Consider the following 288,358-nt stretch of genomic DNA (forward strand, 5'->3'; position numbering starts at 1 on the left):
ACTGAGACTGAGTCTGTACCCAGAACCCATCCTCTCACAGTTTTTCTGAGTCCATACCCAGTATCCACACTCCAACAGTGTTATTGAGTCTGTGCCTTGCACCCACTCCAACAGTGTTATTGAGTCTGTGCCTTGCACCCACTCCAACCGTGTTATTGAGTCTGTGCCTTGCACCCACTCCAACAGTGTTAGTGAGTCTGTGCCTGGCACCCACTCCAACAGTGTTATTGAGTCTGTGCCTTGCACCCACTCCAACAGTGTTAGTGAGCCTATTGCCTGCACTCACTCCAACCGTGTTACTGAATCTGTGGCTTATGCCCAACCTCTAACAATATTCCAGTCCGTGCCCACACTTTCACTCACCATTATTGTTATTGTGCATTTCCCTATTCACCCACAGTGTTACTGAGCCAGTGCCCCTTTCTACATTCTCCAATGCTGACTGTAAGGACAATGACTCACTTCCTGTCTTTGCATCTGGTAAATTTACGATCTTCCTCAACATCTTCTACTGTTGTTCCCCTCTGCTGGGTCAGAAGTTCATGGTGACTATGCTCTCCTAAAACACTCCAGGGCGTTGATCTTTCATTTCCAATGGATGTTCTACTTATATTGAATCAGCTGCCATTCTGTTCATACTGGTCATATTTCAGAAGGTGATCCGATATCAGACCCTTTTGTGATTGCCGAAGGGGCTTCAATGCATAGTGGGGCACCTATGGTGTGCAATCTCTCGGCTACGGCACAAGGCGTCTCTCCACAGGCCACGGACTGGGGCCAACTCACTGGGTTTGTACTCATGGACCTCTGCACATATTTCCCTCCACCCCACACAGCTACAGCAGAGAGAGTAGGTGAGGACATCTCACACCACCTGCCTCCTCTTGCCCACATTTGACATCAAATTGTTCTTTTTGTTTGCAAGAGTGGACGAGGGACCTCCTCCTCCTCATTGCCACTAACTCCCCTGCCCTCTCCTCAGCTGGTGAGGGTGGTGGGTGTATGGAACAAGCTGCCAGAGGAGGTAGTTATGGCAGGGACTATCCCAACATTTATGGAACAGTTAGACATGGATAGGACAGGTCTGGAGGGATATGGATCAAATATGGGCAGGTGGGAGTAGTGTAACTAGGACATGTTGGCCAGTGTGGGCAAGTTGGGCTGAAGGGCCTGTTTCCACACTGTATTCCTCTTTGACTATGACTCAATGACTCTATAACAAAGGACAACCCACATAACCTTCCTTCACCAATCTACCGATGGTTGATGCTTCTGTGCATGATGACGTTGTCCTTGTGGGGAAAAAAAGTCCCGTCTATATACCATGAAGATCAGTGCATCATCGGGAGCTCTGGTGTTATTGATGTCCATGGGTAACAAGGGAAATGCACTCCACTGGTTAGAGTGGGGGTACAATATCTGCTGTTGATTACAACATGCTCAATACCATTTCCAAATTCTCTGTATATAAATAGCTCATGAGAGATGCAACATTTTCAACATTCACACACCTGGCACCACTTGACTTGGAATGTATCATCGTCCCTCATGAGCACCGGATCTGTCTGTAAGATTTCCACTCAAAATGCCTCTGGGAATAGTTTCAGCACAGACTGATGCAGTTTTAAAAGAATATCTGGCCATCATCTTCTTGAGAGCAAATAGGATTAGACAATAAACTTTGGTCGTACCATTGATATCCACTTTCCATTCAAAAGTACAACAATGTGTAACGCTTTGTTGCCAATCTATGTACAATATAGCAACTAATTGAACAATGGCCGTGCAATGTGACAATCTGTACGCTCAACAAACACATCCTAATGACAATCTCATTATTAGCAAAATGTCTTTGTTTGATTTTGTGGGAGGGAAAAAAATCCCAGAGTCTGTAAAAAATTCAAAGCAGAGATTGCCAGCTGTTTCTGGTCCATTTGATACACAAGGGGGGGTTTTAATATGTAACCATATCTCCAAGCTATGCTCCTGCAACATGGGCCTTTCTAGGCGGCAGAATCCATGAGTCTATTTGACCTCCAGTGTGGAGATAGAACAGCATCTGTGTTCTCCCGTTTCTTTTTTTTTTTTTTAAATTTTTTTAACGCATATGTACAAATAATAATAAACGACAAACTGGTTATAGAATTCTTACATAGCTTCAATTTTTAAAGAAAAAATAAAGATGAAAAGAGACTGAAAAAAAAGACTATAAACTAATAGAGAGAAAGCAAAGAAAAAAGAGAATTATAAATATAAAGATTATGGGGATAGATCCGGGAGTTAATGAGTATAGTTGTACATCCAACCCTAAACTCAAGTTTTAACTTTAGTTTTAAATTAGAGCTGGACGTGAGGTTTCTGCACAATTTGGAGTATTTCTTGATCTAACCGTAATCTCAGGTTGATCGGGTCTAAGTGCCAGATATTCTTTGAGGAATCTTTACATGGAGATTTACCATTGCCCATTTTGCAAATGAATGTCATGGGAAGAGTAGTTGAGAATTACGTTCATTTTTACTTCAACACACCAGGGCCCAGTAAAACCTGAGGCAGTTAATTTTCCAAAAGGTCAATTTAAAATGGAAGTCAATGTTTGAATTTCTTTGGATTGTTAGCCCAACTGGAGTGAAGAATGTAATGATTAGACTTGTTTAAATGGAGACCTAGAAAATGAGTGCATGAGTGGCAACAATTTGTATTCAGTCCTTAAAAGTGTAATTTGGAAATATAGATATGATTTTTTTTAAATGACTATAAAGCCCTTGTAAAAACCCATCAGTGGGATGTTAGCCATGCAAGATATCTCTTCAATCACTTTTAACTGCCAACACTTACTCAGAACCACTGACAGGCAATAAATGCAACTTTGCCAGCGATGCCTACATCGCGGCAGTAAATTAGAAACAAGGGATTAATGAGGAATAAAGTTTAAGTTAGTCCACCATAACAAACATTACAGATAAAGATATCAAGAGCATTCAAGATATGCAATTCAATGACAAGCTGGTAGATTGATAATCCTACCATCTAGAGTCAGAGGATAATGAAACTGGGTAACACCAGAAAGCAGAATGAAAGGACATGGCAACTGAAAGTGCCTTCAAAGGTCATATGTTAACTGCTGAGTGTTTCCAGTGTTTTAATTTTTTTTAAATTTCAGATTTCCAGCATGTGCAGATTTTCGTGTTAAGATGAAGGAAAGGGATACCTGGTGAAAGCAGCGTAGGTTCACGAGGTTAATCCTTGGGATGGAGGGACTGTCATATGAGGAAAGTTTGGAAAGACTGGGCTTGTATTCACTGGAGTTTAGAAGGATGAGAGGGGATCTTATAGAGACGTATAAAATTATAAAAGGACTGGACAAGCTAGATGCAGGAAAAATGTTCCCAATGTTGGGGGAGTTCAGAACCAGGGGACACAGTCCAAGAATAAAGGGGAGGCCATTTAAAATTGAGGTGAGAAGAAACTTTTTCACCCAGAGTTGTGAATTTGTGGAATTCTCTGCCACAGAAGGCAATGGAGGCCAATTCATTGGATGAATTTAAAAGACAGTTAGATAGAGCTCTAGGGGCTAGTGGAATCAAGGGATATGGGAAGAAGTCAGGCACAGGTTACCGATTGTAGATGATCAGCCATGATCACAATGAATGGCGGTGCTGGCTTGAAGGGCCAAATGGCCTCCTCCTGCACCTATTTTCTATGGTTCTATGTTTCTAAAGCACGAGAAGGCAAATTAAAATAGTCCCAAGAAATGAAGAGGATGTGAAATAACAATGAGGCCAAAATACCTTCAATGTATGAACTCCTCTCAGCTAATGATTTTGCCATGAGTCAGAAAAACTGGGTACAAACTGGAATTGAATGCCCGCCGCTGGTTTGCAGAGGTCTCCCGCTCAGTAATCAGGGAATGATATCACTCTTGTGACCTGCGGAAGCTGTAAACAGCAGAGTAAATTACCTGCAGAGTGTTGACTGGGAAGGATGGAATGGGCGGGAAGTCCATTATCTGTAGGTCGTGCACATGCTGGTTCATGACCACTGCAGGCAGGTAGATGTGCCGTGCTTTTGTGGGCATGTAGTGGTCACTGTAATCGTTGTAGAGAAACTGGTGCACAATTGCTGATTTCCCAACCCCTTGCGCTCCAAGGATTGCTATTTTGAAAGTTGTCACCATGCCGTTGTAGGACACTTGGTGCAGGTAGGCTGAGGTCATGCATATTCCAGGAGCCGCCAGTCACATCCTCTCGAGAACCATGGTCACATAGTTCCAGATGGCCTGCTCCTGCAACAAGAAAGAGAGGCCATTCAACACACACCCACACGCGCACACATATTAAACGTGCTCCCACCGGTCGTTATTTACATGAAAAGAATTTGGAAAAAAATTGCAATGGATGCTTGCCTGTCACAGATCGAGAGGGTGTGGATTGAAACCGTGTGGAAGGATAAAGGTAGTTACTAGAGTCCTGGAAATTTAACTCCAGCAATAAGGATAATCCAGAATAAATAACCAGGGACAGAGATAGCAGTCAGGGAAGAGTACGATTGATTGGAGAAAGCCAGCATACATTTCTGAAAGGCATTCGTAAATTCATGGAGGATATTTGTCACAGAAGGAGGCCGTTTGCTGCCCGATCAACTCTCACCAGGTCTGCAGACCGACAGGTCATGGTATTTACAGTATACACCCAGGTGGAGTTTCATTTTGATGAAGGCTCTGGACTCTTACCATTCAGGCAATGAGTGACAAATCCTTCTATGATCTTGCCTCAAATCTTTCCACCAAATAGTTTAAAATCAATGGCCCTGTTTTTAGCCCCTCTACTAAGGGGATTAGTGCCTTCCTCTGAACTATGTCTGGGCCCCTCGTAATATTATTCAGTTTTATTGACATATTTTCCTCTGTTTCAAGAGAAAACATTCCCAGATAATCCAACCCTTCCTCTCAACTGCAAATTTTTAATCCTGGCGACATCCTGGTAAATCTCCATTCTTTCATCTCCAGTCCAATCCGATAAGAATAGTTTTCTATGGAGCATCGGTGGCTGAAGAGTGGCATGGACAGGATAGATAGTGGAATTATTTCTCACAAGATGGAAATGTCAAATACGAGATAGACACATGAGGAATTGCAGATGCTGGAACCTTGAGCTAATCACAAAGTGCTGCAGTAACTTCGCGGGTCAGGTATAATCTGTGAAGGGAATGAACAGGTGACGTTTCGGGTCAGACCTTTTTACAGACTGATAGTCGTAGGGGGAAGACGGTTGGTATAGAGAGGTGGGGGAAGGACAAAGCCTGGCAAGTGATAAATAGAGATAGACACAAAACGCTGGAGTAACTCAAGGGGTCAGGCTGCATCTCTGGAGAAAAGGAACAGGTGACGTTTCGGGTCGAGACCCTTCTTCAGATAAATGGATACAGGTGACGGTGGCTTGATTGGCAGATGGGGGGAATTAAGTGACAAAGGCTAGAGATGAAAAGGAGACAAAATAGTGGCAGGTAAACAGAGGAGAGAAATGTGAAGTCAGAGGGAGGGACATAGGTGGAAAGGGATGGGGCGGGGAAAAAAGTGGCAGGATGGTGGGAGAAATGGGAGCACACTGGGATGGGGGACACAAGAAAGGGAGAGGGAGTAGAGGGGTATTATTTAACATACGAGACAATATCGCTTTAAGTGACAGGAGTAAAGTTGAAAGGACGTTAGCATGGGAATTTCTTTTTACAGAGGGTGTGGTAGGTGCCTACAATGTTTAACAGGCATTTAGACAAGCGGGGAATTAAGGGATATAGACCACATGCACGTAGATGTGCAACTTAAATCCGCATAGTGTGTACATGTATAACACGGGAAGAAGGGCCTGCTTTATAGACAATAGACAATAGGTGCAGGAGTAGGCCATTCGGCCCTTCGAGCCAGCACCACCATTCAATGTGATCATGGCTGATCATTCTCAATCAGTACCCCGTTCCTGCCTTCTCCCCATATCCCCTGACTCCACTATCCTTAAGAGCTCTATCTAGCTCTCTCTTGAATGCATTCAGAGAATTGGCCTCCACTGCCTTCTGAGGCAGAGAATTTTATGCTGGACTATTCTATTGATATGTTCTATGTAATAAGGTGACCAGAACTGAACACAGTAATTGAAATATGATCCTGCTAACATTGTACACTGTTCCAACAAATATGTTCCTACTCTTCTCTTCAGCACCTGAGGTAATGAAAGAAAAGCATCCATATTGCCTTTTTAATCACAGTGTTGACCTTTCCCACTTGTTTTAAGGATCTATGAATGAACAGTGCAACGCCACTCTTATCCTCTTCCTCACTTCATGTCTGTGCATTCTTGCATTATCGCACATTTCCAAATGCGTCAGCTCTGGCTGAAATTCCATTTGTTACTTACCAGTCTCGCTGACCAGACCGTCCACATCTTCCTACTGTCGACAACATTCCAAACACTAAATAGCATAGGATTAATTCTTGTACGATCAGCAAAGGTCTCTCTCATGACCGAAACATGGAGGTCTCATTCATTAATATATCTTACCACAGCAAGGGACCAAACACTGAACCTTGTGAAATCCCATTGATTTGCAGTTTTCCTGTCACAAGCAAAAACACCCATCAATTGTTACCCTTTGCTTCCGACCGCTGGGCTAATTTTGGACTCTATTTGCCACTCCCCCATGGATCCTGTTTTTGCCTTGCCTGTCATGTAGGATCTGGCTCTATTTCATATAGTCCACATCAAAGGCACCAGCCTCTTTGACCTTCCTATTACCTCATGAAAAATTCAATCACATTAGTCAGACATGACCTTCTCACAACAAATCTATGCCAACTGTACCTGATTTACCTGTACCTTTCCGAGTAAAGATTTATAGCCTTCTTTATAATGCATTCCAATAAGTTACACCCGACTAAAATTAGACAAACCAACTTGGTTTAGCCCTTCTCTCCTTTATGCTTTACCATCTGTAAGGCAATTCAATACTCCCTTATGCACAGAGACCAGAACTACATTGTCAAAGCGACAGATATTTACAGCGTATTCTTCTTTTGTGTGTTCAATACTTTTTTATGCAACAACCCATTTCCTGCTAAGGCTGATTTTCAGATTTTCTCTTTGAACCTATGTAAGAACTGATTGTGGTAGAGTTTTTGATTAAGTAAAAGCATTGTGGAAGGAAATATAATTGTTCTGTTAGTCATGTATTCCCAAATAGTTTTGATGAAATACCACGTAATAGGCTTGTCTACAAGATTGAAGGTCATCGAATGAAAGAGGCTGCAGCAACATGGATGGAAAACTGGGTGAGAATAGGATATGGAGTAGAAGTGGGAGATAGTTTATTAAACAAAAGGGAAGTGTACTGTGGCATTTCCCAGGAGTTGTCCATTGGGTAATCCAGCATGTTCGGGAATTTGGTGGTTTAGTTTAGTTTAGAGATACAGCGCGGAAACAGCGCGGAAACAGGCCCTTCGGCCCTGCTAGTCCGCACCGACTAGCAATCCCCGCACACTAACACCACCCTACACACACAAGGGTAAATTTTACATTTACACCAAGCCAATAAACCTACACGTCTTTGGAGTGTGGGAGGAAACCGAGTATCTCGGAGAAAACCCACGCAGTCACGGGGAGAACGTACAAACTCCGTACAGTCAGGATCAAACCCGGTCTCTGGAAGGCAGTAGCTCAACCACTGCACCACCATGCCGCCCGTGTTGGACGAGGAAGTTGTCCAGACTATTGAATGTTCTTCCAAACACACGTTTATTACACTTTTTAACATGTCACATTGTGGTATAATAGACAATAGACAATAGACAATAGGTGCAGGAGTAGGCCATTCGGCCCTTCGAGCCAGCACCGCCATTCAATGTGATCATGGCTGATCATTCTCAATCAGTACCCCGTTCCTGCCTTCTCCCCATACCCCCTGACTCCGCTATCCTTAAGAGCTCTATCTAGCTCTCTCTTGAATGTATTCAGAGAATTGGCCTCCACTGCCCTCTGAGGCAGAGAATTCCACAGATTCACAACTCTCTGACTAAAAAAGGTTTTCCTCATCTCTGTTCTAATAAAAACATCCTGCGAATGCAGTGCACACTGATGACTGTGGAAAGCAACCGATCACAGATCTCCAGACAGAATATCACCCCTCCATTGCGACCATCTGCTTTCTATAACCAAGTTAATTTTGAATCCAAGTTACCAACTCACCGTGGACTCCATGTGACCTAAATCTTGAGCAGACTATCATGGGGGGGCTTTGTCAAATGTTTTACTGAAGTCCATGGAGACAACATCCACTGCCGTACCCCCTTTAATCATTTTTGTTGTCACGTCAAAAAACTCAATCAATTTGTGAGACATGACCTCCCCTGCACAAAGCTATGCTCACTGTCCCTAACAAGTCTACACAATACAATACAATACAATACAATATATCTTTATTGTCATTGTACCCAGGGGTACAACGAGATTGGGAATGCGCCTCCCATACGATGCAATAATTTAGGTAATTTAGACAGCAGCAACCCAACGAAACGAAACAGTTGTAACAGTTTTGGACAGGGTAAAGTGCAAGTTGATCTATGTAGGCAAATCCTACCCTGGGAATTGTCCTCAATAATTTCCCTACCACTGATGTAAGGCTCAGTGGACTATCAATTTCATAGATTAACCTGATTTTCATTGAACCCTGTATGGGAAGTATATCTAGCTTTGGGTAAAGGGACCAGAACAGTACAGTGCACCAAATGTGTGCTATCATTAATACCCTTTATATATAAAAGGCTTCATTTGTATATAAAAAGTTTCAGTTGTTTTATGAACTCACAATTTGCGATAAAAACTGACATGACATTTATGTTCAAGAATTTCAAGATCTCTGAAATCTGTATACTAAAACTCTCGTTTGTTCGTTTGTTCCTGAACTACAGCCAAAACAGGACACGATAGCATGACAATTGTAGGCCCACCTTACTCACCGTCGTCCCGTGGTCCTATGGAAGAAGTTTCATTGTAATCAGTGTTATATTTTTAACGTTATTCACATTTTAAAGTTTAAAAAAACGCGCATGCGCAGTTGGGGCTCCGTTGATCTGGTACTTACGTAAGATGGCTGTCACATCCGCGAGAGGGGGTGTGAAGGGGGGAGTGGGGGAGAGGGGAGTGGGGGAGAAGGGAGTGGGGGAGAAGAGGGTGCTGCACCAATGAGGAGGCAACCCTTGGGGTGAGGGGGGAGAGGGGGAGGGGGGTGATGGAGAGGGGGGAGGAGGGGAAGGGGAGAGGGAGAGAGGGGAGGGGGTAGGGCGGAGGGGGGTAGGCAGAGGGAGGGGAAGGGATTGAGGGAGGGAGGGGGAGGGGGAGGGGGAGGGGGAGGGGGGAGGGGGAGGGGGAGGGGGGAGGGGTGAGGGGGAGGGGTAAGGGGGGAGGGAGGGGAAGGGGGCGAGGGGGGAGGGAGAGGGGGGGCTTGGGGGGGAGAGGGGAGGGGAGGGAGGAGTGGGGGCAGAGAGGGTGCTGCACCAATGAGTGGTTTGGGCCCAATGGGTCCACTTGGTCGTCTTTTATAAATTGTTCTATTTTTCATTTACCTGCATTAAACTCCATCTGGCATCATCTGCTCATTGAGTTCACTGGTCCATTTCACTTTGCAATCCCTTGCTAAAACCTTTTTCTTCCCCAACTAGCAAACCCTCCCTCCGTCCCTCCCAACCCTTCCACCACAAAAGCCGCTAAGGATAATAAGCTTGGCAAGCGGCAGAAAACATCACTTACTAAAATCTGATTTGGTATCAAACGACAGACTACAGATATAATCTGGATAGCTGCCAGCAAATTTTAAGCCAATAATTTAGTCAAGGATATAATTTGATAAACACAAACCACTTGTGGTTCATGATATATCAGTTGATTCTTTGATTGGATTACTTATTTGCAAATCATCAGTCACCTTATAACCCCAACTAGACCTTGCATTCCATGTATTTCTAAAGCATTGTGTTGAAGCAGCATTTCACAACCTTTCAGCAAGTTTGCAACTTGTACTGCAAATCTATGGGTTCAAACATGTTGACAGAATGGTGCACTGTTTGAAGTATGTTTTTAATCTGTGTAATTTAACTTTAATTGGATTTTGGGCTATCCTGATCAGAAACAGGGGAACTGAGAATTTGCACAATTCTGCTGTTCTGCTTCCAGTCACAATATTAAAAATAAAAGCCTGCTTCCACCTTCATGAAACGTGAGTATTGTTGGTGATTGTCGACTCTTTGGCATACTGCACTTCCACTACGTAATGGGATTGCCTGGAAATTGTTCAGAAGCCTTGACTAACACGAGTAGAAATGGATGGGCCCATTCGGTTGCTCAGAATCACAGCCCTCTTTTATCAGGGGGACAACAGCCATGGTGGTCATGGGGAAATCTTCAGGAAAGTCCACAGCGACCTCCTAACTGGAAGAATGAGAAGGCCTGCGGAGGAAGACTGAATGGACACAATTCTTCACTGAGCATTTCTAAATATTCTCCACTCAGGTTAAACTGACTGGCCTCTCATTGCCAACTTGTGCTCGTGTCCCTTTCTCAGTCGAAGCGTAAAATTCTTCATCCAGTCCTCTGTCACCCCTTTATCGTGGCGGACTGGAAGGTTATGACACACTTTCTCTGCGGGGGTGTCCAGAACGAGAGGGTCTCAAGTTATAGGGGAAGAGAGTTCGGAGAATTCCTTTTACTTGGAGGGTGTTGAACCTGTGGAATTCACGCAGTGCAGTCATGGGCAAATTGCTTGAAAACTTTTGCAAAAGAGATAGAAACATTTCTAGGCACAAAAGGTGCTGAGGGGAATGGGGGGGTATGTGGGAATGTGGTATCGTGATAACTGATGAGGCATGGTTGTATTGGATGGCAGAGCAGTCTCAGAGAATGAGAAAAACTACCTCTGCTCCTATATTTCTGTTATATTTAGCATCTCATTCCAGCTACAGATGGGAGGCACCAACAAAGTCTGGACTTGCCTCTCCAGATCAGTGTTATCACAAAATGCTGGAGTAACTCAGCGGGTCAGGCAGCATCTCAGGAGAGAAGGAATGGGCGATGTTTTGGGTCGAGCCTCTTCTCCAGATCAGTGTACCCATGTCCCAGTGAGGAAGGAAGTGTCGAAGTCTCAGGAAGGGAACACTTGGGGAAGAGCGAGCATCGTATGTAAGTTACTGATGGAAAGGGATACAGAACTGTAGGATAGACACAGAGCTGGAGTAACTCAACGGGTCAGGCAGCATCTCTGGAGAAAAAGAATGGGTGATGTTTTAGAGTCGGGACCCTTCTTCAGACTGAAAGTATATGGGAGGGAACTTCAATGTTCTGGCCTTTACTTCCCTCCAGTTCACTCCCCTATAAGTTCAATCTGAAGAAGGGTCTCGGTCCAAAATGTCACCCATCCTATCTCTTCAGAGATGCTGCCTGACCCGCTGAGTTACTCCAGCACTTTGTGTCTATCTTAGGTATATACCAGCATCTACAGTTCCTTTCCACACAGAACTTCAGGAGGACGGCCTGTGAAATGATATCTGTTGTCATGTGGAGAATGACTCCACAGCATCTAATCCCGGTGAACGGAAATCAAAGGTGGGCAGGCAACAGTGAGCCTGGCTACATTGAAAGAGGTGGTGGCATGGGAACGGTATGGCCATAAGGTGGGCCAAGCGAAAGGGTTCCTCGGATGGCAAAAGAGAGAGAGAGAGAGTAAAGTGAAGCAGAGAAAGCAGGCGGTCGATGCAAATCACATTTATTGTTCCAAATGAGAACCGGTTAAATATAAAGGCTCTGAAAGGAAGTGAAAAATGAGATAACAAGAGTGCAGCCAGCAAATGAGAATAGACATTCAGCTATCGTGAGTCAAATGCTGAATCAGTCTGACTCAATTATGTGATGAGTTAATCAAAATGATGAGAGTTTGTGGCATTGTCATGATTATGGATATGCACAAGGCTTCTGATAGAGGCAGATTAACAACATAGAATTCCATGGAATAATAATGTTAGCAGCAAAATAGATTCTAATCTATTTTAATCTATTCTAATCTAGGACATCAGTCTGAGGAAGGGTCTCGACCCGAAATCTCATAGGACCGAGATGAGAAAACATTTCTTCACACAGAGAGTGGTGAGTCTGTGGAATTCTCTGCCACAGAAGGTAGTTGAGGCCAGTTCATTGGCTATATTTAAGAGGGAGTTAGACGTGGCCCTTGTGGCTAAAGGGATCAGGGGGTATGGAGAGACGGCAGGTACAGGTTACTGAGCTGGATGATCAGCCATGATCATATTGAATGGCGGTGCAGGCTCGAAGGGCCGAATGGCCTACTCCTGCACCTATTTTCTATGTTTCTATGTTTCTATGAAACGTCACCCATACCTTCTCTCCCGAGATTCTGCCTGACCCACTGAGTTACTCCAGCATTTTGTGCCTGCCTTCGATTTAAACCAGCACCTGCAGTTTTTTTTTTCCTAGATTTTAAATTGGCTTGGATACAGAAAGCAGAGAGGAGATGTGTAGCTAAGGTCCAAGCAAGTGCCTTGGGCTGTGCCTTTGATTTGTCGGAAGTGAGAGATGTCAAAAGAGAAGTTGTTCAGGGTAAGAATAAGAACAGCCAGGTGCATGTTTTCTTGAAAATCGAGAACATTTCAAATGTCCAGGAACACCTATTGTAGCGACCTCAACATCCACACCTCCCTGATTTGCCCATCCCTCCACAATCATCCCTCCCTAGCACTATCCTCTGCAACCGCTGGATGTGGAACACTTCATAAGATCATAAAGTTCATAAATGATAGGAGCAGAATTAGGTCATTCGGCCCATCAAGTCTACTCCGCCATTCAATCATAGCTGATCTATCTCTCCCTCCAAACCCCATTCTCCTGCCTTCTCTCCATGACCTCCAGCACCGGTATTAATCAAGAATCTATCTATCTATGCCTTAAATATATCCACTGACTTTGCCTTCTGTGGCAAAGAATTCCACAGATTCACCACCCTCTGACTAAAGAAATTCCTCCTCATCTCCTTTCTAAAAGAACATCCTTTAATTCTGAGACTATGATCTCTAGTCCTAGTCCGGGCGGCACGGTAGCGCAGCGGTAGAGTTGCTGCTTTACAGCGAATGCAGCGCCGGAGACACAGGTTCGATCCTGACTACGGGTGCTGCACTGTAAGGAGTTTGTACGTTCTCCCCGTGACCTGCGTGGGTTTTCTCCGAGATCTTCGGTTTCCTCCCACACTCCAAAGACGTACAGGTATGTAGGTTAATTGGCTGGGTAAATGTAAAAATTGTCCCTAGTGGGTGTAGGATAGTGTTAATGTACGGGGATCACTGGGCGGCACGGACTTGGAGGGCCGAAAAGGCCTGTTTCCGGCTGTAGATATATGATATGATATGATATGATATGATTCTCCCACTGGTGGAAACATCCTCTCCACATCCACTCTATCCAAACCTTTCACTATTCTGTATGTTTCAATGAGGTCCTCCCTCCAACGAGTACAGACCCAGTGTGTCAAACGCTCATCATATGTTAACCTACTCATACCTGGGATCATTCTTGTAAACCTCCTCTGGACCCTCTCCAGAGCCAACACATCCTTCCTCAGATATGGTGCCCAAAATTGCTCACAATATTCCAAATGTTGCCTGACAAGCACCTTATAGAGTCTCAGTATACGCCCTAAAGAAAGCGTATACGCCCTAAAGAAACCCTAAAAACCCTCTACCGATTCGACTTGCAGATTAACGTTTTGAGAATCCTGCACCTGTAGTCCCAAATCCATTTGCACGTCCGATTTTTGGATTCTCTTCCCATTTAGAAAATAATCTACGCTTTTTTTCCTACTACCAAAATGAATGACTACACACTTTGCTACACTATATTCCATCTGCCACTTCTCTGCCCACTCTCCCAACCTGTCCAGGTCCTTCTGCGGAGTCCCTGCTTTCTCTACGCTACCTGCCCCTCCACTTATTTTCGTATCATCCACCCCTACACCTCCTCCCTCACCACCATCGATTGACCTAAACAACCTTTCCTGGTGAGGCAAAGATTCATGTGCACCTCCTCCAACCTCATCGACTGCATATGATGCTCCTGACGTGGCAGCCTTTATTTCAGCGAAACCATGCATTGACTAGGCAACCAATTTGTAGTGCACCTGTAGTCTGTCCGCAATGCCATCCCCAAGCACCTGAGTACATGTCATTTCCATTCCTCTTCCCATTCCCACACAGACCAGGCCAACTAGAGAAGCAGCACCTCAAATTCTGCCTAGGTAGCGTACAACTGTCTGGTATGAACGTTGAATTTTCCAATTTCACACACCGCCCCATTCCATTCATCTACAGCTTGCACATTTCCCCACAGTTTTCCCTCACCCCATCTGATTCTGCTTCCATTTGCCCTTCATCTTTATTCCTAAATGGTTCCTATTATCATCTTTTTTACTTATCAGTTTCCAGCCTTTGTGTTCGAGCTTATCACCCTTCTAGCTGGCTCCACCTTATCTTCACCCTCCCCTTCCCCATCTGGCTCCATCTGCTATTTGTTTTTGTCCGCCTCCATCTACCATCCACCTGCCTTGTTTCACAACCCACACACACTGGGGACAATTTACAATCACACCCAGCCAATTCACCCACAAAGGCAGCAGGCAGTGAAGAAAGCCAATGGAATGTTGGCCTTCATAACAAGAGGAGTTGAGTATAGGAGCAAAGAGGTCCTTCTGCAGTTGTACAGAGCCCTAGTGAGACCGCACCTGGAGTACTGTGTGCAGTTTTGGTCTCCAAATTTGAAGAAGGACGTTCTTGCTATTGAGGGCGTGCAGCGTAGGTTTACTAGGTTAATTCCCGGAATGGTGGGATTGTCATATGTTGAAAGACTGGAGCGGCTAGGCTTGTATACACTGGAATTTAGAAGGATGAGAGGAGATCTTATCGAAACGTATAAGATTATTAAGGGGTTGGACACGTTAGAGGCAGGAAACATGTTCCCAATGTTGGGGAAGTCCAGAACAAGAGGCCACAGTTTAAGAATAAGGGGTCGGCCATTTAGAACTGAGATGAGGAAAAACTGTTTCAGTCAGAGAGTTGTGAATCTGTGGAATTCTCTACCTCAGAAGGCAGTGGAGGCCAATTCTCTGAATGCATTCAAGAGAGAGCTAGATAGAGCTCTTAAGGATAGCGGAGTCAGGGGGTATGGGGAGAAGGCAGGAATGGGGTACTGATTGAGAATGATCAGCCATGATCACATTGAATGGCGGTGCTGGCTCGAAGGGCCGAATGGCCTCCTCCTGCGTCTATTGTCTATTGTCTAACCTGTCTCCTCACCTATCTGCTTCATTTGCCTACCATTCTCCATCCTTCCTCAGTTTACTAATCCACTCCTGGTCCCTCCATCACTTCTCCTTATGCTGGTTCTCTCCCCTCACCACTCTGTCCAAACACAATGAACCTGAAGCAACAACAATTCCATCGCCCCCCCCCGCCCCCCCCCCCGCCCCCCGCCCCCCCCCCCCCCCGCCACCTCTCCCACAGATGCTGCTCATCCAGCTAGTTTCCTCCAACAGATTGTTTGTTGCTCCAGATTCCAGAATTTGCAGTTTCTTGTATCTCCATTAAACTCTTTCGTCTCGTGCAACCATGTTACAGTTATCATGGGACATTTTCCATTAATTTCAATATTAAGCACCAAATCTAGTTCAAATATTATTGTGAAACTTTGAACCTGATTTCTATACCCGATGCATTGAAAGATAATCCAAACACAATGATCCTGAGCAAATGTTATTGTCAATCATAGCTGAATGCAGACATCTCTCTCTGACTATGTACATAAATATCTACTGAACCTTTGGTCCGTACCCAGCAGAAGTACATTGGCATGTTTGAAAAGAACCATTGGAAATTAACTTGTAGAACTCTGCACAGTCAGCTGTTATAAGCCATAGACACATTCATTAAATATATTTGCAACAAATCTTTCACATTATGGGTACATGAATAACTAAATCTCTTGTGGACAAGACAGCAATAAATCCAATGGGTAATTCAGAAGTAACCCTTTTTCCCAAGAGTATGCTGAGTATATGAACCATGCATCACGTGAATGAATAGTTTAGATGCATTTAAGTATATGAGGGTGAAACAACTATTGGATGATTGATATAAATAGGAGGAGGTTAGTGCACAGTACATACATATTTGGATGAATAGTTTGAAATAGATGGTTAAACAGATTTTGACCCCCAACAGAGGCACTCTGGAGGTATAAAATGAGGAGTTTGTCTGGCGAGTTGGTTTGCTGCTGAATAAATGTCACCACTTAATGCTTCACTGTCTAGACTTGCACCTTAACACCATGCTCAGTCGTAATCATTTTCAATGATTGAGGACGTCAGCAATCACAGCAGTTCAATCACAACACAAATATTTTTGCTGGCATTAGTGGGCAGCCAAAGGACAAGGGCTGATATTGAAGGATTTATTTCGTCTGAAGTATCATAATATTACTGAACAAACCCCTAATTGGTATTTATTAACAGTTGGCAATTAATTAACAGCAGGTTGTTACTGTTAATAAGGTCAATATTAACAGGCAAGAAAACACTTCACATAGGCTATGAATGCTCCTCCATCCTACTTAACCCACACTCTCCATAGAAAGAAAACATACCCAGAGCTGATACAGCGTAATTTAGTGCAATTTACCTTTCAGTCATGTTTTCCAACATCCATGTAGATTTCGCTATTTAACCACCGGGTTGTTTTCATTCACAACGTTATAAAAGAGAACAGATCCGAATAATATGCCCTTTGTTTTCCTCTAAAAGATCCCCTCGGATGTTCTTCAATTGTTATTCATATGCGCTTCTTGCTCGCAAAAGGTTAAGCCACGAGTCTATTAATAGAACAAGCCTGAAAATAGCCAAGTGATGGATGTAATAGAGGAAACGTTTGACTTCATCTTGTAGATGAACCCTCTTCTCCTTGCCCGTGATCGCTTTATTCGCCCGCACTTACCCATGGTGATTATATGTTGCAATACTTAGCGCTGGAATCGGTCGTTCAGAACGAACAATGTGGAGGCGCGCATACAAACGAGGGAGCTCACACAAATACATACATGCACCCACACACAGATACACCAACACATTCGCGTACCTATATAAATCTTCATCTATATTAACAACAAAAATAACGTGACCCGAAGAAGCCCCAGGAACTATATATAGCAGAACACTACGTGAACACGTGAAGTGCTGGATTATATTGTATACGGGTTCCTGCAGCTGAAAGCAACCGGAATATTTTTTATATCACAGTGCTAATTATAACAGCGTGTAAAATTATGCGGAACACAACTGTTCTATATAGGGAACAAGCAAACGAGACTCACAAATGAAAACAGAGAATACCTGCAAACACTCGGCAGGTTAGGCACCACCCACGAAGAGGAAAACACAGGTAATGTTTCAGGTCAACGACCTTTCGTCAAAACTGACCTACTGAGCATTTCCAACATTTTACTTCAGGTTTCCGGGATCTACAGCCTTTGCCTTTTGAAAAGCCAAACTCATTATCACAGACAATGTCTCGGGAAATAAAATCGCAACCTGCTCCAATAGATCCAGCGAGGTATCTGCTGCACCTTCTACCATTTTCCAACATCAACCCACCTGCAACTGGTTTCCCAGCCGGAGTCTCATCGATTAGAATAACATAACGTGTCTAATTCTCCCTAACTTTATGGATATGAGCTTCCTCCCTGCTTCCTGATCTAATCAATGATGAATACACAATTCATTGATATGCTGAATAATTTAAAATTATGCCTTTATTTTTGCTATTTCTGTTTGTAATGTGGCAAAGGAACGGCTCGAGCAGAAAAAAAAGGTGGTTAGTGATTTGTTAGATGAGGTTGTAAAATCAGCACCGGGGACAGCAGCACAGTGGATCAGCACCACGGATAGCTAGCTCCCTGGTTAACTCCACGGCCAGTGGCTGATCAGCGCCTTCCTCTGCTTGCTGGAGAGCGACAGACATCTGGGATTTAAAACCGCAGCGGCCTTCTGCCTTTTACATTGAAAGCCACACGGGACACAGTTTGTTCGCTCTAAAGCCATGATCAAAATATCCATACCCATCGAAGGTTTTTATTCACAAAATGCTGGAGTAACTCAGCAGGTCAGGCAGCATCTCCGGAGAGAAGGAATGGGTGACGTTTCGGGTCGAGACCCTTCTTCAGACTGATGGGTCTGTTTTAGGGATCAGTCTGAAGAAGGGTCTCGACCCGAAACGTCACCCATTCCTTCTCTCCCGAGATGCTGCCTGACCTGCTGAGTTACTCCAGCATTTTGTGAATAAAAACCTTCGATTTGTACCAGCATCTGCAGTTATCTTCTTATCCATACCCATGCGTTTTCTGAAACGCTAGGAAGCGTGCGGACCAAGAAGACAAAACCCCACATGAATACATGCAGTCACAAACGCGGGCAAAATGCATGCCGACACAAACACGCGAATGCAGAGATACGATCACCTCGTGAACGTAGATGAAGAGTAACAATACTGTAAACATAAACTAAACGTAAACAAAACATGCTGGATGAAATAGACACAATTGTTTAAGTGTAACTACACGCAATCTACTCATAGCCCAACTATAGACTGACTGACACAATGTGAACGTGCACTCACTCTTACACACACGTACTCAGTTTACTTGTAATACTATCATTCCGCTCATGATTTAACGGTTCGATGCTGAAAATAGAAACGATTGTATGCAGCGTATCTGGGAAACTTCCACCGCCCTGCCAATATTCTGGTCAAGCTGGGATGGGAATGGGACCTGTATCCCATTCGCCGGCCACGCACCAAGTCAGTACCCACCGCCCGCTTGGGTGAGAAGCGCTCCCTGGAATCTGCGAAAGTTCTTACCGTCTGCACTCAGTTATTGCCGGAGTTTCAGATCAGGAGGCGAGGGGCACCTCGTGGGTAAAACAAACGCTCCCAGAATAAGGATCCTTTCCATAGGGCGATAAGTCCCAGTCACTTGTAAATCAGATGGTTGTCGGGTAAAGCCCCAGTCAGCGCGTTTCACGAATCCTCCCCCTAAACTGTTTGCGAGGAGAAACAGTGTAATTTTTACTCCGCTGTTCTGCCTTAAGAGAGAATAGCGCTCTCCGCCTTATTGGCGCATTCCCTATCTCCTGTTCTCCAACGCGCCAGCGTTTAAGCTTCTCCGTGGTCCTAAAGCCCATCAAATGCAATACCCCCAACACAGCCGCCCTTTCGGAACGCAAGCAGGCAGAGCCAAGACACTTGTCATCTCCTCTGGTTTCGATTGGTGTCATGTAGTCCAACTGCCAGCAGTGGGGGACATGGTGATTGCTTCAGTGGTGGAGTTGAGGGAGGAATGTCCTAGGGAGGTCTCCACTTCGCTTCGTTCACAAAAGGCCCCGAGAGTCACCACCTCTTCCTCGGTCAGGACGATGGGGGCAACCCTGTAAACCCTCCAAAGACGTACAGGTATGTAGGTTAATTGGCTGGGTAAATGTAAATAAAAAAAATAAAAAATTGTCCCTAGTGGGTGTAGGATAGTGTTAATGTACGGGGATCACTGGGCGGCACGGACTTGGTGGGCCGAAAAGGCCTCTTTCCGGCTGTATATATATGATATGATATGATCACATCCGAGAAACGGCGCCTCCAAGAGCCCCGTTTTAATGAGCGCAATACTGCTCGTTATACCGGACCTTGTACCGCAAACAACAGGCGCAAAGGGAAGAGCGGTATCAACCGAGCCAAACTTAGAGATGTATTACAATGGAGCTGATTTCGTTGTCGCTTTCAAAGGGAAGTTGGATGTAAGAGACACACTTGCAAGTCTGAGGGGAACGGAGCGGCGCATTGGATATAACGGCAGAGCTTTTCCAAAGAGCTAGCACAGAAACAATGGACTGAATGGCCTCCTTCTTTGCTGCCTGCTTCTACATAACCAAAAGGTGATAATCAATCCTACACCTACCCCGTTTACCCACACTGTCGGTTATTTTGGACTGTAACTGACAATCTGCTACCGGGAGTTCGTGGATACCTCGAGGGACGACTACCTTCTCCTTGCACCGTGGAAAGGTTCCACATTCACAGCCTAGGCTCCCCGGTCTCTGCCATCTCGCAGTTTACACGTTCACCTCAATATGTCTAGCCCTGGGCTGCCCGCTCGTCGGAACTCCAGAATACTCCACAAATCCATCGCCTGCACACACTGGGGTATGAAAAAACAAACCCATTCCTTTATGCCAAGATAACATTTGTTTTGGATTTATAATTCAAGAATGAAATACACTGGGGAGGGAAAGATCGATCGAGTTGGAAACTGGAAGTCATTTGATGAAATCCCCAGGAACAAATCCGAGCACAACTCAGGGCACTGAACCTGACTGCGGAAGTGAAAATGAAAGAAGCATTGATCACAAACCAATCCACTGAGACGAGAGAGAGAGAGAGAGAGAGAGAGAGAGAGAGAGAGAGAGAGAGAAGAGAAGAGAAAGAAGAGGAGAAGAGAAGTAGAAGAAGAGAGAGAGAGAGAGAGAGAGAGAGAGAGAGAGAGAGAGAGAGAGAGAGAGAGAGAGAGAGAGAGAGAGAGAGAGAGAGAGAGAGAGAGAGAAAGAGAGAAAGAAAGAGAGAAAGAAAGAGAGAAAGAAAGAGAGAAAGAAAGAGAGAAAGAAAGAAAGAGAGAAAGAGAGAAAGAAAGAGAGAAAGAAAGAGAGAAAGAAGTCAGTAGACTGGGGACGGATGTGGAAAGATAAATGAATTTAACTTCTCGGGTCACTGAGCAGGAATCTCTGAGCAGAGCAACTGCGGTCGTGTGGAGCTTGATCCCACAGCATGCGAGACTTAGCAGCTTCTCCACCTGAGGCCGATCAGTTGACAGATCAGCTGGGCGGGCAACATTCTGCAGAAAGCCGCGCTCCTGGGACCAGGTGCTGCATGTATAAACCCATGAGAGGAATAGATCGGGTAGATGCACACAGTCTCTTGCCCAGAGTAGGCGAATCGAGGACCACAGGACAGAGATTTAAGGTGAAGTTGAAAAGATTTAATAGGAAGATTTAATAGGTAACTTTTTCCACACAAAACGGTGGTGGATGTATGGAACAAGCTGCCAGATGAGGTGGTTGAAACAGGGACTATCCCAACGTTTAAGAAACAGTTAGACGGGTACATGTGTGGGCAAGTTGGGCCGAAGGGCCTGTTTCCACACGGTATCACTCTATCTATTTATTCACAAAACGCTGGAGTAACTCAGCAGGTCAGGCAGCATCTCGGGAGAGAAGGAATGGGTGACGTTTCAGGTTGAGACCCTTCTTCAGACTGATGTCAGGGGGGGCGGGACAAAGGAAGGATATAGGTGGAGACGGGAAGATAGAGGGAGATCTGGGAAGGAGGGGAAGGGAGGGACAGAGGAACGATCTAAAGTTGGAGAAGTCGATGTTCATACCACTGGGCTGCAAGCTGCCCAGGCGAAATATGAGGTGCTGTTCCTCCAATTTCCGGTGGGCCTCACTATGGCACTGGAGGAGGCCCATGACAGAAAGGTCAGACTGGGAATGGGAGGGGGAGTTGAAGTGCTCGGCCACCGGGAGATCAGTTTGGTCAATGCGGACCGAGCGCACTCTATCTATGACTCGATGAGACAGACGGTCATTGTGTGAGCGGGTCTGTGGGGAAAGAGAACACACTGCCCGATTGTGGGAGGGTGCCCGAGGCAAGGACGTTAGTCCAGGCAGTAAGTAGCCTGGTCCCAGGTCGTTTGGCTCTAATTGTAAGTGGCCTTTTGTTGGAGGATATTGCCTGAAGACGGCAAAGGACCGTGTCAGGCAGGGAGGCCGGAAAGACTGGAGATGCGCTACTCTTGGCCTGCAAGATGTGCTGAGCTGACAAAGGGCCTGTGACCTGAAATGACAATTGTTGCTCTTTCTACAGAAGTTGCCTCTCTGGCTGAGTATTTCCAGCGGCTTTTGCTTTTAACTCGGACTTCCAGCACCTGCAGTTTTTTTTCATTTTCATGTTCCACGGGTATCCATCCCATAGCCCAGAAAATATTACCGACCAATTCAAGTTTGCAACCGAGTGTAGTTATGCGAATTGTTGCAATTGGGATTGAAAATAACAAAATAAAAACCTGCACATGCTGGAAATCTGAGATTTTAAAAAATGCTGGGGTTTCCTCAGCAGGTTAGGCAGTGGGCGCGGAGAGAAAATAGTATCAGGTCGATCGGTCACTCAGCTAAAATGTTAAGTCTATTTCTCTCTTCTCAGATGCTGGATGAACTGTTGAGTGTCACCAGTACTTTCTACTTTTTCCCCCATCTTATTGCCATTCCATTACAGCAGGGATTATTTCTAAGAGATAGTGTTAACCTCGAAACTCAATAGGAGGAAAGTGAAGACATGATCTCACGTCTAATTCGCTTCTCCCTTTCCCGTGGAATATCTTTGGAATGCGCAGCAGCTCCAAACTCAGGCAAACTGCAGAACCACAAATATTTCATTGATGTACCACTCTTGTTTTTAATAAAAGTATGGCCAGCCAAGTCACCCTTGAGAGGGTGTAGTGGTCAACCACTTCTGGACCACTGCAGTCCTTTTGGTGTAGATGGTGGTGTTCCATTGGTGCTGGTGGTAGGTTTGAGAGCGAGTGTCAGGGTAACAACACAGTTTGCAAGTGGTGCACTCTGCGACCACTCAATGGTTAGGGTGGTTGATGGATGACTATCAAGCAGCCGCTTTGTTCTGGACTGTCCTGGTGTTAAATTCCTTGAGTTGTTGAAGCAGCTCGCATTAAGGCAAGTAGAGAATATTCCATAACACACATGACTCAAGCCTTGTAGAAATACCTCAGGCACCAGGAGCCGAGTCACGCACCACAGGTTGTGCGGCCTCAGCTCCTGTAGCTACAGTATTTATGTGACTTGTCCAGTTTAGCTTTTGGAAAATAATAAACCAGGATGTTGATGGTGTGGTACAGTTAATGTCATTGCATGTCATGGGTAGATGGTTAGACTCACTCTTGTTGGAGTTGGTGATTATCATATGGTGAATGTGGAGTGACAAATAGAATAGAAAATTAAGCCACAATCCACAAACATCTCCACATTTCACCTATGGAGAAATGAAAGTCACTGCTGTGGAAGCTGACTGTAGATCTGCACACGATACTGTGCCAAGGAACTCCTTAAGTGATGTCCTGGGGTTAGAATGTGACCTCTAAAATTGCAACCATCATCTTTTGTATGAGGAATGACTCCCATCATTGAAGTGTTTTTTCCCTTTCATGAGACCAGTTTTACCACAGCTCCTTCATGGTCAAATGCTGGCTTTGATATCAAGGGCAGTCATTCTCATCTTACCCCTGCCCGGAATTTAGCTCTTTGGTCCATGTTCATAGGTGAGTAGGTTATTGGTGTTTGTTGCTTGATAGAACTATCAATAACACTTTCCATCACTTTGATGATGGTTGAGAGTGGATTGATTGACTTAGTAATTAACCAGATTATATTTGGGTTCATCATACCTTAACCATGATCAAAGCCTCTACGGATAGAGATGAAAAGTAGCTACTTGGGTGATGAATCCTGATAAGCCATTCCCAGCACGCGTTTGTACCACTGGGGAAAGCTACTAGAAACATGACTCCACTGATTGTCTCTGAGATTTGGGCTGTCAACAGCAGGCACTTCAAAACACTGGAGAGGTACCACTATGCCGTCTCCACAAATTCCTCAGAGTACTCCGCAACATTGAGGCTATGGAATAGCAGCCCATTGTAATAAATGGAAGGAATGTACCATGCAGCCTCACTCTGTTCAGCACGTCCTGTCCCGTTCATGAAAGAATCTGAGGTTCCCATGCTGGTCTGTTCAGTCACTGCAATTCTCACAGAAATGGAGTGGAAGCAAATCATCCTCCATTCTGAGGGAGCGTTGATGAAGAAAACTAATGGTTAAACAGCTGTCTGTTCACCTGACTATCACTCACACTTCAAGCATCCACCATACAGAACAGGATATCTGCCCTTCCATCTAATCAGCCCAGGTTCCTAATCAAATTGTTATTGGAGATTATTGGTCTTGAACAAAAAGTTGGAAAGTAAAATTGATGTGTATATTTCCACCCCTGGCCTTCTTTTCTTGTTTATATATTAATATACATAGAAAATTACCATTCAATTTGTGAACAAAGAGATGTCTTATCGACCTTCATCCTGGTTACACTAACTAACCGCCATCTCCCAGACTATTGCACTCACACAGTGAATCAATGGAAACTGACTGGGGGTCTGATCGCTCATTCATGCCAGTTCTACTCCTTGTTCCTTGTAACATAGCAACCCACCTTCTTGCTAATGGGTTACATAGCAACCGAGTGTTTATCATAAATTCTCATTGATGAAATTAGAGGATTGTTTACAGAGCATTATTTTGCAGTGTGGCCCGATGTGAATTTCGCATTATTCCTCCTCTGGGTCAAAGAAGGAAATTATGATTTTAACTGCGCAATCTTCCTTCTTGATTTCCTTTTCAGTTCAGCGCATTCCACAGCTTCAGACTCTGTTGATCACAAAGGAGCGGTCCTTTTTCTTTCAAAGATCCACACAGCAATACGGCTGATAGTTTTTCTGTCAAGACTGAGTACCTGTGCTAACGGTGGAGATAAAATTGTGCCGGAGAGCAGGCAGTTGCTTCCCCTTCACTGTCATCCATGGAACAGGCTTGTGAAAAACCAACTTGCATTCATGTGCCGTTTTTTGAGATCCTACAGCATCCATAAACATTCCACAGCCATTGAAGAAGTTGTGTAGTGTTGCGATGTTCAGGCAGTCAATTTGTGCTCAGCAAGGTCACCCAGATGGGTGTTGTGATATTGCACAAATGATTTAGACAAAATACTGGAATAACTCAGCGGGTCAGGCAGCATCTCTGGAGAAAAGGAATAGGTGACGTTTTGGGTCGGAATCCTTCTACAGACCTTCCAGAATTTAGAGATTTATATTAGCCACGGCAATAGGGAGGGAATTCCCTGCTCTTTATCACAATAAAGCCATTTACATCTACTTGAGGACCGAAGGAGGTTTGGTCTACTATTCCATCAAAAGGACATCATCTCCATAAGGGCTGCCTTCACTCAGTGCTGCATTGGTGTGTTAATTCATATCAAGGGTGTGACCTGAAGATCAGAAGATAGAACGGAGTGGAGAATTAATTTAAAATGCTCATAGCTATTTGCCAAGATAAATTATTAGGCATTCCAACCTTGCATACATAGTAAAGTGAAACTTGTGCTCAGAAATAATTCCTCTGGAATATTTTCCACTTTAGACATCAGCAAGAGAAAAATACATCAATAGGGTTGGAATACAGAAACAATAATTTATCAGTTTTGTTCACTAGTCATTTACTTAGCTGGCAAGTCTCGTGTTGAGATGAAATGTGAAAGATACATCTTCTGGATGCGCTGGGACGCATCCTCAGTGATGTGACCTGGGGTGATGGGGTCACAACATCAGACACCCTCGCCCAGGCGACCCAGCCGGGGTTGATCAGGCCCCGACCTGCGCCCCAGCAGCGACCGCCCACGGATCAGCCCTCTGAATAACTACTCTGCAGGGGTTGGGAGACTCTGGTGCGTGGAGGGACTGGGCTCTGTGGGATGAGTCCTGGCCGGGCTCCTCCTGCGTCTCACCAGGTTCAAGGCCTGTGCGCTGCACCTCTTTCTCCTTCTCCGAGCATTTCATTCTTGCCTGATGGCATAAGGCCTTACCGAAGCTTTATTAGGTTTCTTTCTCACGAGAGACACAGACTGGGGTGCCAACCCATCCTGTCCCGGGTGCCGTCTAAACGTGCCGTCAACTGTCTCTCCAGTAGTCACCAACCTATTCTTGGTTGTCACCCAGTCTATTCCTAGGTGCCACTGGCTGAGCCAGACTTCAATGTGAAAGATACATCTTCTGGATGCGCTGGGAAGCATCCTCAGTGCATACAATACAGTGTTCAGTAATTTATTACACTACTAAATAAGGCACATACACTTACGTATCCCCGAATATCCCCAAATGCACTCGCAATCCCTGAACAAAACACAGCAATGTTTGAGCAGATGTTCCCAAACAATTCTGGGAATGTCTGGGTGAGCTGAGCAAACCAACAGCAATGGTATCACAAAATGCTGGAGTAACTCAGCGGGTCAGGCAGCATCTCAGGAGAGAAGGAATGGGTGACGTTTCGGGTCGCGACCCTTCTTCAGACTGATGTCAGCGGAGGGGGCGGGACATAGGTAGGATGTAGATGGAGACAGGAAGACAGTGGGAAACTGGGAAGGGGGAGGGGAAAGAGAGGAACAGAGGAACTATCTGAAGTTAGAGAAATCAATACCGCTGGGGTGTAAGCTGCCCAAGCGAAATATGAGATGCTGTTCCTCCAATTTGCGGTGGGCCTCATTATGACAATGGAGGAGGCCCATGACAGAAAGTTCAGACTGGGAGGAGGAGGTGAAGTGCTCAGCCACCGGGAGATCAGGTTGGTTAAGGCAGACTGAGTGAAGGTGTTGAGTGAAACGATCGGCGAGCCTGCGTTTGGTCTCGCCGATGTGGAGAAGTTGACATCTGGAACAGCGGATACAATAGATGAGGTTGGAGGAGGTGCAGATGAACCTCTGTCTCGCCTGGAAAAACTGTTTGGGTCCTTGGATGGAGTCGAGGGGAGAGGTAAAGGGACAGGTGTTGCATCTCGTGCGGTTGCAGGGGAAAGTGCCTGGGGAGGGGGTGGTTTGGGTGGGAAGTGACGAGTGGACCAGGGAGTTACGGAGAGAACGGTCTCTGTGGAAAGCAGAAAGGGGAGGAGATGGGAAGATGTGGCCAGTAGTGGTATCCCGTTGGAGGTGACGGAAATGTTGGAGGATAATTTGTTGTATAGGCTGGCTGATATAACCATATAACCATATAACAACTACAGCACGGAAACAGGCCCGTTCGGCCCTACCAGTCCACGCCGACCACTCTCCCTGACCTAGTCTCATCTACCTGCACTACATGGGGTGGAAGGTGAGGACAAGGGGGACTCGATCCTTGTTACGAATGGGGAGGGGGGGGAGCAAGAGCAGAGCTGCGGGATATAGAGGAGGCCCTAACGAGAGCCTCATCTATAATAGAAGAGGTGAAGCCCCGTTTCCTAAAGAATGAGGACATCTCTGATGCCCTAGTGTGAAACACCTCACCCTGAGCGCAGATGCGGCATAGACAGAGGAATTGGGAGTAGGGGTAGACTTTTTACAGGAGACAGGGTGGGATAGACCACCCCTGCCACTAGTAGCGCAGAAACGTTGCAGACAAGGGGGGCTTACGTTCGGCTCGGGAGGGCGGCAGTGGCGCAGTGTGCTCTGATAAGAAATGCCATAAAGGTTGGTGCTGGGTGTCCTTTCGGTAAGGGAACCTCAGCCTTAGTCATGAACGGTGCCAGGTGATCTTGAACAAAACATCCTGTGGCGTGCTCTGATGAGATTGCGAGTGCGTACGGGTTTACGCGAGTGTATGTAAAAACAACCCTGTGGCATGCTCTGCTGTGTACTCTGGATTAGCGAGTGCGTTTGGAGATATTCGGGGATCCTTGAGTGTATGCGCCTTATTTAGTGGTGTAATAAATTACTGAGTGTATCAAAACTGTTATCTGAATCCAATGATTTATTGAACACAACAGTTTCAGATCGAGTCCCTTTCTTCAGTTCAGTGCAGGTCCTTCCTATACATTTGGACCGGGTAGAATAGCCAGATCTAAGTTCGTTTTCCTAAAATCTGCCCCAATTCTCGCTCCTCTGTACCACAAGTGCACCCTGTTCCCATTCAGTGCTCTCTGTGATCTCTGAGTGACATTAGCAACTTGTGCGTTTCAGCACACAACACCAAGGAGAAAACAAGTCAAACAACATCCTTATAAAATGAGGAGCAAATAGCAGTTTAGAAACTAACTCATGGGGAGGAATCCTCTGATTGCTATTGCCTACAAATACCATACGACAACTAAATATTTCCTGTTAGGAGAAGAAAAGCCTAAGCTTGAGTCAACATAATACAACTTCAGGTTCTGTGACGTACAGAGGAATGTTAATGTAAGGACACTTATGCTCAGTCTATGGTCTAATTAGTCTTGATGATCAGGTATGACTGGAGTCAATTGTCTCACAGCTGCTAATTACACATCTTAGGCTCAATTATTATTGAAACAATTGTTTATTTTGGTTTTGAGGTAGACATTCCTCATAATCTCTGGGTAGCTCTGACCAAATGAGGAGTGGTAAAACCGAGGACTTCTCTTGGCCTGGGGAGTAGCTGAGGTGAACCTTTGGAAGAGATCACAAAATTGTGTTTCTGGAGAGGATGTTTCCCCTGCTCGCTGTAATTGGGAATTCGGGAATTTCCCAAACACAGCTCCCCTGTACCACAGGAGTTTCCTGTGTTTTCCATAGAGGATACTGATACTGATAGTTGGTTCCATGGATTATAAGAGAACATTCTCCCTGCGTGTGTCCCTGAAGGCTATTTCACCACAGGGTATATCTAATTTTCACTCACTCGATACCCTCAAACATATTACTTTGCAGCAGCAGCAATCATGTAGTCTCACTGAAATTCCTCCCCATTCCAGCCCACCAACATCAAGAACAAAGTGCATCTTTAAGGCATCTCCTTTCCCAGACAGCAGAACTGCACTGATTTGATGCCAGTGCAACTTTGCTCTGTACCCTATTACATATATTCCCTCCTTTCTCTCCACCTTAAAACACATTTGAGTTCTTACTGTCCCAGTTCTGATGAAAGGTCCTTGATCCGAAACATTAGCTCTGCTGACTGATGTTGCCTGACCTGCTGTGTACCATCGGCTGCTTTACCTGCTTTACATCGGCGAAACCAAACGCAGGCTCGGCGATCGTTTCGCTCAACACCTTCGCTCAGTCCGCCTTAACCAACCTGATCTCCTGGTGGCTGAGCACTTCAACTCCCCCTCCCACTCCCAGTCTGGCCTTTCTGCCATGGGCCTCCTCCAGTGCCATAGTGAGGCCCACCGGAAATTGGAGGAACAGCACCTCATATTTTGCTTGGGCAGCTTGCAGCCCTGCGGTATGAACATTGACTTCTCCAACTTTGATTAGTTCCTCTGTCCCTCTCTTCCCCTCCCCCTTTCCCAGATCTCCCTCTATCTTCCTGTCTCCACCTATATCCTTCCTTTGTCCCGCCCCCCCTGACATCAGTCTGAAGAAGGGTCTCGACCCGAAACGTCGCCCATTCCTTCTCTCCTGAGATGCTGCCTGATCTGCTGAGTTACTCCAGCATTTTGTGAATAAATACCTTGCTGTGTTTTCCAGTGATAGCACATCAATTAAATGTTGCGAAGCCCAGTGCTGGTTGATGGAGTCGCTGCTTCATGTTTGGTGGAATCTGTTTTCTTCCTAACATCTAGATTATTTTACAATTATTTATTACTCTGCAGTTAAGTCTAACAATTGCAGCAAAATCCTTGTGAGACAGATCAGATCCTTGGACAAAGAAATGCCCCCTGTTAACTCAATGCTGCCTTCAGTGGATGAATTCATTCTTTTGAGGTTATTTTAAGTTCTCATGGCAGAAAACTGTGATGTCTTTCCATGAAATATTTTTTAACTGGGTCTGAGTGAACAACAGCTTGTTTCAATTTTTTAAAAAATGTCACAAATTTAACTTGTAGACAAAAAGTAAAGGAAAAGGGGCTGGTGGCAGAAGTGGTCCAGAAATGAACCCCACCATGTTCAGCTTTATCTGGTCTATTACTTTTGATGGATGAATCTCTGCAATTTCCATAACTAGAGGAAAATTACCTTTTTTGACTTTACGTGGAAAACCAATGAATTAGAAGTATAAAATGCTGGAAAGATATTGAGCAAAGGAATATGGTATTGAGATAGAGAATTAGCCATGATCTTATGAATGACGGAGCAGGTTTAAAGGGCTTAAAGGCCTCTTCCAACTTTAATTTTCCATGCTTTTTAAGTTTGAAAAAATAATTCAGTCCACCTTTATGTGGGTGAGATATGAATGAATCATTACCATAGATTTAGATTTTACAACCAGTGAAATTAGAACAGACCCCTCGCCAAATTTGCCTCCACACCCACGCCTACTGCCTCAAAAGCAGACATTAACAAAACCAGCTGTTTCATTAATCTGGGATTTTGGAACAGAGTTAACCAGGAGCAGACTGTGCCACTTCGTGAGTTTGTTCATGCTGATTCTTACTGTGTTTACGTTACTGAGACTGCTGACTGATGCCTCGACTATCCTCTGCATTCAAAAACAAATTGGATCAATTTCTAACCTATAGAAGAGCAACAAAACAGGAGTTCGGGGTCAGAAAAAGATGTACCACTGCGATAAGAGTCAGATGATAAAGCAACTTGAAAGGATAGTGGTCTGTGTTACTGTCTCTGCAAGGCTGTTGTGAACAGCAGGTATTAGGGAACGACAAGAGCTCGTGAAACCATCTTACATCAGCCCAGAGCATTAATAGTGAAACGGAGAAGTGATATGATAGCAGCGGTACACAATTTTAGTGTTTTGAAGGAAGGTCGGTCGCTGTGAAGTCTGAGCAGGTCCTGACATCCAGCTGGGATAAAACCATTTCTCTCTAGTTTATGGCCTGCATTCAAAATGTCAGAGAAAATCAATTCCTCACATTCTGCCTCGTCGACACACGGGAGGGATGGTTGATTGCACGGCTAATGTATTCAGCTTGTATGGAAGCTAATTTCTATTGATCACATTCTGGGAATGAAATGTCTACTCTGTTGCTGGCAGTGCAAGTGAAGAATTCTAATTGCTTCTTTCCCAGCCTGAATGATACAGCCCCAACAAGTGTTTAAAAAAGAGCGATCTGCTTTGACTTTGCGTGATACAAGTCAGTCACGTATTATAAGAAAATAACTGCAGATGCTGGTACAAATCGATTTATTCACAAAATGCTGGAGTAACTCAGCAGGTCAGGCAGCATCTCGGGAGAGAAGGAATGGGTGACGTTTCGGGTCGAGACCCTTCTTCTGACCCTGCTGAGTTACTCCAGCATTTTGTGAATAAATCAGTCACGTATTATCCTGCTCCCAATTTTCATTAATGCCAACGAGTGAGATGTATAATCTGGTACTGCCCGTGTAGTCCAAATTATCCCCGGTGTTTATTCTGTTCAAATGCTATCTAAATCGACAAGTGATTCTTAAATTGCATCTTGATTCATTTAGAGAACCATCAACTTCACGATGGAACACCATTACAGCCAAATATATCACAACCAATGAAGAGCAAACTTCCTCATATTTAAAAGATAGCAATTCTGATCATTTTGATTAGCAATTCTGATAATCTGAATAAGCATTCTAGGATAATGAACAGATTAAGCAAAATAGATTGATATTATATACAGCAAAATCCAGAGGTTGGTTTATGCAGAACTGCTCAATTGTCTTTATAAATGGATCATTAATTCTTCCAATAATCTCCCATAATGATCTATCTCAATGCGTGAAATCTAATGAACCGAAACTGAACAACACCAGGGGTTCTCGTATCAAGAAGATTTCAGCCTCTTGAAGTGCAAATAATTAATTTTAAGTCGCGTCATCAAAATGTCATACCTTTGCCCAAATTAAAGTGGCGACTAACAGTAATCTTCACGCCCAATCATTTGGTTCGTCCAACAGCTGACAGTATTAGAAATCCTCTTTGTTCATCAGCATAGAGAACTGCAAATAACAAGATGCACAAGCAAAGATTTAACATGGGTCCAATGCTTATGAATAGTAATGGTTTCAAGTCCTACACCAACTATTTTTACTGCACAATGTTGAAATAACTAATTTTACTCAAATCACGACAAAGGCAGACTGAGGCTGGCAAATTAATTTCATATTGTTCTCTTAAAGTCAGGAGGGGAACTTTGTTCATCCCGCCAACCAGAATTGGATGTGCACTATCGAGTTCAGGATGAATAATGAGTATTCTCTACGGCATCTCTCAATCGTGTTTATAACAACTCTTTTTGGAGGGGTAAATGGCGAGTTAATTATTTTCTACGTTGTGCTTTATTCGGACTGTATCTCTATTAAGGGAACATACACTGAAGAGCCAAAACATTATGACCACCTGCCTAATATGCTGTTGGTCCTCCATGTGCCGTCAAAACAGCGCCGACCTGCCGAGGCATGGACTCTACAAGACCCCTGAAGGTGTCCTGTGGTATCTGGCACCAAAACATTAGCAGCAGATCCTTCAAGTCCTGTAAGTTGCTGTGGATCGGACGCCGATCCAGCACATCCCACAGACGCTCAATCGGATTGACATCTGAAGAATTTGGAGGCCAGGGCAACACCGTGAACACTTCATCATGTTCATCAGACCATTTCCGAACAATGTGTGCAGTGTGGCAGAGCGCATTATCCTTCTGAAAGAGGCCACTGCCTTCAGGGAATACCATTGCCAGGAAGGGGTGTACCTGGTCTGCAACGATGTTTAGGTAGGTGACACGTGTCAAATTGACGTCCACATGAATGGCCGGACCCAGGGTTTCCCAGCAGAACATTGCCCAGAGCATCACACTCCCACAGTGTTGTCTTCCCACAGTGCATCCTGGTTCCATACTTCCCCAGGTAAATGGTGCACATGTACACGGCTATCCACATGATCTAAAAGAAAACAGGACTCATTGGACCGGGCAACCATCTTCCACTGCTCCAAGGTCCAGTTCCAACGCTCGGGTGCCCAATGTAGGCGTTTTCGACGGTGGACAGGGGTCATCATGCTACGCGGCTGGGTGCGATGCACTGTGTATTGTGACGCATTCCTCCCGTGACCACCATTACAATTTTCTGTGACTTGTGCTACAGTAGACCTTCTGTCGGTTCGGACCAGACGAGATAGCCTTCGTTGCCCTCGCGCATTGATGAGCCTTGGGCGCCCAACACCCTGTCACTGGTTTGTCCCTCCTCGGACCACTGTCGGTAGGTATTCACCACTGCTGACCGGGAGCACCCCACAAGCCTTGCCGTTTCAGAGATGCTCTGAGCCAGTCGTCTGGCCATAACAATTTGGCCCTTGTCAAAGTCGCTCAGGTCTTTACTCCTGCCCATTTCTCCTGCATCCAACACATCAACTTCAAGAACTGACTGTTCACTTGCTGCCTAATATATCCCACCCCTTGACAGGTGTCATTGTAACAAGATAATCAATGTTATTCATTTCACCTGTCAGTGGTCATAATGTTTTGGCTCATCGGTTAGTTTAATGTAGAAATACAAATATTCAGGGAGCCAATCTACACTGAATTTCCGACTGACTTCCTCTCTGGAGCACTAGACCAGTATATGATCTTTGTGGTCATTCCTCCAATGTTCCAGTTAGGTTAAAACTTGGTCCCAAATCATTTAATATTGAAACTGTCAGCATTAGTCAAAGGCCAAAGTGGTACGAGGTGCTCTGTGTTCTGAAAAGTTAATTAAGGGACTCAAACTCCAGCACTTCAATTTACAAATGAGTTCTGACATTTTAGCTGATAAAAAAGCCATCAGAATATCCTGAGCTCCTGAATATTTAAAATGTGAAATTAATGTCATTTTGAAAAGATAAATCTAAACCTTATTAATACTGAATTAAATGGCATTAAACCAAATTGACTGACAGTAAAGAAGGAAATACTAAATGTGAAGTAGGAAATAATTAAACTTGTGCCAATACTTTTCATTTGCAAAATCTAAGTGAAAAGACACAAAGGCCTCGTCTGCAGATTATTGTCATTTATTAATTAAAGTCAAAGGAAAGCACAAGTCCAGAGCCAGGAGTAATGTACTGCCAAGACTCTGCGATTTGGAAGAAGGGAAAGAAAAGAGATTCCACCATTTTCTGGTGCTAAATGTCAAAAGATTATTGCAATAAGTGGATGACCATAGGATGAACCAATCCATTTGGCTCAGTTCATCTTGAAGGTCCCAATAGTTTTTGAAACAAGAAAGCGTTTTTGTTAAAAGATAGTTGGATGACTATGTGAATCACCATGGCATAGACGCGACGCTGGTAATTGCTGGTAAATAGGTTAATGTGCCAACGTGTCTCCTTTTTACTGCAAGCAACTAGGATTAATATGGATGTCTTCTTGATGTTTGGTATGGAAATGGTGAGCCTGAAGGGCCATATTTTGTGCCAAACAGGTTGTGACAGCGCCCCCTCCCCTGGATGCCGTCTGATCCCAAGCCTGACCGCTAGCACCTCCTCTAGGAGGCAAGAGTGAACTGCAGGGAGAAGCCTGAGATTGCCATGCCTCCTCCTTCAAGACCAGGACTGAGCTGCAGGGGCAAGCCTGAGATGGCCAGCTCTGCCTCACATGCACTCTGACGAAGAGGGACAGCAACCTCATGCGGTCCTGGACTTGTCACTGTATGTAAAACATACTGCAAGTGTTGGTGTGATCATTGCCGAACCCGGCGTCATCCCCGACGCCACAGAGTCCACAACTAACTCCAGTGCGTTAACCAATCTGATCTCCCGGTGGCCGAGCACTTCAACTCCCCCTCCCATTCCCAGTCTGACCTTTCTGTCATGGGCCTCCTCCAGTGCCATAGTGAGGCCCACCGGAAATTGGAGGAACAGCACCTCATATTTCGCCTGGGCAGTTTGCAGCCCAGTGGTATGAACATCGACTTCTCCAACTTTGATTAGTTCCTCTGTCCCTCTCTTTCCCTCCCCCTTCCCAGATCTCCCTCTATCTTCCTGTCTCCACCTATATCCTTCCTTTGCCCCCCTGACATCAGTCTGAAGAAGGGTCTCGACCTGAAACGTCACCCATTCCTTCTCTCCCGAGATGCTGCCTCACCTGCTGAGCTACTCCAGCATTTTGTGAATAAATACCTTCGATTTGTACCAGCATCTGCAGTTCTTTTCTTATACTACCAGTGATTCACCAATGTATGTGTACGTGGATTTCAGATCTGCTCACTCTTTGTAGATCAGCATTAAATATCAGCACAAACTCTAGTTAAAAACTAGATGGCAAATGTTATGAGCTGATAATGGGAGGTAGGTTTAATGGATGAACAAGTGAATAGTATATAATGTACATTGTCATCCTATATCAGACTTTTGTAAATTGAGAAGCCTGGGTGCATTGCATTATAGGCATTGTGATTCCAGTATTTATCAAAGTCATTGTTGTGAAAAATCCTTTGCAAATCAGAGCCATGCATCAAAAAGAGTTAATGATGTTGTGGCAAAAGTTTGTAAACCAAGGAATAACTAAGTACCTACATATTCTGAAGATGGTTCGTTCCTATTAGAAGTAGGAATTGTTTAATATCACTGAATTTCCAGCACTGAACATTTGAAGCTACAATGCCGCAATTTGTCAAGGCACCTTTACTGAAGTAATATATGCCCTTTGAAATGCAGATGTGGCTTGGTTAAATAGCAATGTGTTGGACTAAGATAACTGTGATCCCTTAAACATATTAAATTTCACTCTTGCATCCAGTGTCAGCACTGATTATAAAACTGGCAGAACTTGCACATGCTCTCAAATATTAATATTGTGTCATTATTCTCTGTAATGATGTGTCAATGAAGTAAGCGAGAGAATTAGCAGAGTATCTCCTTTTAAACATGAGCACCACTTCCAACCTGTAAAGCTCAATTTATGGAAACCACAGTGATTTTATCACAGAATATGTACCACTGAGGTTGTACAGTGGTTACCCTGCTGAAGATCATCATTCTAGAGAATGTGCTGCAAAGGTTAAATCATGTCAAGCAGATATTAGAGTTAGTTAGGATTTACAAGGATTATGTCAAGTTCCTGGTAGGTAGGTCTTGCGTTTCCAGTGTAAGTAAAACTGAATTATGGTCCTTTAGAAATGTACGCCATTTAAATCTTCTTGAAGTGAAGATTGATTCTAAGCATTTTCTTGCAAATGAAAAAGCACTTTGAAATATTTTTGATCTAACAGTCCTATTGTTTGCATTTCTTTAGGCTGATGAATAAAAGAGGATTCCAATATTGTCAGCTGTGGAATGCAGCTGATTTTTGGCGTGTGAAGTTCACTGTCAGGGTCACCACTTTAATTTGGGCAAATGTATGCCTTTTTGATGAAGTGACTTAAAATAAATGAGTTTGAACTTGAAGAGATTGAGATTTTCTTGCAATAACAATTCCCTCGTGTTCATTTTAGATTCATTAGATTTCGCACATTGAGAAAGATCACTGAGACAATAAGTGACTCATTAATAGTTAAAACAATTGAATAATTGAACATTACTACATAAATTAACTTTCTGATTTGGTTGTATGTAATCTTAATCTTTTTCTTTAACCCTGTCATTACACTATCAAGAGTAGTTGCCTTTTGAATTAGATCAGGATACCATCTGCATGTTCAGATTGACGTAAAATATCCCACAACACTATCTAAAATGGAAGAATTCCCTCCAGTATCCTGCTCAATATTTTCCTTTCAACCGATATTACTGAGGTACATTAACTGATTATCTATTTTACTGCTGCTTGTCTGACATTGCCATATTTACAATACGCAAGAGTTCTTCCTACATTGAAACACTAATCATACATTAAACAAATACATTTACTTGTCAATGAAATATTGGAACATTACAGCAGTCTGTCTGTCAATTAATCTTTTTTGTTATTTTTAGTGTGTTTTAAAAAGTATGTGTTAATGTTTTTTGGTTTAATGTGGGGGGTGGGGGGGGTCAGGGGAAACTTTTTTTCAATCTCTTACCTTGCCGGAAATGCGATTTTTTTTCTGGATTGTACCTCCGGTCGCTCTGCGGCCTAACATCATGGAGCTGGAGGCCTTGCTCGAGACTGACTGAGCCCCACTGCAGGGCCGTGAACGTACCATCAGAGCCTGCGATCCCTTGCTTGGGATCAACGCTCCAACCGCGGCCTGCGGATTTCAACATCGAGGAGCTTGCAGTCTCAGGTAGAGACTGATGTCAGTAAGCTCCAAGCCGCAGGAACTTCGACCAGCCCCGACTCGGGAGTTCAGACTAATGCTGTGAACAGACATAATAAAATTAATTGAATCGCATTAAGGAGGAGGTAGTTTGCAGTGAATGAGAAAGTGGACTGGGCCACAGTTTGAGGCAGGTAGTTTAGAGAAAACGAGTTAAGTGAAACGGCAAATCATACAAACAATTTACACAAAGTATATATCTGGAGAAAGGGGGAGGGGAGTGGATGGTGCCTATGCCTGGACTATGAGAACAACAGGTGTCCATGCATTGGTGTTGGCTCAATTGGTGCCAATTCCTCACACCAATGAACACTGCATGCTCACTTTGAGCCTGGGACCACTTGCCCCTGCAACATGAACCTGGGACTGCTGAAGCCCATCTCCTGTATATCTTCTTGTGTGTTCTTGTATATGTGTGATCACTAGACCCGGGGACCATTTAGTGGTACTGCCTTCAAACTGGGATCATTGATGCCCATTCTTTCAATCTGGGATCAAGAGTAATTTAAAATTTATCGTGTGTTTCAATTAAATGAACTAAACAAAAGAAACCAATCAAAAACAAATGAAAAATATGGTCATGGCGAATGCAGGCCAAAACAAAGTTGTGGCCTATGCACTGTCTCTTTACATCTTCTCAGGGAATAAAATAAATTTAAAAATTCCTGAAAACAGAAGGAAGCTCTCTCAGTCCTGTCTCCTTACACAACCCCAGGGGACCATAGTTAAGTGAAAGGTACAAAGCAAAATGCTTTGAAAACTCAACTGCCAAAAACATATTTTGGGAGATACGAGAGAGAGCAAGGTAGGATCACAGATGCAGTAGGGGCATTGGAGATGAGAAGTCCACCTGTCAGTGTGTGCTTTTAATGTTGAACAATATTTTCTGAGTCAATCCGCTCTTGATATATTCATCTTGAGCACAGGAGCTGGACTGTCACTCTCCTTGTTTATTCAGCGACGCACCAAGTCTATGGCAAGGTGATGTACTCGGTATTGTATAATATTAATTCACACAGAGGCTACACTGTAAGATGCAAACATCTGGTTAGCCACAAAAATAGGATGGCCAGGTTATAATTTGTAGTTCGTTTTGGAACAACTGGAGAAAATTGCAAAAAGGATATACAAAGACTTAACCACAAGTGGGAGAATGAAATTATCAGGAAAGATTGAGCAGTGTGGCAATTTTTCCACTTGAATGATTTGATATGAGGAGAACTTCGAAAGGAGTTTGGTAAGTTGGAAAAGATGTTTACTGTTGAATCGCAAGAAAGGAGGCATAATGAAAACTATCTTGCTACTTTTTTATTTTAAGGCATTCTCTATAAAATAACAATCCATATGACTGGTCAATACATTTTGATTTGTAACTATTTCTATGAAACACTTGAGTTGGCCTCTTTGGTATGAAAAAGACATTGAGAAATACATCGCAGATTGGATTAGTTGATTATCCATGTCATCCCTGACTATTTCAGGTAACATTTACGACTGAGACAACAAAGAGAATCGTGAAAGTGATTTGTTGCCTAGCAACAGCAGATGTTTGGCCAATATTGTCATTAGTGAGATACAACTGAGAATGAATTAATAGTCAAAGTCAAAAAATACAAATGTAAATGTTAACATCCCTTGAGTTGATTTATAGCTCATCTTTCGCACATGCCCCATAAATTTCCAGCTTTAGAATGCAATTTAATTCTTGAGTTTCCAATTATTTTTGTATGTTTCTAATCTAATCACGGAACTCATCTGACAGGAAAGAAGTCCAAAACGTTTTAAAACCACCCAGATCCTGAGACAATTATTTTTCTCTATCGTCTTATCAATACAAGCTTGAATATATTTACTATTTCATGTTTATTGCCACTTTTTACTGTTACCTAGAGCTAAAATGTATCAGGTCGAGACTGCCGTTCCACCTCATAGTACCGCTGCTACTCCTATGTATGATGGATAGCAAGCACTGCATCTTCATTGGTAACTGACGAGTTTCTTGTTCATATGTATTTGGAGCAGAATTAGGCCATTCGGTCCATCAAGTTTACTCCACCATTCAATCATGGGTGATCTATCTTTCTCTCTCAACCCCATTATCTGCCTTCTTCCCATAACCTCTGACACCCGTGCTAATCAAGAACCTGTCAATCTCTGCCTTAAAAATATCCATTGATGGCCTTCACAGCCGTCTGTGGCAATGAATTCCACAGATTCATCACCCTCTGACTAAAGAAATTCCTCCTCATATCCTTTCTAAAGGTACGTCCTTTTATTCTGAGGCTATGGCCTCTGGACCGAGACTCACCCACTAGTGGAAACATCCACTCAATCCAGGCTTTTCCCTATTCGGTAAGTTTCAATGAAGTCCCCCTTCATCCTTCTAAACTCCAGCAAGTACAGGCCCAATGCCAATCAATCCTGGGATTATTCTCGTAAACCTTCTCTGGACCCTCTCCAATGCCAGCATATCCTTCCTCAGATATGGGGAGCAAAACCGCTCACAATACTACAAATGCAGTCTGACCAGCGCCTTATAAAGCCTCAGCCCAGGTTTAGGGCATGGGCGAGCTGAGCAGGATGAAGGTTTGAATAGGAGGATTGAACTTATGTTTGTACATCATTTAGAATTATTCCGTTTGGTCCCCTCATTTTCCGGCAGGAGTAATGAATGGGTGGGAACTGTGTAAGAGATTTCTTTCACAACACTGCCTTCATCCACTGGGTTGATAAAGTCAGTGTTTGAACTGTGCACTGCTCGTCTGGAGGAGAATGAATGTGGTTTAGGAAAGGTGCGGAGAAATTAGAAAGCATAATATCACAGCGATTTACCTCATTGAAGTCAAAACCACCAAGAGTCGTGGGAAATCAAGATGGGAAACAAAACATGCAGTCCTAGGGGGAGGGAAGAAAGTTTCCCTTGTCAATGAAGTTAAGGACAAGAAGATAGAAGCCAACATCTCACAGCTTGGAATTCAATGGGATTCAGTGGAAAGGGCAATTTCAGTGGGGATTTGAATTTCACACAGATAATTAAAAGTTGGTGCATTTTGTGTGTACAGAATCGTTTTCCGCAACAATATGTTGTAGAACCAGCAAGGGAGGATGCCAGATTAGATTCAGAAAATAATAATAAAACTGATGAACAGGTTTATGGCAAGTCTGTGAATGTATACCAACAGTGATATAAATGTCAACATTGATATAACATATCGTCCAATAGAATGGTTGATCGGGAGAAATGCAAAAGCTTCATTTTACTCAAACGGCAAAAAATAAATTGTTGGGGGGGTGGTGGGGGAAGTTTGTTAATGCGCCAATGGTTGGGGCAAGATTCATGCCACCCTGCAAACAAGCAATATGGAGTTTGATATTGAGTTCCACTCACCAATACACTGTGTGGGCCTAAGGGCTAATTTCCCAGAGTTGTTCAAAACAGTTAAGAAGATTTACTGTCTCCAACTGCACCAGCTTACCCTTTCACCTAACATTGTATTACAGATTTTAATCATACACCGTTTAAAAGTGTTCCCCTCACATCCTGATTACTAGTTTTCTGTGTCCTCTATTTTTCCTGCGCCTTCCCTGGCTCAAATAACTCCAATGGCACTTCTATTCCTAGAACAAACTTAATGTTTCCGACCTCTCAATGTACCTAAAGTCATTTAACCCGGTAATTCCTGGCAACTGTGCCAGGTGGCGCAGCGGTAGAGTTGCTGCCGTACAGCGCCAGAGACCTGGGTTCGATCCCGACTATGGGTCCTGTCTGTACGGAATTTGTACGTTCTCCCTGTGACCGCGTGGGTTTTCTCCGAGATCTTCAGTTTCCTCCCACACTCCAAAGACGTACAGGTATGTAGGTAAATTGAATTGGTAAATGTATAAATTGTCCCTAGTGTGTGTAGGATAGTGTTAATGTGCGGGGATTGTTGGTCGGTGCGGACCCGGTGGGCCGAAGGGCCTGTTTCCGCGCTATATCTTTAAACTAAACTGTTCTGCACTCTCAATAAAGCTAGGAAGAATAGTGATCTCAGGCATATAGTAATGTGAAAAAAACCAGACTATTGGAGGGACAGTAGGTCAGGCAGCATCTGTAGAGAGAAATGGGCAGAGACCATTTTGGGTTGGAACCCCCACATTTCCTCCACAGGTGTTGCATGACCCGTTGAGTTCCTCCAGCAGTTTCTTTTGCTCAAGATTCCTGCATCTTCAGTCTTTCGTCTCTCCATTTGACTGTGAAATATCCTTAAAGTGTGCTCATCTCCTCATTTCTCTCCAGTTGTTGCCTGACATGCTGACTTCATTCATCAGTCTGTTTTTGTTTTCCACAAGACTCCAGCACCTGCAGTCTCTTGTGTCTCTATAAAGTAATATCCCCCTATTAATAAAGCCCAGTATCTTGTATACTTTTTCAATTACAAGAAACTCATTTTACCAAGCCACTTGCAATGGTCTATGCATGTATATCTGCATCCTGCTGTCCCCATCCACCTCTTCAAATTGAGTGGTTTTGCAAGTTTCATTTCCTCATTATTTTTACCAACAGTGCATTATACCTGCGTCACCAGCCATTTAGTTTAACAAGCTTATCGCTGTTTCTTGAAGTTTATTGCTCTTCTCTTCACAGCTTTGATGTCTTCTGGAGTGGAAATTGGGCCCTGTACACCTGTGAAATTAAGACATCACAAAGATCCCCATGCAGTTACAGCACACCTGCCTGCACTAGGAACTTCAAGTATATCCAGTGACTTGGCCTCGACAGCCTTCTGTGGCAATGAATTCCACAGATTCACCATCCTCTGAGCAAAGAAATTCCTCCTCATCTCCTTCCTAAAGGAATATCCTTTAATTCTGAGGCTCATGTTACTGTCCCATTAAACAACTTCAGCGATATCATGTAGAATATTCAGAAGCTGATAAATTACCAGGGTATTGAGAGGAAATGTCCTTTTCATTTTCCACTGCTTCAATGAATTGTGGTGCCGGGTGTTCTGGCAGAAGAAAACCTATTCCAATTACAGGAGCATTGGAGAATGGTGGTCCTACTGCAAGCTCCATGGGAGCATAGTGACTCGACTGATTGGCACGCGGGCAGTCCAGCCAGTGACAAACAAGTTGAGCAGCATGTTCCGACCTCTGGCACCAGGTCCACAGTGCCGCAGGTCACAGCTCTTCAAGTGCAAAATCCTAGTGCTTTTCAAATCTGGCGCAGGTTTCTGTCTTACCTACTATTTCCAGCAGTGAGTTCCAGATCTCACCACCATCCAGATGAGAATTCTGCTTACCCATCGCCCCTCAAAACATTCCACCTCGTAATGTAAATCCATGCCCACTCATTTATGATTTTTCTGCCAGGGAAAATACCCTACCTGTTTTACTCAATCAGAATAATTTTATACAGCTTAATTAAATCTCCCTTCAGAAGAAGGGTCCTGACCCAAAACTTCATCCATGCACTGAGTTGCTGCTGAGTTCTACTGAGTTACTCCAGCACAGTGTCTTTTCCAGTCCATCTAATCTTTCTTTGTGGGCTGGAAAATTTGTAACATTTTCATGTAAATTTCTTCTGCACATCACAAATCCTGTCCCATCTTTCCAATAATCTGGTGACCAGCAGTGTACACAACACTTAAGCTGTAGTCTTAACTAGTGTTATGTTCAAAGGTAGACACAAAATGCTGGAGTAACTCAGCGGGACAAGCAGCATCTCTGGAGAGAAGGAATGGTTGACGTTTCGGGTCGAGACCCTTCTTTTCCACCATAGCATTCCTTCTCTTTTATTCCATGCCCTGGCTAATAAAAATAAGCAACTTGATTACATTTATTTATTTACATGACATTCAAGAGGCATCTGATAGTCCCTCATAAGAGAACATCAGCTAAAGTTAAAGCTCATGGAATTGAAGGGAAATTATTGCTCTGCTTCAGGAATTGGAGATGTGGCAGGTGACAGATCGCATACTTTTAGTTTATCAATCTATTCCTGTTGATTTATTCCCTCAGTTATACCATAAAACAGTACAGCACAGCAACAGGCCCTTCGGCCCACAATATCTGTGCCAAACATGATGCCAAGATTTTACCCTGTGTATAAAACATGCCCTGCATATCACGTTCAATGTTTGCCCCTCACACCTTAAAGCTATGCCCAACAGTGTTTGACCATCTTTGTGGGAATCTCACTACATGCAAAATACTTGCCACATTTCTTCTCAAAATAAACTGTTATATGTGAAGCTCTTTGGATTAATGGGTAGACACGATCAGGCAATGTATCAAATTATATATTTTTTACAATCAGTTCATTTAATCCATAAATACCTGACACTGGATGATAAAAGTCGAATAAAAATTTTATGCACAGTAAAACATTAAACATCACCACCAAAAACCTTCACACTCCTGCAATGATGAACTAATGAACTCACACTTTATGCTCTGGGGAGTAATTTCTGTGGCCAAACTGCACATTATGCACAAACATATGACTCTTAACAGCGAACAAAGAGACCAAAAACATTTGAAGGGAAGCCAGATTTTAATGGACACGTATAGATGTATCAACTTTTACTAAATCTGGTTCAGTAACATTCAATTAAGTATTTTATTTATCAATTTATCAGAAAACAGAATAATATGAGCCACGAGCATGTTAACAGTCAAATATTAAATTTGGAAAATGAAATTTTACACATATCCTTACAGCAGACAAGTTATACAATATTTGGAATGCATTGAGAATGGAATGAAGCATCTTAAGTATACCAGCTTCACTGGGGTGAGAGTGAGGACAAGGTTAGAGTATTCTTTAGTTACCCAGTGTGGCAACTCAACAAATCTAGGAATCATTTTTAATTCTCTCATAAAATCACAACCCATTAAAAACCATTGTTCGAAAGCACTTTGGATAAACAATGATCTTCCATTTGTTCCAATCCTGCAGTATTAACAACTCTAAAATGGGTTAGTCTTGAGCTTTCCTCAGTCCTACAGGAAACCTTCTCTAAAGTTTGGAGGATCATTATCCTTGAGGTGTGTACCTGCACAGCCTAATTGACACAAGCCTGAGAGAATCCTGTTGCATTCCTTTTTAACTAGAATGGGAAAATGAGAATTTGGAATAATTTCATTTCCTCCCAAGAAACAAACAACTGTTACATATGAAAAATAAATTGAGGAAACCACTTTTAATACAGGGTTTAGACTATATAAGATGACAGTTTTTGCATTTGCATACATAAAGCGACAGTACATTGCAATAGATAAAGGCTCAGCACAGAGTGAACTGGAACTGTTTGATCACACAAGAAAAAGTGCTTTCATTGGAATTCTCACTATTAGATTATGGATATTCCTTGAAGTGGTGCACTGCCTACTAAATTGACTGCTTTAGTCATGTAAAGGTCAGAATTGTTAAGTAGTGCAGGTTTTCATCCTGGCAATATATTAGTGAACGTGTAAAGATTTTACATTGATCCAATGGCTTAATGTGCTTTTTAAACTGATACCAGCTTTTAGCCTGTTTAAAAAAAAAATTACATTTACAATCTCAAAAGTGTCATGATGAGATTTGAACTCCCATACTTTGGATTATCACTTAATACAACAGTAATGAATTACAACTACTGGAAATTTGTGAAATATGTAATTTGTTTTTGAAATTCCGACCACATCTAGCAAAAGTAGTCTGGCTGTCTGTACAGAATGAGCTGAACATTCACTGGTTTTGATACCAATGCAATTCCCCTCTTTCCTGAATATACATAGTTTCTTGGTGAGGCACACCTCCTGCTCTCTAGAAGCATACAGACAATGTTGCCAGGATATTTGACAATAGAAGACACTATTGACCATCATCACAACTGTGAACTTTACATGCTTCTGCCGAATGATATCTAGCTGTGATTTAAAGTGGCAGCCCTGCCTGATTAGCTCACTACTTTAGCCCAGCAGAGTGGATGATCATGGAAATCCTACTGGTACTTGAATGGAATCAGCTAATCCAGCACAAAGAGAATCTAGGTCTGACAGTACCTTCTCCTGTCTTCCTATGACAGGAGACCTCTTCACTGAAGTCCTTCACTCATTAACATTAAATTTTCCAATGAATCACCAGAAAATAGCAAGCGTCTCTGAAAAAAATGAAACCGCAGGTGCTCGAGATCTAAAACAAAAACACAAAACGCTGAGCATCTCTGAAAAACCTCTGCCTCCTATCAGTGTTTCATCTGGTGCCATTGGAAACACGTGATAATCGTAAACCAGTGAATTAAATCAATGAGTTGAGAAGGACACACAAAAAGAAAAATGTTTAAAGCCTTGTGAAATATGAATACACAGAAAACGTAAATACAAATCTGTATTGTTCACAATTATGTGGTTTCCTCATTATAGAATTAGTTGCTTGGTGCATGCTTGCACTGCAGAGACTGCAATAAACATGCCCTGTTGGTGATTGATAGAGATGACAATCAACAACAGTTGTCTCAAACCAGATTGTGCTCAATCGTCATAACATTAAAAACCTCTGAAACTGTCAACATTATGAATGGGTAAAGACATCTGTCCAATTTTTTGGAGTAAAGGTGCTAGGGAAGATTACCTTGCTTGAAAAAGAATACATTCACTGAAGCCAAACCTGATCCTGATTTTTGACTCACTATCCAGGTAACCACAGGAGAGAGAGACATGTCCATCCACCTAACATACTAATGAGAGCAAAAAAAAATCCAATCAATACTGATGCTACATTCTGCCACAACGATACAACTAAACGCTTAACTAGCATTCTTTAAGATTGTCAGCAAGACACTTTGCGAAGCTCAGTCCACTTTATTGAAGTTCATGTATGAACATAAAATGAGCTATATCTTAATGAATATTAATATAAAGAAAAAGCCTTGGGGCAATAAGGATCAATCAGTCAATGCATCAAAATACAGTGAAGAGCTTTTTAGTGAGACCCTGCATTTGGTTAGCTACACTGCATTTCTATTTTGTCAAACAATTTATTGAAAAATCGGGGATGGATTTTAAAAAAATGTTTCAGGAAAACTGCAACAAAGCACATCTACAAAAATTAAGCCTTTTGTATGAAGATAATGCAGACACCATGTAGGATGCTGCTTACAATAAATGTTATTGTAAATAAAACCCTTAAATGGGAGACATGCACAGTACAGCCCCCCCCCGCCCTCTTAAGGGGGAAAAGTCCTCAGGTTTCAGCACGATACATTATTGCTGAGCAGGTTTCAGGAGAAGTCGGACACTGGTTGGTTTCAGTGAGAAACGTGAAGTCCTGAGAAAAAGACTCCACCCATCTCAGATTAACGTGAACGACTGACACTGAAAACTAGGGCTTCTTCTTGGGAACACATACAAAGTCCTTCAAGAACCTGCAGGATTTTTGTGAAGAGGAGTCTTTAAAAGGAAATTTTGTACAGGTTTGATTAAGTACAACTTGGTTAAATAAACAAGTTTTCTGAAGGGGAAAGTAACTCTCAGGGTTTATATATTTCAAGTACTTTCCCCATGACATTCTCAATGCTTTAAAGCCACACCCAACATTTTGGCCACCCTCTATATTTTACACATCCTATGGACACTAGTACAGATGCTAACTTACCTAGTCTAATTATATCTTAGGTCTAAATCAATTAATAAAACACAACAAACTTGGCACAGAACAAATATATCTGTTGAAATAATATCACTTTGAGATAGTGGTCTGAACAGTGGTTTTAAAAAAAAGCAAATAAAAGAACACAAATTTCTGGCACTGAAAGTGACTATAGTTGACACCTTCTACCGAATGTATACAATTTTACGTTTCACCATTTCATCAGTGCATTTCCATTAAAAAACACCAAATGGAGATTTTGGTTAGGATCCATTTCTAGTACGCACTGCTAGTGATATTTGCTGAGAGGAGTGCATTAATATGGGTACATCCAGTACGATTGGGGAGCTGGTTCCGATCTTCAATTCTTCAGAAGAGTGTCGTAGACTTGGTAGACATACTGTGATACCTCTGGTGCCCTGCATTTTAGTGACAGCTGGGAAGGAGGAAGGAAACAAGAATTAACTGATAGTAAAATAAACAGAGCACTATTCAGTGAAACAACCAAAAAAAAACAGAATGGCACATTTGCCCATACATTGCTCAAGACATTGTGATTGAAAATGTAAAACAAAAATCGGTAATACCTAGATAAGAGGGTGAGTCAACAATCAATCAAAATTTGGTATACCAGCAGGCTTCGGGGAATTGAAAAATGTTCAAAATAAGCAACTTGCAAAGGTTGAGAAAACAGATTGCAAGCATCATTTGTATGTTAACTACTGTGATTCTGTGATACAAAGCTGTTAGTGGAAAGGTTTGATAATCGTTCAGTATATGGCTCTAAAAATACTCCGGTAGATAGTAAGATTCTTCCAGGGATTCTTCAAGTATTTACAGTACAGTTAAAGATGTTTCAAAATAAAGACTAACAAAAAATATCACACTCGCAAATGGGTTCCAGGATAATTATCTGGCAGCTCTGAAGATGCGTGGGTGCGTACACAAATACATTTCTGAAGTATATCAGGAAAGGATTATTAAGAGTGGGTAATTGACAACTTTCTCAGGAATGCTGCGTTCTTGCCTGTGAACATTTTTGATTTGAGAATATGGAATATAATCTGTCCTGATATGTTAGGATCAATAAGACAAAAGGTCTCCAGATTCACTATTCTTTTGGGAAGAGCACCTAGTATATCTGGATCTCTATTTTCCTTTTAAATACATTGCAAGTTATGAAATGGAATTGCTTGTAAAATATTATGTCATAAGAGATAGGAGCAGAATTAGACCATTCGCCTCATCAAGTCTACTCCACCATTTAATCATGGCTGATCTATCTCTCCCTCCTAACCCCATCCTCCTGTCTTCTCCCCATAACCCCAGACACCCATATTAATCAAGAATCTATCTATCTCTGCCTTAAAAATGTCCATTGACGGCCTCCACAGCAGTCTATGGCAAAAAAATCCACAGATTCACCACCCTCTGACTAAAGAGGCAGGTTCTGGGACCTAAAGCAAAAAGAGGTTCATGCATAGGACCATAGGCTCACATTTATTTTAGATATTATTATAATTATATGTGTTGGGCATAATTCCCGGCATCTATTGAGCATATATGTCAGCAAGCCTGGCACACCAGCCACCATCCCTGTTAAAGTATTGGCTATATTCATGGCTATTTCTGTGAATATATTGGGCATAATTAATCAACTTAATCATGTATTCAATTTTTACTTTTGCTTTCTTTATAGAAATATAACCTATTCTTTTTTATTGATAAATAAAGATTGAATTGCGTGATTTATCAGTCTTTTTGAATGAATGATTACTTTCACAATTTTAAGGTTCAAGGAAAACAAGGGAAAGAAAAGTCCCTCAATGTCAAAACCCTTCACACCCACTCAAATAAACATAAATAAATATGCTCTAAAGCAGTCTAGCACATTAACATTCATTAATATAGACATTAACCTCAGTTACCTGACTAACATGAAATGGTATTAGCTAGCAAACCCCTTCCACTGAAATTGACAAGTTTTGTTTGGACATAGGTTTTGCAATTATTAGGAGCAGGTGTGTTATCAAAGCTTGTTCTATGAGAACAGTGCATAGCAGGGAGCCACGACATAAGTAGCTTGAAAACTGATTAGTGTATTCAAACAAATCAGAATTGATTAATAAATGTGCATACGTACATAGTTGTTCAAAATGGTTTGAGACAGGAGCAGGAATTAACCTTATGACACATGGATAGTAAATGGGGGAGATAACACAGAGCAAATGAGCAGATAATATATTTAATAATAATATATATATTCCAAAGCTGCTGACAGTGGCATTGGCAAAACAATGATACTGAACTGGGTAAGGTAACACTTGGTAAGAAAAGACTCACGTCAAAAGCTTAGTTGAAAGATGGGGTTTAAAAGAGCACGTTAAAGGAGGGTTAAACAGAAGATTAGAAAAATCAGATGTTAGGCAGTTTAAATCATAATTATGAATGTTGGAGCGATGAATGTCAGTGAGAAGGGGTCAGAGAAAATTGCCTAACAGGGACAGGATAGGTTATATAACAGTATAACAGTATAACAGAGCTTTATTTGTCATTCGGTACCGAAGTACCGAACGAAACTACATAGCAGTCATAGAAAAAAAGAACACAAGACACATAGCCCCAACACAAACGTCCATCACAGTGACTCCAAACACCCCCTCACTGTGATGGAGGCAACAAAACTTCCACTCTCTTCCCCACGCCCACGGACAGACAGCTCGTCCCCGACCGACCCGCACAGTCCCCGCAAGGGGATGGAAGTCCCCCCAGCCGAATCGCACCAGGCGCTGAAACGTCTCACGGCCGAGCCGGGCGATGAAAGGCCCCGCGACCAAGCCTTGCGCAGCTAAGTCCCGTGGTCGAGCCGCACCAGCGATATAAGGTCCCGCAGCCGAGCCGCACCGGGCGATGTTAAATCCCGCAGCCGAGCCGCACCGGGCGATGTAAAGTCCCGTGGTCGAGCCGCACCAGCGATGTAAAGTCCCGCAGCCGAGCCGCACCGGGCGATGTTAAGTCCCGCAGCCGAGCCGCACCAGCGATGAAAAGTCCCGCAGCCGAGCCGCACCGGGCGATGTTAAGTCCCGCGGCCGAGCTGCACCGGGCACTGTTAAGTCCAGCGGCCAAGCCGCACCAGCGATGTAAAGTCCCGCGGCCGATCCGCACCGGGCGATGTAAAGTCCAGCGGCCGAGCTGCACCGGGCGATGTTAGGCCCCGCAGCCGAGCCGCACCCCGCGCCGTGAGGAAGAGAAAAGTTTCCCCCACCCCCCACCCCCCACCCACACCACCACCACCACCACCCCCCACACATACACAACCAAAAAAAATACAAAAACCATCCCAACACCGACACACAACAAAAAAAAAGGAAAAAAGACGAACAGACTGCTAGCGAGCCGCAGCCGTTAGGCGCCGCCACTTCCGCTAGGCAGCTAGGCTGAGAGTTATACATGAATTAAACAGAAGAATTGATAGACAATTCTGATTCCACATAGTTGGCAAGCACAGAAGAGATGGTTAAAAGGAAGTTGCTGCAAGTTAAGAGTACAGCAGGGAATTTTAGATGAGCTTAGGTTTACATAAGGTGCAACACAGGTGTCTGGCCAAGACAGCAAGTAATAATCAAGCCTGGGAATAATAAAGCCTGAAGGTGTCAGCAGTAGATGAGCCCAGGCCGGCATTGAGGCGGAAACGAGTAATTTGGGAGAGGATATGGACTTTGAGCTCAGCTTGTATGAAATTCTGTCAATTTGAACAGTTCGTAAATGCTGTCATGTTTCATTATGAAATAGCTCAGAGCAATCCCATTCCCTCGCAATCTATTCTCTCTCCCATCACCCACATACACTATATGATAACTTACAGTATGAATTCAACCTACAATTCTGCACGTCTTTGGGAATGTGGGCGAAAACTAGAGCACCCATGGAAAAGTCATATAAACCATTGTTCTTTAAAACTTAGACATGATACCATATCGCCTGTCCTTTACTTATCAGTCGTCTTCAACTGATGTTGAGCACAGGATGTGACTGGTGGAAGGGATTGGGTGGGGGTGGAAGGGGGAGAATCCATCTGCATTGTTTTAGAGCATCATTGAATTTATAAAATAATGAAACAATGATGAGATGGAGTTTGTATATAAACTGCTATTAGGTGAATCTCCAAAGACCAAAAAGGGCTAAAAATAACAGGCAAAGGATAACAAAGGCTAAAAATGTTTCTAGGCAAATTATGATGTCAAATATAAAATCCCATCAGAGTTCTCAGCACTTTTAAGAAGGAAGCCATTACTGCTGTACTCTGCACAGAAACTAGGTCATTAGTGTACTCTTAACATTTATGTCTTCACAGACATGACTATAATATTAACATCTGCAAACATAATGTTAAAATAAAACAGAACTCGTGCGTGACCCTCAGAAGTGATTCAAATTCACAATTTTGTGCAACACTAGACCTAAAAGATCTGCTAAAGGCATGTTACTTCATTGAATTACTGTTATGAATCCAGCTTTAGCTTCAAGGCTAATGTTATATCAATGATCTGTCTGTCTGCACAGGGCAATATAAAAGGTCTCATAATATTATTCGAATCATAGTTAGACTGCATAGAAACTGGCCCTTCGGCTCAATGTCTATGCCAACCATAATGCTCATCGATATGAATCCCTCTTGCCTGTATTAATTCCATATCTTTCTATGCCCTGCTCATTCATGTATCTGTACAGATGCCTTTTTGTTCCATTCCCACCTCCACCACCTCCTCTGGCAGCTCATTCCAGAAACCAACCACTCTTTGGATGAAAGATTTACGCCTCAGATCCCCTTTAAATATGCTCCTTTCCCCCCCCTTTAAACCTATGCCCCTACCATGGCAAACAAGACACTGGCTATCTATGCCTCACATGATTTTATATTCTTCCATCATCTAACCTCTCAGCCTCCTTCAGGGAAAACAGTCCTAGTCTCAAATATCTCCTCATAATTCAGGGCCTCCAATCCAGGCAACATCTGTGTGAATTGTTTCTGCACCCTCTCCAGCTTAATCACATCCTTCAAATCTGATAATGTGATGACCAGAACTGCACAAAATACTCCTAACCAAAGTTTTGTACAACTGGAACATGACATTGTTATACTAAATGCTTAAACTCTTATACTAAATGCCTCGGCTCACCACTGCATGCATACCACATGCCTTCCCCACCACCCTTGTCCACCTGTATTGCCACTTTAAAGGAACTATGTTTTTGTACCTCAAAATGTCTCTGTTCATCCTGAGATCACCACCATCACAGAAAGTAGTTCTCAGTTAATTAATTTCATTGCATGGTGATAGAAAGTAACATTTAACAGCACTGGAAAAAGCTGTGGCACCAGACAACATTCGCACAGAAAGTCTAAAGAGCTCTGAAAATGACCAAGATGTTTCAGTACAATTGTAGTAATAACATCTACCTGACAATGTCAGAGAAAATGTTCAGGTGTATCTTATTCACAAGAAAGTGAGACAATTCTAACCCTGGTAATCATTACCCAATCAGTTGACTCGCAATCATCAACGTAATGCAAGTATTGGTGAAAGTGCTAATCAAGCATGGATCAAAGAGCTGAATTCCAGAGGGAAAGCGAGTGATTGTCCTTGTCCATCAAAGTGGTATTCATTATTGGGTACCAATCATCCAAGCCTCAGAATATCACTGCAGCAGCAGCTCAGGGCTGTGAACTAGGCCAAATCAACTGCAGCAGTTTCAACCATGACCTTCCTTCCTTCATAAGGCCAGATGTGGGGATTTTTGGTAATTATAGCAAAGTACTCACATCCATTTATAACTCCTCAGCAGATGAGCAGTTCACACTTACATACAACACGGCCTAGATGACATTGGTTGCTAGGTTGCAAGCCTTCCTTAAAAATGCCAACCAATAACCATCTTCAGAAAGAATCGTCAACATTCTGGAGGTCACCTCTCACCAGAAACACAACTAGACCAGCCTCAACAGACAGCAGGAGTGTGATGGTATATGTGCGATTTGCTTCGGTGAGTACTGTTCCAATAGCACTCATGAAGCTCAACATCAACCAGGACAATAGAATTACACACAGCATTTGGCTGTTTGTCCCCTTGTTCCTGCTTTGTCCTTCAATAACATCATGGATAATAATTCACCTTTTCGTTGCTTTCCCACGGTGGCCATTTGATTGGCATCTCATTACCTTGAATATTTAGTTCCTCTGACACCGACACTCAATGGCTACAGTATGAACCAACTACAAAATGCATTGCAGTTACTCACCTAGGCTACTCCAAGAGCATCTCCCAAATCTGGGACCTGTATCACTAAAAACGACAGTAGGCACAAAGGAACATCTCAATTTGCATATTCTCATCCAAGTCATACAGAATCCCAAATTGGAAATACTTCATTGGTCATTCATCATTGCCAGGTCTAAATCCCCCTGATCCTTGCCTGCCACCACTGTGGGAGTACTTCCACTAGAAGGACTGTAGAGTTTCAAAATGGCAGCTTGCCACCATTTTCCAAGTTAGGAGTAGGCAATAAATGTTGGCCTCACCATCAACGCCTACTCCCTGAAAAATGAATGAATTTGAAGAAACACGTTCTTTTCCCAGCCACATCAATATAAAGAGGAAAGAACTTCATGGTTAAATGCGGACATAGTTAGATGGCTCTTACACTTTAACACTGCGAGTAGAACAGACTGTATTGCATGTGTGACATTTTTCCATTTCTCAGTGTTTCCTCTAATAATCAGCAGCAATTTTGTACTACGAGTCCATAACAATTGCTCTGAAAGGTGAAAGCCAGGTTCGCAAAGAGATACCCAGCATTGATAAATACTCTTAGTTGTTATGCTTGACAAGACACTTTTCTATAATATTTCTCGCCTACTGACATATACCATCATAAATTCTGTCCCAAACAAACCAGTAGCAATGAACAAATTCAAAAAGGGTAACACCAGCAACATTGGCAATTTTTTTGCTCATCCTAACTACCCCTAAACAGGGGAGGTAGTTAAACTCAATGCTGTTGGTGGCTCTGGAGTCACGTACAAGCCAACCTGAGTAACTATAACAAATTCCTTTCCTGAAGGATGTTTTTTTACAAGTCTTAAAAGTTCAGATTTATGCTAGTTACTTGAATTTAAATTCCCCAGCTGTCACGGTGGGATTTAAACGTCTCTCTGGATCAATGGTACTGAACTCCTGCTGCTGATCCTGTAACAATCACTCAATGTGTTGTGAATTCTCTCCTTATAAGACTGGGTGTGAGTGTATGCCAATACACTAATACTGGTACATATTTCTTTCATTGGGAACTGTTTAATGTTGCTTCTACATAGAAGGCAGAGAATGCCATAGACCATTTGTGGACAATTGGAACAAGTCAAGGTATACACAATGATTAGCATGGACAAGGTGGTCTATTTATGTCCTGTACAATATTATTTGTATCAACATGTCTCTGATCTTAACCTATCATTGTAATCTTGGCCACTTCTCTGGCTTGACACTCAATATTTCTGCATGAAACATCTCAAATGTTGTAGAAATTTCAAAATCTACGGCACGGAAATGGTCTATTTTATCCAATATTTGATAGTTCTTTGTCAGAAGAAATGCATGTTAAGCTACTGCTTCAAATGTTGATTCTCCTACAACAGGCAGCCTCATCCATTCCCTGTAGCAAAGCACTTCAAACTCAACTCCGAGAATTTTTTTTCTTTTCTGAATCTTTCTGTTCACTTTGAGTTAATTCCAAATCAAGTCCCTTGTCACTGACTACTCAATAGCGCAAGTCATTTTTCCTGAGTCATTTTAAAATCACATCATCAAATCATTTCATTATTGTAAATCTATTAAATTTCTCTCAGCTTTTATTGTTCTAACTGAGAGTCTCAAGTGCCACAGTTTACTTCTTAAAACCATCGTTTTAATCACCCCAGCATCAGGTCGATTATGATTGTGGACAGGTTTTCTTTGATAAGGACAATACGACAATGGTTTCATATAGTTTCCACTTCAATATCTTAGTTCATGCATTCTATAAAATCAAAAATTTTATTGACCATTTTTCTAAGATTTTATGTACATATTCTTACAGGGGAAAAGCATATTGATCTCCTGGACTGCTTATTCATCTGTACTTCTCCACACCTTTCCAATGATTATAAGGAATAGGAGTTAGCTGTTCAATAAAATCATGACTGATCTTTTCCGGCACTAACTGCGTCACTCTCCATAATGCCCAAGAAGAGCAAGGTGACGTACTTCAGTGTCTACTTATGTCCATTGTAATGAAGTGTTTTGAGGTTGGTTATGATGCATATCGACTCCTGCTTCAACAAGAACCTGGAGCCACTACAATTTGCACACTGACACAACAGATCAAGAGCGGATGCAATCTTGATGGCTCTCCATTTTGTACTTGAACACTTAGGCAATACGAAAATGTACTCCAGGCTGCTGTTCATCGACTGCAGCTCAGCTTTCAACACCATCATCCTCTCCAAACTTATCAACAAACTCAGGGAACTGGGCCTCAACTTGTCCGTATGTAATTGAATCCTTGGCTTCCTCATTGACAGACATCAATCGGTGCAAATCGCCAGCAAAACTTTCTCCTCGACAATCATCAACGCAGAACACCTCAAGGCTGTGTGCTCAGTCCTCTGCCTTACTCTCTCTGTACCCATGACTGCATAGCCAGATATAGCTTTAAATTTGTCAAGGATATCAATGTTGTTGAATGAACCATGAATAATGATGAGTCAGAGTACAGGAGGGAGATTGATTGAATAGTGCCAGAACAAAAATCTTTCACTGAACATTAGCAAGATTTGAGCACAACTTGAGGCTGTTGACTCTTTCCACCGCTGTCCCTTCCTTGAAAAGAGGGCGATGGATCCTTGCCTTTCCCTTCCTGAAGCCAACAATCAGTTCCTGGAGTCAACAGCCTCAAGTTTTTGGGCCTGCATAACTCATCAATGCCTCTTCCTTGGAAGATTAAGGAGATTCAGTATGTCACTAAATACCCTATTGAGCTTCTACAGGTAAACAGTACAGACACCTCCTCATTTGTGTTTTTGATCATGACCCCACAGCCGAACACCAGGTCACCATCTCACTGACCATTACTGATCTCATCACCTCTGGCGATCCCTTCTCACTCTTCTCCACAGCCTCCAACCTTATAGTTCCCAATCCCGTAGTGCCTGCTTTTATCTTTTGCCCAAAATCCACAAACAGACCCATTGTTTCTGCCTGCTCCAGCCCAACAGAACTCATCCCCAAATACTTTGATTCCATCTTATCCCCCTCTTGTCCAGTCCATTCTGACCTTCATCCGAGACACCTCAAATGCCCTTCAACTTTCAATTCCTGGGCCCCCATTGCCACATCTTTACCATGGTCGTCCAGCCCCTTTACACCTCCATTCCATCAGGAAGGATTCAAGCAGCCAAAAGACTCCCAAACCATAATGTCCAACCATCAGGCTCCTGAACCAAAGTGCCTGGATGGTTCAGGAGGCTGATGGTTGCTGGGAGGGAGCTGTTCTTCCCAACCCTACCTCAACGACGATCCACTGTGGGCTTTTTATTGGCTGCACGATGTATTTGCACTATTATCGTCTGGTATTCTCATATTATTAATTGTTAGCATAATTGTATTATTGATTATTGTACATTTATTGATTCTGTTACGGCACTATTGGGTCTACAAAGCTTCAACAAGTAAGAATTGTCATTGTTTTATTCCCGGTGGCTTATGACAATTAAACACTTGATCTCTTTCAAGTCATTTGATACTAAAAATCTTTTAACATCTTAAATATTCTAAACAACTGATCTCTTGGATTGAGATATCTAAATATTCACAACACTACAGATAACAAAATATATTTTTTCATCTTTGTCTTCTATGGTTGATCCCATACTAGGAAACAGTGAACTCTGGTTCTTGACAACTCAGCCAGGAGAAACATCATCTATGCATCACCCCGCAAACCCCAGTAAGAATTCTGTACGTTTCAATCACTTCTCATTTTCTAACCTCAAGGGAGAGCATAAGCCCAGTCTGATTAAACTCTTTACGTTAGGCAATCGCCACTATCCGAGAATAAATTATGAAACCCTAAACATTTTTTCTTCTTGCATTTTTTTTTTAAACAGTTGGGTAATTTTGAATTATGAACTCTGATGTTTGTTGTGAATAGACATTCGACTGGTCAACCTATACGTCACTTCTCTTCAACCGACACCTCTTCAATAGGGGTTCTATGCTATCTACATGTCAGTCCTACAGCCAATGTGAATACCTAGAGGATTGAAAAATTAGAATCTGAACCCATGCTATCTTCTTCCCATGAATTTTCAGATATATTTGGGGTCTAATGACCACACTTTATTTGGCTTTAATTTCAGCATTAAACTTACATAATTCCACAACTGCATATCAAATTCCACTGAATACCGAGGGAATGCTGTGATGTGGAAGGGCTGCCTTTCAGATAAGAGATGTCAAGTTGATGTTATGTCTGTTTTTTCAGTCAGGTGTAAAAAGAAAATCCCTTGGGCCTAATGCAGGAGCATTACAGGCAGTGTTTTAACCAACACTAAGCCGAATCTCTCAATGACTCCCACATTTTCCGAGCTCGGAAATTCCCTGACCTTCGGATCTCGCTGTACCCTCCAGCATGGACACGAGCACTGTATCCTGATACAGGACAGCTCATATCATGGTGGACTAGAGGGAGAAAGCAGTTCATATTCTAAATCAATGATCTTCCTGCATCTTCCTCGTAAAAGTTAATTGACCCAAATCATTAATTGTTTCTCTCTCGGCCCCACCTACTGCATATCTAAGCTGGGCACTGACCTTCCAAAAATTCTGGCAGTTATGGGTATAACTGCTATTTTTTTTAAACGCCCAGAAAATCTGTCTCCTTTATCCCTCCATCAACATGGTGGGATTTGCATTGCACCAAACACCTCTTATATTGTACAATCGACGACTACTGGGATATATAGTTTAAAGTGCTCCTGTATGTCCCAAAAATGTGAACGACCATAAAAATACAAGCCTGTCCTTTTAGTATTTGTAATGCCAAAGAAAGACTTGCAAATTAAAGGGATCTGTGATTAAATAATTCTCCTGGACAGACTGCACATTTTATTGGATGTTAAAAGAGACCAGAGGGAAAAATGCAACGGACATTGGCATGCATCAGGAAATAATTACAGAGTACTGAAGGAACCTGAAAACATAGAATTTGTGTGCCTGTATTTAAAAGGAGCAACATGTCTCGATCTGGCAACTACTGACTCATCTGCCTTATCTGACAGGCAAACTAATGGAAACTATTCCAATGGATAGGTTTGAGCAGACATCAAAGACATTTACTTAAATAGGGAGCCGTGAAGAAGGACAGCAGAGGGTCCTTGATTTACTTTGAGAAGACAAATTTAGTGGGAGGTGGGTCTGCCCAAAAAAACAGTTGTTTGGTTATTTTAACTACATGATATAAAGACTGATAATCCTAATAAGTATTACTAAAATACATAAAAATGAATTTAATGTTATATTTGTGAGATGTAATATATTTTTGGTATTGGTTTATTATTTACTAAGTTATTATTTATGTTCATTATTAACTTTATTAAAGCATCTGGTAACCATTTCCCAGATATGTAAATTACTTGCCTAGCATAATTTAATGTAAATTGAACAACTTTGTAGAAATTAAAATCAAACGAAGTGTGCGGACAACAGAAGCAATTGCAAACCTATAGGTAGATCTACAGAGTTATTCAGCAGGCAAATGAACAAATGGAAAGTGAAAATTAACAGCAGGAAATAAAAAGTAATGCACCATGACTGCAAAACCGTGCAGCATGCAAGAAGGAGATAAGAGAACATAACTAACAAGTTATATACTCTGTGAAACATGACAGCTTAGGAATTATCTAAAATCAAACTTCATAGCTCATCATCAGTACTGCACATCAACAAACGTTCAATCTGGTGAGTTAAGGAAAACCCCATCCAGATGATGCCTTCTGCTCCAAATTGGTCAGAGAAAGACTGCGTTTTTCCTTGATACCAATAGCAAGCTACTATGGAAAAGCAGAAACTCAGCATGTCCAAGTATCGCACACAATAGAATCCAGCCTGAACCAACAAATTTGATGCAGTTGCCCCAGCTCTTCCATTTATTAAGATGCTAGCAAATCTGGCTGTAAAATCAATTCTGCATTCACATCTGTCCATAATCCTCGCTTGCTTATCAAGAATCTGTTTACCTGTCTTCCAAATGGCTCTGCTTCCACAATTCTTTGAAGGAGAGGGCCATCAATTCATTTTTCCTGACTCCCAGGAAAAAAAGCCTCAATTCCGTATAAAATGGGTCATTCTGAAACACTGACCTCTAGTTTTAGATTCTCCCACACAAAACATCATCTTCAGATCCACTCTGCCAAAACCTCTCAAATACTTATGCATTTCAATCAAGTCACTCCAGCAACAAGTGTGGCCTACATGTCTTTGTGTCATAAGACATCAACTCAGTCATTGAGTCCATCATATTCATGTCCACTATCAAGTAGATATCTACAGTATACTAATCTCATTTACGACAATTTTAATCAGGGGTTGTAACCATTACTGCACTTTGGCGATTCAAGTGCACGTCCTGATGCTTTATGAATGTGCCTGCCTCCACCACTTTCTCAAGCAGTGCATTCTAGACTGCAACCACATTCTGGATGAATACAAAACTGCCTCAAATCTCCTCTGCACCTCTTACTTCTCAACTTAAACCTATGCCTTTTCGTCTTAGTAGGATTTTCCCCCCCATGGCAGAGGCGTCTAACTATTCTACATAGGCTTTTCATAATTTTGTATTCCTCTGTCAGGTCCCCCCTCAGTTTTCTCCGCTCCAAGGAATACAAACCCAGCCCCTCCAGTCTCTCCTCATAACTGAAGCATTCTATCCCAGGTAACATTCTGTGCAATCATATCCCTCCTTTCATGCAGTGACCAGAACTGCGCACAGTGACCCAACCGATGTTCTGTGAAATTGTACTATCATTTTCCTACTCTTGCACTCTAAGCTCCAGCTCAAAAAAAGAAAGCATCCCACATGACCCTTCACCACCCTATTTACCTGCGCTTTTACTTTTAAGGATCTTTGAACATGTACATCAGAGCCCCTTTAATTCTCAATACTCCCTTGGACCCTATCTTTCTAGGGTTGGCAGAAAGCAGGAGAATGGAGATGAGAGGGACAAATAGATCAGCCGTGATCGAATAGCAGAGCAGACTTGAAGGGCCAAATGGCCTAATTCTGCTCCTATGTTTTATGGTCTAATGTGTTCTGCCCCTATTAAAGCTCTTAAAATAAATCACACACTTAACGGGATTAATTTCCCTCTGCCATTGCCCTGCGTAACTTACCAACTGGTCAATATCATTCTGTAGTTAAAGTCTACCCTCCTCACCATCAACAGCACTTCATCTGCAACCTGACATTACAGCTCCGATATTCATGAGTTTTTTAACTCTGAGTTGCTGAGTTGTTAATGTATATAACAAAGAGCAAAGGTTCTAGGACTGCGTTCTTTAGTACACCGCTGCTCACAGGTTCCCAATCACAAAAAGAACCCTCTACTATCACCGTCTTCTCCATTACAAGGCCAATCTTAGATTCAGTTTGCCAACTTGTCCTGGATCACAAGGGCTCTAATCTGGTGGTCCAGTCTTCCATTTGGGACCTTGCTAAAAGAATTCTAATGAAGTCCATGTAAATCACATCAATGGTACTGTCCGCATCAATATACTCTTCATAAACAGACCTAGATTAGTCAGACAGGATCTCCCACAAACAACTTAATGGTGACGATTACTGCCTTTCCAAGTGCAGATTAATCTTGCTCTCTGATATTTTTCCAATAAGTTCCTTACCACTGATTTTTCCAATAAGTTCCTTACCACCGTATTTTTGTGCCCCCGTCACACGATAGCGCGACAATTTTAGGACCACCTTACTCATCTTTGTCCTGGGGACTCTTTCATCCAAGTTTCGTTCAAATTGGTGTTATATTTTTTAAGTTAAAAAATAAATTTTAAAGTTTAAAAATTATCTAAAGAAAATGATTTCTTGCCATGTTCAGCGTGTGACATCACAATGGGACCCGCCCGAATGATGGCCAATGAGGGAGGGGGGGCCAAGGAGTTGCGGCCAATGAGGGGGGGGGAACTTCCTTTTACAAAAGGGGTCCACTCCCCTCCACCCCCTCACCTCCCCTCCCTCGCGCATGACCTTCCTCCTGTGATGCAGCGCGGCACCAGAGGGTCCAACAAGATGGCCGTCGCCGCCGTTCCCCGCCGATCAGCGCTGCATGCACGGGACATAGGTAAGTGGCTTTCCCTGTCAACGGGTCAACGGATCGGTAGGATTGCCGCGCCCGGCACGGTCCTGGGGGACATTCCATGCCCGGCACCTGCTCCCGGCACCGGCTCCCGCCCACGGTCGCGGGCCAACGGGTGCACGGATCGATAGGGTTGCTGGGCCTGGCATGGCCCCGGGGGACACTCCCGTTGATCTGATGCGCAAGATGAACAGATCCCCAACAGGTCCGCTCCTCCGCAGTTGGGGCCCGTTGATGTTGAGAGCGGATGGGGTGGGTGAGTGGGGGTGGGGGGGGCAGTGGAGGGGGACGGGGGGAGGGGGAGGTGGATTGGGGGGGAGGTGGGAATGGGGGGGAGTGGGGGCATGGGGGAGGGGGAGTGGGGAGAGGGAGTTAGTAGGGGAGGGGGGAGGGGAGGAGGGAGGGTGAGTGGGGAGGGGAGGGTGCCAGACCAATGCAGGAGGGGCTTTGGTTTCACGGCTCACTCTGGCTGCAGCACTGGCGGCACGGAGCCGAGGTGAGTGGCACCCTCTCTCTTTCCCTGTGCCCTCTCGCCCGCCCACGGCCCTGGGGGACACTCCCCGCCCGGCAACGGGCTTCGTCATTTGGAGAGGGTTGCCGGGCCCGCAGGATCATCAGTTGGGGGAAGGGTTGCCCCAGGAGAGGCCCGCAGGAGAGATTTGGACCCAATGGGTCCACCTCCGTCTAGTAGCATATAATATCATACTCATCACACTATTGCTAATAAACTAATACTTTATTCAAAAACTCACACAAGTAATTCAACCAATTTAACATTAGCATGACCTGTGACCAAATAAACCAAGATATCACCTGCTGGAACTATTGTATGGTTTTCTTGTTCGATAGCTTCTCTGGGCCAATTCAACTGACAACAGCAGTAGATGTGGTAAAGTAGGCTTCATTCTCCCATGGTTTGTAGGCTGAATAGGGTCACATTCCTAATCTGCGACCAATGATCTATTTAGAAAGAGCATGTCAGTCAATCTCTGGATTGCGTTTCAGCCTGGTGCCTGCCATGGTAGGATGATTAGCTGATAGTCGCTTTCTTGTGTGTCACGTAGCATTTGCTCTTGCTACTCAAATGAAGGAAGTTCACAATGTGATCCATTTACGACTGCGCAGGAATGGGGATGGGGATTCACAGAATCAGAAGCTAATTGTGTAAAATTGTGAACGCACCCAAAACCAGGGTGCATAATTAGAAGACTGTCTTCAATAAATCCAATAAGGAATTAAGGTCAAAGCAGAAGTATTTATAACATGAAATTTAACGCAATATTAGAATAGAATGAATAATTAAGGCACGGCAGAGAAGCATTGATGTCCATTGGCCAAAACGGAATATAATATGTTGACAGAATTAGGTGAGAGGAAGCTTATGTAGAACACAAATCTTAGCTCAGTCAAGTTGGGCCAGTCAGCTTACTTCTGTGCTCCACTTACAATGCAAGTCGGCAAATTGAAGCAGGGTGAGTTTACAGGCTCACTAAGGTGCTTTGTGAATGCATTCCAGTGCAGCTGGGTTCAGTGAAAGTTCTAATCACACTGTCATTCTTTGTTGGGGGTTTACAGAACTGAAACTGAAAAGAGGATTCAGTTCTGATAATTAGAATGTGGCAATTCTTAATGTGAAAAAAACACAACTCGAAAAAAGCAACAAAATGTATTTATAAGGCACTCATAACATCCCCAAACACTAAAATACATTTCACAGGAGAATTATCAAACAAAATTTGAAACAAATCCATGCCAGAAGGCATTAGAACAGATGAGCTATGGCTAAGTCAAAAAGGTAGCTGCTAAGTGGCGCCCTAAAGGAACAAAGAGAAATAGAGAATCCAAAAGGGAAAGGAATTCTAAACCAAGGCTCCATGCAGCTGAAGTCGCAGCCAGCGGCAGTGAAATGATGCAGCTCATGGGTATTCAAAAGGCCAAATTAGAGGGCAAATATCTCTATGGGATGTAGGTCTGAAAGAGGATATAAAGATGGGGGGAAGGACATCCATATACCTGAAAGCTAAATATGAGAACTTTAAAACTGTTAAAAATGGGGGGGGGGGGGGACATCCATATACCTGAAAGCTTAATACGAGAACTTTAAAACTGTTAAAGATGGGGGGGGGGGAAGGACATCCATATACCTGAAAGCTAAATACGAGAACTTTAAAACTGTTTAATATCTCCATATATGTGACAAGAAAAAACTAAACCAACCATTATGGGTCAGCAAACAGGTGAATTGGGGGTGAGTTAGAACACAGGAAGCAGAGCTTTGGAGAGTGGACTGAAGCAGAATGTTGAAATAATAAAGTCTTGTGGTATCAAAGCTAAGGATCAGCGGAGAAAACGGCCCTTCGGCCCAACTTGCCAATGCCAACAAATATGCCCCATCTACACTAGTCCCACCTGACCGCGTTTGGCCCATATCCTCCTAAATCTATCCTATCAATGTACCTGTCCAAATATCTTTAAAATGTTGTAATAGTACTTGGCTCAATTACCTCTTCTGGATGAGCTGAGAAGATCTGAAGCAAGGATGAGAATGGTCTGGTTCAGTCTCAGCATTTCCAGGGATAGAATGGAACAAATGACTTGGTCAAGGCAACTGAATGGAAAGCAAAGTTTGGTTGAAGAAAATATCTGCACATCCCAACAGAGGATGTCAGGCGAGCAGTTTGTTGGCAATTTTCTTAGCCATAATCAAATTAAAATTCTTCAAACCATTACTGTAAAATCAACAGCTGGGAAAGTGTAACCCTGATAGTTCTCAATATTGATACCAATTCCCTACAAGTTTCATGCATTAAATCACACATGGTCAAGCAAGCTGCTATTCGTTATAGAGAGTTATATTTAAAAAGATTCAAAAGAAAGATGAAGGAAATTGTTCAGGGGGAGAATCTGGATTAAGGGTTCATAAAATAAAGAATCCACTGGAACGTTAGAAATTAAAATTAGAATTCAGCATTTTTCCATTTGTCACTGAGCAGAGGAACCCAACCATGATGCGGGTTCATCCATTAATTCATTGTCAACTGGGGTCTGGACCTGGGACCTCAAGGTCTTATTTTTTAAATCTTTGTTAGGGGAAACTATTAACAATCTCAAAAATAGACAAACACTATTTTTCTTAAGTGTGTTAGTATATCCGACAAATCGATACAAAACAGCCTGCAGGATTGTAAACTTGCCATTTTTCTAAAAAACACATTTCAGATGAGTGGCATAGTAGTACAGAGGTAGAGCAGCTGCCTTACAGTGCAAGTGACCCGGGTTTGACCCTGGCTAAGGGTGTTGTCTGTACAGAGTTTATAAGTTCTCCCTGTGACCACGCGGGATCTCACTGGGTCCTCCGGTTTCCTCCCACACTCCAAAGACATATAGGGATGTAGGTTAATTGGTTTAGGTAAAATTGTAAATTGTCCCTAGTGCGTAGGATAATGCTAGTATACGGGGTGATCGCTGGTTGGTGCGGACTCGGTGGGCCGAAGGACTTGCTTCCACGCTGTACAGTTTAAAGAAGAGTAGTCTCTCCAGCACATCATACATTTTTTCATTATTCCCCAAATTTGATCCCTTTGTTAATTAGTAATAATTTAGGTTTAGATTAGTATTGGAGGCCCAAGTCCACTCGCAACTAGACCACATCCAGCAAATAAATCACCATGAACTGAAATCTGCAGCAGGTCATAGAAAAACTTTTACTGGGGGAGCAAATGGGTACTTCTGCAAGCAGCTCCACAAAGGATCTGGTTTCTAAGTTTGCCAAAGAAACACTGTTGAGACTTTGGAAATAAACTCAAAATGACTGCTACAGAGTGCTTTGAATTTTAAGTGGAGCTCAACATCCACTTTTCCCAACAGTTCTGACAGGCGAGGGCACAAGGCATTAACATGAGAATTTTTCTTCAAATGAGCTTTCATTATCTTGTACCAAAAAATAAAACTGTGGCCACTCAGAGAAGCATACTCCCTTCAACCAACTACACAGCCTAATTTTAAGTCTTTTTTTAAAGTTTGGCTGCCTGCTGCAAAGAAGGATGCAACATTTGAAAATATGAAACCGTGATTTCAACATCAATTGATGCCTCAGACGGCCTGAATCCCGCATTCACATTAACCAGTGAAAGTACAAACACAACAGGATTATGTTTTACTCTTTGTTGGGATCGTCTTTTAATGTAGAATTAGCTGTGGTTAAAAATAATGCAGCATCACTGTGTCTCCAAGTTAAATAAATAAGCTGAAATCAAAGCAGCTTTCCAATATTACACCACTGTCATTAACTTGGCAATCTCGTTCAATGCTAAAGGTAATAAAAATTCCAATGTTTTGATTTACAATCTTGTTATTGTTAATTGCATATATTTTTTAATCATAAAAAGACAGATGGTGCATTTTATAAACTTACATTCACTAAGATGAAACCTGATTTGAATATGAATCACATAAAAATTATTATGACATCATAATTGCTAGATATTCACAAAATGCTGGAGTAACTCAGCAGGTCAGGCAGCATCTCAGGAGAGAAGGAATGGGTGACGTTTCGGGTCGAGACCCTTCTTCAGATTGATCCCTAAAACAGACCCATCAGTCTGAAGAAGGGTCTTGACCCGAAACGTCACCCATTCCTTCTTTCATGAGATGCTGCCTGACCTGCTGAGTTGCTCCAGCATTTTCTGAATAAATACCTTCGATTTGTACCAGCATCTGCAGTTATTTTCTTATATTGCTAGATATTGCTTCCTTATTCCACTATGATATAAATTTCCAATGCCAGTGCCATTCTCCAGTTCATTTTGATCTTAAAGTTAAAATGAAAGATAATTCCATCTTTAAACGTTTGTGACATTTGGATCATGCAGATAATTTGGTACAATGACGACAACCTTCCCAAATAGGCAATCCACCTTCATTTAAACAGTCACACATACAATAAGAGCATGTGTATAACAGTTGTGCAATTTAGAGTGATGAGGTGTTGGCAGCTATAGAGAAGCTGGAGACTGACAAAATGTGAGGAATATTTCATTTGACAGCTTTGCAAATATTGCCAATTGAAAGATGATTCAATAGACAATAGGTGCAGGAGTAGGCCATTCGGCCCTTCGAGCCAGCACAGCCATTCAATGTGATCATGGTTGATCATTCTCAATCAGTACCCCGTTCCTCCCTTCTCCCCATACCCCCTGACTCCGCTATCCTTAAGAGCTCTATCTAGCTCTCTCTTGAATGCATTCAGAGAATTGGCCTCCACTGCCTTCTGAGGCAGAGAATTCCACAAGTCTAGCAGGTGAAACCATGACGCGGCAAAATGACTGTTAAGGGGGGTCTCTTCTTTATAAACAAGGCAGAAATTATGTGTGCCTCCATTACCAAGAGAAATTAAGACTTACAAAGTTGCTTTAAATCTCACTTAAAGGAATCTGTAGCATTTTAACCACTAAAATAATGGATATGAAGTGATGGGTAAAACACTGGGAAAACCAATGATTAATATCAATTATCATCCAGTTTCAACCAAATTAGATATGAACTGATCTGCAGGATCTTGCAGTTAACTAACTGAAGTGTTAAACCAAAGGCTCACATAGCATTAGTCGATGCAAGTAATGTATTCTACATAATCATGGGGGATTGAACAATTAGTGAATTGAAAAGCAAAGTGGTTGCCAAAGCTCTAACTGGAAAGCAACTGAGGTAGGGTGCATGAAAGAAGACACTCAAGTAATTTGCTAATAATCCAAATATAGATAGACTACCAAGAGTAATTTTATTTAAAAAAAACAAATGCCCAAAAACTAAAACCTCAGGAAACATCATACAATCCCTTAAAAAATCAATTTCTCTGCATAACATATATTTTTCCATAACTGCACATAATTTTACTTTCAAAATTTTAGCAATCCCTGTTTCACAAGATTCCTGTCATCAGTCCCGGTAATGGTTAGGAATTTGGAGGTGCCATACATTACCTGACGAGGTTCAGCACTGAACCTGGCATTGGTTCTATCAGTTCCACTCTGTCTTGTAGTTGCCAGCCCATATCCAAGAATGGGAATCATAAATATTCAAAAAACAATTATATATTCTGTTTCCAAGTTTAATGTATTCTTAGAAAAACCTAATGAAATTACATCTCCAATTCTAAGTGAATCTTGGAATTGTAAAATAACAAACTTGTTTATGCCTGCTAAGACTTGAAGAAAAGTAAAAGCTTCCCACGGGTATTTTGCGATGGAATAAATGCACATACACAAATGGCTGCATTTTGTATGGAATTTGAATGCCTAGCTCTGATGAAGCCACTGGGGATGCAGAGTATCTGATATTGAAGAAACTACGGCAACTTAAAGAAAATCCATTACGGGCCAACTTCCTTCACCATCAAGACATTCGCTATGGAAAAGTGTGCGTCTTCCAGGAGTCCTTTAACTGAGGCCTAATCTGTCCCCACTCACCACTCCTTTTCCCGACTGAAATAAGTGGATCATGAAGCTTCAGCCAATCCTATCTCCTTCCTTGCTTTTGACTGGCACAGATAATTTTCTCCCAGAGCTTGGGTACACAGATGCTCCCCGACTAATGATGCTTCGACTTACGATATTTCGACTTTGTGATGGAGCAGCTCGCTTCTGGCCACGTGATCACGGGCATTCAATGCATTTCGACTTACGATATTTTCAGTTTCCGATGGGTTTCTCGGAATGTAACGCCTTCGTAAGTTGAGGAGCACCTGTGTATAGTTCCACGGCAACCCCGTCACTTTCCGAAACCATACACAGGTGGCCATCCGTTATGTATTGATCTAGATTATCTCAATGGCTCTTCCGTCCTGCGGGGCCGTCACTGTCAAGCTGAGTTCCTCCCTCACCCACGATCAGGCAGGCATATCTACCCACGAGGAGCAACAGTGGAGTGATTTTGTGCGCGAATTGGTGCAGATTTTCCTCTCTCCATCCTAGGTGAGTTAGATATTACGTTGCTCACACCAACAAAGTCCTATGGGTTTTATAAACTTGCTCAAAAGGTATAAACACCTTATAGAGGTAGGGTATAGTGGTCAGTATAGAGGTAGGATTTAAAAAAAAAAGACTCTTACCTCATAATAATTTAAAAACAGGCCGTAGTTCACTTACCGTGTAGTTGGGGTTTCCAGGTTGAATGCGCAGCTCCGCCAGCATCCAAATCCCATTGGTCAACTTCAAGGATTGATACAACATATCCTGTCCCTCCACATTCCGTTTAGCAATGGTAAACACATTGCTATTCTGCAGTTTAGTGGACACCATATCTGAAAAGAAAAATAGCAGAAAATATGAACAGAAATAATCCCACCTGTTCTGTTTTTTTAAACCGAGAAATTTCTTGATGGCTCGTTGTTGTTTGATTATTTTCAAGTACTTGCAGTTCTTTGCTTCATTTTTTTTACAACTGAGTTGGATTGTGTTCTCCATCTGTTCAGTATGATTTATTAGCCATGAGGCGCAGTGATTTTTTTTTTTGTATTCCTAATATCTAAATTGTGCTTGACAAACATATTAGATCCTGCAGTTTCCATCATGTTGATTGGCATTCTGAAAGCTGGAACAGTAACTGTTGTTTAGATTTTATTTATTTATTGGTCTGCTTCTGCACACAGCAACAGCATTATCAGCCAGCGATTCATCTGCCTGATATGTTGAGGAATCTTTCTTGATATCAATAGAAAGCAAGTAATGGACTGTAAATTAAGCTTCAGGCAATTGCTATCTTTAAGAAATTAAAAATGTACTAAACTGTATTTACAACAAGAGAGATAAAGAATCACATCAGAAGAATCACATAGACCAACAAGGTACTTCCAAAAGCACAAAAGCTTATCTTTACTGATGGCATGCATACAGGACTACATGAATTAGCAGTATGCTTGTGGCAACTCTTTTGGGCCATTCAGTACAAGATGTAGCAGAAGACTGAATTTTCTTCTCTTTCTGGATAAACACCCCGAGCTTACTTCATGTACAGAGCCATGCTGATTATCCCTAATCAGACCATGCCTAAATGCTGATTGATCCTATCCCTAAATATCCCCTTTAACAACTTTCCCAGCACTGACATCAAGCTCGCTGACCTGTAGTTCCCTGGTTTATTCTTGCTGTCCAGTACATGAGCGATCCTCCCATCTTCCAGAACAACATCACTCACCCTGGAAGTGTGGTTCAAATATAGTATGAAGGTGTCCACACCCATTTGTTTGTTAAACATAATTGACAAATTACAGCAAAGGTTCTCCATTTGAATTGTGAGGTATATTAGTCAGCCATATTTAATAGGAATATTGCACGTTATGAAAATTAGAGGTTCTATATTGTCATTGTTAATTCAAGTGTGTTTAAATTCAATTTTGGCACCTTCCTGCTGGTTTTTCATTGTTTCTTACAATTCTTTACAACAACTGACTATGAGTGAGCATGCTGCAGATTTGGAAATCCACACAATTATGGTCCAAAGTACTTCTGCTTGACTCTCCTGATGGAGTTAGAAACACTGGTTCCACTATGAGCCGCATGTGAACCAAATCACTCACGGCCCTGCTGCTACTTCAATCATTATTAGGTATGTGTGTAAAATGCATACATCAAATATTATATAATTCAACTACATCTTAATAAAAATAGAATTTCTCTTTTTAAGAGATGTAATTTTTGAATTGTATGAAGCACAAAAATAAAGATTGCAAGCCTTTTATTCGGTGAAGAAACATCATACATTAGGACACTTTGCCTGACTAGCAAGAGAAATCTTGTAGAAACAAAGAACTGCTGGTTGATACACAAAAGGTCACAAAGTGCTGATGTAACTCAGCAGGTCAGGCAGCATCTCTGGGGAGAATATGGATAGGTGCCATAGTCTGAAGAAAGTTCTCAACCCGAAACGTCACCCATCCATGTTCTCCAAGGATGCTGCCTGACCTGCTGAGTTACTCCACCACTTTGTGTCCTTTTTAGATAGACATCATGTATCGGTAGGGATATTACTACACCTACCTTGTGATCTCGGCTTGTTATCCTTCCTTGCTCTCTCAAATGTATCTGCAATTTTTATCATGGTTGATTACACCACATATCTGCAGAAGGGCCATTATTTGACACCACCCTTCACTATTAAAACCAGCATTAATTTCATCACCCAAGAATCTCCTCTTGGTCTCCTCACCAACATATGCCTCCCAGTTATACTAATCATAGTCCCAGCAGTCAAATTTTATATATATATTGTCCTCTCGACCCCATGATTTCCTCCACATGGTCATATTGCTTATCCAACATCAATTTGTAGAACAACCAGACTGCCACAAGTGAATAATAGAAGGCCCAAAGTCTTAAGCCATCATTTTTATTACTCCATTAAAAGCTCAGCTCTCTTGATATGGACACCATTCCCATTCCTGGTTCTCAATTTGGGAATCACAGCTTTCTGTTTGACCCAGAGTCAAGCTACAAAACAATTTTCTCCATTAAAATTATATACATCCTCTTTCACACCATGGATTATGCCCTCATCCCATTTTCATCAATGCCCAAACTTTTTTTTCCACGCATTCATTGCCACCGAACTGTTTCTTTAATGCTGTCCTTGCCAACCTTTTCCAACCTATGTCCATGCATTCCGTCTTGGATCTCATCTGACTGCTCATTACACCTGGTGGAAGAACCTTTAAACGATTGAGCCCAATCCTTTGGAACTTTCCTTAAAGCCACCAACAGCTGTCTCACTGCTTTAACTAAATTGTATCTTGTACTCCCCAGTAAGACCATGGCTGTTGGTTTGTTTTCCTCTCAAGTGCCTTGGAACTTTTCTTTTGACAACAAAGACATTTAATGATGATAAGTTGTTTCTGTTATTATATAAGGTCTCCGCTGAGCTCAAAAGTATCACATAGATTAACTAAAGCCAGTCTTAGAATAAAGGGGAGGCGATTTAAAACTGAGGTGAGGAAAAACTTTTTCACCCAGAGAGTTGGGAATTTGTGGAATTCTCTGCCACAGAGGGCAGTGGAAGCCAAATCACTGGATGGATTTAAGAGAGAGTTAGATAGAGCTCTAGGGTCTAGTGGAATCAAGGGATATGGGGAGAAGGCAGGCACGGGGTATTGATTAGGGATGATCAGCCATGATCACAATGAATGGCGGTGCTGGCTCGAAGGGCCAAATGGCCTCCTCTTGCACCTATTTTCTATGTTTCTATGACACACTGAATGCCAAGTGAACCAATCACCCCTTTCTGCAGGTCCAGAGGGCTGTATCTGAAACAGGTTTCAGTAATTTCTATTCAATTCTTAACAGCCTATGCCACAGCATGAACAACAAGTCTGACAAATGGATGGCAAGAGTTGGCAATCTCCCTCAAAAATGTATCCCTCCTGATTCTTAAACCATCAGCTCTTGGAAACAGCCTCCCTCTGTTTCCACTTTCCAAACCATTCATACCCTTGTGCATCTTCATTCAATCTCCCACCAACCTCCTGGCACCTCTGACCTTCAGCAGAGGAAAGAGGCAACAGTTCCTTGCTGTGAACTGAGATCGGCAACAAATCATTGATTTACCCCAGAGGTTAGACAAGTCCCACAAACATAATCAGACTGGCTGGATGCTCATTTTCCCTTGCATTTGTGTTACTGTGGCAACAGTAAATTGTTGAATAGTAACCACATTTGGTGTCCTGAGCATTGCGAAATAAGCTATCAGACAAGTAATTTTTCATCCGCTCCCTGGCTTGACATAAACCTGCAACAAAAACAAAATCCTACCCTGTTTACCAAAATAAGGTTAATCCACAAGTTATTGCTTTCTTAAGAGTTTATTGTCATTAGCAAAGAGAAATAAATTCTAGGGAACATGCTTTGGAACATGTTAAATAACATTATTAATATTTAATCTTTTTTGATCAAAACATCAGCCACAAATTGTGGCTCAATCATTTGAAGGTTCTTAACCATACACATATAGTCAGGGCGGCACAGCGGCACAGTGGTAGAGTTGCTGCCTTAACAACTCCACAGACCCAAAGTCAATCCTGACTGTGGGTGCTCCCTGTACAGAGTTTGCACCTTCTCCCTGCGACCGCGTGGGTTTTCTCCGGGCGCTCCAGTTTCCCCCACATTCTAAAGACGTGCAGGTTTGTAGGTTAATTAGCTTCTGTTAAATTTTCCTTAGTGTGTGTAGATTAGTGTAATGATGTCACTCATGTTATGTGTCATGCTGTTGTAGTTACGCCCCTTTGGGCTTTGGAGTGACTGCTGTTGGCGTGACTCGAGTTAGTGTAAGTACGACGTGCAGGCATAAGGTCGTACCTGCCAAAGTAGTTAATAAAGACTAAGGTTTACTATCTAGGTGTACGGCTTCTGTTATTATACAGCACACACCAACATGGTGTCAGAAGTGGGATTATCTTAGTTTGTTATTTTTCTACTTTGTGCGATGGCTTCTGCTCTCAGGAAACCGGAGATCTTGGTGTTTGATGCAGATCTTGCGGAACGGTATCGCGTTTTTGAAGAGGATTTTTCAATCTACATAGAAGCTGCATACCCTGCGGCTGTCCCTGCTCTTCGTGCGTCAATCCTTCTTAATTTGGAGGGCACGGAGGCTGCTCGTCGTGCCAGAAGATTTCACTATGCACCGGCTAGAGTTGATGCCAATGGTGTCCAAATTGCTGCGGAGTCTATCCGTGACCCTGAATGTCTCCTGCGTAAATTCCGACAATTATGTGAGTTACAAATCAATGTGAGCATTGAACGCCATAAATTCTTTTCAAGGAATCAAAAACAAGGAGAGCCAGTTGAGTTATATGTTAGTGCGCTCAAGCATATCTCTAGTCGATGTGAATTTGGAGATATTCACGGTGGTCTTGTTCGCGATCGTTTAATCCATGGCATACTGAATGATAAGGTGCGCGATGAATTACTGCGGGAAGTTGACCTAACCTTAGCGGCTGCTGAAAACCGCTGTCGCATAGCTGAATTGACTGATGTTCACATAAAAACTCTGGGACATTCTGCTGCTCGTGAAATTAATGCAGCCAGCATGTCTTATCAAGCTTCTACGGGTTTATCTCAACTGCCAGTCACCAAGTTAAGATTGATCGATAATTGCTTCAACTGTGGAGGTTCACATGTCGCGGTTCGTGATCGTTGCCCTGCGTATGGAAAAATATGTCGGCTTTGCAACAAACGTAACCATTTCATTAGGTGTTGTCGAGCTCGCAGTAACAGATTTCAAACGAGACAGTCAGTTAACTCGCTTGCCCATAATGAAGGTTCAATCTCTGAGTACACTGAGTTCTCACACCCAGAGAACAGCATGTTCTCACACCATCAACGAACTGCTGGCGAAAGTGCAGAGATTGATATACATGCTTTGTCTAAGTCAGTGCACCAACAGCTAGATCAGCTAGACCATACTTAAAAAAATTAAAAAAAATTAAAAAAAAAAAAAAATTAAAAAAAAGAGCTGTTAGCGGTTGTTTTTGCCTGCAAGAAATTTAACGATTTTGTCTTTGGCCACACTGTCACAATTGAAACTGACCACCAACCTCTAATCAGCATTGTCAAAAAACCTATCCACACCTCTCCAGCGCGCCTACAACGAATGTTACTGCAACTCCAGAAATATGACATGGTGCTGATCCACAAACGCGGTAAGGATATGTACCTGGCCGATACTCTTTCGCGTGCACCCCGGAAGACCTGCGAGGGTCCGCCCTCACCGGATGACGACTTCGTGGTGATGAGTGTGTCTTTTATCCCTTCGTCCTGCATGGAGGACCTGGTTGCCCACACTGCTGTTGACGGTACGCTACGGTCCCTAACCTCCGTCATTAAGCGCGGCTGGCCAGACAAGCACTACAATGTTCCGCTGCCAGTCCGGCCCTTCTTTGCTGTCCGAGATGAGCTCGTGCTGCAAGATGGCATCATTTTAAAAGGACACAAGGCCGTGGTTCCTGCCTCGCTGTACCACCGGTATTTTAACGCTGTCCATGCGGGACACCCGGGTGCTGAAGCCACTGTCTCACGGGCGAAAAGCATGTTTCACTGGCCTGGCATGGCTGAATACATCACCGAGAATGTGGCATCCTGTGCAGTGTGTAACAGTTTGGCCCCTCACCAACAAAAGCAGCCACTTCTTCCACATCCAGTACCTGAGCTCCCGTGGTCTACAGTCGCAGCTGACATATTTGATTGGCAGGGCAAACAATACCTGGTGCTCGTGGATTCTTATTCAGGATGGTTCGACATTGATTTTCTCAGCAGCCCCACTTCCAGCGGAGTGATTTCAAAGTTATCTCGCCACTTTTCAGTCCACGGATCCCCAGTCAAACTGCTAACTGACAACGGCAGTCAATTCACTAGCCAACAATTCAGGGAGTTCGCTGGACACTGGAATTTTCACCATATCACCAGCAGCCCCGAATATCCCCAGTCTAACGGGCTGGCTGAACGGGCTGTTAAAAGTGCTAAACAGCTCATGGAACATTCGTACAGAGCAAAATCGGACATATTCCTGGATCTGCTTAACTTACGCAACATCTCCCGTGACCCCATCTTGGGTTCACCGGCTCAACGTTTATTGTCAAGGCAAACCCGTGCCACAGTGCCTGTAGCCAATCAGGCTTTAGTCCCACAAGTGTTTCTACCGGAGGAGGTTCAATCCAGGTTGCAACAGAAGCGTGACATTCAGAAACGATGGTTTGACAAGACAAGTAGGCCACTGCCACCGCTGACCAAAGGACAGGTAGTCCGCTTACAGACTGAGAGGCCATGACCGTATCGGAGTCGTTTCTGGAATTGCTTCAGAGCCACGCTCATATATCGTTAGTGCCGATGGTGGTACCTACCGACGTAACAGGCGACACATCCTGCCTGTGAACGAGCCAGTTCCTCCTCAATATAATCCAGATGGTACAAGTTCACTTCCCTTTGCGCCTACTGGCACTCGCATGCTTTTGCCAGCACGGCAATCCATGCCGGTAACAGCTCCCTTGCCTGTTCCATCTTCGCCTCCAGATTCATCGCCTGTTCCACAGTTTGCTGCTTCGTCTCCAGGGACATTGATTCAGTCTCCCTCGCCTGTGGAATCACCTGCTCTCTCCCCAGAGAAGAGGAATGGAGATGGTCTCTATCGTACACGTGCTGGTCGTGTTTGCAGGCCGGTTGTGAAGTTTCCGGACTATGTTTAACTTTCCTCCAGTTTGTCACCGATTGTTATACATGCTCAGTTTATGTGTCTGTATCGTTGTTAATTCTTTAAGAGGGAGGATGTAGATTAGTGTAATGATGTCACTCATGTTATGTGTCATGCTGTTGTAGTTACGCCTCTTTGGGCTTTGGAGTGACTGCTGTTGGCGTGACTCGAGTTAGTGTAAGTACGACGTGCAGGCATAAGGTCGTACCTGCCAAAGTAGTTAATAAAGACTAAGGTTTACTATCTAGGTGTACGGCTTCTGTTATTATACAGCACACACCAACAGTGTGTAGGACAGAAGTAGTGCATGGGTGATTGATTGCTGATCGGCGCAGACTTGGTGGGCCGAAGGGCCTGTTGCCACGCTGTATTTCTAAAACTGAAAAATTAAATCACTATCAAACGTGTCTGGCAATGGGGGATTGGGAACGAATGCATGAGTGAGGAAAAGCTGGAAGCAAGGGTGCAAGGTCAAAAGGCAGGAGTTGGCAAAGTCACAGCAAGAGAGGCGAGAAAGGAGAGGTGCATGGACTATAGCTGTTGCCATTGTGCCTCTAATGCACAATACTTCGATTAGAGATAGTGTGGAAATACTCCCTTTAGCCCATCGAGTCCACACCGACCAGCGATTGCCGCACACTTATACTATCCTACGCACACACTAGGGATAATTTACAATTAAACCAAGCTAATTAGCCTACAAACCTGTACGTCTTTGGAGTGTGGGAGGAAACTGTAGATCCTGGAGAAAACCGATGCAGGTCACGGGGAGAACATACAGACAGAGTTTGCACATTATTAATATTATATCTTTGTTTGAACAAAACAACTGCCACAAATTGTGGCTCAATCATTATGGCTTAACCTGTAGTTAACACCCAGAGAGTTGTGAATCTGTGGAACTCTCTGCTGCAGAAGGCAGTGGAGGCCATTCACGGGATGTTTTCAAGAGAGTTGGATATAGCTCTTAGGGTTAACAGAATCAAGGTATATGGGGAGAAAGCAGGAATGGGGGTACTGATTTTGGATGATCAGCCATGATCGTATTGAATGGCGGTGCTGGCCTGAAGGGCCGAATGGCACCTTCCTGCACCTATTTTCTATGTTTCTGGTCAGGATTGAACCCGGGGCTCTGGCGCTGTATGGCAGCAACCCTACCGCTGCGCCACCATGCTGCCCAATAAAGTGATGGAATTGGTAAAGGGGATGTCCAGACCTGGGGGTGCTGACCAATGGCTAGCACTGCCCATGCCTGGGCAATTCCAAGCCTCAGCAAGTCAGATAAAGAAAAGATCCAGAAGGAAATTACAATCCGTCCCACGCTTCTAGCTTAGCTTTTCAAAGAGATTTCTCAGTTCACTTTAAAGTTGTGCTGCACTGTACAATTTGTGGGCCACCAGATTTAATACCACCTTTAAAAGTGTTAGTCATTTGTTTGATGAATGTTGTATCCTACTAAGGTATGGAGACTGCCGATCTATGAATCTATGATAAAATATCTTCCATATGTAAACAGTAAAAAATTCCATGAAAAGCAAATTATTATGGAATCTTGCTGGAATTCCCAGCTGTCTAATTCTACGATTATTCTGCAGTCTGCAGTCTGCACGGTTCAATTGCTCTCTCAGCTTAGAGTCTTTTTAACCTTATTTGACTCCAGTGATTTTCCAATTGGGAGGAGAAGGCTGAACAATTCAATAAAATCCTCGCTTGCACAAAATCAAAAGTTAGATTATACAATGTATTCCTTTTTATAACAATGAAAGTACTGGTAAAATTGAACTGCAGAGTCAAAGATAACACAGAAGGGATACACAAGTGTTTCACATTTTTGGTAGTAAACAGGCACAACTGTGAATCACATTGTTTACAATAATTCTGTGACAAATGCGACCATCAAGAACAATGCAGTTGGATTCTGGCAACAATCCTGGATTTTACAACCAACAAACAAGCTCGGTCTTTAATCATGAGCAGAATTTGTATTTGAATTGCCAGAGAACATTTCAACTGATCATTAATCTGAAAATGTTAATGCTGCTTTGTTCTCCAAATGCACCGCCTGATTCTTTGAGTACTTCCAATATTCTCTGCAGCACCTGCAACCTTTTCTTTTACACACATCTTGGCCACAGAATAACTTCTGGCAGTCTCTCGACACTGGAATAAGTTTTATCAACTTCCTTTTCATTAAAATGCACTGTACAGACTTCAAATTGGTATATACAGTGCCCTCCATAATGTTTGGGACAAAGACCCATCATTTATTTATATGCCTCTGTGCAGGACAATTTGAGATTTGTAATAGAAAAAAAATCACATGTGGTTAAAGTACACATTGTCAGATTTTATTAAAGGCCATTTTTATACATTTTGGTTTCACCATGTAGAAATTACAGCAGTGTTTATAGTGTTAATTACAGCAGTCCCCCCATTTCAGGGCACCATAATGTTTGGGACACAGCAAAGTCATGTAAATGAAAGTAGTCATGTTTAGTATTTTGTTGCATACCCTTTGCATGAAATGACTGCTTGAAGTCTGCGATTCATGGACATCACCAGTTGCTGGGTGTCTTCTCTGGTGATGCTCTGCCAGGCCTATATTGCAGCCATCTTTAGCTTATGCTTGTTTTGGGGGCTAGTCCCCTTCAGTTTTCTCTTCAGCATATAAAAGGCATGCTCAATTGGGTTCAGATCAGGTGATTGACTTGGCCACTCAAGAATTGACCATTTTTTAGCTTTGAAAAACTCCTTTGTTGCTTTAGCAGTATGTTTCGGATCATTGTCTTGCTGTAGAATGAACCCACCAGCCAATGAGTTTTGAGGCATTTGTTTGAACTTCAGCAGATAGGATGTGTCAAAACACTTCAGAATTTATTATGCAGTTGTATCATCAGCAGTTGTATCATCAAAGAAGATAAGTGAGCCAGTACCTTCAGCAGCCATACATGCCCAGGCCATAACACCCTCACCACCGTGTTTCACAGATGAGGTGGTATGTTTTGGATCTTGGGTAGTTCCTTCTCTTCTCCATACTTTGCTCGTCATCACTCTGACATAAGTTAATCTTCGTCTCATCTGTCCACAAGACCTGTTTCCAGAACTGTGGTTGCTCTTTTAAGTACTTCTTGGCAAACTGTAACCTGGCCATCTTATTTTTGCAGCTAACCAGTGGTTTGCATCTTGCAGTGTGGCCTCTGTATTTCTGTTCATGAAGTCTTTTGCGGACAGTGGTCATTGACAAAACCACACCTGACTCCTTAAGAGTGTTTCTGATCTGCCGGACAATTGTTTGGGGATTTTTCTTTATTATAGAGAGAATTCTTCTATCATCAGCTGTGGAGGTCTTCCTTGGCCTGCCAGTCCCTTTGCGATTAGTAAGCTCACCACTGCTCTCTTTCTTCTTAATGAAGTTCTAAACAGTTGATTTTGGTAAGCCTAAGGTTTGGCTGATGTCTCTAACTGTTTTATTCTGTTTCTCAGTGGACAAGCGAGGGCATTTAAAACCTACAGACCTGCTTTGACTGCACTGATTGGAATGTGTTCAGTGAAGCAACCACAAGGCTCGATGAGTATATACTGTGACATCATGTGTCAGCTTTTGTGAGGACAGTTGCATTTCCACTATGACCCGCATCTGATTCCACAACGACAAGCCCTGGTTTACAGCAGTACTCAGACAGCTCCGCCAGTCTAAAGATGAGGCCTACAGGAGAGGGGATGCAGACCTCTACAGGCAGGTCAAGTGGAAGCTAAGAGGAATCAGAGCTGCCAAGGCAAGGCACTCTGAGAAGCTGAGGAGCAAGTTCTCAGCTAATGACTCATCTTCAATGTGGAAGGACTTGCAAGAAATCACCAGTTACAAGAGGAAAACCCTCTGCTCCTTGGACAATCGTCATCTGACCATCGATCTGAACGAATTCTACTGCAGGTTTGATAGACCGAAACATAACGGTACACCCTCCCTCCTCCCCCAATCACTCCTCCCTAATCACCACTTCACACCGACTTACAGCCTGACTCCAGTCTGCAAAGACTGGGCCCTCGTCCACTACCCACCCCCTCCTTGCTGCCCAACACCAGTCTGGCCACCTCCCCATCACAAACAATAGAATTTGAGGAGGTGGAGAAGCTATTCAGGAGACAGAAAAGCTAGAAATCTCCAGGACCGGACAATGTTTCCCCCTCTTCCCTCAAGATTTGTGCCGAACAACTGGCACCAGTCGTCACAGACATTTTCAACCAGTCCCTGCAAACCTGCCTACTTCAAAGTCTCCACTATTGTTTCTGTACCCAAAAAGCCAAGGATTACTGGTCTTAATGACTACAGGCCTGTCGCACTGACCTCTGTAATCATGAAGAGCTTTGAAACACTTGTGCTGGCCCACCTGAAAAATATCACAAACCCCCTGCAGTTTCCATACCGGGCCAATAGATCAGTGGATGACGCAGTCAACCTAGGCCTGTACTTCATCCTCCAGCACCTAGACCGCCAGGGAACCTATGCAAGGATTTTGTTTGTGGATTTTAGCTCTGCTTTCAACACCATTGTGCCAGAGCTACTACACTCCAAACTCTTATTATTATTAGCCAATATGTATACATACTTAGCTAATAAAATGTATTCAATTCAATTCAATCCAATAATGGCTTCTTTGACTTTCATTGGCACAACTTTGGTCCTCATGTTGCTAAACAGCAATAAAAGTTTCCAAAGGTGATGGAAAGACTGGAGGAAAGACTGGGTGCTGAGAGCTCTCTTATACCTGCATTAAGGAGGCATCTAAACACACCTGGCCAATTACAAACACCTGTGAAGCCATGTGCCCCAACCAATATGGTGCCCAGAAACGGGGACGACGACACGGGGGGGGGGGACTATGTATAAACACAGCTGTACTTTCTACATGGTGAAACCAAAATGTATAAAAATATCCTTTAATAAAATCTGACAATGTGCACTTTAAAACCACATGTGATTTTTTTCTATTACAAAAATCTAAAATTGTGGAGTACAGAGGCAAATAAATAAATGATGGGTCTTTGTCCCAAACATCATGGAGGGCACTGTACTGCTGCTTCCGAAGATAACGATGTCAGTTGCAAAATAAAAAACAACATTTTGGGTACATTTTGCTAAGATGCTAGACACATGGGACCTGGTCTTGAATCAGTTTGTTCTTGATTCAAGTTCGACACTCCCTGGCTTGGGGCATTAAGTATCCAGCCAGTTATGTTTTACACAGCCAACTAATCCAGTCCTCCCACACACACTGCAGAATCTGTCCCTCTCATGAATCCCATTCCACTGATTTAATCAGAAAGAAAATTTTGCAAAATATTTTTCCCAGTGCCCAGAGTGGTCCAAGCTGCCATATTCATCTATAAATAAACTTCTGAAAATCAAACACTCGACGGATGACACATTCTGTGCCCCGGCAGCAAGGAACTATATTCCATTATGTTGATCATATCTTATTTACCTTCATAAATCTCAAATACATTCAACTCAATTTTATCATGGCTATTTTTTAAGAAGTTAATCAGCACATCATTAATTGCTCCTGTTGCTCCATCTATTCACTATAGACTCGTTAACTTTCAACTTCTACCTCCAGATCCTCACAGTGCAGGCTTCCTCTGCTTTCATCTATGTTAACTGTGCTTCCAGCATTTCAAAGACCTCTGGCAAGCAGCCTTTTATCATCTCCAAAGCAGGAAAAAAGTCGTTGCAATTTTGAGAATCTCCCTTCCTATTTTTTTCCCCTGGGTATTTGGTGCTGTTTCCATGAACGTTTAGTTTAATTTAGAGATACAGAGCGGAAACAGGCCCTTCGGCCCATCGGGTCTGTACCGACCAGCGATCCCTGCACATTAAAACTATCCTACACCCACGAGGGACAATTTTTACATTTACCAAGCCAATTAACCTACAAACGTGTATGTCTTTGGAGTGTGGGAGGAAACCGAAGATCTCGGAGAAAACCCACGCAGGTCATGGGGAGAACGTACAAACTTCGTACAGACAGCATCCATAGTCGGGATCGAACCCGGGTCTCCGGCACTGCATTTGCTGTAAGGCAGCAACTCAACCGCTGCGCCACCGAGACCGCCCTAATAAAGTAATAACGGAACAGAAATAATAATTACTGGTCATATATAATTGGGTGAGACCTCCTCAAATGACAATTTTAGAAGCAGTTTTAGAGTCAGATTTTCACTGAGAATAGAGGAGCTAAAAGTAAACTATAATGACAACTTGGATTCAACGTTGTGCAAAGATTATTATTTGCTTGTCTTTAAAATGGATAAAATGTAACTCGAAAGGTTAGCTGTATTTAAAGTGGATAAATATCCTGGTCCTTGGGATGCAGATTGTTGAGGGAAAAGGAAGAAATTGCAGAGATTGCAGCCATATTCTTCCAAAAGCTTAAATATTCAAAGGGATCATGAAGTAATAAAGTTAGCATGAGAACAGAACTTTCTGTTCCCCCAGTCTGTCTGTGCTGCCCACCAGCACCCATCTGCACTTGTCTCATTTTATCCTTCCCACATTTCTATCACGACTTCCAGATTCTACCATTCTCTACAAGCTTGGGCAATTTCCAGGGGCCAATTAACATCCCAACCCACTCGCCTCATGGATGTGCGAGAAAGCAGGGCATTCAGGAGAAACCAACGTGGTGAAAGGGAGAACATGCAAATTCGGCAGACTGTGCCCAAAGCCAGGTTTGAACTTGGGTAAGTGGAGCTCAGAGAAAACAGTTCTACTGGCAATATCACTGGGTGTATGGATTGGAAATGACACATGTTACACTCTTGTATAGGAAGGAACTGCATATGCTGGTTTAAACTGAAGATAGACATAAAAAGCTGGAGTAACTCAGGAGAGAAGGAATGGGTGACGTTTCAGGTTGAGACCCTTCTTCTCCAAAACATCACCCATTCCTTCCCTCCAGAGATGCTGCCTGCCCCGCTGAATTTCTTCAGAATTTTGTGTCTATCTAATGTTACACACTTATTCAGTAAGGGGTGCAGGGATAAACCAATCAATTTATCTTCAATGGTGTGGAAAGTTCTAGAAACAACAATGAGGGACAGAATTAGCAGCTGCTTGGAAAAAGGTACACTGATTAAAGGAAGCTTGCATGAACTTGTTACAGGCAGATCATATCCAACTAACTTGACAGCGTATATTGATGCAGTAATTGTGTGCGCCAAAAATAAAAATATGATTGATGTGGTAATATAGATCTCGAAAGGGTGCTTGATAAAATGCCACACAATGCAGTTGTCATTCAAACTGATGGCATTGGAACCAAAGGGATTGCAGCAGTATGGATTGAGAAATCATTAAATAGCAGGAAGTAAAGAAGATTTTATTGGACAGGAGAAAAATTCACAGCGCTTTCCAGGTGTCAGTATCAGGAACACTGTTCAATCACAGGGAAAATTGGCTAACTCTACCCACATCAGAAAGCTGAGCAACTTTATGAGTGAAAACAGTTTGTGGTCCTGGAAAATGGCAAAAAGCTTAACGTTCCCGGCATGTCCTGATAGAACTAAGGGCTCTGACAAAGAACCAGGTGTGAAAACAGAGAAAGAAAAGGTGACATGTGTGACATTTCGTGTCGAAACCATTCTCGACCCAAAATGTCACCCATTCTTTCTATCCAGAGATGTTGCCTGTCCCGCTGAATTACTCCAGCATTTTGTGTCTATCTTCACTTGAAACTAGCATCTGCAGTTCCTTCCTACAACAAAGGGTGACATGTGATGGACCATTGTGGTTTGGACTGTCTAAAAAAAAAGTTAGAATATCCACAATACCGTCACAAAATGGAGGCTCCATCTCTGGACTTCTACCCTAAAGTCTGTAGATATGCTAACATTAAAAAAATAGAATGAACACTTTGTCATGCAAACAAGCAAAACTGTAATATTTAAAAATCTGCTAAAGTTTTTGAGTGGTTTCGGAAAGCACTGAGCACTCAAATGAAATAAATAATTAAAATATTTTAAAGGCTTATTTAAAATTAAATCTGAAAATACCAATTATTAATAATAATCCTAGAATCAATTATCCGTGATTTTTTTCACACCCATCACATTTCCATTGAGATGGATGGATCTGAACAGATACCCCACTGTAAAAGCTGAGATGTGACTGAGGGGTGACCAAGGACCTATCCACACAGCAGTGGAGTGCAGTTGCAAGATCAGAGCTTGTCTAATGCAATCGGGTGCGGCACGGCGGCGCAGCAACAGAGTTGCAGCCTACCAGCGCCAGAGACCCAGGGTCGATCCCGACTATGGGTGCTGTAAGTATGGAGTTTGTACATTCTCCCCGTGATCGCGTGGGCTATCTCCGGGTGCTCCGCTTTCCTCCCACACTCCAAAGATGTACAGTTTTGTAGGTTAATTGTCTTCGGTAAAATTGTAAATTGTCCCGTGTGTGTGTGTGTGTATAGGATAGTGCCATTGTGTGGGGATCACTGGTCGGCAAGGACTCGTTGGGCCGAAGGGCCTGTTTCAGCACTGTATTTCTAAACTAAACTGGAGTCTTGAACCTGCCAGCATTTGCAAGGGTTACAAGAGCAATTGAAAATCTGGGCCACTAGAGATAAATTAAATACTATTTTTCTTTCATGAATGTAGGAGGACAGAAAACATTGCCTAGTGACTTTAACATGGATGATATGCCTGTCAAATAAGGAGTGGGTGATGTACGTGTGTCTGCGAGTTCGCTCGCTCTATTTACTCCGGGAGCTTCAACCAGAGAATAAAAGTGTTTTTTTGTAAGGGCTTTGACATTCTTCCTATTTTAGTATTCAAGCATGGAGGTTATGAAAGAAGACAGCTCTAGCACTTCATTTGCTTTTTAAAACATCTCTGTGCTATGTACCATAAATATTAATGCAACTCTCATGGAACTGTACAAAAATATGAAATCCAGGTGAAGGAATTCTGCTGAGTTAAGGAACATGCAAGGTTATTTTGCAGTTTCTCAGTGAAATGTAGATATAATTGAAATAAGAATCACAATGAACATTTCCAAGTTCAAGCTAAAATTAGACAAATTGCCAGCCAGCTATTAAATAACTATTCCGAGGATAGAAGGAGCCACAATAAATAGACTCCGACGTTGCACCTCAAGTTTTTTTAAATTCTGGTGCCTGGTTTTATCTGACAGCAAAAGATATTGAGTACTGGTGACATGCTGCACATAATCTGAAGTTTGAAGAAACACCCCAACCACTTCAAATATCATGGGGCTGCTGTACCAGATATTTTAGTTCAGCTTAGATTAGAGATACAGCGCAGAAACAGGCTCTTCAGCCCACCGAGTCCACTAACACTATCCTATACACACTAGGGACCATTTACCATTCTACCAACCCAATTAACCTACAAACCTGTACGTCTTTGGAGTGTGGGAGGAAACCAGCGCTCCTAGAGAAAACACCCAGGTCACGGGGAGATTGTACAAACTCCATACAGACAACACCTGTCGTCAGGATCAAACCCGGATTCCTGGTGCTTTAAGGTAGGAACTCTACTGCTGTGTCACCGTGCCGTCCGATAATTTGTCGGTAGATAAACCCACGACCGGGTGTTCCTGAGCAATGGTGTTCTGCAATGCATATCCCTGGGTTAGGGACATGCACTGCATCTGGGAGCTCCTCAATGCGCTACCTGGCACAGCATCAACTGCAGAGGTCAGCGATCAGATTAGTAAACCCCTGCCTTCCGAGCTTGTGAAAGGCTAGAAATGGCAGGTCTCCTGTTCCAGCAAAATGAAAGGAAGAAACTGCTGCTGTCAGGAGAATGACAAGTAGAGCTTTTAATTTCATTTAATTAACTTATATCTACTGGCTGCAGTGGTAGAGCTGAGAGCTGCTTCTCACAGTGCCAAGAACTAAATTCAATCTTCACCTTTGCATAAATTTTGCTAATTCTCCTCATGACCACATGGATTTCTTCCAACATCCCAAAGACAGATAGTTGGTAGCTTAATTGGCCACCGTAAAACATTTCTAGTGTGCAGCTAAGAGATAGAAGCTTTAGTTCAGTTTAGAGACACTTAAATCTGGTGGGATTTGCTGAAAATGTGGGGAAAATAAAAAGGGATTAATGTAGAATTGGTGTAAACGGGTGGCTGATGGTCAGTGTGGACTCAGTGTGCCAAAGGGCCTGACTCCATGCTTAATCTGTCAATCAATTCAATCAAGCAGTCAATGGTCATCCTCAGTTTTTCCCCACCTCCTCCCCCATCACATAAGCCATGGGACTGTACTAATCTTTCTTGGGCCAGTGAGGTGGATCCATTTGCAAGTGATGATCAAGCCTCAGGTTGCAGATCCTGAGGCCCCAACAGCAGACTGGCCTGGCAAAACTGTGCAAAACATTTTCAATTATTTTGAAATGTCTCCAATAATCAGATATTTAATAACATTTGACAAAGGATTAAATTAATTGCGACTCAAAACTAAAAAGTTAAACAATTTAAAACACTTAACTGATATAAATTAAAGTGAAAGGAAAATTTAAATTGATATTGAAGATATTAAAATGAGTGGAATCATACCACACTTGCCAGCCATTGGGTGGCATAAAGCCAAAAATCCATGTATGATGCATCCAGCCTGTTAGTTTAGCACGAGTGAGCTCTGTCTCTGGAGTATGTACATCTGACCTCCACCATGTTCTGTACTTACACAAAGCAATGCTGTCCGTTGGCAGTTTTCTACACAACCACCTCAAGATTCAAGATTCAAGATTCAAGATAGCTTTATTTGTCATCCAAAAAACGTTTTTTGGACGAAATTCAGTCACCCAGTCCAACAATAAAAGAGAAGAGAAGAGAAGCACAGCCGGGACAGTTTACATTCAAGACTCTGCAGTTCAGGAGGTATCCTGTTCCAAGATGAACAGTCTCTCTGAATACCAAGACACAGCTAATGGTTTCAACATTATTTGGGTCTCAAAAGAGAGTTTCTCACCTTGCCTTGTAATTACCATCTGTGTGCTTAATAAACCATAACTCAGCACAGATGCTTGAAAAGCTATCGTCTATAATGCAATTTTTTTGCTTCAAAATTTGTATTTACAGGTAGTTTACCTCCAAGTCCATTCTGTGGAAAAGTTGTGAAATAATCCAAATTATAAATTTATGTTTAACTTACAATTTATATTTAACTTGCAGGGTGCAAGATTATAGGGATAATCATCCATTGAAAAACTATGAATTGCCTTCTGAACTTCTAATGCATTTTCAGTAGGTGAAGCTCACTCAAGGAATGCAAAAATCAAAATATTACCATTGGTACCACTGTGAAACCATAAATCAAACATCAAGAGTACTTCAACATTCATTGGGATCGGATCCACTGCCATATGGAACATATCAACAATACCCAAGACAACATTCACCATCTTTGATGACATGACAATCTCATACAGTGCCTCGGAAATGGGTTCTTAAAAGCATATTAAACAAACCAATATACCTACCCTCATCCAAGCCATCCCTTATTATTGTAACTGAAACAACTAGCGTTAATATTTTGAAGTGTATTATCTTTATGATTCCCTGATACTGGTATTTTCTGGTTGCTGGAGGCATCAAATAACTATCTTAATTTCACCTGAGGCAATTGTACCTGAACACTGCTGTCAGTTCAAATCAAGGGAATAGAAACGTTTCAACTATGACTAGCCTTCAAAAAGCACTGCAAAGTGTTTTAGTACATGCAGCTATTGTGCGGAGCACAATAAAAATGCAAGCTTTCATTTTCTTCAAAGTCTGGAGTCTGCCTTATTGACAGAGTTGCTGCGATTTCCTATTGGTCATGGCTATAAATAGAATAACCAGTGGACAGTGCTATGAAATGGCACGCACCAATAACCTGCTCACTGGTGCTGTTTTCCTTTTGTCAGGCACACTACGATTTTACGAGTATTGGTGGCCAAGCCTAAAGATTATTAATAGAATGCAACATTTAGACATTGTTCTACAGCTATCAAATGGATCTGGTTGGATTGTATGTGGAGTGCTGATGGGAGTTACGGACACCACACCTTGGGAGATATATAATGGCTCTGGAGAGAGTGTAAAATCTTTACCAAAGCAAGAACTGGATTCTGTGGGATAAATTAAGAGGAGAGATTTTTCAAACAAGGATTGTACTCTCAAGTGTTTGGAAAATGCAGGGGCACTATGCTCCAGGTTTTCAGGACATTAAGGAAATGTATGGGTTACTCAAAGGGAAACTTGTTCTGTCGATGGGGAAGTCTGCCTTTCAGAAGCGAAGATAGGAAACTTGTTTTTCTTGTTTACTTTACTCAATAATAAGTGCCTAAAGAACAACATTAAAACGTGCTATCTGTCAGTTATTAATGTGATAAGGAAACAGTGCGATTGGTCCGTTCGTTGAGTCTTGCATGGTGATATAAAAGGACATCTGCTTGCTGCAGGATTCTCTTGTACCATGTGGGATATGTCACTTATACTAATATCTGGACACATTATCAGTGGGGATGTATCTCCTGTAGGTGGTAACATCAAGATTGGCTCGGAGATAGTGACACTGACACTTGGAGACAGCCGAATAGAAAATATTGGCTGCATGAGGCCCGTTTTGAACGCAGCACTTACATCCAAGAAGGCAGCTTCAAATTACAATCAAGAGGGTAGTTCGTACAAAATCAGAAAAGTGAAAGATTCCTAGCTAAGCAAAACAGAAGATCTGATTCAGTCCTACAAATTCAGGAATGTCACGACAACTTTCATGAGAAAGTACAAGGACATCTTTAAAACTGAGCACTAATGACAGGCAAGGTCTCGACCCGAAACGTCACCCATTCCTTCTCTCCTGAGATGCTGTCTGACCTGCTGAGTTACACCAGCATTTTGTGAATAAATACCTTCGATTTGGACCAGCATCTGCAGTTATTTTCCCACACTAATGACAGGCAATGCTCATTGACTAGAAAAGATAGTGTCGAAATGGGCAGAAACTTTAACATCTATTAATGAGGAGGGAACTACCTATTAATGCCTTTCTACTACTGGGCCAAAACTTTAACATCTATTCGTGAGGCGGCAACAGACTGCCACTAGTAGATATTTTTAATGAGTCAATTGAAACCGTGAAAACAGCTCATTTGCTGTCAAACTGCAAAGCAACTGGAATAAGTGCTGAAACAGGCATCTACAGTTGTGAGGGTTCACACCATGCCAGAGGTTTCCTTGTATTTCTGAAACTGGCTGAAATTCTCCAGTTAACATGAACCCAAGGAACAATACCATTAAAGTAAAATGAAGCATCGAGTGCACATTCTATAAATGTAAGGATAAAAGAACATCCTGGGACAATCGCTGAAGTAGCTCCTTGCTGTCATGAGGTCAAAAGGGATAGGAGTAGAGTTAGGCCATTTGGCCCATCAAGTCTACTCCACCATTCAATCATGGCTGATCTATCTCTCTCTCCTAACCCCATTCTCCTGCCTTCTCCCTATAACCTCTTGCACCTGTACTAATCAAGAATCTATCCATCACTGCCTTAAAAATATCCACTACAGAGAAAGGCCAGGAAAAAACTGAAAAACGTTGCATGACTCACTGACTTGACAAAGGCATTTGGTGCACTCAGCTAAGATGGTCATTGGATATCAAGACAAAGTTTGTTTGTTTGGTGAATTTCATTGTAATGCAATCCCATGCTTGCATGTTTGCTCGCATTTTTCACAAAGATGAGTCAATGGGGATTTTATACCCAGTCATCAATTAAATTTGCGTGGTGCTGTATTGGTACTAATTATTTTCTTCATTACGTCCTCGGCCATGCTTAAGGAGGCCTTTTGTGACTGGGATACCGAGTATTGCATTTAATACCACTCATAAGCTCCTCAATTTGAGGAAAGTAAAGACAAAAACAAAATTAAACGATTGTCTTGAAGGATCTGAATCAAATCCTTCAAATAACCTACGTTTTTTTCTGTCCCCTATGTAGTAAATGGTCAGATCCTCCACGTAGGCCACATGTTGACTCAGCTAAATAGTCCATGATTCTGCACAGATGATGTTGCTAATGAAATCTACACCAAGAAAAATAAAACACTAACCCAGTCACGGGAACAATCTTTTGTGATTCTTCCAACTGGCTAAGACGGTGAAACAGGCAAAAGAAATGAGTAGAGGAGAATTGACGCAGTGCATTATATCTGTTGTTATTCTCACTGAATCACATCGCATGCCTAATGCACTGCAGATAGTTCAAAGCACCAGTTGACCTGATCAATCATTCATGTGTTCACAGGAACAAAACTAACCAATGATATCATGGCTGCGCTCAAAGCCGAAGGGCAAAAAAACAAATTGGTGCATTGCATGAACTAATGGTGACAAAGGGAGGGAAAGCTACCAGGTTTATGCTTCAAGGGTAGCTATGATAATTCATTGACATTTGTTTCCAATTATTCCACAAATGCATCTATACAGCACTAAGTACATAATATCCTTGTTAACAGGTTTAATTACAGTATGATTTTAATAGGACTTAACGTGATTGCATCATATTTAGTAGGCCCCATAATTACGGTATGAAAGTTGCAATTATAGATTTTACAACAATCACTGTAATTGCATTCCAGAACAAACATAGCTTTATTTTTAAATCTACCTTTACTAAACAGAGCAAGGCAGTAAAAGGTATAGAGTAACAACATCAGCAACATCTCACTTGCCTGTAGAGACAGACGAATTGATGTATTTTCAGCTGTTATCAATAACTAAAGCCGAGGAATGTTAATTCCTATTGGAAATCCTTATATCAAAGACAGCATGAAGTAAATTAAGTAACCCAAGAACTCTGAAACTTGTTGCATTACAAAATGCCTTTGCTGAAAAAATTGAAACTTTTTCCAGAGAAGATAGATAAGCAAATTCATTGAGGTGGTTTCTAAGCAGCCAATTAATACTTTGATACCTCAGAACAATTTCATAACATAACTAAATGTGCAGGTACAATGAAAATACCCAATCCATCAAAAAATGTATGGTTTTGCAAACTTGGGATCAAAGCATGATGGAAGCATGATGGAACATTGACGAGATAGCGCCAGTCATTGGTGTTTCAAGAATCACACCAGTCACCAATGACAAGAACATCAATTATCTAATTCAAATCCATGAGTCATGATTTTGCTTTAAAAGTCCAACTAGATCCATCTCCCTTATTATGAACCATAACATTTGCTTGTAAGGGACAATTTTCTCATATTCGTAAATTCAGTAGAATTAAGTGTGGAATTCAAAATATGAACACAGTATGATTCTGCACATGTTGTGATCATCGTGCAGCCACTTCACGTACACTAGCCCTTTTCCTGTTTATTTCCTTCACCTGCATGTGCAAGAACCAACATTGTACTATGGTTTTTAGACACAAAATGCTGGAGTAACTCAGCGGGAGAGGCAGCACCTCTGGAGAACATGGATAGGTGACGTTTGGGTCAAGACCCTTCTTCAGACTGATCACAGGGGGAAAGAAAGCTGGAAAAGTGGATGGGCAGGACAGAGCATAGTAGGTGAACACAGGCGAGGGGGGTGCTGGATAGGCAGATTGCTGGACAGAGGCCAAAGATGAAAAGACAGGTGTGAGCACAAAAAGGATAAAGAATTGCGAATTCTGAATCTCAAGAGAAGAAACGTTGCGAATTGTGTAGCTGGTGGAAGGAATGGAGGTGTAGGGGGTGAAAGAAAGAGGGATGTTGGTAGAGAAAAAGGAGGGGGAAGGGGGCTGTTTGTGGGTTAGTTGACCACCAGGGGGCACTGCACAATGACTGCCTCGCCTACAGTCTGTCTGTCCTTTTCAAACTCTTTTTGTTATTTTTGGTAAGTTTTAAAAGTTTGTGTAAATGTTCTCTGGTTTGTTTTATGTGGGGGTGGGAGAGGGGGTCGGGGAAAACTTTTTTTCAATCTCTTACCTTGCCGGAGATGCGATTGTTTTCCGGATCGTATCTCTGGTCGCTCTGCGGCCTAACATCACGGAGCTGGAGGTCTTGCCTGGGACTGACCTTGAGCCCCCGCGGGGGCGTGGACTTACATCTGAGCCTGCGATCCCTTGCCTGGGGTCGACGCTCCAATGCAGCATGTGGACTTTAACACCAGGAGCTTGCAGTCTCGGGTTGAGACCGGTCGGGAGCTCCAAAAGCTGCACGAGATTCGACTGGTCCCGACCCGGGGTAGATCGCCGGCACGCGGGAGCTGAGATTTCCCCCCCTGATGAAGGCGCTTGATCGCCCCGACGATGAAGGCTCGCCACCAGCTACGGGAGTCAAGATCATCCCGTCAACGGAAGGTTAGAGCCCCCGACCGTTGGAGGACAAAGAAGGGAGAGATTGAACTTTTTTTTCACCTTCTATCACAGTGAAGAATGTGGAGGAGTCACTGTGGTGGATGTTCATGTTACAATGTATTTTGTGTGTCCTGTTGCTTTTTATTGTTATGACTGTACGGCAAATGAAGTTCCTCGTATGTTGCAAAACATACTTGGCTAATAAAGTTTTATTGTGATTGTGAAATTGGTGAATTCACAGTTCATACCATTGGGTTGTAAGCTACCCATGCGGATATGTGGTGCTGGAATAAGAGGTCCATTTTACGTGTGCCCTCATTCTTGCAATGCAAGAGGCCCGGGACAGAAAGGTAGGAATGGGAATGGGAAGGGGAGTTAAAATGGTTAGCAACTGGGAGATCCCGTAGGCCATGGCAGAATGAGCACGTGTTCAGCAAAGAGATTACCGAGTCTATACTTGGTCTCGCTGATGGGGTCCCTGGATGGAGGTGAGGGAGGAGGAATAGGGACAGGCATTACATTTCCTGCAGTGGCTGGGGAAAGTACCTGGGGAGGGGGTGGTTTGGGTGTGAAGGGATGAGTGCACCAAGGGATTGTATGGGAACGATTGAAAGTGGTGGAGATGGGAAGACTTAAAATGGTTTTCAAAGGACACCCAAAAAATTAGATTTATTCTATGCTTTTGTTTTCAATCTCGGTTGACCCTAAGCAATACTGAAAATGCCATTTTAAGTCTCTCTAGCTGTCATGCGTATCCACATAAAAATCAAAGAAATGGGAAAATGATGTGCTGCATTACTGAGACGGCAAATCTAAAAGGTTCCCAGATAGTACCATTTCAAACAACCAAGACATTTCACGCATATAACTGCTCATATTATATTCTGTATTAGAAATATGTGAATGCCCAGCTTCTTAGAGACCTATTGTAATAAAAAGAGAACAGCAAGTGTGCCCAATAGCTTATTTGGTTTCTCTTGTTCAATCTAATTCATATGCTCCTGTGCACCCTTCATGGACGTTGATCTTTTGTCAGGTTGCTGCACTGCACTTTGGATTAGGTAAACCATCTCAGCAATTATTGAAAATGGTCACAGTCCACGGAATCAAGATGAATGAAATATTTCACCGAAATATAAAGATCGCACTGAATCTATCTGAGCCATGACAAACACCAAGACCTGAATTTTGAGGACATCTTACCAATTTTACTGTAGCATTTTGTCAATCTTAAGGCATTTGTTCTTGGAAAAATATTTGGCTTTTTGAAACAGAAGTAATCCAACTTCATGCACTGCCACTTACCAAGATATAGCATTGTTTTCTATCAGCTAATGAAGTACTAAAGGCAGAAGATAGTTTTCTATTTTTTATCTTTTAATATGCAGATCTAGTGCCTAAAATTGATTCAATTCATGGAACTGCATCAAGTGCACAAGTCTTTCAATAGAAGTCTCAGTATTGTTCAAGTGGATTCCTTTCAGTGTTCCATTTGAAATGTCAGAGGCCAGAAAGTATTCTCTTTCCATTATACCAGGACACATGCTTATTTAAAATTGTACATGATCCAACAATTTGACTTTTAAAAGTTGAGTGGACAACACTATATAATAAGTTTAATTTAACAATATGATAGAATTTTATTTATCTCAGGAGGGAAATTGATCTGCCAACAGTCATAAAACACAAAATACATGAAACTTGAAATTAAAGTGACGAGTGGAAAGGATTGGTGATGAGCAAAGAATGGGGAGGGGGAGGGGGGATGGGAGGGGAATCAGTCTACCCCACGACAGAAGGGGGAGGAGTTGTACAGTTTAATTGCCACAGGGAAGAAGGATCTCCTGTGGCTTTCTGTACTGCATCTTGGTGGAACCAGTCTATTGCTGAAGGTATTCCTCAGGTTGACCAGTGTGCCATGGAGGGGGTGAGCTGTATTGTCCAAGATGTTTGCAGTTTGAGGAGCATCCTCCCTTCCAAGACCACCTCCCATGAATCCAACTCCGCCCCCAGGACGGAGCCAGCCTTCCTGGTGAGTTTGTTCATTTCATATTTTCCAAGTGGTGACCATATTGTAAAGATTACCATGGAATTATATATAAAGAAAATATAACAAATCTATAAACCAGTAGTGAGCTGGATAATAGGTCACAAGGTGACACAAGGAACTGCAGATGCTGGAATCTTGAGCAAAACACAAAGTGTTGGAGTAACACAAGAAGTCAGGCAAGTCTGTGGAGGGAAAGGATAGGCAACGTTTCAGTCAGAACCCTTCTTCAGTCTCATTGTTTGAATCTGAGTTACTCCAGCACTTTCTGTTTTGTTCAATGGGGCAGAGGACATGCTCTCAGAGAGAAAAAAAATGAGCTCCTTGAAGAAAACATCAGCGTAAGCAAATGTTTAATTTACCCAATCATGTTTCAAAAGGTTACAGTAACATAGTATACTGGGAACTATTTCTTAAATGGAAGTCTTTTTCAAAGCAGCAAACCATTCCAATTGTGGAACTGCTTCTGCAAATGTGTTTAGAAAAGATTCATTCCTGTCATACAAATTAACTTAAAAAATTTCCTGCTTGCATCTGAAGAATTGGTTGCTTCGATGTTACATATTTATAAATTAAGTTGGATACATGGTGCTGCTTTTGAACATAAAGTGCAATATGATGAACAAATACTAGCTCCAAAATGAATCAAATAACAGTCATTGGACATTATCACATCACAAATAAATGTTCATAATACACCCAACCGAAATGCAAGAGACACTCACTAAAACTATTCCCAGTTTCACCTCCTCAAAGTTTGGTTATGTCTGCAGTGAATATTTTGGGCAACATTAAACTTCGGTGAAGATAACAAAACGTATTTATTTGATATCTTTCATTATTTACGATTATTCTAAAGCATTTTATAGTCTATGATGCTCTGAAAAATAACAATAATAATAAGACAACAAATTTGCTCACAAAAGCTCATGCAAACAATGAACTGTTGACCAAATACTAGTATGCTAGTTGAGAGAAAGACATTGGTCTCATTTCCAGATTTCTTACAATATAGGAGATGCCATTTGGCTATTGAGTCTGTGCCGGTTCACAGAACAATTTCATTTCCTCCACTACTTTTCCCTATATGCTATTCTCTACATATGCATAACACTTCCACCACACACCTACGCCACGATAATTTACTATGACCAATTAACCTAACAATTCAATCATTGTGGGATGTGGAAGAAAACCAGTGTATCCAGAGGAAACCCATGCAATGAAGGGAAATTGTGCAATGACTGATGTGTCAATAGAGTTAACTATTGGCCAAAACTGGGTGAACTCTTGCTCTTCAAATAGTTCTTGAGTATCTTCAATGTCAATATAACAGCTTTGGAAAAGATCAGCTCCCCCCAGTACTGCAATGTGGTGAATATTTTGAGTCTCTGGAATGGGATTTGAAACTTCAATGGTAATGTCCGGTCACTGGCAGTACGACTCTGAGAAACAAACTGCAGAGATAAATTAAAAGTATCCCACAAAGTTGTACCATATTAAAGAAGCCTGTCTTATTTGTTAGCCCATCCATATTGTGCTGTAATAAAGCACTAACTACTTCCAATAACAACACTGATAGATAGAAGTTTCATTGTTGGTACCCGAGACACCACAAACAAAAAAATATAATGATGCTCTAGCAGCTGTGAAATGATAATGAATCGATGCAATACTCAAAAGGCACTATCAGAAATTTTATATCCGTAAACATCTGCTCCAAAACTTGAACCCGAATAAAAATCTGAAAAACAGATCAACGCAGGAGTTGACATTTACACTTCATAAACCCTGACAAATTAAATTTTAATGTAAATTTCACTGCAGCTGTAATTAGAGTACACAAAGAGATCTGCAATCAGAATGTTTACAACTTGATCTCAACACAACTACCTTGAGAAATTGGTATTACGGAAAACCTTGGACAAATAACTTTCCTGTCTTATTCTAATATAAACTGCAATGAATATAGAGTATTTATAATCATACATGCCATACTATTGGTATGGCAGTTTTACATCGGAATTCTTCATGGAGAAATTAATTACTATTGCATTAATAGTTTAGGACGTCAAACACAACCCAAGAGTGGAATAAACATTTCACAACATACCAGAAATAGCTTCCAATTTGCACGTGATGAACATTTTTGCAATCAAAGCATTTTTACCCAAGTAGTTACCTGCATTTAAATGACAATCTTTAACTTGAAACTGAAGCTCATTTTCATTGGGAATGTCCTTCCATGTAGCGAGGAAGACCTGGCGCTCTAGATAAGAAGACAGAAAATAAATCACAATGAACAAATGTTGGTAGCAAATGCTGATCTTACCACCTTAACATTAGGCTATATCTTAAATATTGTTTTGCCATTTTTGCATTCAAATTGAAGGATATTGGTTCTACAGTTGTCAGTTAACTTATCTGCATTTTTAAATACCCAGGGTCAGCAACAAGGATATTTGAAGAAATAAAAGGAACATACATCCAATTTTCCAATAGTCCAGATCAATTCACATTAAAGATGAAGGAGATCATTTGCCATCTAAGAAGAGTACCCGCAATGATCCAGTAACTATTCTACACATCTGCGTTTAAAAGACTTTAGAAACTCAGAAATTTACTTGGGCTTTTATTTTACAAGGAAGTTTGGAAAGGTACATAAAAACTTATTTAATGAACTTCTTTCTCCTGCCATCGAAAGGTTGTTTTTGTCACAAAATGACATTACTCAATTGTTACAACCCCAAATTAAAATGTCTCTCTATTTTGTCCCAGCCGATGTTCTTTTACATAGTAAGCAGCTAAAATGAATTTGAATTATATGCCTGAACGATTTTTTAAACTGTTGGTCAACATGGTCTGGCATGACCTTTGCATTCTGCACTTGCGAAAGTCACTAACCCTAATAAGAATGGAGGCTGTACCAGCCGAGTAAAATGACATTTGCTGAAATATTCTGAATTCAATTTTTAATAATGATACTATAGAATATCCATGGATTTGCCCTTATTCTTGGAAAACCAGTAATTAATCCAATTTTTTAAAAAAACTTGCAAACGATCAAAGGTGTCAAATCCTTACTCAGGTTAATTTAATAGCCTCATTTATTAATGAAAAAAGCTACCAAAATACTGCTAATGAGTCTTTATGCTATCCTGTGAACTTTTTGTTGGTGTGTGTGTGCGCGTGTGTGAGAGAGGTGTGCGTGCATATCTCAGGGAGTTGGTGGAGAGCACAGAATGAAAGTCAGAGAGTAAGGAAAGCAAATTGACTCACTTCATCTTAAATGTACAATGGACTTCCATTTAATGCAATGATCAGTGAAATAAACCATTGTGGCATTTCACATTTCTATTGCTATAGAAGCCTGTACAAACAATGGTATTAAAATGAAAATCCCACTGTCGTCACAACAAAAATAAAATGAGAAATCCTTGCAGCATCTTGACGTGAAAGCAGTGAAGTGCACTGAGCGATGATGGGAATATTATTGATGGTAAATGTTTAAGACATCTTGTATTGATGTTTCGTAGCTGGATTATAGTTCCCCAATTTCTGCTCAAATAAAAGGTAAATTCATTCTTTTAAGGAATATATTCTGGCATTGGAGTTACAGGCCACAAATTGGATTAAAGGGATCTGTGGCAAAGTAGAAGAGTTAAACCCAATGTAGCACCTGCTAGTCCCACGCTCCATCAACGTAAAACATCTCTCGAATGGCACAAAATAGCAGTTGTGGTGAAAATTACTGTTAATTAGCAGCTCCACGAAGCACAAGATGTAAATAATTAATTAACCACCTAATGAGACAGATGTGATTAATCGACAGAGAATATGCTACACAGCACTTCACAAACTACATATTGTTTCTTCAAAAAGGTCTAAACGTCTGTTTATAACACATATAATAATAATAATAATAATGCATTTTATTTATATAGCGCTTTTCATATACTCAAAGACGCTTTACAGAGATTTAGAGAATATTTATATTTATATCTATATTTAGATATAGCTTTAAAAAAATATAAGGCTAAGCTCTGAGGTTTCAAAGATTTGCTTGTACACCAAAAGGTGATCCATCCAGAGTGTTGTGTTCATATTGGCTTACAATAACAAGGTAAGTGGTTTATAGGTAGATTGGGTGAGGAGGGAAAGGAAATGACACAAGAATGGGGATATGTCAGATTATTCACTTTAAAGGAGGGGAGGATTATTTAAAAGGTGCAAGATCAATGAATAGTGACATTCACAGAGATCTCAGTGTTCCCAGCGAACCTCATGAGTCAAAATAGAATAGTACAGCACAGGAACAGGCCCTTCGGCCCACCATTTCTGTGCCAAAAATGATGCCAAGTTAAACTATTCTCCTGTGCATGTATGTGATCCATATTATTCCATTCCTTGCATATCCATGTGTCTATCTAAAGCCATTTACATGCCATTGTCATATCTGCTTCCACCAACACCCCTGCAAAAAGTATATCCCCTACTCCCAATTCCTCCGTCTACGCCGCATCTGCGCCCGGGATGAGGTGTTTCAGACTAGGGCTTCCGAGATGTCCTCGTTTTTCAGAAAACGGGGCTTCCCCTCCTCCATTATAGATGAGGCTCTCACTAGGGTCTCTTCTACATCCCGCAGCTCCGCTCTTGCTCCCCCTCCCCCCACTCGCAACAAGGACAGGATCCCCCTCGTTCTCACCTTCCACCCCACCAGCCAGCGGATCCAACATATCATCCACCAACATTTCCGTCACCTACAACAGGACCCCACCACTGGCCATATCTTCCCATCCCCTCCCCTCTCTGCGTTCCGCAGAGACCGTTCCCTCCGCAACTCCCTGGTCCACTCGTCCCTTCCTACCCAAACCACCCTAACCCCGGGCACTTTCCCTTGCAACCGCACGAGATGCAACACCTGTCCCTTTACCTCCCCCCTCAACTCCATCAAAGGACCCAAACAGTCTTTCCAGGTGAGACAGAGGTTCACCTGCACCTCCTCCAACCTCATCTATTGCATCCGCTGCTGTAGATGTCAACTTATTTATATCGGCGAAACCAAGCGCAGGCTCGGCGATCGCTTCGCTGAACACCTGCGCTCGGTCCGCATTAACGCAACTAATCTCCCGGTGGCCCAGCACTTTAACTCCCCCTCCCATTCCCAGTCTGACCTCTCTGTCATGGGCCTCCTCCAGTGCCATAGTGAGGCCCGCCGGAAATTGGAGGAGCAGCACCTCATATTTCGCCTGGGCAGTTTGCGGCCCGGTGGTATGAACGTCGACTTCTCCAACTTCAGATAGCTCCTCTGTCCCTCCCTTCCCCTCCTCCTTCCCAGATCTCCCTCTATCTTCCTGTCTCCACCTATATCCTTCCTTTGTCCCACCCCCGACATCAGTCTGAAGAAGGGTCTCGACCCGAAACGTCACCCATTCCTTCTCTCCCGAAATGCTGCCTGACCTGCTGAGTTACTCCAGCATTTTGTGAATAAATCGATTTGTACCAGCATCTGCAATTATTTTCTTATACCCCTGGTAACATGTTCCAGGCACCCATGACTCTGTAAAAAAACTTGTCCCACATCTCTCCTTTAAACTTGACCCCTTGCACTTTCAAGCTATGCTCTCTCCTTGTCACTAATACTCTCTAATCCAGGCAGCATTCTGGTAAACCTCTTCGGTAACCTCACTAAAGACTCCACATCCTGCCTGCAAGCAATGGGGTGACCAGAAATGCACAGTTGTCCAAATACAGTTTTACCAAGGTTTTGTAAAGTTACAGCGTGATAGCCTGAATACGGATGAAGGTAAAACATACCAGACAAATATTTTACCACTCTATCTACTTATGCTTCCACTTTCAGGGAGTTATTGATTTGGACCATAACATCCTTCTGTACATTAATGCTATGAAGGGTCTTGCCACTTACTGAATACATTCCCCTTACATCCAACTTCCCAAAGTGAAACACCTCATACTTGCTCGGATTAAACTGAAGGTCATATGTGTTTATTTGCCATATGCACTGGATATTAACCATAACAATGCAATTCTTATTAGCATTTGCAATATAGGCATAATAGATGCAACAACAAATAACTGTACAATAAATTATCAGTTAATCAAACTAACCTAGAGTATGATAGTGCAAAAATCAATGCACTTAGAACCATAGTTCAAAGTTCATCATGGTTCGATGCTGAGGGAGGGTTATATTTAGAGTTGTATACAATACTCCAAATGCAGATTAACTGAAGTATTATACAACTCCAATATGACTTCTCAGCTTTTATTCTCAATATCCCAACCAATGAAGAGCATCCCGCACGCCTTCTTTACTACCCTATCTACTTGTTTGCTATTTTCAGAGAACTATGGACTTGCACCTCAAGATCCCTTCTGAACATCCCTGCTCCTATGGATCTTGTCAGCTAGTGTACATCTTCCCCTTACGTTTGACCTCACAATGTGCAATACCTCACACCTGTTCGAGTTAAACTCCATCTGCCATTTGTCCGCCCATATTTCTACCTGATCTATATCCGGCTGCATCCTTTGTGTTGACTTGAAACTTACTAATCAGCCCATCTACATTTTTCTTCAAGGCATTTTTTTGCATTGCAATCAACAGAGGCATCAGCATTGATACCTGCGGAACATCACTGGTCGGAGGAACACCCCTTCATCACCAGCTTTTTTCTTCGATGACCATGCCAATTTTGAATCCAATCCACCAAAACACTGTGGACTCCATGCACCTTAATCTGCTGGATCAACCCATCATGAGCGTCCTTGTGTAATGCATCACTAAAGTCCATATAGACATTTACTGCCCTTCCATTATCATCTCTGACACCTTCTTAAAAAACGGAAATCAAGTTCGTAAGACATGACCTCCCCCAAATAAAGCACCAATGACCATCTATAATGAGCATGAGACGGCACGGTAGCGCAGCGGTAGAGTTGCTGCTTTACAGCGAATGCAGCGCCGGAGACTCAGGTTCGATCCTGACTACGGGTGCTGCACTGTAAGGAGTTTGTACGTTCTCCCCGTGACCTGCGTGGGTTTTCTCCGAGATCTTCGGTTTCCTCCCACACTCCAAAGACGTACAGGTATGTAGGTTAATTGACTGGATAAATGTAAAAATTGTCCCTAGTGTGTGTAGGATAGTGTTAATGTGCGGGGATCGCTGGGCGGCGCGGACTTGGTGGGCCGAAAAGGCCTGTTTCCGCGCTGTATATATATGATATGATATGATAATGAAAAGCGATAGAAAATGTGGACGAATCTTATCTCTCAGCGGGTTGTGAATCTTTGGAATCCTCGACCCCAGAGAATTATGGATGCCTATATGCTTATGAATTCAAGGCTTTTGAATTCAAGGCTGAGACAGATTCTCAGACTCTACGGGAATATGGAAGGTCAGAAAAGGGTCAAAGATCAGAACTGTCAATGGCATACAATGGTGGAGGAAGCATAGGGACCTGCGACTATCCCATTTTACTCAGTGCAACAGATTAATTGACCTTTGATTGATTAGTAGAACATGTGTTGGAAACACTGTATTGTCTTTCATGGAAAGGATTAGCTCACTTTCTCAAAAGAAAGGTTTTCGATCTTTGCTTCTAGAAAATAGAATAGATAAATGGTTTGCTCCAAATTATGTACCACATTAAAAAAATATATTACTCTTAGTCAAGGGTTTGTGTTTTGTTTTCTTCTACTTTGATATGTCTGTGTAAGCTTCTTAAAATTAATGTACACGTTAAATTTCAGATCTGGGCATCATCAGTAACCTTGCCGATGTTCTTTCAATTTGTCATGGAAAAATAATGTAAGCACGCAGGCGAGGAGGTAAAAGGTTTTTGCAAGATGACCATAAGAGTTTGTCTCCAATCTCTATTTGAAGTGGATTTGGAAACATCCCCTAAAAGATGGTCTGCACATTAATTATAGATCAAAACTTAGTGACTCTTCAACGGGTTCAAAGACAAGATATTTACTGTTAGCAGTTGAAATGTTTCCCAAGGCTCTCCATGGTGTTCAGCTTTTAGACAGATGTGAGCTACAGAATTTTAATGACATCAAGTTGTACAAGGGAATCTTCATATTTGAGTCAAGAGCTTGTACTGAAATTGAACAATGAAATTCTAACTTGCAGCAGCACAACAAGCCTGGAAACACAGTACTCAATAGATAACATACTAAACCAACAAAAAAAAAAGCTCAATAAATAAATATCCAATCAAGTGCAAAACAAAACCCAAAGTTCCTAGTTTGGCTTTTAGTTGGAGTTCAAAGTTTTCACTAGCCTGATGGTTGTTGAGCAGAAGCTGTTCTTGAACCTAGATGTCACAGTTTTCAGACTTCTATATCTTCTTCCTGGTGGCAGGAGTGAAATGAGAGAGTAGCCAGGGTGGTGTGGGTCCTTGATAATGCTGGCTGCATTTTTGGGGCAGGCCTCCTATAGATCCCTGTGATGGTGGGGAAGACAGTGCCCGTGATGGACCAGGCAGTGTTCACCTCTTTTTAGCATAGGTTAGTTTAGTTTAGTTTATGGTCACATGTACCGAGGTACAGTGAAAAGGTTTTTTATTGTGTGCTATCCAGTCAGCGGAAAGACTATACATGATTACAATCAAGCCCACAGTGTACAGATACAGGATAAGGGGAATAATGTTTAGTGCAAGATAAAGTCTAGTAAAGTCCGATTAAAGATAGTCTGAGGGTGTCCAATGAGCTGGGAAGAAGCTGTCCCTGAATCTAAAGGTATGCATTTTCACACTTCTGTACCTCTTGCCTGATGGGAGAGGCGACTCAACTGTAGATTATACCACAGATACTGTGGCTTGGGGGAGCATAGACTAGAGTGTTATAATACCCAGCCATCTTGCTAATAACCTCAGCCTGAGAACCGGTGCTCTCAAAATAGCAGAAGAACAAGCTCTGGACCACTGCATCATCAGGGTATTTTGGGTTGGCCTCACTGCTGTCCAAGTTTAGCTATACTATCGTTCTGAAAAGATGCTAAGCTGTGGCTCCAAACCTCTTCTTGGGTGCTCTAAAAAAATCTATTTGAAGCTAGATACACGAAAGCCCCTGCAATTGGTCTCCCCACACTAAGATTGTTAGGGAAATGAAACCAGGGGCCCCGGTCTAAGTTATCACCTGGAAACATAGAAAAATATGTGCAGAAGGCCATTCGGCCCTTCGAGCCAGCTCCACCATTCAACGTGATCATGGCTGATTATCTAAAATCAGTAACCCGTTCCTGCTTTTACCCTATATTCCTTAATTTCCTTAGCCCCAAGAGCTAAATCTAACTCTCTCTTGAAAGAGGGTATCTCGGGTATTTGTTAAGTCGTCAAGTTGAGGCTGACCTGTGATGCCACCAATGGTTTCAATGTCTCTCCTTGCATCTGGACTAGTTCAGGGAATGGCTCTTTGGGAGATATACTGAAGGAAACCTCTGGGCAATGGAGCAACAATCATACTATCAGAGCTCCAAGGAGGAGAGAATTCAGTAGACAACTGGCAATTTAAACTGCACATAAATGTACCAAAAAAGAATGATTCTGAAAACACAAATCTTGCATCATGATTAGTAAAGGGATTCATATAACATGAAAACCAGCAAGATATAAATTAAAATAAAATTACTGGAAGTCATTATTACTGAGATGTGACTAAGATATGTTTTGATTTGCTATTCATAGGTCCAGAATATGCTTCTGTACACTTTCAGGATTAACGACAGGAATGATTATTGTTGCAAATTTTATTTCTAATGAGCATTCTACCATGTGCAGTTCAAGCCATCAAACTGAGTAAACTAACCCATTTATCTCAGCAAGAAACAGGGAGGCAAGTACATTATAACCATAACATCCTTGCAATCTGACCTGTCAGAATATGTACAATTACACTGTAAATGAACAAACAATTACAGAGCTACAAAGGACCTTGATCATTTGTATGCTGGTGCTTGCCGTTGGCCTGTCGAAGGGATCGAAGGATAATGTGACAGCACACAAGATTGTAACAGTACACCAAGATGAGAGCATGGCTAACCAGAAATTATAACTGTCCTTATTTTTTTTAATATAAGTTATAATTACAGTGCATTAACTAGAGAAGCCTGTTATTTCTGAATGGAACTGGAAATGCAGCTAGTTATTTTCTAATATTAGACACTTAAAGGCAACAGTAGATGCTCAAGTACTTGTAAACTTCAAGTTGATATTCAAATGAAGGCGATTTAATTTCTAGTGCAGTATTAGCAATACATAATAACATCAAAATGAACTTTACACTAATCCCAAAATATTAATTTTTGATAGTTGGCTATACTGTATGTTCGGTGATTGGGGTAGAGAAAACAAGTAGGGTAACTGTAGAAATTAGCCTTATTATAGCTTGTCTCAGGAATGTTCACACAGCTAGATCTTCAAAGGTGAATTTTGCTACGAAGAAATAATGTCATTGAGGATATAATTCCTTTTGCAAAGATGCACTTCCTGAAGTTAGGAGAATGGGGTTGAGAGGGAAAGTTAGATCAACCATGATTGAATGGTAAGTAGATGCGATGGACTGAATGGACTAATTCTACTCCAATGATTTATGTATTTATGAAATATTGTTGATAATCTGGAAGTGCTGAACTTGGTGCTCAAAACAGAAAGCTTCATCAAAGATGAAGACTGGGTCTTTGTGTAAAATTTTCATTGGAAGGCTTGTGACTGAGGAGGCAGAGCTGAACTGGAAGGCAGGGCTGAATATCCAATCTCTAGGTAGCATGCAATACTCTGTGGATCTGTAACTAGGGTCAGATTTTATTACCATTCAACTTCCAAGAACCTTACAATCCATGGCTTTAAAGGACAGTTGAGGAGAAGCTCAACCGTTTTAGTTGAGAAGCTTAATATACTTTGTAATGCTGACTCACTCTAAGTTAGTTTTATTCAATTAATATACTCCAGAAGTATTCATAAAAACTCAGGGTTATCAAAGATGAAGCAAGTGATTTAGTTAATTCCCCATCTAGGGAATATGTAAGGAGATGCAAGCAGGACTACCGTTTCCCTAAATAATCATCCACAAAATGCTGTTGTGGATTGTGATGCTGGTATGTTGGCTACACAACACCAATGGCATGCATATCTGGTCTCCCATTCTGCCCTAAATATTAAAAAAATCAGTCCATTTGAATTCCAGCACATCTTCCATCACCCCATCCATTACCCTAAACATTAGATCCTACTCAGCACCTTAAACATTTTCCCACTATGTCACAGATTGCATTTACAAAACAGCAACACAAGTGTTTATAAGACTACTTCAGAAGCACATTCCAAACCCATTGGAAAGACAAAGATAGTGGATGTATAGGGAACACCACCACCTGCAGATTCCCCCCGCAACATGCCATCCCGATTTCAAATATATTGCCACTCCTTGAACAATGCTAGTTTTAATCTTGGTTCAAGGATCAGTCATTGTCAGATTTCATAAAATAATTAACTCCAATTGCATTTTCTCATGCTTAGATATTTTAAACAAAAGAAATGTAAAGTAAGGAATGTTGAGAATTGTGAGATAAAGAGATAAGAATAGTTTGGAAATCCTGAAGAATTAAAACACACCCGCCAAATGACAGCAGACAGGATAAGAACCAAAACCCAACCGAGCCGTCTCCCGTAACTACAATATTTTGGCACCATGATTTATGCATGATGCAACCCACAAAATGGTGGATTTTGAGTTTAGTTTTGTCTTCATTATTTTGTACCAGGCTTGTTATATGTATTTTACTTTTCTGTGCATCATGCTGATCACATGTCATGCTGCATGACGATGACTCTATATGAAACTTGCTCATATCTCTGATGAATTTGACTAACATGAATATGTTAACAATTTCAATATCTTCATCTAATTTGAAATTGAGCTACACACCAGGCATGCATGGTCAATTCACTCCAGCTGAATCTTAAAAAAAAGGGTTTTCCTGTGTATGTTTTTCCTCAATTAGATTGAGTTTGGAACATTATTTCAAGTTTTAGTTGCGTAGGTTAAATTGATGCGTTACACCCGAGTGAACCTTTACACCTTTACATTCACTAATCAATCCAAACAAACACCTAACAGCACTAAACCAGCTGCTAAAACGAGTTTCCTGCTGAAATATGGAAGTGAATTGACAGTTTAAAAAATATTCAAGAGCAATAAATAAATGTAAAATGTTTGATTATTTTATGGTTATGTCTCCTTCTTACATTGTTTATCTGGTGTTAATGCAAATATTACTAAATAGGTCTTTTTTTCCAGACCTATCGATTTGACCTATCAAAGTGTGCCCAAGTCACAATGATTTAATCTTAATCAGATGTACACTTTCATTTCAAAAATCTTTCCACTTGGAAAACTGCAATCGGAAATGAATCCATTTAAGCTTCCTCCCAATTGTGAATTTAAATAGCAAAAGGGGAAACCACTGCTGTACAATTTCTACAATTAAGCTGCTATATGTTGCACTTAATACGATTTATTAGATTGTGTGTTTGCCCTGCGGACATTTTCTGCATGAAGTTAGATTCCCTATTGTGATCGGCAAGAATTAGTTTCCCTTGAGCAGTTAACAGTGCTACATTTATAGGCACATCTCCCTTTTAAATAATTATGTTATTAACTAGATTTACTATTTTGTTCCCCCCCCCCCCCCCCCCCAATTGCATTAAAATACTTTCAAAAGATAATCTGCAGCATTATGCAGATAGAGATTACATCACGGCCATTAATATGTCCTGCAGAATTCATGGACAAGTTTACAAGGTGACTTATATAACCACATTTTGATGCAAACCTTTTCTGATGAATGTCCTTAAATCAGACAATATTTATAAATAGCAAACAACCATCTTCATTTATTCAGCAAAATAACCACGCAGAATCATAATATGACTCTCTCACTGCGGTTGGTATTTATAGTATTTCAAATCTTAAAAGTACAGTCAAAGACCCATGACCTTTATCAGCTTCACACAGATCAGCAGAAATGCAACCAAATTAATAACCGTAATTTATGTGCTTTTGCCTCTATTTTGCAGGCAGCTGAAGCATTCTAATGGAAGAGAAATGTGAATGGCAGGTCTTAAGCCACAAGCCGCAGCAGAACTAAAATCAAAACCCAGTACCCATCATCTGGATTACAATTTCTAGATGCATGTAAGTCATTCTATGACTCAAGTACTCCATGGAACCTCAATTTCTTCTAACATATGCTGAACCTCATGTGCGGTGTGGAATGGTGAAGGATTTAGATTTAGATTTTAGATTTAGAGATACAGCGCGGAAACAGGCCCTTCGGCCCAACGAGTCCACGCCGCCCAGCGATCCCCGCACATTAACACTATCCTACACACACTAGGGACAATTTTTAAATTTTTTTACATTTACCCAGTCAATTAACCTACATAACTGTATGTCTTTGGAGTGTGGGAGGAAACCGAAGATCTCGGAGAAAACCCACGCAGGTCACGGGGAGAACGTACAAACTCCGTACAGACAGCACCCGTAGTCAGGATCGAACCCGAGTCTCCGGCGCAGCATTCGCTGTAAGGCAGCAACTCTACCGCTGCGCCACAGTGCCGCCCCTTGCAAGGACCTCTGGCAATTTTCAAAAAAACTCATTCTCAGTATGTAGTGTCACATCCACAATATTGGAGCAACAGCGCATTCCACTGATCCAGGTATATAACTCTGAACCCTAGCATGGCCAGTGTCGAAGTGGCATTTAGGTAGAGTCAGAGTGGTCCGACCTGAAAACAGACCTTTTGTTTCACTGAGTTTGCACTGACCATCAAGCATCCAATCAAATTAATCTACTTTTATACTTCAGTCTCTCCAGACTCTACACACTCATCTACACACTAGTGTCAATTTACCCATTTTACCTTTCATCCGGCATGTCTTTGGTAAGAGCACCAACGGGAAACCAATTAAGTCATCGTGCAATCTCCACAGTCAGCACTATTGGGCAGGATTGGACCAAGGCCACTGGAGTTTTATCAGCTATGTGATTGTGTTGCACTTTTAAATAACAGTGAAATTAATGCTAGTCTGTACAAGCAAACTACCAGATTGTGTTCAAAGCCTATCTGTTTCATTAAAGTACTCCAAGGAAAGAAATTTGCCATTGGAACCCAGTCTGACCTACATCTCACTCCGGACCCACCGATGTGGTTGACTTTTAACTTGCTCCTTATTTTAGAGACAATAAGCGATGGGACAATAAATGGCAACAATGCCAGCAATGTTCACATTTATTAAAAGGTGAAGACAAACAGAATCTACAGGATATGGCAGAGACCAGTTAGACTGGTAAAGGCAGAGCATAAAGCAGAATAGATGTTTAACGTTTCTGAGGGTCATTGTGTCTTTTTAAAGATCGATTTTGGCATTTAGACAATCTACACAAGCTTTTGTGTTTTGAAGTTGTTAATAGATGACAGACTCAAGATGAATGTCTAGATTCGCATACGAGGCCAGGTATTAGTAAGGAGCTGAAAGCAAATCTTGTTGAGCTTTTATTCTGTGGTGATAACAGAATTTACTGGCCACATGCAGACAGATGTACAGACAGTAGGAGTAATTTTGAATTGCTGTTCGTTTCACATCACTGTACAAGGACAGCTTGGGAGATTTACGGAGCTGCACCATGCTCACAGAGCACTCTGCTGTCAAAGGAGCATTCATCAAAGCTAAAACAACATTTAAAAAGGTGGAGATTGAGACTTGGCGAGTTGAAAAAAAAAGGCACATTTTAAATTATTTAAGCATCTGACCCAATTATAAATTCCCTCTTGGTGATATAAAAATGATCAGAATAAACATTCCACGTGATGGAAGCATGCACCCATGGGCAGCATGAATATAGAAACATTAGCTGCTACTAGTTTGCCTGATTTGCATTTCAAAGTCGTCAACTTTAATTATTTTATAGCAAAAATAACTAACAAAACTATGGCCATTAATGTGCAGATCTATAGAATTTATTGCAATACTTCAAAGGAAGATCGGAGGGTGAGGATTTTGAGATGTCTGCTCGATCTATTTCTTAAAATAATGAGCTGATATGTGCTGAAATGATAACGAGCAAACATCAGATAACATTCTTTAGATTTGCAAAGCAGTGGAAAAATATAGGACCCAGGATTCTCAGTAAAGAGGCAGTCTGCAGAAGAGACTTGGCAGCCAGATTTTATTGTTTGAAAATCAAAACAGTGCAGATGCTGTAAACCTAAAATAAAACAGAAAATGTTGGCAATACTCAGTAGATCAAATTTATCGCTTCAAACATTAGCTGTTTCTTTTCCCAAAGATATGGGCTGATCTGCTGATTATTTCCAGCATTTTCTGATGTTATCTGCGGTTGCTTGTAAACCAACATCTGTAGTTCCTTGTCATTACATAAATAAAGGTGTCACCTTTGCCTCTTCCGGTCTGATTCATCGGTGACTCCAATCTCAACAAACTGATTAAATGGTCTCTCAAATGTCCCTGAATCAATTTAGGGATTGGCAATAAATACTGGCCTGATCATGACAACAGTATCCTTTGAGAAAATTTTAAATATATATTATTTCCAAGCAGTGGCAGCATCCTTATAAATCTTTCCAGTAGCTCTCTCGTGCTGTCCCATGCAAGGCATCTGCAAGACTTCAGTGATGCAGGTGTTTGGAAGAGGCTACCTCATTCTTAATCTATATACTAAAACTCTCGTTTGTTTGTTTGCTCCTGAACTGCAGCCAAAATGGTACACGATAGCACGACAATTTTAGGCTCACCTTACTCACCGTCGTCCCTTTGGTGCTAATGGAAGAAGTTTCATTGAAATCAGTGTTATATTTTAAAAGTTATTCACAAAGTTTAAATCTATCTCCAAGGGAGGGAGGGGGGAGGTGGGACGATAAGGGAATTGAGGGGGATGGAAGGGCAGAGGGGAAGGGGGGAGGGGAAGGGGGGAGGGGAAGGGGGGAGGGGAAGGAGGGAGGGGAAGGGGGAGGGGAAGGGGGAGGGGAAGGGGGAGGGGAAGGGGGAGAGGAAGGGGGAGGGAAGGGGAAGGGGGGAGGGAAGGGGAAGGGGGGAGGGAAGGGGAAGGGGGGAGGGAAGGGGAAGGGGGAGGGAAGGGGGAGGGGAAGGTGAGGAAGGGAAGGGGGGAAGGGAAGGGGGGAAGGGAGGGGGGGAGGGAGGGTGTGTTGCACCAATGCTGGAGAGGTTTGGGCCCAACTTGGTCACTTGGTCTAGTAACATCTAAAAATCCATATTTGTGCAAGTCAATTCATTACATTTTTTGCTTTTTTTATTTTAGATGAATGCAAACTAAATCAAATTTATTTCACATAGTTGTAATGGTGTTGTAACTTGGCATTTTGGTACAAAAGGCATGAATGAAATGTTATAAGTTTATAAGTCATGGGAGCAGAATTAGGCCATTCGGCCCATGGAGTCTACTCCACCATTCAATCGTGGCTAATCTATCTTTCCCTCTCAACCCCATCCTCCTGTCTTCTCCTCGTAACCTTTGATACCCTTCCATATCAAGAAATTTACCCTTCCTTCCAGTTATTCTATTTTGAGTCGACAGTTGACCTAATGTTGTGTTCGATTACATCATCCCTAACCTTCCAAGATGAAAGTCTAATGGTGATGTGGGTCCAATACACTAAAATCACTTTGCAGCAGATACTTTTAATTATGACCGATTAAAGCCTTTGAGAATGTGCTTTCAATTTAAGCCAACTGTTCACCATCATGGGGTAAGACGAGTTTTTCTATGATGCAATGAATATACGTTTATTGGCAATAATTTGGAAGATATGTTCAATGAAAGGCATAGGTTAAATGCAAAACTATCTAAAATGCCTCCAAATATATATTTTTTAAAACGCCCCAACTTCAGGCAGACTTTAAAAGAAAATGCCTGAATTATGGAGCAACGACATTGAATAAACAGTTCTCTTGCCTCTATCAGTCAGGTCATCTGTATACTAAAACTCTCATTTGTTTGTTTGTTTGTTCCTGAACTACAGCCAAAACGGTACACGATAGCGCAGCTATTTTAGACCCACCTTACTCACCGTCGTCCCTTTGGTCGTCCTAATGGAAGAAGTTTCATTGAAATCGGTGTTATATTTGTAAAGTTATTCACATTTTAAAGTTTAAATCTATCTCCTAGGGAGGGAGGGGGGAGAGAAAGAGGGGGGTGGAGGGAGGGGGGGATAAAGAGGGTTGAGGGGATGGAGTGGGGGGGGGGAGAAGGGGAGGGGAATGGGGGGAGGGGAGGTGGGGTGGAGGGAGGGGGTGGGAGGAGAGGAGGGAGGGGTTAGGGGGTGGAAGGGGAGGGGGGGAGGGGAGAAGAGAGGGGGAAGAAGGTGCTGCACCAATGCAGGAGGTTTGGCCCCAACGGGTCCACTTGGTCTAGTTGAGTATAAGAGTCAGGGAGCTATGTTACAGCATTATAAGCCTTTGGCTAGGCTGCATTTGGATCATTGCATGCAGTTTTAGTCACTCCGTTACAGGAAGGATGTGGAGGCTTTGGAGAGGGTTCAGAAGAGGTTTACCAGAATGCTACCTGGATTAGAGGGACAAATTTGGATTGTTTTCTCTGGAGATTCGGAAGTTGAGTGGAGGCCTGATTTTAATTTTGAGAGGCAAAATTAGAGGACACCGTCACAACCATTTTCCCGGGGTGGAAATTTCAAAAAAGAGAGGGGCATAGCTTTATGGTCAGAGGGGGAAAGTTTAAAGGAGATGTGCAGGGGAACATATTTTTTTTACACAGAGAGTGGTGGGTGTATGGAATGTGTTACCAGGTGTGTTGCTTGAAGCAGATATGATAGACAATCGGTGCAGGAGTAAGCCATTCGGCCCTTCGAACAGCACCGCCATACAATTTGATTATGGCTGATCATTCACAATCAGTACCCCGTTCTTGCCCTCTCCCCATACCCCCTGACCCCACTACCATTAAGAGCTCTATTTAACTCTCTCTTGAAAGTGGCGCTTACAGGCATGTGATTGACGTTAAAAAAAAAGAGGAAAAGAACCGAGTGCTTGCGCGAGGCATACAACGGGGTTCAAAAAACAGGATTTTTTTGGAAAATTTAGACAAAAAATTACCAGTTTTAAGCCTCTTTTAGTGCATTTCAAAGTAAAAACAGACATTACAAAATCATGTGAATATGTCACTGTACACTAATAACATTTTGAAGTAAATTCGTACATTAATTGATAATCAGCCCAAAAAGGTGGTAATTGGCTTTTCTGCTGTGTTTTATATTTTAACCCTGTCTTAATTAATTTAGTTATATAATCTTGCACTTAAATTTAATATTTACTCATTGCAGTTCCACCACTGATTTTCTGGCCAAGGAAGTCGGCTATGGGGATAGATTTGCTGGCTCCAGCTGGGCTGGAGTTCCAGAGCCCCGGCCGCAGGTTGCAAATTAAACCCACCGATCGGCTGTGGAAGACCCGATGAGGCCGAGATTGGCTACCTTGCCCAGCCTATGTGCCACATTTCCTGGGAGACCTCCAGGGCGCGCAGAGGGGATTTCTTGCGGAACATCTAGCGACCTCTAGTAGACGAATTGACAAATTGGCCATTGAAGTCCCGATGGGGTCAAGATTGGCTGCCTTGCCCAGCCTAGATGCCACATTTCGGAGAGACTTCCAGGGTGTATTTCTCGCGGAACCCCTAACGACCTCTAGCGGAACCCTAGTGTTCAAGACTACACATCGTTTTTTTTTCCTTTCTTTTTTTCGATCCGATTTCTCCGTTTATTTGACAAAGTGAAAAACCCGGAAACCATGCAAAAAGCGCAGAAAATGGATTTAAAAAACGCGGAAATCTGCGGAAACGTGGAGAATTCACATGCCTGCGCTTAAGAGGCTTTTAGACAGCCACACAAATATGCAAGGATGAATGGAAAAGGATCACCTCAGGCAGAGATTAGTTTATCTTGGCATCATGTTCGGCACATATATTGTGGGCCACCAGATCGGTTGCTATGCTATACTATTCTGGTGACTGGAATTTAGCTCTTCTATTGAGTCATAAAATAAAAGGAACACGTGAAAAACTTGCCATATTAAAATGCTTGAATTGTATTTTTAGATGTGCATTTCAGGAAGGAAATGGCCCTCCAAACACCCAACCAGCAGAAGCAAGTCATTGCATGATATGACGCTTATGATTAATTAATAAAAAACCTCCCTTGGATTCCCAGAAATCTTTTTATGTAACAGGGAAACAGATCAATAGATACTTTCATTCAAATATATGCATGGATTGAATTTTTGTTGCATTTCTACTATTCACCCACCATAATTTTGTTGGATGATCCATGTAAACCTATGGGAAACTGCCTTATGCGCTGTTTCTCTGGAGCTTAGGTAATGGAAAACCCCATGGAAATTAATGGCATATTTTTCACAAAAGAGTAAATCCGAGTGACTTCAACAAGTTATAGAGTCATACAATACAGAAACAGGCCCAACTTGCCCATCTGCTCTTGTCCCACATGCCCGTGTTTGGCCCATATCCCTCCAAACATTTCCTATCCCGATACATGTCCAAATGTCTTTTCAATGCTGTTAATATCACCTGCCTCAACTACCTCCTCTGGTAGCTCTTTCCAGATACTCAACAACCTTATTGCGAAAAGGTTGCCCCTCAGATTCCTATTAAATTTTACCCCCCCCCCCCTTACCTTAAATCTACGCCCTCTGGTTCTTAATTCCCTTACTCTGGGTAAAAGACTGTGCATTCCCTGTATCTATTCCTCCCAAGATTTTATGTACCTCCATAAGATCTCCTTTCTGCCTCATGCGCTCCAAAGAATAAACTCCTAGCCTGCCAAACCCTTCCCTAAAGGTCAGGCCTTCAAATCCAAGCACTATCCTCGTAAATCGTCTCTGCAGTCTTTCCAGCATAATGAAAAGTATGCTGTAATATTTCTTCTTTATCTTACCGTGGTGACTTAAGGTTGAATCTATTAAAAGAATTCCAAAATGTACAAAATCTTAAAATTTATCCTGATGTGCTGTTTAATAATTTGTCTCACTATTTAGTCTGGTTTAAAGTTTTAGCATGCCACTGCAAAAATGGTCAAATTTAAACTCTCTTGTATGCCCCTGATCACATCCTTAACTATACACAGCGGCTTAAAGCAGCATTTTATCCAGCTCAGCATGACCTCCCTGCTCTATGTGCTAAACTAAATGCATTAATTCTTCTGAGAATCCCAATCAAATTAGAATGTTTCATATCTGTACAATAATAGATTCTGCTATTGTAGGCAATGGAAACGAAGACACAAGCAGCATTCAAAATAAAGGAATTCTTAGCGTATTAAATGGTTGACACACTAAATGGCCTTTTCTCAACCTTGACGTGTTTTTAATGCTGCTAATGGCTGCAGATATCAGCTCGAATGAGCTGCTCATTCAGATGTGCCAATGTAGACATAATGATACTGAAATGATTACAATATGATGGGTAAATAACCCGGTGCAAAACAACTGAAGGCACTTTATTCACGATAGGTGAGTGGAGTTCAAGCAAAAATGGCAATCATTCTAAATCCAGAAACAACAGCAGAATGACAGGCTAATAAGTTTTAATGAGGTTGGTTGAGCAAGTTATTTTCGATAGTGCACTCCTCAATCTATCTTTGAATAATGTTCAATTACTATGCTCATTAATATTGAATTAAGTCAAGATTGTTTAATTGTCATATGCACAAAGAAAGAAATGATGAAATTCTTACTTGCTGCATCCTTACAGACATATTAATGGAAAGACACAACAAAATACACACACACACCCAAACAATACTACATAAATTATCAATTACTTTAGGTAACCAGACCAGAATAGTGCAACCAATACAAAGTCCATAGTAGTTCATTGCTGTGGGAGAGATATGGTTGTGCAGTGTGGTTCAAGAGCCTGACTTCCAACTTCGTACCATAGCTAAAATCAAACCTTTCCTCCAATTCGACGACACAGAAAAAATCATTCACGCTTTCATTTCCTCCCGCCTAGACTACTGCAACTCCCTATACACTGGGATCAGCCAATCTTCCCTGTCCCGCCTGCAACTGGTCCAAAACGCCGCAGCGAGACTCCTGACGGGTACCCGTAAAAGGGACCACATCACCCCGATTCTGGCCTCCCTCCACTGGCTCCCTGTACGGTACAGAATCAACTTCAAGCTCCTCCTATTCACGTATAAAGCCCTAAATGGACACTCCCCCCCCCCTACATCAAAAATCTTCTAACCCCCCTCTCTAACTCCAGGTCCCTCAGGTCGGCCGACTTGGGGCTACTCACTATCCCACGGTCTAGGCTTAAGCTCAGGGGTGACCGCGCTTTTGCGGTTGCAGCTCCTAGACTGTGGAACAGCATCCCTCTCCCCATCAGAACTGCCCCCTCCATCGACTCCTTTAAGTCCAGGCTCAAAACCTATTTATACTCCCTAGCGTTTGAGGCTCATTGAGGAGGCGCTGTGAACTGTTTGCGTGCTACTGTATGTTTCATTTTTTTTCCCATTGGAACCTAATCAGATGTACAGCACTTTGGTCAACGTGGGTTGTTTTTAAATGTGCTATACAAATAAAATTGACTTGACTTGATGGTTGATGGAAATAAGCTGTCCTTGAAACTGGAAGTAACTGTCCTCAAGCTTCTGAACCCTGAATCCATTTACTCAAAGCAACTGAACAGGATGATGAATCGCAGACTAGTATTGAAGCTAATACCTCTGAAAATGCCAGAGTTTCAGTGTGCCACCAAAGGGTTAGCTTAGACCACCTGTTACTGGAGTGTGCTTTAAAACCACACCCATCTGCAGTGGAGTGCAAAATCATCAACTAGCCATTGTTAACACCAGCAGCTGTTAAGTGTGAAAACACACTTCCAATGCCACTAAACTGTTATTAATTGTGTCAATGAAATTAGCTCAATCAGGTTAATGACAGTTACAGTTTAGTTTATTGTCACGTGTACCGAGGTACAATGAAAAGCTTTTGTTGCGTGTTATCCAATCAGTGCAAAGACAATACAAGATTGCAATCAAACCATTCACAGTGTATAGATAGACGATAAAGGAATAACGTTTAGTGCAAGGTTAAGCCACCAAAATCCGATCAAGGACAGCCCGAGGGACACCAATGAGGTAGATCGTAGTTCAGGACTGCTCGCCAGTTGTGGTAGGATGATTCAGTTGCCTGATAACATCTGGGAAGGAACTGTCCCTGAATCTAGAGGTGTGCGTTTTCACACTTCTATACCTTTTGCCTGATGGGATAGGATCAGGGTGCGACTCGTCCTTGATTATGCTGCTGGCCTGGCCAATCCAACTGATCAGCTGCAGCAAAGTAATTGGCAGTAAGTGACTGCTCCGCCTTACTGAATGTGCTGTCAGTTCTACCAGTGTTAGACGGGCAGCACGGTGGCGCAGCGGTAGAGTTGCTGCCTTACAGCAAATGCAGCACCGGAAACTCAGGTTCGATCCTGACTATGGGTGCCGTACTGTACGGAGTTTGTACGTTCTCCCCGTGACCTACTTGGGTTTTCTCTGAGCTCTTCGGTTTCCTCCCACACTCCAAAGACGTGCAGGTTTGTAGGTTAATTGGCTGGGCAACTGTAAAAAGTGTCCCTAGTGGGTGTAGGATAGTGTTAATGTGCGGGGATCGCTGGGCGGCGCGGACCCGGTGGGCCGAAGGGCCTGTTTCTGCGCTGTATCTCTAAATTAAAACTAAATCAAATCAAATCAAATTAATTAAATTCAAGAAGACCATTACCAAACACATGATTTTCGTGGTTTTTTTTAAGAATGCAAACTGATTGAAATTAGACAATGTGGTAATCTGTGTTAGTCAAGATCACTTCAAGAGATGTCACAACTCTATTGTCATCAACTCCCTTGAGTGATTGAATGGAACACAAAATAAAGACACAAGTCACTACAGATGCTGGAATCTGGAATAAATAGGAAGAGCAACACCAGCCTTGACACCATCTCTCTCACCATCATCCAGTGGTCTACGCTACCCTTCCAGGTGAGGCAAAGATTACTGTTTAAAAAATAAAATAAAAAAATGCCCCACTTATCGCCTTTAAACTTTGGCCCTCTCATCTTAAAACTATGCTCCCCAAGTGTGATTTTTCCATCCTGGGAAAAAGGTTCTGACTATCTACCCTGTCTAAGCCTCTCTTAATTTTATATACTTCTATCGGGGTGGTTCGTACCACAGCACTGTGGACTAGGCTGGCAGGATATCCAGTGTTGTTACTTGAGTTTATGTTGGGCGTGAAGAAGGCAGAGGACATTTTAGGTTGTTGGCATAGGTTGTTGTGGGAGTGGGAAGAGGAGTTGAAGTGACCTGCAACTTGGAGCTCGAGATAGACACTGCGAATAGAGCCCGTGCCCTGCAACTCTCACCTAGAATGGACAGAATGATCCGTTTCTGTGGTGCAGATTCTACGTTGTATGTCATTTTCAAATAGTGTGGTATTTGAATGTGACGGAATGAACCCCTTCAACATTAAAATGCTTACTCCTATCAATGATAAAGAAACCTGCCTGGATTATTTTTCAAGCTGCATGATTTCAGCCAATACTTACCCATTTTCCCTTCCTCGACAAACAGCACACTGAGTGGAATCAGGCAGCTGAAGTAGAAAACGTCAATGTTGTTTTTCACAGCCACCTGAAATAACAAAAAAGCTCAATCATTCTTGCTGTACAGACTAAATACTTTATTTGAGAGAACCAAAGTAATGGTAAGTAACAGATCCGAGACTTAATTTAAGCCAAGACTTAATCATTTTTTATCAAAATTCAATGCTTTCAATTTTGACAGCAATGCTACTTTTGGCCACGGATGTGCACAGGAAAAATAAACCTCCTATGAATAGATTTTCCGCTTTGCATGCACCTTCAGCAATTTCACGACCTTGCCACAAGTTCTTTCTCGCTCCTTACTGTGCTCCTGCCTATCTTGTCCACTGAACTTTTTTTCATCACTTTCCATTTAGACTTCCAGCCTCATTCCTTCACTGGATCCCACCTCCTTGCCAATCCAATTTAAACCCACTCAAATAGCACTAGCAAACTTTCCTGCCAAGATATAGGTTCCCTTCCAATTCAGATGTAACCCGTCCCTCTTGTACAGGTCACCTCTGGCCCAGAAGAGTTCCCACTGATCCAAAAATCTGAATCCCTGCTCCCTGCACCAACTTCTCAGCCATGCTTTTATGTGTCCTATCTTCCTGTTCCTACCCTCTTTAGCACGTGGGGTAATCCGGAGATAACTACTCTGAAAGTCCTGCTTTTTCACCTTTTGTTAACCTCCCTCTCTTCACTTCGCAAGACGTCTTCCCTTTTCCTACCAATGTCATTTATGCCAACATGCAAAACTTCTGCCTGCTCACTCTGCGAGAATGCCATGCAGCCGCTCCAAGACATCCTGGACCTTGGCACCAGAAGCTCAACATTCCAACATGGAGTCTCGATTGCTACCACAGAATCTCCTATCTGTGCCCCAAGCTTGGTTCTCCTACCGTTATAGCTCTGCATGACATTACCATTCCCCACTGTGCCTCAGAGCTAGGCTTTGTGCCACAGAGAACTTTCATGGCGGCACGGTGGCGCAGCGGTAGAGTTGCTGCCTTACAGCGAATGCAGCGCCGGAGACTCAGGTTCAATCCTGACTACGGGCGCCGTCTGTACGGAGTTTGTACGTTCTCCCCGTGACCTGCGTGGGTTTTCTCCGAGATCTTCGGTTTCCTCCCACACTCCAAAGACGTACAGGTATGTAGGTTAATTGACTGGGTAAATGTTTAAAAAAATTGTCCCTAGTGTGTGTAGGATAGTGTTAATGTGCGGGGATTGCTGGGCGGCGCGGACTCGGTGGGCCGAAGGGCCTGTTTCCGCGCTGTATCTCTAAATCTAAAAAATCTAAAATCATCCAATATACGTCAAGATCACTCAAGTCCACAGCAAAGGGAAGGAGTTCATTACCTCACAAACTATTCGTTGGCCCAACCCATTATTCTTTGGTAGAGTTTGCAAAGCATCTAGCTTCATAGGTCACCTCGGCACCCACAATATTGGAAGTGAGAACAAGCAATCCCTGTTCCTGAGAAATCACCTAAGATAGAGAAAATCACCTCATTCCTACTCAAAACTTTCATTTCCTCCAATGTCAGATTGCACTGGCCACATTCTGTAACATCTACAGGATGCACTATAGGAACTCACTAATGCTTCTTTGATCAAACCACTCACTAGACATCCATCACCAGAAGGCCAGGGCAGTAAGCAATTGAAAAGACAACCATCTCAAGAGTTCCAATTCATCGTGGCTTGAAAATGTATTGTGATTTCTTCATTAGAACTGGGTCCAAATCCTGGAAGGCTTTACCCAACAGTGAGACCACTTAAGTATGCAAGCTACAGCAACACATAACAATAACCACCAGTGAACACCGACCTTGCCACTGATGCTCAAGTGCATAAATTATTAAATATCTGAGTTACAAAAAATACCATTATGAAGGCAGTTATATAAACAGATGATTTGTTGCTATTTTTCTTGTTGAAATCACACACTGCTTCGGATGCTTCACAGTGGAGTCCATTTATAATGGTACCTTTCATAAACTTAATGTCCAAAACCATTTTACAAGGAACTGTATAATTTTGAAGTTTAGTCACTGTGACAACGAAGGAAACGGGAGCAGCCAAATGCTGCAAAGCCCCCACAATATGAAATGAGATAAAGACCATATAATTATTTCTGTGTAGGTTGGGGCATAAATACTAAATATAAAAACCAGTACACATATATATTGAACAACGCAATGAAAATAATCCCACTCGAAATTCTAAAATTTACTGAAGATAAAGCTTCGTCATAAAAATAATCATATTTCAAGTGAATGCAATTGATTTGTTTCTCTTTTCCTGGAATTCAAATATAAGCAATTTTATGGCAGGAGCTGTATCGCCCCGTTGCAACATGAACTTTGGTTTATTTCCATACATCAAAATTAGTTTATAGTTTATCTGGTTCTTGCAGGCTGCTTCCACAGGCAACGATCTGGATCCAAAACTAATCAAGAGAGTTTATAATACACATTAAGTGATATCTGTATCTCTGCCATGATAAGAATCTCATCCATCACTAAAAAACCCATTTAGGTGTGTCGGCCTGAATTTCACCATGTTTTAAGAAACAAATGAAACTGCAGATGCTGGAATCGTCAACAAAAAGACAAATGTTGGAAGAACATAGCCACTCAAGCAACATCTGTGGAAAGAGAAACAAGTTAATATTTCAGGTCAATTACCCTTCTGATGGGTCACTGACTTAAAAAGTTAACTGGTTTCTCTTTCCAGAGTTAATGTTTTGGCTGATGAACCTGAATGTTTTACTAACCACAGATGCTACCTGAGGTGCTAAATGTTTCCAGTATTTCCCATTTTTATTTCAGTTCCAGAATCCATATTTTTTGATATTCATTTGTGCCACTGGTTGACAGATACATGTTGGCCATGGTTCTGGTGAAAATCTTTCAGATACAAGGCTGTGGGATCTTAAGTCTACCTTACGGAGAAAACAGGTCTCACTTTGGCTGCTCATACATCTGACTGAGGTACTGTACTCTGGATTTTGCGATCAAATTTGATGCGTCTTGAATCCACAACCTTCTGACTCAGAGGAGTATCAATGAGCCACAACACACACGGGAAGTACACAATAAACTTGAGCATATAGGTTATGGGCCATACTTTAACTGTAATCTCCATAATTATTTCCTGTGCACTCTCCATGATGTTGGCACACATAGCCACAAAGTATATCTGCCAACTGACAGCTAACGAGATGAAAAGTATGATATGTAATCTGATTAGAATGAAAAAATGTTGATACTAGGCAACATTTACAACAGTATTTATTCTTCGCAGTTGGCAAGAGTTTGCTTTGTTTTATGATTTTTGCGCATTCTTACACACTGTAAGCATGAAGACATACTGCCAATCATTGCAGATCCTGACACTGAAAACCAATGTGAGTGGCACTGAAAACCAATGTCAGAGCGTAGTGTCCAAAAAAAGTTTCATCAATGCTCGGTCATGTCAGACAAACCAAGGAATTCAGCCAGTTCATTTTGGTCTGCGACTAAAACTGACATGGAACACACAGTCTCAAACATGATACCCCTTCCGTATTTGGGATATGGGGAAAATATTTCAAGGTGTATAATCCCAGAGACCAATTAATTAAGTTGTAAAAATGAGCTTCCATTAACACAAGATGCTAAGGGGAGTGGCCATAAGTGGATATGAATAGAATGTCTATTGATAGTCTTCAAATTTCATATGCTATCAGGGCGTAATAAAGTAGTGTACATTTCGAGTAGGAGTCTACACACCACCCCATCAGGAATGGTTTGTCAAAGGCAAATCATCTTTATTAATTAGTACGAACAAGAAAGTTGTCTAAGTTTCTATGGGATACTTTGTGAGACAATCTTGCTGATGCTATTAACTGGAACTTGACGGATTGCCCAGGAGGAAATTGTGGAACAGATGGGACCGTCCCTAATCTGCTCCCAGCTTTCTTCCTAACAGGATGATAGCAGTGTTAATTACACCTGATCCTTCCGATTGTGTCATGTTTATTCTACTCTCTCAGAAAAATACCATCCAATAAATCCACTCACTCCACATCCCTTCATTCACATATTGTCTCACCGTCTGGAAATTTGGTAAGCACAGGATTTTTTTCAATTAACCAATAGTTAATGATACCAAGATGGTAGACAAGACAGACAGAAACACAGCAGGGAACAAGGAAAAACAGTTGGATTAAATTGCATTCATCTCAATGCAAGTAGACTGACAGGTAAGGTTAATGAACTCAATGGAGTGGATAGATAGATGTGACCAGGACAAATAGCCATCGTGGATACGTGGCTATGGGAGAGACAGGACTGAGAACGCCCCTGCATCAAGGGCTTGGATGGGATGAAATTTGTCAAGTACATTTTGGAAAGGTTCCTCAGGTAGCATGTAGATGGCCCAACAAAGGAGAGGTCAAAGTTTGACCTACTCTGAGGGAATTCGGCAGGGCAAGTGACTGAAGTGTCAGTGGACAAGCTCTTTGGGATCAGCAACCACAGTTCAATTAATTTAGTTTAGAGATACAGCATGGAAACAGGCCTTTCGGTCCACCGATCAGCGATCCTCGCACACTAACACTATCCTATACACACTGGGGACAATTTACACTTATACCAAGCCAATTAACCGACAAACCCGTACGTCTTTAGAGTGTGGGAGGAAACCAAAGATCTTGGAGAAAACCCACATGGTCACGGGGAGAACGTACAAATGTATGGTCAGCACCCGTAGTCAGGATCAAACCCGGGTCTCTGGCGCTGTTAGCGCTGCAAGGCAGCAACTCTTCTGCTGCGCCACTGTGCCACCTTTAGCTTTAGAATATTTATGGATAAGGACAGGGCAGGATCATAATTTAAAGTACTAAATTGGGACAAGGCTGATTTTGATGGTAGTGGACAGAAACTTGCAAAAGGTGATTGGTGTAGATGGTTCTTCCACCACAGTGCTATGTCTTTTACGAATAAGCCAGTTCTAATCTATACGACCAAGTCACCATAAATCCCATGAATCTTAATTTTTTGGATTAATCATGAGGGACTTTATTAAAAGCCTTCCTAAAATCAATGTATACAACATCCACCACCCTACCTTCATCAATCTCCTTTCTCACCGACTTGATTGAGTTTTTTTCAGGAGGTGACAGTGTTGGTTATCCCTAATTAGCATATTCTACTCCAAATTTTATTCATTTACATTGGTGTTGATATGAAAGTTTGTTAAAAAAACATAGTAATTGTAGGATCAATTTATGTTTAGACTAGCTACTGTTGGCATATTATATTATTTTGTCTAGATATATTTTGTCGTATTATTTTGGACGTTTGGGGGTGGTCGTTAGATGAACAGGGTGGTATATATGTATGTATGTGTATATATATTTATATATATAGGCATAACAGACTGGGAGTGGTCAGATACAGGGAGGGAGAGTTTACAGTTTTTGCCAGACCTGTGAGCAGACGGGGGAACAAACCTGGAAAAGACCTGGAGCCCTGGGTCCAGACCAATGTTAGAGCAGCCAGCAACAACTTGTATGCAAAATAAGTAAAGCCTGGTATGTTCATCTCCTTGTTTGTACAACTACTTCAATAAACAACTAATTAAACTGGAAAAATGACTGGAAGATCTGTTCTGTTGAGTTTGCGTAAGATCATTCCGACTCCCTGTGTAATGGCAATTAGAAAAGAATTTATAGGAAAAATCTGAAAGTTGCCATTACAGTAATCTTAAACCAAGACACTCAGATGCTTAAAATCTGAGATAAAAACAAAGCACTGGAAATGCTCAGCAAATCGGGAGAGAGCAGAGAGAGAAAAAACATTCATGGCTTGATGACTTTTCATTAGAATTGGTCAGGTTGGACACACATCTGAAATTGTTAAATTCAATAAGGTTCTTCCTTAAGCTAATGTTGGGCTTCAATGGATTGTGAGATGGGCAGTGGTTGTTGGAGGAGATAGAAGGGGTAATCTATTAAGTGGTGGAAAAATGCTCTGTTTAGAATGCTAAACATGGGGTGAGGAAGGGATAGAGGGATAGATACACCAGAATGAACAAATTTGTTAATAACATAGTTTCTGTTACGTTTTTTAATCAAAGAATAATAACCTGATAATCATTTACCCATTTAAAGTTCTGAAAACTGAGAAAGATACTTTGCCATTGTGATATCATATCATATCATATATATACAGCCGGAAACAGGCCTTTTCGGCCCTCCAAGTCCATGCCGCCCAGTGATCCCCGTACATTAACACTATCCTACACCCACTAGGGACAATTTTTACATTTACCCAGCCAATTAACCTACATAACCAATTAACCTACATGTGTATGAAAATAATTTAAGATCTTTATCATTTACAAGAATCAGATAAAACTGGAATTTTGATCCAAACAATATCTGTCCACTGATATTTAAATAACAAAGCACGAATTTAGCCTAAATACATGACAAAATGCCCAATGGAATAAGGCTTGGTCTTGTCAAGGTTTAAAGATTAACTCATTGCTTTCCATTTTAACCAGGAAATATGGAAGGTACAGGTGAAAGGCCTGCTAGTTTCCCAGCCACATCAAAGAATTAGGCTTGTCCTTACAAAATGTTCTTACATTTCAGACTATCTGTTCAGAATGGCTTTCTTAAAAACATGTCCCCCTCATGGATCCCCTCAGCATGACGAGAAACTGTGGAAGGTTAGGTTTGTTTGGAGCTCTGGCGTGGACCAGTTGCACAAAGCAGCTGGTGACTATGCTGAACACTCCTTTCTGTGCAACGCACCCAGCAGAAATGTTGGGATGTAGCAAGACATGCCATTTCTAAAAGTGGAAAACATCCCACCAAGTTTGCAATTGATCAAAAGAGTTAACTTTATGTGGGATTTTCACTCCCACACATATATCACATGGGAATAGTCAGAGCCACACAAGGATGACAGTCAGACATTATTCATCCATCACGGCACATAGCTTGACCTTTTCCAGATGCCTGCTAATCTGCCTATTGAAATCATCTGAAATTATTTAAGAAAACATAGTTCATGCATTATTTTAGAGGACATATAAATACTCCGTTAAAATATTTCCAGCATTGGCAGTATTTTCCCTGAGCTAAAATATTCTGTACAATTTTGAAATTTATTGTTGAATTGCAAGTTTCCTGTGGAATCACATTATAATGAGATTCAGTGGATTTGTTAGCTCCTAAATGACAGCCTATTCTGTCAACAAAATTATCTCACTATATTCAACATATATGTTAGAAAAAAATATGACAACTATAGTTTATTCATAATACCAGAATAATGTTCCATTTCAGTCAAACCCATTGCATATTTGATGAAGTCAATAGAAACCATTTTGAACAACACAAGGCACATTCAGGACAACACAAGGCACATCAGTAGTGGGCATATGCTTTATCTCCCTCTATTTTTTTCTTTCTCATTTTCTTTAACTCAGGGACAACTGTAGTACAAACCTAGCTAAATGAGTCAGGGGACTGGTCAGCTTTCAAGGAATCTGTGGCTAACCTAGATGAATATGCCACCGCTGTACAAGATGTTATCAGCAAGTGTGTAGAGGACTGTGTACTAAGGACGACAATACATTTATTCTCCCACGGGAATACATGGATGAACCACGAGATATACTACCAGGTAAAGTCTGCAGTTTTCAAGTCAAATGATCCCGGGTGGTACAAGAAATCCATCTCCAATCTTTGCAGAGCCACTAAGAATGTCAAGAGGGAATTCTGGCCTAAGCTGTATCATGGCAATGACATGGAATCCCGTAGATTGCTTGCACGCTATAACGGGCTACAAAGCAAAGATGGGCAGTATCTCTGGCAACAATGAGTCCCTCCTCGATGAACTCAATGCGTTCTGTGCCCACTTTGAACAGAAGGTTGGATGTGGAATGTTGACGACCTCACTGTAATGGGTGGAATACAGGAAGGAAATAGAGAACTTTGTGACATGATGTCAGGACAGTAACCTCTCTCTCTCAATGTCAGCAAGACGAAGGAGCTAGTTATTGGCTTCAGGATGCATGGTGGAGTACATGCCCCAATCAGCATCAATGGTGCGGATGTGGAAATAGTTGATAACTTCTAGTTCCTTGGCAGTAATATTACTAATGATCTGTCATGGGCCAACCACATTGATGAGACTGACAAGAAGGCACAACTTCCTTAGGTGACTTTGGAACATTTCCAGTGATTCTTACAAACTTCTACAGATGTCCAATAGAAAGCATATGTTAGGTTGCATCACAGCTTGGTTTGGCAACAGCTCTGCCCAAGATTGCAAGAAATTGCAGAGTAGTTGGTAAATTTAGCCGAGTCCATTACATGGCCATGATATTCAAAGAAAGGTCCCGTCCCGGGCATTCCTTCTTTTTCCTGCTCCCGCCCGGCAGACGGTGCAGAAGCTTGAAAGTGCATACAGTCAGACTCAGGAATGGTTTCTTTCCCTCCATTATCAAACATCTCAACAGACCTTCCATAAGCTAGGATACTGTTCGATTCACCTCTATCCCATTGAGAACATTGGATTTTGTCTGATGTGCTACAATGCTGAGAACTATATTGAGCACTCTATATCTTCCCATTTGCCCTAATGTACTTGAGTTTGAACTGTGTATCTATGTATGGTATATTTGATCTGTTTGGATAGCATGAAATGGTACATATAATAATAGTTACAATACTACTCATAATAAAAAACAAAACCTAATTGTATTTATTAGTTTGAATGCCATGGGTGATGCTGTCAAGGTGAGCAATTAGTCAATCCCAAACTTCCTTCTGAACTGAGTGCATTGACTAGGCCATTTCAAAGGACATTTGATTTTAATTCCTTCAGATGTAACTATGGAATTTTAAATTATAGATCAATTGGCCAGAATTGCTGGAATGTTAGTCTATTAATTTAACCATCAATCTATTACACCCTAATTAAAAAGTTAACCTATCATTAAAAATTCTATGCCAAATAAGTTAACGTAACATTAGATTGCTTGCAATTCATTTAACAAGGTGGAACACACTGGTAATATATTTCATTAATATATTCTGTTGTTCAATCTCAACAGACTGCTGGAATACTAAACTAATCACAAAAACATTAACACATGGATTGCTTTTTGCACCAATTTGTACCCGTGGCTGCACATTGCCAGTTGGATGCTGCATAAACATTTCAATATCCTTGCTGCCTATTAATATGGTGCAAGATAAATCAAGATAAATGTAAGCAAATTGCAGCTGCTCTGGGATAGGGGCAATCATCTTCTCTGCACCCATATAGCATCTGAAATTATCAAATAATTGTTCATTATAATCTGAACTACCTACAGCAATGTTTTAGATTGTTGCATCTAGAGCATATTTACATACTGCACAAATTCATTACAACTAAAGCCCAACTCTAATAACACAGCTTTTCCCAAATGAAAATCAAACAAAGGAAGAAAATCTTATGCTTGAAATTACTACTTTGGTACAATTATACACTTATTAATGCAGGCGTTCATATCACAAATAATGAAGATTACAAATGGCTTCTGTTGAGAAGAAAACATTTGATTATTCAGTAGTGTTAATCCTAACCATCTAAAAACATTATACACAAGACACGTTCACAACTATTTAATGTACAATTTAATTCTCTTTACTTTCAGAAAGATTAATTGTTAGAAATTTAAGTATTATTAAAATAAAATTAAAGTTAGTAATGATTTAAATGCAAGCTATTTAATAGACAATAGACAATGGGTGCAGGCGTAGGCCAATTGGCCCTTCGAGCCAGCACCACCATTCAATGTGATCATGGCTGATCATTCTCAATCAGTACCCCGTTCCTGCCTTCTCCCCATACCCCCTGACTCCGCTATCCTTAAGAGCTTTATCTAGCTCTCTCTTGAATGCATTCAGAGAATTGGCCTCCACTGCCTTCTGAGGCAGTGAATTCCACACATTTACAACTCTGACTGAAAAAGTTTTTCCTCATCTCTGTTCTAAATGGCCTACCCCTTATTCTGCCCCTGGTTCGGGACTCCCCCAACATTGGGAACATGTTTCCTGCCTCTAACGTGTCCAACCCCTTAATAATCTTATATGTTTCGATAAGATCCCCTCTCATCCTTCTAAATTCCAGTGTATACAAGCCTAGTCGCTCCAGTCTTTCAACATATGACAGTCCCGCCATTCCGGGAATTAACCTAGTAAATCTATGCTGCACACCCTCTATAGCAAGAATATCCTTCCTCAAATTTGGAGACCAAAACTGCACACAGTACTCCAGGTGCGGTCTCACTAGGGCCGTGTACAACTGCAGAAGGACCTCTTTGCTCCTATACTCAACTCTTGTTATGAAGGCCAACATTCCATTGGCTTTCTTCACTGCCTGCTGTACCTGCTTCCTTTCAGTGACTGATGCACTAGGACACCCAGATCTCGTTGTACATCCCCTTTTCCTAATTTGACACCATTCAGATAATAATCTGCCTTCTTATTACCACCAAAGTGGATAACCTCACACTTATCCACATTAAACTGCAACTGCCATGCATCCGCCCACTCACACAACCTGTCCAAGTCACCCTGCAACCTCATAGCATCTTCCTCACAGTTCACACTACCACCCAGCTTTGTATCATCTGAAAATCTGCTAATGGTACTTTTAATCCCTTCATCCAAGTCATTAATGTATATTGTAAATAGCTGCGGTCCCAGAACCGAGCCTTGCGGTACCCCACTAGTCACTGCCTACCATTCTGAAAGGGACCCATTTATCCCCACTCTTTGCTTTCTGTCTGTCAACCAATTTTCTATCCATGTCAGTACCCTACCCCCAATACCATGTGCTCTAATTTTGCCCACTAATCTCCTATGTGGGACCTTGTCGAAGGCTTTCTGAAAGTCGAGGTATACCACATCCACCGGCTCTCCCCTGTCAATTCTCCTAGTTACATCCTCAAAAAATTCCAGAAGATTAGTCAAGCATGATTTCCCCTTCGTAAATCCATGCTGACTCGGAACGATCCTGTTACTACTATCCAAATGCTCCGCAATTTCGTCTTTTATAATTGACTCCAGCATCTTCCCCACTATTGATATCAGACTAACTGGTCTATAATTACCCGTTTTCTCTCTCCCTCCGTTCTTAAAATGTGGGATAACATTAGCTACCCTCCAATCCACAGGAACTGATCCTGAATCTATAGAACATTGGAAAATGATCACCAATGCATCCATAATTTCTAGAGCCACCTCCTTAAGTACTCTGGGATGCAGACCATCAGGCCCATGGGATTTATCAGCCTTCAGTCCCATCAGTCTACCCAACACCATTTCCTGCCTAATGTGAATTTCCTTCAGTTCCTCCATCACCCTAGGATCTCTGGCCAGTAGAACATCTGGGAGATGGTTTGGATCTTCCTTAGTGAAGACAGATCCAAAGTACCGGTTCAACTCATCTGCCATTTCCTTGTTCCCCATAATAAATTCCCCTGCTTCTGTCTTTAAGGGTCCCACACTTGCCTGCACTATTTTTTTCCTCTTCACATACCTAAAAAAGCTTTTACTATCCTCCTTTATATTATTGGCTAGCTTACCCTCGTACCTCATCTTTTCTCCCCGTATTGCCTTTAGTTATCTTCTGTTGCTCTTTAAAAGAGTCCCAATCCTCTGGCTTCCCACTCTTCTTTGCTATGTTATACTTCTACTCTTTTATTTTTATGCTGTCCTTGACTTCCCTTGTCAGCCACGGGTGCCTCTTACTCCCCTTAGAATCTTTCCTCCTCTTCGGGATAAATTGATCCTGCATTTTCTGCATTATTCCCAGGAATACCTGCCTTTGCTGTTCCACAGTCTTCCCTGCTAGGGCCTCCTTCCAGTCAAATCTGGCCAGCTCCTGCCTCATGCCTCTGTAATCCCCTTTGCTATACTGTAATACTGACACTTCCGATTTTCCCTTCTCCCTCTCAATTTGTAGAGTAAAACCTATCATATTATGATCACTGCCTCCTAATGGCTCTTTTACCTTGAGTCCCCTTTAAGATCAGGTTCATTACACAACACTAAATCCAGAATTGCCTTCTCCAGTACAAGCTGTTCTAAGAATCCATCTCGGAGGCACTCCACAAGCTCTCTTTCCAGGGGTCCATTACCAACCTGATTTCCCCAGTCTACCTGCATGTTGAAATCTCCCATAACCACTGTAGCGTTACATTTGCGACATGCCAATTTTAGCTCTTGATTCAACTTGCACCCTATGTCGAGGCTACTGTTTGGGGGCCTGTAGATAACTCCCATTAGGGTCTTTTTACCCTTACAATTCCTCATTTCTATCTATACTGATTCTACATCTCCTGATTCTATGTCACCCCTTGCAAGGGAGTGAATATCATTCCTTACCAGCAGAGCAACCCCACCCCCTCTGCCCACCTGTCTGTCTTTTCTATAAGTTGTGTACCCCTGAATATTCAGTTCCCAGCTCTGGTCCTCTTGTAGCCATGTCTCTGTAATTCCCACAACATCATACTTGCCAATGTCTAACTGAGCCTCAAGCTCATCCATTATTTTTCATACTTCGCGCATTTAAATACAACACTTTAACTTCGGTATTCACCTCCCCTCCCACCGGTCACAATTGGCCCTGACCTTGCTCTCTTATCCCAGCTAGAACTTCCCTTCCCATTTATTCGAGTCCTTTGCAATTTCTCCTGTATTCGCTTCCCCTTTAACTCCATCTTCATATATTCCCAATTTGTCAACCACTCCCCCCCACTACTTAGTTTAAAGCCACACGTTAGGCACTAGCAAACCTGCCTGCCGGAATGTTGGTCCCCCTGCTGTTAAGGTGTAACCCGTCCCTTTTGTACAGGTCACCCCGACCCCAGAAGAGATCCCAGTGGTCTAGAAATCTAAATCCTTGCTCCCTGCACCAGCCCCTTAGCCATACATTCATATCCCCGATCTCTCTGTTCCTGCCCTCACCAGCACGAGGTACAGGTAGCAGTCCAGAGATAACCACCCTCGACAGTCTTCTTCCTAACTCTCTAATCTCACGTTGCAGTATCTCCTTCTTCTTCCTCCTGACGTCGTTCGTGCCCATGTGCAGAACTACTTCCGGTTGATCGCCTTCCCTCGCTAGGATGTTCTGAAGCCGGTCCGTGATGTCTTGAACCCTGGCACCAGGGAGGCAACAGACCATCCTCAAGTCCCGCCTGCCGCCACAGAATCTACTGTCCGTACCTCTGACAATGGAGTCACCCACTACTATGGCTCTTCCTGACTTTGGTCTCCCCGGTCGAGTCTCCTTGCCTGGATTAGAGCCACCAACCTGTCCGCCGCTCGGACTGGAAGCGTCTTCTGCCCCGACAGCTCCCAAGAGGGTGTACCTGTTTGAAATAGGCACAGCCACCGGGGTCTCCTAAAGTCCACGTTCACTCCCCTTTGAAACGGTCTCCCACCTTCGCTCGACCTGGACCCTTGGTGTGACAGCCTCACAGTAGGTCCTGTCCAGGAAACTCTCGCATTCCCAGATGGCCCTGAGGTCATCCAGTTGCTTATCCAACTCTACCACATGTCCATTCAGGAGCTGCACCTGGACACAGTTCTTGCAGGTGTATCTCCCAGAAGCCCCAGCGGTGTCCCTACCAATAGACAATAGACAATAGGTGCAGGAGTAGGCCATTCAGCCCTTCGAGCCAGCACCGCCATTCAATGCAATCATGGCTGATCACTCTCAATCAGTACCCCGTTCCTGCCTTCTCCCCATACCCCCTCACTCCGCTATCCTTAAGAGCTCTATCCAGCTCTCTCTTGAAAGCATCCAATGAACTGGCCTCCACTGCCTTCTGAGGCAGAGAATTCCACACCTTCACCACTCTCTGACTGAAAAAGTTCTTCCTCATTTCCGTTCTAAATGGCCTACCCCTTATTCTTAAACTGTGGCCCCTTGTTTTGGACTCCCCCAACATTGGGAACATGTTTCCTGCCTCTAATGTGTCCAATCCCCTAATTATCTTATATGTTTCAATAAGATCCCCCCTCATCCTTCTAAATTCCAGTGTATACAAGCCCAATCGCTCCAGCCTTTCAACATACGACAGTCCCGCCATTCCGGGAATTAACCTAGTGAACCTACGCTGCACGCCCTCCATAGCAAGAATATCCTTCCTCAAATTTGGAGACCAAAACTGCACACAGTACTCCAGGTAGGTCCTGCAGGAAACACACTGCACCAACTTATCTGCCATCACTTTAGTGTCTTAAAAACAAATCAGGCTAAAATACAAGTGTAACCTCCTTGCCGAAGAATCGCAGCCAAAGACTCGCACTTTTCTCACAGGGCAAGACTCGCAGCCAAAGACTCACACTTGTCTCACAGGGCAAGACTCATGGCCAAAGACTCACACTTGTCTCACAGGGCATTTCCCTCAACAGGGCCGCACCCCTTGTGCAAGCCTTGTTTATATCAGTCACTAAATTGACTAATTGGCCAATTTACCAAGCTTCTAATTTAATTGATCAGCCAATCCACGTGCTCGCTCCTATCCTGCCTTCCTCTGACAAGCTTGGAGGTATGCGCTTCACTGACTGACTGCTAGCGTCCCTTTGGCGCTCTTTTTAAACGGGCTTTTAACTGCAATTAACACTTACTTTCTTTCAGCCAACGGTCGTCCTTGCTCCTGCTCTCCCGACTTTTACTGTCTGACTGCTAGCGTCCCTTTGGCGCTCTTTTTAAACGCTCTTTTTAAAATTTCATTCCCATAAAATTTTATACACCTCAATCACATCCCCATCAGCCATCTTTGTTGTAAGGAAAATAAACCCAGCCTATCCAGTGTCTCTTCATAACTGAAATGCTGTTGTAACTTGCTCTCCATCAGGTACAATCATGTTCTTCATGTAGGGTGTGACAACCAGAATTGCACACAAGACTTTAGTTGTGACCTAACATTCATTTCATAAAAGTTGTACCATAACATTCTTGCTTTAATACTCTAACCGAATTGTTGACAATTATCATATTGCCTTCGATCCAGATTGCAGTGTCTCACCTGAAGATTATTCAGCGGGTCCATTTTCATCACCGGGCCAATAGTATTCAGTGGTAAGGAAATGTCAATGCTCTGATTTGGCATTAATGGAGTGTGAATTGGAAGTGGAGTTGTGGGGATCACACCAAAGCTAGGAAAGAAACACAAAGCACATTAGGGACGTGTATAATTTCCCTCTTGTCCTCCTAAGTCAACCTATCCCTACCTGAAATAAAACTATTATACAGGCTACAAACAGTGTTATATTATCTGAACAACTGGAAGATAATTGCCCCGGTTCAAATATCCATCATGGAATCTTAGTCACGTTCAACAATGAAGTGCCCTGGACTCCAGAGTCCACCAAATTAATAAGCCTGCAGCAAAGAGACATCCATTTCCAAATTATAGATTACTTCAGTGCATAATTACCACGAGAAAGGCAAATCAATTTGGATACTATTATTTCACTGATATCAGCAAATTGGGTTGAATTTATGCATGCTTCAGGTATCGTGAAAGCCACATCAAACTATTTGGTTTTAGCATCGATGACACTATTCTCATAATGTTATGATACACAGTGAAGCTCTTCATTTTCTTGGATGTGTCATCTGAATCAGTAGACTCGCAAAACATCAGTGACGAGTATTGCAGGGGAAAAAAAACCCAAGTGCATCGGATTGTGTTCAATTATCTCAGTACATGTCTAATAGAAAGTGGCACCCCAAGGCTTACTTGAGAAGCATTCATTGGCAAAAGTGAGATTTAGGATGTTCCCTTGAAATATACCATGCTCTTGTCAGGATTGATGAGTGCAGGGATATAGTCGTCCCTCTCTCCATCTCCCTCCCCCCCCCCCTCTTCTCCCCCCCCCTTCTCTTCCCCCCCCCCTCTCCCCCCCCTTTCCTCCCCCTCTCCCCCCCCCCCTTTCCTCCCCCTCCCCCCCCTCCCTCCCCCTCCCCCCCTTTCCCCCCCCCCCTCTTTCCCCCCCCCCCTTTCCCCCCCCCCCTCTTTCCCCCCCCCCCTCTTTCCCCCCCCCCCCTCTTTCCCCCCCCCCCTCTTTCCCCCCCCCCTCTTTCCCCCCCCCCCTCTTTCCCCCCCCCCCTCTTTCCCCCCCCCCCTCTTTCCCCCCCCCCCTCTTTCCCCCCCCCCCCTCTTTCCCCCCCCCTCTTCCCCCCCCCCCTCTTTCCCCCCCCCCTCTTTTCCCCCCCCCCTCTTCCCCCCCCCCCCCCCTCTTTCCCCCCCCCCCCTCTTTCCCCCCCCCCCCTCTTTCCCCCCCCCCCCTCTTTCCCCCCCCCCTCTTCACCCCCCCCCTCTTCCCCCCCCCCCTCTTCCCCCCCCCCCTCTTCTCCCCCCCCTCTTTCCCCCCCCTCTTTCCCCCCCCCTCTTTCCCCCCCCCTCTTTCCCCCCCCCTCTTTCCCCCCCCCTCTTTCCCCCCCCCTCTTTCCCCCCCCCTCTTTCCCCCCCCCTCTTTCCCCCCCCCTCTTTCCCCCCCCCTCTTTCCCCCCCCCTCTTTCCCCCCCCCTCTTTCCCCCCCCCTCTTTCCCCCCCCCTCTTTCCCCCCCCCTCTTTCCCCCCCCCTCTTTCCCCCCCCCTCTTTCCCCCCCCCTCTTTCCCCCCCCCTCTTTCCCCCCCCCTCTTTCCCCCCCCCTCTTTCCCCCCCCCTCTTTCCCCCCCCCTCTTTCCCCCCCCCTCTTTCCCCCCCCCTCTTTCCCCCCCCCTCTTTCCCCCCCTCCTCTTTCCCCCCCCTCCTCTTTCCCCCCCCTCCCCCTCCCCCCCCCCCTCCCCCCCCCCTCTTCTCCCCTCTTCTCCCCCCCCTCCCCCTCCCCCCCCCCTCCCCCCCCTCTTCTCCCCTCTTCTCCCCCCCCCCTCTTTTCCCCCCCCCTCTTTCCCCCCCCCCCTCTTTCCCCCCCCCCCCCCTCTTTCCCCCCCCCCCCCTCTTTCCCCCCCCCCCCTCTTTCCCCCCCCCCCCTCTTTCCCCCCCCCCCTCTTTCCCCCCCCCCCTCTTTCCCCCCCCCCCCCCCCTCTTTCCCCCCCCCCCCCCCTCTTTCCCCCCCCCCCCCCTCTTTCCCCCCCCCCCCCCTCTTTCCCCCCCCCCCCTTTCCCCCCCCCCTCTTTCCCCCCCCCCTCTTTCCCCCCCCCCCTCTTTCCCCCCCCCCCCCCTCTTTCCCCCCCCCCCCCCTCTTTCCCCCCCCCCCTCTTTCCCCCCCCCCCCCTCTTTCCCCCCCCCCCCTCTTTCCCCCCCCCCCCCCTCTTTCCCCCCCCCCCTCTTTCCCCCCCCCCCTCTTTCCCCCCCCCCCCTCTTTCCCCCCCCCCCCCTCTTTCCCCCCCCCCCTCTTTCCCCCCCCCCCTCTTCCCCCCCCCCCCTCTTTCCCCCCCCCCCTCTTTCCCCCCCCCCCCCCCCCTCTTTCCCCCCCCTCTTTCCCCCCCCCCTCTTTCCCCCCCCCCTCTTTCCCCCCCCCCCCTCTTTCCCCCCCCCCCTCTTTCCCCCCCCCCCCTCTTCCCCCCCCCCCCCCCTCTTTCCCCCCCCCCTCTTCCCCCCCCCTCTTTCCCCCCCCCTCTTTCCCCCCCCCCCTCTTTCCCCCCCCCCCTCTTTCCCCCCCCCTCTTTCCCCCCCCCCTCTTTCCCCCCCCCCTCTTTCCCCCCCCCCCCTCTTTCCCCCCCCCCCCTCTTTCCCCCCCCCCCTCTTTCCCCCCCCCCTCTTTCCCCCCCCCCCTCTTTCCCCCCCCCCTCTTTCCTTTCCCCCCCCCCCTCCCCCTCCCCCTCTTTCCCCCCCCCCCTCCCCCCCCCCTCCCCCTCCCCCCCCCTCCCCCTCCTCCCCCTCCCCCCCCCTCCCCTCCCTCTGCTGTAATGAGATGTTCACATCATTCTGGATTCATAAACAAAATTGGATAACTTGTAAATAAAAAATCAATTCTGTCCCATTTTTTTGCCCTCTAAACCTAGCCCCAAATTGGGTCGTCTTGAATAGTGGAAAGAGTTTTGAACCAAATCTAAACTAATCAAGATTTCAGTCAAACTGCATCTTAAATTGCACAGCTGTTTCTGTTTTTCTGACTCCACAGCTTGAGCTGCTGAGTATTTACAGCAGATCTGTTTTTATTTCAGATTTTCCATATCTCAACTATTTTCTATCAATCATCATTCTATCAATTTCAGACAGGTTTTCATGAAGTATGCACATTGACACCTCAGGGACTGACATCCTGAAGTATTGAGTGTGGATTAGCAAATATTTTAACAATTAACTTTAGTTAATTTTTACAGATTTCAACGCCAACATTTATTACCCATCCCCTAAATCCCTTTGATAAAGTGGTGGTGAGACACTTTCTTGAACCACTGCAGTCCTTCTGAAGTAGCTACTCCATAGTGCTCTTGGGTAGGCGGTTCATGATTTGGACCCAGCAACGATGAAGGATTGGTAATGTATTTCCTAATCTGATAGTGCGAAACTTGGAAGGGAATGGGCAGGTTGTGATGTTGCCATGTCTTGCTGGCCTTTTCCATTTAGCTCACAGAAGTCACAGGTGTTGGAGATGTTGTCAAAGTAGACTAGGCATATATCTTCAGTGCATTATGTTGATGCGACACACCACAGCAGCATACTCAAGTGGCGGAGGGAATGTATGTGTAGGGTGTGACATTGAGTGCCAATCGTGTAAGCTGCTTTGAACTGGACAGTGTTAAGCTTGAAACTTGGGCCCATCAGGGGAAGTAGAGAGTATTCTGTCACACTACAGACATGCCCTGAAGGGCCCAAGATGGATGGGCCAATGGAGCTGTCCTGATAAACGCCTGCAGTGATGCCCTAGCTCTCCTCCAGAATTCAGCTTTTTGGTCCGCAATTATGATGAGGTCAGGAGTGGAAAGGTCCAGCTGAAGCACTAGCTGGGGATGGGTGAGTAGGAGTCGGTTGAGTAAGTGCCATTTGATATCAGCATAGCTTTCTCTGAAACACTTGGGTCCAATTAAAGAACTGAGACAATCCTATTCCTTTTCTCCAGAGATGCTGCCTGCATTTGCTATCTATCCGAGATTATTATATCTATACAACGTGGTTAGAAAGGGATACGATTCAATCTTAACTCCATACCCCTGCTGTGAGTAGAAACCAGACCCGCGTTGGGAACGGTGCAAGTAGTCGCTGGAAAACTAACTCGGTAGAGACTAAACATTTGACACATAAATGGTTGCAGCCATGGAAGGGAAATTTATGCTGCGACCAGTCAGGCTGTTAATTAATCAATGCCATTCTTACATAAAAGCACAGTAATTCAGACTTTGGTGATCAGAAAAACAGAAAATATAAGGAATACTGAGCAGGTCAGACAGAATCTTTGGACAGAAACATAATCAGCATTCTAAGAGAAAGACATCCATTCTACTCTTTGATTTTGTTTTTTTCCTCCATCGATGTCACCCAATCGGATGAATATTTCCTGTATTTTCTGTTTTCACTGCTTCAAGTTTCTGCCTCACACTGCTCTCCAGGGAACCAGTACAAAGATACAAACAAAAAATCAAAACTGAAGTTTGGAAATAATTGGTTTAAAACATACTTTTGCTGCTAAAAATACCGCTCCGGATTTTAATGCATAAAAAAAGCGTTTCATCATGAATTCAGGTCAGGCAATTCAGTTCAATAAATAAGGGCTTCTTTTGCATGTGCTTAACAGCATTTCTTCAAAATGCAGTTTACTTGTGCAATCGATAAACATTACACATTGGCAATAAATGCAATTTCAAATTAGACAGTTGTACAGGTGAAAGTTTTTAACAAGGTTAATGCACATGACAAAACTTTGGATTCCTGTCACAGGACAGATGAATATAGACAATAGACAATAGACAATAGGTGCAGGAGGAGGCCATTCGGCCCTTCGAGCCAGCACCGCCATTCAATGTGATCATGGCTGATCATTCTCAATCAGTACCCCGTTCCTGCCTTCTCCCCATACCCCCTGACTCCGCTATCCTTAAGAGCTCTATCTAGCTCTCTCTTGAATGCATTCAGAGAATTGGCCTCCACTGCCTTCCGAGGCAGAGAATTCCACAGATTCACAACTCTTTGACTGAAAAAGGTTTTCCTCATCTCAGTTCTAAATGGCCTACCCCTTATTCTTAATCTGTGGCCCCTGGTTCTGGACTTCCCCAACATTGGGAACATGTTTCCTGCCTCTAATGTGTCCAACCCCTTAATAATCTTATATGTTTCGATAAGATCCCCTCTCATCCTTCTAAATTCCAGTGTATACAAGCCTAGTCGCTCCAGTCTTTCAACATATGACAGTCCCGCCATTCCGGATTAACCTAGTAAACCTACGCTGCACGCCCTCAATAGCAAGAATATCCTTCCTCAAATTTGGAGACCAAAACTGCACACAGTACTCCAGGTGCGGTCTCACTAGGGCCCTGTACAACTGCAGAAGGACCTCTTTGCTCCTATACTCAACCACTCTTGTTATGAAGGCCAACATTCCATTGGCTTTCTTCACTGCCTGCTGTACCTGCATGCTTCCTTTCAGTGACTGATGTGCAAGGAGGACACCCAGATCACGTTGTACGTCCCCTTTTCCTAACTTGACACCATTCAGATAATAATCTGCCTTCCGATTCTTACCACCAAAGTGGATAACCTCACACTTATCCACATTAAACTGCATCTGCCAAGCATCCGCCCACTCACACAACCTGTCCAAGTCACCCTGCAACCTCATAGCATCTTCCTCACAGTTCACACTGCCACCCAGCTTTGTATCATCTGCAAATTTGCTAATGGTACTTTGAATCCCTTCATCCAAGTCATTGATGTATATTGTAAATAGCTGCGGTCCCAACACCGAGCTTTGCAGTACCCCACTAGTCACTGCCCGCCATTCTGAAAGGGACCCATTTATCCCCACTCTTTGCTTTCTGTCTGTCAACCAACTTTCTATCCATGTCAGTACCCTACCTCCAATACCATGTGCTCTAATTTTGCCCACCAATCTCCTATGTGGGACCTTGTAGAAGGCTTTCTGAAAGTCGAGGTACACCACGTCCACCGGCTCTCCCCTGTCAATTTTCCTAGTTACATCCTCAAAAAATTCCAGTAGATTAGTCAAGCATGATTTCCCCTTCGTAAATCCATGCTGACTCGGAACGATCCTGTTACTGCGATCCAAATGCTCCGCAATTTTGTCTTTTATAATTGACTCATACAGTAGAGGACTGGATCTCGATCAAGGATGAGATGGAGTACAGGAAGGATGTAGAGAACTTAGAAACATGGTGTCAAGAAAACAACCTCTCCCTCAATGTCAGCAAGATGATGGAGCTAGGTACAACCAGGGTGGCATGATAGCGCTGAGGTAAAGTTGCTGCCTCACAGCACCAGAGACCCTAGTTCGATCCCGACTATGGGTGCGGTCTGTACGGAGTTTGCGCATTCTCCCCTTGACCTGCGTGGGGTTTTTTCCCCGGGAGTTTTGGTCTCCTCCCACACTCCAAAATCGTACAGGTCTGTAAGTTAATTGGCTTCGGTAAAATTGTAAATTGTCCTGAAGTGTGTGCGTGTAGAACAGCGTTAGTGTGTGGGATCGTTGGTCGGCGCAGACTTAGTGAGCCGAAGAGTCTGTTTCCATGCTGTATCTCAAAACTAAACTAAACATGCTCCAATCAGCGTCAATGGTGCCAAAATGGAAATGGTCGAGAGCTTCAAGTTCCTAAACATAAATATTACCAACAATCTGTCCTGGATCAATCACATTGAAGCTATGAACAAAATAACAAACCACCACCTCTACTGCCTCAGGAGACTAAGGAAATTTGGCATGTCTTCAACAACTCTTGCAACCATCTACAGATGCATCATAGAAAGCATACAATCAGATTGCATCACAGCTTGGTTAGGAATAGTTCTGCCCCAGACAGCAAGAAATTGCAGAGTTGTAGATGCAGACCAGTTCATTGCATAGACCTGACTACCCACCACTGACTCCACCTGCACTTCACACTGCCTCAAGAAAGCAGCCAACATAATCAAAGACCTTTCTCACCCTAGTAATTTCCTCATCTCCCAGCTCCCTTTGAGCAGAAGATACGAAACCTTGAAAGCATGTAACACCAGACTCAGAAATAGTTTCTTTCCCTGTGTTATCAGGCTTCTGAACAGGTTTTCCTTAAGTTAGGATGCAGTCCCAGTCTTTCAACCAGAACAGAAAGAAGATAGAATTCCCTTGGTCCTCATTCTCGCCCTTCTAGCCTCCACATTAGTCATTTTCGCCAGCTCCAACAGGATCCCTCCACCAGCCACATCGTCCCCTTTCTGCAGGGATCACTGTGTGACTCGCTGGTCCACTCACTCACCCCTCCCCATCCATTCCTACCCATCACCTGGCACTTTCCTCAGCCCTCACCATCACCCAGCGACTTAAACAGCCTTTCAAGATGAGGCAAAGATTCAAATGCACCTCCTTCAACCTTATTTATTGCATTCAGTGCTCTCAGTATAATCTTCCTGCATCAGCGAGACCAAGCCAAGACCAGAGCACTTGCACTCTGTCCACAATGTCACTCTTGTGCTTCCAGTTGCAAGTTATTTCAGCTCCCCTCCCATTCCATTCCCACGCCAACCTACCTGTTCTTGGCCTTCCCCAATGCCACAGCAATATCAAATGCAAACTAGATTTTAAAAAACATTTTCCTTGGGTTGTTTACAACCTTCCCCCCTTTGGCCTATCCTTCCTATCCTTTCTTCCATTTGGTTCCATCAGCACATCATCCCACCTTTGTCCCATATTTCATCTTTCTGCCTGTGTCCCTAACTTTCCCCTCCTTCCTCAAATCGCTCTTGCCCATATTTTCTCCCCTTTTCTGTTTCCACCCATCAATCTCTATCTCCAAACTTCCCTATTCCTCTTCCCCACCTAACATCATCTACCTATCATCGCCCACCGTAACTGGTTCCAGCTGTCACCTACCAGCCCGCCTTACCCCTTCCTCTCATCTCTTTACACTGCCCATTTTCCCTCTACACACTCAGTGTCCTAAAGCAGGATCTTGATCATGATGATGTTTCTTGCTTTTTCTCTTTAGTTTCAAATTTCCAGTGGCCACAATGTTTGCTTTTAATTTATCTCTTACCTGAAGCTCAGCTCTCATGGCTTCATCATAAGATTGTTTTAAACAAACCCAGCTGCCTCAAGGGAATGGCAGGAAGGATCTTGCTACTTGAAAGATGGGTCATTGAAAAGGCTGATGATCTCAGAAGCAGACCATCTTTCATGTGGACATTCCTCGTCCACTGAGGCAAACCGTCCCACAATCGTACACAGCTTGAAGTTCGCTACCAAAAACTTATCATCCTAACCACCAAATCACTTAAATTGCAGGTGCATAAATTACACTTAAACTGTTAATGTTAAGAAATACCATATTTCTTCAGGATGGGAACATTTTATTTCTAATCGCAACAGCTGACAACGACAGAAAAGGTAGAGCACCTCAAATCTATATACTAAAACCCACATCTTGACCCAGACTCGCTAGCAACATACTAAAACTTCCGTTTGTTTGTTCCCGAACTACAGCCAAAACAGTACGCGATAACAAATTTTAGGCCCACCTTACGCACCGTCGTCCCTTTGGTGCTAATGGAAGAAGTTTCATTGAAATCGGTGTTATATTTTTTTAATTATTCACATTTTAAAGTTTAAATCTATCTCCTAGGGAGGGAGGGGGTAGGAGGGAGGATAAGGGGGGTTGAGGGGGATGGAGCAGGGGAGGGGAGGGGGAGGAGAGGGAGGGGGGAGGGAGGGAGGGGGAGGAGGGAGGGAGGGGGAGGAGGGAGGGAGGGAGAGGGGAGGGGGGGAGGAGAGGGTGCTGCACCAATGCAGGAAAGGTTTGGGCCCAACGGGTCCACTTGGTCTAGTACAAACTAAAGCTCTCTCCATGAAGCCCTACTCCCCTTACCCATATCAGATATTAATATCCCTATCTTGAACCAGTTTTCTCGGGTCAGCAATCCTTGGGTCTCTTTCCACATAAATGTCAACTTAATATTGCCATTTCACGTGCAAGGGTCATTCTAATTAATGGTTTCTAATGAAACTGTCCATCAATTCTTGACAACCTTTTGAATTGAACCCGTGGTGGAACTAGAGTTCAAATCGAAATTATGAAAATAAAAACATTTCTGGAAATCTTAAATAAAAACAGAAAATAATGAAAACACTCAGCAGATCAGGCAGCATCAGTGAAAAGAGAAATATAATTATTATTGAGACTTGTATTAGGTCTTTATTGGTTCAGTTTAGAGACACAGCATGGAAATACGTCCTGCGGCCCATAGAATCCACGCCAACGTTCGATCACCAGTTCACACTAATTCTATGTTATCCCACTTTCTCATCCACCCCCAACACACTAAATTTATAGAGGCCAATTAACTTACAAACCCGCATGTCTTTGGGATGTGGGAAGAAATTGGGGCACCTGGAGAAAACCACGCGGTCATAGTGTGCACAATGTGCACAGACGGCGAGGTCAGGATTGAACCCGGGTCTCTAGCGTCGTGAGGCAGAAGCTCTACCAGCAGCGCCACTGTTCCGCCCTAAAATGTTCATGATTATTCTGAAACATTAACTCTGTTTCTCTTTCCACCGATGTAACCTAACCTACTGGCCGCTTCCAGCAATTTTCTATTTTTATTTCAAATTCAAACTGCCTCTTCTTTCTCCATTCCGAAAGAATATTATACTAATTGTTTCAGTCGGATATGTAGATTTCTTAACTTTGAATAGTAGCCGAGCTAACTCTTGTTTTGTCCCAAAGAGCAATGGTTTACAAGACTAGTATTATATGTGTACCATCCAAGAACCCACTGAACATATGAGGATTCATACTTCCAAGAGGAACTCAGACAAATTAATTGCTGGCAATGTAGATGGGAAGCAGAAATGTGGAAATCACTCTCAAATCTAAATTTGTAAGATACATTCACAGACGAGATGTTGACAGTTAATGGAAAGTGAAAGATTAAAATCTCGGGCTAATAATTGAAACCAATACAGAGCTCTTATTTTAGCCGAGATCAGCCAACTCAGAGCAAAATGAGTGTCACAAAGACAAAATATAGCGTTGTCACATCGTTAAGCAGGAAGCCATTCATTTGAAAGTTAGATTTCAGGGCACAAGGCAGATCGCCAATGTAATAATCTTGTCATTTCAAATCAGCTTTTCATTATGTGCAAACCAATGAAAATTGGAAGACTCCCTAATTATATTTATGACTATTACACGATTTAGCCATCAACTGCTAAATTAAATGTTCTTGCAAGCAACAAATTTAATCACTGATTAAAGATGGCCAGTTTCAGTCGAAGCTATATCTAGGAAATAGCAATCTAGGTTCAGATGCACTATATAAGTTAGGTAGTGGACAATGGAGTGCCATAATTCCTAGTCTGGATTGGTACAGACTTGCTGGAAAGCATGTGAGGTATGTGAGCCAGGACTGGATTGGTGATCTCCAATGGAAAATCATTTAATAGCTGGTTCATTCTTTGAATTCACACATGAATGATGGCATCATTAACAACTCACTTAGCCAACAGCTGTAGAACTGCAGTACTGCCTGAAGAAGGATCCCAACCTGAAACACAACCCATCCTTTTTCTCCAGAGATGTTGCCTGACCCGCTGAATTACACCAACACTTTGTGTCTATCTTTGGTACAAACCAGCATCTGCAATTCTTTGTTTCTACTAACTGCAAAACCATACTTCATAAAGGAAAAGATAACAAATAAAAGGTGCAAAAAGGAAATAAAAGATTTTCTTTTTAACATTGCACTATTTGTAAACAGTTCAAGAATGTTTGCTGGCTCTTACCTATTTTTATTGAACTGAACGGCAAATTCAACCATGTGTTGCAAGGCTTTGTTTGTGAAATTCATTTCCATGTAGATGTGACCCTGCCTTCGAGAAAAGGTTCCAACAATCTCCAAACCTTTGGCCTTCACTGCAGGTAACCATATCTAGCGAACAAAAACAAATTTAAGCCCTATATAGGACAACAAACCTACAATCAACTGATTCATCGAGCATTTGGAGAATCAAACAAAAAATACAGGTGCCATAAACCCAAAAGATGCTGGAATACATAGAAAAATCTTTGAGCTTCCAATGAAAGGTCTGGATCTGAAACATTAACTGTTTCTCTTCCCACAGATGTGGCCTTCCGGGCTGGGTATTTCTGGAATTTTTTGTCTTTATATTAGATTCATCAAGCATCGTGTTCAGCGTCCGACAACGCTTTGGTGTGCTCATCTGTCTGTACCAAACACAGTTTTTGTCTGCTCATTTCTCCACGACATTCTCATTTAAATGAAATCACTAGCATGAATGTCATATCTCTTCCTTTTAAATTACTATATTAAATTTCAGATTGCATTTTATCCACTTTGGAACTACTCGGCCTCAAAAGACTTCAAACAGATGACAACTTGAGCATTTCCTATACAACTAAGGAACATTGTACTTGATCTCTGAGAACATAGACAAATCATTTTCCATCTTTACGCTTAATCCAGTGTTCCCACAGCACTCATCTTTCAGGCATGGTTAAATCATCTCTCTAATTTGTGCTGAATTATGGATTGTTATAGATTGTGGCCATAGGCAGGAAGATGGGAATAAATCAAATGTGCAATGCTTAAACTACTTGGCAAGAGCAGGTTTTTTAAAATTACATTTACAAATGAAAACTTGACATTTATAAGATACTTTTTGTGGCATCAGGGCATCCCCAACTGTTTATATCCAGTATGGTCACCGATGTAAGGGAGGAATCATGATAATATGTAAACGGCAATGTGATTTTAACTGCGGGATGAACATTGACTAGGGGAACAGGACAAAGGAAAGAACGTGTTTGCTATTTTCAAAGTCATGGTACAGCTTCCGTAAACACAAGTTAGACCACTGTTGGAGCACCATGCCTAGTTCTGGTCAGCACACAAAAGGGAAGACATGAAAAGTGCAACAAATCATTTAAAATTTATCTTTAATATAAACCAAGTAAATTTTGCAATAACTGGGTGGGTAAGAGAATATTAAATTTTAATAAGGACAAATAAATTTTAATAAGGACCAAGTATAGTTAAAGGCATCATTCTGCTACTAAAATGTGATTCTGTGAAACTTGGTACATTTCTTTGAGGCAGAAATATACAAACTTAAGGTTTTTAGAGCAGGTTTTAGATTAGAGCCCAAAAGGGCCAAGATTGTTGATAGAAACGCCCAAGTACACAGGGGTCACATCTGCTGAGTGGTGACTTCAAGTGGCATACAATTTCAATTATCATCATTTATGAGAAACCTCATACCCATGCAAACGGACCTATGGTGAAGGCAGCAGTTGGCATGTTGGCCTTCATCAGTCAAGGAATGGAGTCTAGAATTTGGAATATTATGTTACAGTTGTACTTGATGTTGGTGAGGTGTAGTTGGAGTATTCTGTTCAATTTGTCGCTCCGCTATACGAAAGGTGTCAATGGAAAGTGTGCTGAGAAGATTTACGAAGATGTTGCCAGGACTAGGAGATAGATTCTTGATTAGCACAGGTGTCAGAGTTTATGGGGAGAAGGCAGGAGAATGGGGTTACGAGGGAGAGATAGGTCAGCCATGATTGATTGGCGGAGTAGACTTGATGGGCCGAATGGCCTAATTATACTCCTATTCCTTATGACCTTATGACTCGAGGGGCCTGAGCTTTAGAGAGAGGTTGGGTAGGCTAGATCTTTATTCCTTAGAGCACTGGATGCTACGGAGTGATGGGGGGAATAGGTGGGATGCATGCAGTCTTTCCCCCATGGAAATCAAGAACTAGAGGGCCTAGGTTCCCCTGTGAGAGGGGAAAGATTTAATAGGAACTGGAGAGACAATTTTTTCACACAGAGACTGCCGAGTATATGGAATGAGCTGCCAGATGAAGTAGTTGAGGCAGGTACAACAGCAACATTTAAAAAGCATTCAGCAGTTCACGGCAATGAAAGGTTTAGAGGGATGGGGCCAAACACAGGTAAATGAGTCTAGCTTACATGGGGTATTTTGGTTGGAATGGATGACTTTCTGCTGAGGGGCTGTGCTGTATGATTCTATAACTCAGTGGGTCAGGCAGCATCCATGGAGGGAATGGACAGATAACATTGAGTCGGGACGGGCTGATTTCCGTGCTGTATGACTATGATTCTAACCAATACACCAGCATGGCCTTGTTAAGCTACGTAAACATATTAAAAAATGGAAAATTGCATTTAGCACTGCAGCCTCCTTGTATAACTTTCCAAACTTATTGCAAGATCAGAGTAAATGCTATTTAGTGGTAAATATGTCACTCGGAATTGCTGCTTCAGACACGCTAACATTTGATAAAATCCTTAATCTGAAATCTAATTGATAAAAGCAGTCAGTTCCATTTATCTTCTGTAGCATGAAGATTAGGACATCACTTACAGCTTTTGGGGCCACATAGCCTCCAGCTGCTATTCCCATTCCAGTTTGCAGTTCAAACAGATCACTTAGCCCACTGCTTGACACAGCAGGTGTTGGAGATGGGCCAAAGGTAGCTGGTACTGAAGAAGGTATAAAGCTTTGACCAACCTGCAACAAAAATAAAATACAAAAACTCAACGAGGAAGTGCTTCCATTCTTAGTTGACACCCAATTATTTTCAATGCAAATTAATCACAAAATGAGATTTTAAATCGGCATTTTACATGCACATCTTTACACTGTCTTTCTATTGGTCTATATTGCCTTTGCATCCAATTCACACAAAATAGTTCAACAGGAAGGATTTTAAATAAATATGAATATTATTTCTGTTCAGTTGGGAAATCACCCACAGTCTAATTCTGTTTTAGTGATATTAAGCACAATTAACATTTTAATAGACTGAAGATATAGAACAAATAGAAGCATCAGCTATAATTTAATATTGTGATTTCTCTTGATATCGATTCAAGGGTTTGTATCGTAAATACAATTTCATAAATCAAACGGAATTATTTGTTTCAATTTACTCTTAGTTTCTTATGTAGTGAAACTAAATTAACACCGGGGATAGAGGAGAATCGTAGATAATGCTGGTAAGGGTAGGGATAAGGAACAAGAGATGAAGAGGGATGGGAGTGGGGTTATATGGGGCAAAAAGCATCAACATAGACCATCTCGGTCAGTGAATTGTTTCTGTATCAAACAATCTATGCAATGCAAACAACTGTTTAATGGGACATTGTTTTTCTTGTGTTTATGATAAATTCTTGCAGAGATAGCACATCTGACGAGATTTACATTCTAGGTAACAGCAGTAAGATTGCAATAATTGGTAAACTACCAATGGAGAGGGGTGGAATTGCAAATGGAATCATACAGCTAAAATCTGTACTTTATGCTTTAGAGATACTTTAATTTCAGTTCCTGAAATGATTAAATCATCACAAATTTTAAGTGTAATCCACCCATGACTGAGGAAAACTCACCGCAGGACTCCCACCAGTCGGCCCACCAAGATCTCCTCCAAGCTAAGAGAAACAGAATACAAAGAGCCTGGGTCAATGGGACCAAAGTATTTAAATAAGCAAGAAGTGAATAAAATAAACAGGTGGTGAAGGGAGGAAAACATTCATAAGCTAACTAATGGGTACTTCCATAACCTGATCAATTTAAATTTCTCAAACCAAGAGATAATGAAAAATCTGCTTAAGGTTGAAATTATTATCATCTACTTTCACGGGTTTGAGGGGAATGTAAAATATTGTTATAGGACTCCACAATTAAGCCTTCAGTCAGTAGATTCAATGAGGAAATAAGAAAGAGGCAGCACTTTCAGCAAGCAGGTCAATGGAGTTGACCAATCCATAAAAATGATTAGAACCATTTGGGACTAAGTGAGATAGGAAGATCAATATCAAGGATGGTTTACTTTTAATGAATTGAAATATGATCAATGCAGCGTTCGTTTGCATTCATACCTTGAATGTTGACACACACACCAAATTGGATTATTAGTTTCTGCTACGATCAATTCCTCAACAAACCTCTCAGAAAGCAATTGAATACTGCAACCAGTCTACACCTTGGTTCCAAAACATAACATATTTCTGACATGACAATAATCCTAAATTCAATTTCCAAGGATTGCAGTATGACATTTATATGGAATTGCTTTACTACACATGAAGGTTGCAAAATATTTATATTCACCACGATACTCTGTACAACAGACCACATTATTTTATTAAGTACAAGTCCATTCAACTCTTATGCTGCCTATGGTCATTCATCTGGACAATTTTAGAAGGGACTCATTTGGTCCCATCAAAGTGCTGAGGCATCCTGACAACAGATTCCTCATTCTGATGGTTATCACCAGATCTGATTACACTTCTCCATCGTCTTCCTGGTTGACTCTTCATTTTTCACCCTTTGTAAACTTCAGACCACCAGAATTATTGTACAAAGTCCTGGGCCTCCAATGACCTGCACAGCCTCCAGTTCAGCAAGCCTTCACATTTAGAACGACCAACCCTTTTTAAAGCAAATCTTATGATTTGACCTTTGTAATCTCCTCCAGCCTTAACTCTGAAAACCAGGAATTGCTCCAATTCTGGTTTCTTGCATTTTCACAATTTCCTGTGCTCCACTATTGCCAGTTGTCCCTTCGGCTGGCGTCCAACGTTCTGGAACCTTTCATTAAATCTCTCCTGCTGGTCACCCTGCACTCTCCTCATTTGAGTCACGCTTTAAAATGCAGCTCTTTGATCAGACTTGTAAGATTCAATCCTAATATCTTGTTATACAGCTCAATTTCTGATTTTGCTTCTGTATTTTGCTATGCAAAGCAAGCATACAAATGATCTTTAATTCTTACTAAATATACCAGAAAATGTGAGGTGTTTCCTCGTCAGCTTGACCAGGGCAGAGAATATGGCATGAAAATTGACCATTGCACTTCTGTGATAACAAGTTAACATTAAACAATATTTCTCTTGGAGTTCGCTGCTTCATATAGTGACTCCTATGAATAAATTCGAGTGAGTTGACAGTGAGTGCACATTTACCTGCACTGTGGTTCATTATTGAGTAAATCTTAAGATAAATCTCCAGAACAACCATGATGAAAGAAAACTGAAAATATTCAGAATATCAGGCAGTAATTATCCAGAAAGAATCAGAGTTAATTCTGCAGGCCAATAGCCTTCGACCACCATTTAGACTGAAAAATTAATATCGACAATTTTATCTCTCCACAAACACTTCCTGATTTCCTGAATATTTGCAGTTTTTAAACAATGATTTTAAACACTGACAATCACACTTTCAGGCCCTTTTCCAGACTACTGGATGCTAGTTCGATGGACAACACAACACAATTGAACCACCAGTGAGAAGGAGCATGGCAAATGGGGTGGGGCCCAGTTGGAATGAGAGGGAACGCAGCTTTTTAAAAAGTCTGGATTTTCATTAGCCATGTAACAAATTACAGGAGTTTTACTGTATTTTCCTTTTGTATTATTTATTTCCCTTTCATGTATGTCTAGTTTCCCCCTTACATAAATCGAGAGAGTATGAATTAAGTTTGCTTTAATATCTAGTCTATACAAGCTCCAGAATAAGATTGTGTTTGTGTGATGATTATGATTTAGACTGGAAGCAAACTGAAATCACAATGGTTATGATGCAAAAGGAAATCCACAACAAAAGAGATGCTTCCAGCTACTCAAACACAATGAGCACTCAATTTTTAAAGGAGGGGAACAAATTATCAAGATCAAGATCAAGATAGCTTTATTTGTCATCCAATATTGGACGAAATTCGGTCACCCACAGTCCAACAATAAAAGCATTAAATAGGCATTCAAATTACACAACCCCAAAACCCCCAAAACACAGTCCAACAATAAAAGCATTAAATAGGCATTAAAATTACCCAACCCCAAAAACACACAAAAAAAGAAACATCCATCAAAGAAACATCCATCACAGTGAGTCTCCTCCAGTCCTCTCCTCACTGTGATGGAAGGCCACAATGACTTTCCCTTCTCCTGCTGTCCTCGCCCGCAGTCAGGCTGTTGTGGTTGCAGGCCGCACCGGACGGTCCACAGCGGCCCGAGCCTAAGGCGTGTCGCGTCGCAGCCGCCCCCGCAGCCTCCGAAAACGGCCGGCTCCGCCGATGATAAGTCCGATCCGGGGCGGGCGAACACGCTGCTGCCGCTGTTGCTGCACGTCGGAGCGGTCGTGGCTCCCGACATTGAAGCCCCCGCCCAGCAGAGAAATATCCCGCGGCATATCTTAGGCCGCGCCGGACGGTGAAATGTCCGCGACCCAAGCCCCGTGATCCGGGGCGGGCGAACACGCTGCCGCTGCTGGAGCTCCCGATGTCGGCATCCACGCGGCCCGAGCCTAAGGCGAGTCGCAGCTGCTCCCGCAGCCTCCGAAGACGGCCGGCTCCGGTGGTGGTAAGTCCGATCCGCGGGCTCTGCGAACCAGAGCCCTGGAGGCCGCCAGCTCCAGGAGTTGGGCCGATGGTAGGCCGCAGATGGAACGGAGACACGGCCCAGAACACAAAGGTCGGGTCTCCGTTCGGAAGGGATACATATTTACAATGTTACAGTTCCCCCCCTCCCCCCCACATACACACATAGTACACAACACAAAAACACCACATCACAACTACAATTAAGACAAAAAAAACCAACAAAAACACAAGACAAATGGACCGCAGGTGTAGCCGCAGCTGCTAGGGCAGCGCCGCCATTATAGGAAAAGACTTGCTTCCAGCTTAATGAAATCTCAAAGATCATGTTCATTATCCCATGTTAAAGAAGTCTGGGCCCAATGTGACTCATCCTATCTACATTACATTACAGATGATAACATGTTGATAAGTAAATTTCTCATGATGAGTATTCAAGAACTCTTCAAAGAGATAAAGGCTGCTAGCAGAGAACAGTGATGTACATCAATGACATAAGGCTATAATTGATCAAAGGTGCTTCAAGCTGAATAGGATCACTTAGTCCTAATTGCTCCATAGAATGAACATTTAAAAGCCATCTATCAGAAGCAATCATAAAGGCAACTTCAACTGTATCATAATTTTGCACTATTCTGATATGACACCAGATTTACAGAGCACATGATGCAAAATGTCATTGCGGGAATAATTCCGATGTGAATGGACTGTGCTTCCTCTATTACCAAGTCGGCTGCCAAATAACTATATTTAGAAACTTGGCTTACTTGCAGATTGCATTTTATGCCAGTTTAACCTCTTTATTCAATTTGGTATCAGAAAACAGTGGAATCTAATAGGCTGGAGAAGAGCTCTTCGAACATAAGAGTCACTGAACAATAACTTGCATTTATTCAACATGGTTACAGTAAACAAGCCCGAGGAGCTATATTATAGAAATATAATTAAAGACAAGACACATCCAGAAATTGAGATATTATAACAGACACCCCAAAAAATTGGTCAAAGAGCAGGAATTTAAAGAAAGTTTTGGAGAGAGGATTTAGGAGAAAAAGTACTTTTGCTTCAGAACTGACCACAATTATAGTCATACTACTCTAGTGCAGTTGCAACACTCATCAGTCCAAGTAGAAAATTGTTAATGTATGCTCCATTCACAAGAAACGGGGCAAATATCAATATACTGATTACTACTCCATCGGTCTACCATGGTCATCTGCTGAGAGGTGAAAGATGTTGTAGACCTGCCCTTAAGCCTATTCACCAATGCTCAATTTGGTGCTTGTTATCACTGTGACCACAAACCTAGACTCATTGCAGCCTTAATCAAAGCAGAGTAGCTTGATTCCAGGTGCAATGTGAGCGTGGCTGGTCTCGACCCCAATTCCATAAGAGTTCTGGTAAAAATGAACCAATGGGAAAAGTCATCAGTGGCTGGAGTCATACTTTGCGTTTGCAAAGTTGATTCACATTATTGGACATCAATCACTTTGGCACCATGAGCTCTCAGCAGGAATTCCACAGAATATTATCCTAGGCCTAGTTATTTTCAACTGCTTCATAAATTACCTTCCTACCATCTGATTGTGCAATTATCTACAGCATCCTTGTGTACAAAGTTTACTTACATTCACAACGGCTCAAAAAATGAAGCAACCCATGCCTAAATACAGCAAGACGTACTCCAAAGACGTACAGGTATGTAGATTAATTGGCTGGGTAAATGTAAAAATTGTCCCTAGTGGGTGTAGGATAGTGTTAATGTATGGGGATCGCTGGGCGGCACGGACTTGGTGGGCCGAAAAGGCCTGTTTCCGGCTGTATATATATGATATGATATAAGATATGACAAGACTGAGTGAGACATGGATTAATAAATGGCAAGTAACATTTGCATTACAAAAAGCATCAGCAATGATACTTTCCAAAACAAGAGTCTAATCACCTACCCTGGATTGTTAATGGCACTATTATAAATCGTCCCCAGTCATAATTATCTGGTGACCTTAAATGCAGCAACTGCACCAGGCTCATAAACAAGAGCAGGTCAGAGGCCGGGCATCCCATAGTGAATGACTCACCACTTGACTAACTTAAACCTTTCCATCATCTACACAAGTCAAGAGTGTGATGAGATAATTGTCACTTGTCTGAACATACAGCTCCAAGCATTCTCAACACTGTCCAGTAAAGTATAACCGACTTGACTTGCACTCAAAATCCACCAATATAAGCATTTAATCTCCCCATTACCTAGTGTAACTCGGATATAATGTGCAGCATTTAAGATGCACAGCAGAAATTTTGCCAATATTACTTCTACAGCACCTTCTAAACCCACAATCTCTACTACCGAGGACAAAGGCAGCCAATACATACGGATAACCTTATCATTTTATGCATCCTTCCAAACTATATACCATCCTTACTTGAAAACATACCACTGGTACTTCATTGTCGCTGGCCTAAATCCTAAACTCCCTTCCAAACAACACCATTGAAAAAACTTGTACCAGTAAAACTGCAGCGGTGATGGTAGAACACGAACAAGATGATGATAGAACACAAGCAGCTTAAAAGCATTCAGGATGGACAGTAAATGCTGGCCTACCCAGCAGGGTACTCAACCGCTAATTTAATTAAGGAAATAGAATGGCAAAATTTAACCAGATTATAAGCAGGAAGAGGAATTTAGACAATGGTTAGATTAAAATTTCATACAGGAATTGAAGATTGCATTGATCTTCCAAGCTTTCTTTCGGGTGGAGGAAATTTATGAGGTCAGAGAAACAGCAAGACAAAGGGTCAAAAGCATCCAAGACTGCAGTCAATTTAAGGGTGAGAAAATACAGTTTATCATAACTAGAGTCAGAGGATTCAATTTATGTCGAGGTGGTAGAGGAGAGAATTTAAGATAGTTTGTGATGGAGAAAAGGAATTAACGGCATAGAACATCGTAAGATACCCGAAGAGGAAAGTGCCGATCAAACTGATGTTCAACAGCATCGGCACTAATTGACACTTGATTAATGTTCTGGCTATTGCTGCCGGCCAAAACAATTGGACCAACTGCATAAACGCTATAGGTACAAGATGTTTCCATCATTTGCAAGGCACAGGTAGATGGAATATTTTACACTTGCCTGTATATCTCACACAGGTGACCCTTGGTCATTATGCTACTTGTTCTACTGAGTATTTCCAACATTTTATGACTTCATAGACCAAAAGCATTTACTCTCTCTACCACCAGCTCCTTATGTATCATCTATATAATGCATTGCATCAACTTTCTGCATCTTCAATGCAACTCCTAAAGCTACAATCTTTAATATGTAGAAGGACAAGGGCATCAAGAACTGAACCAACTACAACATTCAATTTCCTCTCCAAATGACATGCCAGCCTAACTTCCAAACATACATGAATTATTTCTTCATCATCACCGAGTCAAAATGCCAGAACTGCCCACACACCAGCAAAGTTGGCGTACTCTCAGCAAATTGACTGCAATGGTTCAAGAAAAGTCATCACCACCTTCTCAAAGGCAATTGGAACAGACAATAAATAAAGAATGAAGAATATCTGACAGATAAATGAAGAGAGAAACTCATTACATAAACTAAAATGATCAGAATACTTTTGGCCTGGTGATAAACAAGGAATAAGAGGAGACAACAAGGAAGAGTTTAAAGTTAAAGCCAGAAATTCTTGAAGTAGCCTTCTCTTGTGCTTTATTTTTCAAGTATGCATCAGAATATAGGGAAAGCAATTAATCCAAATTGTTTGCAAGATGTTTTCACTCAACATGCCCGAGGCCGCACAGATTTATTTTATATAAATAGGACATTCAAAAGGCATTTCTACACAATGAGAATATTGTTGCCACAGATATGGCAAGACATAAATGCCTACAGCATACAAGAAATAAGCAGATGGCCACCCAAAAACCAAGTCAAATTACAGCAACTACTGTAGTTTTGGTTCATACTACATGGGCTGATTTTACTTGTGTCCTAAAATTACTGTGGCTTATCAACAGCCCACAATGCCTTAAAGAATAATGGTCCTCACAGAAATGAGGTGGCAATTTTTCTCTCAGTTATGACTCTTTAGAATTCTTCAACCCAAAGAAAAGTGAAGGCCAAATTCATATTCAAGACTGAGAGGGGCAGATTTTTGGTCTATTGGAGAGTGAAGGCTTACGGGGATCGGACAATAAAAATCCGATCAGTCATGATTCCATCGAAAGAGAGTATTGTCAAAGGTCCACGTGGCCTACTACTCCTTTGTGTACTTATGTTAACGTGTCCTGTGATCAGAGTTCAAATGGGAACAAGCAGAACTAGATTAAAGCTCAGCAGGAATAATCAGTTTATACTGATGTTTGGATGAAAGAGACCCCACGTTTACATCTATTCCGTAGAGTTCATGACCTACAGCTTAAAAAAGTTTCAAAAATTTAGTTTGTATAAATTAAAATACACTTTCAATTGAAACATTCAGAACATTTAATGATCTTTCCACCTATATTCAGTCACTTCTATTTTAGATTCAAAGGTAGACACAAAATGCCGGAGTAACTCAGCGGGTCAGGCAGCATCTCTGGAGAGAAGGAATGGGTGATATTCTGGGTCGAGACCCTTCTTCAGACCCGAAACATCACCCATTCCTTCTCTCCAGAGATGCTGCCTGACCCGCTGAGCTACTCCAGCATTTTGTGTCTACCTTCGATTTAAACCAACATCTGTAGTTCTTTTTTTCCGGCATTTCTATTTTAGTTTCTATCTTTCAGCAGTAAACAGATTTTGAAGCTTGCCTTCTCTTCTACTGAGAACTAAACGTGTGCTGATTTTGTTGTGCATCTCTAATTTCCCCCATCCTGTTGTCATAGTAGTGCAGGCTAATCTCAGCCCACAACATGATGATTACTTCCATAAAGTATTACTGAGAGAGGGCTATGGGATGATATTGGCAGTGATGGTAGGAGAGCAATTGGAAATGGAATTGAATTCAAGTGCAAAGCAATGCATTGTAGGAGGACCAGCTGGGATGTACACAAGATAGGACCAAGGAAATACTAAAGAACCAGAGAGATCTTGATTACACATCCAAGGATTCCTTTGACAACAGAAGCACAGGTAGTTACGGTAGTTAAAAAAGGGATACAAGATACAGACCTTCATTAGCCAGGACACAATATATAGAGCAGACAGATTTTGCTGCATGCAGAAAAATATTGGTTAGGCACAGAGAGAGCATTGTGTGCAGTGTTGATCGTTACAACAGAGGAAGGATGCAAATGCACTGGACAGGATGTAGAGAAGATTCATCAGGATGTTACCTGGGGTGAAGTTTTGCAGTTATCATATCATATCATATCATATATATACAGCCGGAAACAGGCCTTTTCGGCCCTCCAAGTCCGTGCCGCCCAGTGATCCCCGCACATTAACACTATCCTACACCCACTAGGGACAATTTTTACATTTACCCAGCCAATTAACCTACATACCTGTACGTCTTTGGAGTGTGGGAGGAAACCGAAGATCTCGGAGAAAACCCACGCAGGTCACGGGGAGAACGTACAAACTCCTTACAGTGCAGCACCCGTAGTCAGGATCGAACCTGAGTCTCCGGCGCTGCATTCGCTGTAAAGCAGCAACTCTACCAACTCTACCAGTTATGAGGAGAGAGTGAATAGGTTGGGTATTTTTCACTTGGAGCAGAGAAGATTGAGGTGGGATATGATTGAGATATACAAATTATGAGGTGCATTGATAGGATAAGAGGTAAGAGGTTTAGATGTGATCAGAGGAGGAAATCTTTCACACAGAGTGGTTGGCATCTGGAATACACTGTCTAAGAGAGAAGTGGAAGCAAAGAATCTCACACCAATTAAGTAGTAACTAGATGAGCACTTGAATCGCCAAGGGAAGAAGGTTACAGACCAAGCACTGGAAAATGGGATTCAGATAGATGAATATTTGATGGTCAGCATGGACATGCCAAAGGGCATGCTTCAGTGCTTTAATGACTTTAAAGTAGCACTGAACATAAAATAAATGTGCAGGACAACCTTTCTATTAAGAGATCCACAAAAGCACCAATTCAATGAGAATGAGCAAGAGATAAAACAACAGAACAGGCAAGGAGGGAAAAGGACAGAAGAGTGATGGAGAAATGTTTGAGTGGGAACAAAGGAGGTAATACATGTGCCAGTTGAACAGCTTTGGCAACGCGAAGAGCCAGGTGTCAAAGGAAAAGAATGTGGATGTAATCTATTGTACTATTCATAACTACTTAACTCGCAACAAAATTTAAATGCAAAGACTCGGGGAACTTGTCAAAAACCCTGAACAGTTCTTTTCCACTAACTTTCCACTTCCACTTTCTCTGGAATTGATGCTCAAAAACCAATCAATAGCTACAGGAAAATATATTAGATTTCCTTGATAACACAAAAAAAAACCACAGCACAAAAAAAGAACAATTAATTAAAATATAAATCTTGAACTATCACTGCTTATGATTAAGCGCAAAAACTTTTATATATAAAAGAACAATGCATTTGGTTTAATATGCAATCTACACCAAGTTGGTGATCTCAGCCTGGGCAATGGTAGCTGTGCTGCGTGTAGTGGTTTTATTCTCCTGCAGTGCAAGGATAGTAAACCTAAATACAAATTGTCAATCTTGATCGTTAATATTATCTATGCAGTGTAGATTAAGAACATAAGAAGCAGAAAAAGAGTCTTTCATCCACCATTCAAGATGATCGTGGCTGATCTTCTACTAACACCATCTCCTGCAGGATCCCAGATTCCATGATTCCCTTAATGTCTAAAGCACCGATCAGAACACAGAACATAGAAAAGTACAGCCCAGGAACAGGTCCTTCGGCCCACAATATCTACACCAAACATAATGCCAAGTTAAACTAATCTTCTCTGCCTGAACGTAATCCATATCTCTGCATATATACGTGCCTACCTAAAAGCCTCATATCTGCATCCAACACCAACTTTGGTAGCGCATGCCAGGCACCCACCACTCTCTAGTCTTTGACATTTTCACCTTAGGAAAAAAGTTCTGTCTACCCTCTCTCTCTGCCTCTCGTAGATTTATATAATTCCATAAGGTTGCCCCCATGGCCTCCGATGCACCAGAGAAAACAATCTAATATTGTACAACCTGACCTTACAGCGAAGACTCTCTAATCCAAGCAGCATCAGGTGCTTCAGGTAAACATCTTCTGCACCCTCTCCAAAGCTCCCACATCCTTTCTGTAATGGTGTGACCACAAAGGCATTTACAACACTCAAATGCAGCCCTACCAAATGTCCTATAAAGATGTAAATTGACTTCCTGAATCTTGGACACAATACCATGACAATAGAAGGCAAGTGTACCATAAGCCTACTTTGCCACTCTATCTACTTGAGTTCCACTTTCAGGCAGCAAAGGACTTGGAACCTAAGATTCCTCTGTACACCTATGCTGTACACCTTGCCATTAACAGTATACTTTCCCCTTACATTTGACCTACCAAGTGTACTACCTCATATTTGCTCGGATTAAACTAGATCTGCCATTTCTCTGCCCATTTCTGTAACTGTATACTTTGAGAGTCATATGCAGTTCCTTCCTACAAATATAGTTTCTTGGTTTATCTCTACTCCTCTTCTTAAACAAAGAAATAACATTGGCTGCTCTCCATCCTCCAGGATCTTGCCGGACTATTAATCTGTTTTGAATATGTAAACAGAAAATGCTGAAAACAACTGCATGTTAACTTTCAGTCATTTGTGTACAAGGTCACCCAGGTTCCTGTGAACACCAACAGCAATCTCTCGCCATGTAAAGAATAACCTGCTTTTCTACCAGACTACACAGTATACTATGTCCTTGTCCATTGAATTAGTTATGACATAAAGGAAGCAAAGGCCTCTGTTCATTCTAATCACAGCCCACACTGCAATCAGCATCAAAATTGGACATTTAACAGTAAATACCCACCCAAATTGTGAAGAGAAATTAGGTTAATAAAAGATTAAACCAGTATACTTCTGGACTATTTTCAGATCTAAAATGACCGTGTTATGCCCTCGCAGATGGACAATACTGGGCATACAGATTTCTTGCACAGGTGGATTCCTATCTTTATGAGGACAGGCTCTATCACGCTATGTAGTTTTACCTACCATCCATGTTAAATGAGAGATTCTGAACAAACTAGCAGAGGAAAACTGGACAACAAGCATGCACAGAATTCTATTATGCACATGAGGCCCATGACGACATTACACTAGCTCTTAATCTGAGGTTTGTTTTGGCTTCAGCTGTGGGGGCAACCCCGACCTGAAGCACAGCCTGGATTTGTGGTATCCATCTTCCTCCAAGTAAACGTCTTCTTTAATCTCCAGCAGTACCATTCATCCTGATCTCCGATATCTTCAGCAACATCCCCCCTTCCTCCACCCCACCCCTTCTCCCCCAATCTGTGATCACCACCCCAATTGTAAATTCCCAGTCTTGGGGCTCATGTGCAAAAGTACAAAGTGATATAATGAAGATATCCATGGTGATTTAAGGGTTTTAGGAAAAAATTGTTTACTCTTAAAAAAAGACATAAAAGTAAAGTTTGGCTATTTAAGTGCAATGGGAGAAACACCAATAAAAAAGTGGAAGAAATCTGAAAAATTCTGAAAACTGCTGAGGTTAGGGATCAACTGAAAATTTAAAGCCCAAGGGAGGTTATATTTTTGCTCAAGTAAATTTCAAGTGCTACTGAAGCAAGTCAGATAATTAATTATAGCTCAGCCATTGAATGGCAAAATAATTTCTCAGGGCTAATTGGCTTATCTTATTCTCAAGCCTTAGGATTGTCTTAGACTGCCCATCAGCTCCCTGATCACACTCAGCCGAGGGGCCAGAGAATGATGTGGCACGTCGAAGTGAAAATGGATAAAAACAAATTAGAAGAAAAATCCAAAAGGCTTAATGTAGCTGAAGAGACTGACTCAAAGCTTTGCTAAAAGTGACAAATGGCAACAGAGGTGGAAAAGATGTAACAGACAAGTGCATTACCCGTTCTGCGTCTCCCATCTCAATTCATAGAGTATGTAAGTTATGAGCAAGGAAGGAATAGAGGAAAGGAGAAAAAGAGCAACATTAGAGCCACAAGATAAAGAAGGAGACAAAGCATTGTTTTTAACCAAATTAGTAAAAGTAGGAACCGAGACATTAAAGTCACAATATGTAAATTATCTATCATTGGTAACAGAGAAACAGGTTTTGTAAGGCTTAAGTTAAGTAGTTACTTCTTATTGTCAAGTGCATTGTTTTCATCCATTAAATGTCACAGCTCAACTGTTGTGATCCAACGCACTGTTCAATTACACTCTGGATATAATTACCATCTATTGTGTCATAATACATAATGCAGAATGATTTTGATTTTTTTTCTCTTAGTCAGTTACAGTTTGGTTTGGATGAAGAAAACCTGTTTGAACTCATCTTCCAAGAATCACATCATCATCCTGTTGCAGTGATTGTGCCTTAGTCACATTTCCTCTGGGTGCTCATTACTCTACTCTGTACACAAGAATTACGTTTCAAATTTGCTCTAAATTTTGCCCTTCGAATCAGTTTCATTCTGTCCCTTGCTATTTATGCTCAAGATTGCTCTGAAGTAGCTCTCATCACAGCATCAAAGCCGCATTTTATCAAGGAAAGGGTGGGAATCTGAGGTGAAATCACCAAGGACTACAAATTCATGCAATAAAAGTCAAACGTTGGGCACGATACACTAATGTGCCATATGCAAGGCAAAGGGTTTTGCAGTTGGCAATTCCACAATCATAAGTAAAAATTCTGGAATCCAATGGAACAACAGAAATTGGTACTTTTTCAAACTCTTTAAGTCACCGAATCTATGTCAGCCTGATACCTTTAAATTTCAATGGCCTACAATCCACACTTTCTGGAGAAACAAGGAACTGCAGCTGCTGAGATCTTTAGCAAACAGCAAAGTACTGGAGGAACGCAGCAGGTCAGGCAGCATCTGTAAAGGTCATGAACCGACAAAGTTTTGGGTCAGGATCCTTTTCCCTTTTATTCACCCCTCTTTTCATTCATCTCTCCCCCTCCACCCATACCCATCCCTCTGGTTTCACATTTCACCCCTCTTCTGTCCTATCTGACCCCCATGTCTCCTTTTTACCTCTAGCTTTTATCACTTCATTCCTCTGCCAATCACCGCCCCCTAACCTGTATCCAGCTATCACTTGTGTAAGAAGGAACTGCAGATGCTGGTTTAAACCGAAGATAGACATAAAAAGCTGGAGTAGTTCAGCAGGACGGGCAGCATCTCTGGAGAGAAGGAATGGGTGACGGTTCGGGTCGAGACCCTTCTTCCGACTGAAGAACGGTCACAACCCGAAACATCACCCATTCCTTCTCTCCAGAGATGCTGCCCGTCTCGCTGAGTTACTCCAGCTTTTTGTGTCCAGCTATCACTTCCCAGGCTTAGCTCCACTCTTATTATAAGAAAATAACTGCAGATGCTGGTACAAATCGATTTATTCACAAAATGCTGGAGTAACTCAGCAGGTGAGGCAGCATCTCGGGAGAGAAGGAATGGGTGACGTTTCGGGTCGAGACCCTTCTTCAGACTCACTCTTAGCTCCACTCTTGTCTTTCTCCCCCGTACTCCAATCAGTCTGAAACGGATTCCTAACCTGAAATGTCATCTGTGCATTCCCTCCACAAATACTGCCTGACCCGCTGTGTTCCTTCAACACTTAGTTTTTTAAAAAATCCATACTTTCACAAGATTGTTTACTAAATGTCTATTCTTATGTTACAATGTTTTCTGATTTTATTCCTGAGAAACTAATTCTCATTGCAATTATGTCTCCTTGATTTTAGAATCATGCACTATTCTCTGCCCACCTTGTCCTTGCTCACCATGATGCCTATCTCCACTAATCTAATTTGCCTTTCTATAGGCCCATGTCCCTTTAATCCTTTCTTATCATAGTACTTGTCCAAATGCCTTTAAAAAATTGTAAATGTGTCTGCCTCTACAATCTCCTCTGGTAGCTCATTCATGGCAGAGGTGATAGCGGCGGATACATTTACAAGGTTTCAGCCGATCTTGTCTACTCTGCTGAATGCTTATGTCACTTAGGAACACTACCAATATTTTTCAATCTTTTCCAATTCAAAGTTAATTAACAATTCTCATAATTGAAATCTATAGGCGCAACAAGCTCAAAGATCTTTAAATGAAATGCCATTCATTTGAATAGCCTGAACAAGATTTAAAACAAAAAAACAAAGTGTTAGATTTTTGTCCTAAAATCCATAAGATTGACCTTATTACTGTCGTCAAACGATTGCAATCTACACTGAATTCTGCATGCAAGCAAAACAAAATATACTGTAATTTATACCAGAAGGTACATGTTTCATACACATTGACTTTGAAGCTCAAAAATAAAATGTTTCATACACACAAGTTAGAAATCAACCGCGAGATTAATACCAAAGGGACTACTCCCTTTGCAACTTTGTCATGCACTCTTCTTTCTCCACCAGTCACAGTACTCCTCACAGACCTTTCAAGTGCAACCTTATAAGATGCAATATCTGCTCTTTTACCACAACCCTTCCCACCATCCAAGGACCCAAATATTCGGTTCAGGTTAAGCAGGGATTCACTTGCATTTCTTCCAATCTGCTGATAGTGCTAAGTGTCATCTTCACTACATTTGAGAAACAAAATGTAGTTTGAGTGTCCACTTTGTGGGGAACCTTCGTTCAGCTCGGAGCTTTCAATTGCCCGTCACTTAAATTCTCCATTCAACTTCCACTCTGACCATCCTATCTCTCGTCCCACTTTCTATATTTCAATATTAACTTTTTCTCTTATTTACCTCAGTTACTCCATCCCATTTAAGCGGGGGGTTATCAGCATAGTATAATGATCCAATCATTTTGTTCTGAAATTAGGTATATCTTTGTAGAAGGTTGCAGAAGATTGGAATTCTGTTCATCCAGGGGCAGCAGATACCACGTTGTATACATTCCAAATTATCTCTGCCTTGATAACCCACCCAAGATTAATATATCTTCTTGCCATCCTGTTATTAACCAGAACACGTTTTATCAACCCCCGCTCACTTCAATTAAATTACTTGAGTTGCATTTGCTCATTTTCATTCATTTTAATTTCTCCCTTTCTGTGAATATATTAAAGCCAAATATATTATGATCACTACTAACAAGATCTTCTCAGCTGAAATCAAATTCATGTGCAATTTATTTCCCAGAACTGGATCCAATACAGATTTTTTTCGTTGGTGGGCGAGAAAAATATAGATTCAGAGAGTTCTACTGTTCACATTTTAGGAATTCTTTACGCTTGCGATCTGCTTCATCTGTAATAATCCTATAAACACACTCAATACACTTCAATTAACCTGACTATTCCAAGACCGCATAACCCTTGCATTGGGGTAACAGTTAATACTAGTCATGTTCTAGATTAGACCCTATCAGTGATTAATAGCATAGGTGACACGTTGTGTTAGGTTAACATCTCAAAGTAACCGTTAGTTCCTAATACTCCTCAAAAGGCAGGATATATTTATCCTTGGTGTTGGTATTACTTTGATTGATTAGTTGATAATGCCAGAGCTACAGTCTGCTTAGCTCCCTGCTCAATCTCAACTAAACTAACCATTTTTAAATTGCTTAGAGAAAACAAAACTCACACACAGCACATATTACACAGGAGAGACAGTATGGATTTATTTTTTTTAACCCTATTCATTTTCTAACCTTTTTTGCTTTAATTTTTTTAATAAAATGTTGCTTGTCTGCAATCTGATTTGAAAAAATAGTCTGACAAATGTCAAAGTAAGTATACACTTATCTTCAGATTGGGAATGGCTCATAGCAAGTAATTAAAGAAAAAAATTCTAGGATAGCTTCTTGCAGCAGTTGTCATGTCTTCTGCACAGATCTATAAAGCTAGATTCTGCCAACTGCCAATCCTTTTTCTCTTGGCCAACAAATTCAGAGCAAATGAGTGGCTCTTAATTACTTGACACTTAATTACTTGATTAGGTCTCTTCACTCATCTTCATGCAATTGAACATTTACCACCAGAGGCATGTAATGTTTATTATTGGGCCTCAAATGAGATTGGCAGTGGACTGCGAGCAAAGATGTGAAGCGCAATGTTCTTAGATTTTGGGATATACAACAAAGCAACTGTTTTCCAGTAGCATCAATTACACATAATTTAGCACTGAACTGATTTTAGCCTCTGAATTATTAAATAAGTTAAGAAGTCATTTTGTACGTTATGACTGACTGACTTCCACGTGAGCAATATCACTAAACAAGCTGCTGCAGAAAACATTTTTGTTTAGTTTTAAAACCAACACTTATATATATTGCGTATTAAATCTGGTAGTACAAGTTAAATCAATAATTTAATGTTGCTAAAATGACATATATCTATGGAAAATGCATGAGCTATCAAAATCTGTACAGAACCATTGAATTAAAAGAGCTGAATGGTCCGAGAACAAATGCATATATAACAGAGGAATTTACAATCTCCAGGTTTTTTTTGCTAATTGGGACATTTAGTTTGCTACTTAAAATTGTTTACCTAAAATTCTTCTCTTTACCTCTATTGCCAATCAGCCTGTCAAGATCCTATATTCAAGCTTGCATTTCTGTGCAGTAAAAGTGGGCAACTCCAGCACAGATTTTGTCGTGTTATTTTTTCCTGAATGAATAGCTTTAACTAAAACTCCTGAAACTCTGCAAAGAAATGTGAGCTGCTATTTTGTACACAGATTATACTGTATGTAGCTTATTTCCTCTATTTTTTCTTCATTAATTTATCATGTTCATTGCAGATCCATTTCATTTTTATAAGTGATCGGAGCAGAATTACACCATTCGGCCATCAAGTCTACTCCACCATTCAATGGTCTGATCTAACTCTCCACTCCCAACCCCATTCTCCTGCCTTACACCCCATAACACCTGCAACTGGTACTAACCAAGAATCTATCTTTCTCCGCTTTAAAAACATCCATTCACTTGGCCTCCATAGCCTTCTGCGGCAATTAATTCCACAGATTCACCGCCCTTTCACAAATTCCTCCTCATCTCTGTCTGGACAAATCTTTTGTTTGTTTGTTTGTTTTTATGTCTTGTTTGCTCTGTAAAGCGTCTTTGAGTATCCTGAAAAGCGCTATATAAATTAAATGTATTATTATTATATCTCCTTCTTAAAGGAACGTGATTTTATTCTGAGGCTGTGACCTCCGGTCCTAGACTCTCCCATTAGTGGAAACTCCATCCACTCTCTCCATCCACTCTATCCAAGCCTTTCACTATTCGGTAAGTTTCAATGAGGTCTCTCCTCATCCTTCTAAACTCTGGCGAGGAGGGGCCCAGCACTGTCAAATGCTCAACTTATGTTAACCCATTCATTGGGATCATTCTCGTAAACCTCCTCTGGACCCTCTCCAGCGCCAACACATCCTTCCTCAGATATGGGGCTCAAAATTACTCACAATACGGTCTGATCAGTGTCTTATAAAGCCTCAGCTTTCATCTTTATTTTTTCAAACTATAATTTCAAATTTTTTTTGCCATGCATTACTACTTTTAGTATACCTTTTGTTACTCTTAACTGGCTCATGAAATCTACAGTGATTTCCCCCCGAATGAATGTAATACAAAGCAGTCCAAGATATAATTAAATATGACTCTGGGTGACAACAGATTTTACGAAGCACCAAGCAAAAACCTACTATGCATCACTTTGCAATTTTATCAGACACAGAAATAAGGAAATAAATCACAGAAACGTTTTTATGTCAGTAAAATAGAAGCTTGGTACTATCATGGACCTGTTCCCTATTCAGAGGTAAAGTTTGTGTCTTGTAAAGGAGGGAGATGCTATAAATTTGGGCCAAAGTATTTATTCTTTCTTTCATTATTTTATACACATCCTAGCTCTCTCAAGTCTGGGCTACCTTTACCACAGTCTCTTCATATTTCCTTTCAGCATAGGAGGCTATTTGGCCCATCAAGTCAATGCCTACTCTCAGTGCAATCCCTTTGGCCAATTTATTTTCCGTAATCTGTTTTCTCTCAAATGCCCACTCATCCCATCCTAATTTTCCAATAATCCACCTACATCAGATATAATTTATAGTGGACAATTAGCCACCAATTATCACGTCTTTGGGATATGGGAAGAAACCAGAGCATTCGGAGTATATCCACGCGGCCGAAGGGAGTTCATGCAAACTCTACTCAGACAGCACAATATCAACTCTGAGTCGCTGTTGTATCTATATCTCTGTTATCAGCTCAAACACATATGACACTTCATTTAAAAGAAATAGATACATACAGCCAATCTACAAATGCAAAAAATTCTTTGCATGCCAACATGCACACAATAATCTATTCATGTGTGTCATGCAAGAACAGTTGTATAAACAAAGATGGAAAATATAAATCACAATTATGTCCCTGCTAATCAAGCAATAACTGAAGATGCCGGGGCACTGCCCAAGCTAACCCAAAAATACAGCTAAGGTTCAAAATTAAAATCCGAGGTTCAAAATTAAAATCAGCCAAGCACTGGTCACCATTTTAAGCAGCTCGATAATCAAATGTAGGACTAAAAATAAAGTTCCATCTTGGTAACTTTCATCGTGTACACAGAGGAAGCAGAGCAATAGTTCAAAGTTAGCCCTTCGATTTATTCAAATGATTTAATTCTTTTTTCCCCAACCAATCAAAGAAATATAGGGTTTGATTGAATATAGGGTTTGAATATAGGGTTTGCCATCTTCAGGCAAAGGGTCAAACCTTGTAATGATGTTTTTTTTCTCCACCCATAAAGAATAGAACTAACCCTGCAGGCAAGTTAACTAAATGGAACATTGCATCAGAAATGAGCTCATCTGAATTTGAACGCGAAGGCTAACATTAAAATCAACTTTGTACCCTTGGGCAAGCATACATTTTTCCAATTAGTCACAATTGTTAAAAAACAGAAAATTACAGACGATTAAAATCTTTGTACTTTTTCTACAACAATTAATTCACCTTAGAATTTCAACAATTTAAATTGATATTGCAGAGTTGGAGGTTGGGCTGCAAAGCTATGCCATTCCAGATCTAACTTTCATTAAGGTGACCTCAGGCAATTACTTCTCCGTATTCCATGGGATTCCTTCGAGATGCTGCCAAATGATCAGAGTACCCGAGACTACAAACCCTCTCTTCCAAACTCCAGTGACCACATTCCGCCTCTCTGAGATTGGATGGCAAAACATGGCCAGGTAGATAAAATCTCCATGGGACATTGACCTAGGTCACAAATCTTTACTTGCTTGCTTCCTTCCTTCCAAGTGCCTGATACTACCCACCCTATTTCAGAGGTATCTTGGGGTCCAGTTCCGTAACTCCCCGAAAGTAGCAATACAAGTAGAATGGTATTTAAGGCGTATGGTATGCTTTATCAGTCAGGGCATTGTGTCAGAAGCTTTGGTATGACCACATTAATGTGTATCATCTCATTATAGGAAGGATGTAGAGGCTTTGGAGAGGGTGCAGAAGAGGTTTACCAGAATGCTGCCTGGATTAGAGGGTGTTCGCTATAACGAGAGGTTGGACATACTTGGATGGTTTTCTCTAGAGCATTAAATGAGGTTGAGGGCAGACCGGATGGAAGTGTAAAAAATTATGAGAAGCATAGATACTGCCAACAGCCAGGAGCTTTTACCCAGGGTGTAAATGTCAAAGACGAAGGGATAGATTCAAGGTGAGAGGGGCAAGGTTTAAAGGAGGTGTGTGGAAACTTCAGATAGGCACATGATTATGCAGGAAATCGAAGGATATAGATCATGTGCAGGCAGAAGGGATTAGTTTAATTTTGCATCATTTTCAGCACAGACATCGTGGGTGGATGGGCCTATTTCAGAGCTCAATTGTTCTTTGTTCTCATTGTTCTCTAATCCTGTAGAGCCTTCAACAGCCAGCCAGCCTTCCCTCCACCTCCTGCAACCCAATGCTTGATTTTCACCTTATTACACAATGAGATGGAATGCACAACAGTTAGGGATGCGATATGGAAATACTGGGAGCTAAGCAACAGATAAAAGAAACAGAAGGAACAGATAAAACAGAAGAGAAATTGCAGAAAGATGAAGCAGTTGAAAGTGGGACAGTTTCTGACTCCTACACACAATGCCCCGACTGATAAAGCATACCATACGCCTTGGGAGATAAAAAAACATCACTTAGCAGACAGTTAAAAACAGATTAATAAAATGAGATCAGGAAACGACCAGAAGAAAAATGGAGATAGAAAGTATTTTTACTGTGTTTGAATAATGCTCTGGAACGTTAATTTGTAATATTAAAACTGCTGAGCTGGCTATTCTAACTATGACAAAACTACTGGCCACAATCTTATCTAATTTCAAGGGTGGTTGAGTACTGCTGACATTACAAATATTAAACACTTGCTCAAAATAAGGTACAGCGCTAAATTCAGAAATCAGAGCTTTGGTTTACCCTCCAAGGAAAAGTTCTCGAAATAATCACCAGGATCATAATTAGCAGTCACTTAGACAAGATAAGAAAATGGCAGCATGGATATATTTGAAGCAAAGCACATCTAGCCCACTAATAAAGTAACAGAGAGGGTCAATGAGTGAACTATAGTTGATGTGTTGTATGCATTTACAAAAGGTGCATAACTGTGCCATATATGTTAACAAGGAATTTAAAAAAACATGGAATAGAAGAGGCTATAGGAGCACGGATAAAATAAAGCTAATTACCATGAAACAGAGTAGTAGTCAAAGGTTGTTTTTATGACTAGTACATAGAACAATGCAACTTCTGCAAGTGAAGCCCTTCTGCCCACATTGTCAATGCTGAACATGATGCTACGGCGTGAGTTATAAGGAGTGGCTACATAGGAAGAGTCCCTGTCCTGGAACATAGGAAGCCGAGTCCCTGTCCTCCGCTGAGTAACAGAAGTCCAGAATCAGAGAGCATAGGTTTGTGAGAGAGAAAAGATTTAAAAGAGATCTGAGGGGCAAATTCTATGGTAGTGTTAGAATAATCTGGCATAGGAAGCTGTAATGGCGATGTCTAAAAGGCATTTGGACTGGAACGTGGAAAGGAAAGGTTGTGAGCGATATGGGTCAATTGCAGGCATTGGGACTAGCTCAGTTATAAAACCCGGTCGGCATGGATGAGTCGGGCCGAGGGGTCCGTTTCCATGTAATATGACTACTTTCTTCTCAATTTAAGGTGTGTCAGGTGAGAGGAAATTATACAGAAGATGCAATGCTCTTAGCATTATAAAATGGAATCTGACATAATGCTCCAAATAGTAGTTTAATAACTATTAGCAGCTACCCAATTAATTCTTTAAATATCATGTAAATTTAATTCCACTTTCCTACCACTTTTAAGGTGCCTGGTTTCTGCACACCTACATACGAAAATTTACAACAGACATGCATGTTAATTTGCTTATCTCTAATCCTGTAACTAGAGAAAACCACATATTTCTGACCTGTGTTTCTTACATCTCAATTACAGATTGAAACTCTCTGGTTCAGCATGTTTTGAATTTACAACACAGATCAATTTCAACTAAGATCTAAAGTCTGTACTAATCTATAGCTACTTAACCTACCAGTAAAACATTCGCAATCTTAGCTGGCAACCATCTCTGCAGACAGAGTCTCTGAACATGACATGACGCAGGGAGTGTCTACAATTTAATAAAAAACAGTTCCCCTTAAGGTGACCAAGAGGCATTTTTAGTAGCCTGACACCAGTGAGGTCCAAAGAACATCAGATAAGAGAGCTTTCACCTGTACTCACTTTCTCACACATGTTAAATAAATATTAAAACTACTGATTTCAAACATGTGAATAATGGTTAAAAACTCATCTGCCTTCCTACACTTGAAATAGCCTTTTATATCTCCTCGCTGAAGTAAGTTTTTCAATATTCAAATATTTATCAGAAGTTTGTTTTCTGCAAAAAACAAGTTGAAAAAAAATAACTTACCAAACTGTCCAATCCACCACCCAAAAGATCTACAGCTCCCATCTGCATGGAGGACATTTGTGGTACATTGACAGGGGGTCCCAGGTCCAGGTTCAGGAGATCACCCAGAAGGTCACCTTGGGATGGAATAACTTGAGGCTGCTGCTCCAAAGTCAAGTTTGTTGTGGTCGTTGGCCCAACTGGACTGTCCGGCTCATTTCTGAAGGGGGGAAAAAACAAGATAGCTTTAAAAAATGCCCATTGTCAACGAAAACGTTAGATCAGATTAGCAGCATGTGAAGTCTCTTAGGAAAGGAGCGACAATACAGATTGTATCAAATCTGATACTGACTGCTCTATCCTATTGCGAGCACATATTGCTCAGACTGGAGATGTGTATCATTTAGTCAGCTGTTTGAGATATAATCCTTCCAATAATTACAGCTTGTCACAGCCAAATATACAGCAAACCATTGTGTGGTGCATCTAACTTTAGTAATGCAGGTAAAAATATACAGGAGTTAACAGTGCAGTGACAGCAGAGCATGCTTTGGGCATTTAATATTATTTGTGCAAATTATATTGCATGGCCAAGTTTTAGAAATGAAGGCAGTGAGAACCTCAGTGACTTCTTAGCTTTCTGGTCACATTTTACAAGATTGCATGACTCAATGTCAATCTCTATGCACTAGATGCAATTATTGAATATTTGATGGCCTCCATGGGGGCATAACATACTTTTGTAATAAATTTACATTTATTTAGTGCTTTTCACATGGTACAAATGTTTGAAGTTACCTTAAAAACAACATTTTATACCAAACAAGGGGACATTGGACGAAACAGTTTGCTGCTCATTTGCTGCTCATCAAAACACAAGAAAGCAAGTGTGTAAGGTATAGGCAGCAACAATTAGAATCATAGTCATACAGTACATGTACAGGACTTACAGCCCAACATGTTCAAACCAACTAAGATGCCCCATCTAAGCCAGTCCCACTTGCCTGCATGTGGTCCATATCCTTCCAAACCTTTCCTATCCACAAAAGTGAAAATTTATTTCTAACAACTCTACCAAAACAAGAGATCTTTTGCTGAACTAGTTACAGCTTTTGATGAATTTCAGTGAAGAATAGACAATAGACAATAGGTGCAGGAGTAGGCCATTCAGCCCTTCGAGCCAGCACCGCCATTCAATGCGATCATGGCTGATCACTGTTAAGCAATGGAACATCATAACATTACTGTGAAGCCAAGACAAATTGGAGTCACCAACTATGAAATCCTGGCCTGGACCTCCTTCAGAAACATCAGCAATTGTGCATTTGATAGCATTTCTCTACCGAACTGACAGAAAGCTTGGGTCTCCCAGATAACTGTGTGCAAAGTTCGCAACACCTAAACCCACTGAGAAATCCTCACGCCTATAATTCTAACTGCAGTCTCATAGTGAATGGTTCATGAATCCAGTGGTGTGACACCAATTTCTAGACGTTCCTCAGTTTTTACCCTGAACATTTTTCTGACTGAACTATGGCTAATTTAGGTGACCCCATTCCTTTGAATGGAGTGGGAAGGCTGAATGACAGTTACATTCCAACTACTTAACATCAATTGTGTTAACTTTAAATTATTTAATTATTCTTGGGCAGTTTTGTAATAATTGTAATTTTTAAATTATTTTTAACATCAATTAGGTTTTGCATGATCTTGATGTTATAAATGTAATAATAATAATAATAATAATATATTTATTTTATATAGCGCCTTAACACATGCACAAAGCGCTTTACAAATACAATTAACATAGAAACAAACAGACAAACAGACAAACTATCCTGACGGAAAAGCGGCGAATAATCAACGCCAGCGTCCTCTCACGTCAGGGTCCGGCAGTAGACATTAAAGAACACAAGACACACAGATACAATTTTTTACACAAAACAGCCATCACAGTGATTGCTCTAGGCATACCCTCACTGTGATGGAAGGCAAAGTCTTATCTCCTCCTCGTTCTTCTCCCGTGGCGCCACGAGGCAGTCGAGGCTCCCAACCCCTTGAAGCCCCCACCGGGCGATGGAAAGTCCCAGGGTCGAGACGAGCAGGCCGATGAAAGTCCTGAGCCCCCACCGGGCGATGGAAAATGCCGCGGCCGAGCCACGCAGGGCGATGAGAGTCCTGAGCCCCCACCGGGCGATGTAAAGTGCTGCGGCCGAGCCACGCAGGGTGATGAAGGGCCTGCGGGCGGGTTGATCGTGCCTCGTGCTTCGGGGCGGTCGAAGCTGCTACGGCTGGAGCTCCCAAAAGCCGGTCGCCAGCCAGGGACCTGCGAGCTCCCGATGTTGCGGTCTGCAGGGCCCACGGCCGAAGCCTCCGAGATGGTAAGTCCAGGCCCTGCGACCGGAGTCTTCGAGGTCGATCCCAGCTGGAGGCCGCCGACTCCACGATGTTAGGCCGTTGCGCGAACGGAGATACGACACGGTAAAGGTCGCATCTCCGTTGAGGAGGAGATTTTAAAAAAGGTTTCCCCCACCACCCCCCTACATACACAGAATTAAAAATAAAACAAAACGTACATTTAACATCAACAATGACAAAAAAACACAAAAAAAACGGAGAGACTGCCGGTGAGCCGCAGCTGCAGAACACAGCCACGCCCCCTTTGTACATTGTACATTGAGAGGAATGTACATTGAGAGGAAGTTCAAGCTCTTCTGTGGGATTAATAAGGGCAGTATGTTGATGCCATCTACATGGATTTCAATAAGGCCCTTGATAGTTTCCACGTAGGAGACTGGTCCAGAAGGTTTGGGCCCTTGTGGAGCAGGACAAGTTGGCAAAATGTATCCATAATTGTCTTGATGCGAGTTGGAGCTGGAGCAAAGTGGGGCAGAAGGGACAGTGGGGTGGGATAGTTTGAGCATTTGAATCACCTGCGCAGGGAAAAATGATAAGTGGGATTATTATAAAAGGTTCTTGCTGATCAACTTTGGCATGGTGGGCTGAAGGGCCAGTTTCTGTGCTGTATGACCCTATGTCTCTAAATTGTCTGACAATGCCGGCCTATTATAGCAGTGCTCTCAACGTTACTAACCCTCCAAGTTGCAATGGCAAGTGCTTGCGATGGATTCCATGACTGCCCTCCACAAATGCATTTGGTGGTTTGTGATAAACAGATGCCAGTGATCCAATATGACAGATGAGTTCATCCAGCAGTGTTGGCTCGATCAAGTCAGTCTCCTCCGAGATCAGCGGCTTTTCGGACAGAACCACCTCTTTTGCAGCCACAGGGTCTGTGGACAGCAGACGCCAATAAATATAGCCACGGTCACGGAGGTCAGGATTGTCAGAATCCTAGGAACAGACAAAAAATATATATTCATACATTGTCACAATGGATTATGGTGATGGGTACATACTCTACAAATGAATCATTATCTCTTTAGCAAAGTAACACAATGCCTGCAAATGAAAACCCCGACAAGGCGATTGCTTTATTAAAACTTATATGTTACTTAAAGCAATAAGTTGCAGACATTCACATGTTTAAAGGGTAGCTTGCTATTTACATACTTCGCACTTCAAGCTTGTCATTTCAAAGAACAAAAGTTATGTACAATAACTACGACTTGTAGCAATGCAGTGCAGACTCAAGAGAACTACTTGTACTATGCAAAATCCAAGTACAACGGAATTAGAGCTCTTTAGTTAAGGAGCATCAGGCTAAATTGGGGCCTTGGTCAGCCAGGAATACTGTGGTGCAGCTTTTTGTGTAGATGTTTGAAAAGACGCTAAATGAACATTGAATTTGGAATTAAATAACTGCCACTATACTTGTTAAATGCTTCAAATGGCAAAACATTCAATCATTTATTGTAAACAATTATGTGTTACAAAATTTAGAATCTTGGGCTAATTGAAAAAACTTCAATTAAACAATACAGGGAAGAATAATAAAAGGCAGCCAATATGGCAAATGGCGTTTAATTATTATTTTTTAAATATAAAAACTAATTAAATAAGGAAAAGGTGAGATTAATGGAGTTCACGTTGATGTTGAACAAAAGGTATCAAAAACTGACTGCACGTTATGGCTTATTCATAAAATTGAAGCCAGTGAAAGATGAGAAGTAGGGTAAATACTGTCAGATGAGACATAATAGAAAAAAATGAGCAAAGATGTGAAAATAATTGGATTGCTTTCGTTTGTCGAAGAGCTCAAATTGATTGGTAAAGGACAACCTGTACTTTCATCTTAAAATGGTGTCATAATCTGAATAATGATTTGAAGTTTGGTAAAGTCAGTCCTTTTCATTAATGATCAGAATATTTTAATGCTCAACTGGGCTGATATCCAACTAAACGATGAGAAAATCTACAGTTGTAACATTTTTTTTTCCAAATTTGGAAAATTTGCCCTCAGATTCTTCTCCAAATGAATAGAATCCACTGGCTCTCCCCCACCCTCTCTACTAGTTAAATGCTCAAAACGTTTTCATAAATTTGTCATGCATGATTTCCCTCTTATAAGCCACTGAATTTGACTGCTGTGTAGGAAGGGACTGCAGATTATGGTTTACACCAAAGATAGACACAAAATGCTGGAGTAACAGCGGGACAGGTAGCATCTCTGGAGAGAAGGAATGGGTGATTTTGGGTCGAGTCTGAGGAAGGGTCTCGACCCGAAACGTCACCCATTCCTTCTCTCCAGAGATGCTGCCTGTCCCGCTGAGTTACTCCAGCATTTTGTGTCTATCTCTGAATTTGACTGATCCTCACCGTTTTTCAAATGCAGTACTATTATTATCTCTTTACTAATGGACTAGCATTTTCCTCACCACTGTCATCAAATTAACCAGCATATAACTCAATTTAATTTTTAAAATATTGGGGTTACTTTAGCCACCCTTCAATCCATTAGGATGATCTAGAATCCAAAGAAAATTGGAAAATGATCACCAATGCATTATTTCAAAGGTCATTTTCTTAAGTACTCTGGGATACAAACTACTGGATCTTGGGGATTTATCGGCCTTTAATTCCCCTAAAAATACAGGATTTCTTCACCTCCTCCCTCGCTCTAGAACCTAGGTTTCCTAACTTCTCTGCGGTTGTCCAAATAGAAAGAAAAAGATTAATACAATAGCGAGGAAAGATTAAAGATGATGTGAAATCTGTATCTGTCAAGCAAAGAAATAGCAAAGGGCGGAAAAAGCTGGTGGGAGTTGTATACAGATCCCTGAAGGTGACAGAGATAGTCCATGAATTTGAGGGCAGGGTGGAAATTGGTGATGAAATCAACAAGTTCTGTTGTGGATATGGAAGGAAGTCTCAATGTAATGGTCGATGCATCGGAGGAAGGGTTGGAGAATGGTGCCGGGATACGTTTGGAAGAAAGAAGGTTCAATGTAACCAACAAAAAGATAGGCATTACTGGGGCCCGTGCAAGTCCCCATAGCTTCATCTTTGACTTGTAGAAAGTGAGAGTCAAAAGGGAAGTTGTTAAAGGCGAGGCCAAGTTTGGCAGGCAGAGGAGTACGTTAGTTGAGGGAAACTGATTGATTCCCAGTTCAAAAAGAAGCCTTCCTGATAGGAAATGGAAGTTCGAAGAGACTGGACAACAATGGTAAAGCTGAGAGAATAGGGTCCAAGGAATTGGAAGTTTTGAAGTGGTGAAGAGCGTGTGAAATGTCATGGATGTAGTTAGGAAGGGATTGGACATGGGGGAAGGACAAAATGGAATCAAAGTATTGGAAATGGGTTTGAAACTCACAAGTTCCCCCCTCCGTACACGCATATCCAATCCTTTCCACCCTTCAAACACTCCCATCTAGTTCCCCATTTCCCTGCTATCCTCCCTTTCCCCTCCCGTCCCCGCCCACCCACCCCCTTTCCCCTTCCAACCTTATCCCTCCCTCCGCCTCTACATTTCATTCCTCCTTTCCTTAGCTCACAATCATTTGTTTTGTTTTCACCTCAGCCTTTGTCTCTTACTCCAAGTTCTACCAATCAGACCCAACAACCCTTCAGTTGCATCTACCTATCATTTGCCAGGTTTTGCCCCACCTCTACCACCTTTTTCCAGCTTTCTCCCTCCTACTCCATCAGTCTGAAGAAGGGCTCTGACTGCAACGTTGTCTGTCCATTCCTTCCACAGATGCTTCTTGGTCGACTGAGTTCATCTAGCACTTTCTGTTTTGGTTAGAATTAATTCAGTTGGCTTTTGAAGAAGGCAACGGGCTAAAGTTGATTTTTAGATTTTTTTTTAGATGAGCCATGGGATTTAGTGAAGACTGCCATTTTTACTGTCACCTGCAGTCTGCACACCAAGGCCTGCTGGAGCTCCCGTTTGCTAACCATTTTAACTCCCCTTCCCTTTCCCATACCGATCTTTCCGTATTTGGTATGCTCCACTGCCAGAGTGTGACTATGTCACCTGGAAGAGCAGCACCTGATATTGCACTTGGGTAACCAACAACCTATTGTATGAACTTTCAATTCTCCTGTTTCAAGTATAATGCCCCTAAGGGTTTCCCTACAGCACCAGAATGTGCAACCTTTAAAAATCCAACTCATCCAGCATAAACCGAAAAGGAGACAGTATTTCCCTTGGTACATTTTCTCAGCAAACTTCAACTACTGATCTGGATTTACTGGATTTCCTACCTGGGTTGCCAGACTGAGGACCTGCTGAACCAACTCCTGAGTATCTGTCGGCTTCTTCAAAAACAACTTCACAATTGCTGTAAGCAAGGTCAGTTGTACCTGGGATAGGGATAGGGAAGGAGAGAAAAAAATTAATCACAAGAATTATTCCTTACAATCTTTTGGATCTCATCTCTGATTGACTCAGCTAGCAAGGTTACATCTGCTGTTGATCTGTTATGGCAGTCAGCGAACTGTAGTGGGTCCAGGTCCCTACTAAGATAGAGGTAGATATGCGGCATTACCAGCTCTCAAATCACTTCATTGTTACGGATATGAGTGCCACTAGTCAGTAGTCGGTGACCAATGTCACCTTGCTTTTCTTGGGCACAGGTATTATGGGTGTCCGTTTAAAGCAGATAGGAACCTCAGACCTCAGTATTGAGAGGTTGAAGACGCCCGCAAAAAAACTCCAGCCAGTTGGTCTGCACAGGTTTTAAGAAGCCGGCCAGGTAGGGCTGGGCGGTTTCCTGAAGGATCTTCTGACATCGGCCATGGTGACCGAGATCACTGTGCCGTTGAGGGATCAAGAAGGTACATCGACGTTCTCTCTTTTGAAGTGAGGGTAGAAAGCATTCCATGCCTCTTCCTCAAAAGCTGCCAAGTTAAGGCAGGATCAAACTACTCTAACTATTAAAGATGTAAGTGAAGAACAATTGGTTACACCTTTTCATCACATTGGCCCACTGGTGATCCTTTTTTCTCTCCATGAGCACAGACACAAAGTCTTATATTGAATCACTGGTCTGAGTGATACTGAAACATTAATTTAAGTGACTAACCTGAGTACTCTCATCATGGAAGCCATCGAGAAAACTTTCCAGCAGTTCGTCAGCATTGTCGATTCTCTCTGCATATTCACCCACAATCCAGATCATAGCTGCTCGTGCATCGGGTTCATCAAGTGAATCCAGGTTCTCACACAAAGTTGCAATGATGCTTTCATACCTGGCAATTAAGTCATGCAATTGTTACATCAAAGTTATTTACCAATTTTGAGCAAAAACATTGATGATTTCAACTCAGTATATTCCACCAAACGGTGTTTAATATTACATTCCCATTCTTTCTTGGCCTCATTTTGATAAAGAAAGGCCCTTTCATTTGGAGGACATATATTTAAATTCTTGATGGATGTTTGTCATCGACTGGTTGGATTGAGTTTTCCTTTGTTATGTGTCAAAACATGATCTCTGAAACTCCAGCAGATTGTTGGTGACTTTGCTCTATGGAGTGTAACTAATTCTATCTAGTTGTATGTATGATAATTACTGATATTGGTCACAGAAAGTTCTGAGAAAAGTACCCAAAGGTATTTTCAATAAAGAAATATTAAAGTATGTAAAGTAAACTTGCTTATACACTAGAGCATGTGCCTAGACATATATATATATATATATATATATATATATATATATATATATATATATATATTCCTTTATTCGTCCCACCCGGGGAAATTTACAGTGTTACAGCAGCAAAGTGGATAGCAAGAGAGCAAGAGATCATTCATTATAAATGAAAGATACATAAATTGTCATCAGTTTTCTGTGTGTTCTTAGCTGTTATTGTTGACTCGTCTGCTGGGAGCAGTGCTGGTTGTGCAGTCTCACAGCAGCGGGAAGGAAGGGCCTCCTATATCTCTCCTTCACGCACTTGGGGTGAAGGAGTCTGTCACTGAAGGAGCTACTCAGTGCAGTGACAGTGTCCTGCATGGGGTGGGAGTTGTTGTCCAGCAGCGATGTTAGCTTTGCCATCATCCTCCTCTCTCCCACCACCTGCACTGAGTCAAGGGGGCAACCCAGGACAGAGCTGGCCTTTCTGACCAGCTTGTCGAGTCTCTTCCCTTCCCCGAGATGCTGCTGCTCCAGCAGACCACTCCATAGAAAATGGCCGATGTAACCACCGTGTTGTAGAAGGTCCTTAGGAGTGCCCCCTGCAATATTGCTGCCATTTCAGTCATGACACAAGCTCATCACGCCGAGTTTGCACTTATAACCAGACAAGGCGATTGACATGAAAATCAGAGCTTGGGGTATGTCATATGTCACCTGACAGTTTTAAATACCACGAATTTCCATTGGGAATCTATTTGCCTTTGCTCTAAAATTGACAACATCAAAACTGTACACTTAATGACAGCATAGGAAATCCAAACACAAGCATTATATAAGAGTTTTGAATACCTCCAGTAAACTACTGCCAAATTGCTCTTGAACATTGTCATAAAAATATTTACCAATTCACCTATAGTTCGAATAGTGAAAGACCTGGATAGTGGATGTGGAGGATGTTTCCAGTGGTGGGAGAGTCTAGGACCAGAGGCCATAATCACAGAATAAAAGAAGGCACCTATAGTCAGGAGATGAGGAGGAATTTCTTTAGTCCGAGGATGATAAATCTGTGGAATTCATTGCCACAGAAGGCTGTGGGGGCCAAGTCAATGGATATTTTTACAGCAGAGATTGACAGATTCTTGATTGGTATGGGCATCAGGGGTTATGGGGAGAAGGCAGGCGAACAGGGTTGAGAGAGAAAGATTGATCAACCATGATTGAATGGCGGAGGAGACTTGATGGGCCAAATGGCCTAATTCTACTCCTATAACTTATGAATTCACTTGCCAGTTTCCATCCTCCATACTTACTTGTTGGGATATTTGCGAAAGATATCCCTAATGACGACAATAGCCTCCTGAACAACGTAATTGACTTTGGTTTGGATGAGGTCAAGCAGAGTGCTGACACAGCGTTCGGCTGATTGCTAGGACATGAACAGAACGTTTGTTACAACTGAAATTCAAACAATAAGTCCAACAGCTCTGTAAATCAGGCAGCCCATTAGAATGAAATTGGATAACAAAAAACATCTTAAAAAGTGCACTTTTAAGGGAGAACCAAGGAAAAAATATAATGTCAGCAGTATTTTCTTGATTGCCCTACAATTTATCAGCAAGCATGTTAAAACAATCAGTGACACTTGGTGCGCATTCCAAGAATGTCACACAAGAACACGGTGGGCATCGTTGTCCGGTGGCTTACTAGCACTCTCAATGGAACCACTGCTGGGATAAAGCTTCGCCGTTGCACTGGGCCTGCTGCCAGCATCAGTTAACATCTTCAGAAAAGGAGGGGGGCAACTGTGAAATGTCACAAAAGCTAACATAAAAGCAATCTGTTCAGTTGTGTCATTGAAAACCTGAACCACTGGTGAACACACGGTGAGCAAAACATCAGAAAGACAAATCTGAGTTTGCAAAGCAGCAACAAAAACAAAACAAAAAAACTGAAAGTCAAGCATTATGTGGCAAGAGGAAGCAGTTCACATTTCAGGTTGAAGACATTTCATATCATATCATCATATCATATATATACAGCCGGAAACAGGCCTTTTCGGCCCTCCAAGTCCGTGCCGCCCAGCGATCCCCGCACATTAACACTATCCTACACCCACTAGGGACAATTTTTACATTTACCCAGCCAATTAACCTACATACCTGTACGTCTTTGGAGTGTGGGAGGAAACCGAAGATCTCGGAGAAAACCCACGCAGGTCACGGGGAGAACGTACAAACTCCTTACAGTGCAGCACCCATAGTCAGGATCGAACCTGAGTCTCCGGTGCTGCATTCGCTGTAAAGCAGCAACTCTACCGCTGCGCTACCGTGCCGCCATCAGAACTATTTTCGATTCAGATTCCAGTATCTGCCATTTTATTTGCTTCCTGTTCCTCAGCTTGCTATAGCTTCTCAACACCTCAAAGTTAAAATTTGAATGATATGATTTCACAAACCAAATTAAGCAATACGCTTAAGCAATAACCAACAAGCAATGGACTGTTGTCATTAGATCTTAAAATGCAATTGAGTAACTCTTGACATTGTTGCAAAAGGATCTGAGCCAAATTGTTTAGACATTCCTGCCTACCTACAACTTGCATTCTCTTTTGTACCAACAGCAAACCGTTAAATCTGGGAAAGCCATTGCATTTTTCATGTCAAAAATTATTATTGTTCATAAAAATCATTATCATAATAATTATAATTATTCACAGCCATAAATCCGCAGGCACTCATCCTTGCCTGTATTGGTTAGAGATTTGCGATCAGTGAAATTTGGAACATTTCGGTGAACTTGTGGGAGGTTCTCCACAAGGAAACAGGGATCTCCGTGGCAAGGTCTTATTCTTTATCATATCATGTGGCTATCAGCAATCGATTTAATGTCTCCTTGGAGCCCAGCGGTCATGTCATCAAGCTGACTACATTCAGTTACAAAAAATATCACAAAATCTTCAAGCAATAGTTTTCCAAAGCATTGACATACCTCCACTTTGATGGCACAGCGGCCAATGGCGCGGACTGCTTTCCGGACAAAATCAACATCAACCTCAGTGGCATATTCCTTCAGCTCTGCCAGGACCTGAGGAAAAGAAAAACACAATTCTTAGCATGGACAGCAAAAAAATATATTCAATTTTTCTCAAACATAATTCCTACCAGCTTGCCTTTGCTACCTCCCATGGATTCCACACACCCAGCTGAGCATTTCCAGGTTTTATCATATTTCCGGTGAAGTGTGGTAAAATTGTAGCTGAACACTACAATTGTTCTTCAAAATGATCAGTATATCCATTTCCCTTATGCCATTATTATAACAAACCAGTTTCATTCATTCCAACTGATTTTACTCAAAGCATTTTCCAAGCCCATCAATTCCACATCAAGTGTCAATATTGGGATCAGCAACATCTGGCTTTTATATCAGATAAACCCATGCTATATTTAAGGATATTTCGTACAATAACTTGCAAACACTGGAGCCATTCATTCATGACTTCTTTTAAAAATAAGAATTACCCATTGCCTGCTTTAGTTGTTTTACATTTAAAATGTACAGCTAATGGTTTTTCATTATATCAGATATGGCATTATTCAACCTAGAAAGTATTTTTAAATTGCCGTGAACAATGGTCAATTGGACAGTGAAGAGTCTCTGCTATTTTTTTCTTTGCTGACATTTTGACAGTCTCTGTTACCCTACCAGATGCGAAAGGAAGGATGATTGGTTTCCTGTCTGCTTCCAGAAAGCTCAAATAGCACAGCCTTTGTCACCATTCCATTCATGTTAGGAATGCACTGGTAATGTTCCTGGTCAGTGATTATCAACACTTTTATGAAATAGGTTTCAGAGCCCACCACCTGTACTCTGGCATAGTTCATTAAATCTGCTGCATGACATTCCCCATGAGAGAAGCTGCTCCTCAATGGATAAAATGGAATATATGTTCATAGATTCCAGCATCTTGCAAATCAAATGCATTAAAATAATAGTTATAGAGGAGCAATAATTTTACAGTACTTCAGTTGAGACTTGACAGATGTTCAGTCGAAGAGTAATTTAGCAGGGATATTCCTCTTGGCAGAATTATCAAAAGATTTTCTAACCCATCAGAGATATAAATTTCTCTTTTGCATGTACTTTGGCTCCATAACAGTAAATAATTAATTCAATGAATTATAGACCAACATTCATTCACAAACACAATCACCAAACAGCTTGACTAAGTTTCTTTATTTCCTTTCCTGCTTGCAAACTTTACTGAGTATACCAAAATACTGTAGACCTGAAATAATAATAGTAATTAATAGAAATATATATATAGATCTGGCAGAGAGAAAAATAATCCAAATCCATGTTCAGACAAAGCGAGACTTTGGTTATCTCATCTCTTCCCATCCAACTTGCCCCCTCCCCAGGCACTTTCCTCTGCAACTGCAGGAGATATATCACCCGTCCCTTCACCTCCTGTCTTCCAGGTGAGATAGAGTTACACGTGCATCTCTCCCAATCTTGTTTATATTGCATTTGGTGTTCGCGATTTGGCCTCCTTTACATCAGTGAGAGCAAGCATACACTCGGAAACCGTTGAAGTTCCATTTGCTAACCATTTAATTCCCCTTCCCAACCTTTCTGTCCTTGGCTTCCTCAATTGCCAGCATGAGGCCACACACAAACCGTAAAAACAGCAACTCAATTTAGTTATCCTGCGACCCAACGGTGTGAACATTGAATTTTCCAATTTCAAGTAATACCCACCTACACCCCCTCTCCTTTCCTTATCCATGTTTCAATTAATGCTATGAGATCTCACAGGGTCCAGGGTTAATACTTGGAACTCCTTATTGCACAGCACTGTACCACCACTCTAATGGGTCTGACCTGCCATTGTGGTAAGTCATACCAGTGATTATGACAAAGATGCCTGGAACATGGAAGATGTGATTGTATAAATATTATTATATTAGTCTACTGCTCGACTATTATTTGGTATAGGTCTCACAATTTTGTTGCAAATAGTTTAATATTCAGGTGTAATACTCCCAAGCTTATTTTTATTGTATTTTAATGGGATTCTTAGCACGATTGAACAGTTTATTGAGGCATTTCAGAGAACAATTGAGAGTCCACCACTCTTTGGAATGGAGCCAATACATATACATATATATCAAGCAAAACCAGCACATTTTCTTCACTGGAGATAATTACTGAACAAAATGAGTTATTATGATGTCCTGGTAATTTTATTGGTACCATTACTGAGAAAGCTTATTTTTAAACTTAAATTCAATGAATAAAATTAAGAATTTCAATTGTTCAGCTACCATAATCGAATTTGAACTCTCAACTCCTCATGGTTCAAGCAGATCTTAAAAATTACACGCACAGTAACATAAGTACTCCTTTATTGTTAAATACAATACAATACAATACAATACAATATATCTTTATTGTCATTGTACCCAGGGGTACAACGAGATTGGGAATGCGCCTCCCATACGATGCACTAATTTAGGTAATTTAGGCAGCAGCAACCCAACGAAACGAACAGTTGTAACAGTTTTGGACAGGGTAAAGTGCAAGTTGATCTATGCGTTGTGGCCATCCGGCTCAGCAGGACCGGTTCATAGCAGCTATGGCCCTGGGGATGAAGCTGTTCCTGAGTCTGGAGGTGCGGGCATAGAAGGCCTTGTATCGTCTGCCCGATGGAAGGAGTTCGAACAGACTGTTGCAGGGGTGTGAAGAGTCTTTGTGGATGCTGGTGGCTTTTCTGAGGCATCGTGTGTTGTAGATGCCCTCCAAGTCTGGTAGCTGTGTTCCGATGGCCCTCTGAGCTCTATGGACTACCCGCTGTAGAGCTTTCCTTTCTGCCTCCGTGCAGCTGAGGTACCACACAGGGATTCCATGCGTTAGGATGCTCTCTATGGTGCAGCGGTAGAAGGTCGTCAGCAGCTGTTGGGGTAGACCAGACTTTTTCAGTGTTCTTAAGTAGAACAGTCTTTGTTGTGCCTTCTTGACCAGCGCAGCAGTGTTATTGGACCATGTTAGGTCCTCCGAAATGTGAGTGCCCAGAAACTTGAAGCTGGACACTCTCTCCACACTGACCCCATTGATAGAGATCGGGGCATATTCCCCGTTATGTGACCTACGGAAGTTGATGATCAGCTCCTTGGTCTTGGTGGTATTTAGGGACAGGTTGTTATCCGAGCACCAGTCCGCCAGGTTCTGCACCTCCGCTCTATAGTTTGTTTCATCCCCGTTGGTGATCAGCCCGATCACCGTTGTGTCATCTGCAAACTTGACAATGGTGTTGGTGTCGAATGCAGGAACACAGTCGTGTGTGAAGAGGGAGTAGAGCATGGGGCTCAGAACACAGCCCTGTGGTGTGCCGGTACTCAGGGTGATAGTGGAGGACAGGTGCGGGCCCATTCTCACTGCCTGCGGTCGTTCCAGCGGGAAGTCCAGGATCCAGTCACATAATGACGAGCTAAGGCCTAGCTGGTGGAGTTTGGTGATGAGCTTGGTGGGGATGACCGTGTTGAAGGCGGAGCTATAGTCTATGAATAGCATCCTCACGTACGTGCCCTGTCTCTCTAGGTGAGTCAGGACAGTGTGAAGAGCCAGAGAGATGGCGTCCTCTGTAGATCTATTTGCCCTGTATGCAAATTGATGTGGGTCCAGTGAGTCAGGGATGCTGGATTTGATGTGTGAGAGGACTAGCCTCTCAAAGCACTTCATGACAATCGGCGTTAGGGCAACCGGGCGGTAGTCGTTCAGGTTGGAGATCTTTGCTTTTTTCGGCACCGGAACTATGATAGCCGACTTCAGGCACTTGGGGACCGTAGCCAGAGATAATGACAGGTTAAAGATCCTGGTGAATACCTCAGCCAGCTGTTCAGCACAGTCCTTCAGTACCCTTCCTTGAACACCATCCGGTCCTGCAGCCTTGCGTGGGTTGACCCTTTGCAGAGCGCGTTGTACCTCCTGTGTGCTCAGTTGCAAGACCTGTCCCACCGCCTCGGCTGGGGTTCTTTCACTCAAGGTGGTTTTGCCAGTTTCAAAGCGGGCAAAGAAGGTGTTAAGCTCGTTGGTCAATGCCATATCGCTGTGGGGGCAGGCAGGGCTGCTCTTGTAGCCAGTGATGTCCCTGACACCCTGCCACATGCTTCTGGTGTCCGTGGTGTTGAAGTGGTCTTCCACCCGTTGCCTATGGGTGTCTTTGGCCCTTTTAATACCTTTGCTTAGGTGTGATCTGGCAACACTGTATGCTGAAGTGTCACCAGATTTAAAGGCATTGTTGCGTGCCCTCAGCAGGTTCTGTACCTCCTTGTTCATCCAGGGTTTCCGGTTTGGGAACATCTTTATCACCTTGTCCTCCGTGACATTCTCCACACAGCAGTTGATGTAGGAGAGCACAGTGGATGCGTATTCCTCCAAGTCTACCTCTATCTCTGAACCGTAGGTGGCCTGTTGTGCAAACAGGTCCCAGTCGGTGCGATCAAAGCAGTCCTGGAGTTGTAGGGTGGCATTCTCGGGCCATATTTTGACCGTCTTTATTGTGGGTTTGGTCTTGCGGATGAGGGGTTTGTATGCGGGCAGTAGAAACAGTGAGAGGTGATCGGATTGTCCCAGGGGTGGGCAGGGGAGAGCTCTGTAGGCGTCCTTTACATTGGTGTACACCTTGTCCAGTGTGTTTGAGCCCCTGGTAGGGCACTGCACATGCTGATGGAATTTGTGGAGCGAGGCTCGTAGGTCGACCTGATTGAAGTCCCCTGCAACAATGAAGGCACCGTTGGGGTGGGCATCCTGCTGCTTACTGATGGCCGAGTGCAGCTGTGCTAATGCGAGGTTAGCATTAGCCTGTGGGGGAATGTATACGGCCATGATGATGACCACCGTAAACTCCCGCGGCAGATAGAACGGCCTACATTTGAGCAGTAAGTACTCCAGGTCTGGGGAGCAGTAGCTCTCTATTGCAGTGTGGTTGGTGCACCAGTCATTGTTAATGTAGATGCAGAGCCCACCGCCCTTGCTCTTACCGGAGTCCTTTGTTCTATCAGCACGATGTAGTGAGCGGTTTGTTAGCTCCACAGCCCCGTCGGGGACCAGTGCGTTGAGCCACGTCTCCGTGAAGATCAGCGCGCAGCAGTTTTTCAGGGATCGCTGGGTGTTGATCCACAGCCTTACCTCATCCAGCTTGTTGGAGAGTGACCGGACATTGGCGAGAAAGATGCTTGGTAAGGATGGTCTTTGTGGGGCCCTCCTTAGCCTGGCCTGCACCCCCGCTCTCCGACCACGTTTTTGCTTCCTCTCCCTGCGCTGGCTCCGTCTCCAACTCCCCGGTGTGGTGGTCCAGGGGCCTGTTCTACCGAGCTCCGTTGGGACTTTGGTGAGGGTTTTGTGGTACTCACCAGCCAGTCTCTCGCAATCGTGTCCGATGTTGAGCAGCTCCATGCGGCTCCATGTGCGATCCGCCTTCTGGGAGCTGCGGTGCCTTGGGGGACACGCTGCTGCTGCCCTTGGACCTGAACCTGCTGCTGCTGCCGTTGGGCCTGCTGCTGTTGGACCTGGACCTGCTGCTGCCGTTGGGCCTGCTGCTGTTGGACCTGCTGCTGCCGTTGGACCTGGACCTGCTGCTGCCGTTGGACCTGGACCTGCTGCTGCCGTTGGACCTGGACCTGCTGCTGCCGTTGGGCCTGCTGCTGTTGGACCTGGACCTGCTGCTGCCGTTGGACCTGGACCTGCTGCTGCTGTTGGACCTGGACCTGCTGCTGCCGTTGGACCTGGACCTGCTGCTGCCGTTGGGCCTGCTGCTGTTGGACCTGGACCTGCTGCTGCCGTTGGACCTGGACCTGCTGCTGCCGTTGGGCCTGCTGCTGTTGGACCTGGACCTGCTGCTGCCGTTGGACCTGGACCTGCTGCTGCCGTTGGACCTGGACCTGCTGCTGCCGTTGGACCTGGACCTGCTGCTGCCGTTGGACCTGGACCTGCTGCTGCCGTTGGACCTGGACCTGGACCTGCTGCTGCCGTTGGGCCTGGACCTGCTGCTGCCGTTGGACCTGGACCTGCTGCTGCCGTTGGACCTGGACCTGCTGCTGCCGTTGGACCTGGACCTGGACCTGCTGCTGCCGTTGGACCTGGACCTGGACCTGCTGCTGCCGTTGGGCCTGGACCTGCTGCTGCCGTTGGACCTGGACCTGCTGCTGCCGTTGGGCCTGGACCTGCTGCTGCCGTTGGGCCTGGACCTGCTGCTGCCGTTGGACCTGGACCTGGACCTGCTGCTGCCGTTGGACCTGGACCTGCTGCTGCCGTTGGACCTGGACCTGGACCTGCTGCTGCCGTTGGGCCTGGACCTGCTGCTGCCGTTGGGCCTGCTGCTGCCGTTGGGCCTGCTGCTGCCGTTGGGCCTGCTGCTGCCGTTGGACCTGCTGCTGCCGTTGGACCTGGACCTGCTGCCGTTGGGCCTGCTGCTGCCGTTGGACCTGGACCTGCTGCCGCTGCCGTTGGACCTGGACCTGCTGCCGCTGCCGTTGGACCTGGACCTGCCGCTGCCGTTGGACCTGCCGCTGCCGTTGGACCTGCCGCTGCCGTTGGGCCTGCCGCTGCCGTTGGGCCTGCCGCTGCCGTTGGACCTGCCGCTGCCGTTGGACCTGGACCTGCCGCTGCCGTTGGATTTGGACCTGCCGCTGCCGTTGGGTCTGTACTGACCGCCACGGGCTTCAACTGGATTCCGGTGCAGGTAGGGTTTTTCCCCCCGCTACTGGGCTGCTCCATGCGTGGTTTGCAGCGCTTTGAAGAGCGCGATGTTGCTGTGTGAGGACGTGCTGTCGCCCTGGAATTCTTCGTGGTGAAGGTAAGTACGTTGCGTTTTCTGGTTACACTTTTTCCTGTTTTCTCGCAGCCGCGTTTGGTGCTGGGCTGCTCCGGATTGCATCGAATGTGGGAGCGCAAAGCCGCTGCGTCTGGACGCGCCGCCATTTTGAAATAACAAAATCCTTAGAATTTTTCAGAGACCTATAATGTATCAGTTGCTTTTAAGATGTAATATTGATCTGTCTGACCAAAACATAAATTAACATACAGCAAATTTCTTTGAAGTTGCAAATGAACTAAAATCACCAGTTCAATCATTGTGGCGGTGTTGACCACAGAATGAACACTGCAAGGGAAAAACACAAAATGCTGAAGTAACTCAGTGGAGCGGGTAGCGTCTCTGGATTGAAGGAATGGGTGATGTTTCGGGTTGAGACCCTTCTTTAGACATGTTGAATGCAGCCCTTTCTAAAGTGTAGGTTTAACTTGAAATGTTAACTTGATTCGCTACAAATATGTAAATTGTGACATTGTCCTCTCCCTTGGATGTTGCTCTGATTCCTTGGTAATTAGCTGACAGTGGTTGGCCTCTTGAACCTTGGCAGCCTTATCCCTAAAGAACGCAGGCATGCTAGCAAGAGGAGAGAAGGGAGAGGATGAGAGAAAGAAAGAAAGCGAGGAAGGAAGACAAAGTTATAGTCATAAGCAGAATTAGGCCATTTGGCCCATCAAATCTACTTCGCCATTCAATTATGGCTGATCTATTTTTCCCTCTCAACCCCATTCTCCCGTCTTTTCCCTATAACCCCCGACAGCCGTACTAGTCAAGAATCTATCAATTTACACCTTAAAAATATCCATTGACACAATAACAGGAAACTTGCAAAACATCGGTAGGATTATGAAATTCACATGGATTTCATAATTCTATTGCATATTTATTTTAGGATACAGATAAGGGAAAATCAATTATATGTGGTGTGCTTTGGATTTTCTGAAAATCTTTGATAAAATCCCAAAGAAAAGATTTGTGTTTAAAACAGATGGCACTGGGAGTATTGTATTGGTATGCATTGAAAATTGGTTGAAATTGTTTGGGGTGGCAGGCATTAATTTGTGACATACCACAGAAATTATATCAATGATTTGAAGAAGGGAACAGAGTGTAATGTTTTGAAAATATGCCAATAACACAAAGCTAGTTTGGACAGTGAACTGCAAAGACAATGTAAAGAGACTTTGACTGAATGAATGGGTAAAAATATAGCAATGCAATGTAATGTGTGTAGAAGAGTTGAGAGGTTATATTATAGCAGTACAAGATGTTGATGCGACTGCAGTTTACTGCAGTTTGAAATCTAATCTCTCCACATAAATACTTTAATTTGACTTCTGTGCAAGGTTATTAAATGTGTTTGGTGCACTGCATCATGCTATGCAAGTCCCAAGGTTGTCCATATAGTGTGTGCTTCGAATTAAATAAAATGTAGAGATGATTCATGGAAACCTGCCACTTTGTGTCTTGGTTTTGGTAAGTAAAGATTAAATCAACACAAGCCTCCGGGTACTGACCCTCTCAGGCAAGAATGGGAAATGGAGGATCGTAAAACATCAACACAGTTTTAGTAAAAGTTGCATCTATACATATATATATATATATACACACACACATGTACTCTAGGTATAAAAAGCATAATTCTTGGAGGTAAAGTACAGGTAAAACAACCGGTAACAAATACAGATTAAGTTCTACATACTTCATGCTGATTTTACAGTGTGATGGGGGCTTGACCCACCTATTTCTATATCATTGTTGAAACAAAACACATTCTTGACCTTGTCCATTCACTGCAGACTAAAAGCAGCTTTCTAACATAGGTCAAAGCATAGCAAATTATCCTCATCAGTTGATCCAATTAAACTACAAATTTGCAAATCTGCAATTCTGAACTCATCAACAGATTCAAAATACCAGTTGAAAATCCAAATTGTATGCTACAAAATAATTGTTCAGCACAACTAGTGCAACCTGTATTGCACTTGCAGCTTTTCTTACATGCACCCATTACAATAGTGAAACAAAAACAATTTCCCAGTAACTGCAGCTTACTGAGAACGTATTGGTCTTGGAATGATTACAGGTTAAAATGGTTATATCTGCATTTCAGCCAAGTAAATAGGATAACATTTAATCTAATGTTGCTACAAGAAACAGACTGCTGGAGAAACTCAGTGGGTCAGGCAGCATCTGTGGACGAAAATGGAATACATGTCCACTCCATCAGTCTAAAGAAGGGTCATGATCCAAAATGACATCTGTCCATTTCCTTCTGCTGATGTTTCTTGCAATGAGGCATCTAATTGCACTCAATGCCTCTTGCTCCAGAGTTCCTCCAGCAACCTGCTTTTTGTTCAAGATTCCATCTGTGGTCTCTTGTGACGTTAATCCAATTCTACTGTTGAGAAGGTTAGAAAATTCTATAGGGCAGATAGAATCAAACCAATTTTTGTGATGGGAGACTTCCACAGAACTGGGTAATTAAAACTAGAGTTGGGGTGGAAACACTTCTTCAAAAGTCAAAGGAAATCGTGAGATCAGGTGATAATTAAAAAATGTAATTGATTGCCTTGTTGGGGAACAGCGCGAGGGTACTAATCGACTCGTCTAACCGAATGGCAGAATAAGGGCTGTTCCAAAGATATTTAACTAGCACCCATTCCTGTAATGTAGTAAAGAACTGCAGATGCTGGTTTAAATTGAAGATAGACACAAAATGCTGGAGTAACTCAGCGGGACAGGCAGCATCGCTGGAGAGAAGGAATGGGACGTTTATGTCACTCATTCCTTCTCTCCAGAGATGCTGCATGTCCTGCTGAGTTACTCCAGCATTTTGTGTCGACCATCCATTCCTGTAGGATGAGTCCAAATCAGAGATATTCAACTTTGGTTAATAGAGCTAAACAAGTGCATGGGTATTGGCTGCCAATTGTACTGCAGATTCAGGTCCACTGCACGTTAATGAAAAGAAACAAGCCAATAAATGAAAGCTACCACTGGACAATGCTGTGTATGTGTTCAGCACTGGCAACTAAAAGATGAACTTCTCCCTTCTGATGAAGGGTTGTTGACCTGAAACACAAGCTGTTTCTCTCACACCACTGCTGCCCAACCTTGAGTACATCCAGTACTTAGATTTTAGTTATGATTTACATCACCCAGAGTTTTTCTTTAATTTTTCAGTTGGTTTACACAGTGATGTTGACAACAATGCAACAATGGCTTTCAGTCTATCATGTTTGAACCACCTCTTCTTGAGAGCTACCCAATTAATCCAAAGTTCCTACATTTGCATTGCAGATCTCCAAATCTTGTGCATTCAAATTCCTTTCAAAAGTTATGGCTGATTCTGCTTCCTCCACTATTACAGTGTACTGCAGATCATAAAATGCTATTTAAAAAAAACACATCTTACATCTGCTGCTTTTGTACTAATTTATTCAACCATAAAAATGTTACAAATCTCAGCAAAAACGCAATGGGGCACAGGAAATTTTTGGATGTAATATTTTGCAGTCTGCAATTACAATTTGATGTGTAAAAGCCAAGAATTTGACTTGAACATAAGCAACTCGCAACCAATTAATGTGTGTTGCTTAATAACTTAAACTTTAATGAATATTTGCAGTCGTCTATTTTGACACTTCAGTCGTATAGTAAGGGAGCAGATGCACCCCATGTTAGGCTCATTTTGTAAAAACATTTCCTATCCAAAATATACTTTATATGATTTAAAGTAACAGTAAATAATAAAGTTTCTTTAAAAAATCTTTCAATAGGAGTTAACTGTCATAAAGGGTAGAGTTAAAAAAGTGTAGACCTTACTGAAGGGCAGAAGAAACACTTTATATACGAGCACCCTGCAATCAATGCAGCATTTGATCAGCATGTCATCAAGCCATTTAAAGAACAGCTGTAAAACTTTTATACTGCTTCCATAATGTCCTAGGTAATCATTCAAAATCATTTAGAAGCTATCAAAATTGGAATAAACAGCTAAAAAAGTAAATAACTTTATTAAAAAATATTTAGATTTTTAGCCAGAAATGCTTAAAGATTTGTTTTTTACTTTGCACTCCTTTTCACTGAGCAGCACTGAAATTCCCATTGAAACCAATGGCTGTGCAAACCCTGCGACATGTCTAACTTGCTGCAGGAACCATTAGCTTTCAGATGGTTTCTGCTCGGTTCATGTGGAGTTGAGCAGCACAGCAGACTATTGGATTTGCCGCCAATTTCAAGAATCCATCCGCAAGTTTTGGACTTCCGAAAAAGGAAACACATGAGCAGAGCCAAACGTGCATTGGCACAAGTAAATCAACACGATTCAATCCGCTGATAAAAATATGGCATTTGTAGCACACATTTTTCCATGTGTACTCAATTTCAGTCATATTTTCAACATTGTGCCAAATGCAGCATTATTCTCATCTCTATAGGGAAGATGCTCCACTCTCCACAGATCCAGGAACAATGTCCACGATCTAGCCATTGATGGCTCTCTTATCATTGCAATTGCTTCAAGAGGGATTATCTTATCAATGATGTGAGCAAACTTAAAATGGGGCAGAAAAAAAGCAATGCATTGGATTGAATGTAAGCGGAGAAGTATGCTTCACTTTTGATAATGACTGTGGGCAGGCAGGCAGGTCATCTCAATGTAAGTGCGCATCTTGGAATTTAAAAAAAGTGGCCAGAGAAATTAGCCATTCTGTAGAATGGGATGGTTTATTTTGAAATTAACGCTGAGATTACCAGATAGGTAGTGTAGAGCTAGTTTAGTTTAGAGATACAGCATGGAAACAGGTCTTTCAGCCCACCGACTCCACGCCGATTCACTAGATCTATGTTATTCCAGTTTTGCATCCTACACGCAAGGGGCAATTTAATGAAGCCAATTAACCTGCACGTCTTGGAAATTTGGAATGCCTAGAGAAAACCCACGAGGCCACAGGGAGAAGGCACAAACTCCACACGGAGAGCACCTGTAGTCAGGATCGAACGCGAGTCTCTGGCTGTGTGAGACGGCATCTCTACCATTGCGGCACTGTGCTGCCCTAATAGGGTCAGGGTTAAAATGGGAAGTAGAGGGAGAACCTTGAAATGCCTGAAGGATCAGTTTCTATCAATTGCATCAGTTTACAGATGCTGGTTTGTGTGGAAAAACTGCACTAAAATAGATTTGAAATTGAGTGCAAAGAGGCCACCGAGGAGCATAAATTACTTCAGAGAAGTAGCGGTTCTTGTAACTTTGATGTAGCTCTGGAGAACATAATCAAAAAATAAATTTAAAATTCCTCATTACTTCTTTTTGAGCAGGAAGAAGCATCAGGGGCAAACAGTTAGTGAAATCAGAGGATTAAATTGTACAACTGAAATCAGAATGATCTATACAGAACCTTGATAGTCTGTGCTACATGAGATTTCATCACTGCAAAGTTCCTTCCTTCACCTGACAACATACAGCACAATGGCAACACAGACAAGAAGTTGCAGAGCTCTCAATATTGAACACAACTGGGAGAAACTAAAATTCCTGTCAATGTTTGCTTCATGCAAACTGCTACAACCAGCTTCTGTTACACAAACTCTTCAGGCACATCTCCAACTTGTTGCAGGCCACTCACTGTTCATGGGTGACTGAGTGAGCTGGATCACAAAGGCTTTGCAACCACATTGAAATCCAGATTCCAGCATAATATCAATATTCAGTACAAAGACAATGCACGGTAACACAAATGATGCAATGCTGCCTTAATCTTGAGTTAAACACATCTGAATATATGATTCAAAATGAATGACAGATCGTTGAAAATACTAACAAATAGATACTAGCTTCTTTTTTGTTCAAAGAATAATTCCTTATCAGCTTCGATATAAGCTGCTCGGGAATTTTGACTCAATTTTGTGGTGCATTCTCCAATTAGACGATAAAATTATAAAATGCTACCTGAAATTTTCAGGTAACCTTTCTTAAAAATTATTTTTAAAACCCACCTTCCCAATTTATCAAGCTTCTCTCGTGCAGGCAGCAATTCCTGATGGATCTGAGTTTTGATCGCCTTCAGGACATCATTTAATTGTTTGTTACTATTGTGCATCCTTTCAGTGACCACCAATACACTGTTCTCTACATCAAACACCACTCCAATCAGGAGAAACCTCCAGCTGCAATCTCTGACTGCGACTGACAGAAAAGAACATAGAACAATACAGCCATGGAAGTTCATAACACAGCATTTATGTTCTGGCAAAGTGTCCCTCAGTTTCACAAAATCCATACTAAATAGAAGGCAATACAAAGCCAAAGGACAAGGCCACTTAGTCAAAGAACAAAACACTGCAGAAGCTGAAAATCTGAAATGAAACAGAAAATCCTGGATAAAATCAACAGGTCAGGTGACATTTTGAATTTCTCTCTCTCTCTCTCAAGTTGATACTTTTCCTGCCAACTATTTCCAGCATTTTCCTAAACAAAGATGTAGACGTCAAGTAGCACCTTTAAGTAGAAAACGCATAACAGGAAATCCTAGCGTTTGGGGACTTATTGAGCTTGGGCTGAAGGAGACGAGGACTATTTCAGAAGTCTGAGCAGTAGCAATGCGAATGTTGAGGGTGTAGAGTTGGAAGAGGCTACAAAAATGTGAACGCAAGAAAAAATTCAAAAGCAAGACAGACATAAATGAAGCAGAAGTCAAAGCTAAGGATGTAATCCCGATAGCCCAATTTACCGCATTGCAGCCCTTGCTCTTTTGTTTTATCTGCAGTCTCTCTGTGGCTGCAAAGCTATAAAACCATAAAACTACCTCTGCACTCTAGTATTTTTCTCAGTTGTACTTGCAGATGGCTTGATAGTTTTTTAATATATTGTAACTTGGTACACGTGACAAAAAGAAACCAGTAATACTGAATCTATCTCAGAAAGCAGACTATTTTTTAAATTTGTTTTTCAAAATTTTGGCCTTGCGGCAAGATTTAGCACAAAGAATGATGAGCAAAATATTTCCAAGTCAAGTGCACATCATGGTACGGTACGAACAAGAGCTGGTGTCCCCTTGTACCTGCTGCTCTTGCTACTCTTGCAGCGTCAGGAGGCGAGTCATTTGGAGCAGGATACCCTGCCTGTGACCTGCTTATGGAGCCAAAATATTAATGTGGCTGGTTTCCCCTCTCCCCACAACCCCCTTAATTGATGGTAGAGAGTCAGCAATGGCAATGTCATTGAATATCAAGGATAACGCTGTAACACTATATTCTGGGGTTTTTTCACTACGTGAATGTAGCTAGATTCTCTTTTCTGGAGTCATTGCCTTACATACGTGCCTTTTTGCAAGCAGCAAATGGTACTCATCACTTAACAGCCCAACCACGGATTTGTCTAACGTTTTGTTATATGTGGGCATGGACAGCTTCATTTCAAGTTGTAAATGAATGGAATTGAACATTGTACAATCAGCGAATATATCCATGTTTGACCATAATGGTAGGAAAATCATTGATGGTGCAACTGAAGATGGATGGACCCAAAACATAACCTGAGGGAACTCTTCCATGTTATCCTGAGGTGTTTAAGATTTCAACAATAAATTAAATAAAAGGCAAACTGCTGGTGGAACTCATTCGGTCGACTAGCATCTGTGGAAGGAAAGGAATGGTCTATATTTTAGATAGAAACCCTGCATCAGGCCAATCATCCCCAACCAAATAGATTTCCACACCCTAGATATTGTACACTCCTTCTGTTTTGGGTTTGGCAGCACCAACATTCCATGTTTATCAGTGAGAGGTCATGTTTCAAAAGGTATGCAAGTTTTGCATAGGTTTAGCTTGGGAAATCTGTTACTGTTTGGGATTACCAGTCACAAATGGTGTTAGCCTGCTGTGATAGAAACATAGAAAATAGGTGCTGGAGTAGGCCATTCGGCCCTTCGAGCCATTCAATATGATCATGGCTGATCATCCAGCTCAGTAACCTGTACCTGCCTTCTCTCCATACCCCCTGATCCCTTTAGCAAAAAGGGCCACATCTAACTCCCTCTTAAGTATAGCCAATGAACTGGCCTCAACTACCTTCTGTGGCAGAGAATTCCACAGACTCACCACTCTCTGTGTGAAGAAATGTTTTCTCATCTCGGTCCTAAAAGACTTCCCCCTTATCCTTAAGCTGTGACCCCTGGTTCTGGACTCCCCCAACATCGGGAACAATCTTCCCGCATCTAGCCTCTCCAACCCCTTAAGAATTTTATATGTTTCTATAAGATCCCCCCTCAGTCTTCTAAATTCCAGCGAGTACAAGCCCAGTCTATCCAGTCTTTCCCCATATGTAAGTCCCGCCATCCCAGAGATTAATCTGGTGAACCTTCTCTGTACTCCCTCTAAGGCAAGAACGTCTTTCCTCAGGTTAGGAGACCAAAACTGCACACAATACTCCAGGTGCGGTCTCACCAAGGCCCTGTACAACTGCAGCAGAACCTCCCTGCTCCTAAACTCAAATCCTCTTGCTATGAATGCCAACATACCATTCGCTTTCTTCACTGCCTGCTGCACCTGCATGCTTGCTTTCAATGACTGGTGCACCATGACACCCAGGTCACGTTGCATCTCCCCTTCTCCCAATCAGTCACCATTCAGGTAATACTCTGCTTTCCTGTTCTTGCCGCCAAAGTGGATAACCTCACATTTATCCACATTATATTGCATCTGCCATGCATTTGCCCACTCGCCTAATCTATCCAAGTCACTCTGCAGCCTCCTAGCATCCTCCTCGCAGCTAACACTGCCACCCAGCTTCGTGTCATCCGCAAACTTAGAGATGTTGCATTCAATTCCCTCGTCCAAATCATTAATATACACTGTAAATAACTGGGGTCCCAGCACTGAGCCTTGCGGTACCCCACTAGTCACTGCCTGCCATTCCGAAAAGGACCCGTTTATTCCTACTCTTTGCTTCCTGTCCGCCAACCAATTTTCTATCCACCTCAACACTGAACCCTCAATACCGTGTGCTTTAAGTTTGTACACCAATCTCCTATGTGGGACCTTGTCGAAGGCCTGAAAGTCCAGATATAACACATCGACTGGTTCTCCCTTATCCACTCTACTAGTTACGTCCTCGAAAAATTCTATAAGATTCGTCAGACATGATTTGCCTTTGGTAAATCCATGCTGACTTTGTCCGATGATTTCACCACTTTCCAAATGTAATGCTATCACATCTTTAATAACTGACTCTAGCATTTTCCCCACTACCGATGTTAGGCTAACTGGTCTATAATTCCCCGTTTTCTCTCTCCCTCCCTTTTTAAAAAGTGGGGTTACATTAGCTACCCTCCAGTCCTCAGGAACTACTCCAGAATCTAAAGAGTTTTGAAAAATTATCACTAATGCATCCACTATTTCTGAGGCTGCTTCCTTAAGCACTCTGGGATGCAGCCTATCTGGCCCTGGGGATTTATCTGCCTTTAATCCATTTAATTTACCTAACACCACTTCCCGACTAACCTGGATTTCCCTCAGTTCCTCCATCTCATTAGACCCCCGGTCCCCCGCTATTTCCGGCAGACGGTTTATGTCTTCCTTAGTGAAGACAGAACCAAAGTATTTGTTCAATTGGTCTGCCATCTCCTTGTTCCCTATGATCAATTCACCTGTTTCCGACTGCAAGGGACCTACATTTGCCTTAACTAATCTTTTTCTCTTGACATATCTATAAAAGCTTTTGCAGTCTGTTTTTATGTTCCTTGCCAGTTTTCCCTCATAATCTATTTTCCCTTTCCTAATTAAGCCCTTTGTCCTCCTCTGCTGGACTCTGAATTTCTCCCAGTCCTCTGGTATGCTACTTTTTCTGGCTAATCTGTATGCTTCATCTTTTGTTTTAATACTATCCTTGATTTCTCTTGTTAGCCACGGATGCACTACCTTTCCTGGTTTGTTCATTTGCCAAACTGGGATGAACACTTGTTGTAGTTCATCCATGAGACCTTTAAATGCCTTCCATTGCATGTCCACCGTCAACCCTTTCAGCATCAATCGCCAGTCTATCTTGGACAATTCACGCCTCATACCCTCAAAGTTACCTTTCTTTAAGTTCAGAACACTTGTTTCTGTATCGACTTTGTCACTCTCCATCCTAATGAAGAACTCTACCATATTATGATCACTCTTGCCCAAGGGGCCTCGCACAACAAGACTGCTAACTAACCCTTCCTCATTACTCAATACCCAGTCTAGAATGGCCTGTTCTCTTGTTGGTTCCTCGACATGTTGGTTTAGAAAACCATCTCTCAAACATTCCAAGAAATCCTCTTCCTCAGCACCCCTGCCAGTTTGGTTCACCCAATCTATATGTAGATTGAAGTCACCCATTATAACTGCTGCGCCTTTAGTGCATGCATTTCTAATTTCCTGCTTGATGCCATCCCCAACCTCCCTACTGCTGTTAGGTGGCCTGTACACAACTCCCACTAGCGTTTTCTGCCCCTTAGTGTTTCGTAGCTCTACCCATATCGATTCCACTTCCTCCAAGCTAATGTCCTTCCTTTCCACTGCTTTAATCTCCTCTCTAACCAGTAACGCTACCCCACCTCCTTTTCCTTTCTGTCTATCCCGCCTGAATATAGAATATCCCTGGATGTTGAGCTCCCAGCCTTGGTCACCCTGGAGCCATGTCTCCGTAATCCCAACTATATCATAATCATTAATAACTATCTCCACATTTAATTCATCCACCTTATTACGTATACTCCTTGCATTGAGACACAAAGCCTTCAGGCTTGTTTTTACAACTCTCTTACCCCTTGTACGATTATGTTGAAAAGTGGCCCTTTTTGATTTTTGCCCTGGATTTGTCTGCCTGCCACTTTTACTTTTCACCTTGCTACCTGTTGCTTCTACCCTCATTTTACACCTCTCTGTCTCTCTGCTCCAGCTCCCATCCCCCTGCCACATTAGTTTAAATCCTCCCCGACAGCACTAGCAAACACTCCCCCTAGGACATTGGTTCCATTCCAGCTCAGGTGCAGACCGTCCTGTTTGTACTGGTCCCACCTCTCCCAGAACTGGTTCCAATGTCCTAAAAATTTGAATCCCTCCCCCTTGCACCATTTTTCAAGCCACGTATTCATCTGAAATATCCTCCTATTCCTACTCTGACTAGCACGTGGCACTGGTAGTAATCCAGAGATTATTACCTTTGAGGTCCTACTTTTTAGTTTATCTCCTAGCTCTCTAAATTCACCTTGTAGGACCTCATCCCGTTTTGTACCTAAATCGTTGGTGCCAACGTGCACCACGACAACTGGCTGCTCACCCTCCCCCTTCAGAATGTCCTGCAGCCGCTCAGAGTTATCCCTGACCCTTGCACCAGGGAGGCAACATACCATCCTGGAGTCTCGTTTGCGGCCGCAGAAACGCCTATCTATTCCCCTTACAATTGAATTCCCTATCACTATAGCCCTTCCACTCTTTTTCCTCCCCTCTTTTGCCGCAGAGCCACCCACGGTGCCATGAACTTGGCTGCTGCTGCCTTCCCCTGATGAGGCATCTCCCCCAACAGTATCCAAAATGGCATATCTGTTTAGGAGGGAGATGACCGCAGGGGACTCCTGCACTACCTGCCTACTGCTACGCTAGATTCCTACTGTCATTTTACATTGTGTGTCAAGTAAATAAAACTTTCTTAAATTGCTTATCAACAGCAAATAACATTACTCAATAGATGGTTCTACAAACAAAACAAAGGTTGCCCTTAATACGTTTTATCCCTATGTATTAACCTTTAATTCTGAGCCTTAAACGAGTATTAACAATAGATTGCTTTTTGCAGGCAGCAAAGCTTGCCAGTACACTTCAAAGATTAAACAACAGTGACTAACAAGCTAATATTTATTGAAACAAACTTTGCAATGAAAAATTGATTTCCACACATGAATAACTTTTCTAATACATATAATCCTTTTATTAAGTACATCTCAAGTTCCTGCAACATGTGACAAGGATGCATTTGCTGTATGGAATGCATGGCATGGGCATACAAGCCTGGGCATGTAGAATCTCTGCAAACGCAAGCCACAGTGAACATTCCAGATCAAGGCCTGCTTTCTGAGTTTATTTACTCTTAAAATGTCTGTACAGCATTAGCACAAGACAAATTGAAAACAGCAGATTGAAGAGTTCAAGGTGAAAGGGGATCACTTAGCTGTTGCCAGCACTAATGCTCTGCCTACTCTGCTTGGACCATTATCAGATGAATCACTGCACATTTAGAACCACTACTTTTCCAAACAACTTGCATTAAACATTAATCATTTGGCAGAATACTGACATACGGTCACAACTTTGTCAAGTATGACATTTTCATACATGGTTTTCTGGAATTTTAAGGTGGGTAGGAATCTAGCGAGTACGCTGCAAACAACTGCAGGCTCTGCTACCAACAAATTGAAGTGGGGTTGTAAGAAAAATGTATGAAAAGACACAAGGGATTGGAAACCAGAGCAAAAAAATGAACTGCTGGAGGAACTCAGCAAATGAAGCAACATTTATGAAGGCAAAGGGATGGTCAATGTTTTGGGTCGAGACCCTGCATCGGTATCTAGGATTTGAGGATGGTGAGAGGGACCAAGAAAGCCAGAAAACAGTTGTAGTGCACTGGTAGGGAAAAAAGCATCAAAGAATTTGTAGCTGACGATTTTAAACGTGATATTTGGAGATGGAAAAATAAATTTGAAAACAAACACATAGACCTCAGTAAAGCACTAGATGCAGCAGGAATTTTGCAGTTTGAGCTTTATGGGTGGAAGTTGGAGAGTGGGGGTTGCTGAAACAGAAAGCTGGCGAGAAGAATAATCAAAATATGGATAATGGCTTCAGCAACAGTGGAGGGAGATGTTGGAATACAACCTATGTTGTATAAACTGCTTTGGCAATGGATGGAATGTGGAGTTTGTAATCCAGCTGAGATAAACAGGTTGTGTGTATGTGTTCAACCTAAGTGAAGAATTAGTGGGGGGATTAAAGTCAATGCAAGCATAGAAAGATTTTGGTAGGAGTAGAAAATAGAGATGCCTTTATAACTTCCCACGGTCAATTATATGAACTTTTGATTCATCAAATTTAAATATACAACACGCGTATGTGTTTGATGGATTGAAAAAAAAGGTGTATTTTATGCAAATTCCCCCCAACATTTTTAAAGCATTTTTCAAGATAGCAATAATAATGTTTCATGGTGTTCATTAATAATTAGATACTGTATATATTCCATTAGTTTAATTATAGCTAGTGTTAGGGTGTATAGTCAATTAAATGAAATTATAGCATTTATATGTAGAGCAATGCAGTATGGATTACTATAGAAAAGAGACATTTCTGACTTTGGAGAAATTGGCTGAAGGACTTCTGGAATCTTTACATAACTAGGGGACTGCCTGTAAAATACCACTAAGGAACATCCAGGAGATGAGTAGAATGACTATGAAACATTTCAGAGGGACTATGGGTATACTAAAAGTAAATAATTTGCTGGAATTACAATGACTATTCTAAGGCTGTCCTCACTGAGATAGACCAGAGTATATACTCTGGTACAAACCACCATGGTGAATATTAGCGGTTAGGAAAGATAATAAACAATACAGTGGCGTTAACACATTCAAAGTAACTGGTGAAATGAACTATAATGTAACACATGTAACATAATTGTATGGCATTACCAACATGCATGAATAACATTTGAGACAAAAATTAGCACTGAATCAAGAACCAACTGTGCTGAAATTTCAGATGCTAAACAAATACGTATTTTTAAAACAAAATTCAAGCATGCTTTCTTTGAATAGGACATTTCAGGTTACACCTCCCTTTACTCCCAGTTTTAAACCGGAGCTCTTGTCTTCGTTACCAGACAGACAATAATAATATGGCTGCTTATTGTATTGTAGAGTACAGACCTGAGCAATGTTGGCCTGAGAAGCAAGGCGAATCATGATGTCCAGCTTTTCCAGTTTTACATATATTGGGTCATTGTATTTCACAAAGAACACCTTTATCTCTTGTTTCAGGATTTCTGGCCTGAAAAATAAGAAAATGGCATGATTGTTGTATGGTTAAAAAAAAAATTCAGAGATCCCATGTTCTGTCAAACATCGTGTCCTTGCTTATCAGCAAGTTATCTCGACATTAACATTTTCCTTAAGGAACTTGAAGGCACTGCCTCTGATGCGATGAATCATGTTAATTATTGTAATTACATGCCCTCCCATTCTTTTCAAAAGTAGGGCAACTGACTGTTGACAACTCCAGCTGCTTTTGTGCAAAGGTATTCCCTCAAAGAAATGAGGGATAAATTAGTAAGGCTCTGCATGTTTCGCCTAAATGCCTGTTGGAGAAAGGAGCTGGCACAATTTTAAAAATATTAAGTATCAACCCTGCGCAAGGGAGTGATACACTTGCCTCTGGATGCAATATCAAGCTCATTCCAGGATTCAAATGCAAAATCGTGGCTCACTCTCAAGTTTTTATGGGAGGTTTTAACTCTCAAGGGTGTTTTTAACTCAGGGACTCGCCATCTTTCAAACAAGATGTTAAATATACGCAGCACCCTTGAGACTTTGGTGGTGCTGAATCATCAGTTATTATTGGATGTTACCACTTTAATACATGAACATACTTTTAATTTGCTATCTTTTAAGATGTTACACTGAAGTTTAGTTTAGGTTCGAGATAAAGCGCAGAAAAAGGCTCACCGAATCCGCACCCACCAGCGATCCCCGCACATTAACACTATCCTACACATATTAGGGACAATTTACACTTATACTAAGCCAATTTATGTACAAATCTGTATGTCTTTGGAGTGTGAAGGAAACTGAAAATCTCAGAGAAAACCCACCCCGACACGGGGGGAACCTATGAACTCCGTAGATAGCTCCCATTGGCAAGATGGAACCCGGGTCTCCGGTGCTGCAAGTGCTATAAGGCAGCTACTCTACCGCTGTGCCACCGTGATGCCCCATAATAAACCCCATAAGAAATTATACAAAACCTTTCCAGAGAACATCCAAGTTTAACAAGAAAAGGGGAAATGGGGCTCGGGGGAATCTAAAAGCTTGGGAAACAGGGCTCCAGCGAGTTCGGAAACATCAACCAGTGAGCTGGATGCCGAACCATCAGGAATTCTGAACAATGGGAGAGAATGTTATTGGAGGTTTAGTATATTCACTATTCCCAAGAGCCCTAAACAGCAAAGTTACACAAAAGTAACATAGTAAAAAATTAAGGAAAATTTGGAGAGGATAGTTGGAGGATATACTGCAACTAAACTCCAGCTAAAAGAGCTGATTAGAACAACTGAGATACCATAATATTTCTGTCAGAAATGTCACTGAGTCTGCGAGCTCTATGTGCTCTGAATATTCTCAAAGCTTGAATGGAAAGCAAGTAAAGCATAGAGAGTGAAAGCAACCATGTGTACCACGCACCATATTGCTTCTCAGGCCACGTTTGAAATATTCAGCAGAGAATTCACCTGGTCCTAAAAGGGTCTGCATAAACCAGTACTTTTGAAAGAAAACATTTAAAAATACATGCTTTACAATGTGTTTCTTTAAAACAGTCGAGTGAAGAGGTGAAGTGCACTGAAAGATGAGAATTGTCACTGAAGTCTTGTGATTCTGTGTTCAGTCTGCACGGCAACACGGGAACAGCAACTACAACCTAGTTTGCAATTCAAAGTGAATTTCCATTGTTTTCAGCAGAATACATTGACCAAAGAGGTCTCCAATTTGATTCCCAAACTGTTGACTCAGCTTTTCTCTATCAAGGCTGCGTTCATGATGTTACAACGGAAACTGGGAGAGTGAGAAGAAAATAATGAGTGAAATAAATGTGGACTGTTGCAATGTCAAATTTGCTGTCAGGTTCACATGCCATGGTTTGCTGATTAATCTTACTGTAGGAAGTGCTATTTTGTTATTTTCAAAAGTTATAATCTGTTAATAATCCAAAATACGAGTTCATGTCACAGCGTGGCAATTCATGTATTTGGTTAATTATGTAGAATTAAAACGCTGGTACTTATGATGATTACCATGAAACTAATTAGACCGTCAAACACACAACTAGTTCATTGATGTCATTGAAGACACACACAAAATGATGGAGTAACTCAGCAGGGCAGGCAGCATCTCGGGATAGAAGGAATGGGTGATGTTTCGGGTCGAGACCCTTCTTCAGAATGATCGTCAGGGGAGCGGGAGTTACAGAGATAAGGAAGTGTAAGAGATCAAAGATGAAGCTCAAGAAAAATGTAGAATAGACCATTGTTAGCTAGGAGACGGTGACGACAAAGCAAACTGAGCTACAATGTAATCAGGGGGACAGGCAGACTGGTCAGAGAACTGGGAAGAGGGAGGGATGGAGATAGAGTGAAAGTAAGGGTTACTTGAAGTAGAGAAGTCAATATTCATACTGCTGGGGTGTAAGCTGCTCAATTGAAATATGATTTGCTGTTCCTTCAATTTGTGCTGGGTCTCACTCTGACAATGGAGGAGGCCCAGGACAGAAAGGTCAATGTGGGAATGGGAGGGGGGATATAAGGAATGGGAGGGGGGAGTTAAAATGTTCAGCAACCGGGCCGAGACCAACTGTCTAGAGCCAAAACATCACCCATTCCTTATATCCAGAGATGCTGCCTGTCCCGCTGAGTTACTCCATCATTTTGTGCCTATCTTCAATGACATCAATGAACTAGTTGTGTGTTTAACAGTCTAACTAGTTTTCACCTTTGAATTAAAATTTTGATAACACTTTAGAGGAAGGTGGGATATAGTTAAATAGCTGAACAGTACATACGACAGCTTGGATAGTTTTTCCTAATCTTTGACAATATACAGAGATGGCCTTCAGCATAAAACAGCACAACAGGGTGGCAATCTATAGGTTGGGCCACTGAGGAGCTGGAGAGCCAATATTACTGTTTGCTCAATGACCACAGGCTGTCACAGTTCGGCAATGTTTTAAGGAGCAAGGAGATCAATTGGGCTGTAGAACTCAAGCCAAAAGTTATGGTATTCCGCAGACATAGGGAGAGAATCCAGAAATTCAAAAATCAGAGGTGCTGGTGCAGGATTCCCAAAAAGTTAATCTGCAAGTTGAATCGGTAGTAAAGAAAGCAAATTCAATGCTAGCACTTATTTCAAGAGGGCTTGTATACAGAAACAGGGATGTAATATTGAGGCTCTGTAAGGCGATGGCAAGGCCGCATTTGGAAAATTGTGAGCACCATATCTGAGGAACGATGTGCTGGCTCTGGAGAGGGATCAGGGGAGGTTTTTCAAGAATGATCCCAGGAATGAGCAAGTTAACCTGTGATTAGCGTTTGTCTGCACTGAACCTGTACTCGCTGGAGTTTAGAAGAATGAAGGGGGACCTCATTGAAACATACAGAATAGTGAAAGGCTTGGATAGATTGGAAGTGGAGAGGATGTTTCCACGAGTGGGAGTCTAGGATTAGAGGTCATAGCCTTAGAATTCAAAGATGTTCTTATCGGAAGGAGGCGAGGAGAAATTTCTTTAGTCAGAGGGTGATGAATCTGTGAAATTCTTTGCCACAGAAGGCTGGAAAGACCAAGTCATTAGATATTCTTAAGGCAGAGAGAGATATAGATTTTTGATTAGTACAGGTGTCAGAGATTATGGAGAGAAGGCAGGATAATGGGGTTAGGAGGGAGAGATAGATCAACCATGATTGAATGGCAGAGTAGACTTGAAGGGATGAATGGCCTAATTCTACTTCTATCACATAAAATAGGAGAGGAGAGATTCAGTTGTGCGGAACCGGTTAATGGAATCCTGAAGCCTCAACTTAAAAATATAGTCCCAGATGAAACCGAAGATGTTAGAAACACAAACTGACATGACTCACGAAAAACACGAACCTGCCCAGACTCACCTCTTCTGTACAATCAGGTTGATGTTCCTCAAAGCTACATACTGCACCTCAGGTTCCCCTGATAACAAGGTGACAAGGGGAGGAGCCAACTTCTTCAGAATTGTATTGTAATACTCAGAATCCTTGGGAAGAAGCTCAATAAACTTCATCAGCACTTTCACAGCCGAGAGGACAACTGCAGAGTTAGCGTGGGAAAGTCGTGGTGTCACCCGCTCACAGATACTAGCAAAGAAAAAAAGAAAACCTTTGTTAACTTTCCCATATATTTTTCAGGTTAAAATTGTCTGCAGTTCAGACTGGGAACAGAGCAAGAAAAGAAGCAATTTTGGCTAAAATATTCTTGACTGCCACCATATTCATCCAGGATTTGTTCAATCTGAATTAATTCTGAATCTGATAGTACATTGGCTACATGCAACGAGAGGTGAATTTCTATCACAATGCCCTTGTGTCCTAAATGGAAGTTTATTAATTGAAACAAACACTTGTAGAATTGTGCACAATTAAATCATACAAATAAGTAAAATAAATGACTCATTTGAAAAGCTAAAGCCATATTGTAATTTCAGACCAATAATCATTATTAATTTATTTTTCAATTAAATATTGCTTATTTCAATAAGTGAAAGGTCAGTGCCAATATATGGAGAACACTTAGTAGGAAGGTGTCTAGACAGTCTCAATGACAACAGTTTCTATGTTGCCAAGATGAAAGCTCAGTTCAGTTCAGTTTAATTTATTCTCACGTATACCGAGGTATAATGAAAAGCTTTTGTTGCGTGCTAACCAGCCAGCAGAAAGACAATACCTTATTACTATCGACCCATTCACAGTGTATGAGATACATGATAAGGGAATAACGTTTAGTGCAAGATAAAGACAGTAAAGCCCAATCAAAGATAGTCTGAGGGTTATCAATGAGGTAGATCGTATTTCAGGGCTGCTCTTTAGTTGTGAGAGGATGGTTCAGTTGCCTGATAACAGCTGGGAAGAAACTGTCCCTGAATCTGGAGGTGTGTATTTGCACATTTCTATACCTTTTGCCCGATGGGAGAGGGGAGAAGAGGGAGTGGCCAGGGTGCGACTCGTCATTGACTTCAGTAAATCACTCCATTCTCCAAACCCGACTTGAAACCTCCCTTAACATCACCGGCACAGCCCTATCCTGGTTCAAATCTTACCTCTCTGACAGACACCAGTTCATCTCCATTAACAACTGTAAATCCCCCACCGCTCCCCTCCCCCAAGGTGTCCCCCAAGGCTCAGTCCTTGGCCCCCTCCTCTTCATCCTCTACCTGTTCCCCCTTGGTCAATTAATCCACCGTCATGGTCTCAACTTCCACTGCTTCGCTGATGATATCCAGCTCCTCATCTCCACCAAATCAATCTCCTCCACCATACACTCTACACTGACAAACTGCATTACTGAAATAAAATCTTGGCTTCAATCAAACTTCCTCAAACTCAATTGCAACAAATCTGAAATCATTATCATTGGTCCAAAAATGCTCACCAAATCCACCCAAAACTTCATCCTCAACATTGATGGTCTCCCAGTATCCACCTCACCTCACATCCGGAATCTTGGAATCATCCTTGATCAAACCCTCTCCTTCGACAAACACATCAAACACATCACAAAGACAGCCTTCTTCCACCTCAAAAACATTGCCCGTCTCCGTCCATCCCTCTCCTCCACAGCTGCAGAAACCCTCATCCACGCCTTCATCACCTCCCGTCTGGACTACTGCAACAGCCTCCTCTATGGCGCACCCTCAAAAATCATCAATAAACTTCAATACATTCAAAACTCCGCTGCCCGTCTACTCACACACACCTCGATCCGTGACCATATCACCCCCGTCCTTTATAAACTCCACTGGCTCCCCATCCCCCAGAGAATCCAGTACAAAATCCTCCTCATAACCTACAAAGCCCTCCATAACCTGGCCCCATCCTACCTGACCGACCTCCTCCACAGGCACACTCCCACCTGCACCCTCCGCTCTGCCGCTGCCAATCTCCTATCCCCCCATATCCGGACTAAACTCAGATCCTGGGGGGACAGGGCTTTCTCCATCGCTGCTCCCACCCTATGGAACTCACTACCCCAAACCGTTAGAGACTCCCCCACACTCACCACATTCAAAACATTGCTGAAGTCTCACCTGTTCAGTACTGCCTTCAACCACTGAAGATCACCTCACCTTCTGTCTCCTTTCTCTGTTCATTTATTTATTTACTTATTTATCTATTTATTCATTTCTCCTATGTTCTCAAAATCTCTGTAAAGCGTCTTTGAGTATATGAAAAGCGCTATATAAATAAAATGTATTATTATTATTATTATAGTAAACGGGTGGTGTGCAATCCGTCAGCATCAATGTGCCAAAGTGAGGATGGTCAAGAGCCTCTGGTTCCTGGGCGTAAATATGACCAAATCCTGGCCCAACCGCATTGATTTTACAACTAAGAAATCACAATATCACTACTTCCTCAGGAACTTGCAGAGTTATGGATGCAGCCCACAAACCAGCCTCCCCAACTTCGACTCCACACTCTCCTTATTGCCTTGGGAAAGTAGCCAAAACAATCAAGGCCATTCACACACCAGTCATTCCCTCTTTTCCCCCTCTCCCATTGGGATGAAGATACAAAAGCTTGAAAGTATATACCACCAGATTCAGGAAAAGCTTCCACCTTCTATTCAGACGACTAAACAGAGCTGTAATAAGCTAAGGGTGTGGTCCCGATATCTCAACCTACCTCACTGCGGCCCTTGCTCTTTTTTAATCTGCATGGACACGCCAGTGGCAGCAAACATGTACCCGATGTTGGGGGAGTCCAGAACCAGGGGCCACAGTTTAAGAATAAGAGGTAGGCCATTTAGAATGGAGATGAGGAAAAACTTTTTCACTCAGAGAGTTGTGAATCTGTGGAATTCTCTGCCTCAGAAGGCAGTGGAGGCCAATTCTCTGGATGCTTTCAAGAGAGAGTTAGATAGAGCTCTTAAAGATAACGGAGTCAAGGGATATGGGGAGAAGGCAGGAACGGGGTACTGATTGTGGATGATCAGTCACAGTGACTGGCGGTGCTAGCTCGAAGGGCCGAATGGCCTTCTCCTGCACCTATTGTCTATTTTCTCTGTAGCTCTTGCACTATTCTGCAATCTGATTATTTTTCCCTTTGCACTGCCTGTTGTACTGGTGTATGGCTTGACTGTACTCACTTAAACGTCTAATTAGGCTCTAGATAGCATGCACACAAAGTTTCTTACCATATCTCAGTACATGTGACAAAAATAAACCAATACTAAATAAACTTTACCAAGGTGCAGCCATACATTGACAAAACATGAGAAATTCTAAGTAATGATGGAGAAAAGAGGGCTTCAGGAACATAATTTGGCGATGTGCAGCTGTGGTAAAGATAGTATGCACATGCCTTTCAATGGCAATCCTTTCCTGGCCCTATAACTGACCTTGTCATTTACCTTATTACTAAAGCATGCATTGCCTTGTGGTAAAGAAGAAAGGGAATATGCCGCTCAAAAATCAAAACAGATTATTTTTAGAATTTCGATTTATAGCTTTACAATTAGACCTCCAATCAGGTTTCCACGACTGCCACATTGCTGAAACAGTTCTAATCAGAGTCACTAATGACACTGTACAAAAAGGTTAACTATCTATCGCACCTTGCGCCCTCTAATGTTTTGTAGTCAACGCAACGTCATCATCCTCTGAAATCCTTTCTCTTGGGTGGGACCGGTTGGTTATTTTCACTTTTAGTCTATTTACTCCATGCCTGAAAATCAATTGCCATAGCTGCACTTCCAACCCCTGCGCTGTTATGCCCATCTCCCCAAAGATCTATATTTTCTCTCTTATTTTTCCAAGTATGTCACAGCTGAAAACAGTGTCGATTTCTACATATCCACAGATAGCACCTCGCACAACCTTACCACCTCTTCTGTCTTGAAGCTCAGATGTTTCAAAATTGTCAGACTGTTCTGAGTGAGCAAACATTTCTTTCAACTAAACACATGTCAGGAAATTTGAATCTGTTGTCTTTAATTCCCATCATTTACACACAGTTCCCTAGCTGCTGTTTTCAATCCTCTCACATGTAACCGTTTGTGTTCCGGATATAATATTTGACACCAAGAAGGGTTTTGGATCCCCTTTAGCCTACAGATTCACTTTAGCCTACTTCACTGAACGCTGCCCCCATCCATCTCCCTTCTTCATTGTCTCCACTGCTGAACCTCTAATTCATGCCGTCATTACCTCCACACTTGACTATCCAACACAGTGTGTGACTCCTCCTTTCCATATTTCATAATCACGGGACCATGCCACCATCAGGTGCTGAAATTGTAAATATGTCCCTTCCGAACGGAGACCCGACCTTTGTTTTTGTGTGGGCTTGGGTCGCGGACATTTCACCATCCGGCGCGGCCTAAAATAGGCCGCGAGATTTTTCTCTGCTGGGCGGGGGCTTCAATGTCGGGAGCCACGACCGCCCCGACGTGCAGCAACAGCGGCAGCGACAGCATGTTCGCCCACCCCGGATCGCGGGGCTTGGGTCGGCCCGCTGTGGACCGTCCGGCGCGGCCTGCAACCACAACAACCTGACCGCGGGAGAAGACGGCAGGGGAAGGGAAAATACATTGTGGCCTTCCATCACAGTGAGGAGAGGACTGGAGGAGACTCACTGTGATGGATGTTTCTTTTTTTGTGTGTTTTTGGGGTCGTGTAATTTGCCTATTTTAATGCTTTATTGTGTAATCTGCCTAATTTAATGCTTTTATTGTTGGACTGTGGGTGACTGAATTTCGTCCAAAAAATGTGTTTCTTTGGATGACAAATAAAACTATCTTGAATCTTGAGTGATAACTCACACCAAGACGTATTCTCCTATCACCCCTCTGCTTGACGATCTGTTTAAGCAGGCACTGAAATATTATCTCTACATCTGTTTCTTCATGGTTTCATCCTTCCCCGTGTAACATTTTCCTACAACACCTGGAAATATTCACACTCCTCCAATTCTGTTCGCCAGCTCATTCCCAAATTTAATTTTTCCACTGTTGGCATCTGCAGTTTTAGTTGCCAATGTCCTTTGAATTCCAGCACTAAATATTTCTACTTTGATTTCCTCCTTTAAGACACTCCTTGAATCCTACCACTCTAGCCAAGTTCACTGGCACTTTCCCCAACGCCCTTGTTGTCTGTGCAACATCAAATTCATTGAAAATTGGTTCGACTATTGTCATGAGATGGTTCTCCTATGTTATAGGCACTGTATATATAACTACACAAACTGTAGGACCCCTTATTACCACCCATCTGAACACCATCATCTCATTTCTTGACCACCTCCTTGTCGTAGAGCTGAAGACACAAGCATTACATAGGAGCTTACCTCTGTGCCTCACGTTCATCCCTGGGATTGTAGTTTGACAGGCAGTCAAGTATAAAGATCTGACCCCATTCAGTGCACTCATTCAGAGCGGTGATGAGTTTACTAATGTTCTGAGGATTGAGGTCAAGCAGGTTACTGTTTGGATGGGATTCACTGATCTCAGAGAGAGCAGCCACAGCATTTGCAACCACCTGTGAAAAGAAATCAGAAGGATAGAATTTTAAATTTGATTTAATACACTAGCCTCAGATTCAATTCCTTGGTTTACAATTGCAAATATTTCAGATCAGAGACAATGAGAGATGGCAACTTACTATATTCTTTCATCACCGTTACAATTTGTTGAATTACATTGAAGCTTTTACAGTAACAAAGCCATACCTACACTTACATTTTCAGAAGAGAATCAGGCCCCATTGTATGAAACATTACTGTCCTGTGTGCTAAACAAACATTGGCCTGGGTCTGAGGTGAAGGCAGGAGAAGTTCTTTGATCCAGCAACGCAATGCAGAGATGGCTCAGTACTAGCATTCATTCCCATTCCGACAGCACTCCGAAGACTGGAGCTGCATCCCAGCAAAGTAGTGATAGATGCTGATCCAGCAGACGAGTAGTCAAGCTCTTTGGACCTCTTGTCAGATGCAAAATAATTTATGAACTATTTCAAATAAATGTATTGAAGTCATTGCCAATATTCACAATATTTAACCCTCAATCAAAACTGATATAGTTCACGTGGTTAATTACCTCATGGTGTTCTGTGTGGAATATTTCCCTATATTGCAAAAATAATTCAACTTTAAAAATATGTAACTAGTTAAAGTAAAGACATCAATGTCAGAAAAGCTGCTATCTAAATCCAACTATATTTTCTTTAAAATACTTACTTCAAACTTAATTTGTACAATCATATATACATTACACCAAGTTTAAGTTTCTTATTTCAAACCTAACTCCATTCTATTTCCAGGCTAAGTACCATTTTTCAAGAGACACAAGCTGCTCTCCTCTCCCGCTAAGTAATCATTCTCTACAAAAGCTGCATGACTGGCTCTTCTCCCCCAAGCTTAACTTTTTTTCTCCACAAAGAGAAAAAAGTTAGAAAATCCCTCTGCAACCTACACAAGGAAGAAGTCACCATGAGAAGCCCCTTACTCCCTTGTAGCTCCTCTTAGCTTCCTTGTACAGCCCATGGTAGAAAAAAAGAATCCAACTTTGTATTGGTAAGGAGATGCATTATTCATACAGACATTTTCCATCCCACTGCATCCCATCGTTGGATTGGTTGCCGATCATAGAACAGTCGTCAAGTTTATTGTCATAAACACAAGTACGGTGAGGTAGGGGTACAATAGAAATAATGCAGCAGCATCATCGGCGCATACGAGAAGACAACAAAAATAAACAAGACATCAGCGCAAAAATACACAATTAGAAAACCAAGTCCCTGGGAGTGCAAGAGGTAGTAATCCATGCTGAGCTAAGATTACAGTTGTGTACATTGGTTCAAGAACCTGATTGTTGTAGAAAAATAGCTGTTCCTGAACCTGGTGTGGGATTTTAGGCTTTTGTACCTCCTGCACAGAGCAACAAGGGTACCTCCTCTCAGCAGAAGTCACCTACACCACAGACACTTGATTCAAAAGCCATTTATTTTGACCTAATTTATACCAGAAAATATTCATACTTGTTGAAGAAACGTCAAATTATATATAAATCACATCTAATACCAAGTCTTTATCTTTGAACTGAATTGATCGATTAGCATTGCTCACATCAATAAAGAACTTGCATCTATTCAATATTTCAGAACTTGTAAATGCCCCTCAGATAAGAAAGTAATTTAAGTCCAGTCACTAGTGCAGGAATGGTGAGGCTGACTGATTAAAGTTCACAAATTTAATAACATCTCAATAATTTGTTTTCTAGCGACAGAAGGTAAACATTGACTGAAACACGATGAAAGTCTCACTGTACGCATGGATGTTTTATATCAATGCAAGATCAGAAAGAATTACATTTTGCCTCAGCTCAATCTGGCAAACTCAAAGCGCCAGAGATCCAGGTTCAACCCTGACCTGAAGTGCTCGCTGTAAGGAGTTTACACGTTCTCCCTGTGACAGCAGGGGTTTCCCTTGGTGCTCCGGTTTCCCCTCCAAATCCCAACGATGTGCGGGTTGGATTAAAATACAGTTGAATTAGGTTAGTACAGCTGGGTAGTTGATGGTCAGTTGATGGTCGGGGGCCAAAGAACCTGTTTTGATGTTGCATCTCTAATCATCTTTCAAATCTACTGGATTTTCTGTGAGGTTATACACAGAAACTTAGAATGAATTGCAGTATGTCATCAGTCTCAGAGGGGAACGAAATAATTGAATCAAGATGCAAGAATGGAGGTGATTAATAGTGGAAGTACATGCTATGGATGTTGTTTATTCACAAAATTCTGGAGTAACTCAGCAGGTCAGGCAGCATCTCAGGAGAGAAGAAATGGGTGACGTTTCAGGTCGAGACGTAATGGATGTCGAATCAAGAACCTCAAAATGAATGACCCTCCGTTGATGAATCCAAGAGGCAGGAACAAGTTTGAAGAATCAATCTGAAGGATCTGGCCCCAAAACAGCATCTGTCCATTCCCTCTGCAGATGCTGCATGACCCACTGAGTTCTTCCAGCAATTTAAGCAGATTCCTCCAACAGTTTGCATAAGCAGAATAACCTGAGGATATACTGCCACCTGGAGGTGAAAATTCAACAGCATGTCCAGACTTCTGTATCTTACAATCTCGCCACATATTTGATAAATTGAAAGATACAGCTTGGGAAAAGGCTCTTTATCCCACTGACTCAACGCCGACCATTGATCACCCATTCATACCAATTCTATGCTATTCCACTTTGGCATCAACTCCTTATACACTGGGGGCAATTTACAGAGGCCAACTAACCTACAACCTGAATGTATTAGGTATGTGCGAGAAAACTGAGCATCCCGAGGAATCCCATGTAGTCACAGGGAAAACATGCAAACTGCCACACATACAGCATCTGAGGCCAGGTCTCTGGAGCTGTGAGACAGCAGCTCTACCAACTTTGATCTCTGGGCAAAGCTCAGTTTCTTCCAGCCTCTTCCAAGACCTTCCTCCGTCTTCTTCGGCAGTCCAGAGGATTGAAGAGGATGCAAGAGGACAATGTGGGAACTGTGGACTCTTCCACAGATGGGGCAGTTGTGGTCTCTTCCACATATGGGGCAGTTGTGGTCTGACGGGTAGGTGGCCTGAAGGTCTGAGCTTATTCTGTTAACATGGGATTGCTGTGTACTGCTACGCTTTCAGATTTCCAATACCATCCAGAATGCTCCACATCCACTTGGGCAGGGGGAGGGGGAGGGGGGGGGGGCGTTCTGAACAGTGACTTAAGGTGCCTGCTGCAGGTAGCCCCAATGATCAGCAACCTCAATGAATTACTTTAATGGATGGATCACAGAAGCAGGAATAACCTGTGGAAGCAGTGCCACCTGGAGGCAGGAATTACACATGCATGTCCAGCACTATTCTAATTTCTAACCAATGGTTTGATGATGGATTCAAAGAAATTAAACCAACTGCTTGCCTAAATATGCTCCCACATATTTAAAATAATTTCCCTAAATTTGAATTATGCACATTTGCTGATACCTCGGTTGAGGAAGTGATTATTATTTGAATTGGTTCACAGTTAACTTACAATTTCCCAGCATTACCGTATCTTTCCTTCAACCCTTGAAACATCATTATTGTAAGTAACATCTCACAACATGCCAATAATAGACAATAGATAATAGGTGCAGGAGTAGGCCATTCGGCCCTTCGAGCCAGCACCACCATTCAATGTGATCATGGCTGATCATTCTTAATCAGTACCCCGTTCCTGCCTTCTCCCCATACCCCCTGAATCCGTTTAAGAGCTCTATCTAGTTCTCTCTTGAATGCATTCAGAGAATTGGCCTCCACTGCCTTCTGAGGCAGAGAATTCCACAGATTTACAACTCTCTGACTGAAAGAGTTTTTCCTCATCTCCGTTCTAAATAGACAATAGACAATAGGTGCAGGAGTAGGCCATTCAGCCCTTCGAGCCAGCACCGCCATTCAATGCGATCATGGCTGATCACTCTCAATCAGTACCCCGTTCCTGCCTTCTCCCCATACCCCCTCACTCCGCTATCCTTAAGAGCTCTATCCAGCTCTCTCTTGAAAGCATCCAACGAACTGGCCTCCACTGCCTTCTGAGGCAGAGAATTCCACACCTTCACAACTCTCTGACTGAAAAAGTTCTTCCTCATCTCCGTTCTAAATGGCCTACCCCTTATTCTTAAACTGTGGCCCCTTGTTCTGGACTCCCCCAACATTGGGAACATGTTTCCTGCCTCTAATGTGTCCAATCCCCTAATTATCTTATATGTTTCAATAAGATCCCCCCTCATCCTTCTAAATTCCAGTGTATACAAGCCTAATTGCTCCAGCCTTTCAACATACGACAGTCCCGCCATTCCAGGAATCAACCTAGTGAACCTACGCTGCACGCCCTCAATAGCAAGAATATCCTTCCTCAAATTTGGAGACCAAAACTGCACACAGTACTCCAGGTGCGGTCTCACCAGGGCCCGGTACAACTGTAGAAGGACCTCTCTGCTCCTATACTCAACTCCTCTTGTTACGAAGGCCAACATTCCATTGGCTTTCTTCACTGCCTGCTGTACCTGCATGCTTCCTTTCAGTGACTGATGCACTAGGACACCCAGATCTCGTTGAACATCCCCTCTTCCTAACTTGACACCATTCAGATAATAATCTGCCTTTCTATTCTTACTTCCAAAGTGAATAACCTCACACTTATCTACATTAAACTGCATCTGCCATGTATCCGCCCACTCACACATGTCCAATTCACCCTGCAGCCTTATTGCATCTTCCTCACAATTCGCACTACCCCCCAGCTTAGTATCATCTGCAAATTTGCTAATGGTACTTTTAATCCCTTCGTCTAAGTCATTAATGTATATCGTAAATAGCTGGGGTCCCAGCACCGAACCTTGCGGTAACCCACTGGTCACTGCCTGCCATTCCGAAAGGGACCCATTTATCCCCACTCTTTGCTTTCTGTCTGTCAACCAATTTTCTATCCATGTCAGTACCCTACCCCCAATACCATGTGCTCTAATTTTGCCCACTAATCTCCTATGTGGGACCTTGTCGAAGGCTTTCTGAAAGTCGAGGTACACCACATCCACTGACTCTCCCCTGTCAATTTTCCTAGTTACATCCTCAAAAAATTCCAGTAGATTTGTCAAGCATGATTTCCCCTTCGTAAATCCATGCTGACTCGGAATGATCCTGTTACTGCTATCCAAATGCTCAGCAATTTCGTCTTTTATAATTGACTCCAGCATCTTCCCCACCACTGATGTCAGACTAACTGGTCTATAATTACCCGTTTTCTCTCTCCCTCCTTTCTTAAAAAGTGGGATAACATTTGCTATCCTCCAATCCACAGGAACTGATCCTGAATCTATAGAACATTGAAAAATGATCTCCAATGCTTCCACTATTTCTAGAGCCACCTCCTTAAGTACCCTGGGATGCAGACCATCAGGCCCTGGGGATTTATCAGCCTTCAGTCCCATCAGTCTACCCAAAACCATTTCCTGCCTAATGTGGATTTCCTTCAGTTCCTCCATCACCCTAGGTTCTCCGGCCCCTAGAACATTTGGGAGATTGTGTGTATCCTCCTCAGTAAACACAGATCCAAAGTAACGGTTTAACTCGTCTGCCATTTCTTTGTTCCCCATAATAAATTCCCCTGCTTCTGTCTTCAAGGGACCCACATTTGCCTTGACTATTTTTTTCCTCTTCACGTACCTAAAAAAACTTTTGCTATCCTCCTTTATATTATTGGCTAGTTTACCCTCGTACCTCATCTTTTCTCCCCGTATTGCCTTTTTAGTTAACTTTTGTTGCTCATTAAAAGAGTCCCAATCCTCTGTCTTCCCACTCTTCTTTGCTATGTTATACTTCCTCTCCTTAATTTTTATGCTGTCCTTGACTTCCCTCGTCAGCCACAGGCGTCTCTTACTCCCCTTAGAGTCTTTCCGCCTCTTTGGGATAAATTGATCCTGCAACCTCTGCATTATTCCCAGGAATACCTGCCATTGCTGTTCTACCGTCTTCCCTGCTAGGGCCTCCTTCCAGTCAATTTTGGCCAGCTCCTGCTTCATGCCTCTGTAATCCCCTTTGCTATACTGTAATACCGACACTTCCGATTTTCCCTTCTGCCTTTCCATTTGCAGAGTAAAACTTATCATGTTGTGATCACTGCCTCCTAATGGCTCTTTTACCTCTAGTTCCCTTATCAGATCAGGATCATTACACAACACTAAATCCAGAATTGCCTTCTCCCTGGTAGGCTCCAGTACAAGCTGTTCTAAGAATCCATCTCGAAGGCACTCTACAAACTCTCTTTCCTGGGGTCCATTTCCAACCTGATTTTCCCAGTCTACCTGCATGTTGAAATCTCCCATAACCACCGTAGCATTACATTTGTGACACGCCAATTTTATCTCCTGATTCAACTTGCACCCTATGTCGAGGCTACTGTTTGGGGGCCTATAGATAACTCCCATTAGGGTATTTTTACCCTTACAATTCCTCATTTCTATCCATACTGATTCAACATCTCCTGATTCTATGTCACCCCTTGCAAGGGAATGAATATCATTCCTTACCAGCAGAGCAACCCCACCCCCTCTGCCCACCTGTCTGTCTTTTCTATACGTTGTGTACCCCTGAATATTCAGTTCCCAGCCCTGGTCCTCTTGTAGCCATGTCTCAGTGATCCCTACAACATCATACTTGCCCATGACTAACTGAGCCTCAAGCTCATCCACTTTATTTTTTATACTACGCGCATTTAAGTATAACACTTTAACTTCTGTATTTACCTCCCCTCTCACATCGGTCACAAATGGCCCTGCCCTTAATCTCTTTTCCCCTCTAGAACTTCTGTTCCCATTCTTCCGAGAGTCTTCTGCAATATCTCCTGTATTCCCTTTAACCTCATCTTCATATTCCCAATTTGTTAACCCCTCCCCCCCACTACTTAGTTTAAAGCCACAGGTATCGCACTAGCAAACCTGCCTGCCAGAATGTTTGTCCCCCTGCTGTTAAGATGTAACTCGTCCCTTTTATACAAGTCACCCCTAGCCCAGAAGAGATCCCAGTGGTCCAGAAATCTAAATCCCTGCTCTCTGCACCAGCCCCTCAGCCATAAATTCATACCCTCTATCTCTCTGTTCCTGGCCTCACCAGCACGAGGTACCGGTAGCAGTCCAGAGATAACCACCTTCGACGTCCTACTTCTCAGTCTTTTTCCTAACTCTCTAAACTCTCTACCTCTTATTCTTAAACTGTGGCCCCTGGTTCTGGACTCCCCCAACATTGGGAACATGTTTCCTGCCTCTGATGTGTCCAACCCCTTAATAATCTTATATGTTTCGATAAGATCCCCTCTCATCCTAAATTCCGGTGTATACAAGCCTAGTCGCTTCAGTCTTTCAACAAATGACAGTCCTGCCCTTCCAGGAATTAACCTAGTAAACCTACGCTGCACGCCCTCAATAGCAAGAATATCCTTCCTCAAATTTGGAGACCAAAACTGCACACAGTACTCCAGGTGCGGTCTCACTAGGGCCCTGTACAACTGCAGAAGGAGTTAAGCGTGAGCTAATCCACACAAATATCTAGTATTGTGACACCTAACTGTGTAGCAATTTAGTGACCATTCTATCAAGGCGTATCTAATCTATATAAGCAATAGAAATATAGAACAAAATCAAAATAGTTAAGAAACAACAGCTTGTGTTTATATCACACATTGGCTGCAGAAAAACATCCCAGCACGTGACAGGGGAATAACAGTACAGAAATTGAACAATAAAACAACTGGACATGCTGGAAAACTGAAATAATAAACAGAAAGTGCTGGAAACACCCAGCAGGGCAATCCTTAGTTGTGCTGAGAATTTCTGTAAATAAAAATACAGAAATCGATGCCAAGCCAAAGTGGCAGATGGTGGGAAGAGTTCCCAATGGCTTGATCAGAGCAGATTAGCTTAAATTGAGGAGTTTAAAGGGAGAGCTATAAGGGTTTGCAGTAGCTGATGGTGCAATCACTATTGCTGGAATGGTCAGCATTTTGACCAGCCATTGAAGTCTTGAACTCACAACTAAGTGTAGAGTGACCACACAATTTACTCCAGCCCACCTAACACCAGCCTCACAAGCAGAGCTTCCCCCCCCCCCCCCTCACTGTGGGCCAGTCATTACTGGATTCGTACCAGGTTACCAGCAGACTATCTGGGCACAGCAGGAGGCATGATAGCTCTGGGAGATGAGAAATGGGATAACTAGAGAGAGCGTAGGCTCCCTTGGAAACCAAAGTGGTCATCTGTTCGATGAGATTAGACATGGTCCTCAATGACCATGGGGCGGCACGGTAGCGCAGCGGTAGAGTTGCTGCTTTACAGCGAATGCAGTGCCGGAGACTCAGGTTCGATCCTGACTACGGGTGCTGCACTGCAAGGAGTTTGTACGTTCTCCCCGTGACCTGCGTGGGTTTTCTCCGAGATCTTCGGTTTCCTCCCACACTCCAAAGACGTACAGGTATGCAGGTTAATTGGCTGGGTAAATGTAAAAATTGTCCCTAGTGGGTGTAGGATAGTGTTAATGTACGGGGGATCACTGGGCGGCACGGACTTGGAGGGCCGAAAAGGCCTGTTTCCGGCTGTATATATATGATGATATGATGATATGATGAATATTTCTCCTCTATTTTTACTGCAGGGAAAGTCATGAAGACTAGATAACTTGGGAAAGTTAATGGAGATGTTTTGAGGACAGTTCACATTACAGTGAAGGAGGCGCTGGATGTCCCAAGACGTATAACGGTAGATCAATCTCCCATGCCTGATCAGATATATCCAAGGACGCTGTGGGAAGCTAGATAAGAAATTGCAAGAGTCCTGGCTTAGATATATGAATCGGCGATGGCACAAGTGAGGTGATGGAAAACTGGAGGATGTCCAATGTTGTGCCTCTATTTGAGAAGGGCAGTAAAGAGAAAAATTGGGAATTATTAACAAGTAAGCCTAACATCTGTGGTAGAAAAATTACTGGAGGGGATTCTGAGGGATGAGATTAGGAAAGTTACTGGAGAGGATTCTGACCGATGAGATATATTCATTTGGGAAGACAGGGATTGATTAGGGAACATGATTTTGTGTATAGAAGGTCATGTCTCATGAATTTGATTTGTTTTTGAAGAAGCAACAAAGAAGGTTGACAAGGACGGGGCAGCAGACGAGTCTATTTGAACTTCAGCAAGGCCTTTGATAAGGTTCCACATGGAGGCTTCTCCGGAATGTAAAATTGCATGGGATCCAGGCAGAACTATTTAACCAGATTCAGAATTTGACCACTAGTCAGGATGCAGGATAGCTTTAGATTAGTTAGATTTAGCTCTTAGGGCTAAAGGACTCAAGGGGTATGGGGAAAAAGCAGGAACGGGGTACTGATTTTCGATAATCAGCCATGATCATATTGAATGGTGGTGCTGGCTCAAAGGCCTTCTACTGTACCTATTTTTCTATGTTTCTAGGTTTCCTATATGAACTCGCATCTCCGGATTTGTACAAACATACAATTAAGGAGTAGCCAGTTGGATCCTCAAGCCAACTTTATCGTGGCTAATGTTATTGTAACTTCAACTCTGCATTCCCATCTATCCAGTGAATTTTGATCCTCTTGCTCGTCAAGAATCTATCTGCCTTAGAAATATTAATTGACTCTGCTTCCACTGTCTCATGAAAAAGCGAGGTACAAAGAAACAACTGATAGGGAAATTGTGAACCCATAATTCATCTCACCGGTTTTAAATGATCAACCCCATTTACAGTGACCCCTCATTCTAGATTCTCCCAGAAGAGGATACAAATTCACCCCCAATGCCCTATCAAGACCACAGAATCTGTTTCAATTAAATGCCTTCTGTTTTCAGTGAGTCAGTCAATTCTTCCATCTATGCCAACATGTTACCTTAATTGAAACCATAGTGAGTGAGTCATCAGTGAGTGTTAAGTTGACTAACAAACATTTCCTTGACACTATCTAATCAAAAGGTACAGCACCCACCTCTAATATTTGAATGATTTGGGTCGTGCTTCATTGACCATCACCCCCGACCTAATGTACCCTCTAGTGTTACCCTACAGCTGACCCTGACTTGGTGGCGCAACAGTAGAGCAGCTGCCTTACAGCGCCAGAGACCCGGGTTCGATCCTGACCACGGATGCTTGTCCGTGCGGAGTTTGTACCTTCTTCCCGTGACCCGAGTGGGTTTTCTCCCCCCACACTCCAAAGACGCACAGGTTTGAAGGCTAATTGGCTTTGTATAATTGTAAATTGTCCCTAGTGTGTGTGGGATAGCGTTAGTGTGTGGGGATCGCTAGTCGGCGCGGACTCGGTGGGCTGTTTCCGCGCTGTATCTCTAAATTAAACTAAAACAAAAAAAATGCATGAACAATTTATTCCCTGATTTGCACCCACCCACAATAGGCTCAAAGGAAAAATTCCTAATGTCAACCCCGATCTGCATGGCCAGTATGAGCTGTAAAGGTAGCAGAGTACATTGCCAGGAACAAGCACCCGTCACCCACAGTCTCAGCAGCACAATAAACATCAAAATTAATATGAAAGCTGAGTGATTAAAATCCTTGAATGTGGAAGCGCGTTCCCTTTTTAAAACAGGTAGCAGTGCATTCGTTTTAATGCCAGTCACTATTTTAAGCCGAGTTGTACAAACACCCACATCGGCTTTGATCAAGAAGAGCACATAATGTCCTTACTGGTCTCTCCTGGCTTCAAGCCATTTTTCATCTTTCAAGAGTGTACGTGGGAAGTGTTAAGCAGGAAAGCAATCAACTGAAAGGCATCATTGTTAACATGACTACTGAAGAACAAGTAGGGCTAAACACTAGGGCTGCCATGTATACGGTAATCAATACAGAGCAGAGACATTTTGACAACATTTCTTGTTGATTTGCATTTCTTTTGCTGATCAACAGAGGCTCAGTGGGTAAATAAACTATTGCACACAACTAGCTCATAGAGCACACGGAAATCCAGGCTCAGTCTCCAAATAAGCTGACTTGAAGAATAGTAACTGTACAGTTTTCAAGAGACAATCGAGACTCAATAAACCTCAGATGCTAGAATATTCAGCGAAAAAAACCCAAAATGCAGCAGAAATGCAGCGGGTCAGGCCACATCTGTGAAGGGAATGGACAGACCACGTTTCGGGTCAGGACCTTTCTTCAGAATGATTGGATAGGGGGAGAAAGCTGGAAAAGAGAGGCGAGGGTGGGACAAAACCTGGCAACAATAAACAGATACAGATGAGGTGGATTTGATTGGCAGGTAGCTAGAGCAACTGACAATGGCTACAGGAAGTAACAATGCCAGAGGGAGGGATATAGGCAGATGGTGACAGGGGTTTCCAATTTTAAGCTCCCCATCCCCTCATTTCTTTCTCCTGCACCCCCTCTAACCAGATACACACATATTTCTCCCACTGCCCAGTCATCTTGCTCCTCCTTCATACACTCATCTCCCATCCCCAAGTTCCTTATTTCCCTCTTATACCTTCCCCCGCTCTCCCCTTCCCTGTTCCCTTCCATCCATATTCGTCCCTCCAGCTTTCCATTTCTATCCTTCTCATCCTTTCTAATCTGGCACCTTTTTGTTTCCTTTTCACCTCTAGCCTTTGTCACTTACAGCCATTTCCAGTTTTAAGTTTCCTTAATTTTTTTCTGAATCTGTTTAATCAATTATGATGACTTTCTAAGAGAACTGGTGCAAGGGAGGAATTGAGGCCAGTATAGTTCAGCCACGATCATACTGAATGGAGTATGAATGGCCTGAGAGGCCAGCTGGTCTAACCCTGCTCCTATTTTCTTGTGTTGTAAAAGTGAAAGGGAAAAGTTTGCAAGTTGTACTATACAAGGACAGTGAGTCCAATAGTCTGCTGTGCTGCTCAACTGCACATGAAGCCCAGCAGCGGTGCAGAAGCCTTCTGAAAGCTAAGATAGACACAAAAAGCTGGAGTAACTCAGCGGGTCAGACAGCATCTCTAGAGAAAAGGAAAAGGTGACGTTTCGGGTCGAGACCCTGCCTCAGACTGAGAGTCAGGGGAAAGGGAAACGAAAGATATAGACGGTGATATAGAGAGATATAGAACAATTGAATGAATGATATGCAAAAAAGTAATGATAATAAAGGAAATAGGCCATTGTTAGCTGTGGGCTAGGTGAAAATTAGTTACAGACAATGAGATTCAACATGATGACTTTGAAGCCAGTACAGGTGCTCCTCAACTGAAAATATCGCAAGTTGAAATGCATTTAATACACCTGATCATGTGGCCGGAAGCGAGCTGCGGCTCGCTGCCGTTGCCCAGCGTTTGCACCATCGTAAAGTCTAAATATCGCAAGTCGAAGCATCATAAGGCGGGGAGCATCTGTACAACGACTTGGGTGGGGAAGGGAGAGAGAGGGCCTCTCTGCTAGTCTACTGCTCGTCGTCTAATAGGATAGTTCTTTCAAACTACAGCCCGAATGGACTGAATGGGCACACAATATGCAGTGATAACAGTCATTGGAGTGGCTTGGAAGACACTGGGCTTGAAACATGGAGCAATGAATATAAAAGCAACTAGGTAAATACATAGATACTGTTGAAGCCACCAATGTATATCTGAGCATTATAGGAAGTATATTACTGTGATCAAAAATCAAAGATTCTCAAGAACTGTGTGAAGAACAGATATTTATACACTTGAAGAAAAATGAATATAAAATCATTGAATAATATTAAAGCAGGAAACAATCCCTTCTCAATTTCAGAAACTGCTTACAAAATAAAGAATGAAGCATTGTTTCCGCACTGGTGAATAATTGGCAGTAAAAGGATGAAAGAGGAAGCTGAAGTTCAAGAGTAATATTAGAGTATTGTGCTTTTCCACAGAGGTCATAAAGTAATTTAAAACGGGATGCTTCGAGTATTGAAAAATGATATAAGACAGCAGTAGGCAACTCTTACTCAGAACCTGTATCAGCCAAAGACTCGAAAATCCTTCTTCTGAAGGGCAAATCTTGGCTTGTGAAATGTGCATGCCATTAGGAGAGAAGCTGAGTCAAGTGGTAACACGAGTCTGAACAAATCTACTCATACTGCAGAATTTTAGATCTATTGATCAGTACTATGAAGCTGTAGTTATTGAACTGGGAGCAAACAAATGTATTACATCCATCAGACCAAGGAGAAATCATACTCTTGCCTTCTGAAAAAGATTAAGTAGACATTGATCTGGATTACAACTTTGTGAACTGTTAATATTTGCCCTTTACTGAAAAAAAGGAACACAATCGTACTAAATCAAATCAAATCTTATTCATCAACAATAGGAACAAGTCTCGTACCATGGGGTTTGAGTCAGCAATCAGGTCACGTAGAGAATCCAGGAAGCCTTGATCCTCTACCATTTGGGCGTTAATGTCGTGCAGTTTGGCCACGCAGACAGCTGCTGTTTTACGAACGTATGGGTCCTCGTCTTTCAGACACTTACGAAGAGGTTCACACAGATACTCGGTTATTTTGTCGACACGGATGCAACCCATTGTACGGACTGCCAGAGCTCTGATCAAAGGATTTGGATCTTCACAATCCTGCAAGGACAGGACATATAAATCAAGATCAAAACTAGCATGATGTGTCAATTTGAGAACATCACAAATTATAACAATGACTGAGCACTTTTATTGTGATGAGCACCTAAGGAGAGCAACATATTCATTTTAGTGACCCCAAAGGCGATGGTGGAAATCTGAACTATATAAGAAATGCTGAATGCACACATCAGGTCAATAGCACCTGGACACAGAAAATTAGTACATGTTTCAGATCAAGAAACCTTACATTGGAATGCTTACATATCATCAAATGTGCTAATCTCACACTTTGTTTTTTTCTCTCACCACGGCCTGATCTGCTAGCTGTTGCCAGATATCTATTTCTATTTTTATTTCATTTTAATAGCATTGAAAGCAAGTTCCACAAGCCCAATTATACGACGACTAATAGCAGTGCTGCTGTGCTGAGACTGCTGCAATCTCGGCACAGCTGCTTCCATGCCAATGTGAATCCCCCCAGTCCCATTACTGATTAATTATTAAATTAACAGAAGGACTACTCATTTCACGGCAACCTTTTAGTCAAGAGACAGAGGCAACTTTATCATGATTTTAAAAAAAGGTGAACTTCTACAGTTGTACCGGGCCCTGGTGAGACCGCACCTGGAGTACTGTGTGCAGTTTTGGTCTCCAAATTTGAGGAAGGATATTCTTGCTATTGAGGGCGTGCAGCGTAGGTTCACTAGGTTAATTCCCGGAATGGCGGGACTGTCAAATGTTGAAAGGCTGGAGCAATTAGGCTTGTCTACACTGGAATTTAGAAGGATGAGGGGGGATCTTATTGAAACATATAAGATAATTAGGGGATTGGACACATTAGAGGCAGGAAACATGTTCCCAATGTTGGGGGAGTCCAGAACAAGGGGCCACAGTTTAAGAATAAGGGGTAGGCCATTTAGAACGGAGATGAGGAAGAACTTTTTCAGTCAGAGAGTGGTGAAGGTGTGGAATTCTCTGCCTCAGAAGGCAGTGGAGGCCAGTTCGTTGGATGCTTTCAAGAGAGAGCTGGATAGAGCTCTTAAGGATAGCGGAGTGAGGGGGTATGGGGAGAAGGCAGGAACGGGGTACTGATTGAGAGTGATCAGCCATGATCGCATTGAATGGCGGTGCTGGCTCGAAGGGCTGAATGGCCTACTCCTGCACCTATTGTCTATTGTCTATTGTCTATTTAAAAATTGCAATTGCTGGAAATCCAAAGTAAAAAGCAAAAATGGCAACATCTGTGCAAAGAGTGTTCCTACAAAGGGTCTTCAACCTTAAATCTTGTTTCCTGCTTCATTGTTGCTAACGATAAGCCTGGCTCCCAGAAATGCTACCTATACCTGGCAAGGCACTATCAAATCCCTGAGACTTCAATTATATTTGAGCTCAGTCACAATTCTTAAACGCACAAATTAACTTCTTCAATAAGAGACTTGTTAATTTCTGTTGAGGAAGATGTTCATCTCAATGTTTGCATTGACACTGTACAGGGTAGTGTAGGAAGGAACTGCAGATGCTGGTTTAAACCAAAGATGGACACAAAAAACTGGAGTAACTCAACGGGACAGGCAGCATCCCTGGAGAGAAGGAATGGGTGACGTTTCGGGTCGAGACCCTTCTTCAGACTGGGTAGGGATAAGGGAGATGAGAGATATAGATGATGATGTAGAGAGATAAAGAACAATGAATGAAAGATATGCAAAAAAGTAACGATGATAAAGGAACCATGCCATTGTAAGCTATTTGTTGGGTGAAAATGAGAAGCTAGTGCGACTTGGACGGGGGAGGGATAGGGAGGGATAGAGAGAGAGGAAATGCTGATGCTACCTGAAGTTAGAGAAATCAATATTCATACCACTGGGCTGTAAGCTGCCCAAGCGAAATATGAGATGCTGTTCCTCCAATTTACATTTAGCCTCACTCTGACAATGGAGGAGACCTAGGACAGAAAGGTCTATGTGGGAATGGGAAAGAGAAGTGTTTAGCAACCGGGAAATCAGGTAGGTTCAGGCAGACTGAGCGCGGTACAGCGTAGAATGACCAGCCATAACTAGAGTTCAGGGGAAAAGCGCTCCCATAAAGAAAAAATGAAGGATTGCCACATTTGGAGCACCCTAAACGAAGAGGTCTACAAAGGACAAGATGAAACAAAACAAAAAAGGGGAAAATTTATATCAGAGACCAAGAACATAATAAGGTATAAAGCAGCAAAGAATATAGAAAGAAAAAGGGGGAAATTAAACGGAAAATTAGGAAAGCAGACTGGAGTCAAGGAAAAAAGTGTTGGCAAGTAAAATCGTACAAAATGCAAAGATTTTTTAATGTACATAAAATACAAAAGATAACTGAGAAAATAATAGGGGCAATAAGGGAACGTGTACGTGCAGGTAGCATTCACACCTTGCAGCTGTCTTTAATATAGTGGGGAATAAGGCTGGCACAGCCTTTTAAGAGTACCAATGTGAAATATTAAATGGAATGAGCTCCATTTCAAAAGGTTTAGAATTCTTGCAAGTTGGTAAACCACTACCCATACGGAATGTATAACACAAGGCTAAAACAAGCAAAGGAGGAAATTGCAGATGCTCCAACTCCAATTTTCAATCATCTCTGGCCACCGAGGTGGTATCAGAGATGCGGAGAATTGCCAAGGTTATACCATTGTTTACAATGGACCAAGAGACCAACCAGGTAATTACGAATCGGTTAGTTTAACCTCGATGGTGGAAAAGTTACTGGAATCGGTTCGGAGAGACAGTATCAACCTTCACTTAGAAAGAAGCAGCTTGGATTTGGCAGGGGAAAGTCATGTCTGACTAATTTGAACAAACATTCTGAGGAATTAATGAAGAGGGGTGATTAATGCGGTATCAATAAAGATTTCAGCAAAGCTTTTGACAAAGTCCTACATGGCAACTTGGTCAGAAGAATGCCCATCGGGTCAGAAAGAGTGGCAAATTGGATTTTTTTTGGCTCAATGGCAGGGAATAGAGCATTATGATTGATTAATGTTTGCCTGATTGAGAACGTCACCCCAGGGTGGTTCCAAAGGCATCATACTCAATTTTTTATTTTTTGTTATATTTATTAATAAAGACATGGAAATCAAAGAGACTGCAGATGCTGGAATCTGGAGTAACAATCTGCTGGAGGAACTGACAGGCCAAGCAGCATCTGTGGAGAGAAGGGGACAGTCAACATTTCAGGCCAGGATCCTTCATCTGGACTGAAAGACCAGAGGGGAAGTAGCCACTATGAAGAAGTGAACGGGCTGGGTAGAGCAAAAGCGGGTAAACGATGAGGAAGGGTTGATTGGCAGATGGAATTGGGTGGAAGGCTGGAAATGGTGAAAAAGACCGTGGGGAAATGACAGAATGTGCTAGGGAAGGAAGGTGACGCATGGTACTAAGAGATTGCTGGTCTGGGAATTCACATGGTCCCAATGGGCAAAATACCTTATTTCTGTGCTGCAATAGGCAAGTGGAATTTAATCCAGGGAAGAGCAAGCTAATTACTGCATCAGTGGATGCACAAGAAAGATGGATACAATAAATTGCAGGGTATGGAGAAGAATGGAGAAATCGAAGGACCCAAGTGTTTGCGTGTGGACCATTAAAGGCGTCAGAACAGGGGCATAACCTGATTTTAAAAAAGGCCTGCAGGGTGTGTTCCTTTCTACGCCAAAGCAAAGAATAAGGGAACTGCAAGATTATACCAGAAGGGTATGTAATTAGTAATCCGCATTATTTTAGTATTTGTCCAGAGTTTTGATCGCCATATTATTGGATACGAGTGCATGCAAGATGGGGAAGGGTCACAATCCTCTGCAAGTAAGAGCAAAGGGCAACTCCATAGGGATATTTCTCTTGAAAAGCTGCTTATCATAATCAACATTGTGTTTCCCAGAAGATGCCGCAATAACAGCCTTAGGCCAAGTCCCAGTACCTGTTAAATTACTCGTTATCTGAGTGTGGGACCATGATGGTGTCCTCATCACTCATGCCATGTCAGGTAATGACGACTGCTGGACTAGCTGCCACCTGCCTGATCCACTTATTATCTTCATCAACTGCTGCAAAACGTCAGAGTTGCTGCTGGAAGATCAATGTTGAAACTCTGAATGTCCCCATCAAAGATTATCCTTCTCAGACAGTGCCTCACAGACAATCTATCAACTCCCAACTTACAGTAACCATAAAGTGTTCACTGCTTATGGGCTGTCCTAACCTCCAACAAAGCTGTGAAATGCAAAAACACTCTTAGCTTCTCTATCAAGAAGAACCGGGAACTGGTTGACGAGAATAATCAGAAGATCAAGGATAATTTACTTCAAGCACATGGCTCTCCTGGATTAGAAGCTCTGCAATTCATTGAAAGAAAGGAAACAGCTCTGCAGGCACCTAAAGGCACAAATACTGAAGGCCCCGCCTAATGAATGCAGAGGATGGAGGTGAACTCATTAGGAACAGAGCAGCAGTCTGGAGGGGACACTTTCAAGACCAGCTTAATTGAAGTCCTTGGTGAGAGTACCCTTCACTCCATTCCACGTGGGCATTTTCAACTTAGTTGTGTTGCCACAACTCACCGACAAAGAGTTTAAAAACCTATAACCCAAATACAAGTATCAAGGGCTCATGAAAATAGCCTTGAAATTTGTCAGTGAAGGACTTCAATCACAAATCCACAATTACACGGTCCACATTTGAGAAGAATATGTCAGGGGACCTTAGAAACATCAGAGGACCTCAGAAATGCCCTTATCATGACCATCTTCAGGAGAGGACACAAGCACAACTGAACAACTACAGTAAAGTCTCCCTGCAGTCTGCCACACAGGAAGTCATTGTTAGAATCCTTCTAAATCAACTTCACCATGTCATCGATGAGCTGCTACCAAGTCGTTGTGCAGATTCCATCCATATAGGGATATGATCCTCAAAAGAATCATCAAGGCACTGGAAGATACCATCAATACTATCTCCACAAAATCCTCCAATTTCACTGGAAGGCCAAGCAAATCTTTCAGGGTAACATCCCCAGCAATGGGGCTCTAGTTATACTATCAGTTCTGTTGGGCAGGCCTCAATACTCAGACACTTAACACCAGACTCCCACAGCAGACACTATTCGAGCCCTATAACGGGACGAGATTACCCAGGCTGGAAGAAGGATAGAATTAAGGATATGCACAAACCGCCTAGAAGAAATACAACATTCGAAATGACTTCTGAGAATTTCCAGCCCATGACCATTTAAATAAAGAGTGAGCATTACAGATAGTTTCAAGAATCTCTCATTCATGCATCAGCTGCATGTAGACGTCCCTCATAAGTGGTGGAAAGATCATGCCATCTAACAAACTACCCATCCTGTCAGATCTATCCTGGCCCATGCATGGCAATGTTTGCAGTTCCCACATCTTACGCTATTTTGGACGAGGATAAAACTATTTCTTTATTTAGAGAGTATGAAACATTGACATTTTCTACAGATGCTATGGACATACTGCTGATATATCCCATTGCTGATTGTGGTAGTTTCCTGCGAACTTCGGAAAGCAGATACAGGGATAGTGCAGGAGACTGGAGTTAGTGCAGAATTTCACCTATCATCTCACTTAATAATAGAGGGTGGCACAGATTACTCTTCCCCTTCTTACATCTTTCACATTCATATGAAACATTTGGATGGTTCTCATCAGAAGACTTTGGCCAGACTCACTCCAATAAGTGTGGAATCTCATATTGTTGCCATCAATATACTTCAGTACCAGGTCTCACATTATGAAACTGAAGTAAAAAAAACACAAAATTGAGTATCATGTTACAGTCACTAACAGGACTAGAGGGGAAAGGCAGAATACAAGAGTTCAGCAAAGAGCAGGATGAGGACTAATAAAATGTTTCTCCGGCACTGTGATCAGCAAATAGAAGATATCTTGGGTCAGATTATAAGTATCCGTAAAACATATTACCACATCATCTGAATAAATACAAATTATGGTGATTTCAAGCCACAAATAGTTATAAAGCTCAATAAAGAGTTCATCAGAAAACCAGACAGTCGTATTTTCTCACCAGAAAACATCAGGTGATAGTAATCTATTGCTCGTACACTGATTCATCCATCCTATCCTTAAGATAGGAAGGCTAAAACTAACCGCAATGTTACACTTTAATCTAATCCTGAAATAGATGCGGCTTTCTGATTAATCTTACTTTGTGCTCTCTGGAAAAAATCTTTATGTACAATATATTTTAGGATTTATAACTATACCTTGACAAAGCTATTCACTGCCATGATGGCCATGTCAGGCTGATTCTTAGCGTAGTTCATGAGGTAGAGATAAACAAGTTTCTTCAGCTCCAAGTTGTCCGTCTGCATGCAGTTCACCACGTCTGGGAAGAGCGAACTACACAAAACACAACAGAAGTCAAATTACTGATGCAAACCCAATGGTTTCGCCTTGCTTAAAATAGAAAAGAGCGTAACATTTTGTCTGGCCAAAATGTGTTTATGTAACTTTCATGTGAATCTGTGGAAGGCCAAGATATATGGGGATGCAAGACTTGTGCTACTGTAAATATTCACCTGCAATTCATGTTGTGAATTTATTGAACCTAGTGGTGTTGATCTTTGTGGATGTTAATGTTATTGGACATGCACCAGTTCTATTAACGAGTCTGGAATTAAAATAATGAAAATAATGAAGCCCTGCAGGGCGATCCTGCTATGTAACGCACAAGCTCATGCAGAATGTTGTGCAGAGAGTGTCATCAAATAGGTTACAAATCTGTTACATATTGCCCTTGCAGAATTCTAGCCAGAGGCCTGCAAAAACACTAAAGCAAGACTTAATCAGAGAGTCGGAGACTGGTTTGGTGTCAAGTGAAGGGCACGACCCAAGATTGCTTCTATATAGTCAGAGGGGGTCCATCTTCCTCCAATTAGGCAACCACTTAATATGATCCCTTGCACACGGCATCATTGCCAATGTAATGTCATGCCCCATCGTCTACCCGAATTGTGAAAAGGTTGGCAGGGTGGACGTGAGGAGGTTGAAAAGTACAAAATCCAGGGTAAGATTCAGCGGAATGTCATTTAGAGCTGAAATGTAAAATTTCTCCACTCAGAAAGTAGAGTGCCTTTGGAATTCTCCAGAGATGTACAGAGGCTCAGTCATTGACATCATTCAAAATAGTTGATAGATTTCTGGTTATTAAGGAAATCAAGAAATACGAGAATAATACCGAGATCGATATTATTTTGATGAATAATACCGCAGGCTTGATGGGTCGAGCAAGTGAACTTCCTCACCGTGGGACCCTTTCCTTTCACCTCAATGAGGGCGTTGACATGAATTTAACTTGTCAATCCATACGATTAATGATTTAAATAAAACAGCAAATTTGCTGCATGCTGCAACATCTATGCACCTACACATAACCTGGCAGGAACCAAGTATTTAATTGCTCCAGTAAGCAATTCTATTTTACGACACACACCCTGACCCTCTTGGGCAGAGTCAGTTATTACAAATTGAGTGGGGCCACAGGCATCCAAAATATTTCCTGTCACGTGATACAAAACCACAAAGCAAATTCCTTCTTCCTTACAAAAAAGAAATTTGATTCTATTTTCTATTATACAGTTATGTGCAGTTTGGCAAATTTTGCTGATTATCAATCTGGCAACTTTAAAATCAGTTTGAAAAATACATTCTTTAAAAACGCAGCTGACATCCGTCAGCGGCCATGAGTTATCAGGTGGTCATAAAATCCTCAAAGGTTCATTATTATTCTTTAAGGAATGAAGCCATTCACCATTTAGCAGTAGCATCTGGCTCTGGCCCCATATTTTCATGGTTGACTCTCCATCATGCTTTGAATTGACCTAGTGACCCTTTCAATTGTATCAAATCACTGCAACTTGTCCACCACCACATCTTAAGGCAACTGGGATTGACCATAAATATGGACCCCCTTACAATATTTAATAAATATGCTGACCTACTTACAATGAAGAAAAATATATACCGAGATAAGAGAAAATATTTTTCTGCAAATTGCATCCACGACCAGGACATTGATAGAGGGTGTCTCAGTTTGGTAATGCCAGTTAATGTCAGGGAGTGATAGTGAATTTTCTCTTGTTGGATATCATTATTGCTTGACAAATGTTACTTGCCACCCATCAGCCCAGGTCCCGGTTTTGTTGCATTTGGTTGTGGACTCCATTATCCAAGGAATTGTTGATCATTGCACTATCAGCAGTAAACATCTCTACTTCTGACCTTATGACTGAAGGTCTACTTCTGACCTTATGACTGAAGGTTATTGATGAAGCAACTGAAAATGGTAAGGCATGGGACTCTATCCTCAGGATCTCCTGAATTCTCTGACAATCAGAAGCAATTAAAAACAGTTCAAAAGCTTTTGGCTGGCAAATTGTAAAAAAATGTAAGGATATTGTAGAGAGGGCCTCAATGGTACACCACGCAAAACTCACTCACAGCTTGGAGCTTACTCAGCCTCCAGTACACCTTTTAAGTGCAGAGGATCATCCAGCCCTTTGTCTCTAGTATGACCATATCTGGGCAGGCTGGTACTTTGGCAGCAGTCATAGGATAACAGAACACTGAAATAGGCCCCTCGGCCCAACTTGTCTATGCTGACCAGCTTTTATAACTGTGCTAATCCCATTTGCCCGTGTTTGGCCCATCTCCCTGTAAACCTTGCCAATCGAGGTGTGCATAACCAGACCCTTGCTGCAAGATGAGACTGCAAAATGAAATTTAGTTCAGAGTTTTGACAAATAATTTATCAGCAGTACACTCAAATTGACACAGAAATTTAGAAACAACTCCCAGACTTTTGCCGTGGAATAAGCCATGCAAATATTCAGAGATTAAAGCTGAAGGGAAGGCTGCTGGTAGAACAGGAAGTGACTATCAACCTGACAATCAAATAACATAATTTCCCCTCTCCTCACTTCTTATTCTGATTCCAAAAAAAATTAAATAAGGAAATGCATAACTTATCTAACATGTCTTCACCCCAGTTAGAATATTTTTTTCAAAGGGAACCCAAAAAAAGTGTGCATTGAATAAAATCATTGATAAGACTCCATATTTTTCTATGTCCTCACCTCACATCTTTGCCAACAGTCATAGCAGCAATAACTTTCTTTACTGCTTCCTTTCTTTTCTCCTTCTTCTCATTATTAAGCTCGGCCTTCAACTCAAATATCTCGCCTGCAACATTGAAGATAAAAGGAATTAACCAGAGCAGCTAACAGCATAGCTTAGTCATGAATGTCATATGCTTGACGACGGAACAATTAAATTCTCACTTACAGCACGATCACAGGCTTGTAACACAATACACATAGAAAACACATAATAAACAAAATTCAAATAAATGAACTCCAGTAATAGTGCAAAAAAAGCCCAAAGTTCTTAATGCAACCCAAGATATTCTATTGTTCATCAGTTAGTGTTGTGTCATGTTCAAGAGCCTGATGGTTCTTGGGAAGAAGCTTTTTTTGAACCTTTGATCAGTTTTTTTATTTTCTTTCTTAGCCTCTTGAGCAACACTTAGAAACAACTGTCAAATTATTATGCAATTTCACAGCCAAGCTTTGTCGCATTGTCAAACTAACCCCAATAATATAGAGCAGTAGTACTTGAGCAGATATTGAGCAGAAACCTTGATCTTAAATGACACTCCTCTCCAAAGTCTATTTGTAATTTTTTATTAACTTGCAGGGTGTGGGCATCCACCAAGGGACAACATGTATTGACCTTTCCCAATTCTCCCCAAAGTGAGCTGAATGTTACATTTTGGAATTATTTCGGGCCTTTTGGTAATGATTCTCCCAGTGTCTTGGGTAGAGAGCGCATGTTTACCCAGATTTGATGAAGGAACTTTGAGGGGAAATTGCAGCTGCTGGTGTGTGCTTGTGATGCTGCTTTGACTTTCTTGGTAGGAGGGGATAGTGGTTTAGGTGGTGCTGTCTAAATACCCTTGACAATTAACTGCAGTGGATATTGTAGATGGTACACAGTGCGTCTGTGATAGGAGACAATGAATGTTTTGGGGTGATGGACTGGGTACCAAATAAGTGAGCTGCTTTGTCACTGAGGTATTGCACATCGAGTGATGTCAGTGCTGCACTCAACCAGGGAAGTGCACAGTATTTCATTTTATTCTGGACCTGTGTTACACACACAGTGGTAATCCTTTCGAGAGCAATATGGCAAGATATGACACAAAATTCCCAGACTCTGGCCTGCTCTTGCGGGCACAGTATTTATGTTAAATGGTAACGGTCAGAAATGTAGTAGTGGGGAACTAAGCAATGGCAACACAATTCAATGTCATTAATAGGCCACCATCAACTTCCTCAAAGGTCAAACACGACTGCATGGTACCTGACACCATGCAATATTTCCTTTTCAATCAGAAAACCAATACTGTGCATCCTGCCCTGTCATATACCAATGACACTGATATACTATTAATAAATATTCAGCATCATAAAAACAAGGTCAAAGCCCAATGATATTGAGAAACTAGTTTCCTAAAGCCCTTATGAAAAAGTAGTAAAAGCACCTCTGGGGCAATATAGTTTTAATAAAACTTGCGACTAGAGTTAATCATCATAAAGTTCCAGGGCACTGCAAAGATTTTCATTGGCAATGAACACCTTAATATATCACTCAACATGACTCAATTTTCATCACTAGAATTTTAAAAACAAATGTCATCTCTATGCATTAGAATCTAAATCCATTGAATAATTGATCTAAACCCATGCACAAGATATGGACTTCCCATGGCCTTTTTCCAAAAAGTGCTCCTTACCCTGTATCTTTACATATTCACTGTTATAACATTTATAACGTCAAAGACATAAACTCATCCTTCTGCTCTGCTTCTTCAATGTTTCTTTCACCTCACTCGCCCCTGAATAGTTTGAAAGTCAATTCCATCGACTCTACAATTCCCTTACACCTCGCTAATTGTCTGGTTGATATATGGAAACGGATTGCCCTGAGAATCACACTAATAACCTGCACCTCAGCTCTCCATGGTGCTGCACATACACACATTGCATATGGCCACTTCATAACTTAATAACAGCCGTTACCAATGTGCTCTGGCATTTCACCACATTGCAAGTGTCACTCACAATAAGCCAACAGGGAGGTACATACAGGAAAACCCACCTTTTTTATTTGTTGTGAAATACTTGGAGTCTGTCATGGTGGGAGTATTTTAAAGCTTCCTGCAAAGAACAAAAGAAAGAAAAGATACATTTTAGGACTGGTTTCCTTCCCAACATTTTTCTAAAACAATCATTATCTATTCCATTGGTAATTGCATCAGTGTTGGGCAGTTCAAACCAATTTTAATATATAGGAGCATTTCAGCAATGTCAGAAAAAAATTAATTTTGTAAATTCCAAAGATTGTTGCTGGCAGATTGACAAATGTCATTGCACAACATCCTATAAATAAAAGGTAGATACAAAATGCTGGAGTAACTCAGCGGGCCAGGCAGCATCTCTGGAGAGAAGGAATGGGTGACCTTTCGGGTCGAACTTCTCTGCTCAGTCCGTCTTAACCTACCTGATCTCCCGGTGGCTCAGCACCAACTCCCCCTCCCAATCTGACCTTCCTATCCTGGGCCTCCTCCATTGTCATAGTGAGACCCAGCGCAAATTGGAGGAACAGCACCTCATATTTCACTTGGGTAGTTTACACCCCAGTGATATGAACATTGACTTTATCTTCAGATAGCCCTTGCTTTCCCTCTCCATCCCCCCCCCCTTCCGTTCTCCCACTAGTCTTACTGTCTCCGACTACATTCCATCTTTGTCGTCCCCCCCCCCTGACATCAGTCTGAAGAAGGGTCTCGACCCGAAAGGTCACCCATTCCTTCTCTCCCGAGATGCTGCCTGTCCTGCTGAGTCACTCCAGCATTTTGTATCTAACTTCGATTTAAACCAGCATCTGCAGTTCTTTTCTACACATCCTAAAAATAAAAATGGCTTCTGCTTCTAAATATTAAGGAAAGCCAGACTTAAATCCATTACAATTTGCACTGCATCTGAGACAAAATGAACTGTGGCAAAGTCCACTCCAAATCTAAATTATTGATTCTAAACCAACAGCAGACAACTGAAAGAACTGAATGGTGGTTTGTGGGAAGTTGGCTTTCTACATTTCCCGCTGTACAGAGCAGATGGGGTAAACCTTCAGCTCTGTTGAAGCTGAGACAAATATTCAACATTACTACAGGGAGTCTGACTCGTCTACTTGTTATGCTATGTCTGACTTGGCTTGAGACCATTTTGACACCACACACAGGACACAGAGTTTGCAAAAAATACTGTTCTATCATTCCACGCTCATATTTCATAGCGTTTAAGCTCCCCAAAGTATTTCCCCAAGATTCTAAACAAAACTTCTGAGAACTGATTTTGAAGTAAACGCAATGAATCATCTTCTGTTAATTCATCAAACTGAACAGTGAAATTGTGATATTTTTTGCTATGCAAAACCAAGGAACAGAGAATTACATGCACGTGATGGCACGAATGGAACCCGATCACACTGTTTAATTCCTAAAAATACTCCCCTGAGCAAGGTTTAAAATGTGTTGCTGTTTGTGTGCTAGGCAACTTCCAGTTAGGCATTCTGAGATATTGTAAAATTCTAATAAATATCAGTTTACTGATCGTCAACCCCTCTGTCTTTTGGAGGTGTTGCCTGCTCTCCCACTCGTTTCTAAAACACCTAAAATATTTACGACCCACACTGTCCTACTCCAGATGTTTAAGCCTCAACTGGGTCTCAGTTAGACTTGATATTTTCTACTGTTTGTTCAAATAACTCGATGCGTTCAATTTACTCTCATTGCAATGTAATTTATTTTCTGCTTATATTTTTGGGATGAGGCTGATTTCAACAGATTTTTTGTGCTCGTACTGACTTGCCTTGAGAAGGGAATGTTGGACCAACTTCTTACGTAGCAAATATTAATTACGGGGATTTGCTGGGCCATGTCTGAAGGAATGAGTCAGTCATGGATTGGTGAAATACAAGTAAGCCAAGACTCGACAGGACAGTGGCACAGGTGGTAAAGCCGTTGTCTCACAGCACCAGGGCCCTGGTTCAATCGTTCCTCAGGTCCTATGTGGGTATTGCACATTTTCCTGTTCCCTCACATGGGTCCCCTCCCTAGGCTCTAGTTTGTTCCACCAAAGGCATGCAGGTTGAGAAGTTAACATGCCGCTGTAAATTGCTCTTACTGCTTAGATGAGTGGTAGAATCTGGAGGGAGTTGATGAGAATGTGGGGGAAAAAAAGAAAAAATGGGATTGGGTGGTTGATGATGGGCATAGACTCGATAGGCCACAAGTTCCTTGCTGTCTGACACTATGAATAAGAGCGACACATCCCAAGATTGAAGCACATCGGTAAACCAGCTAGATTTTAACAAAGCAACATTTCTAATGTAAAGGCTATCCCTACATTAGTGAAGATCAGAGCAAAATGAGATAGGTGTTTAATGTTATGAGGAGAGAGATATCTCGAAAATACTAATAGCCAGTTCACACCCCACTGCAACTGAAAAGAGGCTAACCTCACCCAGTGACGTCAGCTCATTGGCAAAGTACAGGTCAATATATCATCAGCAGCTTTTCTCTTTATTTACTAGTTCACGTGATGTGGCTGTTGCTGGCAAATCTTAGGAAAGAAAACTGCAGATGCTGGTTTAAATCGAAGGTAGGCACAAAATGCTGGAGTAGCTCAGCGGGTCAGGCAGCATCTCTAGAGAGGAGTGTGTGACGTTTTAGGTCGAGGCCCTTCTTCAGACTGAAGAAGGGTCTCAACCTGAAACGTCACCCATTCCTTCTCTCCAGAGATGCTGCCTGACCCGCTGAGTTACTCCAGCATTTTGTGTCTACCTCCTGGCAAATGTTAGATTTGTCATCCACTCTTAATTCCCCCTAAACTGCAGAGCTAGTTTAGCATCAACATTTTTGGTTTTGCAGTCACAAATGACCAGGTCAGGTTATCAGCTTTCCTTCCACAAAAGACCTTAGTGAACCAAGTGGGTTTTTACTCGAAAGCAGTTGATTCTTGGTTGTCACTATTGAGGAATCTACTTTTACCTAATTCACATTTATATAATAATTTGAAGCTAAGCACCCTATCTGTCATACTGGGAATTGAACTCGTGTTTCTGGATCAATAGCCCAGAACTACGATTGCTAGCCCAGTAATCTGACTACCAGGCCTCTCTACCAAGCCTACAAGGGGTCTACACCTAAAGGAAGGAATTATTTTCAAGGATTCAACACAAGGGGGAAACAACTGGTATTATTTCTATTTGCAGGCTTCTGGAGAAAAAGAATAAGAAGCATTATCTCCTTATATTAAAGACATTTATAAATATGGTAACCGAGTGATTAAGTTATTGAACTAGCAGTCAGAGTTCTTGGCCATTGAACCAGAGTACAAATCTCATCTGACAATTGTGGAATTTAAGTTCACGGAGGAGCCAGCGCTGCCGTCGCAGCTGCGGCTTGCCTGCAGTCCGTCTGTCTTTTGTGTTTTTTGTTGTTTTTGTATGAATTGTAGTTTTAATATGGTGTAGTGTTTGTATGTTATGTTTGTTGGGGGGGGGGGTGGGAGGGAACGGGAACTGTAAAATTCTCTCCCGAACGGAGACGCGACCTTTGTTTCTGTGTCGTGTCTCCGTTCCCGCTGCGGCCTACCAGCGGCCATGCACCTGGGACCGGCGGGCTCCACCTACCACTGGCCATGCACCTGGGACCACCTGGGGCTCTGGTTCGCAGAGCCCGCGGCCCGGACTCACCACCTGCGGCGCTGGCTGCCTGCGGATGCTACGGGAGCGGCTGCGACTCGTCTCCGGAGGCTCCGGCGCGGGCCGCGTGGACGTCGGAAGCCCGCAGGCCCCTGGATGGGGGCCGACATCGGGAGCTCCGGCAGCGGCAGAGGCAACGTGTTCGCCCGCCCCGAATCGCGGGGCTTGGGTCGGCCCGCCGTGGACCTTTCACCGTCCGGCGCGGCCTGGAATAGGCCGTTGACCTTTCACCGCCCAGCGGGGGCTTCAATATCGGGAGCCCCGACCGCCCCGACGTGGCAACTCCAACAGCCTGACCGTGGGACAAGACGGCAGGGAAGAGAAAAAGACATTGTGGCCTTCCATCACAGTGAGGAGGGACTGGAGGAGACTCACTGTGATGGATGTTTCTTTTTGTTTGGTGTTAGTTGTGATTGTATGTGTTATTGCATTTTTATTGATTATTCTTATTGGTCTTATTGTTTAACTGCGGGTAATGTTTCATTTCACTACACATTTATGTGTTTGTGACAAATAAACGACTATTGACTATTGACTATTGAACAGATCCGGCATTAATATCTATGGTCAGAAATGACGACCTACATCATGAAACTACACCAATGTGCTTCAGGGAAGGAAATTTGACATCCTCACCTCATGTGGCCCATATTTGACTCCAGGTCCACCAATGTGGCTGAATCATAACAGCCTCCAGAGTTCAGGCAGACTTTGAGATTGCTAAACAAATGTTGACATTTCCATCCACAACGCATGAAAAAGTAATTTTTTGCAGAAACTGCTCAATAATCCAAATAGGCCAAATATGCTAGATAATTTACAACTGAAATCAATGCCAAACTGCTTATGCAAAAAGGTACTCAAATTTCTGTAATATCACCTCTTTTAAAAAGAGAACAGACATATGCCACAAAACTAATAACTTTACTCTCAAGACTTAAACATGAATTGATCATTTAATTGCAACTGTATCCCAATGGGATCAGGCAGTAATGAACAAAATAAATAGTAAATTCAAGTGAGTGCTATATTTCTCAAAGCCTCTTCTATCTTAAGATTTTTTTCACTCTCAAAGAAGTACTTTGGGACATTCTTCTTTCTTCAAGCCAACATAAATGTAAACCTAGTTAGTAGTTTTGGTATAATACAACATTGCAAAGATGCCCTGCTAATCTCAGTTTACTTTCAGTGGCTCCCACCAACAGCATCAAGGCCAAGACCAACAACCGGTGTCAAGTTAGGAAAATGGTGTCAAGTTAGGAAAAGGGGACGTACAACAAGAACTGGGTGTCCCAGTGCATCAGTCACTGAAAGGAAGCATGCAGGTACAGCAGGCAGTGAAGAAAGCCAATGGAATGTTGGCCTTCATGACAAGAGGAATTGAGTATAGGAGCAAAGAGGTCCTTCTGCAGTTGTACAGGGCCCTAGTGAGACCGCACCTGGGGTACTGTGTGCAGTTTTGGTCTCCAAATTTGAGGAAGGATATTCTTGCTGTTGAAGGCGTGCAGCGTAGGTTTACTAGATTAATTCCCGGAATGGCGGGACTGTCAATATGTTGAAAGACTGGAGCGGCTCGGTTTGTATACACTGGAATTTAGAAGGATGAGAGGGGATCTTATCGAAACATATAAGATTATTAAGGGGTTGGACACGTTAGAGGCAGGAAACATGTTCCCAATGTTGGGGGATTCCAGAACCAGGGACCACAGTTTAAGAATAAGGGGTAGGCCATTTAGAACAGAAATGAGGAAAAACCTTTTCAGTCAGAGAGTTGTAAATCTATGGAATTCTCTGCCTCAGATGGCAGTGGAGGCCAATTCTCTGAATGCATTCAAAAGAGAGCTAGATAGAGCTCTTAAGGATAGCGGAGTCAGGGGGTAAGGGGAGAAGGCAGGAACGGGGTACTATTGAGAATGATCAGCCATGATCAAATTGAATGGTGGTGCTGGCTCAAAGGGCCGAATGGCCTACTCCTGCACCTATTGTCTATTATTGTTCTGCAGCTGAAATCACCTCTCCATGGATGAGCTGAACAGTTTAAAGCAAGCTGATCTTGCAGCTGATGTAAATACCATTGTAATATTGCATTGACTCATTCAGCTCCACCGATGCCTCGGTGATTATACTGGAATAGTGCAAACTGGTATTTTAGACCTCACAAAGCTTTTAATGTATACTTATTGACAAGTCTCCTGAAGATGACAACCCTTGCTTAACGACCATTTCCAAGTACAAAGCCCCCCCCCCCACCCCCCACCACTCCAGTAACAATTCCAACTTTCTGAACTGTTCAACTGTCAATCCAATGTTCATTTCTTTTTCTACCTGTCTAACTACGTGAATAGTTAATATTGACACTGAATATGTGACACTTTTGAGATGAATTAACACCTCAAATTTGGCATTCAAATTATGTTCTTCATTTCATACTGCTGTACTTTTATCTACTAGGTTGTATTTGTAGGAAAGGGAGCTCTTCACCCACAGATTATTTCACACTTTGAACAAGAGTAGTTTAATTATCCATAGAACCTACTTAACTATGAAATAATGTTATGACAATAGCTGACAGTGCCCTATCACAACCACGCATCTCAACCTGCAATCGCACCACTGAAGATTGCACACCAAGGAAACAATTCTTACCGTCACATCAACTCTGTTAAGCAATAGTTTGTAGCCCCTGTTTTTCTGCTTATTCATCACAAGACCTAGAAACAGCTGTAATTGACACGCACCCAGGAAACTGCACCAGTATCACACATGCTCCCACCAGGACACCAGGCACCTACACTTCCACCAATCCAGAGGGTGATCTGGACAACACAGCATCCTCCCACGCACCAGCCTGTTCAGGTTTACAGCCCTTTGCTGCAACCAAGAAGAAAGGATGGGGGCAAAGTGATTCCCCGCCACTAAAATTACAATAAATGGTGGCATCAACACCACTCGGACAACCAGACCACACATTAACTGTTGAAAGCCGTTCATGGGCCGGTCGTTATTCATCAGTGGGGATGAATCTGGCACCAGCATAGGCGAAGCGATAGCACGGTTGCCAGAGCCGAGGGTACAGGCCGCACCGACTGAGCTAACGTTGCCCGCACGACGGTGGCAAGGTACGACACGGCCACGGGAGAGTGAGGATCTACCCGGCCGGCCCGAGCGAGGCTGGGCGGAGCCCGTCAGGAAACAGTGCGGCCTCCGGGCAGCTCGGGCCTGAAGGCGGGTCCCGAGCCGGGGGAGGCAGGCAGGTTTGAGAAACGCCACACCGACCTGTGGAAGTCGGATCCGGACAGACGGCAAAGGGCGCTGGAGCCGGGCAGGAGGAGCGCTGTGTCCTGGGCAAAGCGGTCCCCGGGAGGCCGAGCCGGAAGTGGGCGGCGGCGGCGGCGGCGGAGTGGGAGTGGGAGGGACCGACCGACCGACGCAGGCACCGGACAAGCCCCAGCAACGGCGCTGGAGCTCACTCACTCACTCACCCGCCTCTACTATGCGCTTCCCTTCGTCTCCAGCAGCACTCCCGCACCTCCAACAGCTCGCTCTCACTACCAGTAACCTATCCCTATTCCAGCAATGATCCTCCGCCTCCAGAAGACGGCTTGTGCCACTAGCTGCCTTCCAACTCCTTGCAGCCACACCAACCTCCAGCCTCCAGCAGCAGCCTGTTTCACCAACAACTATCCTCGCCTCCACTAACCGGTATGCTCTACTAGCCAGTTTCCTTGCAAATCCTGGACATCTAACAGCCGCCTGTCCCACCCGACCATCTCCTGCAACTTACTGCTGCTCTTCTATATCTTCAGCAACACCCCTCCCCCTCTGATGCTGCAACACCACCATCCCCAGCAGTCTTCTTACATTTCCATCTATGTGTTCTTTCACTGTCTTAGTGTTCAGCACCACAGCCTTTTTAGGGGGAGACTTTAGATTTAGAGATACAGCGCAGAAACAGGCCCTTCGGCCCTCCGGGTCCGCGCCGCCCAGCGATCCCCGCACACTAACACTATCCTACACCCACTAGGGACAATTTTTACCTGTGCGTCTTTGGGAGGAAACCGAAGACACGGGGAAAATCCGTGAAAGATCACGGGGAGAACATACAAACTCCGTACAGACGGCGCCCGTAGTCAGGATCGAACCTGAGTCTTCGGCGCTGCATTCGCTGTAAGGCAGCAACTCTACCGCTGGGCCATTGGGCGGCCCAATAAAAATCCAACAAAAGTGCTATCCTTAAAAAGAAACAATCAAAATAGCCAAGAAAGCTTAAATATGGAGTATCTTATTTGCATCTCTAGTCATCAGGTCTTCAACTAGGGAGGAGGAATCTTTCTGCAGATTTGTGAATCTGGAATTCTCTACTCCAGAGAGCCGTGCAGGCAGTCACTTTAAGTGAATATATTTAAGACCAAGAAATACATGTTTAGTCTACAGTTGAGTGAATGGTTAAGGGGTATTGCCTAGAAAGTGGAACTGAGACCATACAGCAATCTAAACAGCCTCAAGAGGACATATGGTTTACTCTTCTTCCGGTTTCTTATGTTCTTAGGCAATGCCACGAACGTTGATAAGTCCGTAAGTCATGGGAGCAGAATTAGGCAATTCAACCCATCAAGTCTACTCAGATATTTAATCATGACTGATCTATCTTTCCCTCTCAACCTCATTCTCCTGCCTTCTCCCCATAACCCCTGACACCCTTACTAATCAAGAAGCTGTCCATCTCTGCTTTAATAATACCCAATGACTTGGCCTCCACAGCCATCTGTGGCAATGAATTCCACAGATTCGACACCCGCTCAGTAAAGAAATTCCTCCTCATCTCCTTTCTAAAGGCACCTTTTATTTTAATCCGAAGAACACTAATGTTATTGAGCACAGAACAAAAATTGACAATGAAGATGAGTTTCAATTGTGGGCATCTTCATGGTCTGTACTGATATAGGCTCCACACTCCAATACCATGGTAGGCCATGAGTGGTGGTGCCAGCTCTCTGGTTCAGTCATCTAAGGTATCTTGGGTCTTGGTCCTCCAAAATATTCCAAATGGAATTTAAACTGGAGGTGGATATCCATTCAGTTGACACTTTAGATGAAGAAGTAGTTACCAATCCCGGCATCACTTGTAAACAGTGTTAGAGTGTTAGAGTGTTGCTTCGCAAATAAACCATTACACCAATGATTCTAGCTTGACATGCTTTAATTGAATTTGTAGCATCATATTGATTTTCAATTTAGATTTCATTTGTTGAATGCCTTTGGGTGAAACAGCAAGCCACAATGGCATGCACAGCAGTGAGGATTTATCACTGCCCATCAAGTTTTGTCATATCAATGTGTAATTAGCAGCGAGACTGGTTGTATTGGGAGCCTCAGCATGTATGGCTGAACTCAAGAACCATACAGCTCCCACATTGCAAAAATAAATGCTAGTATCTGAAGGAGGCTGAACAAGAAGATGATGTCATGAATGTCATGAAATGCAAGTGTAAGAAAGAAATACTCTTGATTGGGTCAGAAGCATATGGCACCATGACAAATCTTTTCATACCACACAAATGAGAAGTCTTGTTAAAAATGTTATGCAGAAATTGAAAGTTGTTTATAATCAAAAGCCGTTAAAAATGTCCCAAGTTTCAGACAAAGAACCAGAAGACCATTAGAAAATTTACTATTCGGTTAAAGAACTAAACCTTGCATTGCAATCTTGGTATCTTTTGGGTTTGTGCCTTACAGCATACATTTTTGTGAAGACTGCGAGATGAATAATTCAGTCAAAGCTGTTGATTATGCAAAAAATTACATTCAAATGTACATGTAGAATTTTTGGGTTAACCAAAATAGCAACAAAGAATGAGAGAAATTCAAAAACGACACCTTATGGCGAGTCTGGAAACTTGTTCTTTGTTGAAGAAGTTTATTGCGACAGCAATATTTGATTACAAAGTTTTCTTAACAAGATTACAGACAACCATTAAAACTAACTGTTCTCTTCGAAGATGTCTCCCAACTGACTCTTTTCAGGGCGCCAAAAGCGCACATGACCACGCTGTCCAATCAACGGTGTCGCTCTCTGGACCAATCCCTACGGTCGCACCCACATGTGACCTTGCTGGCCAATCTGAGGGTTCGACAACTAGGACGACTTTCTACGGTCGCTACATGACCCCCCCCAGAACCCAAGGTACGAAACCTAGCAGGGAGCCGGATTTCGCGACCAGAACGAGTAAGGAGAGGGGCAGCCTGAACCACTAAAGCAGGGGATTCCGGACCTGGTGGAACTACAGGAGCGGGGGGTTCTGGACTGAGCGGAACTGCAGGAGGCCGGCCTCGCCGAGGTGGTTGGCCGACCAGGACCGGGCGGTCCGGATCCAAATGCGCAGGTTTAAGCCTCGACACTGAGACGGGCTCACTCCTGCCACCCACGTCTAAGGTGAAAGTGACCGTCCCCTTACGCAAAACCCGGAACGGCCCTTCATAGACCCTCTGCGACGGGGAACGATGGGCATCCTTAATCAGAAATACAAACGCAGTCTTTCAGGGCAGGCGGTTCGTGTACCATGGGACACCCATGGCGTGAAGTCGGAACCGGGGCCAGGGAACCCACGCGTGCCCAGAGAGATGCTAAGACTGACTGAACTGGAGGCAGCTGGCCGGTGGAGTCCGGAAGCAAATCCCCGGGTACTCAAAGTGGCGAGCCATATACTAGTTCCGCGGACGAAGCACCGAGATCCTGCTTAGGAGTGGTCCGGATGCCCAGAAGGACCCAGGGAAGTTGGTCTACCCAGTCCGGGCCTTCCAGCTTCACACTGAGGGCCGCCTTGAGTTGTCGGTGGAACCTCTCCACAAGCCCATTAGCCTGGGGGTGGTACGCTGTGGTGTGTTGCAACCGGGAACCGTACAGCTCTGCTAGCGTGGCCCAGAGGGTCGAAGTGAACTGTGGCCCCCTGTCGGTGGTAATAACAACCGGAACCCCGAAACGTGCCACCCAATGGAGGGCCAAGGTCCTGGCACAAGAGGCAGCAGAGGTATCTGACAATAGGAAAGCCTCTGGCCACCGGGTGAACCGATCCACCACCGTGAGCAGATGGGTGTAGCCCCAGGAGGAAGGCAAGGGTCCTACTAAATCCACGTGAATATGGAAAAAACAGACCGCTGGGACCTCAAACTCCTGTACCGGGGGCTGGACATGGCGTTGGACTTTAGCGGTCTGGCAGGGAATGCAGGAACGGGCCCAAACAGCTACCTGTTTACGCAGGCTATGCCACACAAACCGAGCGGCTACTAAGGCAGAGGTGGAGCGGATGGACGGGTGCGCCAGCCCGTTAATGGCATTGAACCCGGCGCTGAAGGGAGGGCGGCACTACCGGCCTGGGACGGGGAAGGGAAACATCACACCAGACTTTTGAGCCCGCAGGCCCGCAGGCCACCTGGGCCAACTTCAACCCCGAAGTGGTGGACTGGTATACCGAGGTGGTATCCGCCAGAAGCTGTGCCTCCGCAAGCTCCTGGGGATCCACCTCGCAGTCCACCGCTGAAATGGGGGAAAAAGCAGGCCGAGACAGGGCGTCAGCAACGGCATTAAGCTTACCAGCGACATGACGGACATCGGTGGTAAACTTGGAGATGGCAGTCAGGTGCCGCTGCTGGCGGGCCGACCATGGGTCGGACAATTTGGAAAAAGCAAAAGTTAATGGTTTATGGTCCGTAAAGGCCACAAACGGGCGGCCTTCAAGGAAATACCTGAAGTGCCGAACAGCTAAATAAAGGGCCAGAAGATCTCGGTCAAAGGCGCTATATTTCAGCTCAGCCAAACTCAGTTGCCGGCTGAAAAACGCCAAGGGCTGCCAAAAGCCACCCACCTGCTGCTCCAATACCCCACCCACCGCCACGTCAGAGGCATCAACCGTCAGGGCCGTGGGAGCGGCGGCGCTCGGGTGGACCAACGTGGTGGAGTCTGCCAAAGCCGCCTTAGCTGCTGCAAAAGCCGACTCCGCGGCCGGGGACCATATCAACTCTACAGGTTTACCCGCAAGGCACTGGAAGAGCGGGCGCATGACCCGCGCTGCTGCCGGGACGAACCTATGGTAGAAGTTAACCATGCCTACGAACTCTTGCAGACCTTTCACTGTGGTGGGCCGCGGAAATGCCCGGATAGCCTCCACCTTCTCGGGTAAAGGAGTGGCGCCGGCAGGGGTGATTCTGTGCCTTAAGAAATCGAGAGAAGGGAGGCCGAATTGACACTTGGAGGGTTGGATGACGAGCCCGTGTGCCTGGAGCCGCTCGAATACGGCCCGCAAGTGGGCCCGATGTTCCTGCACTGAGGGGCTGGCGACCAGGATATCATCTAAATAAATAAACACAAAAGGCAAATCCCGACCTACACGGTCCATCAGTCGCTGGAAAGCCTGTGCCGCGTTTTTTAAACCGAAAGGCATGCGCAACCATTCGAACAACCCGAACGGAGTGATCGTGGCAGTTTTTGGTATGTCCTGCGGCCGCACAGGAATCTGGTGGTATCCCCGCACCAAATCGATCTTGGAGAACACCACCGCACCTTCCAGCCCAGACGAGAAGTCCTGCAGGTGCGGTATGGGGTAGCGGTCAGCCGTGGTGACAGCGTTGAGACGCCGATAATCGCCACATGGTCTCCACCCCCCAGATGCTTTGGAGACCATATGCAACGGCGAGGCCCACGGGCTGTCGGACTGACGGACAATGCCCATTTCCTCCATCTTCCTAAATTCCGCCCGCGCCACCACCAGCTTGTCAGGCGGTAGCCTCCGGGCCCGAGCGAAAATGGGTGGGCCCTCGGTGCGGATGTGGTGGACCACGCCGTGCTTGGCCGAAGGGGCGTCGAAACGTTGGATGAGCAGCTCTGGAAACTCCGCCAGGACCTCAGCATACGAGTCGGGGACCGCGACGACGGCCTGGACAGTCGGGCTGGGCGGGGTGGCGGTTGTCGGAGTGGCGAGCTCATCGTTGCTGGCGGAGGGTCGAAGGTCGTTACCGCGGACGTCGGGGACTAGTAATAATAATAATAATAATATTCATTTATTGTCATTGCAACGAGTACAACGAAATTAAAAAATAGCCAATCCTGACGGTGCGTACAAACATATATGCAATAAATGCAAAAACAAATAAATACAATTATATTAATTACAAAAGATTTTTTAACAGTGTTGCCTAGTGCAGAAGGTAGTGTTCAGTTCTCGTATGGCCCTGGGGTAAAAACTGTTCTTAAGTCTGTTTGTTCGGGATTTGATCGACCTGAAACGTCGACCAGAGGGCAGATGAACAAACAGACGGTGGCCGGGGTGGGATGGATCTTTTATTATTTTGCCTGCTCTACTGAGGCAGCGTAGGCTGAACAGGTGCTCCAGGGAGGGCAGTGAGCAGCTGATGATCTTCTGGGCCGTCGTGATGACCCTCTGAAGGGCCTTCCTGTCCTTTTCTGAGCAGCTGGCATACCATGTGGTTATACAGTATGCCAGCACACTCTCGATGGAGCAGCGATAGAAGGACATCATGAGCTTCTCCTGCAGGTTGGTTTTCCTGAGGATCCTCAGGAAGTGGAGTCTCTGCTGTGCCTTCTTTACTGTGGTGATGGTGTTAGTAGATCAGGTAAGATCCTCTGCGATGTGCATACCCAGGAACCTGAAAGCGGGTACCCTTTCCACACAGACCCCATTGATGTAGAGTGGGTCGTATTCTACACTGGTTTTCCTGAAGTCAATTATAAGTTCCTTTGTTTTGGAGGAGTTCAGGACAAGATTGTTCACTGAACACCATGCTGCCAGCCTTTGGATTTCATCCCTATAGGCTGTCTCATCTCCTGAGATGAGTCCAACCACAGTCGTGTCATCCGCGAACTTGATGATGGTGTTGGTGAAAAGGCCCATAGGAAATCTGCGCTTAGGATCGCCTGGCTGACGTCTGCTATAATGAATGGCCATTCATACGTGCGGAGGCCTAAAACCAGGGACATTTTCCGCGTACCATACGTGCGGATGGGGCTGCCATTAACCGCGATGAGGGTAGGACCTATCTTACCCGATCTGGTCTCAAGGTCGGTCGGCGGTACGATACTGACAATGGCTCCCGTGTCAACCAAAAATTCTGTGTCCGTGAATCGGTCTCGGACGTAGAGGCGTCGGTTCTGGCCAATCGCAACTGCTTCTATGTACGACCGGCCGAGGCATTTCCCGAGAAGGTACAAGGTGAGCGACAGTTGCGGGATTCTCCACCCCATCGTAGATGGTAATAGCACCAGCCGCGCTTGTGCGGATCCTTTTGGCGGGCTTTTGGAGAAATGGCGGGAGACGCGGCGCCATCTTGATGTCGCTGTGGCGTGGCCGCTGATGTCGAGACCTTGTTGATCGAACCTCTTTCTTTCGATTTGGACGCCATGAGCGCATCAGCTTTTTCTGCATATGCCACGGGGTCCTTAAAAGAACAATCCGTGAGCATAAGTTTGACATCTTCGGGAAGCTTCTCTCGGAATGCCTGCTCGAACATGAGGCAATCCGTATGTTCACCTGCTAGCATTAACATTTCAGCCATGAGAACGGACGGCAGCCGATCTCCGAGATCCGGTAGGTGCATGAGACTCTTAGCTCGGTCCTGCCTGCTGAACCCGAAGGTCCGTAACAACAGTGCCTTCATGGCCTCGTACTTGTTTTCTGCAGGAGGATTGATGATGAACCGCATCACCCGCGCGGTCGTCTCCGGCGGTAGAGTGCTGACGAGGTAGTAATACCTTGTTGCGTCTGCTGAGATGTTTCTTAAGTGAAACTGGGCTTCGGTATGGACAAACCAAGATTGTGGTTGATGTATCCAAAACGACGGAAGGTGAACGCTGACCGCGCTTAGCTCCGGTGTGCTGGGCGTAGGAACCAACAACGAGGCGTTTGATTCACTCATGGTAAGTGATCGGCTGGATCACGTCGGGGTCACCAATATGGCGAGTCTGGAAACTTGTTCTTTGTTGAAGAAGTTTATTGCGACAGCAATATTCGATTACAAAGTTTTCTTAACAAGATTACAGACAACCATTAAAACTAACTGTTCTCTTCGAAGACGTCTCCCAACTGACTCTTTTCGGGCGCCAAAAGCGCACATGACCACGCTGTCCAATCAGCGGTGTCGCTCTCTGGACCAATCCCTACGGTCGCACCCACACGTGACCTTGCTGGCCAATCTGAGGGTTCGACAACTAGGACGACTTTCTATGGTCGCTACAACCTAATTGATATAACTGCGGTCTTTGTTACAGAGTTGCAGCAATGTCCAAGGCCATGAAACCTGGTCTGAAATATACTGGTGAGACTAGTTCTGTATATTATACCCGCTGCAATGGCTCTCACTCAATGTTTTTTTAAATTCAATATAAATATTCAGATCACATTTCAATAGTCTGCAGATCCAATACTTAAGACAAGCTACAAAATCATTTTCAGTAGCATTTTGAAAAGACAGATGGACTTAAGTCAATGTGACAATTGAATTGTAAAATATCTGCAGTAAAAAGGTGTACAAAGGTGCCAAAACATTATGACTGATGAGCCAAAATATTGCAACCATCTGCCTAATAGGCTATTGGTCCTCTGTGTGCTGCCCCATACACAGCAGGGTGTGATGCACAGTGTATTGTGACACATTCCTTCCATGACCACCATAAAAAGTTTTCTGTGACTTCTGCCACATTAGACCTTCTGTCGGTTCAGACCAGACGGGATAGCCTCTGTTGCCCTCGCCTTGGGCGCCCAACACCCTGTCGCTGGTTTGTGGTTTGTCCTTCCTCAGACCACTGTCGGTAGGTACCACTGCTGACCAGGAGCACCCCACAAACCTTGCCGTTTCAGAGATAATCTGGCCATAACAATTTGGCCCTTGTCAAGGACGCTCAGGTCTTTACTCCTGCCCATTTCTCCTGCATCCAACACATCAACTTCAAGAACTGACTTCATTTGCTGTCTAATATATCCCACTCATTGACAGGTGCCATTGTAACAAGATAATCAATGTTATTCACTTCACCTGTCAGTGGTCATAATGTTTTGGCTGATCGATGTATATCCCTGCAGGGATGAAATGAGAACACAAAATACTAGAAATACTCAGAAAATCAGCAGCATCCAGGGTGCTGGTCAAGAAGGCACAGCAACGACTGTTCTACCTAAGAACACTGAAAAAGTCTGGTCTACCCCAACAGCTGCTGATGACATTCTACCGCTGCACCATAGAGAGCATCCTAACGCATGGCATCCCTGTGTGGTACCTCAGCTGCACGGAGGCAGAAAGGAAAGCTCTTCAGCGGGTAGTCCATAGAGCTCAAAGGACCATCGGAACACAGCTACCAGACTTGGAGGGCATCTACAACACACGATGCCTCAGAAAAGCCAGCAGCATCCACAAAGACTCTTCACACCCGTGCAACAGTCTGTTTGAACTCCTTCCATCGGGCAGACGATACAAGGCCTTCTACGCCCGCACCTCCAGACTCAGGAACAACTTCATCCCCAGGGCCATAGCTGCTATGAACCGGTCCTGCTGAGCCGGATGGTCACATCACACAGTGATCCGGCACAGATCTACTTGCACTTTATTCTGTCTTAAAACTGTTACAATTTGTTTCATTGGGTTGCTGTTGTTTAAATTAACTAAATTATTGCATCGTATGGGAGGCGCATTCCCAATCTCGTTGTACCCCTGTACAATGACAATAAAGATATATTGTATTGTATTGTGAGAGAAATAGAGTTAACATTTCAGATGAAAGACCCTTCTACAGAATCCTTGTAAAATTGAACTAAAACAGAAGACATTGTAAAATTGTCAGCAGATCAGGCAGCATGTGTGGAAAGAGAGTTAACATTTCAGAACAAAGTCCTTTGATGTAATAGTCTGAAACATTAATTTCTTTCCATGGAAAATGGCTGGCTTGCTGAGTCTCTCTGAGTTTATTTTTATTTCGGTATTCCATGTTAATACCATTTAGCAGATACAAGTCCCAGATCCACTTCCATTGGAATTCGATCACGATCCAGTTTTTAATATTGATTTTTCTAACTTCAAGTAACCCTTGCCTTCCCTAGTTCTCCGTCCCTCCATCACCGTAGTCATTCATTAGTTTCACTGTCGTCCTGTTGAGTTTCACTGTCAGTATAACTCGTTACCACCTTGCCCACAGCCATCAACTGACCTTTGGGGGCTCCATCTTTCCTTGCTCATCGTTTCTTTTTGCATATCTTTCATTCATTTGTTCTATATCTCTCTTTATATCACCATCCATATCTCCTGTTTTGCTTTCCCCCTGACTCTCAGTCTGAAGAATGGTCTCGATCCGAAACCTCACCTATTCCTTTGTTCCAGAGATGCTGCCTGACCCGCTGAATTACTCCAGCATTGTCTATTAACGGAATCCAGTCCGTGTTCGAGTGGCATTGGAATCCGTAATAAAAAGGAACTGCTGATGCTGGTTTTCGCCAAAGATAGACACAAAATGCTGGATTATCTTATCTGGTCAGGTAACATCTCAGGAGAAAATGGATAGGTGGCATTTCGGATCGGGACCTTAATCCAGTGCCACATTTTGTTTGTGACGAACCATCTCAATCCAGTCGGCGGTTCGGTTCGGTTCCAGTGGAATCCAGTCCGTGTTTCATGTTTGTGGTCCAGTGAGCCGGGCTGTCCGCGGTGCGCAGGCGCGTTGTTCTGGGAGACGGCGGGCAATCATGGCGGAACACGGGGCGCACCTGACAGCCGGGCTGTCGGCGAGTGCCGGCACACTCTCCATCTTCGAGGTCGTGGCCCAGGACACCTTGATGTCAGCGGTCAGGCCGGCGTTGCATCACTTGTGCAAGGTGAGGAAATAGAAATAGTCGGAAGAAGGGCCTCGACCGGCGAAACGGTCACCCATTCCTTCTATCCAGAGATGCTGCCTATCCCGCTGGGTACGAGTCCAGCGTTTTGTGGACAATAGGTGCAGGAGGATGCCATTCGGCCCTTCGAGCCAGCACCGCCATTCAATGTGATCATGGCTGATCATTCTCAATCAGTACCCCCGTTCCTGCCTTCTCCCCATACCCCCTGACTCCGCTATCCTTAAGAGCTCTATCTAGCTCTCTCTTGAATGCATTCAGAGAATTGGCCTCCACTGCCTTCTGAGGCAGAGAATTCCACAGATTCACAACTCTGACTGAATTTTTTTTTCCTCATCTCAGTTCTAAATGGCCTACCCCTTATTCTTAAACTGTGACCCCTTGTTCTGGATTCCCCCAACATTGGGAACATGTTTCCTGCCTCTAACGTGTCCAACCCCTTAATAATCTTATACGTTTCGATAAGATCTCTCATCCTTCTAAATTCCAGTGTATACAAGCCTAGTCGCTCCAGTCTTTCAACATATGACAGTCCCGCCATTCCGGGAATTAACCTAGTAAACCTACGCTGCACCCCCTCAATAGCAAGAATACCCTTCCTCAAATTTGGAGACCAAAACTGCACACGATACTCCAGGTGCGGTCTTTTGTGTCTATGTGAGGAAATAGGATGTCAGGCCGGCCGCGGGGCCCCGGCGGGAGCAGCGAATATCTATAAAAACGAAATCCATATCTCCCATAAGTGTTGCCCCTCTCACCTTAAAACTATGCCCTCAAGTATTTAGTATTTCCATCCTGGAATATAGTGTAGATGGTCAGAACCCTCTCATAATTTGGGCAGAAATGTCTATGGTGTCAGTAGGGGCTGGGACAGGGGATAGGAGGCAGGGGACTGAAGAGCGGGACAGGTGGGTCGGGGGAAGTTCATAAGTGGCCATTTAGCCCATCAAGTCTACTCTGCTATTCAAGCATGACTGATCTATCTTTCCCTCTCAACCCCATTATCCTGCCTTCTCCCTATAACCCATGACACCCCGACTAATCAAAAATCTGCCCATCTCCATCTTTAAAATATCCATTGACTTGGCTTCCACAGCCTTCTGTGGCAATGAGTTACACAGATTCGCCATCCTCTGACGAAAAAAATTCCTTGACATCTCCTTTCTAAAGGTACTTTATGAAGTTGCAAGAATAACAATGTTATTTAACTTCAAGCCTAGTTTAATGACCACGAGGATGCAACGTTACAGACAAAGCCCAGTTTCCGAAGTGCCTCCCGCCGGAACCTCCCCTGGACAGCGCGCATGCGGCAGATAACTTTCTCCAGGAACGGCATCTGCAAACACCCGACATAGACTGTGAATACAGTGACTAATCTACATCCCCTTTCCTTAGCTCATGCTCCATATAAAGACAAAATATCTTGTTAAGTAGTAAATATAGCAAGACTTATACAAAATGACCAATATCCAACAGATATATTCAGTTACTGAAACATATGAGTTGAGAAATACTACATACTAAATACTAAACACTTTTGCCAAACAAGTATACACACTGTAAAACACAAACTAAGGTCACAGCATGGTCAACAAGTGATCAACATAGCAAAGAGGTGAATTCAGTCTCTGTATTTGGGATTTGGCTTGCTGACACAACCTGAGCGTGTTCTGTACAGACTCTCAGTGGTGTTCAAAGGCAGCTTAGCCATAGGCACCTGAACCTGAAACTGCTCAGTGTCCATTATTTCTTGTTCGAGTCTTGTGAGAGCGTTATCGTCTTTTGACCCAAGTCCAGTATCCTGGTGATCAGTGTCCATAGCGACCAAAAGAAGTGCTAAAAGTGGTTAGCATTGAAGATGTGTGGTCAAGTGAAATCTGCCAAAAGTAGTTCTTAGCATCTCAGACAGAAAACACCGTTGCATTTGACATGTGTGCAGCCACTTCCACCGTACGCATAGGGTGAAGTGGCCTTTTCAAAGCAGTGTTCAGGTCTCTTGGATTGATGCATATTCTGATTTCCTGTTTGTTCTTTTTGCTGGTGACAACCATAGATGACACTATGGCTCAGACACAGGAGTGATGACACAGGAGTGATGACACTCAGACTTGGCTCAGACACAGGAGTGATGACACCCAGTTACTGCTTTCTGTCTAGCTCCGCTTTGACTCCGTCCTTCATAGCCACAGAACTGCGATGTGCAGGACGAACAACGGGTCTCACATCCGGGTCAAGTGTCATGGAATAGATTGCGGGCAGCTTTCCAATCTCATCAGTGAAGAGACCGCTGTATTCTGTTTGAATTTGACGCGACAGATCATCTTCAGTGGGGCTCAACTGGTGAACATCCTTACTGAATGAGACCAGCCCCATTTGCCTGCATGCAGGTAGCCCTAGCAGTGGCAGAGCATCCTCTTGACAACGTAAAATGGTAATGTGTATGGCTGTCCCTCTAGGTGGCACTGCAACTTAACCATACCAACAGGTTTGATTTTACTGCCCCCATATGCAACAAGGTTTGTGGCTTTAATGCATGCTCTTATTTGTTCTTCATCCTGTAGTTGTTCAAACGTATTTTTTGACAGCACATTACACTTAGCACCTTTGTCTACTTTCATTTCAACTGGAATGTCATTAACTTGCACAGTGACCAAGGCTTCATCATTTTCTATCTGTGCATCAGTTGAATCAGCAGCCATTTGCAATGTTATTCCATCGACGCAGACTGTTTCATCTGCACTGCTGTCAGCTTGGTCAGGTTCTAGCTGGGGAACAGTCCTCCTAGGTCTCTGCCTGTGGTGTGGACTTGCAGCACCTTTTAAAATGATTCAATTTTTTACAGGCATGGCACTGTTGACCAAAAGCTGGACATTTGTCTCTTTTAACTGCATGACTACCTCCACAATTGTTGCAGTTGGCAATATATTGTGTCCCAGTTCTTTCTGACTGGTTTCAATTTTATCTCAGGCTTTTGTTTTCTCATGAACCTAGCCTGAACTGCATCGACATTTGTGACAGAGTGCTGTGGAGAAGCCAGCGTTTTGTTGTGCTCTTCAGTCATCTCATGAATTTGACAGATGGAGACAGCCTTAATTAGTGTCAAATTACTATCACGCAGTAGCACTTTTCTCAAATCATCATTATTGATACCACAGACTCGTCTATCTCTAATAAGCTCCTCTTAGAGATCTCCGAATTTGCAGCTTTTTGCGTTAATCCTTAAATCACTGCCATATGATTCAATTGTCTCACCAGCCTTTTGATTCCATGTGTTGAACTTGTGTCTTTCCATAGTAACATTGTCTGAGGGTTGCATATCTCCCGAAATGTCCTCTTGAGGCATTCAGGATCCTCTTGGGTTTCTGCGGGAGCGAGGATGTTTCCTCCCTCGCTGGGCTCCCTCACTTCCGCCGCATACACAAAATATGTCACAGTGTGCCACCGCGATGAAAATGTCGTATTCTTGTTCGAACATCTGCCATTTTTCGCTGATGTTACCGCCGAAGACGAGTGAGTCCGGCCTGCGGAATGCATCCACCATGTTGACTGTTTAGCTGCTCAATCTAGCAGGCTTAGTTAGTTATCCTCGCTTGAAAAAAAGCAATCCCGGTCGAAAAAACACAGGCCGTGAAAGTTCCGGAATAAAACTTCTGACACCATGTATGAAGTTGCAAGAATAACAACAAGTTATTTAACTTCAAACCTAGTTTAATGACCACAAGGATGCAATGTTACAGACAAAGCCCAGTTCCTGAACAAGTGTCTCCCGCCGGAATCTCCCCCGGGTAGCACGCCAGATAACTTCCTCCAGGAACGGTGTCTGCAAACACCCGACATAGACTGTCAATACAGTGACTGATCTACAGGTGCGTCTTTTTATTCTGAGGCTATGGCCTCTGGTCCTAAACTCTCCCACTAGTGGAAACATCCACTCCACATTCACTCTATCCAGGTATGGATAGAGAGAGACAGTCACTTCTTAAAACAACGTTTAGTTTTTAGATGCAGAAAAGAGGGAGGATGGAAACCAAGAGAGACTGGCTGACACGGTGTGTGATGGTACCTTTCCAACTGATCCTTTTCTCCTTGCCCTTCAGTGAGTTTTAAATTATTTTCTGAAAGCCCTCATTCTGTGATGCAGTAACTTCCGGAAGAAGATAAGTGAAAGTGAAAAAAAGAAAATTTCTGATTTTATCCAAGAATCATGTTGGTTGATCCAGCTGATCTGATGATACTGTCTTGTTCTTTCAGGTACTTGTGGAATCCAACCCTGCTCGCTATGGGTTTCTATGGCGATGGTTTGATGAATTCTACACTGTGATGGACTTCCTGCTACAGCGTCACTATTTGGCACGAACTAGTGCCTCCTTCTCCGAAAACTTTTATGGTCTGAAACGAATTCCGGTGGGTCCACGGATATGGAGACTGGCAAGCTACGGGCTCCCGAGAGCCCAGCATTGGAGATCGCTGTTGATGATAATCGCTATTCCATATGTAAAAGTCAAACTGGACAGACTGTTTGCTCGACTGAGAGAGGAGGATGACTATGCCATACATCTTCCAGAATCTTCCTGGAAGCGCTTATACAAGGCTTTCCTTGCAGCCTATCCTTTTGTGAACATGAGCTGGGAGGGGTGGTTCCTCATCTATCGGCTCTTGTACATCTTTGGAAAAACACCATATCATTCGCCACTACTGCGGGCAGCTGGGGTCTGCTTGGAAAACCTGACCCCTGCAGATTTGCAGAGTTTTGAACAAAGATCTACTTCCATGAGCAGATCTCCGACCAGTACAAGGTAAGGGAATAGCTTTGAGAAATTACGGTATTGGTATTGGTTATTTTTGTCATGTTTACCAAGATATGCTGGAAAAGCTTTGAGTTTTATCCCATCAAATCATACTGTACATGAATACAATCAAGTCATAAATAAATACAACAGGTAGTGGAAAGAGAACAATACCAGAGTGGAGAATATGGCGTTAGAGCTACGGAAAAACTGCAGTTTAAAAAAAAAAGTGCAAGGGCCATAATGAGAGATCAGAACTAAACCCTTATCTTATAAGAGGATTGTTCAGTAGTTTGATATCTTCAATTTTGTATCTTCTGCTTCACGAGTGAGGGGAGAAGAGGGAATGACCAGACTGTTAATGGTTCTTGATTATGTTGGCTGTTCTCCTTGAGGTAGATGAAATCATGGGTGGGGTGGGATTGGGCTGGAGGGGGGGGGGTGGGGGGGGGGGGAAAGAGGGGGGGAAGAGGGGGGGAAGGGAGGAAGGGATGTGCTGAATTGAAAAACAAAACAAATGCAATGCCGTAAGCCTGAAGTAAATATAGAGAATGGAGAAATACTCAGCAAGTCAAGTAGCATCTGTAGAGGGAGAACTGAATTGCTGTTTTCAATTGATGACTTTGGCAAATAATGAACGGTGATTAATATGAAACATGAACTCATTCTCGCTCCGCAAATGCTTCCTGATCTGCTAAATATATGTTGTGAAAGTTACTGATAAGAAGTACCTTTTTGTTTTTGGAAATGCTTTGAGTTGAGGTGATTTAAGTTTAATAAATATATTACATACATCTCTCTGAATTTACCACATTGAAGTATTCACATACCATAGAACATGGAACAGTACAGCACTGAAACAGGCTCTTCAGCCTACAGTGTCTTATGCTGAGCATGATGCCAAGACCAATTCTTATCAGATTCTTAAATGCCACTATTATATCTGCCTCTACCGCCATGCAGAATATGTTTACCAGGTTGCTGGCAGGATTACAGGATAAGGAGAATCTTGACACACCTGCACGTTCCAGACATCGCCATCTTCCGTATATTAAAAAAACACAAACCCCATATCTCCTGTAAACTTTGCCCGTGTCACCTTAAAACTATGCCCTCTAGCATTTAGTATTTCCTTTTTGGAATATAGGGTAGATAGTCAGAAGCTATCTATGCCTCTCATCATTTCATATACTTAAATCAAATCTCACCACAATCGCTGGCTTTCCAGAGAAAACAATCCAAAACCAGAACTACTTGCAATACTATTAATGTGGCCTAACCAAAGTCCTATGAAGTTGCATCATGACTTCCTGACTCTTAAACTCAATGCCCTGACCAATGAAGGCAAGCATATCATATGCCTTCTGCACCACTCTATTTACTTGTGTTGCTACTTTCAGGGAGTTATGGACTTGGTCCCCAAGAGCATAACCATTCCGGTTTCCCCAATACAGGAAGGAAGGATGTGGACAATTTGGAAAGGGTGCAGAAGATGTTTACCAGGATGCTGGCAGGATTACAGGATAAGGAGAATCTTGACACACCTGCATATTCTTCTCTGGAGTGTCAGAGGCTGAAGGGAGACCTGATAGAAGTATATAAAATTATGGGAGGCATAGATAATGTAGATGGTCAGAATCTTTATCCTAGGGTGAAAATGTCAAATTATAGAGGGCACATGTTCATGGTCAGAGGAGGGAAAGTTTAAAGGAGATGTGCGGGTCAAGTTTTTTTACACATAGATTGGTAGGTGACTGGATGATGTTGCCAGTGGATGTGGTGGATGCAGAAACAAAAGTGGCATTCAAGAGGCTTTTAGTGAGGCACATGAATATGGAAGGAATAGAGGGATATGTATCATGTGCAGGCAGAAGGAATTAGTTAATTTTGCATCATGTTCAGCACAGACATTGTTGGTTGATGATCATTAAAACACTTACTTAATCAATACATGACATTAGGAAATCATATTTCTGTTAGATTACAGATTACATGTGATTTCAGGGCATTGTGAATTGGTTCAAGCACACCTCTAAATGTTGTGTATGTATTCTGACCTTTCTTGCTCTCTCTTCCTCTTGTAGTGTGATTGGAAAGCTAACCTCCTTCTTTGGCAATGCACTGGGTGGTGCAGCTGTCTCCCTTTCAACCGGTGTATCAGTGGGCATCTTCTTCTTGCAGTTTCTTGAATGGTGGTACTCGTCTGAAAACCAGGACACAATTAAATCCCTCTCCTCCCTCCCGACTCCTCCCCCACCAGTACACTTAGATAAATCGACAAATGATGCTTTGCCGAGGCTGAAGACTGTATGTCCTTTGTGCAACAAGATCCGGACTAACGACACGGCTTTGGCAACCTCTGGGTATGTCTACTGTTACCGATGTGCTTACAACTATGTAAAACATCACCAGCGATGTCCTGTTACAGGCTACCCTTCTGAACTGCAGCATCTTGTTAAGCTCTACTCTCCAGAAGCATGAAGACAAGAGATGCATCCATCAAAACTGTGGCTCACTGGAAAAAGTGCTCTCTAAATGCACCCAAATCACTGTCTGACTCAATGAATTGGTGTTTTATTTCTTAAATTGAAATGTGCTGATATCTGCTGAAGTACAGGAGGCAAGTTTCAACTGTGCCATTTTAAATGTTAATTACATCCTGTTCTGCTCTTCCTAAATTTAATGGCTTTTGTTATTCCTTGCCCAAGGAAGCATTCATTTGTGAGCATGAACAGTATATTCAGTGTCACATTGCACTTATGTGCAAGCTTTTCAACAAGTTACAGATGATAATTTTGCCCTACAGCAGGTCCTTGCATCTACTGAGTCTGTGCTGACCATCAGACGCCCATTTTAAATTAATCCTACACTCATCCTATTTTATTTTCACTGGAGATTCTGCCATTAACCTACACATGAGGGGTAATTAACATGACCAATTATTCAATCAATCACCCCACACATGATTGGAATGTGGAAAGAAAACGGACCAGATATCAAAGCATGAAGAAGCAGTGTTGATAGTAAATGCAGGGGCTGGTAGAGATGGGGTTAATAGGAGGGTAAAACTGTAAAATGAGAGGAGAAATAACAGGAGTTACGATATTGCATAATAATTATGCTTTTGAATAACACTATTCTGATTTTTTTAGTAAATGATTTATAATGTATACAGAAAAACAAGGAAACAAACAAGTTGATTCAAAATGTCAAGATTTTATATAAGCCTATACTGCTCACAGATTTACATAGCAGGAATTGCTCTTAAAAATGTAAAAATTTGTATCGGATTAAACCAAACTCATAAATTTTGGCATTAACATTTAGAGTCTTCCAAAATGTAAGTACATCACTACCTCATATTTTGAAGGGGGTGCCTCCCTACAAATCACTTTGTAATACCAAATGCCATCTTGGGAATAATTATACAATAAATATATATATGTAAGAATAGCTGCAATTGTTTGCAGCCCAGTGGTTCATTAAATGTTGGTACTTTAATAACAATATTTAGTAAAGTTATACGCATATAAACAGTAAGATTATGAAATAAGATGAAAAATAATAAATAAACCAGTAATATAAGACAAAATAAAACTATGTGACTGCTCTTGGAGCACATGCTATGTGGACCACCTCTTCTGTTGTACTCTTGCTCCGATTTGGCAGCAGTGCCCATTGAGATGCCAGGAGCTGCTCACAGGGAGCATCGAACCTGTTGGGTCAAACTGGCTGTGGCTTGTCGTGCAAATCTGATGATTGCTTGAAGGTATCTAGTGTTGTCTATCTTTACTATCGTCCTAGTGTGAAACACCTCATCCCGGGCGCAGATGCGGCGTAGACGGAGGAATTGGGAGTAGGGGATAGACTTTTTGCAGGAGACCGGGTGGGAAGAAGTGTAGTCCAGATAGCTGTGCGAGTCAGTGGGTTTATAGTAGATGTCAGTCACTAGTCTGTCTCCTGTGATGGAGATGGTGAGGTCCAGAAACAGGAGGGAGGTGTCGGAGATAGTCCAGGTATATTTAAGGGCAGGATGGAAATTGGAAGTGAAGTGTATGAAGTCAGTGAGTTCTGCATGGGTGCAAGAGGTAGCACCAAAGCAGTCGTCGATGTAGCGGAGGTAAAGTTCGGGGATGGGGCCGGTGTACGCCCGGAACAGGGATTGTTCGACGTACCCGACAAAGAGGCAGGCATAGCTAGAGCCCATGCGAGTGCCCATAGCTACGCCTCTGGTTTGGAGGAAGTGGGAGGAGTCAAAGGAGAAGTTGTTATGGGTAAGAACCAGCTCTGCTAGGCGGAGGAGAGTGTTGGTAGATGGGGATTGGCTGGTTCTACGGTCGAGGAAGAAATGGAGGGCTTCGAGACCATCCTTGTGGGGGATGGAAGTGTAGAGTGACTGGACATCCATGGTAAAGATGAGGGAGTGGGGGCCTGGGAACCGGAAGTTATCGAGGAGATGGAGAGCGTGTGAGGTGGCTTGAACGTAGGTGGGGAGGGATTTAACCAGGGGGGATAGGATGGAGTCGAGGTAGGTGGAAATAAGTTCGGTGGGACATGAGCAGGCAGAGACAATGGGTCTGCTGGGACAGTTCTGTTTATGGATTTTAGGTAGGAGGTAGAATCGGGCCGTGCGGGGCTGGGGAACTATAAGTTTGGAGGCATTGGAGGGTAGATCGCCGGAAATGGTGAGGTCTGTGATGGTGCTGATATAGGTCTGGTGTTTGTTGACAGCAGTAGAGGGGATGCAGAGAAGTTCTTCCAACGAGCTTACTAGGTAGCCAAAAGTGTATCTGATAATTTGAAAGTGGCCATGGGCTGCAGGAAGGATGCCATGTTTGAAAGTCAGAATGTAATATTTCCAGGATGTGAGGTATTTTAAGTTGTTTTTTTTACCATATTGGAGGGCTATTAGCTTTGAAGCCATTGTCTTTGTAATATCTTCTCACTCCAGGGCAAAGGTATGAACGAATGCTGGAAAAATGTCCTTGTAACTCAGGCCTTGCAGTTCAACGTCCAGATGGCAGACAAATATTCCTTAGACAGCCCCTTCATTGTCTGGTGTTTTTGAATGATACATGAGGAGGAAATTATCTCTTGAAGCATTACAGCCCAGTATAAGTGCAGGATAATCTTTGGTGCCTTTGAACACTGATGCATGCCTCCCTTCTCTGGACATTAATTTGCACAAAGTCTTGAAAAGTCTAATTTGCTCTAAATTAAATACAAACGTAGGATAAATGGCACTTTCCATGAGATCACGTCGGATAATTTACCTTCTGCCTGTCCATCAGTGCAAAGAGCTTTACCACTAATGCAAATACTGTAAAAATAATGCACTTTATTGAATCCAACCTCAAATGACTATGACTCTTTCCTCAGCCTTTGCATTCCTATAAATGGATGTAGATGGTCTGTGCACCCATTTCCCCTTCCATCTGTATCCCTTCTGGCTTCACAATTCGCACCTCTTCTATCCTTATCTCACAAAATTGTCTTTTCATCTATTGCCATTGTCCAACCATTTGCCAGTCAAACCCATCCCCCCTCGCCTGTATCCACCTATCACTTTCCAGGCTTTGTCCTGCCTCCACCTCTCCAGCTTCCAGCTTTCCCCTATCTCACCGCAATCAGTCTAAAGAAGAGTCCCAATCTGAAACGCCACCTATCTATGTTGTCCAGAGATGCTGCCTGACCGGTTGAGTTACTCCAGCATTTTGTGTCTTTTTTTGTAAACCAGCATCTGTAGTTCTTTGTTTTTCCTCTATGATAATTGTGTTGTGTAATAGCAAATGGCATAGAATCTGGCTCTCCAACTATAAACATGGAAGTTTATATGGAAACACTAGTTTCTCCATTTTCTCAATTAGACTGATCCTTGCATGTGATAGATTCATAACTGTTAATCAACAGGTCAATTGCACAGAGGTCTTAATTTTGAATGAATCATCAGATTATCTTTAACATTTATGGATCTAAATCTACCAAGTGCTCCACATCACCCTTCCTCCTGCCTACCTCAACACAACTTATAACTTGCATTTTCACAATGTGTGAATAGGTTTTTGGATAACTTCATAAGTCATAGGAGTAGAATTATGCCATTTGGCCCATTAAACCTACTCTGCCATTCAATCATGGCTGATCTATCAACCCCATTCTCCTGAGACTTGTATAAATCAAGAATCTATCAATCTCTGCCTTAAAAATATCCATTGACTTGGCCTCCACAGCCTTCTGTGGCGATGAATTCCACAGATTCACCACCCTCTGATCCTCATTTCCATTCTAAAGGTACATCCTTTAGCAACAATTTTATTTGCATATTGCATGTTGCAATCAAAAGTGCTTGAACAATTGGTTGGGCAGAAAGCCAAACTGCAAGAAAAAGGACTGCGCCACCTTTAATGTTTTTTGGCAGATATGATTGAGCAGTTAATTCACCTAAAATATTCTTGTATCTTTAATTTGCTTTGAATAACAAGGTATGGTCAAATGAAGGAAGGCGAAATGGCATAGAGCTCTTCTCTGAGGCCGATGAGAAATGTAAACAAATAACAAAGCCCTGCCTCATCCAAATGTTTTAAAGCAGCTTAACTATCCCAGAAATTAAGAAAAGTATATATTTTAACAGCAACAATATAATTCAACCTAAAAATCATTCGAAAATTTTAAAAAGTTAACAGTTCAAATGTGCACCAAGTTTCTAATCTGTTTAAAATGTTCTCCTTTGGGTTAAATTATGAAGAGAAAAAATGGTTTGTGGGTCATTTGGGAGAAATTTATCTATGCAATGCTGTGACGATGTGGAACTCACTACCACATAGAATTAATTGTATCTATGACAATAATAAACTATTACCGCATTGGTAAAACTGCCATGTTACATCAGATGGAGTGGTTAAATCTAGAGGAAAGCTTCTCTTCCTCCTTTTCTCATTACTCATGTCTGCTGGGTTATGAATTTGCTGATTTCCTTTCTGCTACACAAATCGTTTCCACCTCTGACCTTTTTGACTCTGCCAATGAATTGAATATCATTAAATTTCACTCTGTGGCATACATTCTTTTGTGGGGAAAAACCCCAAGAGGTCATCCAGAATCCTGTTGTATAATAAATACAGAAATTACTGGAAATATTCAGCAGGTCAGGCTGAATCTACGGGAAGACAAATGGAGGTAAAATTTCAGGTCAAAGAAACTTCATCAGAACTGAGAAGGAGACAAATGCACTTTGATCACATTGCATTGGTTTCTTAGCCTTGATAGAAATATGACTGAGAGTTGATGACATCTTCTGCTGTAATGAAGCTTCTGCCATTTGCTCTATTTAAGTATTACTGATGGCATCATCCTCATCCTTAAATTATATCTTGGTATTCCCTACTTCCTAGCAATGTATATGAACATCTCCCCTTGCTTTGTTCTTCAAGATTCCCATTTGAAGAGCTTGTAATTTTACTCACCATGACGTATGGAATTTCTGGCAAATTAGTAATTGAATCTTAGTTCAATATATGTCGGAAAATAACTGCAGATGCTGGTTCAAATTGAAGATAGACACAAAATGCTGGAGTAACTCAGTGGGTCAGGCAGCATCTCAGGAGAGAAGGAATGTAGTTCAGCATAGCTCAGAGCATATTTTGGACGTGGCAGCAGATGGCAGCATTGCACACCCTTGATTGTGATGATTTATGTTGACATCTTGAAGAGCTCTTTCCCTGGTATTTGCCTTAGCATGCTCAATGCATGCAAAAAAAACCTACTACAATAGAAATGTTTCCTTTTGTCCAAATGCCCTTTTGTCAAAACAAAACTAGAAGCAAATGTTACGTCAGAAGTTATAAAAGTCAATATTAAGACAAAACATTTGATATGGTGGTCATGTTACTGGTCTGATGAATCGGCATTATATGTTTCTAACTGCAATATCTACTCATTTGGTCTCACCCTATCCAAAATATTTCTTGGTTCCACCTATCTATCCCAACCTTCTCTATTGCCAAAGACTAACTTGTTTTTTCTCTTTTCCAGTCCTGGTCTCGGCTTGAAACATTAACTTTCTCTTTACACAGGTGCTGCCTGACCTGCTAGTGTGTTTCCAGCAATTTCTGTTTATTTCAAGTTTCCGATATTTACATCTTAAATCTTGTGCTCAAAACCTCTTGTTATAAAAAAACAATTTGCCTTCTGAATTATTTGGTGTTCCTGCATGATAACATATAGTAGATCATGGTCAAGTTCAGTTTATGGGGGGGTGTGATCTGTGTGTGTGGATATGCCTGATTTGTACCTCTAGGTACAGGTGCTGGTGGCTAGATGAATGTGCATTGCCTGCCTGCCAGACACAGACACCTGTGCTCCACCATAGCAAGAGATTTCCAGGATAAAGAGAATACTTTAAAAACTTCCTTAAAGTATCCTTTGTAAGTGTAATATCCTCAACAAACTATCTGCATCCCTGGCCGATCATAGTTCAAATTGTCATCATGGTCAGCACAGACATAGTGGGCTGAAAGCCCTGGTCCTGTGTTGTATTGTTCTATGTTTTATCTTCTACGTACAAAGTGGAGAAAGAGGATCTGGAATGGCCCTGAGCACGTTGGGTTTCTACAGCAGGAAAGCGCAGAAGCTATGCACAGATAGCTGAAGGAGAACAAATGTCCCCAACCACATACTCATGGAGTGCTTCATTAATCACTCCAGGTCTAACCTCTGGCGCCATCTCCGGATCCCACATAGGAAGCATTAATCAATTCAGAACCCACCGAATAGGAGTGGAAACAAGTCACTCTCAGTCTCAAGACAACATTTAAGAAGTATGGATGCATAAGCATGTACAACCGTGGGAGGTGTGATTTGAGTGTATGTGTGAGTGAATACATGAGTCTATGGTCTTTGTGTGTGCAAATGCCTGCATGTGTAAATACACAGACATGTTTTCCTTTCTCAATACCCTTCCTCTGCATTGTCATTTAATTCAAATAATGGATCACCCACACTCAAAATTTCCTCTTGTCCTGTCCACGTGGAGATGCTGACTACCCAGCAGAATATTTTGTTTTAGAATTCCAGAATTTGCACCATTGTATTTCTGTTCCTGTTTTTTTTGCTCAGAGATGTATAAACACACTTACCTGCTTGTGAACTATTTCCTCTCTATCCAGAGTTGCCAACCATTTAAATTTAGAATGAACTGGATTTTTTTCAACTGTTGTTTGCAACTTCTAAAAATCTGGATGCCCTCCAAATAAATTTCATTTTTTACCTTGCCCTTTGCGCGCACTGATGTAGGGCCATCAGTTGCTCACATGATAAAGGCTTCCAATGAATGTTGTTTGTTATTATTAAAGAATGCTTGTGAACTTGAGCTGCACTGCACCTCCTCATCTTGTCCTTTCTGGTCTTCTGGCAAATTAGCAAGGAGTCTGTCTCTAACTGGATGATAATGATAGCAGATTGAAATTTGGCTAAGGAGAGACTGAGCCCAAACCTGCATTGACTTGTGTGCCAAATAAACTAATCTTGTAGAGAAAGAAATATAACCTTTACACTCTACAGTATCAACACAAATATTTGCATATGTGAAAACATGCCACTTCATGCAATTGCTAATGTTTCAGCAGCAGGCACAAAGAATTTGCATGGATTTTAATAGTCACTTAAATCAATGTTTAATGATGCCATGTAAATAGGCTTGTGGATGAGCCTTTACTCAGATTACACAAAATGAGGCCTAACCCTTTCTTTCCTTATTCCTGGCACTGTTCAATCAAAGAATAGTTACTCTAAGATTTGCCTTGTGGACAAGACACACCCTTCTCAGTGTGGATAAACTCGATGAAAATCTTGTTTTTATTTTTATATGTCTATATAAGTTTTTTGAGTTTAAAAAAAATCAGCTCAGAATGAAGGAATCGCAAAATAAGAAAGCTATTTGATTCACTGCAGCAATGGCAATCCATGTGGTTTAACTGGAGGTGTTTACTCCTTTTTTAAATTCAGTTCTGGGATGTGAGCAATGTTGGAATGCCAGCATTTATTACCCATCCTTAAATGCCCTAGGGAACATGGCAAAAAAAAATCATCACTGAATTAAAAAAGGAGTAAACACCTCAATTTAAACCACATGGATTGCCATTGCTGCAGTGAATCAAATATCTTTCTTATTTTGCGGTTCCTTCATTCTGAGCTGAATCAGTACAATATCTGTGGTGATGGTACACTCATAGTTGAATAGGGGTTATCGATGTGCATTACATGGAAAGTAACTTGCAAGTGTTGTTCCTTGCCATTTTTGCTGATGTACATGGTTGGGCCTATGACACTGCTGCAATTGATTGATGCCACGCAACCACAACCCTCCCCCTTTGTACAAGCTTTGTCTTCAGTGAATGGTGTTTTCTCCTTGCTTCCCAGTGACTTCACTTTTACCATGGCTTCTCGATGCCACACTCGATCAATAGAGCATTGACATCTATGGCAGTGATTCTATAAAATGTAATTCTTGTGTTGATTTTGGGTTAAGGATGTAATGAGGTCTGGAACAGAATGATTATGATGAAATCCAATCTGGGTATTGATGAACAGTAACCTGATGAACAGAGTTGATGGCACCTTCCATTACTTTGCTACTAATTGACAGTAGACAAAAGAGTGATAACTAACTGTATTTGTTCTGTTTTTTAGACACCAGCTACCCATGCAATTTTATATATTGTAAGAGCTATTGTGTAGAAGCCATATTGGATAAGTTAACTGGAGGCACATCTAGTATTGGAACACAAACTTTCTGCACTCCATCTGGAATATAGTCTTTATTTGCTGTGGCTCATGTCAATGGCGGTAAAGTGACTTGGCTTAAAATTGCTTCTCTCGTCATGGGGTCAAAAGGAAAGAGCCAACAATAGATCACCCACTTGCAACCTTGACTGAAGGTAGTTCCAAATTCTCGGGAGTTTGGCACGCGCAAGCTGGACACTATTCTCATTAATAATGGGGTATAGTTCTGAGCCTCTTTCTTCCCTCAGCTGTTTAACTGTCTGCCAGACCTTCAATTTGATCCATTGGATGTAGGATCACCCAGTTCCGATGGTTGCATTTGCTTGTGCTGTTAAGCATGCATGTCATCCTCAATTATAACTGTCATTTTTATGCTTGGGGCTGCTCCTTCCACCCTCATTGATCCAGGGCTTGTCTTCTGGTTTGATGGTAATGATAGAGTATGGGATACAATGGGGTGTGAGTAAAGTACAGTTCTGAGTGATACATAGGCCAACCTGTCAAAGGCGGCAGATTTACTTCCACAAAGGACAATATTGAACTAGCTTGGACAATTGTGTAGCAGATTAATTTTCACCATGAAGACTAACTTTCTAACTTTCCTAATGATTTGGTTAACTAAATTTGGATTGTTCAATTGTCAATCCATATTAATCCATGCATTTGGATTATAAATCTTGGCCTTAGACAATAACCCAAAAGCAGAATACTGAAATTGCTGGATATTTAAAAATTCTATAAGGTGGGCATTCCTCTAAGACATGGGCAATCATCCACGGATAAAGCACTTTTAGTTTCATTACATCATTTCCCTCCCCTATGGTCCATCTTATTCCATACCTTCTGTTGTCTGACCTGCTTATTATTTCCAGCATTCTCATTTTAATTTGCTACTATGCCCATTTTTCCCCATATTCTGTCATATATATATTTTTTAATGAACAATAGAGGCAGGAGAGGCCATTTGCCCCCAGAAACAGGTGTTGAATTAGATTATAACTGGATTCCACAATTCCACATCAATTCCATCTCTGTGCTGAACATTTGACAAAGATCTGTCTGTCTTAAATGCTTTGCCAGAACCATCTTTGATATAATTTTTGGTATGGAGGTTCTAGAAATGGTATATTTTTATGTGCAAAAAGCATTTCATATCTTTATTCAAGAATGGCCGTTGCATATTCTTGACTCCTCAATAAATTGAGATTGCTGCAAATACGGAATCATGGATGGCAAGAAAATCAAAGTTCATATTTCAAGTTAATGCTTTTTTTTTGGAAATTCTGATGCCAGGTCATTAATTTAAAACAATGATTATCTCTCCACTGATGCTGCATGACCTGAGTATTTCCAGTATCCTCTGCATTATGTCAAATTTCAAACATTTATTTTCACTTTTGAATTTTAATTTCCTAATGAAGTAAAGGGATCTCTACATTTATCATATCATATCATATATATACAGCCGGAAACAGGCCTTTTCGGCCCTCCAAGTCCGTGCCGCCCAGTGATCCCCGTACATTAACACTATCCTACACCCACTAGGGACAATTTTTACATTTACCCAGCCAATTAACCTACATACCTGTACGTCTTTGGAGTGTGGGAGGAAACCGAATATCTCGGAGAAAACCCACGCAGGTCACGGAGAGAACGTACAAACTCTTATAATTTATATAAAATCCTATAATTTTTCATGCTGAGAGTACAGACACTCAAGAATTCCTAATATACATCTTTCTTGCATAGTTGGACCATATTTGCAACCTTTGATCCTATATTGTACTAAATCTAGCTTGGAAGAATTTTAGAAATGTACTACTTCTGCCATCTCCTTAATTTTAAGGTTAGAACGTATTTTCTTTTGATCACAGAAAGTATGAGTTGCAGGTTAAGATAGTTGCTGAGATTGCAGCTGCTCACTAAGATGGTTAGAAATGTGTCATGGTATACTGTTCGCTGAGAAGCAGGGTAATCTTGGAAAATCTGTACCTTTTTTATTCTTTGTAAAAATGATAGCTAAATTAGATCGATCGACTTATGTGATAAGTTCTTTTTATCAAATCTGCTGCTATATCATTGCCATGATCCAAGATAACCATGAAGTGGAAAATGACATTAATTTATTGAGTCTTAATTTCAATCGTTTAATTATTATGCATTTATAATCCTAATGGAAACTTTTTTAACAATTCATAAAGTACATTGCAACATTCCTCCAACAGACAATTGTAGGTGATCTATATTTAATGTTTAACCATCTCATATCCCTCTTTTATTATCTTGTTTATGGAAATTTTTGCATCTTATGACCTGCCAAGCTTTCTTTAGCAACACCTCCTCCTAAGTAAAGGAGAAAATAATCCGCCCCTTTACCTTTCACACTATTTCAGTAACTATGGAACTGCCGAGAAGCTGACTGAAAAGGTGAGACAGCCTTTTTCGAGATGGTCTTGCACCATTAGCCAAAAAATGAGATTAAATGTAAATTATACTGTTTATTTTAAGCTAGTGGAAAACCTGAATCACACTGATGATGACAGTCACATAACTGGGCCATAAAATAATAATCAAACCTGAAGGTTCTGTCACATATCTGGGCCATAAAATAAATGATCAAACCCGAAGGTTCTGGTATCTTTTTGGAAAGGTTATTTGTTACACATGTCATTCAATCCTACCTCTGTCAGCAGCATAGTGTAAGAAAGGGAGCAGCTAAATGCGTGAGCGTGAGCTTAATGTAGGGCAGCAAGTTACAGAAAAATACAGCTTATGTTGCCAGGCTGGAATGTGTGGGACTGTTGTAGATAAACCTCAGCTCTCATTGCTGCAGGCATTTGTCAACAGCGTGTCCTTGGACTAGCTCCTGACATTCTGCCTCTTCACATCTCACACTGCTCTTATCAGACAGCGAGTGCTGTGTCTCTTCCATGACTATCGAACAGGGATTACCTATATTGGACAAAGGTGTTTCATAAAAATGCCTCCAATCTTTTTTAACCCTTTCATATTTACACATATCTTCTGCAAGTGATCATCATTTTCTGCTGTTTCCATAGAGATTCTTTGTAGGTGTTATCTCAATATTATCTCAGGCTTCACTTTATTCAATGAAATAATAATGAAGCTCTTATCTTGTATGCTTTTAGGAGCTCTGCAAAAAGTAGCATCTTGATTATGTCATGGTTCAGCGTATTGCCATTTGTGGATCCTATTTTGCTGATGACTCAAAGCTTAAATCATAGAAATAAAATTTCACTGAAACTTTCCTTCTGTAAAGTTGGAGAGAATCCAAAGGCCAATATTTTTGATTTAGTATACGCATTGCGAGGCAGGGTGCTGTACCAAGGTAGGTCAAAATATTTAATTACTGTTTAAAGCTATAACCTTAACCTGGGTTCCAAAACTCCAGAATTGCGATGAAAATAGTTTTCCTGATTTTATTAACTTTCTGATTTTATTGTATTAGAGTAGCTTTTTAAAATTCTCTCTTACATTTTGCCTTTATTCCTTAAAAAATATAATTTACACTGTTATTATGGTATTAGTATTCAGCTTGATTATCTAACACAATCATAAAATACATTATTTTATTGGGATTTTCTTTCCACAGTTATTAACATCACTGATATCCTTTTTTATATAGATTCATAGCAACCTTGAAAAAATTGGACTAATGTTTGAAGAATGAAAATATGCAGGGCTGTGTGACAAAGATATAAGAATATGGTAGATAAAATTAATACATAATTTTTCCTCTTTGTAAGATTATAGAGCCAACGTGGATTGTCCGTTGAAATGTCTGGGATGGGGTTTGAACCTGGCACATCGAGGGGAGATCATTTTACTTCACTAAGGCTGATACTCCCAAATGTTCACCAACTATCCTGCCCTGGATTCCAGATGCATAATACATGGATAATTCGATTTGGGCATTACATTTTTGAAATATTTATTATTAATCTGCCTTCCTATTAAATCTTAATATTAGCACTATATACAGGTTAGTTACTCAGTTTTGTTTTGTTTTCTCTGTTTTCATGCAGTTACTTTATCACCGTATTCAATTTATCTGTCTTTAATATTGTCCTATTTGGACAATAAAGAACCAGGCCGTAGGATTTTATTCGATGACGCTTTATGTCTTTCCCCACACAAGGAAGATGGAGAGGGCTGTGAGGGGTGGGGTAGGTGGGGGGGGGGGGGGGGTGGTGGGGAGGTGGTGGGTGATGGTGACAGTGGCAATATGGTATGGTTGTAATTCTCTCCAAAGATAAGGGGCCCCATTGTCTAACTGGCACCAATGCAGAAGAGGTTTTGGCCCAACGGGTCCACTTGGTCTAGTCTCAATTAAATGCTTCAGTTAAATTTTGTTCCCAAAGAAGTGATCAAGAAAAGGAAAAGAGATTTAATAGTCCATACTTTCTAAAACCATCTCAAATTTCTGATTACATCGATTTTCTAGATTTCTGATGTCTTTGTCCCTCATGGAAATGTGTGCTTGTTTGTGTGACCTACTTTCTTTGGTATATTGCAAAATGAAAATTGGGCCATTCTTTGTGAAAGTTGCTTAACAGAGATGGAACGTACATTGTCTTTTGTTTGGACAGTGACGTGATTTTTTGCTTTGTGCTTCTATTAACCAAACCGCACAAGATCAAGGCCAATTTCTACTTTGCTCATGTGAGTAATCTCTACCAATCATGACACGCATTTTCTATTAATATCTCGGAAAATAGATCCCATTTCACACCATTGGCAGAGAATTTAAATTTCCTGGTCATTTCACAGACATTCAAGTACCTTATGACACATATTTGTGACACTTGTCTTTTAAAAACTTAACGATTCTTCTGATACTTTGAGACCAGCACGGGTGCTGTCTATACAGAGTTTGTACTTTCCATGACCGCGTGGGCTTTCTCCGAGATCTTCGGTTTCTTCCACACTCCGAAGACGTACAGGTTAATTAGCTTGGGTTTGTATACTTGATATAAGTGTAAAGTATCCCTAGTGTGTGTAGGCTTGTGTTAATGTGCGGGCATCGCTGGTCGGTACGGACTCGGTGGGCCAAAGGGCCTGTTTCTGCGCTGTATCTCTAAACTAAACTAAGCTAAACTCAACTTTGAGTGTCAGCCTTTTGCAGTAACTATGAAATAAAAAGTAGAGGACTAATGTCTACTCCCAAGATCTGAGCAGACAATTAACAGGTCAGTGCAGTACTGAGGGAATACATTATTTTTCACAGTTGTTGCCTTTTGGTTAAACCCCAAAACCCCATCTATTTGGAACAATGTAAAACATGAAATATCACTGCCTCCTAATCCCATTTTCCTGCCTTCTCCCTATAACCCTTGACACCCGTTCTAATCAAACATTTGTCCATCTCTGCCTTAAAAATATCCACTGACTTCGGCTCCACAGCCCTCTGTCGCAATGAGTTCCACAGATTAACTATCCTCTGGCTAAAGAAGTTCCTCCTCACCTTCTTTCTGGAAATCTGGAAATTATGCCCTGTCCACCCAAGTTCAAGTTATTAATAAAATCACTTTTCTGAAAGTGTTGGTCCTGGAACTTAGGACATAGGAGCAGAATTGGACCATTTGCCCACTGAGTTTGCTCTGCCATTCAGTCATGGATGATCTATTTTTCCGTCTCAACCCCATTCGCCTGCTTTATCCCTGTAACCTTTGACACCTTTGCTAATCAAGAACCTATTAATCTCTGCTTTAAAAAAAGCTAATGACTTGTCTTCAACTGCCATCTGCAGCAATGCATTCCACAGATTCACCACCCTCTGGCTAAAGAAATCCCTCCTCATCTCCATTCTAAAGATACCTCCTTTTATTCTGAGGCTGCGCCTTCTATTCCAAGACTCTCCCACCACTGGAACCATCCTTTCCACATCCACTCTAGGCCTTTCATTATTCGGTAGGTTTCAACAAAATGCCCCCTCATCCTTCTAAACTTCAATGAGCACAGGCCCAGAGTCATCAAACCTACCTCATGCGTTAACCCAATCATCCCCGGGATCATTCTCATAAACCTCCTCATGAACCAAAACTGGACATAATCTCCCACTGGGGCAGAACCACTATATCACCACTCCAGTCTGAAAAACAACTCTTCATTACTAGTCTCTGACTCGTGTCACATAGCCAGTTTTCTATGCATATTGCAACTTTACCTTTTGCCAAAAAACTTCAAATGTTTCTGAACAGTGATACCTTGTTCCACAAACACTTGGTCACAGCACTGCATTCCTAATAATGTCTCTGCTTTCTTTTCCGCCTACAGAAATATGAAATGAACGATGCTACAGTGAATACCTTTACGAACAAATACTTTTTACACCACAGTTTGCAAAATCCTTGCCAAGTCGTGTGCTTCAATTAACTGCCAGTACAATTGGCTTGTATTTTGTTACTGCACTAATAACTCATTTCAAGTGGTGCAGGGGTGTCACATTAATAATTTTATGTTGCATTAAGAAGGATATATGCCAATGCATATGAATGTAATCTCATAAGTACCTTTTTGTTTTACTAAAAAAGGCGTTAGAGATAAACACAGTTGAAGAAATAGTAAGAAATAATCTAAATAAATCAAGATGAAAAGAATTAGTGTCATTCCTCCATAGTTCTTATCCTGATCTTTCTCCATTCTTCCATGTGTGGATATTTCTCTCTTCATTCCCTGTCTGCAGGTCCTTTTCTCACCACCCAAATCTGCTTTAAGATCGAATCACAAGAGAATGCATTTGGATAAATCTTAAGGAAAAATAAACTAATTGCTGGATTCCCGTTCCCATATTGACCTTTCTGTGCCTCCTCCACTGAAACGACATGTAAACAGGAAGAACAGTACCACAAGTTCTGCTTGGGTAACCTACAACCCAACATGCATGAACATTGAATTCTCCAATTTCAGATAAAGCCTTCTTTTGTTCTCATCTACCCAGTTATCTACCCCCCTCCCCCCCCCCCCCCCCACACATCCCTCACCTCTGTCTCCCATTGCCTTGTTCCTCTCCTCCATTTGCTCATTTTCCACCTTTCCCTCCTCCAGGTCCATAATTTACCTCCTCCCCTCCCCCCTTCCATTCCCCCTTCCATTCCCCCTACCCTACCCAAATCTTTTCCACTTACCATTCATTCCTCCAGTTCTACATTTCGTTCCCCACTTTGCTTTCTTAGCCAGTTCCACAACTGCCCCCTTTTGTCTTCTCTTCACCTCAGGCCATCTACACCCATCTCTCCCCCACCTGACTCATTAATCACCCCTCCTCACCTGAATTCACCTATCACCCACCAGTTCTTGCCCCACTCCTTCACCTCACTTCTCTTTACCAACTTTCTCCCTTCTACTCCATCGGTCTGCAGAGGGGTCCTGACCGAAACTTCTTCTGTCAACTTTGCATCACAGATGCTGCCTGACCCACTGAGCTCTTCCAGCAGTTTGTTTTTATTGCACTTCAAGATCCTTGTTGCTTTGTCTCTTGGCTCAAAGAAACATTGTAACCAAAACTTGTCCAAAATTGGTCTTTGCAGAATATTGTTTGTGGTTTTTGCATTTCTTTGGTTTAAATTTACCTCCTCGCATTGCATGCCAGTTTTCCACAAAATCGTCTGCTTGGTCTTTACAGTGTCCTTCCTTTAGGATGCTGCTCGCAAATATAATGCAAGGTGACTTTGGGAACTTTGTGGTTAAAAGAGAAGATGAGATAAATTAAGAAGCAAGTATTGCACCATAGAAAATTTTCGTTTCAAAAGTCTGAGGAGGTTTAGTTTTTAACTGTGTTCTCATACTGGTTTATTTTAAGCTGTGCCTATTGGCATTAGGGATAATTTAATGAAGTGTGTAACTTCCTCACTATCTGGTTTCACATCACAATTATTTAACTTTGAAAGGAGGATTATATTGACTTGAATATTACACCACATAATTTTTCCAATCCGGGTTGAGAGTGCTGTGCCAGTTGCAATGGTATTCAGGTGTCAAAATTTCCCTAAGTAATAATGGGCGAGAGAAAATTTTACTTTGAAGAAAGAACATAACAGGAACTGGGCCTCAACGCCTGGATAAGAAGCACCTATTTGATCCACATATGCATAGCACCCAAAAAACCAAGAATGGGGGAAATTCAGCCCGGAGCTCTCACTTAAGTGGAAGATGGGCAGAAACCCCAGATAAAAAACAAAACGCGTTGCTATTTTCAACAGTTTTCTTGTTATTTTCAGCAGGTTTCCAAGACCCAGATTACAGTTCTATTAAATTTCAGGAACAGAAAGAAAATGCGCATAATTGAACAACCTTAAACCCTGTCATTTATTTTCTTCAGAAGAACGAGTTCTTGACATTTGTGCTTTTCAAAAACAATGCTCAGATGGTATTTCAACTACCTGTGGGGTGTTCAGGAAGGTAGCATTTAAACTGGAGTCAGTATCAAGGTTTTGCACATTCCTCACCAGAGGAACTTCATTCAAATTCTATTCAAGATGTAAAAGTTGGACAGTCATTCCTGTATTAGCTCAGATATTATCTTGTTTGTATCTTTCATGATCCAGAAAAGGAATTTCCTGTAAGGATATTCTTTTTCTGGATCACGAAAAATAGAAGCAAGATAATGTTGAGTACACGGGCAGCCTGGAAGTGGACTTGTTCTAAACCTCACATTTAAAAAAGAGAACTATTAGACCAGGTGTACAGGTATTTATAGGCAGAGGCAATATTTCCCTCTCTTTCCCTATACATGTCCATATTTTCTGTCTTTATTTAGCGGGTAACATTTTGAATGTTTGAACCCTCTTTATATATCTTTTACTATCCCATCCCATCATCGATTTATGTTTCTGACAAAGGATTCTCTTTTTTAATTGTCTGAAAACGTTCATTCAAATTAATTTTCTTATAGAAAAGTGCAAAGTTTATTTGGAAGAACAAGACTACCTGTGCTTCGTGGAAGGCAAATGGTAGAAAGAAATACAAAATGCTGGAGTAACTCAGCAGGACAGGCAGCATCTGTGGATAGAAGGAATAGGTGATGTTTCAGGTCGAGACGCTTCTTCAGTCTCAACCTAAAACGTCACACATTCCTTCTATCCAGAGATGCTGCCTGTTCTGCTGAGTTACTCCTGCATTTTGTGGTCTCTTCGGTTTAAACCAGCATCTGCTGTTCCTTCCTACACAGTATAAAGGAACAATTAGTTAACAATATTAGGAACAAAAGTAATGATGCAGATCAACAAAGACATGAAAGAAGACAATTAAAGGCCAGGGTACATTTATCAAGTGATAGAATGGAAAAAAACATTGTTATTTTAGTTGTACAGAGCTTTGGTTCGACTTCACATACAATGCTGGTTCAGGAGAAAAATCAAAAAGAATTTGTAAGGGCTGATTGGTCATCTCTGGTATCAGAAAAGATTAAACTCTTCTTGTATTTCATTGTGACAGTAAAGGAGGTCATTTGACCCCTATACTCTCGGCTTGCTCTCAGCAGTTCATCAATCCTATTCTCCCATTCCCTCACAATCAAAATTCCAAAGATTCAGCTTCACTGCATGAAGAAATGTGTCCTCTCCTCAGTCATCAATGGCCTATTCCATATTCTGAGTCCTAACTCCTGATTCTAGACTCCTCAGACTGAGGCCATTTTTCTCTGCATCAAGCCTGTCAACGTCTGTCGCAATGTTGAACGTTTCAATGAGATTTCCATGCTTCCAAATTCTGTGCAAGATGATGAAATACATTAGATGGAATTGGCCCATTTGGCCAAAATTATGATATATATTTAGTCTGCAATTATCCATAATGTATAGGGGAACAGACATTCCATGGTTAACAAGGAACATGAATACTACTAAGGCTTTCTCTTATGTACCTAATATGCCCCCTTAATTCAATGTATTCAATGTATGGATATTTCCATCAGAGTTGGTTTTGAAATCATAAGGTGCCAGATTTAGAGATACAGCTTGGAAACAGGAATTTTCCGATTCCACATTGACCATTGATCACCTGTTCACACTAGTTCTATGTTATCCCACTTTCTCATCCACTCCCTACACACTAGGGGCAATTTTACAGAGATCAATTAATCTACAAACCTGCGCATCTTTGGGACATGGGAGAAAACTGGAACACCCTGAGGAAACCCACGTGGTCCCAGGGAGAACACGCAAACTCCACATTGACAGAGCCCATGGTTAGGTTCAAAATTGAGTCTCGGGCACTGTGAGGTGCCGCCCTTGTGTAAACAAAGACCATTTTCTATTAGATCAGTGGCTGCCATGTTTCACAAGCAGGGAGCCACTTGACATTAGTGCTCTGGCGACTAGTCACAGCCACTGAAGACATCAAGTTTAGTTTGTTCATTGAATCGCATTTTAAAAAAAGGGAAGGTTTACATTTGTATGTGTTCCAGCTCGTTTGGAGGCATTCCAATTTTTTTTTGGTGGGGCTCATAGCTTCTGAAAATATTCAAGATGTACCCTGGCACAGACCTAGGAAACCTGGGTATAAAGGTCAAGTCAAGTGAAGTCCAGTTGATTATCATAAGGACAAGTGCAGTGAGGTACAGCTACAATGAAAATATTGCTTGCAGCAGCATCCCAGGCACATAGACAGACAACACAGTAAACCATAATTATATATAAACACATAAATTGTCCAAGACAGTGAAAAAGAAAGACTGCTCAAAAACACAACATTATTGCAAATACACAATTAGAAAACCAGTCTATGTTAGTGCCAGAGGTGATCTATTATGCTGTGATGTTGAGGTAGGGGTAAGGTTGTGCGGGTTGGTCAAAGAATCTTACAGATCCATGAACAGCAAATCAGTGGATAACGAGTGTAGATTTAAATAACTGGAGCCCAAGCAACCCTGCAGTGCCCCGAAACTCAGCTTGTCAACCTGAGAAAGATTAGCCTGTTCCCACTCTTTATCTTCGGTCTATTAACAATTCTCAATCCACGCCAGTAGGTTTCACCCTACTCCATATGTTCTGGCCTTGTACAGCAACCTTGTTTGTGAGACACATCAAAAGCTTTGGAGATCCAAATACACTATGTCATTTGGTTGCTCCTTATCTATTCTACTAGTCAGATCCTCTAAGAATTCAAATAGATTAATGAAACATGACATCAATTTCAAACACTAATGTTACTCAATCGTGTTATTCTTTTCAAGATGCTCTGTTAATAGATCTTTTTGTACAAATGCCAGTACTTTCCCTACCACTGAGAGGCGAAAACATCAGTTTCATGTTTTTCTCTCTCCATCTTCTCTTAACTAATGAGGTTGCATTTGCTATTATAGACAATAGACAATAGACAATAGGTGCAGGAGTAGGCCATTCAGCCCTTCGAGCCAGCACCGCCATTCAATGCGATCATGGCTGATCACTCTCAATCAGTACCCCGTTCCTGCCTTCTCCCCATACCCCCTCACTCCGCTATCCTTAAGAGCTCTATCCAGCTCTCTCTTGAAAGCATCTAACGAACTGGCCTCCACTGCCTTCTGAGGCAGAGAATTCCACACCTTCACCACTCTCTGACTGAAAAAGTTCTTCGTCATCTCCATCCACAGGAACAATTCACAATCTATCAAATGTTAAAAGGCAGTAATCAGCTGCTATCTCTTTAACCTGTTTCAACATTTTGGGAGGGAGATCAATGGGCGGTCAGGATTTATCAGCTTTTAGTCTCTTCGGCTTCTCTGTGCTGAAGGGTTTAGATATGGTGGTTTGGAGGGCATGTCAAGGGAGCAAGCACAGGCCAGCTGGCCAAATGGGATTTTTCTGTATTGAACATTAAATGTAATTGATATACTCTCATATAGGCTGCTGTCATGGGATTCTCAGCTACACTTCAAATAATAAGAACACCTTCCCGTTTACCATGCTGCCAAAGCATCTAGCTGCACACTTACGTAAGAATCCTATCTGTTTCAATGAGAACCCGTCTCATTCTTTCAATTCCAGTCTACTAAACCTATCCTCAGAAATAAATCTTTTCTCTCTCCACACCCCCCCCCCCCCCCCCCCCCCCCCCCCCCCCCCCCACTATCCCACACATTCCAGGAATCCATCTTGAATATCTTTGTTGCACTTCCTCTACTGCAAGCATGTTTTTCACGTTGTAGGGAGACCAGATTAGAATGTTCCGTCATTCTAATCTAGTCTTCCTACATATTTATTTTTCATAATAATTTAAGTGGAGATATGCTGGTATTTTCCCAGTGTATCTCGATATAAAAGAACATACACCTTTAGTCCTGTATTCAAATCCTCTTACAATAAAGGCCAGTAAAGTTGTCACCTTCCTAATCACTTGATGTGCCTGCATATGAACATACAGCGATTTCTGTGCAAGGCCACTCATGTCCCTTTGAACACTAACAATCAAATCTCTTGCTATTGGAAAAACATATGCACTTTTCTATTTCTTCTCTGCTAAAGTGGATGATCCCTTGTTTGTTCAACATTATATTCTATCTGCCATGTACTTGCCCACTCCATAACCCCCAAAGACTCTTTGCATCCTCCTCACAACCCACACTGAGTACACTATTCCCCATTCCTCTGCAATTAACTACTTTCCATTTGAAACCTTCCATTACTTGTAGTACAAAAGAAAAACAAAATATGTGATGTGTGGTGTAAGTGCAGAATGCCATCAATCAGGCTATCATATTTCCATTGTAACCTAGAACATTTTCTCAAAGTCAATAAGAATCTGAGTAAGTGAAGATGATAGTCTTGTGGACAAAGTAACAAATGTATATATGGAATGTCATATCAAAGCATGATGGCATCTGTAAATCTCCCCTGGGATGGAAAACAAGAGCTTCACAGGCAATTAACTCAGGTACAGTTTACAATAACTGTGCAAAATCCACTTGTTTTGTGTTTTGCTGTGTTTAAAATACTTCATTTTCCTGTTCAAAAGTAAACAAAGGATTTGCGCATTTAGATTTATCTTACTTTTTATATCCACGCTTGCTTGAAAAAGGGTAAATGGACAAAGATAAGATGTAACCTATAGATAAGTGGTTAAGTGGAAGAGTATCTAATATCGTGTTGGTGAATGTGAGGAAGGTGTGAGAATTGGGCTTTAATATTTTGCCAAACGCAAACATTAAAAATTATATTTTTTGGAAGAAATTCCAAATGAAATCATCAAATTTTGTCCTTTACGATCCAGTTGTGATACTTGTGGAGTATGCCAGTAAGCTAAAGCCAGAATTATATGCTAATTTTAACAGTGAAAAGCAGTAAGTTCTGTTAATTGAAGTTTGAAAGAGATATTTTTTACATTCAAAGCCAATGTACAATATCAAAGGATCTGTTGTTAAGTAGGTCAAGAAGACTGCTTTTCAAGTCTTTTATTGAATGACATCAAGGCTTTAGGTGATGCTATTCTTATTTATTGGATGTATCATATGTCACAGGTTTATCACATAACATGATATTAAAGTAGATCTTTCTAGATTTAATCTCAGGCACCACCTTTAAAAATCATGTTAGCTGACTGTACACGATCTCTGTTTCATCTTTTCTTCCGTTCCAAAATTAAAATGAATGCTGTGACAGCAAATATTTAAGCAGGCCTTTGGTTCACCGGGTAGGCGCCGACCAATGATCACGTATACACCAGTTCTATCCTACGCACTAGGGACAATTTTACTGAAACCAATCAATCTACAAACCCGCACGTCTTTGGAATGTGGGAGGAAACCAGAGCACCTGGAGAAAACCCACACGGTCACAGGGAGAATGTGCAAATTTCGTACAGACAGCACCCGTGGTCAGGATTGAAACCGGATCTCTGGCACTGAAAGGCAGCAACCCTACCACTGAGCCACTGGGCAGCTGATTAACTGAATAGGTTAGAAGGGAACCAGGCCTGTGGGGGGCACAAATACTGTTGCTCCCAGGCTTCCTGAGGGCTTCCTGGCTGCTAATTTTGCAACCAAGTCTTCTACAATGGAAATTAGAAAGGATGCTTTCTAAAATAAATAATGTATTCCTTAATATATTGAGAAACAGTCATTATTGTGGGGACATTATTGTGGGCACAATAATGACCTTGAACATTAGATTAAAATGAAGCATTTACTATCTTATCTCGATAAATGATGTAGATCCTATAGCACCACTTAGAAGCAGAACAGAAGTTGGCAGATTACTTGGTAATATCCAGCAATGGATGATCAGAAGTTTCCTTCAATTAAATATTGGCAATCCTGGAGCTATTTTCTTTTAATTTGACATAGTCCTTTTCCTAATCTCAGAATGGCAGGCAGTGACTAGTGGGGCTCAGTGCTGGGACCACAGCTATTAACAATATATATTAATGATTTGGACGAGGGAATTGAATGCAACATCTCCAAGTATGCGGATGACACGAAGCTGGGGGGCAGTGTTAGCTGTGAGGAGGATGCTAGGAGGCTGCACGGTGACTTGGATAGGTTAGGTGAGTGGGCAAATGCATGGCAGATGCAGTATAATGTGGATAAATGTGAGGTTATCCACTTTGGTGGCAAGAACAGGAAAGCAGACTATTATCTGAATGGTGGCCAATTAGGAAAAGGGGAGATGCAACGAGACCTGGGTGTCGTGGTACACCAGTCATTGAAAGTAGGCATGCAGGTGCAGCAGGCAGTGAAGAAAGCGAATGGTATGTTGGCATTCATAGCAAGGGGATTTGAGTATAGGAGCAGGGAAGTTCTGCTGCAGTTGTACAGGGCATTGATGAGACCACACCTGGAGTATTGCGTAAAGTTTTGGTCTCCTAATCTGAGGAAAGACATTCTTGCCATAGAGGGAGTACAGAGAAGGTTCACCAGATTGATTCCTGGGATGGCAGGACTTTCATATGAAGAAGGACTGGATAGAATCGGCTTGTACTCGCTGGAATTTAGAAGATTGAGGGGGGATCTTATAGAAACTTACAAAATTCTTAAGGGGTTGGACAGGCTAGATGCAGGAAGATTGTTCCCGATGTTGGGGAAGTCCAGAACAAGGGGTCACAGTTTAAGGATAAGGGGGAAGTCTTTTAGGACCGAGATGAGAACGTTTTTTTTCACACAGAGTGGTGAATCTGTGGAATTCTCTGCCACAGAAGGTAGTTGAGGCCAGTTCATTGGCTATATTTAAGAGGGAATTAGATGTGACCCTTGTGGCTAAAGGGATCGGGGGTATGGAGAGAAGGCAGGTACAGGATACTGAGTTGGATGATCAGCCATGATCATATTGAATGGCGGTGCAGGCTCGAAGGGCCGAATGGCCTACTCCTGCACCTATTTTCTATGTTTCTATGACTCTGTGCTCACCCTGGCAGTTGGCTGACGCTGAACTGACCAGTTGCAAACGTTATCATATTTGACTGAATTTAGTTCCAGACCACCAATGCTGCCTCTTTACACCATAAATCATTACACAGTTCTGTTCTTGACTTGGTTTATCTGGTGGTGAACGAATGCCTCGCTCTCATCTCCCTTTGCACCGACGTTAACAAACAGCAACTTGAGAAAGACGTGAATCTAAAGATATTGGTTGTGGTTTAAATGTTGGACAGGGCAGTGTTGAGAATGCTTCTGTTCTGCTTCTAAGTGGTGCTATAGGATCTACATCACCTATCTAGATAAGATAGTAAATGCTTCATTTTAATCTAATTTTCAAGGTCATTATTGTGCTAAAGCATTGTTCTAAATTATGAGCTCAGCACTTCAAAGAAACAACAGTCTTGCCACAGAACACAGAGGGCAGTGGAGGCCAAATCACTGGATGAATTTAAGAGAGAGTTAGATAGAGCTCTGGGGGCTAGTGGAATCAAGAGATATGGGGAGAAGTTGAGCTCAGGTTACTGATTGTGGATGATCAGCCATGATCACAATGAATGGCGGAGCTGGCTCGAAGGGCCGAATGGCCTCCTCCTGCACCTATTTTCTATGTTGCTATGTTTCTATCAGTGACTGACAGCCCAGTGGTCTGATGTTTCAATCATTATTAATTCCAAACTGGCTTGCTGTGATTGTTCCTTTGATGCTAACACGAATGGCACCAAGGGTGATTAGTTCCACGGTCTCCACTGTCGGTAAATTCAATTTCTTGTCAGTGAAATAATTAGTTTGGTTTCATTGTCATTTTTCATGGCAGAGGTACGTAGCAGTGACAATATAACGCTGCTCAATTTTTCATCAGAGTTTTGATGTCATTTCAGGATCACACTGGTGGCGGATGCTTATTTTTTAGTCTGAAAGGACATAGACAGTGGTGTATCCTAAGAATTGTGATTAGGACGTTCTTCTTAGGCAGTCCCTCAGAATTGAAGATGACTTAATTACTCCATTTGTTTTTTTGTGAACTCTCAACTGCTTTATGCAAAGAATGTGGTAACCGTAGACTTCCATAGACAGCCAGGTAGTGACCAATGGGTAGCAGGTGGATGGGTTATGGGGTCTGTTCTGTGTATCTGAAAGGTTGGTGTAAACATATACAATAGCATTCATTGATGAGACAGGTGAAAAATACAGACCTGTGGGAGAATGAGGGATGTGAGATTAAGTGGATCAAAGTAATTTCTAGAATTTTTCAAACAAATTTTGTTCTATCAAATTCCTGTTCATTTGAACCTTCTACCCAGAAGATTATGGATTGCACCATCATCTCTTTTATCTGCTTGTTTAATGCCCTTATAATGGTTTTACATGACACATATTTGGATGGCCACTCTTCATTTTGACTTTTAATGAGCAGTGAACGAGGCAACCTAAGGAATTAACCGACTTAACGTATCTTCGCCATTCTACCAAATGGAGACCAAACCTTGAGTTGGAGGGGAGTGGGCAGGTTGTGGTGCTTCTTTGCACCTTCTACCCTTGACATAAATGTACAGGATATAGGATTTGTAAGTTATAGTCAAAGAAGTCTTGGTGATTCACTATAGTACATTTTGTAGTGGGTTCAGATTGCAATCAAGGTGCACTGATGGGAAGAAGGGAATGGTTATTCAGGGGAATTATGTGACAGTCAAGTTGATTGCTTTGTCCTAGATGATGTTGAACTATTTGAATATTGGAGTTGCTATCATCCAAGCAAGTAGTGGTTATTCCATGCCATATATGATATGTAATATAAGAAAATAACTGCAGATGCTGGTACAAATCGATTTATTCACAAAATGCTGGAGTAACTCAGCAGGTCAGGCAGCATCTCGGGAGAGAAGGAATGGGTGACGTTTCGGGTCGAGACCCTTCTTCAGACTGATATGCAATTACTGTAATGGTGTTGAGGCATTGGTAGATAAGTCACTCGTAAAAAGAGTACACGGCCTCTGACCTACTCTTACAACTGTAGTATTAATGTGTCTGGTCCATCACCAACGGGGATGAAACAAACTATAGAGCGGAGGTGCAGAACCTGGCGGACTGGTGCTCGGAGAACAACCTGTCCCTAAATACCACCAAGACCAAGGAGCTGATCATCAACTTCCGTAGGTCACACAACGGGGAATATGCCCCGATCTCTATCAACGGGGACAGTGTGGAGAGAGTGTCCAGCTTCAAGTTTCTGGGCACTCACATTTCGGAGGACCTAACATGGTCCAATAACACTGCTGCGCTGGTCAAGAAGGCACAGCAAAGACTGTTCTACCTAAGAACACTGAAAAAGTCTGGTCTACCCCAACAGCTGCTGACGACCTTCTACCGCTGCACCATAGAGAGCATCCTAACGCATGGCATCCCTGTGTGGTACCTCAGCTGCACGGAGGCAGAAAGGAAAGCTCTACAGCGGGTAGTCCATAGAGCTCAGAGGGCCATCGGAACACAGCTACCAGACTTGGAGGGCATCTACAACACACGATGCCTCAGAAAAGCCACCAGCATCCACAAAGACTCTTCACACACCTGCAACAGTCTGTTCGAACTTCTTCCATCGGGCAGACGATACAAGGCCTACTACGCCCGCACCTCCAGACTCAGGAACAGCTTCATCCCCAGGGCCATAGCTGCTATGAACCGGTCCTGCTGAGCCAGATGGTCACAACGCATAGATCAACTTGCACTTTACCCTGTCTAAAACTGTTACAATTGTTTCGTTGGGTTGCTGTTGTCTAAATTACTTAAATTATTGCATCGTATGGGAGGCGCATTCCCAATCTCGTTGTTCCCCTGGGTACAATGACAATAAAGATATATTGTACTGTATTGTATTGTATTGTAGATGTGACCCTCAGGGTGTTGAGGATGTGAGATTCGATGAGGTTATTTCAAGTTGTAGATGAACACTGTCTGCCAGATCACTAATTCAGTACTCCTGCAGACATTGTCTTAATCTCACTCACAAAATGGGCTCTGCCATCTTCAAGCGTTATGCATGGTAGCATTATTAGGGCCTCCTACTGCTGATATCTATTTTATTGTCTATCACCATTCATCACAGGAGGTGACTCAGATCAAGAATCTGCAGTTCTACCACTAGTTGTGGAATCATATCATCTTTTACGTACTGCCTCCATGAGTAGGCTGGCATGTAACCTCTTATGGTTGGCCTACCAAGTCTACCTTATTTTTAGATGCAGCTGGTGTTGGCATGTTGCTCTACATTCCTCATTGATGAAACTGTTGGTCTTCTGCTGTGGAGTTAAACATTGATAGAGGGATATGGCAACACATGAGGTTGAGTTGGAATGTAGTTCTACACTGTCGGCCCACAGAGTCTCATGGACTCCCAGTTTTGATTTGCCGGATCTCTTCAAATGTTTCCCCTTGATTTTAGTACTGCACATATGGAGAGTATCATTGATATTTGGGACTTTGTCTCCATGAATATTAATACAACGTTAACTCTTACCAGCATTATTGTGAACAGATTAAATCAGTGAGTATAAAGTCAAAGAAGTTTATTTTCACAACCTTGCCATATCTGGCATTATATGGTTTAGTACTTGGCCAGCTTAGGCAGTAGTGGTCTTTTGATGGACACAATGCACCATGGCAATTGCATATTCTGTTCGGACCCTGCTTCTGATTGTGGTTGGGGGGGGGGGGGGAAGGAAAGGGAGAAATCTGGAAGAGAGGTGGGGGCAGGACAGAACCTGGCAAATAATTGGTGGAAACAGGTGAGCGGGATTTTTGATAGGTAGACAATTGGACGAAGACCATCGATGAGGAGAAAAAAGTATGAGGTGAGGATAGAAGGGATGTGATTCGTGAAGTCAGAGGATGGAATATAGGTGGAGGAGGATAGAGGTTGGGGAGAGTGAGGAGGAGTAATGGATGTGAATCTGTAAATCCAGGTGGGGCACAGGGAAGGGTGGTGATATTTGTAGATTTATTACCTGAAATTGGACAATTCAATGCTTGTACCATTAGGTTGTAAGCTACCCAAGTAGAATATGAGATGCTTTCCCTCTAGTTTGTGTGTGGTCCCACTCTGGCAATGGTGGAGACCCAGGCCAGAAAGGTCAGAATGGGGATGGGAAAAGGAGTTAAAATAGTTAGCAACCAGGGGATCCAGTAGGCCTTGGCAGACCAAACACATCTGTTTGG

At 42.5% G+C, this 288,358-nt stretch overlaps 3 protein-coding genes across 8 annotated transcripts in view; 1 reads left to right on the forward strand and 2 right to left on the reverse strand.

Annotated features, from left to right (window-relative positions):
- The window catches only part of rasl10b (RAS like family 10 member B), an 84,530-nt gene extending 64,281 nt beyond the window's left edge, over positions 1–20,249 (reverse strand). Inside the window, exons 1-3 of one of the 4 annotated variants that reach the window (XM_078422331.1) lie at positions 20,088–20,249; positions 18,998–19,176; positions 3,959–4,282 (exon numbers count right to left, since the gene is read on the reverse strand). In XM_078422331.1, coding sequence (XP_078278457.1) covers positions 3,959–4,213 — 255 coding nt within the window. In that variant the 5' untranslated portion in view covers positions 4,214–4,282; positions 18,998–19,176; positions 20,088–20,249. Of the gene's footprint in view, positions 1–3,958; positions 4,283–16,765; positions 16,973–17,077; positions 17,108–17,559; positions 17,591–18,770; positions 18,866–18,997; positions 19,177–20,087 lie in introns of those variants that run through there. The other 3 variants (XM_078422332.1, XM_078422333.1, XM_078422334.1) reach the window with 3 other exon arrangements.
- Positions 20,250–43,669: 23,420 nt separating this feature from the next.
- Positions 43,670–243,097, reverse strand: ap2b1 (adaptor related protein complex 2 subunit beta 1). Of its 3 annotated transcripts, none has more exons than XM_078422575.1 (23): positions 242,828–243,097; positions 235,677–235,735; positions 233,594–233,699; positions 230,723–230,858; positions 224,195–224,440; positions 210,628–210,818; positions 205,201–205,422; positions 201,200–201,320; positions 180,365–180,460; positions 178,687–178,802; positions 176,822–176,987; positions 176,001–176,099; positions 172,429–172,688; positions 169,356–169,554; positions 159,293–159,310; positions 147,207–147,248; positions 146,179–146,325; positions 143,554–143,699; positions 132,698–132,827; positions 117,563–117,647; positions 96,051–96,137; positions 68,377–68,531; positions 43,670–47,208 (listed from the first exon to the last, which is right to left on the reverse strand). In XM_078422575.1, the coding sequence occupies exons 2-23, from the start codon at positions 235,711–235,713 to the stop codon at positions 47,134–47,136; spliced, it is 2,880 nt and encodes a 959-aa protein (XP_078278701.1). In that variant the 5' UTR covers positions 235,714–235,735; positions 242,828–243,097; the 3' UTR covers positions 43,670–47,133. The 3 variants fall into 3 exon arrangements, with proteins under 3 accessions (XP_078278701.1, XP_078278700.1, XP_078278702.1); XM_078422574.1 differs by lacking the exon at positions 242,828–243,097 and adding an exon at positions 242,622–242,740; XM_078422576.1 differs by lacking the exons at positions 159,293–159,310; positions 242,828–243,097 and adding an exon at positions 242,622–242,740.
- A 9,981-nt stretch (positions 243,098–253,078) lies between these two features.
- pex12 (peroxisomal biogenesis factor 12) lies at positions 253,079–262,469 on the forward strand. Its single transcript, XM_078422604.1, has 3 exons — positions 253,079–253,213; positions 257,483–258,027; positions 260,103–262,469. The coding sequence occupies exons 1-3, from the start codon at positions 253,085–253,087 to the stop codon at positions 260,497–260,499; spliced, it is 1,071 nt and encodes a 356-aa protein (XP_078278730.1). The 5' UTR covers positions 253,079–253,084; the 3' UTR covers positions 260,500–262,469.
- The last annotated feature ends 25,889 nt before the right edge of the window (positions 262,470–288,358 follow it).

The sequence above is a fragment of the Rhinoraja longicauda genome, chromosome 26 (genome assembly GCF_053455715.1).
Source record: "Rhinoraja longicauda isolate Sanriku21f chromosome 26, sRhiLon1.1, whole genome shotgun sequence".
In the NCBI taxonomy this organism is placed as follows: Eukaryota; Metazoa; Chordata; class Chondrichthyes; order Rajiformes; family Arhynchobatidae; genus Rhinoraja; species Rhinoraja longicauda.

Bases quoted from the DNA above. Each gene is read 5' to 3' on its own strand.
- ap2b1 (XM_078422575.1), bottom strand. From the start codon at position 235,713: ATGACAGACTCCAAGTATTTCACAACAAATAAAAAAG. The intron at 178,803-180,364 runs GTATGTCAATGC...TTCATGTCCTAG, and splicing joins GCTGTGCCATCAAAGTGGAG to CAATCAGCCGAACGCTGTGT. The intron at 176,988-178,686 runs GTAAGTATGGAG...CTTAATTGCCAG, and splicing joins TTTCGCAAATATCCCAACAA to GTATGAAAGCATCATTGCAA.
- pex12 (XM_078422604.1), top strand. From the start codon at position 253,085: ATGGCGGAACACGGGGCGCACCTGACAGCCGGGCTGTCGGCGAGTGCC. The intron at 253,214-257,482 runs GTGAGGAAATAG...TTGTTCTTTCAG, and splicing joins CGTTGCATCACTTGTGCAAG to GTACTTGTGGAATCCAACCC. The intron at 258,028-260,102 runs GTAAGGGAATAG...TTCCTCTTGTAG, and splicing joins AGATCTCCGACCAGTACAAG to TGTGATTGGAAAGCTAACCT.